The sequence below is a fragment of the Leopardus geoffroyi genome, chromosome D4, assembly GCF_018350155.1.
Source record: "Leopardus geoffroyi isolate Oge1 chromosome D4, O.geoffroyi_Oge1_pat1.0, whole genome shotgun sequence".
NCBI lineage: Eukaryota > Metazoa > Chordata > Mammalia > Carnivora > Felidae > Leopardus > Leopardus geoffroyi.
In genome coordinates, this window is record NC_059342.1 from 74,908,452 (window position 1) to 75,196,809 (window position 288,358).

At 42.6% G+C, this 288,358-nt stretch overlaps 2 protein-coding genes and 1 long non-coding RNA gene across 15 annotated transcripts; 1 reads left to right on the forward strand and 2 right to left on the reverse strand.

Annotated features, from left to right (window-relative positions):
• The first annotated feature begins 19,015 nt into the window (after window positions 1-19,015).
• LOC123593344 lies at window positions 19,016-150,221 on the forward strand. 3 transcript variants are annotated; one of them, XR_006710273.1, is made up of 4 exons: window positions 147,174-147,430; window positions 148,070-148,274; window positions 148,427-148,478; window positions 149,682-150,221. It is a non-coding gene; the product is annotated as an uncharacterized LOC123593344 (long non-coding RNA). The 3 variants fall into 3 exon arrangements; XR_006710272.1 differs by lacking the exons at window positions 147,174-147,430; window positions 149,682-150,221 and adding an exon at window positions 19,016-19,105 and having other exon boundaries at window positions 148,427-149,104; XR_006710271.1 differs by lacking the exon at window positions 149,682-150,221 and having other exon boundaries at window positions 147,176-147,430; window positions 148,427-149,104.
• Window positions 43,819-69,833, reverse strand: TNFSF8 (TNF superfamily member 8). The gene is made up of 4 exons (XM_045469043.1): window positions 68,962-69,833; window positions 58,604-58,646; window positions 46,075-46,146; window positions 43,819-44,378 (listed from the first exon to the last, which is right to left on the reverse strand). The coding sequence occupies exons 1-4, from the start codon at window positions 69,154-69,156 to the stop codon at window positions 43,984-43,986; spliced, it is 705 nt and encodes a 234-aa protein (XP_045324999.1). The 5' UTR covers window positions 69,157-69,833; the 3' UTR covers window positions 43,819-43,983.
• Window positions 137,373-232,815, reverse strand: TNC (tenascin C). 11 transcript variants are annotated; one of them, XM_045469031.1, is made up of 29 exons: window positions 232,108-232,421; window positions 203,758-204,351; window positions 199,420-200,829; window positions 197,849-198,112; window positions 196,729-196,844; window positions 195,603-195,759; window positions 191,950-192,219; window positions 190,278-190,463; window positions 189,932-190,021; window positions 188,232-188,495; window positions 179,771-180,043; window positions 178,701-178,973; window positions 177,826-178,098; window positions 175,109-175,381; window positions 172,545-172,817; window positions 171,132-171,404; window positions 164,900-165,172; window positions 163,067-163,339; window positions 157,406-157,528; window positions 155,893-156,036; window positions 153,597-153,716; window positions 151,390-151,533; window positions 150,492-150,622; window positions 147,071-147,203; window positions 145,264-145,415; window positions 144,401-144,497; window positions 143,013-143,174; window positions 140,338-140,501; window positions 137,373-138,112 (listed from the first exon to the last, which is right to left on the reverse strand). In XM_045469031.1, exons 2-29 carry the CDS (start codon window positions 204,212-204,214, stop codon window positions 138,002-138,004), a joined length of 6,879 nt encoding a protein of 2,292 aa, XP_045324987.1. In that variant the 5' UTR covers window positions 204,215-204,351; window positions 232,108-232,421; the 3' UTR covers window positions 137,373-138,001. The 11 variants fall into 11 exon arrangements, with proteins under 11 accessions (XP_045324987.1, XP_045324989.1, XP_045324990.1 ...); XM_045469033.1 differs by lacking the exon at window positions 164,900-165,172 and having other exon boundaries at window positions 232,108-232,815; XM_045469034.1 differs by lacking the exon at window positions 177,826-178,098 and having other exon boundaries at window positions 232,108-232,420.
• Between the last annotated feature and the right edge of the window lie 55,543 nt (window positions 232,816-288,358).

The following is a 288,358-nucleotide window of genomic DNA, read 5'->3' on the forward strand; positions in this document are numbered from 1 at the left end:
AGAAACGGGAACCCTCTTGCACTGTTGGTGGGAATGTAAACTGGTGCAGCCACTCTGGAAAACAGTGTGGAGGTTCCTCAAAAAATTAAAAATAGACCTACCCTATGACCCAGCAGTAGCACTGCTAAGAATTTACCCAAGGGATACAGGAGTACTGATGCATAAGAGCACTTGTACCCCAATGCTTATAGCAGCACTCTCAACAATAGCCAAATTGTGGAAAAAGCCTAAATGTCCACCAACTGATGAATGGATAAAGAAATTTTGGTTTATATACACAATGGAGTACTATGTGGCAATGAGAAAGAATGAAATATGGCCCTTTGTAGCAACGTGGATGGAACTGGAGAGTGTGATGCTAAGTGAAATAAGCCATACAGAGAAAGACAGATACCATATGTTTTCACTCTTATGTGGATCCTGAGAAACTTAACAGAAACCCATGGGGGAGAGGAAAGAAAAAAAAAAAGAGGTTAGAGTGGGAGAGAGCCAAAGCATAAGAGACTCTTAAAAACTGAGAACAAACTGAGGGTTGATGGGGGGTGGGAGGGAGGGGAGGATAGGTGATGGGCATTGAAGAGGGCATCTTTTGGGATGAGCACTGGGTATTGTATGGAAACCAATTTGACAATAAATTTCATATATTAAAAAAAATTCACTCAATGACTCTCTGAGGTGTATGTTATTATGTTCACCCAAATAACAGAAGTTTGTGGGAAGTGAGATGTCTAAGATCCTGTAGTTATTAAGCAACCAGATATGAATGTAATGTCTTTTCTTATTCCAAAGACTGTGTGTGCTCAGTCTTAACCATTATGTTAAATGGCCTGTAATTTTTTTTTAACATCTGTGATTAGCTAAAAAATATTCGGCATCTTCCCATTGCCTAAAGTAATGTCCAAATATCCAGTCAGGTTCTCTTGTTGCACATTCTCTCTCACCATCTTCTGGCATGAACTTGCTGTTAAGGCAGGCCAGCATCCTGAATTCCCCTTCAATGTCTGGTCCATTCCAGCCTTTCCATTTTTGGTCATGCTGAGAGCTACCCGAAAATTCAAGACTTTGATATAGGAACCTGATTTAAACACTGTTTAGAAAGCAAGAGAAAAAGACTCAACTTTACAAGAAATAAACTAGAACAAGAAATAACCAAGTTTAATGAAGATGATACATATTATGGAATGCATTTGTTTCACATGCCATTTATTTGTGGCAACATGAGGAAATCTGTCTTTTGATTTTTGTGAGCTAATAAGACATTAAGGATTGCAGGGGCTTTCAAAGTGTTGCTTGAGTGAATGAATGAATTTCAGTGTTGCTTGAGTACATGCTTGAGTGAATGAGAAAGCAAAAAGGCAAGATAAGAAGAATGGAGATCTTTGTATATGGGGAGAGGGACTGATGTGGGCAGGCTTTATTTACATGTTGGGGGACTTGCCATTTAAATAAATATTAAAAAACAAGACCTTAGAATTCATGTTATTTTAAATGTAAAGATTTAACAACTTAGAATTTGTAACACCAAAAATACATTGCAATATTATTTGCACTATTCATAAGATGAAATAGACTTTATAAAAAGTATTACTGTGTATGCCCCAATATAAGACAAGGTCTTTACCCACCCATTACCTAATTACCCCTAAGGAAAGGGGTTTCTTTCAACTTCAACTCCTGTCCTGTGGAGTGTCACAGAGTAAGTGATGCTTTCACAATGTATTTTATTCCATCACCAATATAATGGTGGAAGAAGATAATTAGTCTGAAATGATCTCAAGCAATGCAAGGTTTGGATGCCTACTGAGGTAATATGATGTAGTTAGTTAGAATGAGGCAAAAGAATCTAACTCAGATTTGAAAATTTTTTGGTGGCTCTGCTTTCCAAATGTAAGCGATAGGTAAAAGTTCAAATGAACTTTTAACACATGGCTTCATAAAACAGTAGAACTAAGTGGTTATGCTTTGAATATCACAAATACACACCAGATAAAACAAAATGAAAACAAAATCTTTGAATGTCTGGAAAATGGGTACTGTTGCTTGAGGTTACATTTGCAGTGTGAGTACAATTTGTGAATTAACCCATAGCTCTTAACCAGAAGTATAGATGATATGCTCTGGAAAACTGGGTTAGGTGACTCAAAACATGGCTTTAGTGATGACAAAGACATTGATGTTGAAGATGCATGTGGGAGAAAGGAATCTTTTCACATTAATGAAAATTTATATATGAGATTATTTTATTATTTTTAAGTGTTTATGTTTAATAGTTGGGGGGGGTGGCAGACAGAGACAGAGAGAGGGAGAGAGAGAATCCCAAGCAGGTTCTTTTCTGTCAGTGCAGAGCCTGACATGGGGCTCGATCCCACAAATGGTGAGATCATGATCTGAGCTGAAGTCAAGAGTTGGACGCTCAACTGACTGAGACACTCAGGCACCCCTTACATGTGACATTATTTTAGATTATTTTAAATATTGTGAACAGAATGATGTATCTTTCTTGTTTATCCCTAAAGTGTTATATATTCAGCTCAGCCAAAAATTACTTTTTGTATTAATATCTTGTTAGGAAAAATGGGTCCTCTCCCTACATGTGTGGTTACCTTAAATTTGGACTTACATGGCATTCACCAAACTCTCTAGAAAGTGCAGTTTAGTTACGGGCATAAATAAAAAGTTGTATAGTGAGTGCCTTCTTTCAATGCCTATAGCACTAGTCTGTGATGTACATCCGTAATTGGAATTAAGTGAAAAAAAAAGTCTACATGGTGGGTTCTTCTTGAAGCTGGGGACTTGATGTGATTTTCTGAGAGAAGAAAAACCATAGGAGAGAGTTAGGTGAAGAGATCACAAGAGTCTTCTACTATTTAAAATTCTAGATCATTCTTTTCCTCCCAGGCCTCAAATATCAAGAAACTCTCCTTCTTATGTGAGGTACCTACGAATCAAGCTCCTTAGTCCTGCCTCTCTGTATTCCAGGCTTTCTTAACTGGGAGTCTCATGTGAGCCACAAAATACAGAAAATGATTTGAATAACTATTTAATGATTTCTTCCAGGGGTGGTTCACTACTAGCACCATTCTGGATGCAGAGGAGAGAAGTTAATAGATTATGTATAATAGTGCAAAGGGAGGACACAGGATGGGCTGTATCAGGGCCAAGAAAGTCTCCTTGGAGGAGACAACAGGAGTATTTTTATTTTCTTAATGTTTATTTATTTATTTTGAGAAAGAGAGAGAGTGAGAGAGTGCTTGATCAAGCATGTGTGAGTGGGGGAGGAGCAGAGAAAGAGGGACTGAGAATACCAAGCAAGCTCTGTACTATAACAGTGTGGAGCCTGATTCCATGAACTGTGAGATCATGACCTGAGTTGCAATCAAAAGCTGGACCTTCAACCAACTGAGCCACCCAGGTGCCCCTAATAACAAGAGTCTTTAAGAAGGATTAGAAATTATCCAGGTGAAGAAGAGTTCTTCCGACATTCTGGGTAGACAAGTTAGCCTGAGAATACCACCACCACCACCAAGTACTATCACAACAACTACTACTGGTATGACTACTACAAAAACTACTAGTTAACATTTACTGAGTATATACTGTATGTACCAGGCCCGGTTCAAAGTAATTTACACCTCATTTGAACCTTACAACCCTATGAGAATGTACTATCATTGTCACCATTTCATATATGAAAGAGCTAATCAGGTGACTTGCCCAGGGTCACACAACCAAGTCAGTGATGGAGAGTTGAACCCACACAGTCTGACACCAGAGTCTGACAAGCTTAATCACTATACAAGAGTGACTCCCCATACTGGGAGGGAAATTTGGGGTGTTTAGTACCACTAAGAGTAAGGGTAAATGCTGGACGTGGTCCAAGATGAAGCCAGAGTTGGTAATTAAATAACAGGTCATGATGTCTTATTGGCCCTTTCTTCTGGAGGAAGGACTTCCTGGAATTTTTCTTCTCATTCTTACCAAGAAATTTCTTTCCCATTGGGATGGACCAATATTTGTGTATTAGTTGGGCATTATCGGTTTTCTATTGCCACAAAATCCTTTGTAACAACCATCCATTAAATATTTCTTTAGTTCAGGAGTCAGTGGGATTCAGATGATCTGGGTTAGACTTGATCTTGCCTGGGCTTGTGCATGTATTTGTGGTCATCTGTGACTCAGGTAGTAGCTCTGCCAATCTTGGATAAGCTTGCTCACATGTCTGGGAGTAGGCGACTGTTGGTTAATCAAGGCTGGGTGCCTCTGCTCTGCTCTGCTCCACATGACTTTCATCCTCCAGCAAGCTAGCTCAGGCCAGATCACATGGCAATGGAAGATGTAAAAGAAGCAAGTTGAAATGCTCAAGCCTCTGATTGCATCCTGTTTGCTAACGTCTCCTTAGCCAAACCATGTAACTAGGCCAGCATAGATTCAAGGGGTGGGGAAATAAACTGAGAAGCACATGACAAAGGGCATGGTATATGAATGAATGAAGAGCTGGATCATTAATCCAACCCATCTCCCATTTATATTCTCCTGCTGTCATCCTACTGCTACAAGCTATTTATATGATCACTTGAAGGAGTTGCTTGAGGACTATAAAGGAAAAAAAGAGTGGAAAACAGCACTGCATTCATTTTGGATGAGGGGGGAAAAAGTACATATTATGGAAAGAAGTTATGATTCGGCATTGAGGTTGGGTTCTATCCCAGGTGTCCCATTACCTTTAGTTGTCCTGTATTTTTTTTTAAGTTTATTTCCTTATATTGAGAGAGAGAGAGAGAGAGCACGGAGGAAGGACATGGGGAGAAGGAGAGAGAGAATCCCAAGCAGGCTCCACACTGTCAGCACAGAGTCTGATGTGGGGCTCCACCTCACCAAGCTTGAGACTGTGACCTGAGCTGAAATCAAGAGTCAGATGGACACTCAAACTACAGAGCCACCCAGGCACCCCTAGTCATCCTATCTTCTTAGGCTCTTCTTGGATATGACAGTTTTTCAGACTTTCTTATTTTTGATGAGATTGGCAGTTTTGAGGTGGATTGATCAGATATTTTGTGGAATACCTCTCAATCAGAGCTTGTCTGACATTTTCCTCATGATTAGACTAGAGTTATAGGTTTTGGGGAGGAAGACCACAGATGGAAATTGTCATTTTCATCAGGTGATATCAAGTGTACATAAACTATATATGGAAGAAAAAACTTACAGACATTTTTTACCTAATTCCAAGAGAATCTCTACCATTTTAACTACCACTGGGATCAGATATGACCAAGTGTGTGAGATTGTAAGTCAATGAGTTATCTATTATATACATGATAAATAAGTTTTGTTTCTCTTAACAAATATAAGGTAAATCAATACAATTTCCCAAAGCAAACAAAGTGTTTTAGTATCAAGGTGACTACTGAACCATCACAGTGGAGGGAGTAGTTCATATGAAGTTTTCCTGTAAATGAACAACTCCTTTTCATGATGACTTTGTATAGTATTGGGGATTTAATTTATGGTAAAGACCTTTCTTTCCTCCTCTTGACTAATGCTTCCCTCCACCCCAAGTTATTTCTAATTGTTGGAAATGTGATATTGTCTAGCCAGCATGTTTCATTCTCAAAAGTACTTGGCAAAAATTTCTTTTGATTTTTTAAAGGATTCTCCATTTCCTGCCATAGAAGCATGGGGCCTCTGGTTTCAATAATAATACCAACCAAAGCTGAAACCAGATGCTGGAACACATAATTCTCTATTTCCACAGTCTAGGGGCACAGGCAGAGAAGGATGCAGGCAGGGTGAGCATTCACTGATTCAACAAATACTTATCGAGCACCTGTTATGTGACTGACTCTGACCTAGGGGACAATGAGACAGTTGCCACCTTGAAAAAGTTCAGTCATGATGTGGAAAAAATGACAAACCAGTGTGAAGAATGTGATAGGAATGAAGCCCTTGTGTGGGGCCACAAAGCAAAGATACCACCCTTGGGGGGCAGGGTTGTGGGCACCAAACAAGGAAGGTTTCTTAGAGCTCTTGACCTCTAGGATATCTGAAGGATGAGTAGGATTAGGGGAAAGAGGTGTTGGTATGCATGTGTGTAAGTGTACATGGATATACATGTTTGTGCATGCACATGTGTGTGTACATGTGAGTAAAGAATGTTTTATGTGGAAGGAAGACCATATTCATAAAACATAGAAATAAGTATGGTTGTGGCACATTCAGAGAAGGGCAAGAATATCTCTGTTTTTAATTTAACCTGAAGAGCCTGAGGTTTAGGAGGTTTTCCTAGATGCAGTAACTGCCCAGCTGGTCTTAAATGATGGATAGGAATACAGTGAGCCAAATGAGGGGGAAAGGGAGGGGCAGGGCTCCCCCAGCAGGGGCCAAGGCTTCCACAAAGGCACAGAGGAAGTGAAATGCCTGGTACCTTCAACAAACTCCAAATAGCTCAGTCAGACGGGGGACAATAGATGAGGGATGGGGAAGAGGGGAGACTAGGGAGGTGACAAGAATCCCAGATCTGCCACTCACTAGCCTTTAGGTCTTGAATGACATCAATGAGCCTCAGTTTGTTCATCTTAAAGTGGAGATAGTATTAACCACAACAACTCTAATAGACCTGCAGCCCTGTATTGCTAAGAGGATGAGAAGAGATAAGCTTGCAGACCACAGACAACATAGCACAGTGCTTGGTTGGAGTTTAGAAAGGGGCAAATTTGATTGTCAGTCATTACCTTTGAATTGTTAATGCACTGATTAATGACCATTGTTTGCAGCCAGAGATTTCTGAAATTCTCCAAATTTCTCCAGGATGCTTCTTGGAGACAGCCTTGACTGGGCACCATGCCTGGCACATTTTTGGCAGTCAAGGGCTAGGCATAGAGGTAAGAGAGATTATTCTTTGGGTTTCGACCACAGAAATGAACTGCAGCCCTACCTAGGCTCAAGTTAAATTGACTGGAAGTCTCCACAGGGCTTTTGATTCTCACTGGGATCCTCACTCTTCACTGAGAGATTTTAGGCAAATATGACTCCTTGAATACCACTCTGGGTTCCTGTACAAATTTTAATCCCCTCTCCTGGACTTTTTCCTCCCTGAAATAAAAATGTGTGTGTTGAAGGTGATGGAGCTAGGAAGGAGTGTTACACACTATTTTTTCATTTGGTGAAGTACTGCTTTGCCAAAGATTTTACTTGTGGTTTTCACTTTTCAATTAGGTGGCTGACTCTGGGTGTGTAGAGTGTTTAACAGAAAACTGTGACTTCAATCTTTGCAAGAGCGAAGGAACCTCTAGAGAGAACCTATCTGAAATGGAATGAGTGTCTGTGTCCCTCCAAAATTCATATGTTGAAATCTTAACCCTCAAAGTAATGATATGAGGAGGTGGGGCCCTTGGGAGGTGATTAGGTCATGAGAGTGGAGCCTTGTGAATGGGATTCCTTCTAGAGTATATAGATTCCTGGAGAGCTTTTGCCCTCTTTCCTTCATGGGAGGATATAGTTAAGTCTATAATGCCGAGGAGGATGGATCTTCCAGCATTGGACCATGTTGGAATACTACATAAACTGTTCCATAACCTCCCTTTAATCCCTTGGTATATCATGAAAATCTTTCTTGCCATTAAACATTTTTGTTGTAAAAACTGCACTATAGTCTGTTAAAGATGAATTAAAATTTATTTAATGCTTCTCCTGAATGCTCATCTTTTAGATGGCTTTTTTTTTTTTGCTATTATGACTAGTGCCATAATGAGCATTTTTACAGCTAACTATTTGTGCAAGTTAATGTTTTTCTTTCCTTCTTTAGGATACATTCTCAGAAATAAAATAGTGGGGTCAAAGAGTGTGCATATAATTTTTAAGACTTTTGACACATATTGTCTCTTTGTTATTGAGGAAGTTCATACCATTTATACTATCATTGAAGTGACCTCTTGCCAGCACTGGACATTGCCATTATTTTTAATATTTGACAATTAAGTGAGTAGAAAATACTATCTTATTTTAAGATGCATTTCTTTGATGATCCTATTTATGTTGATTGATCATTTGCTTTTCTTCTTTCTTGGTTTACTTGGTAATGATCTTTGTTTTCCAACTGCTGGGTTCACCTTTTTTTTTTTCTAGTATTGATGATAATACTAATATTTGGTCAAGGTCCACTATTTGCTAAATGTCTTGCATCAATTCTATCTGAATTCTAGGGGAAGTAAGAGGCTTTTTTCTCCTGGCACCAGATATACAGTGTCTTTTCCAATACCACTTCTCTAACTTCTGACACCAACTAGCTGCCCTAAAATTCAATTCAATGCTACCACTCACCACTAGAGTTATTATCAGACTTCGCAGACGTAAGGGCTCATTCCAAAAGACTGTCTTCTCTTCAGACACTAGTCACAAATATCAGGTCACTGATAGACTGGATATAATTGGGGGTTCCCAATACCTCCTCCTCAGGTTTGATGGTTTGCTAGAAAGGCTCACAAAACTCAGGAAAGCACTTCACTTACAGTTATGGGTTTATTATAGAGGATATAAGTGAACAGCCAGATGAAGAGGTGAATTGGGTTCAGAAGGGTCCAGAGTACAGGAACCCCTGTTCCTGTTGGGGTGTTTTATGTTCCTAACCCCTTGATGTGTTCACTATATCTGAAGCTCTCAAATCTCTGTCACTTAGGAGTTTTCCTTACATAGGCATGATTTATTGACTTACTGGCCATTGGCGATTAACTCTTTCTCTAGCCTCCTCCCCTCCCTGGAGATTGGAGGGTAGGGCTGCAAGTTCCAAGCTTGTAATCAAGCCTTGGTCTTTTTAGGACCAGCTTCCATGCTGAAGCTGTCTAGGGGCTATCAAGAGTCACCTCATTAGAACAATAGATGCTTCTATCATCCTTATTACTCAGGAAATATCAAGGGTTTTAAGGAGTTCCATGCCAAGAGGTGGGGACAAAGACCAACTATTTTTCTTGTTATACCACAGAAGAGCATTATCCTCATTTTTCAGAGAAAGAAACTGAGACAAAGAGAGAATATGGTCCAAGTCATACATTTGGCAAGAGGTAGCCTTGGAACTGACTCACTTGGTCTGTCTGCAAAGTCCATTTCTGATCAAAAAGCTACATGGCATTATGAATATTTACTAGCTTTTCATATATTAAATACAATAGCCTGTGTCTGTGGTAGATATTGCAAATACATTTTCCTTTTGGCATATTATTTGCATTTGATTTTTTTAAGTATAGGAGTTTAAAATTTTGAATTTTTACTTTATGATTTCCAAAAAGAATCTACATACATAAAAAAGCACAATGACAAGTTATTCACATTCTCACTCTTGCCCCCCACCCCAGGTTTCAGTTTTCCACTCAAGAAGTTAAAAAAAAAATTTTTTTTACAGAAAATCCATTATCTTTTCTTTTGTGGTTACTACTTTAAAAAGTACCATATTTAGAAAATATATCATAACTATAAGATGTTATGAATATTCATTTATATTTTTCTTACTGCTTTTATGGTGTTCTAAGATCTAAATTTTTAATCTTATGAAATTTATTTTTACTCATGGCATGAAATAAGGTCCTATTTTTTTTTCTGAGTAGTTAACTAACATTTGAATTTTAAATTTGGAGGGAAGACAGAGTATATTTCATGACCAATTGCAGAATCCAAAAGAATTAATTAGGCAGCAACAAAAAAGAGCAGATGTCTCATCTGGAGGGAAGGCTGAGGCTGTCACAAGAAAGAATTGCTTCTGTGAGAGAAAGTGAATTCGCTCATGAACTCACCAGTAGAATTCCACAACTTTTAGCAGAACTAGTTTGAACAAACTTATGTGATGAAAGAGGAACCCACAGAGCCACTCCCAGCAAACTCTCCCACTTGGATTTCGGCCACCATGCTCTGCTGCAACACCCAGGGAAGAACGAAAGAAGGGATTCTCCTATGCATATCAGATTTGGGGACTTTTTCATTTTTCCTGGGTGGAGACCCATCCCCTCTCAGGATTGATGTCATTGGATCCTTTGGCAAAGAGCCAATCCTGAGATCCATGGTTTCTCCCAAACCGGGACTTTGGGAGAAATACTCTTGGGTGAAAGCAGTGAGTTAGTTGGAGATTGGTCTGGAGAAGTCCCAAACCTGCTTTAATTTCTATTTTCTCACTCATTTTCACTGATTCCTTGAGATTTCTCAAAAATCTACAGGATCTCCAAGACCTTCCCAACTTGAAGCTTATGATTCTTCTGGGCACTTCTCATTATCATTCTCATAGGCTTCAGACATTCACTCATTCATTCATTCATTCATTCAGCAAATACTTATTAAGCAGCTACTGTGTAGGTAAAAATTTGTTGTCACAGAAGCTCAAATGGTATTGAGGGCTCTTCAAGAAACTAAGACCCCAAATAAAAGTGACTTAAATAATAAGACAAAAAAATAATCTTACATAACAAGATATCCTAAGATAAGAGGATCCCAAAATAGGTTAATTTTGATGCTGAATGACATCAAATACCACTTTTTCTTTTCTTTCCTTTTCTTTTCTTTTCTCTTTCCTTTCCTCTTTCTTTCTTTCTTTCTTTCTTTCTTTCTTTCTTTCTTTCTTTCTTTCTTTCTTTCCTTCTTTCCTTTTCCTCCATGCTATTCTTAGCATGTTAGTTTGGTCTCCTCATTTTCTCAAGATAGATGCAACTCCAGGCATTTCATCCTCATGCATCCAGGGGCAAATAGAGTGGGTCCTGAAATGCCTCCAGCTTTCTTTCTGAGACCTAAGAAACTATTTCTAAGGCTTTTTAATTTTTTTCTCTTCAGATTTTTATTTAAATCCTAGTTAACATAGAGTGCAATATTGGTTTTAGTAGTAGAATTTAGTGATTCGTCACTTACATACAATACCCAGTGCTCAGCACAAGTGCCCTCCTTAATACCCATTACCCATCTAGCCTATCTCCTACTCCCTCCTTCCATCAACCTTCAGTTTGTTCTTGGTCTTTAAGAGTCTTTTATGGTCTCTCTCTCTCTCTCTCTTTTTCCCCTCCCATATGTTCATCTGTTTTGTTTCTTAAATTCCACATATGAGTGAAATCATATGGTGCTTGTCTTTCTCTGACTTATTGCACTTAGCATAATACACTCTAGCTAGATCCATGTAAGACCTTTCTCATCCATCTCAATATGTTCTTGTCCCATACTATTAGCTAGATTTAAAATATATGCCCCTTCTCAAGCCAGTCACCAATTCAGAATGGAATCACCAATTTTGGCTCAGATTAATCAAGGTTCTTCCCTAATGGGGTGGGGTTGGATTAGGATCTGGAAATATAGAGCTAACTGGAAAAATCTGACTAACTGAAAAAACCTAGAGTTCTGTTGGCAAGGAAGGATGCTGTTGGGTAGTCTGTCTTACCAATATTTATGTATTTTTTTTTCAAATCTTAGAGGCAAAAAGTGATCTCTCATATTTTTATTTGTTTGTGTCTCAATTCAGCTAGGCATTTTCCTCCATATTTCCTGGTCATTTTTATTTCTTCTCTTATGAATTGCCTGTTCATATCCATGGCATATTTTTCTAATGATATATTCATTTTCTTTTTGTTTTTTTTAAATTTAAAAAATTAAAAAAATTTTTTTTTTGATTTTATTTTTGAGACAGAGAGAGACAGAGCATGAGCAGGGGAGGGGCAGAGAGGGAGACACAGAATTGGAAGCAGGCTCCAGGCTCCGGGCTGTCAGCACAGAGCCTGACGTGGGGCTCAAACTCACAGACTGTGAGATCATGACCTGAGCCGAAGTCGGACGCCCAACTGACTGAGCCACCCAGGCGCCGCTCATTTTCTTTTTAATCTGTAAGAGTTTTTTCTTATTATTTTTCTAGTGGGATTGTTTCCTTCCTTATTCCTTTACTCTGAATCAGGTAACCCTGAGTTATTTCTTTTCTTCAGTCCAATATACTTTTCAAATTTACCTTTTTGGAGATGTCTCAAAAATTCTTTCTTTTCTAACACACATGGCCCTGGTCTAGCATTGAATAGCTTCCCACCAACACCTAATTAGTCCCAAATCTTCTGGATTCTTCTTTTATTTATTTATTTATTTAAAAAATTTTTTAACGTTTATTTATTTTTGAGACAGAGAGAGACAGAGCATGAACGGGGGAGGGTCAGAGAGAGAGGGAGACACAGAATCTGAAACAGGCTCCAGGCTCTGAGCAGTCAGCACAGAGCCGACGCGGGGCTCGAACCCACGGACAGTGAGATCATGACCTGAGCCGAAGTCGGACGCTTAACCGACTGAGCCACCCAGGCGCTCCTGGATTCTTCTTTTAAAATAAATATCACATCCTCCTTTCCTTTCGCATCACAAATGCCCCAACCACTTTTCCCTTTGGACGGTTGCCATGGCCTCATAATTGGTTTCCTCTCCTCCAGTGCCTTCCTTTCCACCCATCCTGCAGTAATCAGTGACAAAACGGCAAGATGTAGATCACATGACTTTATACCTATTGTTGCTCAGGCTGCCCTTTGGCTTTTTTTTTTTTTTTTTTTTTTAACTCTTATTTATTTTTGAGACAGAGAGAGACAGAGCATGAATGGGGGAGGGTCAGAGAGAGAGAGGGAGACACAGAATCCGAAACAGGCTCCGGGCTCTGAGCTATCAGCACAGAGCCCGACGTGGGGCTCAAACCCACGGACCGCAAGATCATGACCTGAGCCGAAGTCGGCCGCCTAACCGACTGAGCCACCCAGGCGCCCCTGCCCTTTGGCTTTTTAAGTGGAGTCTAGACTTCGTAGCCTTGCTTGGAAGACCTGCCCCATTCAGTTCCAAACAATGCTTTTCACTGACGCCTTATGCTCTTCTCATATCAGTCAACCATGCCAACTCTTGCTTTCTGCTAATGCGGTTTCCCTTTCTCTCACATGCTTTTGGTGAAGTCTCTCCCATCTTTCAACACTCACCTCAAAAGATTCCACCTTGGCAAAGTCTTCCCAGATTCCTCAAGTCGAAATGACCTTCTTTTTCCTCTTTCATAAGCATTTTTATTAACTGTGTCTGAGTATTCAGGACATTGTGTTTGTATCACTCTTCCATACATGTGGAGCTCTCTACCAGTTTCTGAGGGCAGGACTGTTGTCTGCTCCAAGCTGCTCTAGGGTGTCCTCCTCACCTTGTGAGGTTTATCACCTTGTGAGGTTTACGTGGAGTGATATTCAATGTGTACTTGTTACATCTGTTAGTTCTCAGTAAATGCTTGACATTAACAATTCCTCTTGCTGTACAGTTAACCCAAGGGTCAACTCAAATTTAATTGGCATTTGGTACTTGCTAGAGCAAAGCTGATTACTAATGTATGCACAAATGCTTTGGGGAAAGGTGGTATTTCCCACAGTTTGTTTGTAGTGGTATGAATTTTCAAGCTCCCTTTTTAAAATTTTGTTAGCATATGACTTCATAGTGGTACCTCAATTAATTGTTCTTTTTAGGGTAAAGCTATTTTAAGTGAATTCAGCCTTAAAATTACTACCACAAACAAATCTTTACAAGTGATGCTAAGTTATGGTTCGTGAGGTTAATCACAAAAATTTACTCTTGTCCCTTTTAAGAAACTTTAAAGATATATTATAACTAATCGTTCCTGACAATTTGCTATTTGTCATGCACTATTCTGAAGTACTTTACATGTATTAATTTGCTTAATCCTCTTAACACTTCTAAGAAATAGGTACAATGATCACTTTCATCATAGATGGGGGAAACTGAGGCTAGAGAACTTAAGTAATTTGCTTTAATTCACACAGCTAGTAAGTGGAGAAACCAAGAATTAAATCCAGGCAGTTAGAATTCTGAACTTGCATTCTGTGGCAAACTTTAAGCTATATTTTAACTGACCACCCATGAGGTAAGTAATCCATGTGAGGCCATTCAATACAAATTTACTTTTTAACAACCTTAGGCTATAAGGGATGGGAGGACAGAACAGAGAAGAGCTAGATGGTGAAAATTCTGGGATCCATCTGCATTTATGGGAATTAATTTTTTTTTTCAACGTTTATTTATTTTTGGGACAGAGAGAGACAGAGCATGAACGGGGGAGGGGCAGAGAGAGAGGGAGACACAGAATCGGAAACAGGCTCCAGGTTCTGAGCCATCAGCCCAGAGCCTGACGCGGGGCTCGAACTCACGGACCGCAAGATCGTGACCTGGCTGAAGTCGGACGCTTAACCGACTGGGCCACCCAGGCGCCCCGGGAATTACAAACCATATTCATCTACCATCTTATGCCGCACTTGGTTTCCTTGCTAAAACACCTGATCATTTGGAAGGCTCAGGAAAAAAAAAAACAGAAAGATGGTAAGGTATAAGTTAGAAGAGCCATTGTAGAATCTATGGTTTCGTGCAGCTGCTGTGAATATTCTGTTTCATGAAGATAAGCTTTTTGTGAATTTTATCATCTATGGTATTTTAGTCGTTTAATGAGAATGTGCATTTGAGTCTCTCTGCTATGACACCCTCGTGTATAAGGATGTATCTTAGTGAGATAAACCTTTATATCTCTTTCGAAGCAGGGTAACAGATCCTTTGATCAATTTTCCCTCCTGTGTGTAGAATTTGTACACACTAGGAAATGTGTGGAGAAATGGTTCTCAAAGTGTGGTCTGGGGATTCCTGGGGGTCCATAAGACCCTTTTAGAGGCCCACAAGGCCAAGACTATTTCCATAATGACATTAAGATATCATTGTCCTTTATCACTCTCAGTGACACATTGTACACAGTGGAGTTTTCCATAAGCAACAGGAATGCAAACAGACCTGAAAATCCAGTTGACTTCCATTGAGATTCCATTAAAGAGATTTGCAAGATGTAAAATAGTGGCACTCTTCTCATTAATTTATTTTTGTTTTGGAAAAATTTTTTTTCTTCAAAGTATATTATTTGTGTTAATTCATTAGCATGCAGTGGGTTTATTACTGTTATTTTAAGAGAAATACTTTTAAATGATCAGTTTTAATTTTTAATAGAGTCCATACCAATAGGTTTAACCCCCATAAACAGAAACTTTTTAAGATCCTCAATAATTTTTAAGAATGAAAAGAGCTTCTGGTACCAAAAAGTGTGAGAACCTCTGGTAGAGACACTAGAACAAACCCAAATCATGAGTTGTATCTAGGTTAGTTTCTAGGATCTTAATTTTAACTTTGTGTTTGCTAAATTATTTATAGCTTGAAATATATATATATATATATATATATATGTGTATATATATATATATTTATTTGTTTGTTTATTCATGTATTCAAAGAATGTATATTGAAGAGTTGTTGTGTGCCAGCTGCTGGATAAAACACTGGGGTGGGGCGCCTGGGTGGCACAGTCGGTTAAGCGTCCGACTTCAGCCAGGTCACGATCTCGCGGTCCGTGAGTTCGAGCCCCGTGTCGGGCTCTGGGCTGATGGCTCAGAGCCTGGATGCTGTTTCTGATTCTGTGTCTCCCTCTCTCTCTGCCCCTCCCCCGTTCATGCTCTGTCTCTCTCTGTCCCAAAAATAAATAAACGTTGAAAAAAAAATTTAAAAAAAACAAAACACTGGGGTACATTGGTGGGGAGGCAGTCTGCCCTCCCAGAACCTAATCTTGGCATTCATTCCTGCAGGTTTCTCTTTAGCAGCTATACTCAGTCTGTGCTCAACATCGAAAGAGCTTGTAATTCAGGCAGGCAAGACGCCTGTGTGGAATCTTCAAGAAAATCAGAATGAATAGAAATTAAGATGTCACCATTAGCAGTTCTCAAGAAGCAAGAGCTCAGAGGAGGGATCAATCAATGTCAGATGGTGGGACAAGGGATTCTTGTACTGGACTTAAACGCTGAAGGATAGATAGACTTAAGACAGCTGAGTTGAGTGGAAGGGGCCAGAATGGGTGGGGGAAGAAGAGATGAGCAGGCTTGCAGAGTTAGGTCATCGCTCACTGCGTAGGATGTAAGGAAGGGCAAGGGCCTGTCTCTATGGAGAAAGAGTCGTATGGTGTGAACTTTTGGTCCAAGACTGGGTTTTCTTCTGTACTGATGGAAAGCTCCTACTTCTAAACTATTGGTCAATGGATGTCTCTCTTGGGTGTGATTAAAAGTCCATGCCATCATTCTGTGTTTCCCAAACTTGCCAGATCTTAAACTTTCCCAAATAATAAGAATTGTTTGGAAATACTAGCTAAGGAAACAGATTCCAGGGTTCCATCCAAAGTATACTTATCCAGGGAGGGGCCTGAGGTTTTTCGTTTGTTTGTTTGTTTGTTTTTTACCATTATCAGTCATGTCAGGTGATTGTCTTTTCCTTTTTTATTATAGGTAAGTTTGGAAAATGTAACTCAACCCATTACCAATGGTTCTAATCCTGAAGCTGCAAACTGGGAAACTCAAACAAAACAAAAACACACAACAACAAAAACCTTAGTAAGGCTCAGGTCTTACTCTCAGTGACCTAATTTAATAATTAATAATAATAATAAAGGTAAAAATGAAGATAACTAACAATAACCAGATGAAGTTATGCGCAATTTTTGTCTATAATTGTTCCTTCAATTGCACTATATTCTCCATAGCCCCAGAATCAGCTAGGAAAATCACATCTGGCTCCATTAAACATGTTTTTTCTTGTTCTAAGATGCTAAGAATATGGCATTTCAAACTAGGGTGTGATTGCTGGTGGTGGTGTAGGTGGGGAGTGACATAGCTTACTTTGGAGAAAAAGAAAAGAACATTTATGGTTCCCCTGGGCTCTCAGTATCTGTTCAGATCGCAGCAAATGTTAAGAGTAGCCCACTGAGACCATGTGGGAAATAATCTTCCTGGTTCCACTTAGCTGGAACCTATGGGATGAAGCAGAAGAACAAAAATTGCACTAGAATTCTCATTGTTCCTGAATACTTTCTGAGTAAATGCAAAGCATGTGCTGTTTCATCCCACAGGAAAATCAATTCTGTTTTTACTGGGGAAAAGGTTTGTATTTTTCCATTTATGAAATCATGGACTCCAAGTTTTGGGAAGTTCCTGAGCCAGAAGGCATTTGAGAGGCCACTTGGCTCTACTGCTTACTCTCTTTCTCTCTCTCCTTCCTCATATAACCAGGACTGGGTACCAGGAGATGTGAACTTTGAGCTGCCTCTGGCACTGGCTTGCCGTGTGATTTGGGGCAAGCTTCTCATCTTTTCTAAGCCTCAGCTTCCCCATTTGTCCAAAGAAAGATGTACTTTAGTTTGTTGAGCTCTTCCAGCTGGGACTTTGCAAAAATATAAGACTCTATTGTGACATTGTTCTGGCACTTTCCTAGACAAAGGACACCTCGTTTATAGATGTTCCATGGCATCTAGAAAGAACTATATTTGTTATGTGGGCCAAATTGAACAGGATCTACTCAGAGACCTAAAAACACTCTTAGCATTCAGAAAACCTTTTCTGATACTCTGAAGAAAGAAAGGGTCTGAAACTTGGCCTTCTGGATTAAACACCTTATTGAGTTGTACGGTCTTGGGCTTGTGAATTATTCTCATGGAATCTATCTTCTTCATTCACAAAATGGGGATAATAATAATAATAATATCTGTCTCATGAAGTTGTTCTGACAAGTAGATAATATACTTCAGGTTTCAATAACAATTAGATATCCTTATTTTCCTCTTATAATTTTGGTCCTAATGGGTGTTTTCTCCTTTCCTTGGTGTGTCCTTTGGTACTGTTATAAATTCATTCTGTTAATGCATCTTTATTGCCTTTCTATTCTAATATTTAGGCTTAGTTCACCTAAGGGAAAGAAGAAAGGAAATATTTCTTATGTAGTTAATTTTTTAAATGTTTACTTATTTTTGAGAGAGAGAGAGAGACAGAGCATGAGCAGGGAAGGGGCAGAGAGAGAGGGAGACATAGAATCTGAAGCAGAATCTGGGCTCGGAGCTGTCAGCACAGAGCCTGACACAGGGCTGAAACTCACGAGCCATGAGATCATGGCCTGAATCAGAGTTGGACACTTAACCAACTGAGCTACCCAGGCGTCCCTTAAGGAGTCAATTAAAAAAAAATTTTTTTTAATGTTTTTATTTATTTTTGAGACTGAGAGAGACAGGGCGTGAGTGGGGGAGGGGCAGAGGGAGAGGGAGACACAGAATCTGAAGCAGGCTCCAGGCTCTGAGCTGTCAGCACAGAGCCAAACATGGGGCTCAAACTCACCGACTGTGAGATCATGACCTGAGCTGAAGTCGGACGCTCAACCGACTGAGCCACCCAGGTGCCCCAGGAGTCAATTTTTAAAGAAAAATAACATACCTGATGGTAAGAGTCAAAGCAGGTGACAAACTACCATTATTTTATTCTGTCAAACAAAGATGGAGGTAGAGTCCAAGGTTTGTGAAGGGAAGCAGGTTTCTGGATGAAGTGTTACCCAGCCCCCTCACTCCACCCACAGCACTGTGCTTTATGATGATCATTTCCTGATTAGGAACTTCCTGTTTAAATCACTGGCATGAGTTAAAGGACATTCAGGTTCTCTGGAAGGCAGCTTCCCAGAGTAGGGCAACAATCAAGGCTTTCCATTTTTTTCCCTCCACCTTTCACCTGCCCAGCACAGTCCTTTGGAGTGGAGCAATGGTGCTGAGGAGTCCACACCTGCAACACAGCTGTTATGTGTCAGGCCTGGGGCTCCAGACTTGGGATATAGTCCTAGTCCTTCAGCTTCTTATTCCCCATGGATCCTTGAAGGGATCTCTTGCCTCTCTCAGGATCTGCACCTTTAAATGGGCAGGTTTCAATGGATGCACAGACGTACCTAAGGGCATTTTGTTACAAACACACAGGTCCAGACCTCACTCCCAGAGGTTTTGGTTCAGAAAAGCCAAAGGTGAGTTGTTCTTGTGAATCACTGCCTCTAACCCAAGGTACCTGCACATAAAATCCTAGGTGTCTTCCATTATGGTATGTGGCATGACTCACCCACCTATTGGGATATGAAGAACTCAAGCAAGTTTTCTTTTTCACAGGATTGTCACCCAGGCTTGTGGCTCTCCAAGTGTGGTCTATAGGTCTCCAGTGAGCCATGAGGATCTGTCTGAAGGCCTCAGAAAGAAACACATGTGAGTCCTTTCTTTACATTTTGGAAGTGAATGACACAAATTTCCATAAGTTGATATTTTTGTATATTATTAAGAGCTACTTGCCAAGAATCTAGTGTTAGAAGTTTGCCCCACCCCCCTCTGAAAGCAAAGCCTTAGACAAAGACAGGTGAGTTTATTTGGTACTGCCATTCCTTTCTTTGGTTTCATGATGTGTGGATGGAGATCGAAGAGGATAGGACTTAGAGAAATGAATTTTAGTTCCAGACTAAGCTTTGTCATTCCCTCACTGTGGACTTGGAAAACCACTCTGCTTCTCAATTATCATCCTTATCAAGTGGATATAACCAAGTTCTGATTCACTGTGTTGCACTGAGACTTAAATGAAATGGTATGAGCCAAAATGTTGTAGGAATTGCTAAGTGCACCAATAGTTTATTGTTTACTTGAAGGTCTAATGTTCTCAACTCCATCTGGGGCTGTGGAGGTTTAACACGTACTGGATTGCAGCCCTAGGATTGCTGAGTGTGCCTGGAGGGAGGACCAGGGAAATCTGTAATGAAAAAATTCTTTCTGGTCGAAACTGTGGAGCTTTAACACATACTGGATTTCAGCCTTATGATTGCTGAGTGTGCCTGGATGGGGGACCAAGAGAATCTGTAATGAAAAAATTCTTTCTGGTCAATTTTGGTAATCAGCCAAATTTGAGAACCACTAAACTAGACTGTGGGTGTCATGGAGCAAGGATTATGACTTATTCAACTTTATATTCCCACTGTTTGACATAATTTCTAGTATATGGTATAGTCAATAAATATTTTTTGAATAAATAAAAGGCCAAACCCCTATACTTAACAAAAAAGTGCAAAGGCACAACTCTCCAGGAGTTACCCCATTCCCCTGATCTTCATGTCTGTCTGATCTACTTTCCTTCACTGAATTAGTTTGTTTGTCCTGGAAATACCTGAGCTAATTTATACTCATTATTATAATGCTTGAGCAGCTTGTACTACCTTATGTTTAGAATCACCATGAGTGACATCTTCTTTTTCTACTCCAAAGGTGGTTGTGAAGATTATAAATATAATAAATAAAAAGTTATTTCTAGGCTGCAGTGTGCTATAAATATATAGGGAATTAATGTTATTAAGAATATGCTAAGGAGCTTCATGGTTCTTCAAAACTCAATAGATAATGTGGCTGTAGAAAAGAAGATTCTTTCATCAGAGTCTCTAGCCTCACAGATTCACTACTGAACTCACTTTAAAGTGATTCAGAGAACAGACTTAAAATAAAGGGACATGGGGAATTGAAATTATAAGGCTGAGCAGAGGCGTAAAAGCCAAGGCCATCCAAAATAATATAGAGAGATCTCAGTATTAATATTAGGAAAGTGTAATTCAAGGCCGAAGATGTTGAACAGGTCAAAAAGGAACCTTTTGAAATGATAGAGTATGTGGTCCATAGGGAATACACTGTCATGAATAGTTATGCATCAAAGAACATAATAGTAAAATACAGAAAAAAAAATCTTCAAAAAATCCGTGGAATAAGAATAAGAATAAGAGGAAGAAGAAGAAGAAGAAGAAGAAGAAGAAGAAGAAGAGGAGGAGAAGGAGCAAGAATGAGGTGGAGGAGGGGAGGAAGAGGAAGAGGAGAAAGAAAGAAAGAAAGAAAGAAAGAAAGAAAGAAAGAAAGAAAGAAAAAGGAAGGAAGAAAGAACTCTGACAGACTCAAATTTATAGGGGGAAAATTGTTACACCTCTTTGGATCTTTGACAGATCCAGCAGATGCAAAGGTAAAGAGGACATGGACATAATTTAGGAGATATTTTTAGTATCAGTGTACAAAGAACCCTACAAACAAAGAAAAAAATCTTTTAAAAAGCATCTATGGAACAAATCCTCACCAAGATTTTAAACCTAAAAATATCCTAATAATTTCTTCAAAGAAAGATAGTATTGAGCCGGGCTGTCCAATATAGTAGCCATGATTCATATCTGGCTATTGAGCGCTTACATTGTAGAAAATAAGGAAATTAGAAAAATAAAAAAATTACGTTGTCTTAGAGGTCTACAGTCAAGTTGGTGAAAGAAACCTACCCCTGTGCAATGGATATCTAATTGTTCTTAATATTGAGTGCGTATTGTGAGCCAGGTTGCAGGATCTCACATTACCTGTAATCCTTTCAAACACACTACAAGGTTAGCATAATTATACCCACTTATTAGATAACTAAACAAACTCAGCCATGTTAAGTGGCTTTGTTTAAGACCTCAAAGCAAAGCAGTAAATGTGTGATTGGGATTCTGGCTCTGATGTCCATCCTGTTTCCAGTTCATGAAACTGGTTCCAATGTTCAGCTACATGATTGAAAGTCCACAGGTTATAAGATAGGAATTTGGAGGTGAGAGAATTGAAAAACCTAAACCATCACATTTGCTTTGATTTGGTTGGCATATCTTGGTTTAGTATTGGGAACTTCAACTTTATAAGACAACAACAGTAGGTGATTGTTTAAGGCCCCTTTCAGAATGTAGCAATGAGAGGTACTTCGGACAGGTCAGCTTTTCTAGTATGTGGTGGGTATTATTGGTTTCTGCTAGAAAAGCCCTCGTATCATGGTACTGCATGCATTCACATGTAGGGGGCACTCCTGACATGTGTCCTATTAAGAGTTCCCTGGAGTTTGGGTTGTCTGTCCAAGTAACATTCTAATAGTGACTTCACATTTGGACACATTGCAGTTAAAGCTTCATTAGCTACAAAATAAACTGCCAGAATTCATTTCCATCTTTTATTTTAAGAGAAAGGGGGAAATCATATGAAAATCCAGAATTAACAAATTTCTTGGAACATTCTAGTCAGTTGAATCCATTTCAACATATACGTTCCAGGCTCCTAATGTGCATTGACACCAGGGACAGAGTTGTGAAAAAGACAGAACAGTAACTCCAGGAAGGACCATATAGATTTTATTGGTGTGTTATTTTTTCAGTTATAACTGGAAATTTTCCCAGGTCAACTCAGGAGATGCTCAGTCTTAGAGTAATACTTGGATAGACAACTCAAACTCAGGAAACTCAGGAGATCCCTCAGCCGGATGCAACGATATGCATAGGAATAAGGAAGAAGAATCTCAGTAACACAGCTGACTCCCAAAAGACTGGCTCATCATGAAAGTACTGGAAAGTTCAGGACCTTCCCAGAATGGCACTTGACTACTGCCACTGTTTCAGCTGCCATGTACAAATTTCTCTTTAATAATAATCATGTCTGTTAAAGGTCAGGCACTATGCCAAACACTTTCCAATTCTGATGATTTCTCTATTTCATATTGTCTGTTACTTCTGGACTGTTCTTCCTTTACATTTGTGCTTTGGTTTCTGACTCTGTTATAAATGTCTCAGCTTACTGTGCCTGGATTTCAGATGATTATAGACTTCCTTGATAGCTCCACTTCCCTGATTCATCTAATTTATGGTCCCTCTGTTAAGTGCCAGTATTGAGCTAGGTTCTGGAGTTTCCAAATTTAATGAGATAGCATGGGTCCTAGAGTGTGTGTGTGTGTGTGTGTGTGTGTGTGTGTGTGTGACAGAGAGAGAGAGAGAGAGAGCCCAATAAACCAACACAATCCAATTTTTATCTTAAAAAGATCATTTTTTTTGTGGGTGGAAGATGCATTGGGGTGGTGAGGAGGCAGCAAGGGAGAGGTGAGAGGAGGCAGAAGGCTATTCTAGTAATCCAGGTGAGAATGATGCTTGGATTACAGTGCTGATGGTAGAGATGAAGAAAGAGGGAAAATGAGAGCACTCATTAGGGAGTAGCACAAGACACTTATTGGTTGCTTGGATGTTGGATATTAGCGAAAGGGTAATTTTTCTATTTGAGCAATTGAGTTGATGGGATAACTCTGAGGAAGTCCAGAGAGTGGGAAGTGGTATGGAGAATAGAAGATGTGGAGTTTGAAACCTTTTATATTTGAAATATCAGGGAGAATATGTCAAATAGTTGAATTTGTAAGAGTGGATCTCAGAGGAGTTAGTTAACTGAAGTGGAGATATAAATTTAGTAGTCACAGCATACAGATAGCACTTGTAGCCATGGTCACAGAAGAGATAATGGAGGGAAAGACTATAGAAGGAAATAAGAAAGATCCTCCAAAGAATCCTAAGCTCAGGGAGTTGAGGAGGAGCAGCCAGGGACTGAATAAAATGTCCCAGTGAGGTGGGAGAAAAAACCCAGGTGATTGTGGTGTTATGGAAGCTGAGAGAGAAGTCATAGGATGGAATTCAGAGCCCAAGAGGCTTTTAGTAAGCTTGAGGACACTTCCTTCATCATAATAACCTAAAAGAAGGAGAGAATGAGTACAAAAACTTTAGGCTTGAGCATGGGTGGTGAGAGGTTGAGGGAGTTTGCTTCTGGTAATTTGTATTTTTCTCAACTAAGTATGAGGCAAGGTCATAAGCTGAAACTGGTTGGAGGAAGAGGTGTGGGAGACATGAGGAGAGAGAAATTATTCACCTCAGTGAGTGGGGAAGTCAGCCTGTGAGAGAAAGATGGTCAGCCCTCTGGGCAGTTGTGAAACCCCATTGATACCTGGGACCATTACATTAATGTGAACCCTGTCAGTCCAGTTGTGTGATTGTTTTCTCCAGCAACATATAACTGCTGGGTGATACCTCAAAGGAAGGGGATATTTGGTATGTGAAGACCAGAATGATGGATGGTCCATGAGCAAGGAAGTTGAGGAGATTTGCCAGGAAGTAATTAAAACAAACGCTCATGCAATCTAGTACGGGCAAGAAGAGAAAGTCAGGAGAGACTAAGGGGTGCTGAGAAAATGGTAGGGATTGGAGGATAAAGTCAAAGAATTGTGGTAGGGTGGGGGGGCTGTTCTAGAGCATATGATTTGGAACAATGGAATGGGGTGGTCAGGGTATGAGGTGTATACATTTATATTTTATTTAATTTTTATTTACTTTTTATTATTTTAAAAAATTTTTGATGTTTATTTTTATTTTTGAGAGAGAGAGAGAGAAATAGTGTGAGTGGGGGAGGGGCAGAGAGAGGGAGACACAGAATCTGAAGCAGGCTCCAGGCTCTGAACTGCCATTACAGAGCCTGATGTGGGACTTGAACTCACGAACCACCAGATCATGACCTGAGCCAAAGTCAGACGCTTAACTGACTGAGCCACCAGGTGCCCCTATTTTTTATTTAAAAAAATGTTTATTCATTTATTTTGAGAGGGAGAGAGAGCACGAGTGGATGAGGGGAAAGAGAGAGAGAGAGAGAGAGAGAGAGAATCCTAAGTGGGCTCCATGCTGTCAGCATAGAGTCTGACATGGTGGGGCTTGATCTCACAAACCATAAGATCATGGCCTGAGCCGAAATGAAGAGTCAGACGCTCAACCACTGAGCCACCCAGGTGCCCCACATTGATATTTTACATATAATATCGTTTCTATTGGTGGGAAAATTGAGGATGTGACCATGGCAGTGGGTAGCCTAGATAGGGGGAAGGAAAAGGTGAAGGAGCAGGAGACCAAAGTGCTGGACAGGTTTATGTGTGGATGTTGATACCAGTGAGAATGATACAGAAATTGGAATGAAGAGGAAACAGTCAGGGGCTCAGTTCTTTAAGGGTTAAGGGAGTGGTCAGGAGGTCAGGAGATAATATCAACAAGGATGTGTGTTCACCAGAGACTGTTTTATGAGTAAGGGGGAGGAGGGTTTGGAAGAAGAAATGGGGAACAAGGAGGACACCTTCCCCATCTTAAGACTCTGATGGTGTGGGGTATGAGAGAACAAAGCACCTTCCATTCAAGAGACTATAGGAGAAATAGTGTCTCAGAGAACAGCCAGATTTCAGCTAAGGCAAAAAGAACTTACCAAGAAAAGTTGATGATTTATGAATATTTGCTGACCCCAGAGTAGGATTTTTAGAGGGTTGTCATGGAAGGGTTTGTTGGGGGAGGGATTGAGCGAGATTAGGAGATGTACAAAGCAGTATAGAGATGTGTACCCATCTACTCCCTGTTGTCTCTGCAGGGCCAAATTTGCACTATAGGTAACCAGACTTTGTATAGGCTCAATAAGGGGTAACCTGTCTCTACTCAAATTCCCTAAAGCCAAATGGCAATGACTTGGGTACTGAATGTAGCTTCCTGTACTTAAGAAGGTACCTAGAACTATGTCCCTCAGCAAAGGGTAAGGACAGGGCAAGTACTCTGAGGGCAACGAATTCCCATAGAAAACCTTATCCAATCATAACCACTTTTCAAAACAGAAGCCTTCTCTACAGCACAGTCAGTAGCTTATGTTCAAATATGTTTAATTAATATGGCAATATTTCTAGAGTCTAGTTCATATTAGCATAGACATGTACCTAAGTTATTTTTTTAATGTTTTATTAATTTTTTGAGAGAGAGAGAGAGAGAGAGAGAGAGAGAGAGAGAGAGAGAAACAGAATGTGAGTAGGGTAGGGGCAGAGAGAGACACACAGAATCTGAAGCAGGCTCCAGGCTCTGAGCTGTCAGAGCAGAACCTGATGTGGGGCTCAAACCCATGAACCGTTAGATCATGATTTGAGCTGAAGTCAGACACTTAACCAACTGAGCCACCCAGCACTCTGTAAGTTATTTTTAAATGCCAAATAAAATGTCAATAGAAGGTCATATAATCCCCCTTAGATTAGCAAAGATAATAAATATTGGTAGTACTCATGGCTGTTGAAGTGAGGGAGGTGGGTACCACGTTACACTATTGGATGGAGAGTGAATTTGTTTAAAATTTGTGAATGATAACTTATGATATCTTAAAATCTTAAATGCCCATATCCATTGACATTAAATTCCACTTTTAGGAACCTAATGCATAAAAAATTCTCACTGTATTTTAGGTACATAATGATGTATTTTTCAGGGATGTTGATGGCAGGTTTATTGAAATAGCAAGAGCTTCAACAATCTGTTCATCAATGGAGAAATGGTTTGAAAATTACCTTTGCACAAAGAAATACTAGACAGTAATTTAAAAGAATAAAGAACAATGACAGCAAAGACAGATCTGCAGGCACTGACATGAAAGGATATCTTTGATATACGCATAAGCAAAAAAGCAAATCATAGACCAGTATGTATAGCAGGACTGCATTTTTGTAAAAGAAAATTTATATGTGCTATATATGTGTGTGTGTATGTATATATGTGTGTGTATATATATTACCAATTCTAAGACTTACATTTTTCATATTTTCATGTCTCTGAAATTAAGATGTTTCTTACAATGTGTGGTGTGTTACAGTTTAATTGATAGTGGTCGTTCTTTCTTGGTGGTACAGAAATTGATGGCACATTTTACAATTGACAGAAATTTGGCAGAATATGGCAGGTAAATAGATGAGTAGAGAGAAAGAAAGGTAAGAATGTATAAGCATAGGAAAAAGGATACACACTGAATAATTGCTAGATGTCATCTTTAGGGATGGGATTGAAATGATAATAGGTGGCGTTTTTTCCCTTCTTTTTAAAAATATTTCTTCCAATCGACATTGAATATATAGATTCCGTGCTTCTGGATAGGAAGAACAAATATTGTTAAAATGTCGATACTACCCAAAGCAATCTACATATTCAATGCAATCCCTATCAAAACAGCACCAACACTCTTCACAGAGCTAGAACAAACAATCCTAAAATTTGTATGGAACCAGAAAAGAGCCTGAATAGCCAAAGTAATCCTGAAAAAGAAAACCAAAGCTAGAGGCATCACAATCCTGGACTTTAAGATGTATTACGAAACTGTAATCATCAAGACAGTATGGTACTGGCACAAAAACAGACACTTAGATCAATGGAATAGAATAGAGAACCCAGAAATGGACCCACAAACATATGGCCAACTAATCTTTGACAAAGCAGGAAAGAATATCCGATGGAATAAAGACAGTCTTTTCAGCAAATGGTGTTGGGAAATCCTGACAGCGACATGCAGAAGAATGAACCTGGACCACTGTCTTACACCATACACAAAAAGAAACTCCAAATGGATGAAAGACCTAAATGCAAGACAGGAAGCCATCAAAATCCTCGAGGAGAAAGCAGGCAAAAACCTCTTTTATCTTGGTTGCAGCAACTTCTTATTTACTACATCTCCAGAGGCAAGGGAAACAAAAGCAAAAATGAACTGTTGGGACCTCATCAAAATAAAAGCTTCTGCACAGCGAAGGAAACAATCAGCAAAACTAACAGGCAACTGACAGAACGGGAGAAGATATTGGCAAAAAACATATCAGATAAAGGGTTAGTATCCAAAATCTATAAAGAACTTATCAAACTCAACACCCAAAAAACAAATAATCCAGTGAAGAAATGGACAAGACATGAATAGACACTTTTCCAAAGAAGACACCCAGATGGTTAACAGACACATGAAAAAATGCTCAACATCACTCATCATCAGGGAAATACAAATGAAAACCACAATGAGATATCACCTCACCCTGTCAGAATGACTAAAATTAACAACTCAGGCAATGACAGATGTTGGCGAGGATGTAGAGAAAGAAGAACTCTTTTGCACTGCTAGTGGGAATGCAAGCAGGTGTAGCCACTCTGGAAAACAGTGTGGGGGTTCCTCAAAAAACTAAAAATAGAACTACCCTATGACCTAGCAATTGTACTACTAGGTATTTATCCAAAGGATACCGTTGGGTTGTTTCAATATGCACCCCAATGTTTATAGCAGCAGTATCAACAATAGCCAAAGTATGGAAAGAGCCCAAATGTCCATCGACTGATGAATAGATAAAGAAGATGTCATATAGCTGTATACAATTGAGTATTACTCGGCAATCAAAAAGAACGAAATCTTGCCATTTGCAACAATGTGGATGGAACTAGAGTGTATTATGCTACGTGAAATTAGTCAGAGAAAGACAAATATCTTATGACTTCACTCATTTGTGGAATTTAAGATACAAAACAGATGAACATAAGGGAAGGGAAGCAAAAATAATATAAAAACAGGGAGGGGGACAAAACACAAGAGACTCTTAAATATAGAGAACAAGCTGAGGGTTGCTGGAAGGGTTGTGGGTGGAGGGATGGGCTAAATGGGCAAGGGACATTAAGGAGGACACTTGTGATGAGCAGTGGGTATTATACGTAGGGGATGAATCAATGGATTCTACTCCTGAAATCATTATTATACTATATGCTAACTAACTTGGATGTAAATTTTAAAAAATTTCTGAATTTAATTAAAATTTTCATTTGTGGTAAAAATGACCAAATCTTAAGGAACACTTTGATGAGTTTTCATGGATGTATATGACCCGTGTAACCATCACTCAGAATAGATTTAGAATATTTTCATCTTCCCAGAAATCTCCTTCATACCCAATCAATCAATACTCACCCCTCCTCCCCATAAACTCTATTGCCTTCTACCAACACAGATTAATTAACCAGTTCTGGACATTAAATAAATGTAATCATACATTTATGCATTCCATTCATCAAATGGAATAAAATGATATGCTCTCTTTCGTGTCTGGCTCCTCTTTCACTTAACATGATGTCTTTGAGTTTCATTCATATTATTTGTGTGGCAGTAGCTTTTCTTTCCTTGTTGCCTAGGATTACATTGTGTAATTATACCATTCTTTATTTATCCATTATTCTGTTGGGACATTTGAGGTATCTTTGCTTTGGGACTATTACAAAATAAAGCTGTTGCATTCATGTACCTGTCTTTTTCTGGACATATGACCTTAATTCTCTTAGGACTGACTGCATGGCAGTAGAATGGTTAGATCATAAGGCAAGCATATGTTTAGCCTTAGTAGATATTGCCAAATAATTTTCCAAAGTGGTTTTACCATTTTCACTTCCCCCTGCAATTCGTCAGATTTCCAGTTGCTTCACACCATCATCAACACTTGATATTGTCTGTCATCCTAATTTTAGCAATTCTGGAGCATGTGTAGTGTTATCTTATGGTGGTTTTAATTTCCATTTCTCTGACTACTAATGATATCAAACACCTTTCATATCCTTATTGGCCATACAGATATTCTCTTTTTTGAAGTCCTGTTTTGCTCATTTGAAAATTAGATTGGTTTGTTTTTTTTAGTTGACTTATGGAAGTTTTTATATATTGTGGATGTGAATCCTTTGTCATATATATATATTATATACATAATATAATATATATAACATATACTATATATAATATATATAATATAATATATATATACATATATATGAAATCTTCCCAAATATTTGTGGCTTTTTTATCCACTATGGTATCTATTCATTAACAGAAGTTCTTAATTTAGATGAATGACAATTTATCATTCTTTTATGGTTGTGTCTTTGATATACTATAGAAAACATTTTAATAATAACATTTAAAGATATTTAAAATATATATGTGTGTATACACATATATAAGTATATATATACAGTAAAACCTTGGATTGTGAGTAACTTGTTCTGTGAGTGTTCCACAAGATAAGCAAACATCTCTAATAAATTTTAACTTCATAAGTGAGTGATGTCTTGCAATATGAGTAGTATGTGACACTGAATGTCACATGATCACAAATGAGCCAGTGGTTCTCAAAATTCACTTTGATATATAAGTGCTTTTGATTACAAGCATGTTTCCAGAATGAATTATGCTCTCAAACCAAGGTTTTACAGTGTGTGTGTGTGTGTGTGTGTGTGTGTGTGTGTGTGTATATACTTATTTATACATTTTCTTCACTTATTGTTCTGGCTAGGACTCCAGTTCAGTATCGCATAGAAGTGGTAATAATGGGCCTCCTTGCCTTGTTACCAACCAGTGGACAAATTTTACTATTTAACCACTGAGTATGATTTTAATTGTAGGCATTTGTAAATAAAATTCTTTTGTGTTTTAGTATGAAATTTTTAAAAGAATTATGGGTATCAGTGAGGAACACTTCATCTCTTTTCCAGATGTTTCTCATGAAGGAAGCTCAGTTAGTACAACTTCATGTCTCTCTTTGCTTATCCTGCCACGAGGATTGGTGGAGTAGCTTATCTGCTTGGTAGGTCTGGGAAGACTACTGTGGGTATATTCCTCTTGACTGCTCTCTTCATCTTCCTCTTGGGGGACCCCTGCTCTTGTCCAGGATTCATACTGGCTATGACAGGCCAGTATGTCTAGATCAGGGATTCAGCTAGCTTAGCTAGCAGGGTTGGCCCATTTGGCTCTCAAGCTAAGCTACATCCCCCAACCTGGCCTTTCAGAATAACGAAGTTGATATTTTAATTTCCTATCTACCTTAATCTTTGCTTTAATTTTCAATTTTTTTTCAGAGCCTGGATGCAGAAGAAAAAAAGGCTTGCTACTTTTTATCTTTCTCTACCTTGAAACGTCAATAGTGGTAGCAAGCAATACTTTTACTTTTTTATTGCATTGTTTTTATCATTTGCATTTCTATTAATTTTTTAAATTTGAATATAGTTGACACACAATCTTACATTAGTTTCAGGTGCACAGCATAGTGATTCACCATCTCTATACATTATTCTATGCTCATCACAAGTGTAGCTACCATTTGTCACCATACCATTTGTTGCATTATTTTTAAATAAAACAAATTTGTCACAAAGAATGAAAGAAATTCTGTTAAAGCAAGATATTTTCAAGGTATAGTCTTCATGAGCCATTCTGCTTATCCTGGCCTTCTTTCTATTATCATTGCCCTGGCCACAATCTTCCTGCTGTGCTTTAGCCAGGCTTCATCCTCCAACAGGAAGCTGTCCAACACCATTCCCTTCTTGAAGGCATTAGCTTTTCTCTCAGCACCACCATGTATGCACATCTAACTTGTCCTCTGGATCCCCTTTCTTCCCTGAAGGGCCAAGAGTGAGGTTCTGCAAAGCCAAACCTCACAGGTATCATAGGTGTTCCATCCATTAGTTGGACATTTCCAGAGAGACCCTAGAGTAAATGAACCTCTCAGGACTTTGCTTCCAAATCTTTAAATGAGAAATTCAATGAGGGCCACCCGCATAGGATACCTATGAAGATTAAAAGAGTTATTTGAACGTAAAAGCACTAACACTAATGCCTGGCTCATAGTAAGACTTTATTATGTGTTAGTTATTATTATTAGCTGATTTCATTGCATTTGTTGGGCTTTTCAGTATATCATTTTATACTTTAATCAGGATGTTTTGGGGACATATAGCTTATTTTCCAAATTAGTTTTTAAGCTCTATAAAAGCAAATCTGGGTCTTGTACTTTCCTCACATTTCCTTTGTGCTAATCAAATTTACTGTCTGCAATAGCACAGTAAAATATTAATATTGGGATCTTTTCCTACTATTTTTCTGAAATAGCACCGGCCTAATCTTTTTTGAAGTTGTGATATTATGGATGTGTCTCTAATATGCAGAAATTTTACTTTCTTTAAGTATTCAGAGAAAGATGAAGAAAACTTTCAGGAAATAGAATGAAAACTAATTTGTTCCTGAATATCTGGGTTGGAGTCCTGGTCTTTCCATTTATTTATTAGCTGGGTGATTTTCATCTCTGAGTTTCGATTTCTCTGTGTCAATAAAATGAGCCTAGTAATACTTCCTTTTTAATGCAATATTTACCTTCATTCCGTTTTTCAATATTTGGATTGAAATACCAAAATAATCATATTTCTCCAACAAAAATATTTAAAAGTAGCTGAACCACTAGAATACTGTAAATCTGTACTGCACTCACTATTCTGTGTGTATTATATCATCTATCTATCATCATCGTCATCATCATCATCATCTATATCTGGCATTGTTGAGTTAATTGCAGAAAAGTTATAGACCAATGTTTATCAAAGTTTCTCTGGAGATGCTAATAGATGCTTCTGGGTCAGGGAGGGAGTTACAAATAAATGAAAAACTTGCAAAACTGGTCAGTTCCACAGAATTATAATCAATTACAATGCACGGGACACAATTTGCATCTTTATGGACAAGAATTATTTGCATTACTATCACTTTTCTACAATTTCAGCGTGGTAAAAAATCTCAGAGACAATGAAAGCTTAAAATAATCTGAATTCATGAGCTAGTCAATACTCTGTTTAAAGTTCAGTCTTTCACAATTTTTCCCGATACCACATGTCTTCTCAAACAGAAAGCTCTGTTCGCTAGTCCTTTATTTGAAAGGAGCTTTAAGGGGCGCCTGGGTGGCTCAGTGGGTTGAATGTCCAACTTTGGCTCAGGTCATGATCTTGCAGTTCATAAGTTTGAGTCCTGCATCAGGCTCTGTGTGGACAGCTCAGAGCCTGGAGCCTGCTTCAAATTCTGTGTCTCCCTTTCTCTCTGCCCTCTCCTGATCGTGCTCTGCCTCTCTCTCTCTCTCTCAAAAATAAATAAAGATTAAAAATACCTAAAAGCTGTAAAAGGAGCCTTGGGTTAATTATTTAAAAAAATATATGCACATATAGCTCATTTAATGAGTATAGAACATCTCCAGATGGAAAGATATTGAACTAAAAGGGAAAACTTCAATATAGGAAATTCTTTAAAAGGTGATTTTAGTTTCTATTCAAATCAATAAATATTTCATAAGTACCTACGATCTGATTCAAAGAACAAGAATGGTACCTTGTCTTTTGGGCACTTACAATGTTCTACCATCCATGGTGTTGGGTTTGGCCCCATGTTTGCATAGGATCCCATGCCTGACAGTATATTTCTGGAAGTCTAGATAATTTAGTCTAGAAAATAGCCATATATGGGGTTCCATAATTCAAAGATAGTTACTTAAGTTCCCTTTACTAATGTAAATGGAAGACCCTTAAGTTACCATCTTGCCTCTGCTTCCAAACTCCCCTGGGTAGCTGATGGAAGAAAACTATACAAATCTAAGAACCAAAAATTGTCCTGGAGCAGTACATTTTGAATCCCTATTTTAGAAGGGGACATTTCCATTAAAAATGTCTTCACGATTATAAAGAAGCGCAGCTCCTCACATCTCAAACCAGTTTTATGTAAAATATGATCTTCACTTTTTTTGTGTGTAACTAAGAGGTCTATTAATGTGTTTTAAAAAAAAAAACAAAGAAAAACCTTTTTTGTGCTCAAAATTTAATTTAAGCTTCTGAGATTAGAAAGCTCCTGGCAACTTTCATCAAGATTATATACTATCGCTACTGCTACTGTTACTACTATTATTACTACAACAAGAACCCTGTTTCATAGTCAGCTACTGTATTATCTACAACTAGACTGAATTGGGTCATTACAATGGTGTGTAGGAATTTCCTCAAGCTAAGGCGTCCAAGTTGTGATTTTAAAATTATTCTGTTTTTCATGGTTCTTCTGTCCTCTCTTATTGGAAGTGATCCCTTGTCACTGCTTTGGGTGGACTTGAATCTAAGACCTTATTTTAGTTTGTCACTTCTTCATATTGTTAGGATTGATACTACCATGGTCAAAGCCCATGCATTTGTCCATAGAACCTCTTACTCAGCACTTACAGACATGGTCTCTATATGATGCCAAAACACTTCACATTCCCCTCTCATAGACAACATTGAGAAGTTCAGGTAAAGGCAGTGGCCAAATGGTACTCTTTGTGGGCAAATTTTTGATGTATGGTGTACAAGTGTGCATATCTGAACACATATGGAGCCATCAGTAATACATAGTAGAGTCCACAAATATTTTCCTTTTCTTTACAAATTTTTAAATATTTATTTTTTGAGAGAGAGAAAGAAAGACAGAGAGAGTGTGGACAGGGGAGGGGTAGAGAGAGAGATACAGAAGCCACAGGCTCCAGGCTCTGCGCTGTCAGCACAGAGCACGATATTGGGGCTCAAACTCACGAACCATGAAATCATGACCTGAGCTGAAGTCGGACGCTTAACTGACTGAGCCACCCAGGTGCCCCACAAATATTTTCTATAAAGGGCCAAATAGTAAGAATTTTAGGCTTTGCAAATTATAGGGGCTGTCCTTCATTCTGGCACAATTACTTAACTTATAGTCATCATAACACAAAAGCAGCCATAGACTGTAAATAAATGAAAGGAGACAGCTGTGTTCCAATAAAACTTTATTCACAAAAACATGCAGACACCCCAGAGGCTATAGTTTTCTGACCTCAAAATATAGTATAGTCTGGACAAGAAATTATAATGCCAGGGGATCCCAGCTCTGCCCCTTACCAGCTGAGTGCATGGCTTAATTCTCTCATGTCAGTTGAAAGAATAGTTTTATAAGCTCTAAAGTATTATGCAGACACCTAATATGGTATTCATTCAATCATTCATCTATTCAACAAATATGTATATCAAATGCCTACCATGTGTCAAGAACTGTCTCAGAACAACAAGGTGATAGTAGGTAAGGATGAGTCACATAAACTTTGGGGAGGGTACCAATGTCAGGCTGTTGGGTGATTGTCAGGTTGGGGTCATAAGGTAAGGTGACAGCCTAGTGGGAGGGGGGGGTTTCCCCTGAAGGGAATTGATGTTCATACAGTCACTCGTTTTGGGAAGTGGTTAATTCTGGGCAGGAAATGAGTTGGCACTTTGGGTTGGGGTGGTCACACTTCTTTCTCTCTCCGGGACCAGGAAGAGTTGGGCCAAGATTCTAAGTCATGAAAAGGCCTAGGTAATTCTGGTTGTGGGGAGTGAGATGTTTCTTAGCTATGTAGAAGTAGGCATACAGTGACTGGTGTCATCAAGTTCATGATTTCCCACTTAGAGGGGCCAGAGACCAAGAGGAGAAGCAGCCAGCATTTCTGGAGAAGCCAGCATGAAGATTCAGGGTTGTAGGGTCAGTGGCCTCAAAAAAGCAAGGTCCCTTCCAGAATCCAGAGTAGGATGTGAATGGTGCAGGATCAAACCAAAACAATTTGGAAGCAAGAAGTACTTTATTTTGTAGATACTGGCAGAAAGAGAACTATATAAATGTTGTTCTTGCAACCAAATAATTGTAGTACAGGATGGTAAGTATTCAGATAGAAGTGAAGATGTCAAGGAAGAAACTGGATGCCTAACTTAGCCTGGGAATGGTTCTTGATAAATAAGGTCTGAGTTGAGATTTTATGAATGAGGTCAGGTTAACCAAGCAGAGAAAGGAGGGCAAGAACCACGTAGATAAAGGGATCAGCATATGCAAAATCAGGTGGCTTCAGAGGGAGTAGTGCAATGTCATTAGGGATGTGATTCTGGAGTCAGACTGTGAGCATTTACACCCTGGCTTCTGAGCTACTTAGACATATGTATGCATTTCTCTGAGCCTCCGTTTCTTCATCTGTAACATGGGAATGGCAACCTTTATCTCATAAAACAGCATAAGAATGAAATAGACAACAGTATCAAGGGCTTCAATAATGATGCCTGGAACCTGGCAAGCAGGCACTCAGTCAGTGTCAGTGATGATATACACTTATGTGATATAAAGCTATTTAAGTAAACACACCGTAATTAATGAAAAAGAAGCATGAAAATGTCAGATTCAGTTGAGGGCTGTATATTTGAGTGCATGAAAGTCACTTTGGCAGTAGGAATGAAGCTTCCTTAAGCATTTTCTTGACTTTTCCTCATCTTGATGTGTCAATCCCATGATGGGTGGTGGCCTTTCTTCCCTTGACTACTTCAGCCCCTGGTGCTGAGAGCACCAGGCCAGCTGTTAAAATGGAACTAGTTGTGATAGCAGAAGGCAAAGTCAGAAAGGTCACGGCAGTTATGTTTCCTTGGCCCCCAGCAGTGGGAACAAAATGATGAGATACGTCAGTTGGTTTTCACTTGGAGCTTTCTGTTTGCGAAGCTGGATCAGACTGCAATGCAGCATGTTTTTGATTAGTTGAGCTGATACCCTCAGCTGGTAATTCCCTATCTCACTGAAAATGAATCTACACATTTCTTGAGTGCTGACTTTGTGCTAGACACTGATCTAAATGCTGGGGCTTGGGGTGAATTCTTGCTCCTAGATGCTCAATCCTAAGTGGAAAAAAAAGACACACAAACACCAACACTCCAGTATGTGAATAGTGTTGCCATGAGGGAGACACAGGGAGGTGACCCCCAGTACTCCATCTCTCAAATATTCAATAGGCTTATCCGGGCTAGTCTTCCTGATAGTATGAAAGCATTCATTGGGTGTTTGCCTCATGAACACCTTTGTTGGTCCAATGGCTGGTTTTTCCAGAGGCAGATGGAGATGACTTCAGTGAGTTTGAGGAAGTATCATTGCCCTCATATTTGCCCTTGAGATTTTTCCTGCTCCTCTCCCACAGTGAAACTCCTTTGCAGATACTGAATGTAATAAAAGACCTCACATTTGTACACTTTCGAAGCTTTTGTATGTTCTTCCCACAGCTTTGGAAAGGATTATGCTTCTTATTTTACAGTTGAGGAACCTTAGAGAGTGTCTGTGACTCATAAAGATTCTCATGTTAATCACTGTCTGAGTTAGGATTCAAACTCAGGTTTCCAAACCGTCCATTCCCATGTGCCACCCCCAGACTTGGTTCTCTCTTTCCTCCACCATAGGGCGAGTACATCCCCTACATTGGACTACATCCCAAGCTTTCAACATATTGGTTACAATCTTGTCCCAGCTCTTGCCCAAGCTGCCCAAGGTAAAGATCTGGACCAAAAGCAATTTTTTAAAACTCAGTGATAATTACAACTGAATACCATCATTGTGACTTAATGTTGCTTTTGGTAGTGTCTAGACCTTCATATTTGCATAAATGGCAGAAGGGGAGGGAGAATCCATTTCCCAAAGTCATCTGGGGGGAAACGGGGAAGCATAATGGATTCAGAGAACTCTTCTATGCTTACTAGGGAAAGTCATCTGAATCAGCAGTCCTCAAACTGTTCAGTGTTCCTGAATGACAATCTCATAGATTTTATCAAAATTTAGTAGTTCTGGGTGGATGTGAGATTCTGTATTTTTAGCAAGCTCTCTGGCATGGGTTCAGGGCACAACACAGATAGTGAGGATTTAAACCACTAACTCTCAAACTTAAAAAGTTTGGGAGTTTAAATTAATCCTGATGCCTGGGTAGTAACCCCAGAGATTCTAATTTTATTGGTCTGGGCTGTGGGCTGGGGATCAGGCATTAAAAATTCTTTTAGTTGAAGGGTGCCTGTGTGGCTTGGTCAGTTAAGTCTCGGATTTTGGTTCAGGTCATGATCTCATGGTTTGTGGGTTCGAGCCCTGCATTGGACTGTCTGCTGTCAGTTCAGAGTCTGCTTTGGATCCTCTGTCCCCCCACTCTTCCCCTACCCTGCTCGTGCTCTCTCTTTCTCTCAAAAACAAATAAGCATTAAAAAAATTCTTTTAAGTCTTTCAGTTAATTCTAAGGTGCAGCAAAATTTGATTTAAATTTTAGGGTGGGTATACCCACCTATACAATGATTACAATAGCATATAGCTATCTCATAGGGACAGGAAGGGAAATGGATTATATAGCAAATATGGTACACCTAGCTCATAGAGAGGGTTCAATAATCCAAGTGAAGGGTTTTTGTTTGTTTGGTTTTTTGTTGTTTTGTTTTGTTTTGTTTTGTTTTTGTTTTTGCCTTCCAAATTCTCAGATGGCACAGATGGGTTCTGGGGTCTGGACATTTCCCCTTTCTTTAATAGCTTTCTTACTCTCTTGAGTGCTGAGAAACATTCTAGGAGAAAAGGTGGCTTTCAATTCACATTTCTATACTTTTAAAAGAATTTTTAGTCCTTTTTTCTCTTTTTGATGGCTTGTTTGGTATCTTTTCCCTAGAATATGGTCTGTGTTTTTAGAGATTTTCTTTGATTATTCATTTAAGAAATAGTTATTGAAAGGCTATTATGTCCAAGGGGTTGGGCTGGGCTGTGAGGACCCAGTGCTGAATAAGATTGACAGGATTCCTGCCTTCTAGGAGTTTAGATGCTAGAGAGGAAGTACATAAAGAGAGCCAGGGTGAATAGCATCATGCCCATAAGGACAGGACAAATAGGGAAGAAGACAGCAGGGAATTAGGTGAGGCCAGAAGAGTCAAGAAGGCTTCTCTAAAGAGATCAGAACAATGATGAGAGTTAGCCAGAGAGAGAGTGAAGTGAATATTCCAGGCAGAAGGAAGAACACTTCCAAACACCTGGTGGCAAGACTGAACATGAAAGGTTTGAGGAACTGGGAGAAGTTCAATGTGATTTGAGTATCAAGCACAAGGTGGGAGGTGGCATGAAGTGAGAGAGGAAAGAAAGATCTTGATGTGGAGGGAGCTGGTTTAGAGAGCTTAGATTTTAGGAAGGCTGCTGGGTCCACAGTGGTTGGAGAATGGAATGTTGGAGTGGGAGATGTTCACACATCAGGACTTGAATTCCAGCTCTATGACCCAGTGGCTGTGTGATGTTGGCCGTGCTACTCAATGTCTCAGAGTCTCAATGTCACTGTGCACAATGTGGGGATAACAATACCTGCCTCACAGGGCTGTTTTGAGGATTCAGTGAGTGTGTTGTGAAAAGTGCAGGACATGTAGGAGCCTGATAGGTGGTCATTACTACTCAGTCCCCAGAATGATGATGCTATCTAGAAATGGGATTTGTAAGAGGTAAGACAGGAGCCAGGATGTGAGTTAGGAGGTGACAAGGGTGACACAGGTGAGATGGTGCTGGTGAGGACAAGAGAACTTGATGAACTAGACAGATGTTGATTGGATAAATAATAGGAAAGAAGGGTTGTGAAAGACTCAGATCATCCTTGAGATTTAGGACATAGGAATAGTGACAAGTTTGGGGTGAGTACTTTGAAGTCAGTTTTACATGTTGAGATTGTATCCATCAGGGATCATTTACAGAGAACAGACGTCATGCCAGCTTGTTTAGCAGGAAGGCATTTATCACAGACTTGCCAAGAGGGCTGAAGACACAGAATCTAGGTTGGGCTTTCAGGAGCAACCTCTAATGCTGTCCCACAGAACAGGGCTGCTTGGTTGGCTGCTGTCTTTTCAACAATCTTGCAATCAGGAAGCTGCCCCTCTAGAGCCACAACACCACTGTTTCAAACAGGAAACCACCATAATCAGGAAGCAGCTACTGCTGCCAGATCTAGAACCACTGCTAATCTGCAACAGACATGTCAGCAGAGTGGATATTCCTGTCCCTACGCTCAGACTCACTGCACCCACCAACCTCATATCTGAACACTGGAGCCTCTGCAAATGCCACCTGAAGAAAACCCAACACTTCCACAGAAGTGGGCTTGCTAGAAAAGTGGACAACGTTCTAAAATCTTGTCCATCTTGGACTAAACTCTTCTAGAACCCAAGCTTCAATAGAATTAGCAAAGTGTATTTTGAACCTTCCAACTTGTGGAGCAGGGAAAGTCACACTACAACAGCATTTGTAGACTGTGGGTTGTGACTCATGACAGCATCATCAAATCTATTCAGGTGGTCACAACAAGATTTTTTTTTCTTAGTCATGAGCAGTTAGGGTAAGTATTGCTTAATGTATCCTTGGTCTTAGAGTTGTGTGTGTGTGTACACATTTTTGTTTGCAGAGTAGAGCATTTCTTCTCCTGAGTCATGGTAAACACACTTGAAAGCCACTACACTAGATGTGGAGTGCCAATCTTCCATTGTAAGGTCTCAGAAATAACTAGTGGGTAGAGCCCAGTGGCTACTGAATATGGGGGGTTGAATTTTAGGAGCAAAGCAAAGCTGGAGAGATCAATTATGCAGTCATTGGCAAGAAGATGCCATTGAAACCAGGGGGAGTTAAGACATGCAGGGAGATAGCATGGAGTGTGAAAAGAAAAGAGGTCTGGAATAGACCACAAGGAATACGGACATTTGGTCTTGGGGGAGAATTTTCCTCCTGGGGTTGTGCTCATCCTTCATGCTTTCTGGTGTTTTTTATTTACTCTCTAGAGAAAGAACTGGATCCAGGGAAGCTCCAGAGTGCCTTGTGACCCCATGTTAATTGGAGCTGATTCTGTAGCAGCCTGGTGGAGCCATGGCTCATACCGTGCTGGGTCACGAACCAGCACCTGGCATGGGGTCCTAGGAGCACATCACACTGGCATTCAGGAGTTGTGTGTGGAATGGATGTTCAGAGCACAGAAGTTCTAGGAAAGATGGAAAGAGCTTTTTAGATTCCAAAGCTCCAGCTCATGAGCTGTGACCACAGACGGGTTTAACCTCATCAGTCAAGGTTGACTCAGTAGTGTCAGGGTACTATTTATAATTTTCAAAGAGTATTTTTGCTATATAGAAGAATAGAAGGAGCTGTTCAGGGAGATGTGTTCATTGTAGCAATATCAAGAGGCAAACTAAATGTTCATCCATAGAAACATGGACCACCTGGCATAGTCAAACAATGAAATAGGATAAAGCAGTTAAATAGGTGAGCCAGATCTACGTGTGTCAATCTGTATAAATATCAAAAAGTTAACATTACATGAAAATTTTCAAGTCACATAATGTAATATGAAGTATGATATCATTTATTAAAAATTTTAAAGCCACACAAAATTGTACTATACATACTTATGGGGAAAAAAACTAAAAAATTATGTAAGTGAAGGGGGTGTGCAAACTTCTGGGCAGTGGCTCTCTTGGGGGAGGCTACAGGGAAATGGATGGAGGAATGAGACTTTGTTTTATCTGCAGTGTTTTCTTTTTAAAAAGAAGCAGAAGCAAATATGGCAAAATATTAATAGTTATTAAATAAGCAGTGAGGCATTGGAAGAAATTATTTTCTGTTCTTTTCATAATTAAAAATAAATACAAGTGTATATACATTTTGCAATGCCCAGAGCAAGAATCAAGCTTCCTCCCCTGACAACAGGTTAAGCAGGTGACCTGTAAAACAACTACTAGAGCAAAGTGGGCATGCACACACACACACACACACACACACACGTGTATATAAAACACACACATATATAACACAAACATGTGTATATATAATACACATACATACACATATGTGTACATGTATACATACATTATACACACACATATATACACACATGCATAACTTCAAATTAAAACAGTAAGCTTTTAATTTTTAAATTATTTCTTCAGTTCCTGAGAGATTATACTTTTCTATACGGGACCCTGACCTTTTTCTGTGATTTGACCATGAATCTACAGACTATCTGTGTCTCATTTTGAATGATGATCCTGGAGGATCCAAGTGGTGCAAAGAAGAACAAAGGAAGTCCCTGAATGCTGGGGACCACCATGGTGGAGGGCTGGAAAGATATGACCTGAGGAATTACAGAAAGACTACAGGACAAAGCCAATAAAGGCTGGTGGGAAATAATGGAGAGGGGAGTTAGGAGGCTGGGCTCAGCTGCTAGCTCAAATCCCAGCCCTGCTGCTAACCACATGTGAGGACTTGATGTCTCTGCCCTCTAGTGGGCTTGCATTCAAACTTTGGCTTAGCTCATCTCTCAGGATTTTTTCCAGACACGACAGGGACTGACTTCTCAATCCTCTTAACTTAAGGGCTTTGTCCCCCCATGCCAGAATAATCAGTGGTATTCCAGGGATTCTGGAAGGCTCCCTTATTTGGTAAATTCTACCCAATTTCCTTCAGTATTTCCTCCCTCTACAGATTGTTCCTATCAACCCTCCTGGGCGTGCTGTGCCCTCCTCTGAGCCAACCTTTGTGTGACTGGGGAATTTAAGAGGGAACTGGGGTAAGTTGAGGAGGCATCAGTGGGTGATAGACAGACTGGGTGAAGAAAAAGTTACCAAACTTTTTGGAGAAAGAAAGTCTTATAAATTTCTCAAGGGTAGGAACACATCTACACTGATAGTTTCTTATCAACTCACACATCATCCTTCTATACAAGTTCCGCATGTATACTGTGTGTGTGTGTGTGTGTGTGTGTGTGTGAGCTCCAGTTGGGTTTTGCCCAAGGGGACATATGTTTCGGGTAGCTTGGGTTCCCAGTTAGAGAAATTATTTATTTTATTTGCATAGATACTACCACATTCCCAAGGGCTGGTTAACCCTCAAAGAGTAAGAGAATCTAGTTTTAAACTTTCCAGGTTATCCACTCCCTATTATTTTCAGTTGAGTTGCTAATGATTACCTTTTTTTTTCTGTCTTGCTACAGAACTGCTTTAAATGTCCTGTGTCTTCAGCTGTTGGCTTTCAGAGCATTGCTTGACAGAGATTGAGAGTAGGAATCACTCAAGTGCAAAAGTCAGGTGTTTCTGCTCAGAGAAGGAATGGGATTCTTTCTGAAGTTTGAGTATGAGACAGTAGAAAATTTCCTTAGTTTATACAAGCTTAGACTGGAGATACCTTTTCAAGAATGCATGAGTTGGCTTAAACAAGGTTCATTTGTCCTTCTGAGTTAGAGTATAACTCAAATGCCACATACCCCCTTACTTGCTAGTTTTGGGTCCTCGAAACCTGTCTCTGTGTTTGCAACATACTTGGCTTGCTCAATTCAAAACTTCTAATGCCCGCTCCTCCCAAAGAATCTACTCATAGAAGGTGTTATGAGAAATGTAGACTTTACTGAATATTTCATAGAGGAGGCCGAAGAGGAGGTTAACATACTATGCTGCTCAGCAAATGACTTAAATTTTTTCCCTAGCTATCTTGTTTTTCCAATTCTTTCTCATCCATACCAACAAGACTGGGTCTTTTTTTTTTCTTTCTTCTTTTACACTTTTTTCTAGTCTTTCTCTGACAAATGCACCCGACTTCCTACATTTTTCTTTTCCCTCCTCTTTTTTTGAGAAAAATGCAAATTTTGCTCCGTCTTTTGCATGGCAGTTAAGGGTCCCTTTTTTCTTCTGAAGCATAAATTCTGAGGATTTATACTTCAAGCTGAATGGTCCTTCTTTCAAACAGATAAGGTGCTCCTTGGAAATGATGGATGGATGTAAAGGTAGGTTGATGGAGCTAGAGAAATCTCATGGTTACCCAACTCAGGAGAGGAGTTTACCATTGTTCAGAAGTCCTTCTCACCATTTACAGGGCCATAATCATTTATCAACAACACTTTGGGGCCTTAATAACCCTCCACAGAAATGGTTCCCTAAGACAGATCATGTGAGAAATGACGGCAGCTATTGCCTGACCAAATGGCTGCATCACCATGACCACTGCACACTGATGGAGCATTTGCAGAATGCACAGCCCTTCCCCACAAGAAACAAAAGGTGTCTGCTATTGACTTACTGTCAATCTTAACTTGAATGGAGTCAAGCCTGGTCAGGTGGTTTTCCAAATACCAGGAGGCCTCTTAGATTCAGGATGGTCGGTTGGGCAGTCCTTTCTTTTATACATTTTAGATCCCACTGTTCACATCATTTGGCAAGGTACCCTGAGTCTTGTCCCCAAATTCTGACTGTGCTGAGGTGACATGCAGCCAGATACTACGAGTATCATTGGATTTATATTGGTGTGAGGGCCTTTCCTTTGGTTACGGGGCTTCTAGAACACTGCTTGGGATCTTAGTTCACAGGTCTGGGATGAGAGATCCTGGTCTTCTGAGATGGTAGAGATTTTGGATAGATTCAAATCCAGTCCCTTCACTTCTCAGACATGGATCCAGAGTTCCAGCGAGGGGAAAGGAACAGCTCCAGGTCATACAGTGAGTTAGTGATTGGGCCAGGGCATGAATCCATCCCTTCTGATACCTATGTGGGGCTTTTCCCACCACACTGCCTTGCTTCCCTGCCTTCTATTTGAAAGATACTTCATTCAAAACTGTTTTTTTTTTAAACCCTGGAGCTGTATCTTCCCAAGAGACAAGAAGGAGAAGCGTGTTATTTAATACCCTTTGTGGTTTTAGTCTTGGTCTTGAGTTTTCTTTTTGCCCAAGTGTTTGATGGATGAATACTGTATGGTAGAGAGTTGCTTTCTTCCTGAAGGCCAGGAGAAATGGTTCAGTCTAAACTACTATATAAGAAGATGGACAACACATTCTCAAGAGGAAAGGTGTTTGTATCCACATACTGGAATTTATCCACTTTGACTGATATGGTGGTATTGACCTGCAGATGCTCCAGCAAGAACTGAGAGAGATTTTGGTATATGTTTTTGTTTTGCACTCCAGATTCACACACTGTCACCAGTGCCTGCTTTTTGACATCTTTGTTGATGAGAAGCTCCAACTTTAGGTCAACAGAATGTTCTGGGCATTTCACGAGAAATTGCAGTTGGCAAATGATGAAGTACCAACCTGGGAACTGGATTACCAGATTCCCATCCTGATAGCTGACTCCATGGACAATGCCATCTTTGTTCCAAGACAACTTGGATTTGTTTATATGCTTTGACACTAGAAAGAGAAGGATAAGAAGACAGAATTATTGGGCATATTTCAGGGGCAGATTGGAAATGTGAAGTTTTTATTCAAGGTTTCCCATTTGAGACTCGTGTTTTCTATAGTATTGCCTGCTGTTCCAACCATCTGGAATATCTTACATGTTACTCATCCTAGGCACTGCTTAACATTCAAGGGATAGGTGCAAAACACCCCTCTTCCTTTTTCTCTAATGCTTAAAGCTGAAGGGTCAGAACATACATGGTAATGGACTGCTAACTCTTATAGAATCATTTTCCACTTAATTATATATTATATTACATTACATTATATTATTACTATTATTATTATTACTATCTTTCCCTCTTGAGACTACGAGCTCTTGTACTGTATTCCCCCATAAGTTCTGGACCATCATGTTGATTTATTCAATCAATCAATGAATGCTTCATCAATAAGGGAGTACTATTTGGTAGACATTGCATAAAGTATCTGAGATATGATATTTAGTTTTTTTCAATTAGTAACCAATTCAGGCATCAAGTGTCCAGCAGAACTGCAGTCTGTTGATTTTCATATTAAGATGTGTCCTTAACAACTCATTGTCTGAATTTTTTAATGTATTCCTCTCTTTAAAAGAGCAGCCAAACATAATTGTATAGATCACACAAGTGTACAATAAGGGGCTCTTCCCAGCTGGGATTTATAGAAAAGCAGACGATGTGGCAGACATTTTCGTGTGGAAAGCCAAGTCTCTCTGAGTCCTAACAAGTGAAAATCAGCACTGATTAGTCAGGGTGCCTTTCAGAACTGGAAAGCTGGCATTCGTTTTAATTGCCTTCCCTTTAGACCTCATTGCGATTCAACTGAAGAGTGAGAACTAATCTAGCTGCAAAATTGAATTTTTAAAATGGGCAGAATGGCTATTCAGAGAATCTTGGCCATCCTCTCCATATCTCAGCTTTCGCAGTGTAAGTGTCTTGTATTGTTTCCTTTATAAGGGGCCTCTTACCTGATGCATGCTGCAATATGCAAATAGGCTATGTGCCAGCATGTTCATTAAGCTGTCAATCAGGGGACAAGGCAATTTTGTGGCTCCCTTGTGAATAACTTGACAGAGGCAAAGACTAAAAGCCTGCTTCTCTTTCATGAGGAAAAGTACTGTACACTTGGCCCAAAACTTGTATGTGGCTGAATAGAGAGGGACCATGGGAGTGGGACACAAATGCCTTCAGAGGCCAGGTTGGTAATGCAAAATTGGGAAGGAGGCTGAGGAAGGAAGAGTCTTGTGAGTTCTCCCCTTTACCCCTAAGGTCTTTTTAAAATATATATTTTTAAATGTACATTTATTTATTTGAGAGAGAGAGAGAGACCAAGCAGGGGAGGGGCAGATGGGGAGGGAGAGAGAATCCCAGGTAGGCTATGCACTGTCAGTGCGTAGAGACCGATACAGGGCTCGACCTCATGAATAGTGAGATCATGACCTGAGTGGAGGCCAAGAGTCAGATGCTCAACTGACTGAGCCGCCCAGGTTCCCCTCCCCCTAAGGCTTTTAAAATCAAATTATAAAAAATAGCATGCAGGCTATAGACCATATCTGCAGGTGACATTTAGCCATGGGCTTCTACTTGTGACCTCTGGGTTAGAGGTTTCAGAAAGGCCACAGGAAGTGGCCCTCATATGGATGGAGTTCCTAGATTCAGTTACTGACCTTGGAGGTAGGCCCATGACTTCTTGAATGGAGCCTTTTCCAGTATACATGAGATGTCTTCTGAGCAATTTCCTAAAAATAAGGAGATCACACATTAAATGTCTTACTCTACTCTGGGAACTGGAGACACCAGATCTTTTTTCATGACCCTTTGATAGAGACAATTAGTATTCTGTTTCCATTTGGAGGTATAAAAGGAAACCTGTTTATTTATCATTTTTGCCACCAAGTATCTTAAGGTTATTTTCAATTGGTTGCTTCCACTTGGACATTTACAAAAGACTGGAAATTGGGGGAAGAAAACTAATATGACCTGAATTCCCCTAAGTGCCAGGTGCCATTACCGTCGGTTTACATACTTCAATTCACTTAATCTTTGCAGCAACTCTATTAGAGTGGTATTATTAAGTCCCTTTTACAGATGGAAAAAAGCCTAGGGACCAGACAGATTAAGCACATTGTCCCACATCACTCAGCCATCAGCCAGGCAGGGATGGTCAGAATGATAAGACTGATAGTAATTACTGCTATCCTTCTTTTGAGAGTGCACCAGATACCGGTCTGTATACTTTTATATATTTCTGCTGATGTAATTCTCAGAATAACTCTGCAAGATTGATACTGATGCCTAGACATAGTCAATGATACAAGGTCAAGGAGGTTAGTGATAACGTTGAGATTTATCCCATGTTTGATTCCAGAGACCAGGTTTCCTCCTCAAAATCATTTGCTGGACAGTGGCAATAAACACATTCTTGTGCTCAATTTTAAGAGGATATAGGATTAAAGAGATCTAAGCAGGAAGCCTGCTATCTGGAGTTTCCTTGGCAGGGGAAAATGACAGTGTTTATGTCATCTTGGTATTTAAGAAATAAAAATATTTTTAATATATTCACTGGTGATGCTGGCTTAGCAGCTTCTTATTATAGAAACTATTTTATATGCAAAGAACCAAGTTATACATTTCCTGGAATGACTCATGAATTCAACTTACTCTGTGTAAATTCCTTCTTGTCTTTGGATCTTGGTTTCCCATCTATAAATCTGGGAGATCTAAGACCTGACATTGACCTCTTTTTGATGGTGTCTCTGGAGTGACCATTCAGTCTGTCCATCAGAGACTAGATAGCCATGGGCCGGTTCAGTTGAAGCAGTCATACCCTGATGTGTTTGCTCTCTGGATCTCTGATTGGTATCTGTTGGGCTCACAATCTTTCAGGTTTCCCTCTCTGCCCCAGGCTCGAGGAAATCCCTTCTGGCCTCCTCATTTCCCCATGGAGCCTTGGAAAAGTTGAAAGTTAAGTGAAGAGTTCCCTCTGCTGTCTGAACAAGCTCACTGCCAACAACAACTCCCCCCTACCCTCACCCCTGCCACATCACCACAACCCCAGAAAAGCAGGGAACAGTTTTCATCCTTGTCTGCCATCAACCCATAAAGATGCTCTGGCCCAAAGGTCTCCTTGGTGATAAGGACTGGTAGGCCAGCTGCCATTCTTTTGATTCCATCTCTTACCTGGTGTTCGGTCCTGCCTGTTTCCACCACAGCCCACACTCTTGAGGTGTTAGAATCAAAATTACAATGTGAGGCCTGCTTATTTTCTAATGAACTGTGAATGGTGTTAAGGGTCCCTCTGGCCAGTATGTGGAACATCAAGTCAGAAAAAGTTGCAGTGAGGCATACCTGCCTGTGTCTCTTCTCTGCTTGAATCCCTTTCTGACTTTGCTGTGCCTGCAGGATCAGGGCCAAGATCCTCCACAGGAGTTCTTGGTTCCTAGCATTCTGTCCCTACTGCATTTTCCAGTCTCACACCCCACCTTCCCTCTTTCCCTCAGACTCTCAATCCCAGTAGCAGTAGTAGACAAAATAACAGCTAGTACAAAATGAGTGCTGGCTATTTTCCAGGTACTCTGCTAAGTGTGTTACATTCTGTCTTTCACTTACTTCTCGCCACCACCCCATGAGAAAGGTACTACAATGATTTCTGTCCCGTATACAAGGAAGCCAAGGCTTTAAAAGGTTAATGACTTGTTCATGTTTGCACAGCTAGTCAGTGGTGGAGTGAGATTCAAACCTAGGCTGTCTGACTCTAACACCCAGGTAGATCGTTGATGACCATACTGGTTAATTTGCCTCATCACCTGGAATCTCCCTTCACTGGAGTTTTACTCCTTATTTAATGCATAGCCTGAAAGTCATCTCTGACCTTCCCTGTTTGCCTATTTGCCTCCTCCATTAGACTGTGAACCCTCAGGGCAGAGACAGCTACTTATATATCCCCACTGCTCACCCCGAAGATGCTCTGTAAATGTTTGTTGAATTGAGTCATCTACTCTGTCCCTCTTACTTCCCTCCATGGATATCAGGTGAGTTCTGGCATGAGTGAGGTGAATGGGGTTGCTTGGCTTGCTTTCCCCTTGGGGCTGGAATACCAACCTCATTCTCCCATAGTTCTTCAGGTGAGCTTAGATTAAATGGGAGGATAGAGACTCATTAAAAGACTCATGCTCTGGGCTTGGGCTGAGGCCAACACACATCATGAGAATCAGAATTACAAAAACAGGCTCTGCTCATTGGTCAGAGGCCCCCTCACATCATGTCACTTGTGGTGGCATCTATCAGGGAAACTTCTGTAAACAAGTGGCTGGAGAAGTACAAGTCTGGGCTGGCCTCTCACACATGCACGTTCTGTTTTTCCTTTCCCCTTCAGTCTTTGTGTGTTTGGTTGGTTGACCTCAGCTGTAATTCTGAGAAACCCAAGGATGGAAAAAAAACACACACACCTCATTCTGAAGCATTTGCATTTCCTGAAGTCAAAAGGCAAGGTGTATTTTAGTTTTTCTTTACGAATCTTTTACATGGCTTCCAACAAAAGGAAAAACATAGGCAACCCTCTTCAAGATTGGCATTGCTGGAGCCACCTGAATAAGGGGACTGGGAACAGGACACTGGGGAAGCTGTTGGTGGAAGCGGATTTTGAATGTGGAGAGGAGCCCAGAGGAAGGCAGCTGTTGGCCTTTTACATCTGATAGGCTGTCAGCAGGAAGGCAGTGCAGCCTGCTCTGTGGGGGCCCAAACACTAAGGCTCCATGTGGAAGTTTGAAGAGATGATGCACTTGGCTAACAACAAACACTGTCCTTGTCCCTATTTCTCAGGTAAGGCTATGGGAAGACTTTCTCTAAAGACACACACATCACATTGTAAATCACAGGGCTGGCAGCTCAAATATGTGACCAGTTAGTGCTATTCAAAGACATGTTGGGCTGATTTGAGGGTCATGAGTGTCTTGTTAAGAGCCAGATGGACATTTCATGGGTCACCAGCCATGTGTCACCTTATGAGTCCATGATATGACTTTCTGTTTTGATTATGAAGACAAGAAGGAGTGACTTACAAACAGGTAGTGTTACCTGTAGTGGGAACCCTGTGATATCCCTGGAATTTTGAATGCTGAGAGAACATACCACTGTTTCATTTATTTCCTAGATGAATGTGATGTCTGGAGGGGTTTCGTGTGAAGAACTGACCACTCGGGTCGGAGAAATGAGAATCGTCTGTAAGTCATGGCTGAGTTGATGACCTGGGAGTTAAAATCTTGGAATTTCCTCTCTTTGGGCTCTACTGTCCTTAGCTAAGTGAAGAGCAGTATGGGTTTGATGATCTAGAAGGGCCCTTCTAGTTTATCCTTGCAAACTGTGTAGACTCTGCTAGGCATGGCCAGGCTTGCTGCAGCAGGGAGAAATTCAGTCCCAGTTCTGGCTGTCTGTCTTTGTGGGCATGTTGCTCTAACCCATGTAGGCAGCTATGTTCACACATTTAGATTTCCAAACACCTGCAGTGGTAGAACAGAACATTTCAGGTCTGGGTACAATCTTAAGTTATATACAGCCAGGATCTGTAAGGATTTGCATGGTTTGTAAAAATACAAGTTCCTTGAGAGGTCACTTGGTCCAGGCTTGGTAATCATATAATACATGTGTTCCCCAATGTCACTTCCATGGCACACTTGTCCTAAGTCACTCCATGAGTTAATTACAAAGGCATAACCAGAGCCTGAGCATCTTACTCCTTCTGTGGAGCATTCCCTCTTTCAAACAACTTAAGCACTCTGTACATTTTTCTGAAGACCAAGGCCTTTAGATGGGCAAGATTTATAAGCCCAAGCTTGGCCTCCTCCAGGATCATGGAACTTTTTTGGATATTGTTTGGAAGCCTGGAGAGAAGTAAGTGCCAATGAAACCCTCTAGGCTAGTTTCACAGAAGACAGAGCTAGGGAGACAGAGATGTTGCTTAAGGTGGTTGAAAGGATCATGTTCTAGAAATCAGAATAATGGCAGCCTAAAGACTGGCCCACCCCCCCTCCCCTTGAGAACTCAAAATGTCAGACTTGAAAGGGCCATTTGATGCCAACTTAACCAAGATCCTAGTTCTATGACTGGGGACATTGAACCCAGAGGAACTGAGGGTCTGGCCCAAGATGTCACCATAGATTAGTGGCAGAGCTGAGTCCAGAGCACGTCTCCTTGCTCCTAGTCTAGGGCTATGTCCTCTGTTTATATGTATTTCCATGGAAGAGTGAGGGTTAAATGTAGGAAGAAGTGGGTTTGCAGCCACTATACACACTGGACTAAAACTGAGGAAAAAGCTGGAGGTACTGGGAAAAGAGCACTGATGAGCTCCCTCTTGCAGAGGAATGCCAACAGGTACCTTCAGGCCCATGTGCTGAACCCTGCCAAGCCATAAGTCAAAAGTCTTGAGGAGGCTTCCATCAAGATGTAACAAAGACCAAGGTGGCAAAAGAAACCATGCCAACCATTCCAGCCAGATGGTATGTGGTCAGAGTGCCAGGCACCTTCCAGTTTGATATTAGGATGAGACAAACACAGTGCATCTCAAAAACAGCATCTGGGCTCTGGTCAAGGCTTTTAACTGTCACCTTCCTTATTGACCCTCAGTTACTGCATCTGTAAAATCAGATGATAATAATCAACCCCAATGGCTGTTGCAAAGATGCAATGAGGGTCAAGTGGCCAGTGCAGCATGTGGCTTAGAGGAGACATTCAGGAAATGGTAGTCCCTTCCTCCCCTACTCCCCTTTTCCTGGTTATAGTAGACAGCTTAGCAATGCCACTTAGCAGAGTGAGCTGGCTGATGAAATGCTCATTAAAGCAAAGCTCATGGCATTAGATGGTGGATTGAAGTTTCTCAACTATGTGCATAAATGTTTGAGACCATATGACACTTCCAGAAAAGCGTGTAGAATGCTCCTTCCATCTGTTGAAAATATTTTAAGCCTTCCAAGAAGGAGAGGCATTATCTTAATGACTGCATCTACCATGTCCTGGTAGTCCCTCCATCTGGCGGAATATCCAGGGGGGTCCCAACAGTGACATCTAGGGGAGAGTCTCTCCATTATCAGTACAATTTGGAATTGAAGTGGATCCTTAACCTATGGGTCATTTCAACTGGCTTTAACTTGACCATTTCCCTAATGCCACAAAGCCAACTAGTAGTGGAAAAGGTCCAAGATGGGTTATTTCTTTAAATTTTTTTTTTCAACGTTTATTTATTTTTGGGACAGAGAGAGACAGAGCATGAACGGGGGAGGGGCAGAGAGAGAGGGAGACACAGAATCGGAAACAGGCTCCAGGCTCTGAGCCATCAGCCCAGAGCCTGATGCGGGGCTCAAACTCACGGACCGCGAGATCGTGACCTGGCTGAAGTCGGACGCTTAACCGACTGCGCCACCCAGGCGCCCCCCAAGATGGGTTATTTCTTAAACAGAGGACAACTAGATAACTCTGGATTTACAACATCATTTGGAGAATACTCATCCTGGCATGGCATGCTCTGTGTTAAGCCCATAAAGAGTGACCAGTAGACACAAATTGAGATCAAGCTGAAATCCATTTGAATTTCTTGACAGTTTTTTGGAATTTTGGTGTCTTTTTAATCCTGTGGCAGTATTTAAGCTAAACCTATCTGACTATCTGTGTGGGCTTCTTGGAATTCACTTAATTTAAATGCAGGTGGAATTGATGTTATTGAGGTATATTTAAGAAGCATCTTTAAAGTCTAGATTTTAAAAGGCAAGGTGAGAGGTGCCTGGGTGGCTCAATCAGTTGAGCCTCCGACTTTGGCTCAGGTCATGGTCCCGCGGTCCGTGGGTTTGAGCCCTGTGTGAAGCTACATGCTGACAGCTCAGAGTGTGGATCCTGCTTCAGATTCTGTATCTCCTTTGCTCTCAGTCCCTCCTCTGCTCATGCCTGTCTGTCTCTCTTAAAAATAAACATTATAAAAAATATTTTTAAAGGCAAGGTGAATCTGAAGTCACATGGTGAACTCTGCTAACATTTCAAATAACTTTAAAAACACCTCCTAGCTATTCTAGATGCAGAAGTATGACAGCATACTTAGGAAGTTAGGAAGTTAGACAGCACACTTAGGAACCCAAACAGGCTTGGGTTCAAATTCTACCTCGACTACTTTACTAAGTTGTGTGGCTTTGCATAAGTCGTTCAGCTTCCTTGAATTCTCCTCAAAGTGAGAATAATTACAATCTCCCTTTAAGAATTGCTGGAAGGTCAGACGAGGTAATGCATAGCCATGAGCTTGGCGTTCACCGCCCAAGGGATGCTAGGTGATGGTTGGCTCCCGTTCCCTGGTCGAGGGCTTGTGCTGCTGGACTTGTAGAAATTCAAGCCAGCACAGGTGGCATCCAGAGAGCTTGGATGGGCTTATCATCCAAGTCCTGCTTTCCCTCTCTCCTTCCTTACTTCCCTCTATCCCTCTTTCCTTCCTTTTCTTCTTTTTCTTTCCTTTTCTCCTTCTCTGAAGTATTGGAAAGATGAGGATTTCCTCTAGATTTAGAACATTGTAATTTGTATGCACTAAATTCAAGTATAAATTTTAATATGTTTCTTAGTGATGTGAATATTTTCCCCTCTTCTCTCCTCTTGTTTCTACCCCTCTCCTCACCTCCCCTGGAACTCCTCTCTCCCCCTGCTCCCTTTTCTTGGTGGGAGGAGGTAGAGATTACATATAAGTTGCTTTAGCACTCTGGATTGCCTCTGCAGGATCCTATTCCACTTTATTCTGAGTGGCCCATTTTCTAGTTTATTTCTTGTAGACAGATTCCCCATCCCCGTTGTCTCTGCCTTGAGAAAAAGACAGTGTAAGAGTGGGTTTTGCGTGTGTTTAAAGTAAATGGAGGAGCAAATAGGATCTTTGAGGACTATGGCTATCTGAAAAGCAATTTGCCCCCTGAGCAGAAGTGCCCCATCTTGCTGTGAAAAGTTAAAACAAAACCAAACAAAAAGGTACACCACAACTGCTGAATTGGGCAATTGAGAACCAGTTCAATCTATCTGATGGAAGTAAGGTCTCTGCTGTTTTCAGTCGTTCTGGGTGATGGGGGACGGTGCTGCTTCTCTACCTGCCTCTTTTGCTGCCAGTGTGGTGTCCTGGTGTGGTTGTGACCACCTGGATCACAGAGAGCCTTATGACATCAGGGACAGCTGGGGATTGGTGAGTAGCCAGCCTCCGTGATTTGGTTTCATTGCCCCCAAATGGGAGGTTTTTATTGTTTCTGTGGGTGGGTTCACTAGGTACAATTAAAGAGCCAAACTTACTTCATTTTTTTTTTTAATGCCCACACTTTCTTTTTAGCAGAGGGAATGGGGAGGAGGGTAGTCTGCCAAGCCATGTAAAATTGTAAGTTGTTAGAATGGTAGATAGTCAATTTGTCTAATTCCAGGAATGTCACCCTCAAAGTAAAATCCATGCCAGGGTCAGGTCATCTGGCTCTCTCCCCTCACTCCTGATATTTTCGACAACAGGAAACTCCAGCTCCCAAGAGGGAAAGTGTGTTGCTTCAAGTCCCCGGACTGGAATGTGGGTATTCCAAAGCCCAACCCCGTTCTCTGTCTTTGCCCATCTCCAGCTGGGGACAGGATTAAGGAGAGGGTATTCAGATGAGGGTGGGGAAGGCGCTAAAGGGGCTGTTCAAGACACACACATGGTATGCCCACTGTTTCCCCTTCCTCAGGGCCCCTAGGAACCTCTGGATATGAGGGGCCCATGACACTCACAGGAGAGGCCAACTTCTAACTGGAGGGTGTGGGGAGGGAAGGAATCCTCTGGGTCTCATATCATCTCAGCCACAAAGCTAGAGGTTCAATATGGCTTGTAGATTCCCTGTCATGGGCTCTGTATGTCCCCCACCACTCCAGAGCTCCATAACAAGAAAACAAACAGTTGTGGGAACAGGTGCCAAGGAAGCCATAGTGTTGGAAGGGAGCCCAGCCTTAGAGAACCGGTAGGGGCACCGGAAGGAAGCACAGTGATGTTCTACTAAGCATCTGGCAATGTAATCCTGGGTAAGCAAAAGTACAAGGTGAGGCAGCCTGGATTTTGAGGTCTTGCCCCACTCCTCACTAGCTGTGCAATCTTAGGCAAGTGAGTAAACCGCTCTGTGCTCCAGATTCCATCCCTATAAAACAGGCATAGTAACATCCTTGGGGCATGTTGTGAGGACCACCTGGTGAGTGGTGAAACACTCAGCCCTGTGCTTGGCACAAGGTGGGTGCCCCATCAGTGTCCACTGTTTTCACTCTGCCAGAGCCTCCTATGTATGTAGTGTGGGAATAAAAGAAAAACTGGTTGAAAAGTTGTCTACAGAATTTCTCTGGTGTGGAAAGAACTGTCACTTATATGTTGGGATATTGGGAAAGCCTGTGGCTGATACCAAGGTATCCAAAAACATTCTATAAAATAAAGGCAGAGTTTGTGAGGAGAAAAGGGGAGGGTGGAAGTGAAAACAGGAGGAAAAAACAGAAGGAAAGAAGGTTAGTACACAAGTGGTGGAGGGCTGAACCCCAGGGTGGGAAGCTGTCCCTTGAGAAATTCCCAGTGGCTGGAGTGGCAGAGGTCTTACAAGAACAGAGGGACCTAGTACTCAATGTGCATCATCTCTGTGATGGAAAGCACTGCCCCACCAACTTCTCTCTGTACCTTAAATGGTGTGGCAAACATAGTTATCCACAGAGGTGGGGTGCTGTTGGAACTGAAGGCAAAGGTGCCTGTGTTGTGATTTGGGCAAATATGCCACATTACATGAGTATGTGTGAGATTCAAAATGTGGCAGGAGCAGAAAATTGGAACAAGAAATGAGGAGAAAAAGCCCAGAAACCCAGGGCTCTCCCCAGAGCCCTACCTTGGTTCCTCACCCTAGTGAGATGGGACAGAGTAATTTTATTTGGGGATGAAAGAACAGAGTGGACTCTGTGTCCAAAGGACATAGGCCCAGCTAGGGGACAGACAAGGGTCGCATTTGCTGTCCCGTGTCACCCTCTTGGTGGCTCTGTGTGTGTCTTCTTATTAACTATTTTCTAGGTGAGAGGAGAAGGATGTGGGGCAAGGTTCTCCTCCCTGTGCTATTCCTGGCCCACAGGAATGGGGCTTCCTGCTGAACCCCCAGAATGGTTCACTGTGTCCTAAGCACAGTGGAATCAGTGTGAGCTGGAACTCTGCTAGTGACCAATCTCCTGACTGGAATGGGAAGCTTGTGTTGGGACTCAGAAATCCCTTCATTACAAGGAGGCTTGATTTCCTGTGGTTAATATGCAGCTAAGTGTCACTGTGTGTTAAGGTACCTTACTTAGCCCTGCTTCCTAGGCTCTGGGCTGCTGCTGGTTTCCTGCTCATGATGTATGATTTGCATTAGCCGGCAGAGGGCATTCTGGAAAGTGTCTAGCTTCTGCCGTTGTCCACCCCAGTGACAAACCACATGCTACCTCTGGAGCTTCCTTCTAGGGGTTTCTGGGAGATGGCTCCCCCCTGCTGGATGTCTTGCAATGGCTTTTCAAAAGGAGAAAAGTGCTGCTTATATCTGTTTAAGAGGGGCTTTTTGGGGAAAGGAGGTTGTGGCTACAGATTTCCTCAAGATTATTGTTAGACTTTTTTCTTCTTCTATATTTATATACTGAATCAAAGCATCATGAAGTGTCAAAGCTGGAACGACCCGTTCATTTCATTTTAGCACATAGATACACAGAGATACACACATTTTAGCACACAGATGCCCAGAGATACACAGACTGCTGGGATGAAAATCAGTTCTGGAGCCCAAGTAATATGCTTTCCACCTCACCCTACTACCGTGTCTACAGTTTGCCAAGTGAAGAGAAATGTAGATGTGCGTTATAAATAGGAGACAGCCAGGGACCACACATAGCTGGTCACTAACATTTCATGGCCAAAGCACATCATACAGGGAACACAGAAGAGTCCTGGATTCTGATCCCTGCTCTGCCATCAGCTCCTTGGATGACCTTAAGTGAGTCACCTTGATGGCTTGGACCTCAGATTCTCACCTGCAATATAGAAATACTAACCCCCATGTGGTTTGCTCCCAGGAGTGAGGCTAAATCAATCCAGGGGAGGCATGGGAAGATCTTTAACAAAAGTTTCATAGCCCTGGTGGGGATTATTATTATCATTTCTAAAATCTGGTTGCAGAAATATGGAATTGTCAGCTGAGGGTGGTTTTGGATTAGTGTATATTCTGACACAGTGATGGCCAAGATAAGAAGGGATTTGATAAGTGACCTAGTTCATGGTTCCCACAATTTTGTGTTTCATGGACCAAAGAATATTACCCCCAAATAAAAATTCAGTGACCAATGTAGAGTAGACAGCTTTTGATTTTGTCTATTGTGCCCACTAAAACAAAACAAAATAACTCAACTTGCACCCATATCAGCTTCGTATTGTATAAGAAAGGACATTTTAATGCTTTAGGGAAAGATGTACTCTTAGAGAAAATAGTGCCCCTTACATTAAAAATAGTTGGCTATGAGAAAAAGGGGCTACCTTGTCCTTCTTCTTCCTATTTCACTCTGGACTGGTGAAAAACATCATAGGGACAAATCCAGCAGTTAGAGCCCCCTGTGCTTGGCAAACCCATGATGGGCAGTGCTCTACAGGTGCAGAAACCAAGATCCAGAATGGTTGAGGTCCCATTGCCTAATCAATACTATCCTCATCATTGAAGTATGTTCCTGTTACAGATGACTTCTCTCTCTCAAGAAATGAGAAGTTCTGGTCTTCCTTAGAGGATCCGGGTAGATGTGGTGGTGGGATGGTGGGAGCAGAGAAGGAAAAATGACACTGAGTCAGTGTGCCTGTTTTTTTTTTTTTTTTTTTTTGGCAAGGCTCCATGAGAGCATGCATTACATGTTCTGATGCTAAAGCCTGTGCTGTTTCCGTAACAGGGTCCCAAACTCTGGTCTGTGGGTCAAATCCAGCCTAGCACTTCATTCTGTAAATAAAGTTTTATGGCCCCACAGCTCTCTGCTCATTTGTACAGTCTATGGCTGCTTCTGCACTACACAGGCAATAGGCGAGTTGTGGTCACTTGCGAAGTAATTCCAGCCAAGGTTAACTTATTGTTGACAAAGCTATAATTATTAGTCTTCCTTGAAAGGTCCAGAATGCTTGTCTGTTTGGGGCACTTGCTTCTATTGTCTAAATTTCTCTATGACAGATAGAAGGAAGGGCATGACTGAGGCATCCTAAACCAAACTCCTAGTGGGATGGTGTTGGGATTTGGGGCTGCGTTCACACCCTTGTGTTCTCTCGTCCCACGGATGCTCTGGTGTCTCTAGCTGGGTGCCTATGTTGTCCCACCCTTTCTCTTTTACCTTTTTTTCTGATCTGTCTGGTTATCCAGCTGTAGTTACTATCTAGGTTCTAGAGTTTATAGAACTGAGATGGGTTCATGTTCTAGGGTGGATAAAACATTGGATGAAAGATGAGGACATTGGGGTTCTGGGTTTGGCTCCAAATGACCTTGGATATGACACTTCACTGGGTCTTACTTTTCCTCTTCTCTGCAAGCAAAATGTTTGCCTGATGATCTCAAAGCTTTTCATCCTCAGTGTTAAGCTAACTCTGGGACTCATAGAGACAATGCATTGATTAGTGACTTCAATGATAGGAAACATATGGGGTGAGGAGAAATTCTATTTTTACAATCCTACCTTCATTATGCATTTTGGCTACTACCAGTTATTTAATGATTACTATATGCCAGTAGCCACCACAAGCAATTTATGGATGAGATCTGATTGGCTTCTGTAATACTTTCATGAGGTAGATATTATTATTCCCATTTTATAGATGAAAAGCTAAGGTTCCCAGTGAGATGTAGAGCCAAGATCCATACCCATACTTGTCTGACTCCAGATATCAAGCTCTTAACACAACACTGCTTTGCATTCCTATCCATGTCCACGTGATAGTCTAGGTCACTGGTAGAACTTTCATTAGTGGGAGAGCTGTAGGCACCAGACTGCCAAACAGAGGCTGCTAGGATGAATCCAGATGCACCAGCTCATATCTGAGCAGCCTCCACCTTTGCCTCCACCCACTTTTCTGTTGGGCAATATTATGATGCTTCTGGTTGTTACTCCACTATGATGTCACATGGATGATTCACTACATATTTACTCCTAATTCCAAGGTCTTACCTCCTTTAAGAGGGAATTTTCCAGGTGGGTTGGGAATGGAATCCTGGAAGAGAAGAAAGAAAAAGAGAGGCAGTGTGAGATTGTCATTCAATGGAAAGAACTTATCTTTTTCTTTTCCGTTCTGGTCCTCAAAGTGCTGTGCAATTTAGAATTTGTGTTCCACTTGACTCTTGAGTTAAAAAAAATTAATTCACAGGCCTAATTTACATTGAAAACTCACCCATTTGCTTGATAGCTTGCCTACTAGAAACGCAAGGTGAGGCCAGGGTTTACTGTCCACATTTCATAGGTGAGGAAGTCGGGGCTGAGCAGGGTAAAATGAAAAGTTTATGGCAGGTCAGGATCCAGAATCCGTAACTCATCACCCTGTCCAGGGCTTTTGTTTTCACCTCTGCATTTGATATTTTCCCCCCTTTGGTCAATAAAAGAACAAGCAAGTCTAATGTATAAATACATGTGGGTTTTTTTCCGTATTTGATTCATCAAATAGTGAAAGTCTGCTGTAAACATACCTTGGAAGGTACATCTCTATATTTCCTGTGGTTGGAAATTCTGAATTAATTTAATGTTTATATGCCAAGCATTGTGATGATACCATAAATAATTAAATTGGTTCCCTGCCCTCATGACTTTATTATAAATTTATACATGATTATAATATCCAAATATTTATAATGATAGAACAAAGCAAACACATAGGAATATTATATATTTATAAATTCACATTATATTTTGGATTATTTATTGTATAATAAACATAAATATATACATAAATATTTATACAGGTAAGTAAGAGGTTGATAGAAGCAGGTTGTGTTCTGAAGGAGGGGTCCTCCAACCTGGGGGAATGGAGGGAATGATAGAGAGTTCTTGTTGGGGTACTCTGAGCAAGCAGAGAACAGAAGCAGAGGGGCAAAATTTTTCACCCCTAATAAATTCCTTAGAGACTGACATTCCCACCGTAGGCTCTCTCCCCGCCCCTCTCACCCATGGAGCCACACCTCAGGTGTCTTTCCAAGAAGGTATAAGGTATCTTATTTCTCTTTTGAACTGTCAGGGTGGGGGTCTCCTGTAGTGCACTGGACTGAAATATTAATACAGACCTACAGAAGTGTGACATTGACATGGGTGAAAATAACTCCCCAACCTTGTCCAGAGCAAGAAATTAGCAGCTGTGCACATCTTACTTCTTTAGTGTTCTGTCTGAACAACTAGGACTATCTGGAGTTTCCCTTTTATTCCATCATTTCCCTGGAGGTGCTGTCCTTTGCCTTCCACTGATGGCTCATTTTCTGATAAATGGATCTCTTCTCCATTCCAAGTGGGTTGTAGTGAGTGGAGGAAGACTCCTGAAGGCAAAGCCCTGGCATAGCCCTTATTTGGAGATGGCAGAAGTCAGTGTAAACTTTTGGGCTTCAGGTTTTCAGGGCAAAGGAAGTGAACTTGGCTTGGAATAGCCTTCCTTCTCGGCTCTAATAGTCTATTATTTTAGTGCTTTAGTTGAAAGCTCTTAACCTAAGTAACAATAGTACATTTGTGGTCTCTCATAAATTATGCGTGCAGTTCATAGGAAAACCTGACATCACAAAATTCCCCTCTGTTGCCTCTTCAAGGTTGCAAATAACATTTCGAAATCTAATGAACAGCCAATTTACTACCAAGCATGTTCATCAATTAGTGTGATGTGCAAATGCACAAAGAAGAACATCTACATTGAAATGCAATGCTAAGATAGTTGAATTTCTTGGCCATCCAGGAAAGTATCCAGGGACAGTGAGAGAAGGCTGGCATAGTAGAACCATTGGGGCCATTTCCAGACTCTGCGAGTAGTCCGGGAAATACCAGAGAGTCATACATTCAGCACATGTTGAATGAACACCTGATCTGGTGTGTGCCAGGAACTATGTTAGTCACTTGAAGACATCCTGTGGATTTTATGGCTTAGTCATTAAAGCAGTCACTTAAAATATCCAAATAAATATATAATTGAACTGCAAGTTGAGGCAAGGGCTGTGAAGGAAGAGTGTTTCAAGATAACGCTTCTCAAACTTTAATGAGTATGTGAATCACCTGGAGAGCTGGTTAAAATGCAGATTCTGATACAGTGGGTTTGGCTGTAGTGTGTAGTTCTGACAAACTCCCAGGTGATGCTGAGGCTCCTGATCCACAGAACGCACTTCACATACATAACAAGGTTGTAAGAGATAATATCTGGGGGGAGGACCTCATTCATATGAGGGTCAGAGGAGGCCTCTGTCTGTCATTTGAGGGCTTTCTGGTCTCCTAACTTTATGCAGGAGAATGTCAAAAATAGCACATCTTTGTATAAGAAAGAATCTTGTTGCTTAAACCTTCACCCAGGGCCGAGGGCATCCAAGACAGAAGTATGATTATTCCTATTTTGGAGAGCTCCTGGGATGAGGTCTCTATAGCTCTCCTGGATGCCCATGGTAGAAAATATCAGAGAAGCAGAGCCAGAAGCGAACCCAGACATCTTTCAGTCCATCAAGTTAATTTAATAGAACAAGAAATTGAAATACTCATGAGTCAGAGGCAGATCTTGGGTTGAAATTTTCTGGTGTTCTTTCCACTGCCCCGAGGGAGATGCTAGCTTCAGAAGCTAAGGATGGAGATCCTCATTCTCCCCTACACTCCCCTCCCTTTAGCAATCCTTGCTGTAGAACGGCAAGGTGTAAAGAGATGGTGACTTTTATAATTTGCTGAGAGTTGTTTAGGCCCTTGGCATGATCTAGTGCTGTCCATCAACTCCTCTTTGGCAAAGATGACTCTCAGTCCTAGAATTCTCTCCCAAATCTTGTCTGGTGTTCTGGGTCCTGGCTGGGGAAATGTGGCCCATCTTGCCCAGCGACTTGCCTTTCAGGTCAATAGCACATAGGCTGGACATAGACATAAGCTAATGGACCCTCCCAGGCTGTCATTCTCAGCTCCATTGAGTAGCTCAGAAAACTTTATCTCCATGGTTACCAACCAGTTACACTTCTTTCACTGTACTTCTTTCTTTGTTTCTTTGTTTGTTTCTTTTAATGTTTATTTATTTTTGAAGGAGAGAGAGACAGAGCGTGAGCAGGGGAGGAGCAGAGAGAGAGGGAGACACAGAATCTGAAGCAGGCTCCAGGCTCTGAGCTGTCATCACAGAGCCCAATGCAGGGCTCAAACCCACAAGCTGTGAGATCATGACCTGAGCCAAAATCGGACGCTCAACCGACTGAGCCATCCAGGCACCTCTCTTTCATTGTACTTCTTTAGTTTCAGACTCCAGGTATCTGATTAGTATTTCCAACAATGTTTCTGTGGATGGAGGGAGGAACGGTCATGTTTAATCTGCTTGTCCCCAGGTGAAATGACCCAATCTCAATCATGTTCCCTGCCTATGACTCTTTTTCCCTGTTTCCTTTTATTATTGTGATTAGAGGGCTAATCACCCTTTCCTTTACTGGGTTGTTGCAGACACAATAAGACACTGTATAAAAAAAATGTTGGCAAGTACTCGAAAATGATAGCTATTTTGGATCTTTTGATCCTGATGATGTGCTTAATTTGCCCCAATACCTTGAAAGGCTCATTTTTTTCATGAATAATGCTGCACAGAGGCAGGCAGATACCAAATGTGCTTTTGATTAAAGATGTCCTCTCTGATTAAAAATGGCCCAAGGCAACTAATGTTTGGAATATGCTGGGGAGATTCCATATCCCCTTCTTTACTGGCCTCACATTGTCTTGTAAGATGGGCCCTGGAGATTTTTTTTCAGGAATGTCTCCTTTACTTTCAAGCTAGCATGAGTAAGCACTTCATGAAGGTGTTTGGTCCTCCAGGGCTAATGTTTTCCATGTGTTTTTTCATTTGGTCTTTACCCAAGAGTTAGTGATTGATGAAGTCTTAGAGAAGTGACTTAATGATTTCGGAAGGTTCTACAATGGTGAATAGCAGGGAAAAGAGTCAAATCTAGTGCGTTGACTTGGAAGGCAATGCTCTTTAATACCATACTATGTTGCCTTTCTAGAATAGGACAGGATGAAGCCAGGGCAGCAAATTCTCCTGAGAGTCAATGAGAAAGTAGATGGAGGTCATGGAAAGTCCTCAGGAGAAAGACAATTTTGGGAGGCAGTGTTTGTTTTGGTATGGGTAGTATAAGTGGGAACTGGACCAGAGTGGCTTAAAGCAGTGTTTTTTGCCTGAGGGATCTTGTTAAAATGCTGACTCTGGTTCTGGGATGGACCCTTAGGTTTTTCATTTTTAATAAGCTTTTAGATGATGCCAGTGCTCCTGGGTTGTGGACCACACTTTGAGTAGCAAGGGCTTAAAGACATTACTCAACAGGCAATCAGAACACCTGAGGTCTTCCTTCCCCAAGGAATGGAGAATGGCCATGGGAAGCTGGGCTCATACACGGGTTTAGGAAATCTTCCTTGTCTGCTGATGGACGTAGCATCCTACTCTCTTATCTACTTCTCTCCATGCTTCTTGCCAGCTACCTCTTTTTCTTGCTGTTCTCCTGTGCAGTGTGGGCTGACTTCTGTTCTGGCCCTGCCACTCCTCTCCTGAAACCTGGGCTTACCTTCCTCTGGGCTGTGCCTCTGCTCATTCTTTTGCCTCACCTGGAAAGCCCTGCCCCAGCTCCACCTGCCACCATCCTTCCAGTGGAGAGCTCTTGTTTAGTGAAGAATGCCAGTTAATAAATACGGAAAGAATGATAAAATTAGGCAACCATCATTCTTCAACCCTCAGTGCATTCCCTGATTTAGACAAGGATCATCAAGGAATGCCCAAACTGCTGAGTGAAAGATATTTATAGGTCTTTAAAGTACTACCTCATAGATTACTTATTAATAAGAAGGAAAAAGGTGTTCACCAGTGGGCACCACCTTAAGGAATTAAACATCATCACCAACAATGGGACAACCTAACGTGCCTCTAGGCATGCCACAATAAGAAGTATGTAACACTGCCTACAAACTATTGTTTATTGTACTAAAGTTTAATCTGAATGTAATTATGGCAAACACTAAGACAAATCTGAAACTTGGCCAATTCTACAAGCTTACTGGCCTGGACCCTTTGAAAAAGTCAATGTCCTGAGAAACAAACAACAAAGCACAGGGGGGATTGCTACATGATTGCTTCTCAAACTTTAGTGTGCATATGAGCTTGTTAAAAAGCAGGTTTTGATTTAGTTGGTTTAGAATGGGGCCTGAGATTCTGCATTTCCAACAAGCAGGGATCACCTGCTTGTTTAAGGGATCACCCTTTAAACAGCAATGTTCTAGAGTGAAAAAAAACATAACCAAATGTGGTGTGTGACCTGAGTATGGATTTAGGATCCCCAAACAAAACAAGGCACAACTGCTGTAAAAGATATTTTTGGACAAGGGTGGGGCATTGATATATGGACTGTGCATTATTATTAGATGGTATCTCTAAGTTGACATTGACTCTCTTGGCTGTGATAATGGCATTGCAGTAAGGAGGAGATGGGTGCTGAGACATGTGCAGGTAAAAGGCCACACTGTCTGCACCTTACTGTCATACATCTAAAAAGAACACAAATAGGGCAAAATGTTAACATGGCCAATTTAGGTGAAAGGTTATATGGGTGTTAAAGAGGTTCAGCTTCCGTTCTAGCTCTTCTGCAAGCCACGCCCTCATCCCAAGCAGAAAAACTTCCTCTCCTTCTGTCTATGGCCTTCTGTGCCACTCTGCCCTGAACTCAAGCTCTTGGGTGTTTGGGCCTCATTTAGAGAACTCCAAGGAAACCAGGGTCCTGCCCTGTCCACTTGGGTCCTCCTCTACCCAACCCTAGCACAGGGCTTGCCCCTTAGAAGATTTCCAGTGGATTTTTTTTTTAATTGACAAATTGAATGCATTGGAGAGAGTATCAGGGGTAGAGAGAAGCATCATGGATCATTTCAACTCATCCCTATATTGTATCTGAACATAAAAGCAAACCAAAAAACCATACCACTGCCACCAGCAATCACTACTCCTAACCAGACGCTCAGTCCACTCTCGGTGGGCAGGTTGAGTGGTTTTGGGAGGATACATTAAAAAAGAAAAGAAAAGAAAAGAAATAGGGCACCTGGGTGGCTCAGTCTGTTAAGCACCCATCTTCAGCTCAGGTCATGATCTCGCAGTTTATGAGTTTGAGACCCACGTTGGGCTCTGTGCTGACAGCTCAGAGCTTGGAGCCTACTTCTGATTCTGTGTCTCCTTCTCTCTCTGCCCCTCCTCCCACTTGTGCACATGCTCTCTCTCTCTTTCTCAAAAATAAATAAAAACATTTTTAAAAATTTTAAAAAAGTATCTTTACTTATAAAGGGAAAGGAGGCAGCTACTTTCTCTTCTTTCTAGAAAGGGTCTCCTTAAAAACCTGAAGATCCTGACCCCTTGTTCTAACCTTTAGAATGTAAATAAATCACTTCAGGGACTGGATAAGTCCAGTCTCCAGGTTTATAGAGATAGCCCTTAGATTGAAGACTTCAGAACCTTTTGAAATGACACCTCTGTCAACCTTGCAGCCTATCTTCTTATATAACCTTTTGTCTCTGGAGGAGATAAGATCAATTTTATTTATTTTTTTTTTCATTTGCTTTGCTATATAAATTGTGTAACAGTTCATCCTGAGGTATGCATGTACTCTGTTGTGTTTACTTAATAATGAATCAGTTTTCAGGGCACCTAGGTGGCTCAGTCAATTAAGCGTCCAACTTCAGCTCAGCTCATGATCTCATGGTCTGTGAGTTCGAGCTCCACGTCGGGCTCTGTGCTGACAGCTCAGAGCCTGGAGCCTACTTCAGATTCTGTCTCTCTCTCTCTCTCTCTCTCTCTCTCTGTCTCTGCATCTCCCCCACTCACACTCTGTCTCTCAAAAATGAATAAATGTTAAAAAAAATTTTTTAAAGCAGTTTTCTGTCTTCCCATATGGATGTCAATAGGTGTCTCCTTGTTGGTAGGACTTTTACTTCTTCAAGAGTATATTGGTACAATATCTTTTGAGGCTGACTGACAATATCTATTGAAGTGGAAAATACACATTCTATTCTCATCACTAGGAATTTATCCCACAGATATCCTTGCAGACGTGCACAGTGAGTAACACTTCTAGAGAAAAACATTAAGTGTCCTTCACTAGACACAGATAAAATTAGATTATGAAGCAGTCATACAATAGAATACTATGTGACTCTCCCAAAGAATGAGACAGACTTTCATGTATTGGCATGGAATGATCTCCAGATAGACTGTCAAGTCAGTAAAACAAAGTGCAAAATCATGAGTCTACTATAATGACATGTGCATTTACAGATGCATGTATTTTTGGAAGGACATGGAAGAGTCTGTTAATGGTGATGATCTCATGAAAGAGGGATTGGTGGTTGGGTGGGAAGGGTGTGAGTGAGTTTTAATTTCTTTTCCATTATGTACTGTTTACTTTTCTTAAGCCATAGGAATATAATATTTTAAAATAAATATACTGGCCTAAAGATAGATTAAGAAAAGCCACCACAGGAACTTTAAAGACATTAGTAGATGGTACATTGCATAAGCAACACAAAAGCAGTAATTTTATTGGCTTTGTTCAAGCTATATCCCCACTGCTTAGAACAATGTCCCACATACGGATGATGCCCAATAAATATTTGAGACTGAAACCTAAGTTCCTTCTTTGTCTCTCCCAAGGACTTTGACCTTGGAGTTATTTGATCTTCAGTCCAAATCTCAAGGCAATCTTTGTTGGTTTTCCTACACTCCCTGTGTTTTCCCTTCTCCAACACTTTGTTCATGCTGTTCCATTGGCCAGGAGTGCCCTCTCACCCCATCCACTTCCCCACCAGCTTTAAATATCTTAAGCCAGTCTGGAACTCCAATCTCCAATTACGTTTTTCTTAAACCTGGGAAAACACTCTGTCTCCTTAACTTGTGGTGTCATGGAAACCCTATGTGCTACCTTCCAACACTTATTATATACTATGACTTATCTTGTTTTAAATTTTGTCTGTTCATGTGCTTCTTACCTAGAACTGTGACTTCTTAGGCCAGTGAAACCATTTTCATGGTACTCCATCACTGCCCCCATCCATCCTCACACAGAGTGCTATATAGCCATCAACCCATTCCATTTTTTGATAATTGGGATATGAGTTTAAGTTTCTTGGGTCTCTCCCATTGATTTCTTTACCAGAGGTCTCTGTTAGAATCTTTCTGTTTATCTAAGTTCTACCTTTCATAAAGTCAGCCTGCATTCCCTCTTCCTACAAGAAGCCTTACTTGATAACTCAAGGGGATAACTCTTTCTAGCTCTTGCAATAGTTAATGCTTGAATAGTTTATTGAAAATGATATGTGCAAAACATTTAACACTTAATGTCACAATTAGTCTTGCAAGCCTTAGCTTTTAAGCAAGTAACTGACATCTCCCAGGCTACAAAACTACAGCACACCAAACCATACAAATAAGATTGTGAAGTGAATCTTTTCACATCCTAATGTGAGGAGTTAAGTCAAGGAAATGGATGCACAAGAAAATAAAGCTCCCAAGGGAAAAGCAGGAGTAAATCTTCCTAGTGCTTTTGTGGCTGGCTGTATTGGCAAAGAGAATGCTGTTCTCATTAAACAATCAAGCGCAGTCTTGATTTTATCACTTTCTCAGGATGGCTTAGTTAAGACCTGTCTCCTTTCTGTCCCTGATTTTCCACATACACAAAAATGGGGCAGAAAGATCCACTCTAGTTCCTTCCTAGAAAGAATGGATTTGAATAAGGACCCTTCTAGAACTCTCTCCATCTTTATATATCACCATCACCTCCAATACCTACCTTCCTTCCTTCCTTCCTCCCTTCCCTTCCCTTCCCTTCCCTTCCTTCCTTTCTCCCTCCTTACTTCCATTCATCCTTCCCTCCCTACTTTTTAACAGTTCTAGCTGCAACATTTAACTAAAAACCTCTTAAAGGCCACCTCAATTTCTTTTCTTTTCTTTTTTTTTGGTCACTGCTATAAAATGATATACTTCTGGTTCACTTCAAGTTAGAATTACAGAAATTATATACCCTCTACCAAAAAAAATGCCCTAGAATATTTTCAAGAGTGTTATTCTTTAGCAGATGTAGATGAGCCCATTCAAGGATGGGTTTCATAAATTGTAATATTTAAATCAAATGTTGGCAATTCTGTTTTCTGTCACCTTTATGGAGACATGAGCTTCAAAGCTTCATTTAAACTTGAAAGCTGATGACATTTGAGACACAGATACCAAAATCTTTTAAAGCTTAGTTCTTTTCATCAATCTATAAGTTATGGAACATTCAGTCTAAGACAATTGAAGGAAAACCGGAACAAATTCCGCAGGACTGTAATGAAAAATGGGAGCTATGAAGGAAGGACCAGAAACAGTCCCACTTTGGCAGGGTGTGTAGAGAGATCAGGTTCTCAAATTATCAAAATTGACCTAAACTCTTCTTCATTAAAAAAATTCATGAGCAACATATACCATCAATATGGTATTTTCTACAAAATGTGCACTGGCAGACTGTAAACACCGATTTCCTAAAATAAGAAGTGTCCTCCTTCATTTCTTCTGTTTTTACAACAAATCTTACCATTTCCTCCAAAGAAAGGCAATTTCTTGAGACAGTTTGCCTATACAGTGGGTACCTACAATTGCTTGTAGTTTTAGTATTCTGAGCAGTTTCAGAGGGAACAGGTGTTAAGAACATTTCTACATTGTGTTCCTCTGCTCTGTGTTTTTTGTGACATCCTAAGTTCTTCCAAGCAGTGCTCAGGAGCGAGCTTTGTCTTGTGGGCTTTAATTAGGTCTGAGGAGCTAAGCCTGGTCTTCTGTCTTGCTCCTTCCCATATGCACCTTGGCTTCTGAAACTTAGCTCCTTGTTGAGAAAGCTCTTGGCAATGGAGGAGGCCCCAGAGATCTCTGGAACATTTGCACTGAGAATATAGAACCTTACAATCTGGTCAGAAGACCTTGAAGACATGGTAACACGTTGTGCAGATCTGTTATCAGATTTCCTTATCACTTCCTTCTTTGATACGTCTCTGGCCCAGCAAAATTTAAATCTTAATTTCTTAATGCTAATAGCTCCTCTCTCTTTTTTTTCGGCCATACGAGTCCGGAAAGTTTTGAGATGATGGCTGAACACATTTTCTCTTAAAAGCCAAATTATTTCTGAGAGTTTTAAGTTCCTGTTTCTTTTCACCCTCTTTCTACATGATAGATGTACTTTTCTTTTTTTCTTCTCAACTAATTTATTACTTTATCCTCAAGGCTCTCTCTCTGGGGAAAACCGAACATAAAGTCAGAAAGGAAAGGGGATGAAGAGAAATCCACTTACCTTCTTCTGAACTACCAACACCATGATGGTTGCCACAGCAAAGACGAGACACAAAGCCAGCACGGTCGTGGTGAAATAGAAGTAACCACGACTCGTGGTTCCCAAGTGGCTGGCGACGGAGCCTTCTGGCACATGCATGGCTGTGTCTTGAGAAGGGGCCACTCGGTTGAGTGCTTGCTGCAGCCGTGGGTCCATTCTTATATAGTCTTCCCACAGCACACCCTATCTCTCCTCATCTCATTCGGTTCTGGGCCCATCTCTGTTCCAAGAAGGATTCTCCCCCTGCATCCTGGATCATGTGACTTGGAAAAAAACCTTCACCGGCTGCCACACGAAGAAACTCTTCTCTGGGGGCGTGAGGCGAAAGGCGGCAGCAAGGGTAGGGGAGAGGCTCATTTTTCATTGCCAGGGATGAATTTGAGTGCAGAGAAACTGTAGCTACAGAGAAGGTGGTTGATGTCAGAGGGCGAGTAGGAAAATGACGGTTTCCCTACTCTGGGGTGTGTGTGTGTGTGTGTGTGCACAAAGCAACTTCTGTTTCATTTAGACTCAGCCACAAAACGTCTTCCTGCTTGAGAAGCTGCACATTCTCTTCAGTGAGGCCTGCAGCTCAGAAGACCTCCGCAGAAAATGTGTCTCTGCTGGGCCTCGGAGAAGCTGGAGTCCTTGGACTGGAGTATAATGACTCCAAAGGGTTCAGTTTGATCCTATCAGCTTCTCCTGAAATCTGGAAATGCTGCCAGATATCTGGGAAGGAAGGACCCATAATAGTGGAGATTTATCCAAAGGGGACAAGTCCGTGGCAGCATGAAATGTGGGGACAAGTTCAAAGAGAGCAGGAATATGGAAACACTGATCTTTTAAACAAAAATTGCTGCCGACTGGATTGGGATGTGTCAAGCTTGCATATAAACCTGGGATCGAAAAAAAAATCACAGAAAGGGGAAGGACTGGTGGTGAGGGTGGGGGTGGGGAAGTGCCCCGGTGCAGATGGTGGGGGGCGTGTTCTGGGTGCTGTGTGTGTGCGTGGCGCTGGGCGCGTGGTCTGTGCATGCCGCGCATGTGTGGTGTGCACATATGGTGTGTGGTGCACGTTGTGTGTGTGTGGTGTGTGATGTGTGGCGTATGTGTGCATGTGACTGCTACAGCTGAGCCTCTATCTACTATCTCAGGCACAGTGCTCTTGCTAGAAGTGCTCTACACATTGCGTCACTCCGCCCTCACCTCTGCCCTCTGACGCAGCTACGATTTCCTTTTTACGGATGGGAAAACTGAGGATCAGAGCGCATGCAAACTGTCTCCACGAAGTGGCAAATGTTCATCAGTGAGATCACCTGGGTGCAGGGCCATACTTGTATGGCCCACGCTAAAGCATTCAATCATCACTGTGCTTAAAAGCAGAAAACTTGAGCCCGGGTCTCAGCCCTGCCTGCTATTGACCTTGGGTCCTTGTGCAGGTCCTATGCCCCTCCCCTTACCCCCCCCCCCCACCCCCATGCCTTGACATACACATCACATGAGATAGTCTAGTAAGGGAGATCCATGAATGGGGATAGACTTGGCAAAGGTGTTGGCCCATCCTGGTTAAACATTCCCAGTGGTCCCCTGGGGCTGAGTCTAGACTCCAGACCGCTATAATAGATTCTCTGGGGGACAGAGCTGTCACATCTGCAGTTACTAATGATCTCCATTTCAACACCCCATTTAAAATATGAATCACTGCATAGCTGGTGCCTCCAGATGTAGCTCTTTGAATACTTCATTCGGAAGTACCCAGTTCTCTGTAGCGCCCGCCCTCCCCTGCCTTTCTGCTCATTTTTGGCTGCAGTATATCTCTGAGAGCCAGCAGAAATCCCAGCTCCTCATAAGGAAACGTCTTGTATCCAAAGCCCAGCTTGGATTATTACCACTGCCACAATTGCAGACTTGTGAGCAGAAAAACCCAGACTTCTGAGCATCACCTGAATTGGGTCAGGCTCTAGGGATTGGCCTGAATATTCCTCCCCCGTGAATCTATAAAATCACAGATCCTGGAGATAGAAGAGTCATCAAGAGGTAAATTATTTTCTTGGGCCAACTCGAATGGTATAAAGTATACCTATTTTGCGATTGAGGAAGCTGATGACCCCTGGGCCCCAAGTCGGGCCTGGTTTTGGGAGAAGTGGGTAAACCTGTTCATCTGGTTTGGTCACTGAGGTAGGAATGAAGCAAGTCAGTGTCCTCAGGGTGCATGCCCAGCTGATCTGGTGAGACAGCTGTGTCCAGTGGTGGGCACGGGCAGTGAGCGGGTAGCGGGGGCTCCATAACCTACCAGGCACTGCTGAGAACAGAGCCCTCCCTTGGCTTGTCTTCAGTCTCTTTGATGAAAGTGGAAAACTTCTGATTATGGAATGAAAGCTGTAGGTGTTGAAAAATAAAAAAGCTGTGCTTGAAGTGCAGGTCTTCCTGAAGGCCCGTGGGGCTGAGAAGGGCAGCGGAAAAAAATGTTTGTCTTACAGTTACACGTTTTGCATATAGTACAATGTCCTGAGAGGGAAGGCTGACAAGGGGGAAAAATCATCCTTTGTTTTGACTCAGAACCTTCTGAGCAGTTGAGATTTTCAGATCCGTTTGCCTCTCCATCAGCTTGTGAGCCCGATCTCACTGCTGTCCCCGTGCCTCTCCACCACACGCAAGCTTGCAACCTTCCCTGGTTCCCACCCCGCTGGTCTCACCCCCTCTGGCTGCCCAGCTGCTCTAGACTCTAGCTGGGCCAACCTGGTGGTCTCATCCCTTGTGCTGCCTGGCTTCTCTCTCCTTTCCATTTGGCCACCCAATATACAAATGGAAAGAGCTTTCATAGAGTTTCTTGCTGAGTGACTTTCAAATCCATTCTGGAAGCTAAACTGTACAGGGAGCATAGAAATGTAAGAAAGCAGAGCTATTCTGGCTGATGCAGGGGCAACAAGACTGGGGAGGAGGGCTGGGCCCAGCATGCTCATTTACCTTTTAGCCTGGGGTACCTCCAGGATGGAACAAAATTTGTGAACTTGTGATTTAGCTCAAAACCCTTATTCCTCAAATCAGGAAACTGAGGCAGAGAGGTGGAGATGAGCTGAGGGGGTTCATACGGAGAGAGATAAAGTCACGTGCTTGTTCTCATCCCCTCCCTGCTAATATTCCAACCAGCTTGCCAGGCTCCTCCCCCTGCCGCTGCTTCAGATCCTTCCTGCCTCTGCCACCTGCCTCCACCTCCCAAGGAAGCCTGCCCAGGTCTCCCACTCCTGCCAACAACCTCTCTTCAGAATACTCCATGGTCCTGCCACACAACATTATATCCAATTATCTACTTGTTTTGACCTCTGCCAAGTGTGGGAACATGTGTGACTTTTGCATTTGGCATAATAAGACTCAGGGTTCTTGAGGGCAGTCTTCTCCAGATTCCTTGCCTCCCACCCTGCACAATTTGGTGTTGGACCTTTGTATGATCAACCCTCAGTCAATGCTTGTGTTGATATTGTGTTTATGGAAAGAGAAGGTTCTAGAAGTTTGGCTTATACAAAGGAATTGTGTGATGGCATATTTGTCTGTCACTTCTCAATGGTTCTGCATTTCCCTGTCCTTCTCCAGGGTTACTTGGCTGCCCATTAGCTTTTATGTTCCAGCATGGCCCCACGAGAGTCACCACCAGCCTCCTTTCAGCCTGTAGTTAGTTACTGAGGTGTGGCTGTAGCATCTGAGACTTAGTGGACAAACAGAACTAATCTCTCATCCCTTCAAGAAAGAACAGAATTTTGGAGAGATGAAGAGGAACCAGCTATAGGACTGCCCACCCCCACCCCGCCCCATCATTGTTTCCCTGTATAAAGAACTGTGAGATCTCTATCATACAGACCCAAAGTGTGGTACCTTGGCCAACACTAGCGGAATTTGGTGGTGCAGATTCTTAGGCTCCACCCTAGACCTACTCAATCAGAAACTCAGTCTGGGGTCCAGAAATCTGTTTTAACAAGTATCCCAGGGAATTGAAATTTCTGAAACCATTTGGAAATCATTGGTTTAGGAAAATAATCTGTCTAAATTCTGGGAAGAGTCTATAAGGGATCATCGGGTCTAAGCTCTGGCCTTTGAGCAGATGGAGTCCTATCCCCATTATGCAGATGAGAAAACCAAGGCATAGAAAAGTTAGCGATCAGGGTCATGTCATTGGAGAATGTTGACATGAAGATTCATTTTTCTGTCTCTTGATTGAGTCCACTTTCTAAACTCAAATATGGCTGTAGGCTGTAAAAATACTATTGCAGACGGAAATATATTTGTAATATTTATCTAAAGTTATCTTGTGGTGATCACTGTATGTGGTAGAAAGAAATATTTTTTAAAACTATTAGTATATGTGAGAGAAGGGCAAACTCTTCCAGGGTATTTTCAAGCAATGAAACACGCAAGAAGGATCTTGTCCCATTAACCGGACAGCCCTCTGTTTTGCAGGGGTTAACATGAGTAGATTGGACGTAGGTTTTGGCCATAGTGACACTGCACTGAGAGAATCTAGTGACTGAAGATACGGTGAATGTGGAAGGATTAGGGTCACAGAAACTACGGTCATGGGTCAAATCAGCCTGCTGCCTATTTTTATAAATAAAGTTTTACTGAAAAACGGTCGTGCCCATTTGTTTATGCATCCCTATAGCTGTGTTTGCATTACAATGGCAGAGTTGAATAGTTGCAACAGAGGCCTTATAGCCCACAAAATCTAAAATATTACTACTTAGCCCTTTCCTGAAAAAGTTTGCTGACCCCTGATTTAGAGTATTAAAATAAACTCAACTAAAGGCAGTATTACAAAAGAAGGGATTTGAAGAAAAGAACAGAAATGTGTTTCCTCAGACTCCTCCATAAAATCTGCACTTATGTTAATATTACTAACTCATGTTTTCATGTGAAAAGTTTCTTTCTTGGGATTCACTAATTGTAAAGCAGCTAGATACCCTCATTTGCGTGTGACCAAGTAGACTATTGGAGAGGGCACAGGAGCTGAAAGAGAAGCATGGCAGAAGAGATTTGGAAAATATGTAGACAGGTATACTTTCAGCATTGGGAATATGTGTGTGTGTTCGTGCATGATATGTAATATCCATATATATGAATATATACATCACATGCACACACACACATGTTATTCCTGCCCACTTCAAAAAGGTTTTGAGGCAAGTTAAATGCACAGATGTATAAGAACTGAAGCCATTAAAACAAGGCAAAAGGTAGGAGCCAAGACGTAAAGTAGAGTAAAGCAAAAGGAGTAAGAGATTAAGAAACCCAGGCGGATGACAGTTTTCAGCGGTTGAGCACAACATGTATACTTCAGAGCTTCTTGGTAACCAGGGCAAAGAAGAAAACATACTGGGTTGCATAACTCTCTTTGATCGTAAAAAGCAGATGAGTTCAAAAGGAAAAATGGACCTTTTGCTGCTTGTATAGGTGCTTTGAAATATATAGCATATTCTGAAATGGCTGATGGTAATCTATGAATTTAATGCATGGCATCACAATGAATCAGGATAAGAGCCAATCTTAACAAATGAAAATACTAGAATATTTTAAAAGAAACATAGTCTTATGATTTTCAGTGATGCAGAACTAGCAATAAACAAACACTAGGGCAGTGGAGAATTCAAGGCAAAAACAAAACAAAACAACAACAAAAAACAACATCACTTTCCTGGCATCTAGGGGCTTCCAGGAGAGCTGAAGGACTAGAAGACTCCTAGGTTAGATGGTCCTTAAGAAATCTGTTGTCATCTAGAGAAGAGAGGAGAATTTGCATTTTTTTGCAAAGCTGGGAAAAGATATTTCCATATCAATAAAACATAGGTGAGGAGAGACAGGATGACTTATTCTACGGTGCATCACCCATTGGGCGTTTGAGGGCACTACTATGAGCTAGGCAGTGTCCTACAGCATTGAACACCACACGTCATCCCTGACTTTGCGAAGCTTACAATCAGGAGAGTGAGATGGGCAATTAAATATGTAATTACAATACAATGTAATTGATATTAACACCAGATAATTCAGGGCATTCTATGTGCATGGTGGGAAAACCCAAGCTCATCTATCATTCTCCAGGGAGGCTTCCTTGAGGTGACATATTTGATGTGTACATTAGTTTAATGAATAAATACCCACTCAAATTGTACTAGGTCATTTCACTCCTTTCCTTTTCCAGTTTAAAATCTTGCAGCATCCATCCTTGTCTGTGGAGTCCTGGTCACGTTTTCTTGCATGGCCTCCCTGGCCCTCTCCTAAGACTCATTTTCAGGTTCTGATCCCACCAAAAGCCTAGCTCCACTCCACGTACACTGTTTATTCTGAACTCCTAGCTTACTAATCTCTTCCCTGACTCTGCTTTCACGCAGGCAGCATCCTCACCACTACATCAGATGCCCTTTCTTACATCTCTTGCTCTGGCAATTCAAAACATATTTTTTGAAGTCGCTGTTCAAATATTGTCCCTTCTCTGAGCGCCCACCCCTGACTTTCAGAAAGAAATCTATCTCTCTTTGCTCCTTAGGATTTCAGAGCACACTTCTACCTCTTGTCAATAATGATGACAGTAATAGTTTTATGATTACACCCACCACCTACATTTTGTGAGCTCATATTGTGTGCCAAGCATGTTACATTCATAGTTTCACTTAATTTGTACAATTATCTCATGAGTGCTCTTATTCCCCTTTGGCAGATAAGACAACTAAGGCTTGGAGCTGCCAAATGGTTGTTCCAAGGTCGTATTGATATTGAGTGATGGAGCTGGCATTCTGAGCCAGGGCTGCCTGACTGCAGAACAAATTGCTATAAGCACCATGAGATCCTATTGCCTGTATTCTAGGTAGCTACCTATAGCTCTGTCTCCCCACCTGCACTGTAATCACTTTGAGAACACAGCATGTCCCTGGAGTAAATAAACAGCTTGCATGTGTCCACACCTAGCATGCTCCCGATAAAGGTTTAAATTGTATATTTACCTAATAAATCCAATTCAAATACCTAACACTGCGAAAAACACCATTTGTTTTAAGACTCCGTGCCATTTTCCTAAATGAAGTCTAAATATGAGCTTGTTTCAGAGAAGAGATCCCAGGCCTGATCCTTTCCCTGATGCCTCCCCTCTTGCTGCCTTCCATTCTACAAACTCCTATCTCTTTCCCTACTCTGGTCCTTGCCCCTAAGTGTAAGGGCACACATATGTCTCAAAATAAAAGCAGATGGAACTGACACATAGATGTCTAAGGAAATTAGTATCTTCTTGGAACAGTAACTGGAATATAATTGGTGGGCAAAGAAATCAACAAACAAAAGTTATTTGGAAAAAAAGGAGAAATAGAAAGAGGGGGGTAGGGGGGAGAAAGAGAAATTTGGAAACTTTTCAGAAGTTTAGGATCTGTTTCATTTGAAGAGAAGAATGGCTCACTTCTGAGTTACTCAGACTTCTTTTATGTAGAATACAACCTCTATCCTCTGGTTGTGCTAGATTTATGGACTTGGTTGGGGGTTGAGGTTAACACTGAAAGATGTCCTAAAGTGTTGTTTCCTGATGTTAGCAAAATCAGGAAATGACCTTTTCTTTTCTCTTTAAAGTGGGCTAGCTTTTCTTTTCTTTTCTTTTTTTTTATTTCTAAGAAATTTGAAGCTCAATGGGTCCTGCTTTTGAAGTAAAAATTGATTTATTCCCCGAGTAAACCATCTCAAGTTGAACAGATGTGTTAGCTGTGCAGTGCCACATATTTGCAGTTGTGAAGCAAAAAGCAGAGGAGAAAACATGTTGACCACAACAGAATGCACCAATTCACTTTTTGTGGCTGTTATCTTTACTGGGAAGGAGAACAAAAAAGTCCCAACATAACCTTGGCTTCTTAACATCAAAGTTTCAGCTGTACAAAGAAAGGGGCTTATTGTTAGACTGAAAGAACAAAATGTGAGTGTCCTAAGACGGATGATCAATGAGAGGGACCCCAAAAGGTGTTAACGAATGGAAAAATGTGTGGAGCACCTCAATGGGAAATGTACCCTCAGTGAAGACGTAGTGGAGTATGCATGGGGGGAGAAGGGTTCAGAGCATTGTCTTGGAAATACAGGCCTGACTTCACATCTCTCCCACCTCCTTCTACTCAAGCAAACATTTGCTGAGCACTCACTGTGAAGTAAATGCTTGAAACTTTTTGGAGGGGGTCTACTTGGCCCCCCATCTCATTTGTCATTGGCAATGGGACAGCAATCGTTTTCCCTTTCAGCGTGGTTAAAGAGTTGATATTGTTTAAACACCTTAGAATACCTCCTGGTGCGTGGTGAGCACTCGGTTTACATTTGTCCGAAGGGATCAGGACTCTTCCTTTTGTTGGCTTGAAGTGTTAGACACCAATCTAGATACATAAACCACTGAGTTTATCTAGGCAACCAAACTCCTCCTCCATCATCCCGGGTCAAATCATCAAAGACCTCATTCCCCCTTTGCATTCTCCCTCTGTCTCCCCTCCCAAGCTCTTTCCCTCCATCTTTGCTCATTTGTTCTTATTTTCGCCTTCCTTCTTCTATTCCCTCCTGCAACTTCCCAGCTGCAATTTTGCTAAGCATATTTACTCTTTTATTTTCATGTTATATATGTTTATGTTTGTCCCAAATTATTTACAATGAATATGTGTTGCTTTTGGTACAAAAGGGTACTAGAAACAACCTAGAATCTGTATGCAGAGGGGAGACCACAAGCAATATTGTGGGGCAATACTGCACATATAATGTTGTTTTCTGTTTTAATATATGTAGTTTCCTATAGGTCATAGGAAATTCTATTATTTCCTTGTCTGAATATCATGTACTACCTTTCACTGCCTCTTTCTAGGGAATGTGGAATATATAAGAATTAAAATTAAATTTTTCCCTCTGAAACCAGCCCACAGAGTGGTTGACACAGCCCTGTGTGCCCTTTTCTCCTTCCTCTGTGAAGTTGCTTTCTGGGATATCCCATTCTGTCCCTCACATCAGAAAATGTGAGTATAGCTGACAAATAGCCGGACAAGCTGGAAACCCTCAATGGGAACTGAAAGAGCATAAGGTATCAGCCCAAGGAGTTCATCCTTCTGTTTGGTCAAACCTTAGAAGATGAGACCCCTGTCCTTAAGGGACTGGCACTCAGACATGGCATGTCAAAGTACTCTTGGCACTGAACTCCTGTTGTGAGATCCTGTCTTTGGTTTCCCTGTGAATGTCCCTTAAAGGAGCGGGCTGAACAAAACTGACTTCTACCCCTGAGGTCACATGGCTTTACCTTTCTTTCCTCTTTCTCTTGCTTTAATGTGATAGCATTTTGGGGGGAGAGGAATTTGGAGGGGGTCTACTTGGCCCCCTGTCTCATTTGTCATTGGCAATGGGATAGCAATTGTTTTCCCTTTCAGTGTGGTTAAAGGGTTGATATTGTTTAAAACACCCTAGAACACCTGTTGTGAGTGTTTAAAAATTAATACATTTAGAACACTGTGGAAGCTATTGTCTCGGCTGCATTGGGATTGAAGGCTAATTGACTAATTGTAAACTAAAATAGAAGGATCTAACCTCTCTTACTTGTAATCAGTAATTTTGTGATTACAAGCAAAAACTAGAAACAAAAAGAGGAAAATATGCATGGATATTGATTTGACCCGGGGATGAGTAAGAGTGGCAGAAATTAGCTTGTGTCCACTGTTATGCCCCTTCTGAGTGACCACCAGTTCTGATCCTGGGTTCATCTATTATACCACTCCCTCTTAAACTTCATGCTGAGGAATTGCCTACGGATCTTGTGAAAATGTTGATTCTAATTCAGTAGGTCTGGGGTAGGGCTGATTGCATTTTTAACAAGTTCCAGGTCCTGCTGATGTTGTCTCTCTAAGGGCCATTATTTGCATAGAATAGATAACCAAACCCACATGACTTCCCTTAGAAGGACACCGCAGAGGAAACACAGCAGGCCAAGACCATAGCACCAAGAGAGTCTCCTCAGTGGGCATCTTCATGGCAGTCTACAGTCTATTTTCCTTCTTCCCCCAACAACACAGGTGTCCTCATAATGAGACTATACCATTGGGTATAGGGGCCACTCTGTTTTAAAAGCCCCAAGCTCTGTTGGAACCAATATCTGTTTTCACAGCTTCCAAAGTCCCAAATCTATGGCTTTCCACCAGGTATTTAGGCACAGTTTGCCCCATCTAGAGGCTGTTTATCAATCAGAGGTCATTTTCCCCATTAGCCATGTCATCCCACCTTTATCAGGGGATACTGCTTTGAGGTTAAACCGTAGTCATTTTCCCAAAGAGAAGGCAAAGGCATTTTGGTAAACCTTCACTCATACTTACCTATTTGTTTTTGTTTCTGAGCACATAAGATCACCATGAAGTCTACAATGGCTGTAGATAAGGTGGGCCATGTGACTAGTTTAAAGAAATGAAATACGATGAGGAGTTATGAGTTGGTATATTTCTCTGAGCTCTTTCTCAGCTAATGAGCTGCGTGTAGGAGATCCAGGAAAGCACTCCAGGAAAGCGGTGTGGGGGATGGTAGAGTCTCAGCTTGGAGATGTCAGGTAAGAGTTGCTATATATTGTGTGTAATATATAACCAGCTTAACTTATAATTTATTGTCTAAACCAGGATGCCTTAGAGGCCAAAGGGACTCTTATATTAATAATTACACTGAATTACACTGGGAAAATGGGTCTAACTGGGCACTGTCCTAGCCCAAACCATATACATATGGTCATTCTAGGTATAATCCATTTTATCGCCCCAAAAATTCTTTAGTAAAACAGTGTGCTTTACCACCAGTTCCAGAGGTTGTGTGTGTGTGGGAGAGAAGCATATATGAAGTACTGAGTCCAGTGAGTAGGTAATTTGCAAAATCAAGGACCATACATGATGATATATTCATGTCTCTGTATAATGGATGAAAAATTCAGATCCAGAGAGATGACTTTTCAATGTCATATTATAAGCTGATGTCAAACTCTTGGTTTCTTCATTTCCCTTTTTTTTTTTTTCTTTTTTCACTCTGCCTCTTTGTATTAGTCAGGATACTACTAGGATAGGCAGCAGGAACAAATTAGCCCTGAAATATCAGGGACTTAAGAAACCATAAATGTATTTCTCATTTACATGAAGTCTATCAGGGAATGGGTAACCTTTGTGGTCTCCAAATTGGCTATGGAGAGGGAAGAGAGTGTGGGAGACTGTACATGGAATATTCTATAGTTCATGCCTGGGAGTGGCTTATACCACAACTGCCTGAATTATATTGGCTAGAACTAGCCATATGACCCCAATCTAAGAACAGGGGAGGCTGGAAAATGCAGTGTTTCTGTGTGTCCAGGAAGAAGAAATAGTGTGGTAAACATAAGCATTTTCTTCATACACTCTCTCAGAACTAATCTTTAACAGTTGGCTCTAACAATTGTATGAGAAACTATATAAAGAAGATTGAGGGCCTCTTGATTGCAGCAGAGTACCACACCCTCCTGTCCTCCACAGGAGACTGTATTAGTCTGCTCAGACTGCTATAACAAAATACCATAGACAAGGTGGTTTAAACAGCCAACGTTTATTTGTTACAGCTCTGGAGGTTAGGAAGTCCAAGATAGGGTGCAACGACAGTTGGGTTTTGGTGAGAGTTCCCTTCCTGTATTGAAGATGGCTGCCTTCTTACTGTATCTCAAGTAGCCAAGAGAAGGAAAGCAAGCTCTCTGGTCTCTTCTTATAAATGCACTAATCCCATCATGAGGATGCCACCCTCATGACCTCGTCTAAACCTCATTACCTCTCAAGGCCTCATTTCCAAAGACATTCACATTAGGGGTAGGGCATCAACATATGAATTTGGGGAAGAGATAAAAATTCAGTCCATAACAGACACCTTGTGCCATGTTCTGCTTGTACTCAGGATGTTATATGATTGGAAGTATGGATACTTGGGTTCTGGTCCACCTGTGACTCTGGGAACTTGAATCTCTGGTCATTTGGCTTCTTGATACATCCATTCCCTCAAATACTTACTTTTAAAACTCTTGAAATAATGGATATGAAGGAAATGTGTGGAAAATTATGGTGATTATAGTGCCACAGTCAGAGAAGGAGATGATGTCCGTTCATCTCATTTAACTTGTATTTTGACCACTAAGTGTGAAATATTTTCCTAGAAACTAGAGATAGAGTGGAGACCAATAAATTTGCTTGCTACATAAATTCTGTTTCTTTTTCTTCCTTCCTTTCTTTTTCTTTCTTTCTTTCTTTCTTTCTTTCTTTCTTTCTTTTCTTTCTTTCTGCCTAGTCATGGACATATATATTCTTTTTATGATTATTTGAATCTCATCTAATTATGGGTTGTAATTAGGTAGCCAGTCACAGGAATGAGCATGATTGGGATACTCAACTTAATCTGGGGGACATAAAGTCTTCCTGAGCTAGTAACATTTGATAACAGATCTGAATATTAATTTGGGAGTAATTTCTAATGATAATGATGATTACATTTTTTTTTTCAACATTTATTTATTTTTGGGACAGAGAGAGACAGAGCATGAACGGGGGAGGGGCAGAGAGAGAGGGAGACACAGAATCGGAAACAGGCTCCAGGCTCTGAGCCATCAGCCCAGAGCCCGACGTGGGGCTCGAACTCACGGACCGCGAGATCGTGACCTGGCTGAAGTCGGACGCTTAACCGACTGCGCCACCCAGGCGCCCCATTGATGATTACATTTTTATCAAGATCATGGGGCGCCTGGCTGGTTTAGTTGGAGGAGCATGCGGCTCTTGATCTTGGGGTGGTTAATTTGAGCCCCACATTGAATGTAGAGATTACTAAAACAAGCAAACAAACAAACAAGATTATACTATGTGCCAGGAGCTGTTTAACGTGTCTTATGTATACTATCTTAATTACGTTATTATCCCGATGAGTCCTCGTAACCACTCTATGATCTAGGTATAAATATTAGTCTATTTTTGCAGAATTAGTTGGAGAAAAGAGGGATGCATCTTCCAGTGAAAGGGAGCAGCAAACATGAAAGTCCTGTGGTTGGAGAGAACATGGCACATGACACATTTGAGGAACTGAAAGAAAGATGAAGTATTTGAAATCATACTGTGTAAAATGCCCTAAGGAAGAAGACTTTCTCCCTCCTCGACAAAGCGTGAATGTGTTGGGGGACAGAGGAGAGAAGCAAATGTAGACATTTGTGGTTGGGTGTGAAATTCAGCTGTCTATAAAATACACTTCCCATGTAATACAAACTTAAGTTGAATTTGATTTAAAAGTTTTGTATCTGAATTCCTCATAATATTACCATAAGAACTCATAGAAATCTAGGCTTTTGGGAGATGCATGAAAACCTAAGACCAGGAGGAGAGAATGGAGGGTTTGCTAGCACTTTCCTTCTCTTGAAGCTATAAGTTGGGTTTGGGAGCTGCCAAGGTTTTGCTGGAAGTAGAGTTCAACAAGGAATGCTTGCACTTGGCCTTATTTAAATGTGCAGTGTGGACTAGGGTAGAGAACAATTCAGTATAACACAACGATAGCTTACCTAGTCTGGCTCAGAGTGTTTTCACAGCAGGTTAATAGGAAAGACTTTTTTTCTTCTCTTCTTAGAAAATGATCAACTTTTTTTTGAAGTTGGAGTTTGATTTTCTATGCTAGGCAGCATTTTGTTTTCATTGAATTGACTTTGATGTGAAATTTCCTGGCATTTCTTAATTCTGTAGAGGAGGTTTCTCCCTTTGAAACTGAGATGTGTACGTGTCTAATTACATGTATTACTATGTCTGACTGATCTGCATGTTCACACATTTACTAGCAAGTATTTATCCAGCACCTATGATAGGCTAGCTTCTGGGAATGCTGCAGTGAGCACATCAAATAAGACTCATGCCTTTCACCGCCATGGAACTTAAAATTTGAAAGTGCTTGTAGACGTTCAGCAAAAAGATACGAGGGTGAACGTTTTATTGAACACTAAGGAGAAGAAGAATAGGTTGCTATGAGGCAGAATAACAGGAGGGTCTACCTGGGAATGGCTGGTGTGCTGGGTAGCTTCTGTCATCCTTCTTCCCACACTTCTCCACCATACCTGGGAGGCTGCCCTGGCTGGGCTGCCTTCAAAGGGCTTCTCTACTCTCAGTTGAGAATTGACCACTGGGACAGTGGGAGAAGCAGGAGGCTGGGGTATTTATGTCCTTCGTTCCTTTTCTATCATATCTTGCTACTTAGTTGTGACCCTCAAGTGAAGACCACCAATTCTGTAAGGTAGCCTTCTTCTTACACCTGCTGTCTCCAGGCTCTGGAACATGTTCCCTCCCCTTCTGCTTCAGGCCAAGGTGAGGTAATGGCTTGCTGCTGTTACTAGCCATGACTAACTGTGCTATCTCTTGGTGTCCCTTAACCCTGGCCATACCTTGGTATATAGGCTCTTTATTAACATTTCACCCACTTGGTATGTAACATTTGTTTCCTGCCAGGGACCTGACTAAAATATACTCAGGAGGGTCTTTTTGAGGATGTGGCTTTTATGTTGAAACCTGAAATGTCAGAAATTATGGACTGGAAAATTAATGGGAGGAAGTGGGTTTTAGAAAGAGGGAAGAGCATGTATGAAGGCCCCAAGGCCAGAGAGAATTTTATGTGTTCAGGGGACATATGGGGGAGAGACATGTATGTAGGCACCAAGCAGAAGTGGTGCCGCATGAGCCTGGAAAAGTGAACAGGGACAAACATACCTGGCTTTATAGCTGCTGTTAGGGAGTTAGGGTTTCATCTGTGTGCAATGGAAGCCATTGATGCAGAAGGAGATTAGACAGGAGAGTGTCATGATCAAATTTGACCTATTTATCAATTAATTTGCTTAAGGCCATTAATTGACACTGTATGCCAGGACCTGTATGGGTTAAGGGGGAGAGGGAGGCAGAAATAGAGGCATATAAGGCATAGTATTTCCATCAAGTAGCCTATTGGAAGAGTTAGGATATGGGTATATAGAATTTTAATATAAGACATGATAGTAAGTAGTATAAGAAGCAGTATGAATGACAGACTGTTTTCAGTGGGGATGAATAGGGAAGACTTCCTGGAGGTTGTAGCACATGAGTGGCTTTAAAGGATAGATGATCTTACCTTTGATGGTGGAAGGCATTCCAGGGGAAGAGAACTGTATGAGGCAGTACTATTCAAAGTAGCTGGTCTGTGTACCAATGAGAGAAGCTTTGGCTTGAATGTAAATCAGCGCATTGCTCCCTTCATCAAGACAGTCTTACACTGGGCTACCTGGCATTTGCACATGGGAGGTGGAGTTGCAAAGAAAGAGAAATTGGATGAAGTGGGATGCAGCCAGAAGGATGCAAATATCAGGGTAAGGAGCTGAAATTTTAGGCTGTGGGCAGTGGTGGCACATTAGACATTTTCGAGAAGAGTGGCAAGTTTAGAGCTGTGTTTAAATATGTAATTTAGGGGTGCCTGGGGGACTCAGTCAGTTAAGCATCTGACTTTTGATTTTGGCTCATGATCTCACAGTTTTTGAGTTTGAGCCCCATGTTGGGCTTTGGGCTGACAGTGTGGAGCCTGCTTGGGATTCTCTCTCTCCCTCTCTCTCTGCCCCTTCTCTGCTCTCTCTGTCTCTCTGTCTCTCTCTCTCTCAACGTAAATAAATAAACTTAAAGAAAACTTGTTAAAAAAATAATGTAGCAGGACAGAGGTGGATAACCTAAATGGGAAAGTCTGAGGCAATGATCAGAAAATCACTGTAGAAGCCACTATGGAGATTCAGTTTTCCCTCTTGTGGTTTTATCAGTTTAACAGGAGCTGTCTTATTTTTGAAATGATGGCTGTGGTCTAAATGTCTGCTATTCACCTGTTCCCTTTTCAGGCTAGTTCTCAATATGCTGAAACAAAGCCAGGGGTCTTCAATGAACTAAAACAGTAGTCTTGAGAACAAAAGTAAATGGCAGTCTGCTGACTTTTAGCTCACCAATGGGTCAGGGAGAGGAAGAGGGCTGTGTGATGTGCTTTGTGACCTGTGGGAATTTGGACAAATTAGGGAGTCGCACCACAGTTCATCACGCTCAGAGTAATGTCCAAGAATTATACAGAGATACTTGGATTATTAGCACTCTCTTTATTTGTAGGCAAAAGAGATCAGTCATTTTAATTAGCAAAGTTCCCAAACAAGATTTTGGAAGAAAAAGGGCAGGGAGAGAGGGAAGCCCAAGCCCAAAATCCCCGGGGGGTTGTCTGGGAAGAGGGGCTCTCATGTGCATATTTTTTGGGCAAACAGATTAGCTGACATCAAGCAAATAGCTCAGGGTGATTGTGTCCTTGAGGAGACTGGGTAGGAGTGTCAAAGAAAACCTTTCTAGTTGTTTATGGATTTTGTGGAAAACCTGATGAGCTTTCCTGTGGAACACACATGGCGGACTGGGTAACTGAGAGTACAGAGGGGCTCAGGTGCTTCCAGGCAGGGGGAATAGTGTTTAGGAAAAAGCCCTGAGGTGGGAGGAGCCTGGCATAATTGAGGATCTGTAAGATGGCTTTCACGGCTAGAACATAGTAGGGAAGGGAGGCTTCTTTCTGCATCGAAGCCCCTCTGTGGGTCCTTGAGTCAACTGGCTGTGCCAACCACAGGGCTGTTGCTGCATTGTCATTACCACGATCTGCATCATCACAGCTGCCATTTATGAAGCTCTCCTGTGGGTCAAGTGCAGCGGTAGGCACGTTCCATGCATCACCCCATAGGAACTTCCCAGCCACCCTGGGAGACTGGCATTGTCATCCCAGTTTTACCAAGGGAGATATTGAGACTCCCAGAATCCTGCAGCTTGCACAAGTCGCAGAAAGAGATTGGAAACCAGTTCCATCTCACTGCACAACCTCAGTCCTTATACCGTACATATCATTTCTTGCCGTGGTCCTCTTCACCCTCAACTCCAGCACTCAGAAAAGTGCAAATTGATATTTGCGCAGCTGACTACTGATATGGTAATTGTTTTGCTCTGCAAATGCCAACTTTAGGGCATTGTCTCCCCATCCAAAGTGACACAAACAAGAAAAGAGAAGTCTTCAAAATAAAATACCTTGCTTCCTGAAACAGGAATCTAGACTTCACACAGATGGATTGGAATTGGGGTAAGCTATTGAATGAGTGGCGGATCCAAATGAATTGCCCCCAATGAACATTCAAGAACTACTTACTAAAGTAAGTCCATCGCCTTTGAATGACATCACTTTGGCCATTGGGTGTCCGCCCAAAAATTCCCACGGACCCTGAGTCATGGCTTATGCATCCAAAATGTTTAAAAACAAATTCACCAATGTCCTTACTAACAAACACGTTCTTATACGTGGTGGGATATACACATATCTCTTCTCTGGTTGGTTGGGAAGGGTAAGTGTAAAAGCACAAATGTTTGAGTAAATAAATACATTTTGCTTTTTTATTTTAATTAAACCAGCAGTTCTGGTTTTCAGTAATTAAAATGTGGTCCCCTGAGGATCCCTGGAAACTTTTTAGGGTTCCCATGAAGTCAAAGCTATTTTCACAAATACCGAGATGTTTTTGTCCTCTTTCAAGCTCATTCACTCATGAGTGTTAAGTGGTGTTTTTGCAGAGGCTGTATGATGTGGGATATCTGCAAAAGACTGAATGAAGAAGCAGATGTGATTTTCCAATGGTTTCTTACTAAGCCAGGCATGAAAAAGATTTGCAAAAGTGTAAAACCAACGCCACTCTTCTATTTTTTTGCAAATATAGTGTTTTGTTAAAAACACTACATGTATGTCAACATGTAATTTATTATTGGTATTTTTAAATGAATGAATAAGTCAAGTTTCTCAGTTTTCATTTCGAATAATATCTATTGATAAACCCATACCAACACAAGTTTTTTGAGGTTCTTGATTTCCAAAAGGCTAAGGAGCCTTGAGACCAAAATGACTGAGCATCACTGACTAAATTAATGTTTAGGACACATTATTAATTCAGTGCTGCCTCATCCCAGTCCAATAAAAATAATTTGTAATTAAGTCCTAGGAATTCCTACAAGAAAACATCAGCAGCAATAATGTGGAGACTTCCTGCTACTTCTAAAGAAAGTAGCAGTTAATCTGCAGAATCTTGACTGCTATTTCACAAAAATAATTACATCTGGGTATACCTTAACCCAAGCACATAAATTGTAAAATATAATCAGAACACATTTCCCCAAATATTAATTGCTATTTATTTAATTGAGGAAAAATCTTCTGGATTTTCCTCTGGGGGGAAAAAAAAGGAAATTCATTTCTGAGAATTTCACAATCTCAGGCTCTTGCCAACTTGTGTCTAGTAGCTTTTTTCCCTGAAGTCCTAAGGGAGGCCCTCACAAACCAAAAGTGGTGCAATCTGCATTGTGATCCCGATTCTGCCCTTGGTTTGCTGCCTCACGTTGGGGAAAATCATTTCCTTCCTTGGGGTCCATTTTCCTCATGAAGGTAGGGAGGGAGCATCTCTCAGGTCCTTCCTTGAAAGATCCAAGTCTGTTTGAGACATCTAGAACAGAATGATAAGGGAATGGAGAACAGGGCACTTAGGAAATCACTCAAGTGATGGCAAAGACCAAGATTTTGGATATGGTGGAAGAGTGGCAAATGGGAGCTCAAAAAGAGATTGGAGGGAATTCTGCACCCAAAATTCCAGGGAAGATTAAGGGGGTGGAGTAGGTAGGTGTGGGAGCAAGAGTTTACTTGAGAAAGGCAGGTCACTTTCAAAGCTGAGAGGGACATTGGGAGGTCCCCTTATTGCTTATAGAAGAATTTGACATAGCATCTTGAAGGAAACAAATACCATCTGGCTCTACTTTCTGATTGTACAGTAACTTCTTTCTTTGGGTCATGCATTTGAGTCTGTTTTTAGTGCAAAAATCATGAAAGGAAGAAATTTGCTGCAAATATTGGTCATTTTTTTTTGTGAATCCACTGATGATGTTATCAGCCAGTGATTGAACAATGCCTTTGGGGTGCTTCATGGTGGTATCATGGTCTCCTTATTGCTGTCTTTGCTAGTTTGGTTCTGAATCCTTCTGTATCCACACTCTCAACTCCAGCCAGTTCCATCCACTTCCAGTTGTTTAAATCACTCTCAGTGTTACTCCCAGCCCTTTGCACATGCTAGTCCTTCTATCTGGGAGGCCCTTTCACCTAAACTGGCTAGCTGGCTAGCTTACAACCTAGTATCTTCTGTAATTTTTGAGATTGTGTATTTTTGAAAGTTGTTACTTCATCAAATAATATGTATACACAGTTAAAAAAAAAAGTATTGAAATATTTATAATGGAAACAGCAGTGCCCTGCTTACCAATCCCTACTACTTTCGGTCCTGCTCACCAGACAAACCACTTTTTAGCTTTTTCATGATTTCTTATGGCATATGCGTCTGTATTTCCAGAAAATATGCTTATATTGTTAATCTCTTGATTTATCAATGTCAGACTTCTATTGACTTCCTGCTATAGTAGGATGACAATTTTGACCTTTCGTACATCTCATTTGTCCTCTCCTTTTCCCTGAATATTTATATCATAATTTTTGGATGAATCAGAATCAGTGTGTATGTTTTTACAATCAAGCAAATGTTATTCACCACAGAGTCCAAGTACTATCTTAGCATCCTTTCTTTTCTTGTACAACTTTGTATGTCCTGAGTTTACAATGGCCTCTTTACCCCTAATCTGTGTGGGTTTTTTTTTTCTTTCTAAACCTATTCTTATCCTTTTTATTTTTTGTTACCCATTCTATCAGATCAGTAATTTTTCCCTTTTATTTTTTTTAATTTTAAAAGTTTATTTATGTATTTTTTGAGAGAGAGCGTGCACAAATGAGGGAGGGGCAGAGAGAGAGAGGGAGACAGAGAATCCCAGGCAGGCTCTGTACTGTTAGTGGGGCGGGATCCCACGAGCCAAACCAAGAGATCATGACCTTTGCCAAAATCAAGAGTTTTGGTCACTTAACCAACTGAGCTACCCAGGCGCCCCCTTTTTTCCCCTTTTAAACAGGGGTTGACAAAATCTTTATGTAAAATATCACATAGTAAGAAATTTTATACTTTTCAGTGCAGACAGTCTCTGTTGCAATTACTCAGCTCAGCTGTTACAGAGGGAACTCAGTCAAGGACAACATGTAATCTAGCTACTGACAGTATGTAAATGAATGGGCATGGCCATGTTCCAATTAATCTTTATTTACAGAAAACAATTGGCAAGTAGGATTGGTCCATGGGTGCCTCTTTGCAAGCCCTTGTTTTAAATGATAAAACACACCAGATATTAATGTGTGCTGTTTTTATTTTCCTGCATCTCTTGTCCTAGAGCCCTCCACCCTGAGGCTGTCTGTACTGCTTGTTCTCTTTATGTCCTGCCCTGCTAGCATCCTGGGATTTCCCTTCATTGCTTTCTTGTTTTGGACCCCTTATTTCTTGGGTCTCTGGTTTTATTCCTTTGCTTAGCTGGAGCACATTCTCAAGTAACTTCCTAAAAAAGAGAGTGTGTGGAAGGTAAATTTTCTGAGTCTTCCTAAGCCTGAAAATTTCCATATGCCCCATCCCTTGGTTTGTTGATCGTGGAATTAAGTCATGGGTTCTAGATTAAAAATTTCCCCAGAACTTTGGAGGCTTTCCAGCTTCTAGAATTTCTGGTTGATGACTGATTGCAATTCTGTTTATTTGTATATGTTTGTATGTGATATTCTTCTCTCTCCCAACCCTCCATCTAGGAATTTTTAGAATCATCTTTTTATCAGTGCATCTCATGGTGACGTGCCATGGCATGATTATTTTTAGTCCCATGCATCACCTCTGTTCTGCTCTGTGCCTAATGTGCATGAGTCTGAAGCTTCTTACAACAATTTCTCCAGATACTATCTCTCCTGTCTTCTGCCTGCAGGGCAGCCATCAGGTTCTGTAGGACCAAGGGGGAATCTAAGGTTCTTACTCTTCCTTTCTGTGCCCAGCCTTGTGGGTAGCCTCATGTCTTGTCCCTTGTTTCTTAGAGCATCAGGTCTCTGAGGGTCCCACTTTGCAGGTATTCAGCAAGGCACAGGACTGATTTTTGTAAGCATACATGTCTCCAGGCTTTTATACCGAAGTTTTTTTTTTTTTTTTTCCATTCTGCTAAGTCGATCATTGCTCATCTGTCTACATACCGTCTTCCAAAATTTCATTATAATTTGTTGTCCACTTACACCTTAAACATTTTTTTTTCATTTAACAAGAGGAAGGAAAACATGTAAATTCTGTGGTCAGTCTATCATGTTTAACCAGGAGTTCACAATTTGCCATTTGTCTGTCTATTCCACCACAAAGAATCTGTGTCTGCTTATTCACTCACTATATTCCTAATGCCTGGCTCAAAGTGGGTATTCCACAAATACTTAGTGAATGGAATGAATGCATGCATATGGAGTGAATGATTTGACAGGAGCAGAGGCCTTAGGTGGGGAGCCCTGGGAGATGATGCTGGAAGAAGCTGAGCCCAGATTATGAAGAGCCTTGAGGACCAGGCCAAAAAGTGTGTACTCTTTTCTTGGTCAGAAAGTCATTGATGGCTTTTCAATGGTGGTGGAGGTGGTGGAAGGGTATTTTGGTCAAGGTGATTTTTCTGGCTGTGGTGTAAGGGCTAGTGTGAAACATGTGCCCAGGCAAGGGAATGAAATGCCATGAAGTGAGGAAGGAAGAGGTGTGTTGTAGAGCTATGGGAGAAGAACCAGCAGGATTTATGTTCTGATTCAACATGACTGGGGGTCCATGGGCAGAAAGAAAGAACAGGACAACAGATATTGGGAGGGGGGAGTAGATAACAGGGTTTCTTTTGTTCATATTTGAAGCATCAAAGGAAACCCCAGGTGAATGTGTTTAGCAGGTGGTTAACTATACCAGTAGAAAATGAAGACCTACATTAAGGAGTCATTCTCACAGAGAAATCAAAGGATGGAGCCCCATGAAGGAATATTGTTGCTTGCTCTAAGGCACATAGATGGTGATAGATAGACCCAGAATTTGAAGTCAGATCTATATCTAAATCCATAGCTAATCTTCAACCTCAGATTGTACTAACTCTAAAACTTTGTCAAGAGGCAGAAGAGTACAGGCTTAGTTTTGGCCTTGGACAAGCTCACATTTAATGGGATACATGACTTCTCAAGAAGGAAGGTTCAAAATGCAATTGGCAGCTGACGGGGTGTGAGAGATGAACACAGACACTGGGAGACGACCCATGGTCTGGGCAGGAGGGAGGCCTGGCAGCTTCAGCCAACTTGGCCATGGTCAGAGCTGAGGTCTCCTGCAGACCCCACCTGCTTTCATTCTGATGACTTCCCCAAGAGCACTTTCTTTTCTTACACTTTCTACCCTTCCTGCTGTTATGGTTCAAATCAGAGAAAACTATGGCCAAACAGCAATTCTCAGAACCCAAGTGGAGCTAACATCATGCCTGGTTTCATCCTTTCTTGCTCAGCCCAGAGCAGCCTGGGAAAATCACAAGAAAGTGGCCTCTGGAGACTTTCAGGGATGGCCAATGCAGGGAAGGACTCCTGGGTTCCTCTCCACATAGCTTCTGCTGGTAGCATGCCTTCGGGTTCGTGGCATGGGCTGAGGGAGGAAGAGGAAGCAGACGCCGTGAGAGTGGGGGTGTGGGCATGTAGGTTGTGAAACAGTATGAGAAACCTCCAGAGCCAGCAAAGAAAGTTTTGTTTCTGGAATTCGGAATTCAAGTGTTTTTCACACTCAACGTTTCTGTGACTAGAAGGGGTGATAAAAATCTATGTCATTCCATTGGCTTTCACCTTTGTTTTAAATTATCAGATTTTAAACAGAAATTATTATCAGTCTGATATTGTTTCCTTTTCTAAAATGTGGTTTAATTTCGCAAAGAGCCGAGTAAGACGGCAGAGCTGAATCATAGGAAGTGTCAGCATGCAAGCTCTACACCTTTTATTACAAAACTGTGGCTGAGTGGTATTCTCCTTGAAAAAATGTTCCTTAATCCTAGGTTTTTGTTTTTGGCTGGGGATATTTTCTCTTCCTTTCTTTTACCAATACAGTCTCTTTGATTTCATGTACAAAAATCTTTAATCCAGTGAGAAAGCATGAGTCTTGAGTTTGAATCCCACCTCCTCCTCTTCCTTACTGGGTAATATTTTGACAGTCACTGAGGCCCCTCTGAGCCTCAGTTGTCTCCATATAAGTGGAAGTAAGAAGATGGAGAATACATATTATATAAGAATATAACTGAGCCTGGGTGGCTCATTCTGTTGAGCATCTGACTCTTGATTTTGGCTCAGGTCATGATCCCAGGGTCAGAGGATCAAACCCTGATATTGGGTTCCATGCTCCATACTTGAGAATCTCTCTTCCTCTCCCTCTGCCCCTCTCCCCCCAGCCCATGCACTCTTCTCTCTCTAAAATAATTTTAAAAAGAATACACCTATATAGATTATATAATGCATTATACATACAAACATATAATTTATTTATATATTGTATCTATGATTAATTATTGTATATGTATAGGATTAACACATTGCTGGTAATTACTAGGTACTAAAATTGTGTCAATTCCTACCATTGAACCGAGTTGGATAATTTTTTTCCTATTGATAGTCACTGACTCACCAAAAAAAAAAAAAAAAAAAAGAAAAAGAAAAGAAAAGAAAAGAAAAGAAAAGAAAGAACAAAAGAAAGAAAATCAACTTAGTGTATGTTTTTAATTCAAGGGAGAGATATGTGGGTGTTTGTGTTTTGGATCTTATTTTTAGATATTACAAAAGTGTTCCATCCACTGGATTTTGAAATTAAGAACGGGAAATATTATTTATATCTGAATCATATATTGCAACAAATGAAAATATTACATGTATGTTTTCCATTCTGTATTATAGGCATTTAAAGGGAAGAGGGAGAGAGAAATGGAGAGAGAAGAAAGAAGAGGGAGATAGAAAACATGTAAAATTGGTGGAGACAAGACAAAGCAAGGGCCAGATTCAGTGGGCTTAGGCACCAGTGCTTGCAGATAAATAGCTTTGGTTTTGTCCTAATTAACAGGATACTGAAGTCCTATATTTGCCACTATCACTTTCCTTTGAAACCCACCCACCACACATCCATCTCTCCATTCATTCTTTTTTTGTTTTTTAAGTTTTTTAAAATTTATTTTTAAATTTTTTTTTTCAACGTTATTTATTTTTGGGACAGAGAGAGACAGAGCATGAACGGGGGAGGGGCAGAGAGAGAGGGAGACACAGAATCAGAAACAGGCTCCAGGCTCTGAGCCATCAGCCCAGAGCCTGACGCGGGGCTCGAACTCACGGACCGCGAGATCGTGACCTGGCTGAAGTCGGACGCTTAACCGACTGCGCCACCCAGGAGCCCCTAAAATTTATTTTTAAAGAAGGGGTGGAGGAGGGGCAGAGGGAGAGGAGAGAGAGAGAATCCCAAGCAGGCTCCTTGCTGTCAGCATGGAGTCTGATGTGGGGTGGGAACTCATGAACCGTGAGATCATGACCTGAGCTGAAATCAAGAGTCAGACGATTAACTGAGGGAGCCACCCAGGCGTCCCTCATTCTTTATTTTTTGAATCAACAAACAACCACTAACTATACACTATGTGTTTAGCCCTGTCCTAGGTGCTAACAAAACAATCCATCAAGTCAGTCCTGCCTTCTAAGAGCTCACAGTTTCATGAGATGGCAGATAGGCGAATAAGTAACAGTAGAATGAAATAAGTGACCGGTTCAGATTTGGGGTGTGGTGGGAAAGACTTCACACAGGAGGTGACCCTATATGGGGTCTCAAAGGACATGCACTTATGTGTCGGGCAGACAAGATTGTTGGGTGGCAGATTAGGAGTGTGTTTTGGGCCCCCCAAAGTTCAGGATAGCTTTTAGAGTGACCCAGTACTGTCTGAACCGGGAGCTGGTTTATTTGAAACATAGCTCTCTGTGGTCATGGAGACAGTGCGACAGGTGGTTAAGATCATAGATATTGCAGCATAGAAATAGATTTATACTGATTTACTAGCCGTGGGGCATTGGTCAACTCTTCATCTGTCCTGAGCCCTAGCCTCTTTCCATTTACAAGGAGGCTAAAACTCAGGAAAGTTGTAAATTTTAAGTGAATTGGCATAATATATGTAAAGGCTTTGTACACTACTGGGCACACTAATGAAACCATTGTTTTCCTTTCAGTATTTGGATCTTTGGTATAGTAGACTCTTAGTGGCAATCTGAACAAGTTGAGTTAAGGGTGAGGAGTAATGACCCTGTGAAAAAAAACAGATTATATTTTATGTATGACTTTTCAAACAGCCTCTTGAAATGTCTCAGAAACTTGTCTGAATCATGGTAACTCAGATATCAATGTCAAGCTTCTTCTTTGGAATCCATCCCCCTCCATTTTTATGGCTGGAATGAAATCAAACCAAAGGTGGGAGATTCACTGTCTTTGTTCTAGATTAGCTCTTGGTGAAAAACCTAAGCTTCAGCTCCTGAGAGCAAAGCTCTTTGGAGGCTATCAGCCACACCTTCAGCACAAAGCTGTTTTCCAGTCTGTAATTATGAGTAGCACCCAATGGACAGGATGGCAAATATCTGGGTCAGCTCTCTTAGAATAGATGCTCATGCACAGGCGAGAGCAAGTAAAACCATGAGACAAAAATGTGAATGGAGGGCAGTCATTTTTAATATAGACTGATTTGAAGTTAGCTATCTCTTCCATAGGAGTACTATTAATTCTTGGGAGTTTTGGAGTATAATTGGTATCAATTGAGAGGGCCTCCAGTTTATAATCATTCTTTCTCAGATACTATAAATGACTGCATCCCAGTGGCCAGATTTGTTCTTTATCTCCCTATGTCCTTGGCCATAGCTGATTCTAGGACAGTTGTTCCCAAACTTGAGTGTGCATCAGAATCTCCTTATTAAAACAGGAATTGCTGGAACCCATCCCCAGAGTTTTTGATCCAGTAGGTCTGGGGTAGAGCTTGAGAATTTGCATTTCAGAAAGTGCCAAGGCATACTGATGATGCAGGCCTGGAAGTACACGTTGAAAACCACCCATCTAGGCATACACAACTGGGTTATCTCTGTATTATTTCTTCCAATGAACACATATGCCCTTAACTTCTTTTTGCATATTTTTGCTGGATATAGTTTCCATTGCTCACATATAAAATACTTTAATGAATACTAGAGTTGGGGGGGGGGGTCTTGTCTTTACCTAGGAGAAAAGAGGAATCAAAAGGGGAAAATCAAGGTTTTCTCTAACATCTTAAGATCTGTTGTGTGGAAACAAGAATGGAAGGTGAATCTTACTAAGTTTCCCATTTTGTCTCAGACGAAGTAGGCTTTTTTTTTTTTTTTAATGATTTAAACTATGTGAAAATGGGCAGTTTTCATTCATGATGATAGATTGAACATACTCATTTATCCCTGTTCTCTCCTGAAACACCAATAAAATGACAGTGACTGAGATTTTAGCATAATGTATGACATGAACTCTCAAAGACAAAAAGAAGGGAAGAAGGAATGGTAAGAACATTGGAGGCTGGAAAGCAGATGGACAACTAGTCCTGCTGATTTTAGCAGACTCAAGAAGTCTGATTTGTGAGCTGGCAAAGCAGATGAGAAAGAGCAAAGAGATTTACACTGTAGAGCCCCAGAAAGATTCTGGATCCTGGAACTTCCAAACAGGGTAAACGTGAGCCTTAAAATAGGCAAACTGGTTGAAATTCTGTGAAAACAAAGGGACCTTAGATCATCCCCACCAAACACCTCAGATGACATATGTTCCTGGCCCATAGCAGGAGATTTACTCATGAAGGAAGCAAGTCAGGGGGACTCTTTGGTCTAGCGTGTACCAGTTGGAAGAAGGGGTACCTTATAGAAAATGGGTGGGGCATGAAATGACAGTCAACATATGGAACTTTAATATCTCCAGTCCTCTTTCCATACTGAACTCCCAGATTCTTGACCTTCAAGTGTGTGCTTTCCAGATAGTATTGTGTTGGGATTTAGAAGGGACTCAGTACTCTGTAGCTATTACACAAAAAGATGGGGAAAGGATGGAGGGGGTTTGTGATGCAGGGGAGGCCTGATGAGGGTGTCCAAAATGAGTTTAAGCTAGCACTATTTATTGAGCAGTTAACACCTGTGCCACGTAGCAAGCTATAAGTTCTAATGATTCAATGGTGAGTACGATTCAGTGTGCCCATCCCCCATACTAGAGGGGAAGGTTGAGGATTGGAGCAGCATGTACAAAGGCAGACAGTAGTGAAATAGCATGCTGACTTGGCGGAACTACAAGCAGTTCAGTATTGTTGGCATGGAAAGTACAGACATGAAGGGAGTGTGGGAGGAGGTAGACCAAAGAGATGCTATTAAGTTTATGACCCTCTCTTTTTTTGTATGAGTTCTCTCAAAATATATGCACAGAGTTTGAATCTCCATAAACATATCCATTCTGGTTTTCCTTTTTTTTTTCCCCCACCAAGGGCAATGTTTTTATTTTATTTTATTTTATTATTTTATTTTATTTTATTTTATTTTATTTTTAAAATTTTAATTCCAGTTAGTTAAGGGCAATGTTTTTAAGATCTAGCTATGTTGCTATGACAATAATCTAAGTCATTCTTTTGAACTCCTGCCTGATACTTTGTGATGTTTTATGGTATATATCCCTACTTTTATCTATCCATTGTCCCGGGGAAGGACATCAAAATTATTTTCCATCCCTTCCTCTTACTTGCTCCAAAAAAGAAAAACAGTAATAAACATCTCCAGGCATGTCCTCTGATGAAATTCTGTGAGAATTTCTTGTGCTTTATACCCTGTAGAGAGATTGCTGGATATGTGTATATGTAATGGGACTAAGTATTGATACTTTGCCCTCCATGATGTCTCATCACTGGGACATGATGACAGCAGTATTTTCACATCCCTGCTAATCCAGTTTTTCTTCCTTCCTTCTCCCTTCCTTCCTTCCTTCCTTCCTTCCTTCCTTCCTGTTTTTCTTTCTTTTTTTTCTTTCGTTCTTTCTCCAAGTTTTCTTGTGCCTCTTTAGGCTATTATTATTATTATTAATTATTATTATTTTATAAGAACATTTACAATGAAATGAGATATATCCTCTTAACAGATTTTCCAAATGCACAATACAGTATTATTAACCATAGACGCTGTGTTTTATAGATCTCTAGGACTTACTCATCTTGCATAACTGAAATTTTATCCCCATTTCCTTTTCTCCCAACTCTGGCAACCATCATTCTATTCTCTGCTTCTATGAGTTTGACTATTTTAGATACTTCATGTATGTAGAATTATGGAGTATTTATCTTTCTGTGACTGGTTTACTTCACTTAGCATAATGTCCTCCAAGTTAATCTGTGTTGTTGCATATAGCAGGATTTCTTTCTCTTTAGGGCTGAATAATATTCCATTGTGTGTGTATACACCCCCCACTCCACACACACACACCCCATATTTTTATTTATTTTTTATTTTTTTAAATTTAACATCCAAATTAGTTAGCATATAGTGCAACAATGATTTCAGGAGTAGATTCCTTAGTGCCCCTTACCCATTTATCCCACCCCCCCTCCCACAAGCCCTCTCGTAACCCTCACTTTGTTCTCCATATTTATGAGTCTCTTCTGTTTTGTCCCCCTCCCTGTTTTTACACCATAATTTTTAATCCATTCATCCATAAGTGGACATTTAGGTTGTTATGTCTCTTAGATATTGTGAGTAATGCTGCATTGAACGTAGGAATGCAGATACATATCTCTTCAAGATCCCGATTTCAATTCTTTTGGATATATAACCAGAAGTGGGATTACTGGATTACACGTATTTCTCTTTTCAATATTTTGAGGAACTTCCTTACTGTTTTCCATAGTGATCACACCATCTTATATTACCACCAACAGTGAACATTGATAGGATTCCAATTTCTCCACATCTTTGCTGACAAAGTTTTTAAAACACAATTTTATAGTTTTTGTTAGTGTAAAACATTTATAATTTTTCCTGAGTCCAAAATGTCTTGCATTTCTTTAAATGCTGATGATTTTGTTTTTGTTTATTTTGTTTTTATAAGTTTTTAAAAATATTTATGTATTTTTGAAAGAGAGAGAGAAACCGAGCACAAGTGGGGGAGGGACAGAGAGAGAGGGAGACAGAGAATGTGAAGCAGGCTCCAGGCTCTGAGCCATCAGCACAGAGCCCAATGCAGGGCTCGAATTCATGGACCACAGGATCATGAGCTGAGCTGAGGTTGGCGTTCAACTTACTGAGCCACCCAGGCATCCCTAAATGCTGATGCTTTTGAATACCTCTTCATCAATTTGTTAGCTTTTGAGGCTTCCCCTTCTGAAATTGTTCACATCCTGTTGCCATATTTCTATTGGGTCAGCTGTCTGTTTCTTGTTGATTTGCATGGTTTTCTAATTTATTTTAGATATTAATCTCTTGTTAGCTGCTTATCTCAGAACTGGGGAATGCCCTTCAACTGCAAGTCTTGCCTCAAGAGACAGCCATAGAGTCTCAGGAACGAAAAAAATGATCTTGAGACTTGAGACAAAATATATTCCTGGTGATCCTCTGTGTGACATATACTTGTTTATGATCCCAAGGGCCATTGGGGTCATCTCGTTGTTAAGTCTCCTACTGTTTGACTTCACTCACAAACTTTCCCTTTATCACTTCCTTCACCTGCCTAATTTTTAGCGAGGCACAACATATGACTATCATTACCATTTTACCTTTAGTACACAGGTGAAAAATGTTATGCTGTTGAAAAATTGGAAAATATTCAAACTGATAACAAATTATTAAAAACCACCCACAACTCTACCACCCAGAGATGATTCCCTTTAATCTTTTAGGATATATTTCACTCCCTGGAGAGAATAGCTGAAAAGACATAAGCATCAGTATGATAAATGGGCCTCCTTCTACTGCTGTGCTCTATATAAATCTCTCTTGTAGTACTTCCTATACTTTACTATAACTATTTCTTCAATAACTCTTTGTAAATAACAATGTATTATAGTTATTTGTTCAGACATTATTCAGACAGGAGTCAGTGGACTTATGTCCACTTTAGTTAGTTCCATCTTTGATTTTCCAAAGCTTTCTTTCTTTTTTTTTTTTTAAAGGAGAGGAGCTTGAAAATCATGCCTAGTGGTTTTCACTTTCTTCTGCAAGTGACTGGGAGCCACTGAAGGATTTGAAGTGGTTAAATTAGACAAAATAATTTTGGTAGAGGAAGTTCTCCCTGGAAGCAATGATACATACATGTAAATGAATGAAAATAACATTTGGTAAGTACTAGGTGTGGTGCTTGATATACAGGTATCATCTAATGTATTTCACTGGATCCTTTCAGTACTCCAGCTTAGAGATCATCATCCACAACTTAGAGATAACAACTTGTACCTCACTAAAGTCAAGCAATGTTCTCAAGGACACACAGCTAGTAAGTGTTGGTGCAGGGAATTAGATTCCATATGATCTCCTTCTGTCAAGCATGATTTCTTTCCAGGCACAGAGGCTGGTTCAAAAGGTACTTCAGCAGTGTAGGTGGGATTGGTTCGCATTTAAGAGTAAGAACTTCAAGTGTATAGCAAGCTACACTTTTATAGCAGCAGCATTAGTTAGTTGGTGGCTGTCCACAGGGGTTTTTCCCTATGACTAATACATGGCAGGGGAATCCTGAGGGAAGCTCAGCTTTTACTTCTTGAATTTCAGAGTCCTGACAGATGCTCAGATAGCCATCTGAGTCCTTGCCAACAAAGAGATTGGAGGAGGGACCTTGGGTAAGTCCCTTTCTCTCTGGACCTCAGTTTTCTTAACCACAAAACATTAACAGTCTCTGAAGTTTTCTTTAATTAGAAAGGATCTCTTGTACTGCCCAATGTGATGCTTAGTTCTTGTGGAGCTTAATGGTGATATTAGTGATTTGTAGGAATTAAACCGACAGAATAGCATTACACACAGAAGTGGTTGGAAAAAGGCTGTAGGAAGGGCATAGAAGATAGCTACATGCTCTTAGCTTGTATATATTTACTTGACTGTATGATTCATGTAGGAGGGACATGCCTAGGGTGGTATGTTTGTTCATCCTACATCTTAGAGTCTGTCACTAGTGCTCTATATATAGGTGGCCAAACTATTTTGTCGAAGGCCAGAATGAAAGGCACAAAGGCTACTTGTCTCTTAATCTCCCTTAGTAATGTGGTATGTAAAACTTACTGGAAGCAGTAGTCCAGGACAAAACTCATTCCCCAGACTTCCTTATAAGTTGGACATGGCCATGTTATTAAATTCTTACCAATGGAACATACATGAAATTAGTGTTGGCATTTTTTTCAAGAAATATTCCTAAAGAGAGGGACATGATTTTCTCCTTCGTATGTCCTTCTGGCTGACCAAGATAAAATAGATATATGGAAAAAAAATATTTGGCTCTTGGATCCCAAGCTGGGTGCTACATGTTGAGAATTGCAGAGCAGTAAAAAGGATGGAGTCCGGGTATCTGATGATATTCAAGCCTTGAACTGCTATGTTTTATTTTATCTTATCTTATCTTATCTTATCTTTATTTTATCTTATTTTATTTTATTATTATTTTATTAATGTTTATTTATTTTTGAGAGAGAACAGGACAGAGCAAGAGTTGGGGAGAGGCACAGAGAGAGGGAGACACAGAATCTGAAGCAGGCTCCAGGCTCTGAGCTGTCAGCACAAAGCCCAACATGAACCATGAAATCATGACCTAAGCTGAAGTTGGACGCTTAACCTACTGAGCCACCCAGGTGCCCCTTTGAACTGCTATGTTAACATAAGCATGGAACAGAAATATATTTCTATTTTGTCTTAAAAATTACTGGTTTTGGTTTACTATTTGTTGACTAGCTGAACCAAATAAAAGGGAATGTTAGAATAGCATATGATCTTCATAATTTTTCTTTCACAGAGCAGCTGATAAAGTATTTTGAGCATGGTTGCCATAAACTCCACAATTATAAACAGCATATCTGATTTGGGGGATGGCCAGGGAATGCCTACCCAGTTGGCCAATAGTTAATTTTTAGCAGGGCCAGTAGTTTTTGTATAAATACATACAAGTTTTGCTATGGCATTAACTTGAACATTTTACACTAGGTTTCTAAACTGATCCTTTTACTTTCACTGAAAAATTTTATGTTTCTATTTTTTACATTAGGTTGTTCATATAAAAGCAACTCATTTGCTGTGAGTGGAGTAAGGTTGAGAAAAAAAAAAGATAACCAGTTGTTCCAAGCCATTTATTTCATAGGATATAATTTTTGTCATTGGTTTAAAAAACATAATAGTCATATATTAAATTTCTACCTATTGATAAGTGTTAGAAAAATAATGGCTAGGAATTTTATAAATTAGATAAAAAATATAAATCCAAGATGGTCAACACATCTTAAGCTGGAAAAACACAAAATCACACAAAGAAGTATATTAATTAAATTTCTGGGGCACCTGGGTGGCTTAGTCAGTTGAGTGTCCGACTTTGGCTCAGGTCATGATCCCGCAGTTCATGGCTTCGAGCCCCACATCAGTCTCTGTGCTGACAGCTCAGAGCCTGGAGCCTGCTTGGGATTCTGACTCTCTCTCTGCCCCTCCCTAGCTCATGCTCTGTTTCTCTCTCTCTCAAAAATAAGCATTTAACATTTTCTTTCTAAAAATAAGTGATGAAGAGAAAAATCTTAAAAACACCCCAAAAAATCTATATAGGAGAACAAATATATAAATCCACTTTCTTATCAGCAACTGCGCATGCCAGAAGAATGGAAAGTGCTGGAAGAAAAAAGAAAGTAAACCTATACTTCTGTATGTGACAAGAATGTTCTTCAGAACTGAAGGCAAAATAAAGGGTTTTTGTTTTCGTTTTTGTTTTTGTTTTTGTTTTGTTTGTTTTGTTTTGAGAAAACAACTGAGAGAGGCTGTGGCTAGTAGGCTTGGATTATATGTGAAAAAAAAAAAAAACTCTTCAGAATTAAGGAAAATGGTACCTAATGGAAATCTGGACATGCAGAAAGGAATGAAAAGCTCTATAAATGGTAAATATAAAAAATATTTTTATTTGCAAAGTTCATGAAATTTCTGTAAAATTCCTCAGTGAGTGAAAGCAAAATCATACCAAATGCATACCCTACATCTGTTATCTTTGTATGTTACCATGTCTTCAGAGATAGAATATATGGTTTGGTGACCCGAGGAGTAGCCATGGGGGTAATCCTCACTTGGAGAATTTATGCAAACATGGAAAATCTGAATTCTGAGTGTTCAGAGGTGTTGGTTTTCAAAGGAGAATACTTTCAAGGGAACACAGGGAGAGATCCATTGAAATTTCTTTCAACTGTTTCTGAGGTGCTTTGGGCATCTTGTCCCAAGAGATCATCAGGCAAGAAGAGGAGTCACCATCCTGATAGGGGTGATTATTTCTCATCATAGGAGGAGGAATTACTCAGTGGGGGTAAGAAAGAAGGTTTGGTCTTCAGGTGACCCACTTTGGCATTCCCTTGGTGTTCCTTTGTCCCATCCTGATAGTAAGTGGACAAATGCAGGAGTCACAGTATCGAGGGCATGGTGGCCATGGCCTCAGACCCTTCCAGAATGAGTATATCATGCCATTGTGTAGGCCACCAAGAGTAGCAGAGGTTGTAGCTGAGGGCAAGGGAAAGCTAGCAGGCGTAGCAGAGCAGGGAATGATGGATATCACTTAAAGCCCTGAGACAATCTGTAGTGTGGTAGGGACTATGGTTTTCCCATAAGCTTTTTAGAATCCTGAAGGAATGTTCTCAGAATTTACATGAAGAAGTGGATCCAAATAGCACAAGAAGTAGAATCTATGAATGCCATGCTATGCCTGCCACCCAGATCTCCTTTCAGGACTGAAGGACTATTTCCTCAGAAATGAAGAAACCTTCTAGGAATCAGCCATCTCCTGCCATTGGAAAGAAGGGAAAAGCTGCCTCATCTAAGATCAGGCTTCTCTTCATAGGGGCAGACCACATCCAAAGGGCTTGGCAGGAGCTCAAGGAAAAGAAAGACCATGGCTAAACTGTCCAGACTTGGGATATAAGAGGATTTTAGAGAGATGTCTCTATCCCTTTATCAGTGAGGAAGAGGAGAGGTCAGGTATGTAAAGGAGTGGGGAAAAGGGACTAGAGAGATGGTCTGTGGCTGAGGACTACCGGGGTAAAGCCAGAGCAACTGGGTGCAAGTTGTGTAGGGTGCCATTGTTGAAGCTGGCTGGCTGCGGGGGCAGCCCGGGGCTGCCATGAACCAGTGCTCTGTTCTCCAACTCATGCCCCCTTGATCTATGACACATGGATGATCTGGCTGGGTGTTGATATTGGGAAAAGCATCCCACAGGATGTTTGGGGGCAGGGTGGACATAAGAAAGTTTCACAAGGGACATGTCAAATACTCGATTTGAAGTTGTTGATATGTAACCCTTTTCCTATCTCCTAGGTAAATCTTCAAGTAAGTGTATTGTACTTATCAGCTCTATGCAAGATGCTGTGTGTGCATGTGTGTGTGCGTGTAGAAGTTGAAGAAAAGTTGGATTTCTTGTCTGGGTTGTAGCAATGTGTAATAAACAGCACTTGCAGAATCAGGAACCCACATTTCGCGGCATCAGAATACACCGCCCTCACCCAGCCCCCTTCCCCAGGAAATCTACAGAAATTTTACAGTCCTTGCTTTTCTGTAGAGCATGGAATTAATTGTTTCAGCTGACTTCATCTGGATTTTAGAGAGCAGGGAGGAAGCAAGTAACATCAAGATTGCATTTAATTATTTTGGTGCCTCCAGCAAGATGCCATTGATAAGTATATTTTATGTCTGTCTGTCTTACGCTCAAGTAAGCTGCTATTGCATTGCTGGTACTTTACACAAATCATTGAGCTTTTAAGGAAGTAGTTTAAAATAGCTATTATATGAGCAAATGGAGATTCTTATCTCTTGGATCCAATGCAAACAGTTCACTTATGTCCTGTATCTTCTGGAATGTATTTTTACAAACTGTAATTGGATGATCTAGCTGAGTACAGTGCATGGCATGGAAGGGTAAACAGAAGCCCTGGGTTCAAGAACCAGCTCTCATGCTAAGTTGCTGTGTGAATGTGGATCCTCTAGCCCTCTCTAATATATAATTGTCCTGTGATATAGAAGTGCTAAAGAAAAATGGTCTTAAGCATCTGTATTAATTAGGACTAAATTAGTTGTATGAAACAGTGATTTAAATAGGATGAAAATGCCCTTTTTCCTCATGGAGAAGTCTCAAGACCCTTGGTTGCCAATCTATACATTCTTCCTTTGAAGACATAGTCACTGATTTAGAGTATGCATTCCATGTATGCCGCAAAATGTCTTTACTCTAAGAAATCCTCAAAGACTCAGGAGACTTTTTCCAGAAAGCAGGAAATTATAAAAAGCTAAGAACATACCACCCCTAAAGATTAAATATGCAACCTGGAAGCTGTACACACCATTTCAACTCACATCCCATTGGCTAGAATTTTGTCATATGGTCTCATCTAGCTGCAAAGTTGACTGGGGATCATAGTTTTTATTCTTAGCTGCTACAAAGCCAGTTAAAAACTGGGGTTTCCTCACTTTGAGAGAAGAGGAGAATGGATATTGCAGAACAATTAGAATTCTCTGCCAAGGATTCCTTCCAGAAGTAACAATCTAGGATTCTAGGTGTTATCTCTAGTTTGGATGATCAAAAATCAAAACATCGTCCATTAGATCCTTCTTCATTGATAATCAAGATGCCTTGATCACAGAATTAGCAAGTAGTATATACCAGGGCTGTCCCAGAGAAACATAACATGAGCCATATAGACATTTTAAAATTTCTAGTAGATAGAGTAAAGAAAGCAACAGGTAAAATTAATTTTAATAATATATTTTATGTAAACCAATCATGCAATCAATGTAGAACATTATTCATGGGACACCTGGGTGGTTCAGTGAAGCAGCCGACTCTTGATTTTAGCTCAGGTCATGATCTCACAGTTTGTGAGTTGGAGCCCTGCCTTGGGCTCTGTGCTGATAGTGAGGATCCTGCTTGAGATTCTTCCTCTTTCTCTGCCCCTCCCCTGCTTATGTTCTCTCTGTCTCTCAAAATAAATCAATAAAAAAACAAATACTTTAAAAAAATATTCATGAGATATTTTATATTCCTATTTTCATACCAGATCCTCAAAATTCAGTTTGTTGTTTACAGTTACATCAAGCACATCTCAATTTGAACCAGCCACATTTCCAGTGCTCAGTAACCACATGTGGCAAGCAGCCACCCTGGAATACAATACAGTTGTAGATTGTGTCTACTAGAACAATAGCACCATTGTATGCACAGATAAATTACTTTGTTACAAAAGACTCTGCTAATTAATTCATGCAGATTTAACTAAGTTTATATAAATACGAAAGAGAACATTATCTAGCCCCCATTGCCCCCTCATACCCCTGAGGATTTCTATGGAAAGCCACCATAGCTGTTGACTTTCTGGATCATCAGAGATCTCACTAGATTCCCATACCAACTAGCCAAGTCAGGTCAAACTAGCTGGCATCCCACTCTGCCACTTACCAGTAACATCACCAAGAGTAAGATGCTCAATTCCTTTGAGCCCAAGTTCCTAATCTGTAAAAGTGTCACATGTTGAGGTGTATTTTTTTTAATGATATTTTGAGAGCTGGACTCAGAAATAGTATAGGACCAAGAATAGAGGGTTTGGGTTGCAACTTCAACTTTCCTCTGACTCTGAGATTAATAATTTGGTCCTTCCTCTAGATCTTACCTTTCCCATTTTAGAAGCTAGAGGTGGGGGTGGTATTTTAGATGCCTACCAATATGTCTTTTTTCTTTACAGATGAGTCACTTAATTAAAGTAAAACTATAATAGTCACATTTCTAGAATACAGTTAGGGAGATGATTGCTTTCTCAACTTGCAATGACTTCCAATAATTTCATAAAAGAGAGAACTGAGATTTGGAAGGTTGAGACATCCGTAGTAGTTCAGTGTTTGTAAACAGACACATTCTTTGGAGAGTGAGAGGGATCAGGTAGAAATAGCTCAATGGTAGTGACTGAGCCTTTACCATAAGGGTTGAAAATAAACTCTAGGAGCCATCATTGCTGGTGGAAGTGTATATTGGGGAATCTTTCTGGAAGCCAATTTGGCAACATGTATCAAAAAGACATAAGACGTATACATCCTTTCACATAATAATTTTATGTTTCAGAATTTAAGGAAACAATCTGATGTTCAGAAAGATATGTTTATTCAAGTACTCTTTTCTCTATTACTGATATCACCATAAAATGGAAATACTCTGACTATAAAAAATAGTCAAAAAGTTATGGTATAGGTATATGTGAGGATATTGTTAAACCACTAAAAGCCATGTTTTCAAAGAATATTCAGTGATGTAGGGAATTGCTTCACTACAATGTTGAGCCATAAAAGATCACCAGCAATTCATACAATATCATTCTAAGCCCCTTGTAAGTTTAACTTTGTAAGTCAACTTCTTCCCAGAGAGTCCCCCAGGGTCCCTGTCCTTGTTTTCCTGTCTTCTGACCCCTGCTTCTCTCCCTCCACTCTTTCTTCCTATGTCCTCAGAGTGATTCTCCTCCTCCTCCTCCTCCTTCTTCTTCTTTTATAGTTCAAGGTTTCTTAACCTTGCACTCTTTTTTTTCTTTTTTCTTTAGACACTCTTGACATTGTGGGCTGGATGATCTTTTGTCACAGGTAGGTGGCACAAGGCTGTCCTGTGCCCTGCAGGATGCTGAGCAGCACCCCTGGTGTCTTTTTACTAGATGCCAATGGCACTCTTCTTCCAGATGAGATGACCAAAAATGTCTCTAGATATTGCCAAATGTCCCCTTGGGGATGAAACCACACATTTCCTCCTCCAGTTTGGTGATTAGCCAAGTTTGGTGATTATTATTCTTGCCAGCGAGAGGTGGAGATTGAATATTCTTCCTCATTACCACCCCCTTCCCCAGCTGTCTGTGTGTCGCTCTCTCTCTCCCTCTCTCTCTCTCTCTCTCTCACGCACACACACACACACACACACACACCCCACTCCAGTACATCCTCATGCTCTCCTATTAACACAAATATTAGTTCACTGAGACAGCTCAGTCTTTGTGCACAGTTGGCACTTTCCTCCATGGAGTGTTCCCAGCATGATCTCTTTCCACCATGGGAGCAGGGCTCTCAAAAACCAGCTTTTCCTCTCTTAGTTTGTCCTCTGGTTTCCATATAGCAGGATTCTCACACAGAGAGATGGGACATGGAGGCTTTCTTTGTCCAGGAAGCAACTTTATTTGTCCTGCCGGCACGGGCTCAGTGGGTTTGTATCTGAAAAAACTGAGCTCCGAGCACAGCGGGGTATAACCTTTTATGCAATTGCTACCTCTTCGTCTCCCATATATGGTGACATATAGTCTGATTGGACACAGTCCAAGTTTCAGAGCCATGTCAGAGCTATGCATACCTGTATAGGAGTTGATTGGGCCACGTTGCCTTCCTTTGTTCTGAGGAGGCTTCCAGCACATTCCTTAGGGAGGGGCTCCACCTCTACAACATCCAGAGTAAATGGAGATACCTGCAACTCCCAGAACTTAGTGATAGGTGAGGCTGAGGCCCAAGGAGACTTTTCCATTTGTCCCAGTAAATTGTTGTCCAAGCAGATAAGCTGTAAACCAATAAATGACTTCATTATTAACCTCAGGCACCTCATTAAAACCATTCATCCTGGTCTGGACAATTGGAAGCTCATCCCTATGAACACCACCCTTCTCAGGACAATAGATTGCTCAACTGGGCAAAACCTCTTGCTTATTAAACAACTGTTTACTCAATAACACTCCCCTCAGGACACTAGACTTTCCTGTCCTCTAATCTTAAACTATTAGGACAAAGATCTGCCTGAAATACTTAAATTTGGATCCCCAAACACTATAAATGTTACCCTTGACTGCTCCTTTTGAGACACACAAATAGTGCCTCAAGATGGTATTCTCCCTAATGTGACCAGTAAAAACTCAGCTTTGCCCAATAAATGGAAGTCTCTTTGGGGAAAAAGCTGCCACAGGGCCGGTCTACTTTTATGTATTTACTATTATTATCACTATTATTTTGTAATGCTTATTTATTTTTGAGAGAGAGACAGAGCATGAGTAGGGGAGGGACAGAGAGAGAGGGGGAGACACAGAATATGAAGCAGGCTCCAGGCTCTGAGCTGTCAGCACAGAGCCTGATGTGGGGCTTGAACCCATGATCTGTGAGATCATGACCTGAGCTGAAGCAGGACACCCAATAGGCTGAGTCACCCAGGAGCCCCAGGGCCTGTCTACTTTTAAAGAAGAAAGTGCCATCATTAAGCATGGACCCAATGATGCTTACAGAAAGACTAGGGGGGAATTTTGACACAGTAGTTTCTGTGCAGCTCTGGTTGGAGAAGATTCCTAGTTATGGTGTTGCATTGCACTCTGTAAGTAGAAAGAAGCCAACAGGAAGTTAATGGTCTTTCTGCCCACAGCATGTGAGTGCAAGTGGAACAAAGTGAGGTCCACAGGTTTCAGAAGCAGAGAAAAGAGAAAGCATAGAAGCACACATGTACCCGTGAAATTATGAGTTATTTCACGGTTATGCTTTTTCATATTTAAATTTTTTGTCTTAACGAAGATGTCTTCCTGTTCATCAAAGTAATTACCGTTATGATTTTAGATAAAATAATAGGTTAATATAATTCTCTCTTGGAAGATAATGGGAGATGCAGGATATTGGCTTTAAGGAAGTGCCAGAGAAGCCAGAGACTTAGTCCTTGAGATTTTGCTTTCTCTGCATGGTTCAGAAGAACACTAGCAAAAACTATGACAGTTTTGTTTTGTACCAAGAATTACTTTGAAGTGTGAATGGAAAAGATTGCAATTACTCTCCCACCCCCTTATTTCTTTAATAATCTCATGGCTACTAGTAAATGCATTCAGCAGTGGGATGGGATAGGTAAGCCATGGGGCATATGACAGGATACAATGACTAGGCACCAAAATAAGTCACACAGCTAATACCCAGGGACATGGATGGATGTATAAACTGAGTAGCTCTTGATCCAATAAGTATCTGTAAAGAAGAACCCTCTGGGTTTGGTTTCTGTTCTACCACTTATTTTATTTTGTGACCACGAGCAAAATGCTTCACCATTAGACAATAGTTTCTTCACCTGCAAAGGTGAGATATCTGTAACTTGTTCAGTGAACCTCATGAATTTGTTATAAAGATCAAAAGGGATAATGGAGGGGTGCCTGGGTGGCTCAGTTGGTTAAGTGTCTGACTCTTGACCTCAGTTCAGGTCATGATCTCCTGGTTCATTGGGTTTGAGCCCTGTGTCAAGCTCTGCACTGGCAGTGCAAAGCTTACATGGGATTCTGTCTCTCCCTCTCTCTGCCCCTCCCCTCTTGTTCTCTCTGTCTCTCAAAATAAATTAGTAAGCTTTAAAAAGGGGGGGGATAATGGATATATACATATTTAGGAAACAGTTCAAACACAAGGCATTATGAGAATATCTCTCAATTTTTCAAATACGTCATTGACTGATATTAACATAGATAAAGACAACCATCCCACGTACAATTTAAATGCCAGAGCTACTTAGCTCTGTGGGACTGCTTGGGACAGAGATATAGGCATTTGGGGATCTCCACCTTATCTTGAAGCACCCTGGCCTGGCACAGCACCAGGGATCTGGCTAGAGGCCCCCAGCTTGGAGCTTGGTTCCCACAGGGCTCTGTGGAAAGCATACCTAGAGGAAGGCTTAAGTTCTTAGGAATGCATGCCACAGCTACTCCATCCATCATTGACATTTCATGCCTCGTATGTAATCCACAAATTAGATTTTCCAAGGTGGAGTCAGAAAGAAGAGGAATGAGGAGAAGCAGAGAGGGAGAAACATGTCCTGCATCTGCTATTTATTGTGTACCCACCATGTTTGAGTACATGTTATCTCATGTAACCAGAGTCAACACTATTATAAAGTCTATGTGATTGTACCCATTATAAGCTTCAAGGGTTTAAGCATTTTGCCCCAGGTCACAGAGCTCACCCATAACAGAGCGTGAATTCACACCCAGCTGCATGGATTCCATTCTGCCTCTACTCCAGCTGATTCATGAAAGACATTTGGGATTTGTAGATTAGCTACAGCAGGATAGGACAACATCAGTACTAGATTTCTTACTGTAAGTTCTTAATATCACCTGCACATGCCCAGAGGGCAGAGGGCAAAAGAAGGTAAGAATAAGTGAGACCATTAATGTTTAGTGGTCTTAATTCTTCCACACAAGCAGAGTTTATGCCTAACTATGCACAATGCTTAACTATTCAAATCATCGCAGAATTGTTACATTTTTATTGGGCAGTTCCTGGGGCTAAATGCTTTCCTTTTTTTTTTTTTTTCTCTGTCACCTTTTGATTTAAATAAATAATAGGGGCGCCTGGGTGGCTCAGTTGGTTAAGCGTCCAACTTCAGCTCAGGTCATGATTTCACAGTTTGTGAGTTTGAGCCCCATGTCAGACTCTGTGCTGACAGCTCAAAGCCTGGAGCCTGCTTCGGATTCTGTGTCTCCCACTCTCTCTGCTGTTCTCCCGTTCATGCTCTGTCTCACTCTCTCCTTCAAAAATAAATAAACATTAAACAATTTTTTAAAAAAAGAATAAAATAATCAAGGAGTGCGTAATCCAATGTTCACTGAATGACACACGCATGGCATTTCATAAAAATAAATATCCTTCTTTTTTTAAACTTAATTTTGAGTGGTGGGTGGGATGACTCTAGGCAGCGACTTCCCACTTTTTTCTGACTTTTGAAATTCAAGTGGGGAAAGTCTGTCAAAACAGTATGATAGGTTGGGGAAAAGATTTTTCTAAAATCCCTATGACATGCTGAGGATATGAATAAGGTCACAGTCATTGCCTGTGAACCCACATGCTCACCAGAAGGAAATATAGTGTTTCCTTTTTTTCTTTGTTTCTTCAGACTCCCCCAGTTCTCCAGATTTTCCAAGAACCTTAGATGCCTATTCAATTCAACAGGATTGGTTCCCTTCTAAATTCCAAAGTTGGAGGGGAAGTTGGATTCTGAGCCCGTGCTTCATCCTGCCTCACGGTGGCGCTGTGATAGCTCAACCCTGCAGCGCCCTGCGGTGGCTTTCCCGTTCTACAGTAATGTGCTTGCTGGTCCGACTACTTGTCCAGGCTGCAAATTTATGTGGTCTCCAGAGGAATCGTTTCTCTTCAATTATATCCACAAGCCTAGGCATTTTTGCCCACATGGCTATGCTCTGCCTGAGTACTGTACCTGAACCAGCTTTCCTTGTGTTAACTTTGAACGTGTTTCACTTTCCCAAGCATGGCTTTATTTCCAGTGCCTGTTGCCTTTCTCTGAACCTCTGATTAGGTACCAGCCTTCCTGTCCTTACCTTCTCCCTTTTAGAGTTCTTCCTCACTTTGAAATCTCAGTGAGCAGCGATGGGGCCCTCTTATCCCTCCTCTCCCAGAAGACCTACCCTGTATTCCTTAGACGAATTGAGTGCTCTTGCTCTTAGTGAGCTACTCTTTACCCAACTGGTCTCCATAACAGCTCTAATGCAATAATACAAGATTCTGTTTCTTATTCGCCTTGCCCCACAGTGTCACCTACATTTATGTAACTCAGGAAGCCCAGAACACAATTTTTTTTTGTCCATATCTAAATAGAAGAGTGACTAGCATAAATTTAATTTAATTAATAAATTTAATTTAATTAATTTACTTATTTTTAAATTTTTAAATCCATCCCTTCGGGGCACCTGGGTGGCTCAGTCGGTTAAGCATCTGACTTTGGCTCAGGTCATGATCTCACAGTTGGTGAGTTTGAGCCCATCGGGCTTTGTGCTGACAGCTCAGAGCCTGGATCCTGCTTTTGATTCTGTGTCTCCCTCTCTTTCTGCCCCTGCTCCACTCTCACTCTTTCTCTGTCTCTTTCTCAAAAATACATAAGCATTAAATAAATAAATTGCCAAATTGATTTGTCTAAATCATTGCTCTATATGACAGGCTTAAAAAAATATATATCCACTTGTGTATATTTCAGGTTTTCTGTATTGATCATGCATTCCTTTTGTGCTTTAGAAAAACAGGGAACACATAAATTAAACATGATGGCACACATATGACAGTTAAAATGGAAGGAACTAGATGTAAATACAGTATCAAGGATAAATCTCCAAAATTTTTTGATGAGTGAAAAAAGTGTGGTGTAGATATGTTCCGAGTGGTTCTACTTATGTTCAATTTTAGACACACAGAGAGTAAAAGAAGTTGAGATTTGAAGACAGTACTTCTGTCTTCCAGGAGGGAAGTACAGAGACAGTACTTCCCTTCCCTACCAGAGGTCAAAACCATCACACTGCAGGGGCCACGGGTCAACTTCTCTGTAAAGCCTCTTGAAGGGCTTTTCTTTGGTGTTGAGGTGGGAGAAATTACATCTGTCCCTTCCCTATGGTGGGATGGGGGTGAAGAAAAGGAGAGCACCCTGCAAATTCTTTCTCAAAAAAGTCCCTCATTCTTTGATTTCTTCTTCCCCCAGAAGAGTTGATTGTAAACTCTTTCATAAAGCCTGAGAGTGAGTGATGGGGGTATGTTGGCCACCTGACTTCAAGTATTAACAGAATTTCTATGCTTCAGAAGATGGGCTATTTCAGAGGTTTTGCTTCCTAGGTGGTCTTTGGCAGGGAGTGGGGGTGGTTTCTGCACGAATTCCCAGGTAGTAGGAGACAATGTGGTTAACATCTTACACTGTGTTAAGGCCCAAAGTTTCCCCAGTCGAGACCCAGTGGCGCTCATTCAGTACCCGGCTCTTCTGGGTCCAGCCCTGTGCTGGCTACAGGAACATGAGCTCAGTCAGGCTCCCAGCTTTGGGGGTTTCAGAGCTGGTTGGAATTACCTTCCTGGTCCGTTCTCTGCAACTGTCCTCTACAAATAAGCTCAGCCTCACAGGTGAGGACACCTGGAGGACACCACATCCTTCCCCACCTCCAGGCCTTTGCTATGTGTTTCTCTCTGCCTATGGTAACCTTCCTTCCTCTGGTGGACATAGGCTCACCCCAAAGTACAGGAAACTTTTGCTGATGCCTGGTTCACTGCATTTCTCCCATCATGACCTTCAGATCTCTCTGCTGTACAAGGCAAGTGCTTCTTCCAGTTTGCTGGGGTTGTCCATGTCTCCCCCACCTGACTAGGAGCTCAGCGAGAACACAGCCTTGGCTTTTTATTTCTGTGTTTTCTAAGATGCCAGATGCAAGTGACTGGCACCAATAGGTTGGATGGCATCTAAGTGTGTCTTTTGTGCTATGGGCTGTTTGGTCTTAGTACATAGAATTGCCTCGCCTTCTTCCTGAGGGTGTCCCTTATGCAGAAGTTCCTGGATTCTAAAGGGGTCTCAGGAACAGTGGCAGTCCAGATGTGTGGAAAGAGCACTGGGCAAAGCATGAGGAGGCTTGGATTTTCATCCCTTCCCTGTGAGCTTCCTTTTCCAGGGACAATTGCTTTCCATGTCTGGGCCTCCCTCTCTGCCTCTGAGGTGGGGGCCTGTGGCTCATAGCTCTGAACATGTCTCTTTCTGTTTGTCGTGCTGCTTTCATATCAAACCTCCTCTATGTCTCCGTCTCTGTCTCTCTTTCTTTCCCCTCTGTCCTTCCTCTTAGGTGCGTAATAAACCAAGAGTTTACAGTAAAAGCACAGGAAGAGCTGAATGATGTGTTCTCTTCAGGAAAGTACCTGGTCCCCCAGGGAACAAGAGGCTGCCTCAGGAGCCCTATGCCTCCCGAGCTGTGGCTCCTGAGGGCTTTCAGTGTAGACCCGCCAACCCAACTCTAGCCTTTGATGTGGCTTTGACTGTGCATGATACACAAGCAGCCCTGATTCAGAGCTGTGGAAAGGCGTGCTGCTCTCTGCCACCGACCCCAGGGCTACTGCAGTGGCGGTGGGGTACCATCAGAAGGTCCATTGGGAAAATAGTAGAGAGTGTGAAACTCAATAATCACACCCCGCATGATGCCCACCCTTCAGGCAGGACCAATGTTTTCTCCACCAAAGCTCTCCTGAAGAGGGAAAGAGACATGCTCCTAGAATCTGTGTGCATTTTAAGAGGTCAGGCAATATTCAGAGGAAATCCCTGGAGAGACAACACATTGAATAATCAGCCCCTGAATCTTCAGAGGTGTGTCTGTGCTCTTATAAAGAACCAAGGCATCCCTAATTTGTTTATTCATGTCTTGTTCTTTGTAGAAATAAAGGCAGTGTAGGAGCCTGAGGATATGGTTTCAGCTCATGGCTGAATTTCATTCAACTCATTCATTCATTCATTCATTCACTCATTCATTTGCTTAGCAAAGATTTGAAGACCTATGTTATACATGGCACTGTGCTGGGTACCAGGGGTATAAGGGTTTTAGATAGATGGATAGATAGATAGATGATAGATGAAATGGATGTGCATATAGCTATAATATAGGTATATAGATATAGATTTAATTGGGCCTTTGCAAAGCTCAGAGTCCAGTAAAGGACATGGCATTATACAAACAGGCACGAATAATTGTGGTAACTTCATATAAAGTGGGGGAATTCTGATTTATTTTGGTGGTCAGGCAAGGCCTCCTACGTCATCATTTGAGAGCTGAGCTCCAATGAAAGGAGACAGCCAACTCTCCACCCCCTACCACAAACACCTGTCACACTAGCTGCAACGTGGATTCTGAAGTCAGACTGCCTGAGTTTCTCCTTCTGTCTCTGCTCTAAAGTAAGTAGTTTTGCAGAGTCCTGCAGGACCCAGCCTCCTTTGTCCTTTGTTCCCAGATGGGAAGTCTCCCTTCCCATCTGCAGCCCTAAAGCACCGCTTAGGGGTTCAGGTAACGGGAATGTTGCTGCTCATCTCGGCTTCACAACCATCTTTTCAGGTGCAAAGAATAGAAGGACCAGACCCCAAAGGGGGCATTTCCTTTCCAAGAGGTTCCCTAGGGGCTCCACCCATTGGATTCTGCCTATATCTCATGTTCCTAGTTCATTATTCCTAGTTGAAAGGATGTCCACGGGGAGGCAGGATTTCACACTGGGCACTTTGTCTCTTTGGACTGAATCAGAGGAGACTGGACTGGGTGGTCAACTGGCTTTGTCTGCCTGAGCTGTAGGCAGTGTTGATTTCTTTCTGGTAATCTGTATCTTTTCCTCTCTTTTGGCAACACTCCATATTTTCTTTCTGTAAAGGAATCTGCTCCCATGATGGAAGTTCCTGGTGTTTGGTCTCCTTGAAACCAAGAAGGGACCTTCAGGACTTGGAATCCTGAGCAAAAGAGACAAAATGGGAAAAAAGTTGTACATTTATTCTAAGGAGGCATGGTCAAAACAATGGGTTATTTTCTGCTGCCCAGAATGCTGGGACTGCCCATTTTCTGTTCTTTTCACACTGGTTTTCCTAGTCTTCTCTCAGATTCAGCAAACCAAAGCTTCTGCTCCGTCTTCCCAGATAACTCCAGTCAGAAGTGCTATCTCCCCCCACCATCCTCCACCCCTCCCTCCTCTGCACCTCCCCCCACCCTTGACCCCTGGCACCCAGCTTTTCACTTGAAGCTCATCCTAGAAGTCAAGTTTGGATGGCTTTTCTGCTTTAGGGCATTGCTTATATATCTGTGCCCTCGCCTGCCTCCACGTTTTTGATTGTAAATTCCTTGAGGGCAGGGATGGATCGAATTCAGTAAATTTTGACAGCAGTAAATTTTGACTCATGGAGCCACCGTCCCCTCTATATTACAACAAATAGATTACAACAAATTCTCCTTCCCCTTCTCCTTCTCCCCTTCCTCTTCCTCCTCCTTTGTTTGTTGCCATCTTTACCTTCATCGTCATCATTATCATAATCATTTGTAACTTAATATTAAGCACTTACTATGTGCCGGACCTGTTCTAAATGTGATGTAAGAGGATGAGCCTCTTGCCCAAGATTATAGCTAATTCATGGCAGGGTTAGGACTCAAACTCAAGTCAATTTTATCCAAAATCTATGTTCTTGATCCGTCCCTTCCTCAACCACAAAGACTCTGGGGATGTTGGGTAACTTTTCTAGCCATGTTCCACCTTAAATTTTTCCATGAGCTCTGCAGTGCCTGCTGTGGTGCACACAGACCCCTGAGCCTGATAGCCCATGCTTCCATCCAACTGCATGGAGCCATCCAGCACACTGCCCTGCCTCTGTTCTGCATCATTCTTCTGAGGTTCTGACCCAACCACCTGCCTGGTGCACCAGGCATGCACTGTGCTTTCCCAGCCTGATACTTTTGCTGTACGTTCTCTCTACCTAAAACTCCCTCCCCCAATCCACTAATGGAAATCATACCCTTCATTGAAGACCTATGTCAAGTGCTAGAGGCACATGAAATCCTCCTGGATTCATGCTCCCTTTCACAATTGAGCTTCTTTCTTTTCTAAGCCCCCACAGAACCTCTTATTTTCTTCTCAAGTCTAAGGAACCAGCAGAGGGGACAGACCAGGGTTTTGGAAAAAGGCACATTGTTTGGAACCCCTTGCTAGTTTGGTGAATTTGGGCAAGTTACTTGGCCTGAGTCTCTTAGTATCTGTAAAAAGGAGGTAATAGTATATACTCTGGGAATATGAGACAATTCTCATAAAATGGCTCATGCCTCTGCCCACCTCACCACTTTTGTTATCTTTGCCACCCACCCCCTCTCTGAGGCCAAGATGCGAAGCAGCCTATAGGCCTTTCTATTGTTTGTCTTCCTGAGAATGGATCACCTTAGTGATAATGGTATTAAGAAATGATACCACTGGCTGTTCATCACTTCTGTCTCCTCTGGGAAGGCACTCATTGACCTTGGAGTAATTTCTTGGCCTCCCGATGTCTTGGTGCCTCAGGGGCTGGTGAGAAGTACTCTAGACATGAATATCTGCCCCACTGAGGATGGAAATCCTGTCTCAATAACCTTGCCACTGGCTTATTGGTAGGTCAGATCAAGGGCATTACAGACCAAATGTAGAGAGGGGCAGGATGTGTGTACATATGAAAGGAAAAAAACCTGGTCTTAGTTATGAAACTGCCTCTAATTCACTGTGTGATTCCATCAAGTGTCTGACCTTCTCTATAAAAGGGGATGGAGAAACTCAATTCCTAAGGAGTGTCTACCTGGATCAACTCATTACAGTCTGTGAGTCTGTTTCAGGGGAATCAGCCTGGCTTTAGAAACCCCATGGTTTGTGGGGAGGGCTCATTGTTGGTGGTGGGTCATCCTGAAATAGAGGTGTCCAGTATGTGGGGGGAGGACATTGGGGTGGAGGAACCATAAACAATTCTGGGGTCTGCTAAGGGACATGTACCTAGGGGCAGTCACTGGGAATTCAGTGCCACTTTGAATTCTTGAAGACACTCTAGACAGCCTTTGTAGAGTACCCTAAAGCCAAGCCATTGATATTCATTGAGAATCTACTGTATACCTATGTGATACTGATAGGAATTTTACATTTATGTTTATGTGTTTTATATGGATATTTGAGTTAATGAAAACACTTTGTCTGAGGGCACAGTATGATCTTTGGTCCAAACAGACTTTCCTGTTTTATTTTATCAATATTATTTTTCTTCCCTGCACCCTTGTTCCCCTCTCCCATCCTCCCCATACCCATCCTAAAAATATGTGTATATTTTTGAGCATGTGTAGTGTTTATGGTGAATGGGTAAACTTTTAATTTTTATATATGATGCCACGATGTGTTTCTCATTCAGTTTCTCCTTCCTTCACTCAACATTTTCAGACTCTGTCCAAGTCAATGGGTGTGTTTCTAATTGACATTTCCCACTGCTACACGATATCTCAGGGTGGAACACTACATTGTACTTTTCATTCCCCTAGGGACTCCAAGTATATCATCCCTAATTCCCAGAAGCAGTGATGCAGGTCTCAGCTGCTAGGGCACTCAGCTTTTCCCCAGTGCTTTTTAAAGAAAGACACTTGCTACTAATGGAGATGGTTTTAGGTGCTACATAGTGTGACTGTGCGTAACATGGAATTAGGTGCTTTATTGCATCATGAAGATCCTATCAGTTTGGTGCTAGTGAGTTATATTGCTAACCCTCTTTGCTTGCTAAATTTCCCTTTTTTAATAGATCAGGAGTAGACCTCAGGCTAACAATATTTGCAGGCAGCACACTCTGGCTGAAATTTAATTAAAATGTGATTTAATAAAATGTAGTTGTTTAAATGGCTCCTTCTATTTTTAATAAGCAGCCCCATTTTTCTACTTAAAGAAATGACATTCCATATTTAATAGAACTTAAAATGTTGCTGATTATAAAAACAACCTTATTCTATATTCCATTAAGAAAGGAAAATAATTCTGCTAATTAAACCATCCTCTATCACGCAGGATAAGAAACACATTGCTTTCAGAGATGTCAAAATGTGAACAAACGAGCATCCGCTTTTGTTTCCTTTAACAAATAAGGTTGTTTATGCAAAGAAAAGAATCGATTTAGTGAAAAAATAGTAAATAAATGACAATCGCTGTGGTAAGTGAATTTGGTAGAAGTGAGGATGTAGATGCAGAAGTGACTGGAGTTTGGGAAACACTGAATGATGTTATGTAGGTAGTCCTCCTACCAGCTTGGTAAGGGGCATGTGGTGATGCCTGTTTAGTAGGAAAGAAGGAGAAGTGACCTTCCCAAGACCATAGGGAAAGGTTAAACATAGAGTTACCGTATGATTCAGCAATTCTGTTCTTAGGTACACACTTAAGACAATTGAAAACACCTGTCTGTACAAAAACTAGTATGCAAATATTTGTAGTAACATTATGCTAATAGCCAAAGAGTGGAAACAACCCAAATTCCCATCACCTGATGAAAGATAAATAAAATGTGGTCTATCCATGCAGTAGAATCTTATTCATCAAAAAAAAAAAAAAAAAAGCAAATGCAATATTGATACACCCTACCATAATTGCTAAGTGAAAGAAGCCAATCACTAAGGACCACCTACAGTATGATTTCAATTACAAGAAATATCCCAAACAGGCAAATCTATAGAGAAAGAAAGTAGATTCATAGTTGCCTAGGGCATGGGGGATGGATGTATTAAGAGACGACAGATAAAGGGAGCAGAGTTTCTTTCTTGTGATAATTAAAGTGTTTTAAAATGATGGTGATGAACGGCCCATTTTGGGAATGTACTAAAAGCCACTGAACTGGACACTTGACATGAGGAAATTGTATGGGAGGCGAATCATATCTCAATTAACCTGTTTTTGTCCTTAAAAGAAATAATACAGAAGTTCTGTGTACTCTTTACCCAATTTCCCTCAGTGGTAATATTTTCCAAAGCTACAGCAAGATAGAATACTGAGACCAAGATGTTGAGATAGAAACAATCCACTGATGTTATTTAGATTTCTTCAATTTTACTTGTACTTATCTGTGTGTGTGTGTGTGTGTGTGTGTGTGTGTTTAGTTCTACACATTTTGCACATGTATATGTCTGTGTATCTACCAGCACCATCAAGACATTGAGTGGAATATTGCCTCTTTTAAAGCGTGGCTCACTTTAGACTCTGTCTGAAGCTGTGCTCCTAAGACCGTTAGTCTGCCCTCGCTGTTAATAACCCAAAGCAAGGAAACCTGCCTCCAAGCATCTCCTCCTTGCTTCAAAGGGCCAGAGTCACAGAAGGACATGAATTCCCACCCCCTCAATGGAAGAACGGAAGGTTGGGATTGGGCACCATTCATCTAGATTCTAGAATCACCCACACTTCGGAAAGAGTAGGAAACCATCTTACCAAAAGGAAGAACGCGAATTCTGGAAGGGGGGCACGCCCCCGTGTCTCCGCTCCTCGCTTTCTCCTCCCACCAATTTCAAAAACCATCTAACTCCCAGGCATGGTGGGTAACTTGTCAGCGCTTTCGGAGATCCGGTATTTATTGGGTTGCCATGAGCAAGCGCTATCAGGGAGAGGACTGGCAATGATTCATCGGTACTAATCCCTGTGTTTTCACCAGCCTTGCTGCTGTTTGAGGGGACAGCCCCGCTTGCTCTTCCACATCATCATCACTTTGGTTTCTCTCAAAATGTTTGCTCAGAAAAAGCCCAGAGTTTGGCCTCCGTTCTTTCTGGGCTTCCAGGGGAATTTCCCGTCCTTCTCAGACTCCAAGGGTGAGGTTGCTAGAAGGTTTGCTTCTTACCTGGCAGGGCAGAAGGTAAAGCTGGCTCCAGCATGGATTTTTTTTTTTTAATCAAAGACAAACTTGTTATGATCACATCATTCGGGACAAGAACTGTGGAAGAAGTAGCTGGTATTACTCTCTGTTGCTCGGCTGTGATCCCACTGCCCCCACATCACTGGTCCTGTCATAGCTGACCACATGGTAGTCCCAGCTCTACCCTCCACCTGGATTTTATAACCCAGCCTTGATTTGGTCATCTAAAACTTACCTTATGCACATCCACTCCATAAAACCCTAACTGTGCCCATGAACACTGACTTCATTATCTGACCCTCACCCCTGCAAAACCTCAAATTCCAACACTCACAATCTTAATTCAATTTTACTGTGACTACTAGTGATAATAATGTCTTGATTAGTTGAGTAACTTTGTGAGACAGAGAGAAGCTCAAGATGTCAAGAGACTTGTCCAAGGTCACACATGGTAATGATGATAAAAATTTATCATAACAAATGTAAGTTTCTCCCCTTTAGCCATGGTTTCCTTGCAGCCTCCTACCTCCTTCAAATTCATTATCCTGAAGACAGGCACTTGACCTCTTTAGTAAGACCCCAGCCTTATAAACTGGACCTTATAGAGAAGAAGAGGATGACCAGCAGGCTAGAAATCCCAGGAGGAGTTGACATTGAGGCTTAGGTATGAAGGCCATCTGCTGGCAGAATTCGTTTTTCCTTGAGGGAGGTCAGTCTTTTCCTTAAGGCTTTCAACTGATTGGATATGGCCTACCCACATTATGGAGAGCAATCTGCTTTAGTGAAAGTCTAAATGTTAATCTTATCTGAAAAGTACCTTCACAGCAACATCCAGACATATTTGATCAAATATCTGAGTCCTGTGGTACTTGACACATAAAATTAACTATCACACCAGCTGAGGGTTTTATGGAAAGAAGACTGGGAGGAAAGAAGGAGAGGGGACTGGAAACATCCTACAGGAGCATTTGACCAAGAGAAGAAAATCACTTTAGATAAGTAGAAGAAATATTCAGAACAAAGGGTAGTTCTTGTTTCCACTCTCTGCTGGGGGAGCCACACGGCAGAGACACATTGCAAGACACCATACTAATGCCAGGGAAGCCATATCAAAATAAACATGGCAGTGTAGTGTCTTTGAGGCCCAGGGAAGCTTAGAGGTTCAGCCCTCTGGAGCTGGGTTTGGTTCCTGTGCACTGTAGACAGCTGGGTGTTGGTTAGAAGGTCCATCACAGCAGGATCAAGGTGGTTCTGTAGGGAAGGCTGCAGAGATAACAAACTATTTGGACTGAAGCTGAATGGATTCACTGCCAGGCCTCAGAAAGGTCTAGAGGAAGGGGGCCTGAATCAGCCAGGGAGCACCCAGACTTTGCCTGAGCAGAGAGAGACAGAGAGAGAGCAACCCAGCCAACCTCAAGTTTCACCACTTGCAGACTTCAAATGCAAATACCAGCAGGTCAGTCTGCAATTAGGTAGATCAAGGGTGTTGCTTCTAACACCAGCATCAAACGGGCTCTGGGCCCCAGTGCTTCCCTTCCACCATGAGGGTGCATAAACCACACCCAGGTGCCATCTTGGAGAGGAGTCGGGGGATGGCAGGCAGAAAACCATTCCTTTAGAAATTGGATCTTTTTTCTCTTGGAGGTATTGAGAAGTTCCTAAAGAGACTGTTTAAACTATTGGCTGAAATGAAGTATAAATTATATAGAATTTAAAGTCCACCTTTTATCTGTTAACTGGCATAAGGAACTAGTTTCTTTAGAGACAGCAATTAATTTGAGAATCGATGCATGATTACATGTGCGACCTTGTTATATTAGTAAGTGGTAAATCCAGGAGTGAAAACTAGCTCTTCATTTCTTCAAATCAAAGTTTCATGCTGACTCCCAGACAGTGTCAACAGGATTGACTGACACTCTCCATGACCCTCTGCCACCACTGGCCAACTCCTACCAGCCTTGATCTTGCCTGCTGGCCACTACCTTCTAGTGTTTACTTACTCTGAGGTCAGCTTAACTGAGGGAAGGACTTTTTCATGGTTCTTTGTACAACCCATTGCTATATTTTGATTACTTTTACTTTGAGAAATTTAAAAAATACAGAAAAGTATAAAGAATAATATCACACATATGAACAAAGCAAAAAATAAATGCTAAGGTTTATCATACTGGTTTCTAGAGTTTTTAAACATAAGCAAAACATTACAGATGAAATTACTGTCCCCTTTGAGCATTAGCCCTAGACCCATTTCCTGCCTACTTTTCCCAGAAGCCACCAGGCTCATGAGTTTGATGTGGATTCTTCTAGTCCATTTAAAAAATACTTGGGGCCCCTGGGTGGCTCAGTCAGTTAAATGTCAGACTTCGACTCAGGTCATGATCTCACGGTTCGTGGGTTCGAGCCCTGCGTTGGGCTCTGTGCTGACATGACAGCTCAGAGCCTGGAGCCTGCTTCAGATTCTGTGTCTCCCTCTCTCTCTCTGCCCCTTCTTGGCTCAAACTCTGTCTCTGTCTCTGTCTCTCTCTCTCTCTAAAAAATAAATAAACATTAAAAAAATACTTATATACACTGGGGCACCTATGTGGCTCAGTCGGTTGAGTGTCGACTCTTGATTTTGGCTCAGGTCATGATCTCACGGTTCGTGGATTTGAGCCCCTGAGTCAGGGTCTGTGCTGACAGCATGGAGCTCGCTTGATATTCTCTCTCTGTCCCTTCTCGCTGCCTGTCTCTCTCTCAAAATGAATTTAAAAAATTAAAAAAAAATACATACAACTGCACACTTCCGTGAAAAACACAGAACATTTGGTGTGTGGTTTTAAAATCTAATCAAATGGTACCTAACTGTACATATAATCTGATAACTGAATTTTCATTCAATCTTAATGAGGCTACATGTTAATAATTCTAGTTATTTATGTGCTATATTTTATTTGCTCTCTTATTGATGGACATTCAATATTTTTCTACTTTTTAAATTTGTAGCCAGAATTTCAGTGGGCATTCCTGTACATGTTTCAATGGGCACCCATGTATGTTTCTCTAGGGCGTCTTCTAGAAGGGGTGGTGCTGGCTTCTTTATACGTGTGTGAGATAGTTATCATATTAGGGGATCAGTAACTTGTGCATGCGTCTGTCTTTCCACCGAGACGTTGAAACCTTGAGGTCAAGGGCTATGTTTTATTCATCTGTGTGTTGTGAGCACCTAACACACAATGTTGAGATAAATGATTAGCTGCACAATGCAGGAAATGCTTCCATCCCTCCCCCTGCTTCCCCCTCGCCCTAGCATGAGGACAGTAAAGGGAACTCCCTGTTGCAACTTACAATGTGTGTTACTCGCACTGTCTCATTTGATTACCATAGCTTTCTGACAGGTGCCACTTTACCAGTGATAACATGGAGGGCTAGAGACGTGACTTCCTGCAAACACATGGTCATTAGGAGTAATGGCGAGATTTGAACAGAGGTCTTTCCAAATCAGAACCTGTGGCCTCTCCCTTCTCTTCTGTTACCTCTCAAACAGTGGGATTGGCTCAAAATGGAAATGGCCTGATGGTTTGCCTTCCTAAACATAACATCAGCTTCAACAATTCTCTCCTTTTCAACAAAATCTTTTTTCCCTTAGAGTCTGGGGGAAATCACCTTCATTAATTATCCCACAGCTTTGAGTAATTAACCTTTACCTTTCTCTCTCGGGTCTTGAATCTACATGTTAGAATCCTAAAGCGTTAGCAGTTGCTTTGGTATCACTGAGGGAAACCCCACAGTTCTAGAGATGGGAAAGCGAGACCAAAAACTGAGGAAATGTGCTCAAGGTGACACAGCGAATTAGAAGTCAAGCTAAGGTCAGTGTCAGGTCTTCTGTGACTGGGTCTGGTGCCCTTTGATCTGGCTTTTGGATTATCTGATGAGGCTGGCTCTTCTCCACCAGGAAGGAGAGCTGGGTCGTGTGTGGCTTTGCTGCCTCACTGGTTTCAAGGGCAATGGGGCCCTTGGAATTGACATCAAGAATAGACATCACAGAAACCAAGGAATGAGCAGTCAGTGAAGACCAGCTTGAAAAGGACCAGATGGAAGCTCCAAATGATGCTGAATCCACTGGACTGATGTCAGAGAGAAAACCACCTTGACCACAGAGGACCTGTATTAGCCAAGGTTGGCTAACTGCTATAGCAAACAACTTCATGCAATCCGTGGCAAAATGCTATAAAAATATATTACTTGCTCATGTCACAGAACAGTGCTACTTATGGATTTGATCTCTGCTCTGTGGGGTGGTTCGGGGGATTAGGCTCCTTCCACTTTTGAACCCTCTCCTCTGCAACACACAGCCTGCAAAGTCAGTGTCCGAGGTGAATAGGGAGCTGGTGGTGAGGCAAGGCAACTCAAGGTCAGAGCTTGGACATTCCTGGCTCCGTGGTCAGTGGATGGTATTTTTGCCACACTGTCCTGCCTTTCAACATCTCTGATCCTGTTACTCCTCTCTGGAATGGGAGTCATATGGCTTTCTCTACTCATCCTCAGCATCATGATTTCAAGGACTAGAATATGTTTTGTAAATGGGAGAGTAGCCTGCAGATAGAAGCCTGGCTGTGGGTTCTTTTCTAAATGACAAGCATCCTGCCCACCCCAACCTGGAGTCTTTTCCTTCAGGCCCTAAAAGTAGATGACATATCTGAGAAACATTGTACATGAATGGAGGGACAATTGCAATGTGACCTCATAGGACACGGTCACTATCACTGTGAGTCTAAGACATAGGCAGCATCTGTCCCTAGGCAATGCTGGTGAACCCATGCCGTGTGTGCATTTTGACACTGAGAATCAGCTTCTACCTCTCCCAGCTCGTCCTGACTGCAGTCCTCAAGCTTATTTCTGCAAGGTCAGTTGTTGACCTTGAACCTGGACTGCAGCTCCATTGGATCCTGGCAGGGTAGTTGGTTGGCCAGAGACTGCAGCTTAAAATCCCAAGAACTCTGGATTCAAGTCTTGGTTCAAGTGCATAGTGGGCTCACTTTCCTCATCTATAAAATGGGGAGAATGACTTATATGGTTGTTTTAAGAACCAAATGAGCTCATTATGAAAACTGTTGAGCAGGCTGAAAATAGGCACACTCAGGAAAGCTGTGGTTATTTTCATGCCAAATCCAATGTGCTAGAGATGAGTTCTGGGACCTGGCAGAAGGGTTGAGTCAGACCTTGACCTTGTGGCTTCCCTGTGGCCCCATTTTGGTGAGCGGCTTTTTGCATCAGTGTCCCTATCCATTCCAATTCTTTCTCTGAATCTCAGCCAGCTCAGCAGAGGCCCAGAGACTCCATCTAGCCCTGGTGAGGCCAGATTCCCAGCCATTACTGCCCCCTGCCTCAAAGTCCCACTGGCTGGATTCCTAGGCTGGGCTCCATCATCTTAACTACCCAGGCAATGGAATCTGAAATCTAAAGTTTTTCCATGGCCTGTTCACTGTCTGGCTCATACTGACCTTACTGACTCGATCCTAGACAATACTCCTGATTCTCACTATAACTATAGCCTCAGCTCATCAGGCCTAAAGTAGAGCCTGAGGCAAGAGCTTGCGAGATGATTCCCAGATGCAGGAGTAGGGGTGAGAGTAGGTTGAGACAGGGAGGAAGGGACAGCCAGCATGAGCTTTGCTGTTCAGTTCCTGCAGAGGACAACTGTGGCTTAGTCCCACTGGGGCCCCATGAGAAGGCATACTGAACGTGCCTCCTTCTGTGAAAGGAGAGGACCGGGGCATTCATCCAGTGTTCCTGTCCTTCATTGGTTGAGGGTCCCTAGGTATGTCCCACCTCCCACTCTGAAAATGTCCTTGTGTTAGATCAGAGTGGCTTCCCAGGCTCTGAGGAAAGAGAAGTGGAGAGACTGAGAGGCATGCTTGCAGGAGAACCTGCTCCCTGCAGCTGCACTGACATCAGGGACCAGGGAGGGCAAATGTCCCCTGAGGCCGTCTTATTTTGCAAGCTGTTTCCCACTCTGGGCCTCTTTGCACTTAAGGGTTGCTCTGTGCCATACTAAAGGTCTAGGTGCAGAAGGTAACATCCTATCTGAAGAAGCCTACCTGTGGTTACTCTATGATGTTTTTCTTTCCATGAACCTTCTCTGGAAGCCTGTCCAGTGTAGCTTAAAGCCTACCAGGCTGTGCATGTACCCTGGTGTTGGGATCCGTTCAAACAAGACCTGTAATGGACTGGGCTCGTTACAGAAAAAGAGAGTCAAATGCCATTGCCAGTCCAGGAAACAGGCACCAAAGAGTGCTAAAACTTTGGTTGATGATCAGGTGTTGGGGTAGAGGGTGTCAGAGTCAGACACAGCAAGCAAGGCAAGCAGTTAGCAGACTTGAGCTGGCAGCAGGGGCACCTGGGAGGAGGCCAGCAGGTCCAGCGTCATTTCTGTACTGTCGGGCCAGCAGGAGGCTCTCTTGGGAATGGGCAGGTTTCACCTCTTGGTCCTGTTTTGCCATTTCAAGGGCACTTCTGTGTATCTGGGCTCCGCTCCCTCGGGGTGGCCGCACAGATGATGTCATTAAAGGTTGGGAGAAGTGGTGACTTCCATGCACACCCTGAAGAAGATGCATTTCAATTGACTGTAGCTCTTTCTGAAACCCTGATGGCAAAGGGATTCTAGGACTTGGAGGGGGGTTCTTTTCGAGTTTTGGTGAGAAAGCCAAGCAGCCTGGAGTGGCCCCTGGGATTCTGGAGACTCTGAAACGCAAAACAGCAGGGTAGTCCCTTCTGTTGACCGTAGATTTCCAAGCTGCAGGTGAGAGCAACCCCCTCCCTGTCAGAGCCGGCTGGGCAGGACCTGCTCGCCTGAACACAGTGTGAGTCACCCAGAAGCCCGTGGTTTTCCCTCATCACGTCCTGGTCTCAATTCTCCTCTGCGGAGAGGCATGAGGCCAGAAAGAGCTTGCGGAGTGATGTGTCTGCCTTGAAGGCAGAGAAAACATTAGGCTGTGTGCCCTTTTACCTTATGGGTCTTTTCTCCTTCCAACCCAATTACAACAATAAATAACCTCTTGGCTTTCGTAGTTTCTGCCGTCAGGTTCTGCAGTTCCTGAGAGCGGAATTCGAATGGTAGAAGGAACATGGAATTTACTCCTTATCATGACAGTTGGTGCCTCTACCATGTGGGCTGGCTCCCTTATCAGTGTTTCTAGTGTATTAATTATACTCACAGCCATCTTTCTGGGTCCCACATGATGAGGTTCTCAATTAAAGCACTCCATTATAATTCGAATCGTATTACATAAAACACAATAGTGTGGTTTTGAAGTTCCCCAACCTTCCCATGCCTCAGTTTCCTCCTGTGTATAATGGGTACAATGATATTCCTTACCTCACAGAATATAGGGGAAGATCGCACGAGTTTCTGACACGGGAGGCACTTCCAACGGTGCCTGGCATTCAGCTGGTGCTTATTGTAGGGGTTCGATACTCTTGTTGTTTTAGCAAAATCACTCATTTAAAGATGGTGAAGCTGAGGGAGAGAAGTCAGGTCCGTTTTCAGACCAGGAAAGTCCAAATTGGGAATCTGTGTGCCATTTTATATCTTTGGTGTTCTTCTCACTTCCCTTTTTTTTCCAGAAAGACTGATGGATTAAACGGAAAGCAAAATCAGACCGTTGGGATGAAAAAGAGAACAGAAACCGGTGGAAGAAACAAGAAGGAATAGATTTGCCACAGACCAGGGCCACGATGATGATTGATATAAGTGGCTAATGAGTTTCCCCTTGCTGTCTCTGCAGCTAAGGCAGTGAGGAGGCACGTTGGATGACCTGATCTCGCTTCCTGATCACAGCATGAAACACACATTCATTTGCGGAAATAAGTTCTTGGGGGTGGGGAAGGGGGACTAGACACAGTAGGACTTTATTATGTGGGTCCTTTAAGGATATATGGCTTTGAGTATAGTTGCTCACATCTGTATGTCCAGCTTTACTAATGAAAAGCTTTCAAAGGCATGCATCTTCTATGAATCCTCCAGAAGATCTGGAAACTTTGCCTTGAGGAGCCGAAATGCCCAAGAGAGAATCACAGTGTAAATGAAAGACAAATACGAGTGGAGGCTGCCTCTCACAGCAGAGATACATTTAAATGTTGGATTTACTTCTTTCCTTCTGCCCCCACCTCTTCCACGGAGCAGCTACCTGAGCCAACGCACGTGACCGCGCCGGTCTGTGCTTCCTCCTCAATTAACTGATTTCATTCATGTTAGTTCCAAGTATTGATCAGCCAGGCAAATGTGTACTGATCATTTCCTTTGTGTGACGGACGGTTCTAGGGAGTAGAAGGGACATAATTTACTGAGCACCTACTATAAGCAAGACACTTTCGGGACACTTTATACACATCACTGCGTTTATTGAGATCATACAAGGTGGTTATTAGTATTTCTGAATTAATTATAGATGAAAACATCTAAAGCTCTGAGAAGTTCTGCAACCCAACCAAGGTCACACTGCTAGTTCCATAGCCGAGCCAAAGCTTGAAGCCATCAATCGGTCCATTGATTCATTCACTGATTTAGCATAGTGCTGTCTTCCCCACCAGGTGCTGCCGATACAGAGTTCGCTAAGAAATGGTTCCTGCCTCCAACACACCCACCGGTTGGTCCTGCCTCCGTGTCTGGTGGTTTCAAGCCTTAGCATTAAAAACACGTATTACATGATGTACATGAAGTCACGTACATTCTACTTGAATGCTCTGGCATTCAGATTAAGCGGAAAGAAAGGGTTAAAGGATGAGTGATCCTGGAGGCTGAATGATAACATCATATCCCAGTTTACGCTTCAGATCTCCTTTCTAGAGATTGCCTCTTTGTGCAAGCCCCCTGTGACTTCCTAAGTAAAGTTAGAAAGTGGAATTTGACCCTGAACAATCTCTTGCAGGAAATATCCCAGTGTGTGTTAGGGGGGCCGGGGGGGACAGTGAAATTTTCTGCCTGTGGGTCATGGTTGGGGTTACAGGTTTCTTTTTCTGTAAGAAGCTTGCTTCCAAGAAACTCGTTAAACCTAGAATTTTTAAGAGAGTTAAGGTTTTGCCAACTGGCAAGTGTGGTTCCTTCTGCCCTGTGTTCCCTGGAGGAAGTGCTCTGTTTAATCAGAGGGACAGTCAACAGTGTGTTTATCTCCTGTCTCCCCAAGGGGCTGCCTTCTTCAAATAACATCTGTGTTTCCTGGTGTCTTAACTCTGTCATGATGCCCTTTCCTTTTGCTGCATTTGAGACCCAGGTTGGTGACTGGAGCAGAAGCATTTGGAAAGCTTGTATGCGGCAACTGACTGAGCCGGAGGGGCAGAATAAGTCCATTTTCGGGCTGGAAGGGACTTTATAACACTACTTTATTTAGTGTGTGAACCTTAAGACCTAGGACCTCTCCAGTACCAGGAGTTCACTGCTTCTCTGACGGCCTACTCGTTCCCTGGATGGTTTCGGTCATAAGTCCTTTTCTTATTTGGGTACTGTTTGCCCCATGTAGATTTCACCATGGGCTCCCAGTTTACCTTCTGTCACCCAATAGGATAAGCCTGCTTTCACTGTTCCATGAGAGGCCTGCAGAGATTCTGACGCGGAGATTACGTCCTTCCTCGTTATCCCATCTTTCTTGACGGACATGGTGTTTTCAGTTTTTTCACTATCTGATCGTCTAAGTAAGTACCATTCTAAGGATGACAAGTAGATTAATAAAACGTCTATTAACTGAGTGTAAGTGTCTCTCACACTGGGCCTGGTCGTGACCTCAGTGCCCTTCTTAGAACTTCCTGGCAGTTATATAAGTTGATGCCTTGATCGAGAAGTCTTAATTGTGCAGCGACTGGGTTCCAGCACTATGCACTGTGGATGTGGTGCTGGAGACGCAGGGGAACACAGGAAATAAGCCAGCCCTCGTGCAGTTTGTAGCCTGTCCTGGAGCCAGCCCCTTGTGGCACTCACTTGAAAGTTCTTTGCTGCCTTAGGACTGGGCTTTTGGGGAGAGATCGATGCTTTTACAAACTTAACTCTGATGCTCCCCTGAAGGGGGCCCAGGGGGAGTGCGGTCCTAAGCCTTGGCTGAGCTGGGTGTGCTGTGTAGACCAAACCCCTTTCACATACCTGAGGCCTGCTCCCCCCCCCTCCTCTGCTAACTGCCTAGAAGGACTTGATTGTCAGGAAATACATATACTTCTTTTTGGAGAAATTCTTGAACCCACAACTAGGTGACTTTATGGTGCTTCTACCGTACCTGGAAAATTATCTCTGTCTCTCTGTCTCTGCCTCTCTCTCTCTGTATCTGTCTCTTTCTCTCTGTCTCTCCTTCTCTCTGTACCTCTGCCTCTGTCTCACTCTCTGTGCCTGTTTGTCTTTCTCTCCTTCTCACTTCCCTTTTAAAGTTAATATATGTAAATAAAAGGCCTGAGAGGTCACTAATTTTGCTCACTTCCCATCCAGCTCTGAAAAACGATGGTTCTCAGTTGTGGTGTGGTGCAGTGGGAGGGCCTCGGTCCAAAATTGGGAGGCTTCTCTCTGAGGGACCACATGTGTGGAAAGCCCCTGAACAAATGACTTTGGTTGGACACACGCCATGCTCTGACTCTGAATTGACTGATATTTATGGTGCTTTTCTCTCTAAATGTCCTGCTGGATTTCTCCCTCCTTGGCTGTGAGACAATCTCAGCCACGGCCTTTCCCAGCTGAGGAGAGGTTGCTGCCTGGGGCTCTCGATAGAGCAATTCCTCTGCTGCTTCTTTAAACCACACCGTCAGGTTCTGACCTATTGTGGCAATGATGTGGGCAAGGAGGAACTGAATAGGAATCCATTCTGGTTGCATGACAGCTTTGGGAAAATCACTTCTCTGAGTTAGTTTCTGCTTAACATGACGATCTGGGGACAGAGTTGACGCTTAATGAAATAGAAAATAGGTCTGGTCACATGTTCAGTGAACACATAAGGACTGGGAGACCCTAGAATGGGCTCTATTTGAGGTGCTAGAGATACAACAGGGGAGCAAATACATATAAAGGGGAGCTCTGTTGTCACGGAGCTTAATTTCTCGAAATTATACACATAAACAAGGCAGCAGCATGTCAGGTGGAGACATGCTATGGAGAAAAATAAAGAGTGCCGGGGCCGGGCGGCCTTGTGTGCGTGGATTCGCACGTGCGGAGTGCACGTGCGTGTGTTTACACAGGGTGGTGAGGGAAAGTCTCATTGAGCAGACGGCTTTGGGAGGTTGCCCGAAGGAAGTGAGAAAGCGAGCCGTGTGTGTGCATGTGTGTGGTGCTGGGAATAGCATTCCAGGGGAAGGCTCAGAAGTGGGACAGTGCTGGGTTTGAAGAGCAGCAGAGAGGCCAATGCACCGAGATCTCCATGAGACAGGCATCGAGTTCTGAGAAGTGTCAAGGGACAGATCACTCAGGGCTTCAAGGGCTGTAACGGCTCAAGCTTTGCTGTAAGCCAGAAGGCAAGCTTGGAGGGTTTGGGGCAGTGGAATGAGATGGTTTGACTCAGCATTTTAAGAGGATCACTCTACACCTCTTTGGGGTGTAGACTGACACAAGGAGCCAAGCACTGGGGACACAGGGCCCTTGACGGCGTTTCCGGGGTTGCCCAAGCTGCACGGGGTAATCCAGAGGGATCGCCAGCTAAACCAGCCTTTTGAGGAGAAGAGAGTGTAAAACAATAGCGACAACAACGTGTTCCCATTTCCAGAAGGGCCTCACTCTGTGCTGGACAGTTAAGCGGTCGGGAAGGAGAAGACACGTGGCTGAGGGGCCACGGACAAGCCAGAGGAGCCACCATAGGGCAGCAGAAGATGTGTGAGCTCACCCTTCACTACCAACAATAAGGGAGCAGTAATGGGGGTTGCGGGGGAGTAAGTCAGTGATGACACGTCACTGCAATGGGGCCATTACACATGCCGGAGAAGAGTGGTGGTCTTTACAGAATCCAAGTGGGGACTGGACACGTGGGCCAGAAGCCCTCCCTCCCTGACCCCCGGGAATGTACCCCCCCCACCCTGGTGTACATTTGCAAGAAGGCTTGTGGTTGTTGACATAAGGCTTGTGCAGCCAAAGGGGAGACCAGAACAGCAGAGGCAGCCTGCCATGACCCTGCTGCCCCCTCAGCAGGGTTTGAACCTCTCATGGAGCAGGGGATTGGAGTGAAGGCAGAGAAGGGGTTTTCCTGGAGGTTTCTATGAGCCTGGGAGCCCAGGTGGCATCACTGCAGCCACGTGAACACCTGGGGAGGGGGGCGGGGAGTGCTTCCTTTAGTGCCCTCAGAAAGCCGGGGGAGCCTGCCATCTGCTGGCTGACTTGAGTATTGTATCCCGCTTCTCAGCTTCAGACAACTATCAACTTTAGAGAGAAATGTGTATTGACATTTTCTCCAGGCCAGGTGCTGTCCATTTCTCTCTTTTATTTTTTATTTTATTTTATTTTTTTTTTTCAACGTTTATTTATTTTTGGGACAGGGAGAGACAGAGCATGAACGGGGGAGGGGCAGAGAGAGAGAGAGACACAGAATCGGAAACAGGCTCCAGGCTCCGAGCCATCAGCCCAGAGCCCGACGCGGGGCTCGAACTCACGGACCGCGAGATCGTGACCCGGCTGAAGTCGGACGCCCAACCGACTGCGCCACCCAGGCGCCCCCATTTCTCTCTTTTAAATCATCACACTTTCTCCAGGGTATGTCTTCTTCACTCCAATTTTTAGGGCCACTTGGAAAAATTAAGCGACTGGGCCAAGATCATTCAGTAATTGGAAGACGGATGCCAGCTCAGCTCTGACTGCAAAGACGATTACTTTAGAGAAGCTATGATCACGTTGGCTTTGTAAACTGTAAAGTGTTATGAGGGAACTGTCTCATGGCAGGTGTTCCTTGTGTACCGAATGGAAGAATGGATAAAGGAATCAGTATGCCAATAGATGCTCTTCAAGGCCTAAGGGGTCAGAAGACCTAGGATTCAGTCCTTGCTCTGGCACTCTGAACCTTGGAGAAGTCATCTCATGGCTCTGAAACAGCTTCACCCGCAGTTGCAAGCATTGGGCTAACACGGGAACTACTCGTTTTGACTGTGTGTGTGTGTGTGTGTGTGTGTGTGTGTGTTTCTTTCCGTAACACATTGAGATCTATTTTCCAGTCTTGGCGAGACTGGAGTGATTTTCAAGAGGAGAGCCTTTTCCTGCTTCCTTTCTGAACTTTAAATTCATTTGTGTGGCTGGTCCTGGAGGGAGGTGGGCGGGGGAGTGAGCCCTCTGCTGGCCACTGGCATAGAGCATCCGCCCAAATCCTGGCAGGGGACACCTGTGAGTTCTTCTAACACCCCACTGAGGCCAGAGGACATAGCCTGAGCAAATGCCTTTCTAGTAAGGGAGTGGGACTTCTAAAGAGCGACCCTGATTTTGTCACTCCTGCCCTAAACACTGTCGGCAACTCTCAGTTGCACTCACAGGACACAAAGCCCCCAGGGCAAGGCCCAGCCATCACCTTCACCCTTTGCAATTCAGCCACAGACAGAGTCCCCTTGGCATCAATCCTTCCTCATTCCAACCACAGTAACCCCCAGGGACCCTCCCTGATTCCCCCACCCCCGCCCCCCATCCAGAGTTGGAGGAGAGATGCCTAGCACTCTGGGACCCTACAGCCCTCCTGGTTCCTGAGGTTAGTGGGACCTCGACTCCAGCTCTGCACACCCCTAATGAGACAATGGAGCCACATCTGGAAGAGACCTGCAGGAACTGAAAGCTGTTCAGGAACTAGGTGTGGACGTGGAGTAGCTCTCTGGGCCCCCACGTCCCTGTGGGTTTTACCTTCTAAATGTCTCTCACACCATATGCCCCGTCCCCATGGCACCACTACGCAGCCCCTGCAGCGCCTCCCCTCTCCCACCTCTCTGCCCAAGTTGAAACTGCAACAAAAAGATGGTTTAAAGAAAAGATACGATCATAATCATCCCCTGCTAAAAATTCCTTAGCAGCTTCCTATTGCATTTAGGAAAAAGATCAAAATCCTTATTCTGGACCAAAAGAACCTGCGGGACCAGATTCTTGCAGCTGCCTCTGTCTTTTTTCTGCATGGCCTGGCTGCCTCAGGGCCTCTAGAGGTACTCTGTCCTCTGCCTCCCCTGCCTTCTTAACTGGTTAAGTCCTACTTATTGTTTAGGTGACGATTCAGAAGCCCTTCTTCTGGGAAGCCTTCCTGCTCAGGTCCTCGTAGAAGTTCTCATAGTGTCTCAGATTTACTTCTAAAACATGCAATTATAGATTCACTCAGTTTGCAATTATACATTCACTTGTCTGATATGGTGGCTGTTGCCAGCCTCCCCCTGGCATGGAAGCCTCACAAGGCCAGGGCCCGTGGTTATTTTCTTCACTTAGTGCTGCTCGTATAGGCCGTATTCAGTACTGACTATTAAATGAAAAGGGAAAAGAGAAATCTTGGAACAAGAGAACCAATCAGCACAGCCCACAGGGACCCCCCCATACCTGGAGTTGGCCAGGAATAGTGGAAAGGAGAGTGGCGTGGGAGGGCCAAGCTGAGAAAGGGAGAAGGTGGGATCGATTGTCCCAAAGGATGGTGATTTGTGGATGGACTCTGTGGTAGCATTGGAGAAGCCAGCCTCATAGGCTCTTTGCTTTTAATTCCTTGTTCAAGGTTAGAAGTCCCTCTGCAGATATACAATGGGCAAAGCTCATGTTATGTGTCCTGGCTCCCACAGGGAGGAGGGAAGAGTATCTTCTTCTGTGGCTTCCATGGTGGGAGGCACGAGTAGAAATAATGGTGTAAGGCAAGCAGGCAGCTGTAACAGTGGTGCCCAGGATCCCGGAGTGTGGCCATGTCTGTCAGGGTCCCTGGGAGAGGCAGAAGTTGAGGGACTGTCTCTAAAGGTGTGGGCAACGTGGAGGAGAGCCACTAGGGCTAACACAGTTCCCAGGTCTCGAGAAGCTGAGGTGCAGAGACCATCCTTAGGCCCGAAGGGGCATGTGGGGGAGTAGTTATCCAAAACCTGGGATGCTGAGTGGAGATGGGCGATGGACTGGCATTGTGCCTCTGTTAGGATGCAAAGAGTCACCCCCCTGTGATGCTATAGGGATGGGGCTGGAAAAGAAGTACCCTGACCCCCTAACTGCCCAGTCTCCTGCCTTCAGTGTCCCAACACTTCCCATTTTGATCTCACCAGAAACCTGAGATATCATTCATGCAGGATGGCTTCGAAGGGTATAAGCTGGGAAAAGGGAGGGGAGCAGACAGAGGAAGGGCAAAGGGAAGACCAGACTCCTTGGAAATTCATTCTCAGTGGGGAGGCAGAAGTGGGCTTGGACTTTGAGGGTGGACTAGAATTTCAGGAGACCTTTTGAGATGGAGGAGGTGGCTGGAACAAAGCCAGAGTCACCGACTGAAGGACGTGGTTGAGGCATGGTGAGCTCAAGCTTTGACTAGTATGTGGGCAGTCTGAAACCGACTATGCAGCATTGAGTGTCTTGGCCTTCCCATCCCCACATGGGGGTATCTACCATCTTCCCAGGGCCAAGGTCAAGGACTCCCATGTGGTGGGGATTCTTCACCAACCGGAATTTGATTCTGGTGTGGCTTCTGGGAAGTACCTTATCAGCTTAGTTACATCTGTATTTGGGGGAGGGGCTAGGACTGGGGCTCAGAGCCTCCCAAGGGAGCAGTCAACAGAGGGTTAAGCCTCCCTCTTAAGGCTTGATTGTTATAGGGAGCCCGTTTGTTGGGGTTTACACAGCAAGGCAAGCGTTGCTATGGCAGAATTGCAGGCAACAACTCTTATGATCGGGAACTTCCAGTTGTGTATATAACACGATGGCATTTATTAAAGCAAGATAAACTCAGCAGCAAAGGATCTGGCCTGAGCCATGAATTCTTCTCATCCTCGCATCTGAGCCATCACATTCCATTTGAATGAGGCCTATCAGCCCAAAGGTTTTCATTAAATAAGTCCATTTGCTGAAAATCTCTGAGAGAATCAACTGGGAGTTGCTCCCCACCCCCCCCAACTCACCATGTTTTAAAAGACAAATGTGTAACGTGTGGTTCTGACTCGATATTTGCCAAGTACAAACAGATCTGCTGTGCTGGGCAATGAGTTCCCTCCACCACGAGATGCATTCAGGCCGAGGCTGGGGGACACCGGACTCTGATTGGGGGAGAAGGAGGTATTCCTAACAGACATTCTTTCTAGTTCTAAGACCTCAGGGTTGTAGGAAGGATCCACCTGAACTTCCCCACCCTCAATCATTCTGTAACGTGTACCCATAGCACGCATTTCCTCGGGGAAGGAGGGATGTTCACCGGGGTCCTGAGTGAGGGCAAGAACTTTGAGACCTGAGTTGAAATCCTAGTTCTATGATTAAGCGGGTAGGTAGCCATGGGCAAGTCGTTACACTTCTGTGCACCCTGTCATAAAACAGTGATAGCAGAGACAGCTAACACTTAGTGGCATTTAATATACACCAGGCACCATGGTAGGGCCTCATCTGGATGATATCATTTATTTTTTCGTAGAAATGCTATGGAGAAGTGTGAGCAACCGTACTTTACTCATTAAGAAACTGAGACACAAAGAGGTAAGGGAACTAGGGGATGGTGCAGCCAAGGTGTGAACGCAGGCTGTCTGCCTTTGGGCATCTTGATCCTTGCTAGATAACAGTTGTCACCTCATCTATATCATGGAAGTTTTAGCAGGCTACCTTAGATGGTGGGTATAAGAGAGCCTCTGTGAGAGCACAAACCATTAGTCTTGAAAATGTTGAGTAAGAGGCTGAATCTTAAGTGGCGACCTTTTCCCAACCTCGCTCAACTTTGTTCAAAAAGGTGCTTTCCTCTCCCCCAGCCTGTAGCCTCCCACCTTTCCTTCTTCCTCTCTGACTTGACCACCATCCCTCTTCACCTTTCCTCCGTCTGTTCAAATATGGCTTTAGTGGAATTCAGGCTCAACAACGAAGGGCAAAACAACAGCCAAATTTAAAAGTACTTGTGCTTTTATTAAAAAAAAAAAAAAAATACAATCAGGTACTGTCCAGATGTGTTTTGGAAAGGAAGATCTCTTTAAAAATCCTTAGTTTTCATCATCATTATTATTATATTAATCATATTAATCATATCCTTAAAATCAAAACAGTATTGCTTTTCTGGGTTTTGCTGTATGAAATGTAAAAAAAAAATTGGGGACGGCCTCCAATGACACACACTGAATCGTTGCGGACAAAAATAATGATAATTAATTATACAGCTTTGTGTAAAATACAGCTGGTTCTAACACCGACTACCACTGTACAGCCTACCCCTCTCCCATTCCCAGAGCCACCCAAGAGAAGGACAACCACTGTGATGCTGTCACTGGAAATTTTTTTGCTGATTCAAACAACAAAACAGAAACCTGTGGAGATCATTGTCTTTGGTGCGAAGGAAATACTCGCAGGGTAGGTGAGGCGGGTGCTTCCGCCATTGGCCCCGATGATCCATGGTCAACTTTGACTCCTGACAAATACCCGGGTGTGGCTTGATGGTTGGAGTGGTTGTGTTGATACTTTGGTAAAATTTGCTTCTTTCTCTGGGCCCTACTCCTCTCTCACCCAGTTGTCCCTGGAACTTACGCCCGTTTGCGCCTGCCTTCAAGGTTTCGGAAATTGCTGGGTCTCAACTTCATCTCAGCAAACTGGATTGAATATTCGTGGCCCTTCCAGTGGAACCAGTTAACACCCTGTAAAAGAGAGGAGACCTCCAGATGGGTTTCCAATAGGCAAGGTGTTCATTGATCATTGCTGCTTAGTTGACGGAACAAAAGGAGCTCTGTTTCAACCTGATCATGTGGTAGTTCATAGCTGTCTCTTGCCTATCTGTCTATTGGTCTGTGTAGTGAAAACTTAAAAGGAGTTGGCTGAATCTGACTCAGTTTTTAAAATTTTAGTCAGAAGTCACTGGCATTGGCATTGAGCTTTGAGCTGCCATTGTGAAACAAAATGGTGGCTGATGAGACTTCCCATGGGTAGGAATAGACGCTGGAGGAATTCAGGTCGTGATTGGAAGTTACAGAATTGAGTAGCTATATGCAGGGGAGTCTCTAATTCACGGGATTCTCATGGAGTATTTTAATAAGGGTTTGTATGGAATGGCAGAAAGAGCACAGGTGGAACACAAATTGTACAACCTGACATAGAGAGTTCAACCTCAACGCTCTTACTTACATACAGAGTTCAAGCTCAGGGCTCTTACTTGAGGCATAAGTGGTCTTAAACAAATCATCAAAACTTTCCGGGACTCAGTTTCACTATCTTTTTTTTTTTTTCCTCTTAGGGTCTGATAGTGCCAACCTTGAAAGGGTGCTATGAAAATTAAATGAACTTGTAAAGGAGTGATTATAGTACCAGGCACATTGCAGGTGCGAAGTAAATATTACCTCCCTAATCTCCACTAGGGAGAAATATCCTTGGAAATTTGGCCAAAGATTTTTCTTTCTCAAGAAAAGATTATATTTGTGTCTGGGCCTCCTAATTCCATGTTTGACTCTTCCATACAGTCTACAGATGGTAGAGTCTGCCCTCTTCCCACTAGGGGAGGGATGTCTGCTTCTGGGAGTGCTCCTGTGAGGCCACCACCGCATTCTCTGACTCCTCTTCTCTCTTTTTTTTTTTTTTAAATTTAAATTTACTTTTGTTTTTTTATTCTCAAGTTAGTTAACACACAGAGTAGTCTTGGCTTCAGGAGTAAAACCCAGTGATTCATCTCTTATGTGTGACACCCAGTGCTCATCCGAAGGGTGCCCTCCTTAATGCCCATCCTCCATTTAACACCCCCTCCACCCCATCAGCCCTCAAGTTTGTCCTCTGTATTTAAGAGTCTCTTATGGTTTGCCTCCCTCTCTGTTTTTATCTTATTTTTCCTTCCCTTAGGTCACTCAGGGAAAGACAGATATCATCTGATTTCACTCATATGTGGAATTTTAGAAACTTAACAGATGACCCCTCTTCTCTTTAAGCTACGTAGGGCTGTGAGGGGACATGGAAAAGTTCATGGCTGGTACAATGAAGCAAAAAAAAAAAAAAAAAAAAAATTGAGACACTATGTGATTCTAAGTTTTTGGCATTCACTGTATCAGGCAGTGTCTGAATCTGACAGGGAGGTAACATTTGGGAAAGGCTGGCTCTCCCCATGGGCGAATGCGTCTGTGAGTACCCAGTCATGGTAAAGCACTGCTGCCTGATAGCTTGGGCTTTGCGCTGCCCTTCCTCTGCCCTCCTGCTTCCCTCTGACGGAGGCGCAGAGCTGGAAATGAGCCCTCCTCATTCTATCCTGGAGACTGAGGCCACAGAGGGACAGTGACATCACAGAGTCCACGCAGCTGCCAGAGCTGGGGCAGGACTCGCATAACTCCTTCGTGGCCCTTTTCCGTCAGTTCGTTCTTCTTCCAACAGTAGATGGGAAAGAAAGGTTTTCTTTAGGGCAGGCAGCTTTTGGGTTGTTTCCCACCCCCCGCTCCTCCAGAAGGATTTTGTATTGTCCTGGTGGTAGGGGACAAAGAAATAAAGGTGGTGGAAAAAGGCTCCTATGGAAGCATCCTTGAGGCAACATGAGAAGGTGGAAAGAGCACCCTGCTTTCACCCCTGCTTCACCTAGACAGCCTGCATTTTATCTGCTTTCCTTCTGGGCCACAGACCAAGGTTTTGTCTGAGGAGAACACTCTGTGTTTGGAATCCACATGACTGGTGGTTGTCCCGGGATCTTCATGGGTTAACGTGGACTGCTTCTAGGATTTCACCTGACCCGCAGTGTCCCTGAGGTTTCTCCCTGCTGGGGACAGAGGTGCCACCATTTCCCGGAGGTTGCTGCCCCCTCCCAGTCTCAGCCAGAACTGAGGGGCTGGGGTGCCTGCCTGTCACCCCCAACCGGCTTCCCAAGCCCTGCCCCAGGCACTCGCGGTTTACTCACCTGACTGTGGTTGTTGTCCCCATATCTCCCCATCAGGTTGACACGGTGACAGTTCTTGTACCAGAAAGCCCCCTTGTAGGACAGGGCACAGTTGGTAATGGCTGAGTCCGTGTCCTTGTCATAGGTGGAGAAGGATCTGCCGTTGTGGTAAGCCATGGAGTCACCTGCAGAGAGAAAACAGTGGATCTGAGGAATCCCAGCTGGAGTGTCCCTGTGGGCTCCGAAGGGCAGAACCAGGGTGGCCACTCAAAGGGCCTGGGGTGGCCTGGCCTTAAAACACTGGACCTGGGATTAGGGTCAAACACGGGGCTGGAGGGGACATGAGGGCTCACTCTGAGGGCTCGCTTCTCCTAGAAGCAGCATAATGTGGTAGAAAGAAGGTTGTGGGTGGCTTTGGAGGGTCCAGCTTCAAGTCCTGTCCCTTTCATTCCCTAGTGTGATCATGCACACGTCAAGCCTCTTACTAAGCCTCAGTGTTCTCTTCTATAAAATGGAGCTAGCACATTGATTCTATCCACCTCAGGGTGCTGTTTGGACAATGGATATGAAGGTATATGCTGAATGGGTAGAGTAGTATGTATAATGGCTGTGATTGTTGTGACTTCTGTCACTGTTTTGTATTCCTTTACATAACGGAGCTCAGAGAGTAAGGTGAGAAACCTATATTTAATAATGGTGCACTCCCCCCAGCAAATACAAGTAGTTATTGCCACCCTGGTAATCAAACCCTTTACATATCAGATGCCACCAAATAGTGTGTGTATCGTACAGTTATTTTTCACTATTTGTGGGGCCAATGTTCCCTGATCTTAGACAAGATGCCCATTTGTACGTAGCACTATGTAGGGATCCAGTTTGTCATTTAATATATTGCATTTTAGGGACGTTTAAGTGCCATTTCTTTCTGTGTCCCTGCACTTCCAGCTCTGGCCAACACAGCGCACAAACATATCAAGACAGTGAAACATTTTACCCTGATATCTTGAAGCAAAGTACAAAGGGTCTCGGAGGCCTTTTTAATGAGGAAGCTACCAGGAGCAGGTGGGTAGGGTAGAAACAAGACGACCTCCTGTGGAGGGCCGGCTGCCATGAGAGGAGGTGGCTTTACCAGGGTCACCTTAGTGAAGGGGTTCTGGAAATGCAGGGAGAGATGGGTGGAGGTCGCATTCCTGCTGCTTAGTGGCTTTGCTTTGCCCAGTGACAATATCCTTCTTGCCTGAAGCCACTTCACTCAGAGAGACATTTATTGCCAGGTAATAAAAGGCCAGGAAGGAAAACAATTTTGGCCCGTGGGCCTCTCTCCCTTCACTACCACCAGACTGATCTCAGAAGAGTTTGCTCTCTCCTTAGATCCAACCTGGCTCTTAGCAAATTTTTACCTGGAGACCCTTCCCATTATGGATGTTTCCCCGTGGGGCTCAGAGAGGTTGGAAACATAGCATAGCTCTGTCTTTTGTGTTTTCATAGATGTAACTGGACACCACCCCAAAGCAGGTAAGGGTGCTACCGGGGGTTCCTGCCAGCAGACCCCATCCCTCCTCGTTACCAAGCACACTCGTCCGCAGCCAGGCCTGCCCCCCTGGGTACACCTTCTACAAGCTGCTTCACCCCAGGTCAAATCGCCCAACTTTTCTGGGCCTCAGTTTCTTCATCTGTGTAACAGCAACATCTTCCTGGAGGAGTTTCTGTGAGAACTGAGGAGGGGTGATGCATGTGGAATATCTGTAGAAGATGCTACCTAGTGGCCTGGATGCGTGTTGCCTCTTTAATTTCTCCTCTACCATAGAGCCAGAAAAACCACACCAAGGCCATTTCAAGTCCATGAAATCTTCAAGATCTGAGCTAGGTTTTGTACCAGAAAGGGAATGAAAGGGCCACTTGAAAGTCAGTGAGCTGGGGCGCCTGGGTAGCTCAGTTAGTTGGGTGACAAACTCTTGATTTCGGGTCAGGTCATGATTTCGAGGTTCGTAGGATCAAGTGCCATGTCGGGCTCTGTGCTGACAGTGCAGAGCCCGCTTGGAATTCTCTCTCCCTCTCTCTCTGCCCCTCCCCTACTTGCGTTCTCTGTCTCTGTCTCTCTCTCAAAATAAATAAACGTTAAAAAAAAAAAAAGGCAGTGAGCTTCTGGTCATGAAGGTGTGCAGGCTGAGGCTGGATGACCACGTGGCAAGGATGTCTTAGAAAAGATTCAAGCAGTTAGTGATGGAGAGGATTGTCTGCTACTCAGAGTGTGGTCCGCAGACCAGCAGCATCCCCAAACAGTGGCATCACCAGGGAATCTGTATGAAATGCAGAATCTTGGGGATGTCGGCCCCTGCACTTTAACAGGGTCCCCTGGGGTCATATGTGCACAATAAATTTAGATGTACTGGATTAGATGAGTATTTAGGCCTCCAGGAGACTGTTTTTCTGTCCACCTAAAACTGCTATCTAGAAATGGGTATGAAAAAGACATATTTTCTGGTTCCCAACCTACTCTGTTCTGGTGACTAAAATATCTAGCCAGCTCTGTTCAGCTGACGTTCTGGATTAGTACCTAATAAGGATTCAAGTATTTTGTTGATCTGATAAGTGGATGGATTAATGAAGCAAGGAGTGATGAGGAAATTAGCTGAAAACACGAGGAAGGCTTTTTGTGGTTCCAGAGACCGGAAGTGTGGCTACCCCATACCTACCCGCGGTCCCGCTGTACCCTTCCACTTTCAGCTTGTAGCGAGTCTTGGCATCTCCCACGCTGAACCTGTCGTAGACGGCGTAGGCGGTCTTCCCGTGGTCGCGGAGGTCCACCCGGAGCTCGTACTGCCCTTGGGCTGTGATTTTGTGTAGATTGTCCAGCCCTGTGGAGGACAGGCAAGGGTTACAGAGGCAGCACGAGTGACCGAGGCCATTGTTTCTACTCCATCCACCCCATAGGCGCAGCAAGTTAGGCTCTTGAAAGAGGCTGGTGTCACATAAACCTGGGCTTGCGGTTTGGTCCACTCCTCACTGGCACAATACTGGGCAAAATACAGGATGTTTCTGAGCCTTGGGTAAAATTGGGTTGACATCTTTGCCCTGCCAACTTCCTAGGGCATTGTGAAGATCAAAGTGGAGGTGCCTGGGTGGCTCCGTGGATGAAGAGTAGGACTCTTGATCTCGGCTCATGGTTCGTGAGATCAAGTCCTGCATCCCGCTCTGAGCGGACAGCGTAAAGCCTGCTTGGGATTCTATCTCTCCCTCTCTCTCTGCCCCTTCTCCCCTTCTCCCTCTCTCAAAATAAATAAATAAACATTTAAAAAAAGGATCAAAGGAGATAAGGTGGAGAAAGCACCTTTTCAACTCCCAAGCTTCTTGCAAGAGAGAGGCAATGGTTGCCAGCCGGACAGACATGCTGGGGCCCTGGGCACCAGAGCGCAGAACAGTGTCCTCTATGGGGAGATTGTCTGCAAGTGCGAGCTGCATGTGCGGATGGATGGACGGATGGATGGATGGATGGGTGAATGGATGATGGCATTGTGGTATTGGTCTGGGGGAATTTCAAGAGGCCACTCAACTGCTTATTGGCTAGATTCCCGCGGGCACACAGCTTCATCTCTCTCTCCCACGCGCAAAGTGGGGATTTTGAACCTTGCATGAGTGCCACGAGGCTCAAGGGTAGACCAGAGTTTTATTTTATTTTGTTTATTTATTTATTTTGAGAGAGAGAGAGAGTGTGTGTGAGAGAGCACGAGTGGGGGAGGGGCGGAGAGAAAGGGAGAGAGAGAAAATCCCATGCAGGCTCCACATTCTGAGCTGAGCCTGATGAAGGGCTTGATCTTATGACCGATCCTGAGATCATGACCTGAGCCAAAATCAAGAGTCAGACACTCACCTCACTGATCCACCCAGGTGCTTCAACCAGAATTTTATTTTTAAGGACCTAGAGAATTTAACGTCTTTTCCATTGAAGATTTGCAATTCTGCGTCTACTACCACAGCCACTGTTTCCTCCTAGTTTCCTTCTCTCCCATGGGTTGCTGTTAGGACAAATGACAAGGAGGGCAGAAATGGGCAGTTGGGACACCAACATGCAGGGCTGCATTACCAAGCCAGAATTCTTCTCTGCGGTCCCCAAACCCAGCAGCGTAGGCTTTCCAGTTGCGATAGAAATCCTCACGTCCATTCTTGCGTCTCAGGAACACCTATAACATAACCAAGGAATCAGGGTGCGCTTTAGCTATTGAAAGAAAGGGAAGGAATCTTTCTGAGAGGAAGAACATCAGACTGGGAAAAGCATCCATCCCCAGCTCTGTGCGAAACTGATTTGCTGTGTAACTCTGGGCAGGCCACCTCCACCTGAAAAACAGGGATTAAAAATACCACCTAGCTTTGGGTGATAACGATGTGTCAGGGCAGAGGTTCTAAATGCACCCTCTGGTGTAGGATGTTGCTGGTGGGGGAGGCCATGCATGTGGGGACAGGGGTATATGGGCACTCTCTTCGCTCTATGCTCACTTTGGCTGTGAACCTAAAACTGCTCTGAAAAACAAAGTTTATGAATTAAAAAAAATACTACCCAGCTCGAACAGTAATGGAATTGCAAATAATTCATGTGAAACTCTTAGCACAGTGCCTGGTGGTTAGCAAATGCTAATTAATCCACATGATAGGCTCCATGATCACTGTCATTCTTATGCATCACAGAGCTGTTTGAGGATCAGATGAGATAAATTACAAGAAAATTATTTTCTCGTTTTTTTTTAATCCTCCGTTTCTTTCCCATTCCTTTGTTTAAGAGATAGTTCCTGAGTGTCTCTGTGTGACAGGCACTGTCTTGCAAAACCTCATGCACATTTGGTGTCTGAGTGCATGGGGAGGACTTCCCCCTCCCCCTCTCCCACCCCTGCTGAGCCCTCTGCCCCCAAGCTCTGTGACGAGGACTCTGGAGCCTGTTTCGGTGATACTCACGATCCATCCACCCCCATCAGAGGTCATGTCACAGAAGACTTCCAGAGCCTGGGCCTTATCACCATTCAGATAAATGGTGTAGAGGCCAGAGGTCGTGTCTCCATTCAGCATTGCTTGGGAGCAGTCCTTGGGGAATGGGTACAGGAGTCCAACTGCAGGATAAGAAGGAAGAGTGGCCCTCTTAGAGAAGGAGGATTGGGTTAGGGGATTTCAAACTGCACCTCTACCGTGTATTAGCTAGATGTCTATGAGTAAGCAACTTAACCTCTCTGTGGCTCTGTTCTCTCATGTTCAAGATAAGGATAAAACCCATTTGGTGGGGATGCAATGAGGCTTTAGAGATTACGGATATAAGGGACCCATCTCAGTCTCTTATATTCATGGAAACCACCAATGATATCAGTGGGAGGAGAACTGAGCCCCTGTGAGGAGCGTGTATCGGGCTGACCTTGATCTACCTCAAGCAGCCAGGCAACACCTGATGAAGACCCAGGTCCTGGCCAGATGGCTGGGTCTTAGGCACCCACAGGTGGCTCACTGTGGATCAGGACACTCTATTGGGCATCTAATAATGATGCATCCCAATCTCTTCAGAGGATTTGGAAGCCAAAGACAAGGATTCTAGTCCTGAACTTACACTTCCTTGTCTTGGGACACTGGAGAAGTCATTTTACTGCCCTGAGCCCGGGAGTCTTAGAGGGACCAAACAAGAATGTCTGGGGAATTTCCAAGTGATGTGATGCAAAAAGAATAAAACTTGATAGACATGGACAATTTTGGAGCTGTGCTTAGCAGGTGGGATGGAGAACTGACGTTCACAGCAGTTCTTTTTTTCTGATCTGACCTCCTCCCTGTACTGCACCTTCACTGGAGGTTGTATCATTAGCTGTTTCCTTGTTTCTTTCCCGGCTCTGGTCTGGGAGCATCTTTAAAGCACACTCAAATTTCTATGCTCCCAGGACCCGGCATGAGATCTGGCAAAGAGATAACTTTCAATTTTGCACCTCCCTCAGTAGATGTGTGCAGATTGACTTGTGGCGAGTGTGAAGGGCCAGAGGCAGCACCGGAATGCACTCTGTGTACCCCACATCCAGGCCTTTCCAAAGGCTGACTCCCCCCTCCCTCAGGAAGGCATGTTTCCTCTTAATTCACCAATGAAATGCCTTGCATGTTCTCTATCTGCCGAAGATAGCCAGTGTCTGCGGTGTAGGGGTGGTTCTCTGGGCCTGGAACATCTGAGCCCAGATTAGACTCTAAGTCATGCTATAGCCTTGAGCAGGTCATTTTGTGTCTGGGAGCCTCTGCTACCCCAACAGAAAACTGGGCATGATAATCCTACCGTCTTGGTGGGAGGACTGCTTTTGATTTTGAATGTGGACAGGCTTTGTAAATGCTGACATGCTGAAGGAGAGAAAAAGGGACACAGCTTACGATGAGCTTTGACCATGGACCACACCCTGGGCTAGGAGATCAAGGTCCTTATGGGGAAGGGATGCTTATTGATCCCATTGTATAGATGAAGAAACTGAGGCTTATAAAATGACAGCAACTTTCCTAAGTCACACACGAGCAAGTGGTGGAGATAGGGATTGAATATAGATGTCTCCCTACTGGCCCTCCTTCCTTTTCATAATGAGGTCCTTAACTTCCTGTACCCACATCCATCAGGCTTTCAGGTAGTAGCAAGGCATTGATCCTTTTAAGGGGTTTGATGGAAAAATTTTCTCAGAGTCAGAGGAGAAGAGGAGGGTTGGTCTAGTCTCACAAAGTTTGACCTCAAGACTCAGATATACTCTGAGACTCTTACTCGTGGTAAAGATGGTCTGGACCAGCTTGCTCCTCAGGGGCCCATTCAATGCCTGGATCTTGGCTGTGTAGTGGGTGGATGGGCTCAGCTCTGCCAGGCTATAGGAGGTGGTTTCTGGACCCACAATGACTTCCTAAGGGCAGAAGAGAGAATATAATAGTTTTTGGCCACATAAATCATCAGTGTACAGATGATACATTCAATCATTCACCCATCATTTCTTCATTCAGAAGAATCCACTGAGTCTCACTCTGTGCCAGGCTCCATGCTTACTTCTGGGACATCAGAAATGGGGAGACTGAGGCATGAGAAAAGGTGCTGAAGCCAGAGGGGGTGAGCAAATGAAAATAATATGAGAAGGTAATGATTCATCTCAAACACACTTGATTTTGGGTGGTGGAGTGGTGGAAGAAGTGGGAAAAGACCAGATGCCAAAGGGCCTTAAATGCCAAGCTGTGGAAACTGAAGTTTATCATGATAAGCTGCAGATTCCCAAAAGGGCTTTTGAACAAATGAATGATGTGAACCCAGCTTAATTTGGTAGCAAGGTGAATCACGCAAAGGGCAAAAGGTTTAGAGACCAGTTATACCAGTGGCCCCTAATATGGCACTTTTTCATCCTCCTCTGGGAAACTTTAAAATAATATAACACCTGGGCTCCATCCCAGACTGACTGTGTCATAAGAGCCAGAAGTGGGGCTCTGCCGGGTGCATATTTAAGAAGCTCCTCAAATGATTCTCATGCAGTCAGTCTGGGGATCTCTTGAGTCGGGGGATGACTGCAGTAGTTCAGTAGGCATGGCACAATGAAAGTCTGAGCTGAGCTGGCATGTCTCTTTCCCAGGACAGAACTGTCCAGGAGAGGTGTACATCTGCCTCTGCTGTCAGACGTCTCCTAACTACCCCTGTAGGTTGTGATTTTGCTTACTGGGCTGCTGTCCAGAAGATATTAATTTCAGCTTTCAAGAGATCTTCTTCCTTTTCAAATCCTCTTTCTAGCTTCCAATGCCTGAGAATTCACCTTTTAGCAGATGACTTTGGTGTCTGGAATTGAAATTCAACCTACAACCTTCAACCTACGCTTCTGGCAAACCAAACTCATCAGTGCTGTCTACAACCTGCAAATACAGCCAACAAGGTGTAGGCAAAAATGAGGCAGTGTGGAGGTGCCTGGAAGGTTCTCTTGCACCATCGCACCAGGAAGGTGAGGTTATCCTGATTCTTCCAGATGGAGGGTGGGGGCTGAATTTCAAAGGAGCTGCAAGACTTGCTCTCTCCCCACGATTTGTTGGTGGCAGAAGACGGTCTTGCATTCTGTCTCCCAACATCCTGCCCAGGACTTTCCTCCTTCACCAGGTTGATTTTCTTGGGTGAAACATACAAACTCAGGGATTGGACATGCAGCAAAGTAAGTCAGTAAGTGGACACTAGTGACCTGGTGACCTTTGTGTGGTCCCCAGGTCTGGTCCCTGGGGAAGGATCAGGTGCAAAGCTGGGTTCATTGAATTACTTTGGCGATACAATTACCCCTCAGCTCTTCCGGCTGCTGTGCAAAGTGGCTTTCTATGCAGTCAGGGTAGATGGAAATGAGGCTCAGGACTTCAGGTAAACAAAGTCCTAGAAGGCCTGACTGGGAAGGGACTTTCAAGATTGGTGAGTCCAATGCATTCATTTCACATTATGTGAACACTGACACAAGGTTCTTATGTAAAGGACTGCCTCTATGAACACAGGGAGTTAGTTTGTTGTTATTCCAACTCAAAGAAGGGCCATGGTAGAGACTAGAAATGTGTGTTCACTTCTAGTTAAACATGGGAGATTGGATATGCCAGTTTAGTTCTATCTTCTTCTGAAACCCACTACAATGAGGGTAAAGGGATATAAAGTATAAGCCCACAAGGATGAGGTGGATGATAGAGGGGACAGATACAGGCATGCAATGTCAACAGGATCTTGACAGATGGGAAGGGGTGCCATGGAGTGACAAGTGAGGGGGCAGAGCTGAGAAAGCTGGGGCATAACTGACTAAGGGGGTGGGGCCAGTCAGAAGTGGGTTGATGAACACCACAGAGTCCAGCAAGTTCAGGAATGGAATGTGTACAAAAGCAAAGCTGCCTTTGAAGACTAGTGTGGGGCATGGCTGAACAAAGGTGTGTTTAAAAGCTTAAATAAGGAATAGATGCCAAGCTCTCCAACAGTCTAGAGGACTCCAAGCTCTCCAAGCTCTCTTCAACAGTCTAGAGGACTGTCCTTCCCAGTCTAGATGAAAGGCTGAGGTTACACTCTGGAGAGACTGAGCCAGAGAGAAGATTCTGGATTGAAATCCACCAGGCTCAGTGGTGCTACAGTGGACACAGAAATGAAGGTTTGTTCACATAGGAGCCCAGGCTCTTCTTCCACCTATGCTCCTAGCAGCTTGGTTTGAAAGGGTTGGAGGAACCTCTAGAGAGATGGATTAACTCAAGAGCAAAGGCTTATAGTACCACTATTTGTGAGTCCCCCAACAAAATGACTGGGTACTTGCTTACTCACTCTATGTTGAGCCCCATAGTTGACAAGACCTGTGTATGCATTTGGGACTCCCAATAAACTGTTTCATTCTTGGCTCAAGGACAAAAGGGCCATCGGGCATTGGGTGGGAGTCTCCAACATGAAAGAAGACCCAACCGAACAACAGCAGTGGAACCGAAAGAAAGAAAGAAAGAAATTTGGAAGAGACACTATTCAGGTTGTAGAATAAAATACCAGTAACATATATTCTTAGAGATAACAAGAAAATGATGCACGGAATATAAACAATATGCTAGAAGAAGATGAATGAACAGGGAATAAGTAAAAGATCTTGGAAATGTAAAATGTGATGACCAAAATTAAAAATTCAGTAACAAGTTTAGAAAATAAAGTTTAGAGATAAAGTTCACTTATGTGAAAGGAACAGCTAAAGTTATTTCAAATTGGAAAGTATGGGAAAAAGAGGAGAGAATATAAATAACTGCTGTAAACAGTATTAATGGTTGATGGCATAAGAACATGGTGATGTATGTTTCAATATCTAATGGAATGATACCATCTGTGACATTGTATATATGGCAAATATTCCGAAGAAGCCTTTGGCTTTTGCTTAATAAAACATTAAAGCACCAAGAACCCAGCTCCTAAAATGTCCTCAAGTCTTGTGAGCAGTGGTTTTTGATCTTGGCGGGCTATCAAAACTGGAGTCTGGTTAAAATGAGACAGGGAGGCTGGAGAATATGATTCAGAAGGTCTGGCATGACATCCAGTCCCTATTAATTTGTTTTTTTTTTTCTTCTCAGCTCCCTAGCTGTATTGGGGAGAAACAACCCTAGGGTAATTCTTTTCTCTTTTGAGGATCATGTACATGTTTCAAACAACAGTAGAGAGTTTATATACTTCAAGCTACCTTGACTGTACCATCCACAGATTCATACACCAATAGGTAACCGGTGACAGATGCCCTGGGGGGTCTCCAGGTGAGGAGAGCAGTTTCCGACTGAACGTCAGTAGCAGTCAAGTCTCTTGGAGAATCAAGGTCTGCAGAAGATAAGTCATTTATTATCAAATACGTCAGCAACTATAGGACAGAAATCCCTGGCTGGGTTATCAGGAAGCCTGGGTTCAAGTCCTTGCCCTACTGTTGACCTGTATGACCTTGGGCAGAACCTTCCCCATCAGTAAATGAGCAGGTTGAGTCACGTGATCTCTAAAGACATAATTCTCTGTGGTTCATCTCATCCTAAGGGCCAGATTTTCCTGAGCTCTACATACTCTTGATTGGCCTTGGGTGGATTTAGGGAGAAAGACACAGCTGTGAACGTAATTACCAACCTCTCTTGCTCTTCAGGAATAGGACAGATGAATGCTGATATTGGCATTCACCTCTACTGAGAGGATGCTTCCTCTATTTCCCTGCTTGCCACAGTTTGTAAGAAGATCTCAATGTATAAAAACCCAATGGACGTCTAGGAAAACGTGCCTGAAACATCTTTCTCTTAAAAATATTTCCCTGCCTAGAACATGGATCATTAAACAGTGGGTTTGGGGCCAGTGGGGCCTGGTTTTCCACTTAAAAAGCCCTCCTTTTAAAGCCATTTCCTAGTCCATGGGGAGAACAGGTCATTTCAGTTCAAAAGGAAATGGTGTATTTCTTAAGGTCCTGACTGAGTGGGCACTGGTGAGTTTAGCTGATGCTGACATCATCACATTGCAAGGATCTGACTTAAGAAAGAAGGGTTAGAGAGCATGAGCACTGAAGATGAAGGCTGTGGGTGGGCGTCTTCCCGCTCCTAGCGTCTTTGTACCTGTTGTGAACTTGGTAGTGATGACTGAACTCTTCTGAGGCCCTTTCTCTGCAAAGATTCTCAGCACATATTCCGTGGCAGGCTCGAGGTCGGTCAGAGCATACTCCACTGTGTTCCCGGACACCGTGCGTGTAATTTCTGGCACTAGACATAAAATACACACACCGAGGCAGTTACCTCTCCCTATGTGAGCCATCAGCACACTTGGCACATGGCACACACATCTACTTCTAGCAACAATTTTCAGTGACCCTGCAGAAAGGCAGGTTTTGATTTCTGAAATGACACACCCTCCTCGCTCTGTATATGAGGAGTGCTCATCTCATATACAAAGGATTTATCACACGGGGACTGGATTTTTCCGGGCACCACCGAAAAGAAAGGGGACTGGGGGGTCAGGGCTTTCCACATGGTGCTGGCTGGGGCAGCTTTGCAGCTGAGGTGTGGGAACCAGCTAGAGGAAAGTTGTAGCTAATGTCCCCAAGCCTAGGGCTGCCCAGATTTAATTTGTCCCATTGCTTGCTCTCACCTCCTTTTGGCTTACTGTCATGTCCTTTTATAATTTGACAGATGTTGTCAAATCATGAGGCTGGGGAGCCACAAAAATTGGGCAGCTGCAGACACACCAGAGCCTGGTTACTGCTTCCCAGACCCCTTTGGGTCAAGTCCAGTGATAGATACTGAATCATGGTGCCAGGCATATGTGTTTATTTCCGAGTCACATGTGACTGACCACCTTGGCTTGCCTGGGACTGAGAGGTTTCTCAGGGTGTGGGGCTTTTAGTGCTGAAACTGGGAAAGCCCTGGGTAAACTGGGATGAACTGGTCATCCTGTCTGTCATCCCTGAAACCCCCTTTTCTAGGTCTGCCTCAACTCGTTCCATAATCGCTGTGAACTATAGTCTAATTTACTATAGGTGTGATAACCCCAGATTCCCTGACTCAGAGGAGTTTGCTCTTAGGGAATATTTAAGAATTGAAGAGATGAATGAATGAATGAATGAATGAATGAATAAAAAGAAGTGTAAAAAGAATAAACCCAAGAATCTCTCTTCCCTCAACCCCCAACTTGCTCTATGCTTATAAAGAACTCTCTTAGCTAGTGTCCAAGGGAGAATTAAGATTTTCAGAGGCCCCAGACATGGGTTATGGTGCCTTTCACATTGTCACTGCAAGTAAAACAATACTGAACCATAAAATATGAAAACTTCCATATGCTTTAGGATTAAGATAGGAAAATTTTTTTCTAGGGTAGCTCATTACAAAAACATGAATTCATTCACCGAAAAGAAATCTCTTTCTCCTCTCTCTTATTTGTATTTGATCTTATGTTTTGATGGTCATGGTGTGCTGGTGCCCTGAACAAGTGTTTAGTCTTATAACTGAGTAAATGAATTAACACAGATATCTGCAAAGACAAGGAGAAATCACTTCTGATTTCTCAATCAAGCCTGTTACAACTGGCTCCCTCTGTGGCCTCTAAGAATCCCAGGTTTCCCAGCACCTCCTGAAATGGCCTGTTTATTTTAAATTTTAAAAAATTTTTCATTTAATTTTGAGAGAGAGAGACAGAGCATGAGCAGGGGTGGGGCACAGAGAGAGAGGGAGACACAGAATCTGAAGCAGGCTCCAGGCTCTGAGCTGTCAGCACAGAGCCCGACGGGGGGCTCAAACCCACGAGCCGTGAGATCATGACCTGAGCCAAAGTCAGACGCTTAACTGACTGAGCCACCCAGGCGCCCCTGAAATGGCCCGTTTAAGACTCAAGATTTTGAACTCATTCTTTGTAAGAGATGACAGCTGCTGCTTAGAGAGGAAGTCTCACAGTGACAGGCAGGGACACTAGCAGGGGAGGAGGGACAGGCTGGGGAGACACATGCAGGCTGGAGATGTACTCTTTGTTTGCCTTGAAATTACCTCCTGGCCTTCCTTGGTGTAACCACAACACTGATGCTCTTTACTCGTCAGCAAGCACATGAGGATGGGTAAGGCCTCCCTTGCCCTCACCCTGGCCAGGCCCTCCACACCCACCCATCCAGCCCCAGCCTTCGGCCCATGAGTCTATTCTGAGGTTGACAGCCACAAGGACGTCTCTGGCCTTCCAGTTTACCCGTGTAGTTTTGCCATCCTGGACTAAAGGTGACGGGGAAGAGGTAGAACAGGACAGACACTCCTCCTGGTGGGGAGGGTCTCAGACATGACCTTACCTCTCTCCCCTGTGTAGGAGATGACGTAACTGTCCACAGGGGCAATGGCTGGCTGCCACATGGCCAAGGCTTCTGAGTCAGTGATGTTGGCTGTCACCAGGCCAGATGGGCCATCCAGGGCTGCAAAGAGAGGTGACTATATGTTGGAGAGATAGGCAGTCATGGGGTAGGACATCAGACACAGCTGCTCTGCAGTCTCCCTGCTCCTAAACTCCTGGTGTTGGGGGACACAGTGTCTGTTGTGTGGACAGTTCCGAGTCCTGAGTCTGGAGCCAGGACCACCTTGGTTGGAGTCATGATTCCTTCCCTTGCTGGTTAGGTAATCTTGGGTCTCTATTTCCCTACTTGTAAAATGGGGATACTGGTTCTGTCTGGCTTTATCCTCAGTGTTATTTTGATGCTCATGTGATATCGGAGGTAAGAAGGAGCTATATAAACTGTAAAGGGCTGGGCACATGATGAGGGTTATCATTATAGTTCATATCACTTGTTACAAAAACAGGGGCATAGGTGGCCAGAGGCTCTTCTGGGCTTTAAAGGATAGCTCCAGTTAGGTGGCTCACAGGCAACATGGAGCCAGGCCCCAGAGGCTGCGACCCTGGGTTCTACCACAGCTTCTCTGCCTAGTGTCTGTGTGCCCTTCTCCAAACCTCACTTTCTTCAGGTATCAGAGGGCGGCTGCTCTAAGGATGAACTAGACGATGTGTGTGAAATGTCTGGGATAGCGCTAGCTCACTGCAGCTGCTATTGTTACTTTTTTTTTTTTTTTTTTGAGTGGGGAAAAGGGGCAGAGGAAGAGGGAGAGAGAACCCTAAGCAGGCTCCACACCCAGTGCAGAGCCTGACTCGGGATTGCATCTCATGCCCCATGAGATCATGACCTGAGCCAAAATCAAGAGTTGGACGCTTAACCGACTGAGCCACCCATACTACCCAATATCCCTTTCTCAGAAACTAACCTAAATACGACTGTTGCCCCCTAGCACCTGCATTTATTACTCAGTTATTCTAGGACAATGGCCCTGGGAGGTTGGAGGGCAGCAGTCATTAGTTTACTTCAAAGATGAGGCTCCTGAGCCCCAAGAGATGTGATGACTCGCCTGAGAAGCAGGAGGAGGCAGAATAATTTTGGAAGCCCACACGGTCTGCTCTGAGTTCCTTCCTGTTTCAGCCTGCCTGTACAGGATCTCCTTTAAATGCTGAGGACAATGGGCCTCAGGAGGAAGTGCATCCAGCTTTTGCAATCTGTTGCCGCGGAGAGTCCATGAATGAAAGATTTCTATGGGGGAAATAGGGCCTGTGTGGCAGGGCGGACAGGACTCTGGGTTCAGATGGGATGTTTTAATTGCATATTATCAACTTTTTTAGACTATTAGGATATTTTTAAAATTTCCTATGAGGCCCATTCTTTGGATCCCTTAATGGATTAGACTGGATAATTGCTCGTCTATCAAAGGATAAATTGTTCAGAGACATGGCTGCCTGAAAAGAAATTTTCCACTTCATTCTCCTTCAGTGCAATTCATTATTTCCCCCTCCTTACAGCATGCTGTACAAATCAGGTTATAATAGGACAATAATCCTCTATTTAGAAGAACACAGGGCTTGGAGTGAGGCTGACCCAAGTTCAAATTTGCTTCAGCAATCACTAGTTCTGTGGCCTTGGCCAAGGTATTTAATTTCCCTGGATCTTAGTTGTGTCTTCTGCAAAATGGGAATCATAACAGCCATTTTAATGATTTAACGGCAAAAGGTTTAGTAACAGTGCCTGGAATACAGTGACTGCCCAATCAAGAGTACTTTATGGCTGTCCCCGTTACATGTCAGTGTGAAGCACTTGTTTGGAAGGACTGTCTCAATAGGCAGGGAGGGAAGGAGGTGGATTAATGTGCACAGTCATTTACATTTACGGAAGCTTTACAGATATCATTTCATGTGATCCTTACAGCACCCTGCAAAGGAAGCAGAATTATACCCATCTTACAGAGAAGGAAACCAGATCCTAGAAAAATTAACTGATAGCTCATGTATCTAGAAGTGGTAGACTTGGGATTTCAATCCAGGTCAGTGTGACTCCCAAACTTGTACTCTTTCTTCCACACTAACCCAAGAAATGGAGGCCCAGGGAGGGTAAGGATGAAGGCAAGTTTACCCTGCCCGTAAAAGGCTGGGGATGGGCCAGAAATGAGGTCTCCTGTGCTCCAAATTCAGTCCATTTTCCACTAGGGTTTCCCAAATAAAAGAAAAATTTCCAGCTGCTGAGTCATGAGCAATAATATGGAAGGTGAGAAAAACACCTGTGGTGAACGATCCTGAGACGGGTTCACTTTCCTCAAAGCCCTTCACGGCGATGACGCTGACGAGGTATTCTGCTCCAGGCAAGAGCTTCGCCAGTCTGGTCTGAGTCTTGGTTCCGTCCACAGTTACCACTGAGGGTGTCCCTGGAACCCAGCAAAAGCAAGATCGGGAATGGTGAACCTCACTGAAACATACCATCGCCCCAAGAATGGTGTATCCAATTTGGAAATGAAACTATGCCTTTATCCAGTACCATTTTCTTGACTTCCTCTCATTTGCTCCTACCCTCTGGCGTAAGAGAAGAGGCCTTACTTTTTGTATAATACTTTTTTTCCATCCATGCAGATGCCAAAAAGCAAGCCAGGAGAGGAAAAAACATGAAATCACAACGTGCTAAAAATGGCAAGTTTCCGTTCAGTAGAGAGTTGGCACGTCATGCACATTTTATTTATTTATTTTTCCCACAAAGACTATGAAAAGCTCACTCTTAACGTATATCTGATATATTTAACCCATTGTCTTAGCTTTGGAATATACAGACTCCCTTACTAGCAGAGATCTTATTCTTTAAGAAAAGAAGATGGTCATAGTCAAGTTCGTACTTATATTTATTTAAAAGGCCTGAATTTATACTTCTTAGAATTTCAGGGCTGGTGAGGAGCTTGTATATCAGCTGGCCCAACTTCCACTGGGCTGCTACATCATCCCTTTGAAGAGGTATCAACCATCCTTTCTGTATATCCTTCTGCTTGCCAGAATGTCTTGAGGCAGATTTGACTGTGTATCCCCGCCCCCACCGCCCCCAGCCAAGCATGGTCTTTGTTGTGGCCCCTGTGCGCTGGACTAGAACTCTCAGCTCTACTAAGTCACAACTCCCCATCTGTACTGAGACAGGCCGATTTGGAAATCACAGGGTAAAACTTCACATACATCCAGCTCAAGATCAACTTTTCAGATAAGTGTGCTCAAAGAGAAAAAGGCCAGTGTATTTAGAGTCTCTACCATTATGAGAAAACAACACTGGGGTCCGTTTCTTTTTTTCTTTTATTTTTTAATGTTTATTTGTTTTTGAGAGAGACAGAGAGAAACCGAGCACAAGCGGGGGAGGGACAGACAGAGAGAGGGACACAGAATCCGAAGCAGGTTCCAGGCTCCTCGCTGTTAGCATAGAGCCCGAGGCAGGGCTCAAACTCACAAACCGTGAGATCATGACCTAAGCTGAAGTTGGACACTTAACCAACTGAGCCACCCAGGTGCCCCAGGGTCCATTTCTCACAGAAGTTGAGAAGTTTCTCACAGAAGGAGAGGGTCTTCATAAAATGACCCTACACAAGGTAATTCTTCCAAGGATCTTAGAGCACTTTACAAATGAAATCTACAGAGATGGTCTCAAATAGAAGGAAATAATTTTCTTTGGTCATATTTGGGGAGGATGGCAAGTATCAGGGTTTCTTCACTATCCCACTCACACCCTCCAGGCCACTCCTCCCCTCCCCTTTTCGAGTGCCCTACCTCCTCCAACAGGGACATAGGTGATCCGGAAGCTCTCCACCTGGGCAGAGGGCGCCATCCAGCTGACAGTGGCTGAGTTTTCAGTGATGTCTGAGAAACTGATTTCCTTAGGAGAGCCCATGGCTGTCAAGGAAAAAGCACAGGAGAAACCCAGAAACAGTCAACGATATTGCTCATCAATGATTCTTCCTGGATTCCTTATCCAGGAAAACACAGCCCCTAGAGTTTGTGGCTGAGCCATGCCTTTAGGATAGAGAATGTGGTGGTCTAGGGTCAAGTTGTGACTCAATAGAAACAATTGTTCTCTCATTCAGGTACACGGGCCCAGGGCTGTAAAGCAGCCATTCGGTTTCATTTCAGTACAATGTTAACACCACAGCTGACATCTAAGGAAGTGAGGCTGGCTGATTTCTCAGCTTGGAATATGCCATCCTATCATTTTTAGCATTTTTTTTTCAAACTTTGCATTGTAGCTCCTTTTATTAAATGATACTAAGACTTGACAATGGTATGGTTCTTTGCAATTGATTGGAATTAACCCTCATTTAGAAACCCCTGAGAAGGTGTGGTTGTAGCCATTTTACAGAGGAGCAAACTGAAGCTTGGTTCTCCAATGCACATTGTTGTGGTGTGACCTTTCTGGGTCCCAGGACTGGGCAGCAGAGCCGGCTGGAATCCTGGGGATCCTGGAAATAATGTTCACATGGAAACTGACCTCGACAAACCCATTCCTAGAACTGGATGGAGGTCCAGAAGCAGGAGACCAAACAAACACCTCACACACACTGGGCCCACCTGGGGGAAAGCCATGTTTCTGCTACAGCCATACCTCCCCCCAAACCCAGTTTCCATTGGCTTTGCTCTGTATTTCTTGGCTTAGCTCCTTGCCCTCTTCAGCTGACCATGTTTAAGCAGAGAGTTCAGGAAACAATTTTCAGGCCTCCAGGGAACTTGTTTCTCATCTTTCCCTTCTCCAACCCACGTTGATCATTAAGTTTTAAAACCCACAGCCCACTGTGGGGAGATGTTTTTCTTCCCTCTCCATTTCTTTTTCCCTCCTCTTTTGGCTTTCTCCTGTGACCTGGTAGCACCTCCAGACTCTGAAGGGGTTGACTGGGGTTTTGCCCTCTCCTTGGAAAGCTCTGGAAACCACAAGGGCTCTGGAGCCCGGAAGATCTTGATTGTCCAAACACCACGGAGGGCCTGGGCAACCTGGGGGCAGGTCCCTTCACTTCTGTGGGCCCCGGTTGCTCCATCTGTCCAGTGGGAAAAATGATGCCCACCTACAGGAATATTTTTAGGATTAGCAGAGCTGATGGACATAAAACCCCTAACAGAATCTGGCATGAAGTAAGAATTCAGTAAACATGATTGCTCTCTCTTTCGTTCCCATGTAACTATTTTTCCCATGGGCTACCCTGGATTTTGAAGTAACTTCCAAGAAAGATCTAGATGAGGCCAGCTGAAGACAAACCAACAAACCCCAGTGAGGTGTGCAGATGAAGGCACCGTGGCTCTCCTGCAGCTCGCCGGGGTCCACACCGCCTTCCACTCTGACTGCAAACCTCACTGGTGCAAGTCCTAGCACATTTTCGATGTATCTTTGTGGCCACAGCTTTTGTTTCTCTAGATCCTAGGTTTTCTCATCTACAAAATGGCAATATTATCTGCCATGTTGTAGAAACCATAAGAATTAGCAGCCTCATACATCGTGCCCACCTGAGGGATGTGCCTGATTAGAGTGGCAGGAAAACAGCCATGTATAATAACATGAAGGAATGGGACAGTAGCGATGGAATTCTAGGTTCATTGGGGTGATAGTTTTGGACAATAGGCCTTCCTAGGTGTGGAAGACTATTTGTTATTTTAGTATATCGCCTTCTGTCATAAATAGTGCCCTAAGTCTCCAGGACCACAGCAGAGGAGATGGTCAACGGGAACCTAAAGACAGAGCTTCACACAGCAACTAAATCATACTACTTAAAAGCTGGGAAGACCCAAGCAAGGCAATGCCTCTGTCTCTCTTCCCAAGTGGATGCATGATTTTCAATAAAAACTCCATTATGGAAACATCTGGAATTGTTAAAAAAAAAAAACAAACAAACTCACAAGAAGGTTGATGAGGGCTTTTACCCGTAATTTGCATAAAAATTTGCCTCCCCAAATCTGGAGCAAATGTCCATTGCTTTAATCACCTGGCCCTTGATAATCAGCTTTAAAAATTTATTCTCCCTTCAACATACTTTTTTTTGAACACTTCATATGTCCGAGGTCCTATGTTAAGCTAAGGGGACAGCTACTGTAGCCAGTATGGTTTAAGAGCAAGGATTTTCGAGTTAGACTGACCTGCGTTTGAATTCCATTCTGGCCTTACCTGCTAAAACCACCTTACCCCCTGAGGTCTCAGTTTCCCTTCTGTGAAGTGGAACTGACCGTGGCACTCCCCAGCCTGGCTGGATCATGGTGATTCAGTGAGACGAAAGTGTGTCCGTTGCCCGGCTTCATGTGGCATAGAGCTCACGCTTTATAATTGGTGGTTACTATCTTTATGCTTCATGGGAGTCAGAGCCAGAGGCACCGAGCATAAAGAGCCTGGTTCATATAGAAGGAAGGATTGCCAAGCAAGGGTCTCTGCAGACCTGCTGAGTCAGGCCCCCGGGGCACAATGCTGTTGCAACTCTGGTGTGTGGTTTCAAGTGCATCTGAACTGGAACTGAGCAGAGGACTTGCAGGGCTGCCTTGCTGGGAAAGGAATGTTAGGGGGCAATGGGCGGCACATTCTGGGAGTTGGGAGAAGGGACACTGACTCCCCCATTGGCCTGCAGGGAGGAAGGGAGTACCAGAGATGTGTGTGTGTCTGGGGGCAGTGATGGGGAGAGGCTAAGGAAGCATTTCAGGCTCCTCACTGAGCACTTGAAACTCCAGAGAAGAAGAATAAAGCCATCATACTCTGTTGTTGGATTTTTAACTATTTTCTGTCTATTCTGGGGACCCTCTATTTGGGCACACTGGTGTCTAAATCCCCAATGGCAAAAGATGTTTCTGGTAACTCTGGGCTTTCCAAAGAGGGCCACCGCTGCCGTGAAGATGTGGCTCAAACAATGGAGGGGAAGAGGAGCCATTGCAAATACACAGATCACCAGACGGAACAAAAACTTATGACCTAAGTATCCACCAGTAGGGGAATAGTTAAGTAAATAAGGCTCATGGGATTGTCTCTCAGATCTAATAAGCCAGAAACACACATACACTACAGTGTGCAAGAGTGTTGCCCCAACAAAATTTAAAAAAGAGAGCTTAGATTTGTGTCAATTTTGTCTATCTGCATAGACAAGAAAGTGGTAAAATTGGCTGCCTCTACATAGAGCAACTGGGTAGCAGGGACATAGCTGAATAGGGACTTTGCTAGATATTCTTTTTTTTTATTTTTTAATTTTGAACCAAGTGATCCATGAAAAAATAACATTTACTTGAAATCACCCAAACATAAGAATACCTAATATTGCTACAATGGGCAAGGCAACAAAATACTCAACAGTCATGGGCTTATTTAAACCTCATGGCTGAATTCTGAGTTCAAGTCTACTTGCCAGATGAGGGGACTGAGGCTCAGAGAAGAAAGGACTTGCCCAAGACCACGCAGCTGGTACAGAGAAAGGATGAGACTCCAGGGAGTCTGCCCAGAGGCTCCAGGCCACACCACTTGGTACACTGCCCCCAGCAGCCTTCCCTGCCACTGGGCACTTGCTGCTAGCAGCTTGTGCTCAGGGAGCCACAGGAGAACCTGCAGCAGCTTTTATGAGGATAAGGAGGAACAGAGTATCTCAGAGAAGGGTTTACTACTGTGCAGGAGAGGAAAGAGGAGGAAGGATAGAAAAATGGAAGGGAAACTTTCTAAAGCTGATGAGGTGATGGTGGAATCAGACGTGTGTTGTCTAATGGAGTCACCTCCCCTGTCCTCTCCAAGTACAGAGGGGATTCGGGCACACATGTGCACACACACACACATGCACATGTGCACACACACACACACACACACACACACACACATACACACACATGCTTTGGCTGTGAAATACAAAATCCCAAAGAAAGAAATCAAAGAATGGCTTTCTAAAGCATGGGGTCTGCCTTTCTTTTCTTTTGTTCTTAAAAAAAGAAGAAGAAAAAGAAAAAGCTCTTGATTATTCATTCTCTCTCCCTCTCTCTCTCTTTTTTTTTTTTGCTTTAGCACTGTAGGGCCTCTAGAAAAAAAGATCAGCAAAACAAAATCAGTGATCAGAAGTAAACTTTGAAAGGCAGTGTTTATAAACCAAGGTCAAAAATCAGCCTCTGTCTCTGATCTCAAGTTGTTTTATGGGCAGCCACAGTGAGGGAGGAGACAAGGACCAGCATCCCAGGGATAGGGTGTCCAAGTTAATAAGAAACAGGATTTTTCCTCTGACTGAACTGCTGTCCGCATTTCAGCATTTCCTTCACGCCTACAAATACTGATTATGGTTTCTGTAGGTGGCGTCTCCTAGCTCATTAGGTCCTGAAACTTGATGTAATAAAATACCCATTTCTGGACCAAGAGAAGGTTTTGGCTAATGTTGCACTCAATGCCTGTCAGAGACAGCAAGTATGTACCCTCGTCAGTTAGCTGTCATCCAGCCTGCTTACATTTATTTAGTAGTAATTAAAATAAGATGGTGTTTGAGTTCTACCCCAAACCTGGCCTTGTGACATTAGGCAAATCACATCGGCTTTCTGGGCCACAGATTCTTCATGCACAAACAGAAGAGGCTGGGATATACCATTCCTCTGGTCCCTTTTACCCCTCCTTGTGCTTTTGTGATTCTTTCTTCTGATCCCTCTTTGAGGCAGTCTCTCTCTAGGGAGTGCTATGTCTCTCCTTCTCCCTCAATTTCAGGAAGGAATTCACCCTACCTTTCATAGATCTTTCCCTCTAAAGAGACTGTTACCAATGAACTTTTTTTCTCCTTGAAACAACTCACATGGAAAAGGGTCTGCATTTCCCCCTCTAGTGCCTTTTAAAGTTGTTATGAATATCACATAAAATCAGTGAGCTTCATGAAGAGCAGCTTGTTGACCTTGTCAGCTCCCTCCTTTGATCCTTCCTGATCACAGTACTGATTATTCACACACAGCATCTGATAAATATTCATCTTTATAGGTGGAGGTATCACTTCTCCATTATCCCCTGCCTGCTCTAAGGTCAAACATTTGACCAAAGAACAAGGAATTACACCTCTGCATTAAAAAAACAAACAAACAAACAAACAAAAAAAACAAAAAACGATGGGATAATTGTCCTAAAGAAGGGTCTTTGGAATTTAAAAAATGTAATAATTATAATGATGATGATGTATTAATGAAAACAATGAAAATCCAAATAGCTTTAATTTACTGAGCTTTTGCTATGTACCAAATCCTCTGCTATGGGCTTTCCATGAATTATCTCATTCAATCCTCCCATCCCCATTCAATAAATGGCATCATACTCTTCTTGAATTAAGGCTTAGCCAAATTGTCCACACTCACACTGTCTATAATTGAAAGACCTTGGCTGCATTCAAAGATCTTGTAATTTCCCAGCCCTGTGAAAGAAAATCCCCAAGTCATGACTTTTCTTGGTTATATCCTGTTTATGTACGGTACCTGTTGTTGCTATAGCACTGACTGGTTGGGATCGCCTTCCACTGCTTATTCCATAGAGTTCAATTTCGTACTCAGTGGCCTCTCTGAGGCCAGTTATGTCCCTGGTTCGTTCGGGGGCAAGTAGGGTTATTTCCATTGGCTCAGACTGTTTTTTGGTATCTCTGATTTTGAGAACAAAACTGTCGAAGACCCCGTCATCAGCTGTCCAGGACAGACGGAAACCGTCTGGGGTGGCATCTGAAACCAGAAGGTGGTCAACTTCTGGCTCGGCTTCTAGATGGGAGAAAATGGTGGGAGGAGGAGAGAGAACATCATTTACCAGCCAGTGCAATCTTCTTTTCCAGTGGGCGTATCAATATTCAGTGGCCCTGTGGCTCTCAGAGATAGAAGTGTCCTGAATACCAAAAATAAAATTATCCAACACAAACAAGTAGATCTAGGGGAAGGGAAAGATGGAATTCACACATTCACTACAAGCCAAGTGGCTGCTTGCATATGTGAGTTTTGTCTAAAAGCAATTCTATAAATCCACATCTGGACTCAGCTTTGGCCCCTCCCATGCATTATTAAACAAGTTCAAAGCCAATAACTTGTTTACATTTGTGCTCTGATCTCCCAATGGCTGAGTGCCCATCCTCTGTAAGACCTTTTTCTTTTCTTTTAAAAAGATAAATAAACCAGTATTAATGATCTGTAGAGTTGCCTATGATGATACTGCTGATTATATTTCCCTTGATCCTGAGCAAAATGGCCTTTAAAATGTTATGTTATGGTCTTTTTGCTTTTTTTCTTGTTAGTACTGTTGTACTAAAGAAGGCTCCTACTCTCGACTTTTTTGCTTGCCTTTTTAACTATTAGATAAATGTTCAGAAGGTAAAACTGAGGCTTGAAACCTCTTGTGCTCCATACTTTGGAGTATTATCTTGGATTGCCTTAACCAGACAAAACTCAATGTCAAGGTAAATTTAGAGCCGAGTTTCCCAAAGTGTACTCAGAGCAAACTATTCCTGTTTGTTCTTCTTCTTTAAAAGGCACCCAGTGTCAAATACTGCCTGGGTAAGTCCCTTTTGGAGAGACACAGGCGCATTGAGATCTTCTGTGAAGCCTTGTTGTCAAGGATCCTGTTAAACTATGTTTAACTCAGTGGTTCCAAAACTTATTTGATCATGGAACTTCTTCACCAAGTAGGACCTTTGAATATTCTATGGAACTAGTAAAATCTAGAAAGACTTTGGGAAACACAGAGTTTTTACTGTTAATGTTGTTAATGTATGTGTCTCTAGGAATTATTAGTCTTGAGAAAATTATGGATTTAGTCTGTGTCAAAGAATCTCTATGACATTAGTGTTTACCAATATAATAGGTCTGCAGTTGAGTTTTCAATAACAAGCCCACCTTGTAGGTTTATCAAGATCACAGTTGACATTTTAAGATGACAAAATGCTGTAAATAAGTATATCTTTGAAATATACTCATTGGTATATTTCTTTTGAGAAGGCTGAAACATAGCTGGGGACCAGCCAGGATGTACACAGGAGAGGATGATGTGGAATAAGCACACAAGAACTACAGACAAGACATGGTCTAAAAGGACTTGGGATGCCAAGTGGCAAACATTTCGACCTTCTCATTTCTGGAGAGGGAGAAGAGGAGTGTTCAGTAGAGACATAAGACAAGGGAGAGTGTGATGGGAGGAAACACAAAAGAACAGGCCACATCTATGGATTCAGCAGAGAAAATGGACAAGAATGTTAAAACCATGGTGATATGGTAGATGGATTACATGGAAGGGAACCAAGGAGAGGAGAAAATGGCTCACTTGAATCCAAATACCTGTAACAATCTCAGCCCTCAAGGGCGTGGTTTGGTGCCCTTGGGTGAAGCCAGAGACCATGACCTCATAACCAATTCCAGTTATGAGGCCTCTGAGCTCCAACTTCCTCTGGGTTCCTGAAAGTGTGAATTCCTGGGGGTCCAGCAGCTTCCCAGAATCCACCACCGCTACTAGGAAGCTGTCAAAGGCATTCTCCGATGCCATCCAGGAAACTGTGAACCCGTAGGGATTAATGTCGGAAATGGTTAGGTTTTCCAGAAGGGGCAGGGCCTCTGAAAGAAGGGAGGAGTGAAAATAACTCAGGTTAGCAGCACTGACCCTGCAGGGATAGCACAACTCTCCACGGATACTGAGAGATACCCAATCAAACACTAAATGTGTTAATTTCTCAGAAAACGAATATTTAGTAAGAGCTTATTGGCTGCCAGATGATGTTATCTTGTGTAAATCTCTCAACAGGCCTATGAGATAGATAATATTCCCATTATACAGGCAAAAAAAGCCTGAGCTTCAAAGAGGTTGATTGGCTTGGCCAAAGTCACAGAGCTAGTATGTGATAGAGCAAGGTTTTTAGCTGGATCTCACTCCAAAGGCCATGAATTGTTCCCTGTATAATTGGATATCTTGTGTTGGGTTTGTACCTCTTTCTCTATTTCCAACTGTCTTCTGGTCTTGAAGGAAATCAGCTCTTTCTTTCCCCCAATATACTGCTATACTTCCTTTTGGGTACACTTCATATGTTTCCATTTCACTTCTAGTTCACATTTTGAATCAAGTTAATGAGGCCCCTTAGTGACATACATCTTCATTAGCTGAAATAGGGGGAGGGGGTAAGATTTTTTTCATGTGGCAGAATTAACAAATTAGGGTTATGGTCCAGTAAGCAATACTATGATTCACTGATTCTTTTGCTGTTTGTTTTCCTGGATAAAGTAGGAGGTAAGGACATGTCAGGATCTTTAATAAGTTCTGGTGTCATCTGTTCGTTCATTCACCAAACATCTGTGTCCCAGGACCCTTATTTCTTAGGCATCAAGGGGTCTTTTCACACACTGGGATTCCCAAAATAGTGAGGTTATATCAGCTAAGTTTCTAAGTGCTAAGTTCTAAGTACCAATTGACAAGGCTTCATGTTTATTCTCCTATTTAATCCTCATAATGACACTGTGAAATAGCTACTGCTACCTTCCCCCTCTCCCCCATGATATCTAAGGAAACAGAGATCAATGACTTATATACAGGATTCCAAATCTACTGGGTGGCTAAGCTGGGCTCCCACCCAGGCCATCTGATTCCAAGCTCAATGCTCTTTCCACACTCTAAGCCAGTGTCTAATTAGTCAACCCCATCAGGGCTGGCAAGTCTGGAGGCTTAAGTAGGATTGGTGGAGAAGGTTCAGAGCCCCCCGCTCTAGCAAAACGAAACACAGTAATAGTGAATGTATTTTTTATTGGAGGGGACATGGGGCTGGGAACTCCATGACCAAGGCTGCTTTAGCCACACCTCATTTACAGCCTTCTTTTCTGCTGCTTCTAAATGGAAACTTTCAAAGAGATAAATGACCTTACACTAATGCCCAGAGTCTAATCCATGCAATGTAAAGAAAAATGTTTTACAAAGAAGTCATTGGTGATTGAATGAACAAGTAAATGAATATCCTCATCCCCAAAGCAAAGATTTAAATTTTGTTGTGGGCTGGACTTCCTGTACTGATTTAGCATATTTGGTATTTGTTTTGAGGTTTTTTTTTTTTTCCAGGTAAGGATCTTCCGAAAATCATAATTTTATTGAAGGCGAAGATGAAATCACTTATACTGTGCAAACAGACTTCTTTGTCTCCAAGACAATGGTCTCAAGTTCTTTGGCTGAGTTTATTTAGGTAAGTGGCGCCTCTTTGGATAGCTAGCCTCTGTGTACCTCCACACCATCAAAGCAGTGGATTCTCATGAAAAGAAGGGCATTCAGGCTAATTAGTCAATCAAAGTCTTGTTATTTATAGTCATTCATGTTCAGCTTTTTTTTTTCTTTTTAAAAATATGCTTCTTTTAAAACTCAGGGTCTTTTCACTTCAAGGATTAGCTGAGACAATGCTGTAACCAGATCTAGGATTCCCAAGACCAGCCCTCCCAGAGTGCCTTTCTTCTCTCCGTTCTGTGGGAGGTCCTGTGGGAGGCTACAAGAGATGGCCTGATGGGGTCTGTGGCTGGCCATTCCTGCCCTCCTGTGCATCGGGAGGCAAGAGAATGGGAGCCCCCACCACTTTCTCCCCTGCCCCACTAAGAAATGACCATGTTCTGCATTTGAAGACTTTTTTGAATGACTGAATTCACAGTAGGCAACGGGACAGAAAACATAACCACTTTTTGATCTTACATTAAAACACGTCCAGTGTTCTCTTGAAAATAGTAAGAAAATCATGATTTCATAACAATAGCTGCTGAGTTTCTATCTAGAATTGTTGCTTATTTTTAAGAATGCTACTTCCCTCCTAGGAAACAGCAGAAAGAACCCAGCATCATAAGATGCCTACTGGATGCCAAGCCATTAAACTTTATCATATCCATTTAGATCCTGAGACAAAGCTGACAGAAATGGCTGTGGGGGTCCCTTTGTCAAATATAAGGAAACTGGAATTCAGAACAGTTAAGAACCAGCCAAGGTTATGCAGCTAAGAATATGTGGGGGAAGTTCAGAAACCACTCAGGTCTGATATCAAAACCCTCACACTTCTAGGTCATCATGGCTGCTTCCAATTAAATATTTAATTGATCTTATTAACATATTTTATCAGTAGCAATTTAGATGCTGGGAGAGGCCTGGTTTAATGTGAATCAGCAGGCAAAGTCAGTCTCCTGAAAATTATCAGTAGTGGAAGGCAAGAGACTTCTAAATATTTTCTGAGGTATGTAGCCTTTGCCATTGATTTGGGATGATCTCAGGAAAGAAAACGGAAAGCCATTTCTTTATGTAATTCTTCAGTAATTCAAAGAGAGGTTGGAGGTCAAGTTCAATAAATGGGTAAGCTTCAATTAAGTTTGGATTTATCTGCTACCCTAGGTCAAACCTTCAGTAATTTGCTGTGGATGCTGACTTAAGACAAAGTGTTTTTTTTTTTATTTAAAGAAAAAGAGAAATTATTATATTTCTGGGGCAAGTGGTTTATAAACTGCCTTACTTAGCATGATTTATGGCAAAAATTCCTGCTCCAGGCTGTGGGTAACTTAGAACTCACTTTTCAGCCAGAATTGCTAAAATATGTATCAGCCTATAAAGCTAGACAGGAAAATCCTTGGAAGCTTTATGCAGCTGTTGAGTACATGGTCTCCATGTCCCATGAAAAGCTGCAAAGTATCCCTCTTTGCGAAATACCAGAGGATCTGATCTCTCTTCACTTAGATGTTGACATCTGGAGTGAAGACTCTACTGGGGGTTGACGTTCCCTTAGAATGCCTATCACCTTTCCTCTCTGCTGTCCCCCATCTCAAAATTCTAAATGGACAAGTGAGAACCTTTGAATGAGTACCTGTCATGACAAAAGCAGTGAGGGGTCTCGTGGGGTCCCCAGCCCAGGTGGTCCCTGCCACACTAATGTCATAGCCAGTGTTCTCCAGCAAGCCCGTGATGTGAGCATGCTGTGTGTCTCCTGAGACCGTGAATTGCTGGGGTTCATACAGCGAGTGAGAATCGCTAACATTGACAACAATCTTTGCAAAAAACTTGGCTCGAATGCTCCAGGACACATTGAAGCTGTCAGGAGTAATATTGCTAAGGATTAGAATGCCCAACTGTGGCTCTGGCTCTGAAGGGAGAGGAACATGGGCAGAAGAGAAAGGAGATGCATTATTAGAGGAAGCAGTTGGTTTTTCCAGAATATAGCCATAGGACATAAAAGTGCCAATCCCTCCAAATATTTGCAGAAAGGTAGTATATTAGGCTGTGGCTACACCTGCAATGACTAATGCTAGAGAATATACTTTCTCTGCAGGTATGGATGTGCATTCTTTATAAGTATAGACACGACTACTTGCTGGCCATAAGAAGAAAGGTGAACAGGCATTAGAATGGCAGATAGGAGCAACAGAGAATAGTTAGGGTGCATTTCTAAAGGTTTGCAGCGGGACACTAGCTCTGTAAGATGTCTTAAGAAAAGTAGCTTTTAGTAAAGTATGTATGGGTATTCTATCTCACCCTAGAGATTCCCAAAGCCTGAGAGTATTTTATAGCCTCTGAAATGCTGGTTCTGTAAAGAAACCTACTTAATTTTGTGCAGCCCAGAATTTCATAAACTTATTGGTCAGTGGATACTCTTTCAAAGGATATTCTTTGAACATCTCGAGTAGCTTGTGGTTCACAGAGCATGTCTTAGGAAATGCTACTTTGAAGTTTCCTTATTTAGTTTTCTTTTGATCTATTTCGATTGTACAAATTAAAGGCTAATATCCATACAAGAGAAATTCTCCATAGTTTTTAGAAATCCAAAGGTTTCCTATACACCATAAGAAAATCTGCATCTTACCCTGAATACCGTAAAGGTAAAAATGGCTTTCATTAAAAAATTCTTGGTGTATGCAAAAGTTAAAAGAAAATTTAAAGTTAGGTGTTACATTTTCTAACTAGAAAATTCACTTACTGGATAATTTGGAAAGATAAGTGGTTCTCCTGGAGGTTGATATTCTCTTGTCCCTTAAAGACTAGGAGATCAGTGATCAAGGCAACTCATTTTGTAATGTAGGGGGCCTGTACTGCTAGTTTCCACTAGGATGTATACGATCTGGCCTCCTCAATGCACATTTATCGAGCAATACTAACTTTAAAGTAAGTTCGACTCAAACTTTATTTTAGAAAGAGGCAACAGACCTGGAGGGTTGAGGTACCAGGGTTAGCACTGAAGGTTGGGAAGAAGCAGACTATTTCTTCCAAGGACTTGGGAGTTGTTTTGCTGCAGCTCCAGTATTAGGAGGAAAGAAGGGACTCATCTGGATAAACTTAAACTGGACAGTTGCACAGCATAATTTGATGCCACAAAGTCCCTAAGGGCAAAAAGAATCTGGCCCCAAAGCAGAAGATAGTCATAAGTAACGGCATGGAATCTCCAACTTAGCAATTAGTTTGAGAAGATAATGACGCTATAATTTTTAGCCATAACATTGGCATAAATTACCTCAACCGCACTAAAGGTAGAACCCTCCAAGTGGGCCTCTGTTTGCTCTTTCCCTGTGTTTTGCTGTGGCAGCAATCTCTCAAATTAAGGATGCATGTTAGGATTCTTCTCATGCCACCAAAAAGAGACTGGCAATGTGAACACATTCACCATGCAGAGTAAGACATAGCTTCTCATGGCCAGCTTGGCCTCCAGCTGTCTCCCAAAGGGTGCAACCAAGCTCAGGAGTGAGGTGCAAGAAAAACCTCGAAGAGAGAGTGAGAGAGAAGGTATGGCCAGTGTTCCATGCAAGCTGGGATATCTTTCTCTCACCACTTCTAACCCTTTGAAATAATTGTTGGACATGCCATATGCTTCCAGGAAACATAGATATTTTCAAAAATGTAATACTCTGAATGTTCACCACATGCACCAAGATTTGGACAAGACGACAGATGAAAGAAGGTGGACATTTTGTGACAGGTATCAGAAGATGACAAAGCATGCTTGGTGGGGTAAATGTCAAAAGAGAACAGTCTATTTGTAGGGAATGCAAGCAAATAAAAGTCTTAAGAACAAGATGAGACCACTGGGTCCTCTGGCTCTGGAAGTGTGTGTTAGGGTCTTTTCCTCGCATGCTTCTGGCACTGTGTTTTAGAATCTTGGAAGAGAGAAAAAGGATGAATATCACTCTGACCAGGGAACCCAAACTGGCATGCACACACCTCTTTGGCAATGTCATAGGCAAACTCTGATTAGACCACAGGCAGATGATAATGGGTAGAACTGGAAATGATTATTCAAGATCAGATGAGAAGGATGATGTAGAAATTCAACCAAAGCAAGTCAGGTTAACTCTATATAAACAAACAGAGCAACTCCAGATGTGAGTGCACATTTAGGAAAAAGAGGTTGACTTCTGGGTGATTGTTTTTCTTTTTAAGTTTAAAGCTCTGATTTGGGTGGCCCTGTCAAATTTGGGAAAGATCTAGAGGAACCAGGAGGATGAAAAATGTGTAGCGAGGGCTTTTTGGGGGACTGCTCCCCAGAGGAATTTCAATGGAGAGTGAAGAAGCCATCGTGGGAAATACCTGTGGTTGCTTGGGCCATTAGAGTGTGAGCGCGGTGCCTGCCCATCAGCCCATGAAGGTGTGCAGTGTAATTAGAAGAAGCCGTGAGGTTGGTGATGACTGAGCTGCGAGACGCCGCAGGTACAGAACGCACTACCGTCTCCTGGCCGTGGTCAGAATTCCTAACTTCGATAAGAAAGCTATCAAAGGCAGCCTCTTGGGCTTTCCACGAGAGGGCCATACTGGCCCAGGTCACATTTGAGATAGTGAGGTGGCTAAGGAGAGCTTCCGCCACTAAAGCAAGCAGAAAAAAATATGAAAGTGTGTCAATTTAAAACACTATTACAATAGAGTCAAAAACTAAAACACATAAGACTAAATCCATAAAGTTGTAGACTTCACCCTTTGGTAAAAGACTTGTCCTTGTTGAAACCCAGTTTGAGCCATGAGAAACAAATATAAGGGGCTGAATAATTTTCTCCTCCAGGTTTTTGTGTACTTTAATATGGCGAAGATGACAGACCACCCTGCTAACAATCTGTAGTCTCACGCAGAATGAGGACAGACCTTCCCTCAGCCATGGGTGACTTAAGTGTTAGATGATTTTGATGCTACAATGTCAACCTTTTTCTTGGATTCATTATCCAAAATGTGCTAAGAATGCTATTTTGAATGGCTAAGCTTCTCCTTTCAAATTCAGATAGAGAATTCTCTTTTGCTGCGTGCCAGAGAGGGCCTCACATAGGATGTGTACCACAGACACTACAAATTTAAGTGAGAGCAGCTTATACTCTGGCTGGCCAAGTTCCTTGTATAAACATGAAGACTTCTATTTTTGCAATCAACCATTTACTCTTCTGGGAGCAAGACAGCCTGTTCATGTATTTTCTCCTAGAGATTGCATTGGATTTGGGATGGTCTGGATGGCACGACTTCCTTGTGCACCCATCTGATTAGTAATCTGCTTTTTTTTTTTTTATCATTTTCCAAGTTGAAAAAAAATAACAGTACCAACACGATTTCATTAGATCATTGGGATATTTGGGTATTAGGAGGCCAAAGATATTAGGATAACACAAAATATAATTTTTAAGACTTTTTTGATGCAGACATCTTTCCAAATCAAGGACAACTCTTTCTTCTTAGGTATAGAAGGGTAGAATTCTTTTCTCCAGATTCCATATGGCAATCTGGGCCAGGCTACATTTTATGCTGCAAATGTCCTGGTCAGTAATAGATCAGGCAAAGGGCTTAACAGAAATCCACCATTTGGGCTGCTGTTGGAGAGAGTTATGTTAAGTGGTGCTCTAGCCTAGCATTGTGGAGCAGTTAATGCACTGTGGCTTCACCCTGCAAAGAAGGAGTGAATGAGCAGCTTCACCCTGCAAAGAAGACTCTAGAGAGAGGCGGTCAGAATGGAGAAGGCAGATGTACCTGTGGTGGCCGTAGCACTGATGGTTTGGGTCCGGATGCTGGGAGCAAGTCCCGAGAGGTAGACAATAAAATGATTATTAGGGTGTAGCCCTGAGATGTGGGCAGTTCGTTCAGCACCAGAGATATTATATTCCATCGTCTCCAAAAACCTATTGGAATCAACAATTTCAATGGTAAAGGTCTCGAAGGCCCCATCGGTGGCTGTCCAGGAGAGATTGAAGCTCTCAGGAGTTATGTCAGAAACAGTTAAGTTTCCAATTTCAGGTTCTGCAGCTGAAAAAGGAAGGGTAGGGAAGAAGACAAAATAAATGAATTTGGGTTGATTATTTGGCCTGTGTTTTAAGATTGAGGTTGTTAAGAGAAACATGGCTGGGTAGAAAGACCTGCTAGTTCAGGGTTAGGGGGAAACCAAGCAGTGTTACCAGTCAGTGCCAGCGGGAGAGAAAAAGGGGATTTGTTAAAAGAAGAAAAGAGGAAGGTCTGGCAAATTGGATTCCCCTGCTCTGGAGCAGCCATATGTGATCAAGCTGGCTGAGATCCCGTGTGTGAGAAGACATCTGAATGATGTCAGCTGGAACCGTGGTGCCTAAGCTCAGATGCTTCTGGGAGCCCCGCCGCAGGGATGCTGGCCATCGGTCAAGAGATATGAGTGCTGGCAGTCTTTAGTTGCCAGAATTGCAGTCAGGAGACCACAGTTACTTGGCTCCCTCCTGCAGGCATCCTTTGCTTTGAGGGAGCTCCCATCTATTTAAATAAAGGCTAAATAATTCTGATGCCATCACCCTCCCAAAGGTGGTACCCTGAGGCTTCTGATTTTGTGACTTAAAGGGAACTGGCAACTTGTCAGTATGATTCTTGGAATTTTCATCATATTTCTGACAAGGGCCAGCTGCTTTCATATTCTGTTAGAATAGCTCGTCCTCTCTTAACTGCCTCTACGGGAGCCAAGAAAGCTACTACTTACATTGCCAACCAAGAGAGCTGAGCCGAGGCAAGGCAGTCAGGCAACCCCTGTTCGGCCAAGAAATAACATTTTGTCTTGGAGATGGTCCTACCAGTGCTTTTCTGTGCAATTGGAATAAAATATGCAGAAGGCAAGCAGAAGCAAGGTGTGAGGAGCAAGTAGTGCCTCTCCAGCAGGGAAGGGGAAGGCCTTCCCATCCCATCACATTTAGTGAGACACAGATCAGATGGGGTCATGGACCTTCCTCCTCTCATACCATTTCATCAGAAACAGGAATGTTGCTATCACTAAGAAGGGAAAAAAAAAAACACATAAAAATATGAAGGGCACCCAACCACAAGGTCTGCAGGAAAGATCAGAAGCGGCAGGTGATTTCTCTTGCCTTCTGGGAAGGGGTGATTTATGAATGTCCGATATCGTTGCCAGTTGCAATTTCTAGGCATTTCAAGGTCACCACTCATCAGTGGCTGTCTGTATTCTGTTGATCTCAGTGAGGGTTATTGAAATGATGGAGGCTAAAATGCAGGTCTGTGCTTTTGCTGGAATCAGTGAGGTTGTACAGGTTTGCATGAAGGTTTGGTTGCCATAATTACCTGAAAATGGGGCAGGCATATGCAAACCCAAGCAAGACAACCTCTACTGAGCTTCCAACCAATGGAGGCATATAGGAAGATGCGCAATGGAGAACGGTGCTGGGGAAGGCTGCTCGCTGAGGCAGGCCCCTGGGGAAACACTGACTGCCTTGTCACTGGAGCGGAGTGACTAGTAAGGCACAGCACACCCTCCTGGGTCAGCGCTGGGAGTGCGCCATATGCAAAGGCCAACACTCCAGGGAGCAACTCTTATTTAAAAGAGCAAAAAGGGCATCAGATCTTTGACATTCATAGCCTGGGACATTCCTTGCTTCAAATGCTGCTGTGTGTACTTCTCTGAATGAATGGCTTTTTCTTTGGTACTGTCTCCAGTCATAATTGTGTGATTTTTTTTTTTTTCTTTTTGGTCTAGCTATTTGCTAATTTGGTGTTCTAACAATGACTCAGTATCTGAGAGAACTGCCCGGAGGAGGGTAATTCAGTTCTCTTATTATGCTGTGTATTTTAAAGAAACATTTAAATTAAAACATTTCTTTTAAATGCAAGAACCACAGTGCCCATACCCTTGAGGGATTTGGGATAGAAAAGCGCCTTTTCCAACTAGCAAAAATACCCTCTAAAGTAAATAACCTATGCTCTACCAGAACTCACACATGGTAAGGAACGGCTTTTAGTTATATCCTAGCACTGGAAAAGAGAATTAAAACCATCAGGCTGTCCCTTGAAACCGAAAGCCATCATTCAAAAGAGAGTTAGTGGCAGGAAGTCTGGGAGAGGCTGGAGGCTGGAGGTCAGAAAAGGCAACATCTTTATCATTCATCCTCAAAATGGCAGAGGCATCCAGACCAAGGCACAACTTATGGTGTGGTCTCTGGACATGCATGACCAGCCACCAAAGGGCATAAGGGAAGGACTCAGACACGGAGAGAAGCTGACTTTCTGCAAAGTTTCATGGAGAGAAAGCAGGGTGGCTTGGGGAGGGGCGTCAACAGTGGGGAGGAAGGTACCTGTGGAGGTCTCAGCAGAGAGCACTGGTGTTCTATAGCCCCGGATCACCCCATAGATGGTGACTCTATAAGGGGTGTTGGCCTTGAGGCCCGGGACATCCACAGCCCGCAGGCTGCCGGGCACCGTGAGGTTCTGAGCTGTCTCCACCCAGTTGGCCTCCTGCACCTGAATGACAAAGTGCTCATAGGCCTGATCAGTTGTGGTCCAGTTGAGTCTGAGGCCATCCCAGCCAGCCTCAGTCACAGCTATGTCCGCCAGCTGGGGGAGCTCCTCTGAAGAAGGACAGAGACGTTATTTGTCAGTTCTGCAAACCAAAAAAAAGGAGGAAACCAAACATCCCACAGCCCAGCTCTAGGGAAGAGAGAAAGAGGCAAGAGAATTTTTGTGTGCAAGTGTGGTCATTCTTGGTCTCTGGGCATTTACTTCTGACTTGAATTGTGGTAATCTGGCCACAGCCCTTCTTCAGGAGTTGAAAACAGTCAGAAAGGGGAAGATCTGCGCTGTTCATCCTTGAGATGGCAATACTGTCTGGACAACTGCACAACCCACAGGGGGTCTCTGCACATGCATGGCCAGAAATGAAAGGGCAGTTGGAAAAGTGGGATTGTGGGTCAGGGTAAGGGGGATAGGGATGTTAAAAGTGGAGGCTTTGGAGGCCACTGGGCTTTAGTTGGAATTCCCACAATGATCTTTATTAGCCAGGTCATTTTGGGCCCGTCACCCAGCTCATCTCGGAGTCTTACTCTGCTCACCTATAAAGGGGGCTGACATATCACTGGACTGTGTGATGGCTAAATACCATTTATAAACCCCTGAGTATCATGCCTAAGCCATTGTGAGTGCCCAGTAAGTGGCTACCCAAAAAATACATCACCGTTTAGATGTTTCCCCTTGGAACTTCTCAACCATACTGGAGAGAATTATCAGCCTCATTTCAGGACTTCGTGTTGAAGAGGTTGTCTTATTGCTGGCCACCTGCTATCAGGCAGGCTTTATAAAGTGTATGTTGTCTCAGTGTGGACATGTGTGATGTTTTTTCTCTGGACTCTACTCGGCTTTTAGGGATCAAATGTTCTGCACTAGATTCTTGGCTTGGTTCTTTCCCTCCCACCTTCTGCTAGTACTTTGTGCCAGAACAAAGAGTGGCTGCATCATGAAGTGAAGCCATTTGTGCGAAATGAGTGCCCACTTTTAATTAAAAGTGGTAAATTTTGCTCAGTCAATGGTGCAGAGCAGGGCCCACCATTGATCTTCCTACCATGTAGCAAGGAGATTTAACGTGTTTCTTATTGCCGATTTTAGAAAGTCTGGATTCTGAATACGGGAAAACCCACTGCTTGGTGGGATACCTCTCAGGATTATATGCAACCGCTCAGACTTTTTAAACGCTGCCATGGCCATGCACTTGAAGTTAGAAAAGAAAATATCTGTAAGGATTCCAGCAGCCAAGAAAGGTGCACCCGAGGCACTTGTTCTCGGTGCCTGTGAGTCTGAGCAAACTCAGCCTTTTTGAGGGGCTGTATTCAAATGACCATGTAGCCTTGGTGCTCTTGTGGGGGTATCAGTGAAGGCAGTCCTCCCTGCCCTCCTAGCTCATCAAGAAGAGCTGTTCACTTATCTGGCACGTAGTGAGGTTCCTGGTAAGGTTTCACGTGCAAAAGGAATTCTGTTGTTACAGATAGAGACTGTTAGCATCCTGCATCCAGATCACAGGTGCCTCAATAGCCCCTCTGGCTCACTGGGTCTGAAGACATTCCAGGCAGCACAGGATAACACTGACTCAGCCAGCACAGCTGGATCGTAATATCACCTTTCTCATTTTTGGAATGTGTGTCGTTTCTCACAAGCACCAACTTTACTTGGTATATGTGAGCAAGGAGAACAATTTATTTGAACTAGGTTATTTGGATAGTACTATCAAAACACAGGATAGATAGATAGAGAAGGGCATGGACTTAGGGCCCAGCATAAGAACCCGATTACCAAAAATTTGGCCCATTTGCCCCCTTTAAAGCGGTTTCTAAAAACTCATGAACAGCACAGAGTTTCCAATGACAGATGGAACAGCATATTTCCAGGGGACAAATTGAGATAAATTGTTTTTCCTCCCTAAACTGAATGAAAAACATTGAAGTCAAATGTGGCTGTTTTTTCTTGGAAATATGCCTTCCCTGAGTGTCTCTTAAGGAGAGACAGACTTGAACAATTTCGGCAGAAGATCATTTCAAAGGTTATTCCACAGAGATGTGACTACAAGTTGGACAACGTTAGGGCCTCTGAGGCCTCTAATGGTAAGATTTCTCTAGAAAGTTCTGACCCTATTCTTGTGCCACCATGGCCCTACTGTTTATGCTATTTTTATTAGTTACATGGTTGTCTTATATATTTAGCTATGTGCCGTTCAATATTTACTACAGGAATGGAGCTTTGCTAAGCATTTTCGATCATTATTTCATCTACTGCTCAGGACCATGTTCTGAGGTAGAGTATTATCTTTGATTTGAAGGTGAGAAAAGAAGGCTCAGAAATGTAAAATGCTAGACCCAAGAAAATCCAGCAAGGTGCAATTCCAACCCAGCCCTTCCTGAGTTAGAGCCTCCCTTCACGCTGCCTGTCGGAACACTGAGACCACACTCGGACACGTGGGGAATGTTCTCTCTCTTCCAAAGAGACGTTGGCTCAATCATGTCCCTGGTATGGGAGGAGGGTCCTATACCTGTGATGGCCTCCACAACAACAGGTCGAGTGCCGCGGCCCCTGACCTTGCCACGCAGGGTGACCGTGTAAGGGGTACTGGCCCGGAGGCCTGGGACTTCCACGGAGCGTAGACTGCCAGGAACCGTGAGACTGTGAGCTTCCTCGGCCTGGTCAGCCTCCCGGACTGCAATGACAAACTGCTCATAGAGCCCCTCAGGGGCCGTCCAGTCCAGGCTGAGGCCATCCCAGCGAACCTCGGTCACTGTGAGGTTTCCCAGATCTGGAACCTCCTCTGCGTAAGGACAAAGAGTTGCTGAGTTACTAAAAAAGGTAATTGCGTGCTAGGATTCAGGTGAGATGACATTTTGGCTGAGGTTGGGATGAGTTGTCTGGTTAGTGTTGATTACAGATGCATGATTTACAGCAGGTGTAGAGCACACTCTGTTGGCACTAAAGCCAGGGGTTTTCTGTTCAGTCTCCGGGAATGAAAGATAGTTCTAGGAATTGTTCATAACTTCCATTCTTAACATATAAATGGGGCTTTGGGGGAATCTTTTCGTGTGTTCTTAAAATGAGCTCAGACCAATTTTTTTTTTCCCACTTGCAAACTGTGTTTTCCAACTTCTTAGCTGTTATGACTGAAAACTTGCTTTGAAAGAAAAGTCACCTCTTACTTTTGTAAGGGAAGAGTAGGTGGAATTTTCCATGGAATTGGCTAACATGCTACACTCGGACTTGGCCAAATAAGGGATATGACATTCGGATGGGAGCGGGGATGATTCACCGGTGTTCCCCATTGTGGCAGGGGCTGAGCCCAGCTTACAGCAGGAAGAGCTTTGATCCCTCCTGAGCAGAGACAAGGGGAGGAAGTAAATTAATGAACCAGTCTAGTACCTGTCAAGACTTCAACAGAGAGAGGAGTCGTGCTGAATTCCTGCGTGACCCCACGGATGGTGATGTTATAATTAGTGGCTGCTTTGAGCCCAGGCAGGTCCACGGACCTCAGTCCTCCGGGGACTGTGAAGTTCCGGGCTGCCTCTACTGTATCAGTCTCCTGCACCTGAATGAAAAACTGTTCATAGGCTCCTTCCGGAGCAGTCCAGCTGAGTTTGAGGGCATCCCAGCCCACCTCGGACACCATGATCTCTCCCAAATGGGGAGTTTCCCCTGGAGAAGGACAAAGAACTAGTTTAATGATCAAATCACACAGCAAGATCCAGGGAGTCTTGAACACAAGAATAGGCTTTATATTACTTAAAAATATATGACTGTCTTAATAAACATGCAGCATGCAGCTATTCCTCCTAAATTTGAGGAATAGAACAAAGAGCATGAGGTATAAAAAAATGTTTGTCATCTTACTTTACTAAAGAACTGTCCTAACCTTCAGTGGACAAGGAGATTAATTTTGTGATTTTTTTTTTCCTTTTAAGTATAACGTCTTAACATCCCTTGCCAAGAGGGAGCCTGTTTGTGAAGATAAAGATCCTTGCCTTTGGGGCTGTATGTATGGTCCCCAGGCAGGGCTGTGCACAACTCCAAAGGGTGTTGTTCACATGGGTTGTGGTGTCAAAGGTACCCCTGGAGTCACGTAGCCTGATGGCTTCCCTCCATTAGACACCATGGTGCCATAACTTGGGGCAGAATGAGTCCATTCAAAAGCAAGTTGTGTCTGGGGCGCCTGGGTGGTTCAGTCGGTTACGTGTCCAACTCGATTTCGGCTCAGGTCATGACCGTACAGTTTGGGAGTTCAAGCCCCACATCAGGCTCTGCGCTGACACTGCACAGCCTGCCTGGGATTCTCTCTCTCTCTCTCTCTCTCTCTGCTCCTCCCCCACTTGCACTCTTTTTCAAAATAAATAAACTTAAAAAAAATTTTTTTTTCAAGTGAACTGTGTCTGATTATCTGTGGGTAGTTTCCTGTTAGGAAAAGCAGAAGCTAGAGACAGAAGGATAAGAGGTACCTGTGGAGGCCTCAGCAGAGAGCACTGGTGTTCTATAGCCCCGGATCACCCCATAGATGGTGACTCTATAAGGGGTGTTGGCCTTGAGGCCCGGGACGTCCACAGCCCGCAGGCTGCCGGGCACCGTGAGGTTCTGAGCTGCCTCCATCCTGTTGGCCTCCTGCACCTGAATGACAAAGTGCTCATAGGCCCGGTCAGCTGCGGTCCAGTTGAGTCTGAGGCCATCCCAGCCAACCTTGGTCACCGTGAGGTTTTCCAGTTCAGGGGCATGGTCTGAATAATGACAGAGATGGGTCAGTTAAGCCATTCCTCAAATCCCTCTCCTTCTGGGAACCCAGAAATGGCAAACCCATTGCCAATGCTGAAAGTCCTGGCGGTGGGAGCCGGGGCAGGGCCGAGTGCTGCGTTTCTGCATCCCTGAGTGCTGCTGTTGCCATCAAAACATCACCAGAAAAATCAATGTAATACTTTATTTTGCCTTGTGGCATATTTGGGTGTGTCTTGTGGAAACGGTATATTCCTACTGACCAGTGTCCTGTGAATATAGAAAACTCTACATATCCACATTAGGAGTGCTCTAGGCTTCAGTTTCCATTTTGGAAAGTGTCTCTCATTCTAAGGATGAGATCATAAGGAACGGCCTTCTGCTATTCTCAGGATTCTTGGTCTGAGCTGCTCAGCCTTCTGTATTTTGAGAAAATGGGCTCCTTTTAGATTCCCTTCCTTCTCATGCTTCCTCAATCTCCTCCGGAAGGTCTGTTTTACAGTCTCTATGTTGGAATTTTTGTCCGTTTCTGAGGCTCAAATCAGTTCACATAAACTACTTCAGAAAGATCAGAGATAAATTAACCACAATTCAAGGAAGGCATACTGAGGAAGGCGAGGAGTCTTTGCAAAATTGTCCCTTACTGGATGGAAAGACTAAGGCCTGGGAGGAACAGAGCTTATTAAAGCTCAATTAAAATCAAAGGTGCCATCTTCATTCATCTCCTGAACACAAAAAGTACAATAACAATGCACCTGTCTGAATATGCCTTCAAGGTGATAATTTGCCCAGGGCTGAGCTTAAATGGGCTTTGCATGACCTAGGAAGAAAGGATTTCCTCTGGAAATGGATCTTGTAAACACCAGAGCAAGAACTGCCTTGAGCTCATTTAAAAGAACAAATTGTTTCTGTGTTTATGCCTCACATTGGCTGCTAGTTTCAAATGGACCCTATGTCCATTAAAGCACACTTCTAACCTGAAAATCCTAGCTCGAAATCTGATTGAAGGGGCACCTAGGTGGCTCGGTTAAGCGTCCGACTTCGGCTCAGGTCATGATCTCATTGTCTGTGGGTTTGAGCCCTGCGTCAGGCTCTGTGCTGACAGCTCGCAGCCTGGAGCCTGCTTTGGATTCTGTGTCTCCCTCTCTCTCTGCCCTTCCCCTGCCTGTGCTCTGTCTCTCTCTCTCAAAAATAATATAAACAGTAAAATTAAAAAAAAAAAAGAAATTGAAGATATCCTTTCTGAGGGATTTCTTTTCAAGAATCTATTTAATTCAGACTTTTCCAAGTTCTGGGGAAAGATTCTTCCTAATGTTTTATATTGACAAAGCTTATCCTCCTTCAAATCTTGTTTGATCCAGAACAGGGGTCTGTAAACCATGATCTGAGGGTCAGATCTTGCCTGCTGTCTATTTTAAAAATGAACTGCTAACAATGGTTTTTATATTTTTTAACGATTGGGGGAAAAACCCAAAAAGAATATTTCATGACATATGGAAATACAAATGAAATTCAAATTTTGGTGTCATAAATAAAGTTTTGTTGGAACACAGCCATGCTTGTTCACTCATGTATTGTTGATGGCTGCTTTGTGCTACAAAGGCACTCTTGAATAGTTGTGACAGAAACCTTACGGCCTGAAAAGTCTAAAATATTTACTATCTGGGCCTTACAGGAAATGTTCACCATACCTGATATTGAACTACATCATACAGGCTCCTCATTTAACCCAAATTCATGCCCTGAAGCTCACCCAGAACCTCGTAGCAGTTCTTAACCACAAAAACGTGATCTTGATGAGAAAGAGAGGACCTATAACTCAAAGTGATCTATCTGGTTTTGGAGAAAGAAAGGGAGAGTCACTCATCCTTAAGCCCACTGGCCCTTGGGAGGCCAGGAGCAGTGCTACACAGATAAAACAGTTGTCTCCATGGCCTTGGGATTTAAGCACAGCTAAAATCAGAAGTGCATCCTTTCCAAATATTCTAGCAGTCTTCATGCATAAAAAACAATCTAAGCAACACATTAAGGTTAAAGAAATTAATCCTATAGCCTATAAATGTCCCCTCTTACCCTACTTCCTTCTTTTTTCTCCTCCTTCTGTCAAAACTGCTTGTCAGGAACTTTGCTGACATTGACGATTTTCCCCTTTATGTGAATTAAATCACTGTCTTTCCTTCTCAGGTAACTGCTTTTTAAGTTGTCTCTCTAATTCTGACATAAAACTTTTTTTTTTTTCCCATGAAGACAATGTTAGGAATCAGGTTGCGGGGGGCGGGGGGGGGAGGGCAGGTGAGGGGAGTTCCCTAACTGAGGCAGGCAGGAGGTGATTATGGTTTGTCTGTGAAAGCTTTTACAGTAAAGACGGATGGAGAGAGCACAGGAGGGGATCCACAGTGGGGAATGTCTTTTCCTGAGGAGAACCATCTTCTTTGGATCGGCTTTTTTATATGCCACTGATACTATTATACAACGCCCCTTGCATCCTGCTTCATCTTTTCATACAGTTGACAGAGTAATTTTCACATAATGTCATGTTGCTCAGTAAATAGTAATAATCACGCAGATAATACTTCCACCAAAATGTTTGACTATTCTTCCACTTTTTTTTTTTTTTTGGCTAAGCAAATCAAGAAAGAGTATCAGTTTATCTGTAGTGAGCAGTCTGTGAGTGTTTCCATAATGGGTGATATCCGTGCGCCCGCAATCTCTCATTAAATCAATGCTAGTCAGATAAGTAAAAGCTGTAACTTTCGCTGAATAAACTTGATTGAGAAATTAAAGGGAGAGAGATAATAATTATGAAATTGGAGGGAAGAATATGAATAAAAATACATCAGACAATAGTTGAGGTGGGGACCAAAAGGCTTCACATAAATGCAGACTCTACATTTCAGCAACAAACGACACACTGGTGGGCTCACTGCCCCAGAAGCCCGGTGTTTCCGCTGTGGAGTTGCACGCTGGATTTCTTGGCATTTCTTTATGAAAAGGCTGTTGTCTTCTTCTTACAGCTGTGCACTGGCATCTACCCTCTGAACAATGTCAGTGGGCCTGGGAAATCAGAATTTCGAAATCCCAATTCTATGCTCATGGTGGGTTGACCAGCTGGCCTGAAGGAATTTCTGGCTGTGCTAACTTTAAACCTTTAGATGTGCCAACTTTAAATCTTCCACCATCTTGAAGACGGTAATTACCAAGTGCTGGCTGATTAGGAATTCACTTTTAGTGTTCATTAATGGGAGACCGTGATTCTCCCATAGCGGGGGGATGGCCACATTCAAGCCCAAGGACCCCAAAGGGTAGATTTAATTGCTTTGATCTCATCTTGAAAAGTCAAGATAATTAAAATTAAAAGCCTTGCCTGCCTGAAAACTTTTCAGTGACTCTTTATCACTGTCAAGAATGAAGCCAGAGCCCCTCAACACAATATTCACTGTCCCTTGTAGACAGTCTCTGATGATGTCTCCAACCCCATACCTAGCTGTTCTCCCCTCTATCATACAGCAGGACTGGATAGCTTATGTTTCACTAATGTGAAGTTGCTCATGCCTTTGAGTTTCTCACATGCTGTTCCTCCTGCTGGAAATGTCATTACCCCCTTCTGCACTTCCTTCTCCTTTTCCTTTTTGAGGACTCGGCCAAGTATCACATCTTCCGAAGAGCCTTTTCTGATACCCTTCCTCCCCTTTGCTTGGGTCTGGAATAGGTAGTTGTTTCTGCTCCCACAGCTTCCCACACTTCCCTCTCAAACAGACTAGCTATATTCTTATAATTTGGGTTTGGGTTCTCTCTTTCTCATTGCAACATGCATCGTTTCTTGAGGAGGGGGTTGTGTCTTCCTGTTCTATATACCAGCATTGCCTGACCCATAGCAGTCAAGTAATAAATATTTGTTGGATGGTTAAATATTTGAATAAATTTGGTTTGCTCCATGAAAAAATAAAAATGGCATCGCAGCAGAATGTTCTCTGTTACTTGCAGCTGTGACTATAAGCAAAATTCCACCTTTCTGCTTCCCAAACCCTGGAGAATTACTGGAGTATCATTGTTGAGTCTTACGCTGGTGTGGAAAGATGCTTTATTGGCCTTGTGTTTTACATATTCTGTCTGCTTTGTCCTTTACTGCTTATGGCAAATTCATGGCCTCCACTTTAAGCAGGACTCTTATTCTGAGATTAAGCAGAGTATATTCTGAGTTTATCAGAACATAAATGTGGGGTTAAGCATGGGGGAGAGGCCTTGAACACACTAATTTTCTTCAACACTAACAGGGATAGTATCTTTCTCCTCCTCCCTCCCTTCCTTCCTCTCTCCCTCTCTCTCCCTCTCTCTCTCTCTTCCTTCCTTCCATCCTTCCTTCCTCCCTCTCTCTTTTTTTCCTTCTTTCTCTTTCTCCCCCTCCCTCCCTTCCCTTTCTCCCTCCTTTCTTTCCTTCCTTTTGTATCCAGAGTAAGCTTAATTGAAGACAACAGAATAGCTTCCCTTCCCTTAATCCTAAAGGTATAGCATTTGGGCTGTTAATGCAGATGTGGAAGGAAAAGACCATGAAGTTCAATGGAAACACTACCCCTCTGGAGTAGCTGGGGTCCCCGAATGCTCATGAAGCACACATAGTGTGCTTGGCTGTGTCTAAGGCAATGGGAATGCGGCACTGGATAAAAGGAAACAGAGTCTTTACATTCTGGTTGGTAGTAGGAGGCAGGTCATAGGCAAATAAATGAATTATTGAATAGAATCAGGCCAGGTCAGTGTCATGAGGAACTCTGGAGCAGCATGAAGGGCTAAATCAGGATGGGAACATGATTTCACACTGGTGGCCAGAGAAGTCTACTGAGATGACACTTGAGTTGAATAAAATGAGGGAGATGCTGATGAATAACTGGGAGAGGAGTGGCATTTAGGCAGCTGGTATAGCATGTACAAATGCCCTAAGGTATGAGCAGGCTTGGTATACTCAAGGAACAGCGAGAAGGCCAGGGTGACCACGGTGAAATGCATAAGGGGACAAGTGGTGGGAGGGTCAGAGAGATTGGAAGGGCCAAATTCCGTAGGGCCATGTGGGGTGTGGTAGGGTCCTTGGATTGTATTTCAGGTGGGATGGGCGGTTAGCTTATGCATACTTTTAATTTGGTGCTGCATCAATATTCTCTGGGGGAAAAATGCTTTAGGGGCAGCCAATTCCACATCTCCATAAAACCCACAGATAATGAATAGCACTTCAGACTGCTGCTCTTCAGAAGTCTGTGATGCAGAACTGGGAGTTCCTTTCTTCTGAGGTTTGAACCTGAAGTCCTTTGACATTTTGGGACTCACAGCCACAGGGAACACTTGCCCAAGAGTGCCCACTGTATCTGTTTCTTTTTTCTTTCCATATGTATGTTCTTCCCATATGGACAAGGCCAAGTGCCTATACTTGTACTTACACAGACTCCACAACCAAGACCTGTTGGTCTTTATGGGTCTGTGCAAGAGCTTCCCCCCATTTTAAGCCTTTCATGATGCCCAGGAGTCACTGTGTGCTTCTGCTGCACCCTCTGTACCCCCAACTCTAGAAAGTCGAGTGTTGTGTTGTTGTCTGTCAATCTGTTTATCAGCAAGTTCCTTGGAAGCACACATATGTCCTAACTGATCCAGTAGCCACAGAAGTTAACTCATGGAGCTCAGTAGCAGTACATTATTGAGTGAGGAAATGTAGGAGACTTGAAAACATAGAATTCAGGAGAGGAAAGAAACGCCCACCTAACTTTTAAGAAAATTAAATTGTTCTATGGAGAAAGCCATAGGGAAAAATATTATGGAGATTGTGGAGGAAGAGCCAATAAAAGGAACTTTGCCCATTTTACTGAAATGAAGGACATCTTTAAATAGACAACATGATTTTTTGGAAACTGTATTAAGAATGCATGGCTGCGGAAATGAAACCACTGAGCCTTTGGGATGCCAAAACTGGGCTCTTAGTCAGAGACAAAGTAATTCAAGCCTGTGGTTCACTTAAAAGCTTTCATCTTCTTGAGCGGCTGAGGCCTGGGGCTTCCCCACTGGAGACAGGAGATAACCTAGCTCCAGCCAGGGGGTAAAATGATTGAGGGGAGATAGGAATCTCTTTGATATAGCATTTGTCAAACCCAAGGAAAGGCAAAAAGAGAGACGGGAGAGAGAAAGAGAGACAGAGAGAGAGAGAGAAGGAGGAGGAGGAGGAGGAGGAGGAGGAGGAGGAGGAGGAGGAGGAGAAAAGAGGAGAAAGAGAGGAAGAAGAAAAAAGAGAAAGAAATGCTTTCTTGTTTTTCTGATTCTCTGTTGTTTTGCTGTCTCTTGACACCTCATGACAAGTTCATGTTTACAAATCTGAAACATTCAAATCTCTACCATAGAATTATTTCTTTTGGATTTTATTTTGCTCTTCCCTTCTCTAGGATTAAATTGTCCCTCCAGAGCATCCTTAAGGATCATCACATAGCTGGGTGGGAAGCAGTACATGCACAGAGTCCATAGAATTGACCACCTGGGCTCACTTTAGACTCTCTGAGGAGGCTGATCTTTTTCTACCAAATAGCCTTTCGCTCTCCAACAGTTTTATGTGGGCAGTGACATGCTGGGACAGAAGACTACCTTTCCTAGACTTGCTTATAGCTAGGAGCAGCCTATGAACTATGAGAAATCAACGGTGAGGTTTCCAGAGAGACTCATCTAGGAGGTACTACTCCCTTTTGGTTTTCGTTCTTCCTCCTCCATGCTGCCCAGAACACGGATGTGAAGGCTGTACTGCTAGAGCCAAGGACTAAGAATGGTGGAACAGAAACAGAGAAAAACCCAAGTCCCTGCTAACTTGGACCTCCTATGCCATACCTGAACCACCTAGGCTTAGATTTATCTTCTAAGAGAAGATATCAACTTCTGTTTTGCTTAAGTGACTGCTATTTGAGTTCTCTGTTACATGTAGGTGAAGGTATTCATTCACAAATGACAAAGACTCTTCAAGGCATATCCAAATTTGCCCATCATTACAACCCCTTTTCTGAGTTTCGAGATTGAGTTGGAGTAATATCTCTTCCCTAAAACTTTCTCTGGCTGCCCCTGGTTCTCCCATTCACCCCTTTTCCTTGACTGCCTTCCATCCATCTAACATTCTAGTTAGTCTCCCTCACAGACAGGGAGCAGGAGCCCATAAGTGAAAATAACAATGCTAAGTATGTGACCCACTTGTCCCTCAAATATCAGCACAATACTGTGTATTCAGTGGGTTCTAGATAAATACTAATTAAATCAAGACTAAAGAATATTACTTTCAAGCCTTATAGAATTAACATTTCTGCCTATACCTCTTTGAAAAGTTTGGGGCCAAAATTATATGCACATATTTTTCATGTAGGAAGAATGGATGGTTTTTCTGATCATTTTTTCAACTTAGCCACTGAGGAAGGGTGGCAGCAGGTACAAAGAACAGGATAACTGGGGTGGAAGGGACACTGGAGATCAGGATTTAGCAAACCAAGTTGGCCTCTTGACGACTAGGGGAAAAGAGAAAATGGGAAGGGCGCTGTGAAAGGCTGCTCAAAGGACCATATGCAAATTTTCAGGTAACCTTAGAGGGAAGCAAAAGACCTGGAATAAAAACATTAGTGGGAGGGGTGCCAGGATGGCTCAGTCAGTGGAGCCTGCAACTCTTGATCTCAGGGTTGTGAGTTCAAGCCCCACATTGGGTGTAGAGATTACTAAAAACAATAATAATAAATACGTTTAAAAAACATTTAGTGAGAAATAACCGAAGAATTATTACCAACGTCATGGCCACCTTGGAAAAATAATGAAGTGCAAAGTAAGTTATCGTTAGGCTAAAGAGAGGGGGGACAAAAAAAAACCCCAGAAACAATTTGAAAGAGTCTGTAAAATGAACCAAATTAATTTTAAAAAAAGAACCAAAGACAAACACCAACCCTGATGCTTTAAGTTCTCCCAGGAAGAAATATTTAGCAAGCACTAGTGATTTCCCAGCAGGAAGACTTTGCCGAATCAGCTGACGGGGGAAAGGTGGGGAAGTGGCTCCTTCACAGGGTTACTCATGTCGAGGAGGCACGAGGAGAGACAGTTGCGCGTTTTCTCACTTGGTTTCCCTTATGGAGACAGGCCGACTTAGGGGCCTGCAAACCTCGGAATCAACAGAGGGTGTGGAGGGAGCTCAGAGGCCGACCTCACCTGTGGACGCCTTCACTCGCGCCGGCTTGCTCTTGTGCCTGCCCTTCTCGGCTGTGAGGAGGATGGTATATTCCTGCCCGGGTTCCAGGCCTCTCAGCACGTGGGAGGTGGCATCTCTCGGAAGCTGCACCTCCACCGGCTGTCCTGAGGGAAGGCTGTAGTTGAGGCGGTAGTGGTCAAACTTGGCCGAAGGCTTCCTCCAGAGCAGGGTCAGGTTGGTCTCCGTGGTTTCAGAAACCCGGAGGTCCTTGGGTGCATCCATGTCTGGGAGGAAAGCAGAGAGAGATGAACATTCCTCAGGCTGGGAGGCTGGGCTGCTTCTGGGGCTGGAGGGCAGCTCTGGGCTCCAATCCCAGCTCTGCATACAGGGGCTGGCTGGCTGCGGGCGACTTTCCCCTCTGAGCCTGGGTTTTCACTTTTGTCAACTGCCGCTGAACGTTGCCTTGGCATTTTGGAAGATTAAGAAGAATACAGTGGTACATCCATACCATGAAGTACTACTCCATTAAAAGCATCTAAAAAGAACTTTTAAATAACTTGAATGGACCTTGAGAGAATGACACTGAGGGAAAAAGCCAATCTCTGGAGGCAGCATACTGGGTGAATCTTTATATGTAGCATTCTTGAAATAACATTACAGGGATGAAGGAAAGAACAGGGATTGCCAAGGGTTAGGGAGAGGGAGAGAGGGAGGTGCCTGTGGCTACAAAAGAGGGGACAAAAGCGATCCTACTGATGGACTATTCTGTGTCTTAAAGACACCGGTGGATTAAAAAAGCTGCTGATGATAAAATTACGTACGACTAACTACACACACATACAAAAGTGAGTGCATGTAAAACCAGTGAAGTGTGCATAAAGTTGATAGCTTGCATCAAAGTCAGTTTCCTGGTTGTGATACTATTCTAGGATTACACAGCTTTAACCATTGGGGATCTCTCTGTGATATTTCTCGCAATAGCATGTGAATTGACAATTAGCTCGAAATAAAAAGATAAAAAAGAGTATGTGTGCAAGTGCTTAGCACTGGCTCCTGCATAAAGAGGAAGCTCCACGAGGCACGATCTGTGTTCTCTCTGTACACCCGACCCTTTTTCTTCATGGTGCCTGGGGGAAGTAAGGAGGAGGCTGGTGGAGAAGTAGAGGGAAGAGTTTCCTTTCCTTTCTTGCTTTTTTTTTTAAAATAAATTTTCCAGGAAAAAAAAAGAAAGAAACTTGAGGAAAGAACCAATGGCTTCACATCACACCGCTCCTTACCACCTCATCCAGAGGCTGGAGCTTCAGGATGGAATGGATAAGAGCAAAGTCTGTCTGAAACCGTGTTCCTGCCACTTCTCATCTGTGGGACGAGGGTACATAATAAAAGTCAGGTGTTTCCTAAGAGAAAACCCCCCAGATATGTTTGGATTGGTTCATGGTTTACCAAAAAAATGGAAATGATTACCAACTTAAAAAAGTTTGCAGGTTTCTTATAAACTCTGGTTCCAATTTCTCCTAAAAAATTCTTGTTCCCCTCAGTATCATTGAGATGTGGTGTGCTTATGTTACTTTGGAATTAGACATCTGGGCTGGATGATCCTAGGGGCCTCTTTCTCCTCTGTGCATCTACTGTTTCTTTCAAAGGAGGTTTTCTGTCGCCTGGGCCCTAGCGTGTCTGTATGCAGGAGCCCAGTGGTGGTGGGGATCCAGGGGCATCTCACCTGTGGCCGCATTGATGGTGGCCGGATCGCTCTCCTTGTCGGCCTTCACGGCAGACACTCCGATCCCATATTCAGTTCCCGGCCTCAGACCTAAGTGAGAAAGAATGTGCAGGTCGATATTATTCAGCCCCAAACTGGAAAGACTTTCAGAGGATCGGAAGAATGGCCCTGAGCTGCCTGTCGCTGGAGGCCGTGATTTCTCAGTGTCTGGTATGTTCTACAGACTGAGTCACTGAATTCCGAGTGAGAGAGGTAGCTGGGAACCGCAGCGTTTTCTCCTTGTGCAGGGCTGCAAAATGGGGACACGTGCCCCACGGGCCCACTGGGTCTGGGGTGCGCAGCTCACCTGTGAGCGTGGTTTTGGTTGTGGTTTGCTGGCTCCTTGGCACTTCCACCTCAGCATGGTCACCTCCGGAGATGGGCGCATACTTAATTCTGTAACTGTCAATGGCTGCCTTGCCATTCCTCCACTCCAGGGTGATGCTGTTGTCTGTCTGGGAGACGCGACGGAGATTCCTGGGAGCATCCAGGCCTGTGTGGAAGAGGAAGGGACATTTATATCACAAACACTAGGCACCAGGAGAGTGGGAGTCTGACAGTTCAAGCTGAAACATGAAAGGCACCTACCCTTGGAGAAAAACGACAGTATCTCCCCCACACCCACCTGTGCTGCTGATGCACAGATGGAAACAAATACTGCATGTAGGGCACCTCTCCCCTTTACTGATGTGTGTGATACTCTAGTTATGCATTCGCTCCCCAGATTTTGTGCTTAAAAAAAATATAAACAGAAACTTACAAATAAGGTCTGTGAGTGTAAGTAAGAACTGGTCTGTTGTGCCCATCGCTGCACTTCTAATAAGTCACACGGAGCTCACTGAGCTCCGAAGAAAATATTTATTGAATCAGTGATTGATTGACATCTTGGAACTTTTAAATTTTTTTTTTTTTTCAACGTTTATTTATTTTTGGGACAGAGAGAGACAAAGCATGAACGGGGGAGGGGCAGAGAGAGAGGGAGACACAGAATCGGAAACAGGCTCCAGGCTCTGAGCCATCAGCCCAGAGCCCGACGCGGGGCTCGAACTCACGGACCGCGAGATCGTGACCTGGCTGAAGTCGGACGCTTAACCGACTGCGCCACCCAGGCGCCCCCATCTTGGAACTTTTAAAAGGCTGTACAGGCTAAGAGGTTACAGGCCTCTTTGTCATCCATGCTTTCCATAAACTGTACTTTATTATGAAAATATTTATTTGAATTTTATTTTAATCAGCTTTTGTGTGAGACTGTCAGACCAGCAGCATCTTCTATGTATGCTTTTCATTTTATTTTATTTATTTTTATTTTTATTTTTATTTTTAAAATTTTATTTTTAATGTTTATTTATTTTTGAGACAGAGAGAGACAGAGCATGAATGGGGGAGGGTCAGAGAGAGAGGGAGACACAGAATCTGAAGCAGGCTCCAGACTCTGAGCTGTCAGCAGAGTCCGACACGGGGCTCAAACTCACAGACCGTGAGATCATGACCTGAGCCAAAGTCGGCCGCTTAACCGACTGAGCCACCAGGCGCCCCTATGTATGCTTTTTATTTTTATTTTTGGAAGGTTATTTGGGTATAGTTTTTTTTTCTTTGAAATATTACTCTCTAGGGGCACCTGGGTGGCTCAGTCGGTTAAGCGTCCGACTTCAGCTCAGGTCATGATCTCACAGTCTGTGAGTTCAAGCCCCATGTTGGGCTCTGTGCTGACAGCTCAGAGCCTGGAGCCTGCTTCTTTCTGTGTCTCCCTCTCTCTCTGTCCTTCCCCCACTTGTGCTCTGTCTCTCTCGCTCTCTCAAAAAAAAAAAAAACATTAAAAATATATATTACTCTCTACAATATTTTAGAATAAACACTTAAAGGAATGAAGTTTCCCTTTCCATTGTCCTACTGTGAAAGGAGCCTGGAAGGCACCCTAGCATGGAGTGAGAGAGAAGTCACAATCCCTTCCTGGCTGTTCACAGGCGAGGGCCCGTTACCTGTCGTGAAGGTCTCTTTGGCAGGGTTGCTGGACATGTCGCCCCTGCGGGAGATGAGGGACACCTCATACTCAGTGTCCGGCTTCAGGTTCCCGATGGAATACTGGTTCTCATCATGTGTGAGATCGATGGTGGTGCGGTCGCCGGGCACGTCTTTGATTCCGTAGGAGAGCTCGATGCCGTCAATTTCGGCCAGGGGCTTGAACCAAGTGATCAGAGCAGTGGTGTCTGTGACATCTTTCACCTCTATCTGGCCGGGGGCATCCAAGCCTATTACAGGCAGACAACGGAGAGGTTTCAGAGACTGGGGCCAGGGGTAGGGGCTGAGCAGAGAGGGGCTTGCAGCCATCCAGATCCACTCCTGAACAGGTAGGTGTATACTGACCACCTGACCTTTTTTTGTCTTTCTGAGTCTCAATTTCTTATTTGACATGCTATAAATAGGGATGATGCCAGCTACCTTGAAGGATTTATTGGGTTCTTTTTCGCACATTAAAGGAGATAATGCTCACAAAGCATCTAGCACAGAGCCTAGAGCATGGCAGTTACATGATAAATGGTCGTAGCCCTGTTGTTATTATCAGTACGGCTCTCTTAAGTTGAAGAAACATGCTTAGGGCCTATTTCATTAGAAAACAAACAAACAAACATTGATTTAGTTTCTCTGGCTTTTTAATTAGGCAAAACTGCCTGGATGGTTGATGACTTCTCCATTAGAATTATGGAGCCAAAAAGTGAGGCCACCCCTAGCTTGGCCAGGTATGGAGAGTCATTTGTGATGAAACACTCCACCCAGAAAGTCGCAGCCATCCCAAGCCTCGCCATCTTTGTGCCTTTGTCTCAGCTCTCCTCCCACCCCACCCACTCTGGTGTTATCGTGTTGTGCTGTGTGTGTTGTGTTGTTGTGTGGTGACAGCAGGCGTGACATGCTATTTATTTCTTACCTCCTGGCCTCTGCCCTTGCTTTTCCTTTGTATCTTCTTCCTGAGATTGCCCTTCCCCCTCCAAAAAAATCTCCCATTCAGCCTTCAAAACCTCACTGATATGTCCCTTCCTAACGAGGGCCCTGTTTGGCCCTGTTGTAATCAGGTAAACACATTTACCCTTCCCAACGCGTATAAAGTTTTAGTTACATAAGATGGATAAGTCCTAGAGATATGCTGGACAACACAGTGCCTACAGGTGACAACACAGCATTGTATACTTCACAACTCATGGAGAGGGTAGACCGCATTCTAAGTGCTCTTGCCACGATTAAAAACACAAGTGCCTTAATGCACTTTTTTCACTGTTGTGTACCACATTTCTCTACAGTTTATTCAAACTGTGTTATTCAATTTAGATAGGGCCTAAATTCATTCATTTAGAGAATGGGTCCTTGAACCCTTTTAATACCCAGCATAGCAGCAGACTTCGTCATTTATGTCTTCATTCTTTTTTTTTTTTTCTCACGATATAAACAATTTTAATGCACACGTTAAGACAGACCAAGCATTCGGTAAATGCCTAAAATTAAGATATTAGGGCATTTAGTTAGTGTTTATTTCTTCAATTTAAAAATAGCTAAGTTTGTGTTTTCAGCATTGGTTGAGGAAACAATATCAAATGAAAGGAACTTTAGTTTTATATAGGAATGAGAAGGAGGAATAAGTCATAGCTGATTGTGAGAAACCTACACGGTCCATTGTTTGAATTCAAAGTGTCGATCCATCAGTCTCAGCTTACAGACGATGAACCCGTAGAACGCACAATGAAAATGAAGCTACAATTCCACCGTGAAGCTGCCTGTCCCGTGTGCTTACAGGTACCAGCAAGCACCCACACCACACCTGCTACGGTCCTCAGCAGCCCTTTCATAAGAAGGCCTGATCAAGTCAAGCTCACTGATCACCCTCCAAATCTGGGACCCTTGAACAGAGGACACTAGCTCTTACTACATGCCAAGCACAGTGCCTATCATGTATGTCCTCACTCTCATGACAACCCCGTAAGGACACTGTAAACCCATTTTCCCGATGGTAGGGTCATTAAAGAAGCAGACTTGCACAAAGTGACAGTGAGCCGTGGAGCTGGAATTCACACTCGGGTGTGTGTAGGTCCAAAGCCCGTGCTCTTTCTCCTTTAAATGTGAACGCCTCTCAAGAGCATCCAAATGCCAGAAATGGTTGTCATACAGCCTTATACAGATACCAGAGGGAAGGAGCCAAAAATGCTTTGTCACCCAAACTTTAAGGTCCTTTAAGCCTGGATAAAGTTCGGGTATTAGCAAAATGAACACATAAACGTCTGCCTCTCAGTGTTGATATTTATGTGATTAAGGAACTTCAGGCATTGGGATGTTTGCCCTGCTTAGAAGAATAAAGCAGCCGATCCCCAGAATTAAATTAAAAAGAAAGGGGCAGACAAAAGAAAAATTTTTTTGTAGTTTCCATACAAAAGAAAGTAAGATTTGCTTGATTTCTTCTATGCCTTGGTGGTGATCTAATGATTTTTTTCCTGTTGATACCTGCTTTCTACCTACCACAGAGGGATGGTGTCAGCATGATGGAAAACACTTGCTTACAGAGGAGACAGTCTAGGAGTTGGCTCAGAGCTAGGCAGAATGTGCAAATATTTAAATGCAAGATGTTCTTTCTTGCCATTAGTCAACAGATTTAACTTTTCCAACAATCTCTTGCCAAAAAGAATCAATTCCTGAAACAGTTGGCACATATGGTATCTTGAAGATAAAAAGGTTTTCTCAAATGGCAATGCAACATCATTTTATTTGTTTATTTATTGATGTTTAACAAATTTGCTTCTCGGTAAAACAGCTCCAAATTCAGATTGATTTTCCCCTCACCAAAGGATCTACTAGTGCCAAATTCTACTCTATCCCCAAGAAGCTCTGACATGTTTATTACTGAGAGACATTTAATTTCTGTTCCTATTGGAGACATGGGGTCAGCATTCTACATAAACCAGAGGCTAGTCAGTGCTAGTGGTAAGGGGATTGAAGTTACAAAACTAGACCCTGCTTACAGCTCTGCCCCTGATATTGTTAACCATGTGGTGTTTGTTAAATTGATTTAGATTCTCTAAGCCTCAGTTTCTACTAATAACAATAATATTTGCCCTACCTCTCTCACAAGACTGGTATGTAGATTAGGTGATGTGGTATGGTCTTACCTATCTTGTACCTGTGCCCCCTTTGAAATGTCACTGTGAGCCTCCTCTCATCAAGAGATGCATCTATTTCCTCACCCCTGAAATCTGGACTGGCCTTGAGATTTGCTGTGACAGAGTGATATGGTGCCACTTTTCAGCCAGTCCAGCTGCCGGGGGAGCAGGCCCAGGCTGGCAGACTGAGGCTGAGACACCAGGTGAAGCAGAAAAGCACCATCCTGGTTAAGACCACCGAAGGCCAACCAGCCCCCAGACCACACAGATGTGTACGCGAGCCTGCTCAAGAACAGAATCGCTCAGCTGAGACCAACCCCAAATCATCCCTGTGCAGAATCGTTGTTTTAAACCACTAAGTTTGGGGTTTGTTTTTTATAGAGCAAAATCTAGCCCATGCAGATGTTGTGTAAGGGGAAATGTTATCAACCAGAGGCGCTATGGGGTACAATCAGCTTTGTCACGGTGTCAGTGCTATTAAAGGTGATACTCACGGGTAGTGGTCACCCTCTTCAGGCCTGGGCCCCGGGTATTGTTTTTCACGATGTGCAGAGAGATCTCATACTCTTGCCCAGGAGCTAGGCCAGTTTGCCTGTATGTGGTCTCTGGTCTCCTCAGGCTTTTGGTGATCTCTCCCTCATCATCTTTATTCTGAAAGATAGGAACACCTTGATAAGAACTAAAGGAAGGGGATGCCTGGGTGGCTCAGTTGGTTGAGCAGCTGACTTCGGCTCAGGTCATGATCTCACAGTTCATGTGTTCAAGCCCCGTGTTGGGCTCTGGGCTGACAGCTCGGCTCAGAGCCTGGAGCCTGCTTTGGATTCTGTGACTCCCTCTATCTCTGCCTTTCCCCTGCTTGCACTCTGTTTCTCTCTTTCAAAAATAAATACACATTAAAAAAAAAAAAAGAACCAAAGAAGGTGCCAGCCTCTTCTTTCATGTGATTTACTCCTCTGAATCCCTTCCTTCACTAAGCATCACTCACTAGGCATCAGATCAGCTTGGCGGGTGCTGAGGACACAGACATGATAAGGACATTTCTCAAGTTTGCTTCTCGCTCTTGTAAACCAATCTGCTCACTCCTCTGACACTCAAGTCAAGTCACAGAATGTGAGAGCCAAAGCAGTTCTAGAGCCACAAACTCAATCCTTCCTTTGATAGACCGGGAAGCCAGCATCACAGAAGTTGGGTGGCTGTCCCATAGTCACGCAGTTAGTTAGTAGCAGAGCCTGGGCTTGGACTCAGGAACCCACTTTCCTGCCTCATATGTGCTTTTAGGCCCAGAGAGAAGGGATACTCAATCTCAGATATGCCTGGGGACATTTGGAGACAGAGGTCATTTCTTCTCTTCTTTGCCTCTGAGTAGAGATTTGCCAGACCATGAGGCACAAAGGGAACCTAAAGATGGCTTAGCATCTATCTGAGCTTACAGCCCTAAGAGCTATGTTTACTGACTTCTTAAAATAACCGAAAATATATATGCAAACATGCAGGGGCTAAGCACAGCCCTGACCCCCACCAGCAGCTAAGGAAATAAAGTTGATATAAAAGTGTGTACAGCCCTCGGACCATCTTTCAGATCCCTGAGGTCACATATGCCCACTCCTCTGGGTGCCTTACCATATTCCGGAAGATGATCTCCCACGTCTCAAAAGCGATGTCCAGAGGATCCCACTCCACCTCCACAGATGTCTCCTTGATGGACTTGAACTTGAGGCCTTCAGGTGCAGGCAAGTCTGTCAGGAAGACCAGAGAGAAGGATTCTGCATGTGTGTGTGGAGAGTGACACAGCGGTGATTCCCCTAAACCCCACTGGTGGATGCCTCACTCCGTTAGGGCTGGAGTGTATTTCTGACTGCTTCAGGGATACTGTCTACTGATGAGGCAGTGTGAAAATGAACATTGGGACCCACCATATGATTAAACACTGGCAATTTTGAATGGTTAAACCTGTTATGTAGAAGGGTTTGGAATCAGACAGAATGGACTCAAATCTAAGCTCCACTATTACCAGCTTTGTGTGCGTGAGCAAGTTGTACCAAGAGCCGCAAGCCTTAGCTTCTCCACTCAGGAGGGGGAGGTAAGTGTGCCTGTTTCTTTTGAGGAACTAAGTGAGGACTGAGTGATATACTGCATCATGTAGACTGCTGGGCATGCCTCCTGGCACATGGCCCACATTTAATACGTGGCAGCCAATGTTATTATTGCTAAGCAAAGAAAAAGATCAATTTCTAGACACAACTTGCTTTTAAGGTATGAAGGTAATTATACTGATATTGGATTCTTAAAAGAATAACTTGAACTCTGTAAAGTTTCCACTTTGTAAAAATATATAGGGACAGTGAGCTCCATAGGAAGGCTGTAGTAGAACAGAATGGTTAACAGTATCAACCTGCAACCAGACTTCCAGGGTTTAAATCCTCACCATTTATGATTTGGGATGAGATGCTTAACCATTCAGTCTCAGTTTCCTCATCTGTAAAATGGGTTAACACTCGCCCCTATCTTATAGAGTTATTCTGAGTCAAGTGAATTAGTATATGAGGGGTTTCTTTAAAAAAAATATTCAGTGGGTTTAGCTGGATCCCAAGGTCTTAATTGGTGTAATTCTGACAGGACAGCTATACAGCTATGGGGGCAAAGGCGGAGCAGGGACTCATGGGGGTGGTGGTTATGCACTGGGCAAACAGAGGGCGGTAGAGGCTGTCAGGGGGGTTGGGGGTGGGTTCTGCTCACTCACAAGTGGCCACCCTGGCACTGACGGGAATGCTCTTCTTGTTTTCCAGGATGGCGAACACGCGGATAAAGTACTCCACACCAGGCTCCAACTCCCGGATGGTGGCGGATGTCTGGTCCCCGGGCACCCGGAACTGCATTTCCAGGCCATCCTCGTGGGTGGGTGTGTACACGACGAGGTACTCGGTGACCCGCATCTCATTGTCCCAAGCCAGGTTCACGGTCTCTTCTGTCACTTCTGTCACAACGAGGTCTTTGGGAGGGGACACTGGCAGGAATAAGAAAGGACAGCTTGGGTCGGGTTTTGTCAGTAAGGTACTCTGTGAATTCTCTCTAGGTTTGTTTCCCTTGACTTGTCCCTTCCACAGCCAGTCACAGAGGCCTAAAATCCAGCTTCCGTTTTCTAAAATGAAAAAGGTCATCAAGGACCCCCTGCTGTGATCCAACCTTAAAACCTTTGGTGGCCTTCAGGCTAAAGTTCTGGGCCTGCAACATGGCCTTCTGGTTTCTTTGGGACCTGGCCCCTCTGAATTCTCTGTTCTCTGGATATTAGTTCAGATTCAGGCCATCTGCATGGGAACGTGCAGCCTGAGCTTAGCTCCCGGCTCTGAACTTGAGGTCACACGCTGTTAGTGCTGGAAGGCTATCTGGGACTCATTTGGTCCAATTCTCTCATTTTCTAGATGTGAGTGAGGCAGAAGAACTGGCCCAACTTTGTGTATCTCATCACATTTGAGGCTTACACCTCCTCCTTGCCAGCCTGCTGTTCTTTTCAACCAGGCTTCCCTGCCTTGGGCACATTAAACACATTTATTTATTCCTATCAATAATACCTTTAATCAGAGCAGAAATTCTCTATTACAACAGGTACGGTATGGGTGTGTGAGAGGGGTGCAAAGACCCCCCCCCCCTCACTGAACATGAGCATTATCATTCTTGGTTGTATTTTCACTCACTGTTTATTGAGCACTTACTGTATACTGTGCCTTGTGCTGTCAGGATAGTGTTCCTTTAAGGAGCTCATAATCCTTGGGATTAAAGACTATTATGAAAAAAAAAATGATTTAAGAGATGGGCCTGCCTCATAAGTGATTAGCACTCACTCTCTAGCTGAGTGTGCAGTTAAAACAGTTTGTTTAATGTAATCTCACTGTCCATTCAATTGAGCTGAGTCTTTGCTTCCATCCAAATAGAGCTTTAGTTTATTTCTGGTTCGGTGTCAGTGGGGAGTAAGAGAAGGCTCATATTTAGCAAAGAGGCTGTTAAAATCATTTTGTCTACCTCACCATGGGCACTGGGCGTTAAACTTGCGGTAGACGAGTCAGGTAAACCAAACAGCTCTACCGTGTATGAGCTAGGTGTCCTTGGGACAATTCTACACCTCCCTGAGCTTCTGAGCCTTCAAATAGATAGCCCCGTGACAGGTGACTAACCAGGGCTTCTGTAAAGGTGCGCATGTGTGCGCGTGTGTGCGCGTGCACACGCACGCATGTGTAATAGACAGGCGGATCTCCAAAGCGCACCCGCCACAGGCTCCCTCACAGCCAAGGCCGCGCTGGTTCAGTACGGACTCACCCTCCGAGCAGTCCTCCCCGGCATGGCCCTCGCTGCAGATGCAGTGGCCCTCCACGCACTGCCCCCAGCCACTGCAGTCGTTGGGGCAGGAGCGACGCCCACAGTCCGGGCCCTCGAAGCCCTCCTGGCAGACGCACTGACCGTCCTCGCAGCGGCCCCGGCCGTGACAGTCTCCGGGACACCTCCGCTCCTTGCAGGCTGTGCCCATGAAGCCTTCACGGCACACGCACTGCCCGTTCACGCAGCGGCCTTGGCCGTGGCAGTCGCCCGGGCATGCGAGCTCTGCGCAGTCGGGGCCCGTGAAGCCGTGCTCACACTCGCACCGCCCGTCCACACAGCGGCCCCGGTTGCTGCAGTCCCCGGGGCACCGCAGGTCGCGGCAGTCTTCGCCTGTGTAGCCGTCATCACAGACGCACATGCCGTTCACGCAGCGGCCGTGCCGGTGGCAGTCGTTGGGGCAGCTCATCTCACTGCAGTCATAGCCCTGGAAGCCCTGCTCGCACACACACTTGCCCTGCACGCAGCGGCCCCGGCTGTGACAGTCGTTGGGGCACCGCAGCTGGCCGCAGTCCTCCCCTGTGTGGCCCTCGTCGCACACGCACTGCCCGTTGACGCAGCGGCCGTGGCCGCTACAGCCATTGGGACACCTGAGCTCGCCGCAGTCTGCGCCCGTGAAACCGTCGTCACACTCACACCTCCCGTCGACGCAGCGGCCGCGGTTGTGACAGTCGGCGGGACACCTCTTCTCGCTGCAGTCGGCCCCGGCGAAGCCCGGCTCGCACACGCACTGGCCCTGCTCGCACCGGCCCCGGCCCGAGCAGGCGTTCGGGCAGCTGAGCTGGCCGCAGTCCTCGCCCGCGAAGCCCTGCTCGCAGTAGCAGGTCCCGTTGACACAGCGGCCCCGGTCGAAGCAGTCGTTGGGGCAGATGAGCTCGCTGCAGTCCTCACCCGTGAAGCCCTCGTCGCAGACGCACTCGTTCTCCACGCACCTGCCGCGGTCGTAGCAGTTGTTGAGGCACAGGGGCTCGTTGCAGTCGTGGCCCGCAAAGCCGTCCCGGCACACGCACCGGCCGTCCACGCACCTGCCGTGCTCCTCGCTGCACGGCACCGGGCACACCTCCTGGCTGCAGTCGGCCCCCGTGTAGCCTTCGAAACACACGCAGACCCCACTCACGCACTTGCCCTGGTCGTTGCAGTCACTGGGGCAGGCCAGCTGGCTGCAGTCCTCCCCAGTGAAGCCCTCGTCGCAGACGCACTGCCCGTCAAGGCACTGGCCCCGCAGGTGACAGTTGCCTGGGCATTCAGGCTCAGAGCAGTTGGGGCCTTTCCAGCCGGGTTCACAAACACAGCCGCATCCTTCCGTGCTAAAGTTCCCGTGGCCACTGCAGAAGGGCCTGGTGTCCAGGCGGCCTACAAGAAGAGAAGAGGCAGGCGGCTGATTGTAAGCAGCTGGTTTCCAGGTCACCACCTGTCAAGCCCAGCTTCAAATTCAGCCAGAAGAGGGTGGCACCCTCAGGCTCCAACTGGCTTGAAAACTAGTTGCTTAGTGTGTGAAATCAGAGGGGACTGGCATCCAATTAGAGTAGGCACGAATTCGTAATCTGTACTCTCTGAAATTGTACACTCACATGCAAGATTGTGTGTTAATGTGCGTATCTCTGTGTGTGTGTGTGTGTGTGTGTGTGTGTGTGTGTTCCCCCCATCTCCCTGGGGGAGGATCTATAGTTTTTATCGAATTTTTACGTATTCCCAGGACCCCAGTGATTACAAACTACTGCCTTGTGGAACAGGTTATGCTGGGCCATGTTATTTTTCCCGCACCTAGCCAAGGTCAAGCACATAAGAGAACAATTGTTTCACGCAAGAAATATTTGTTGAACTGAACTCTGAATTCTGATTCTGGCTCAATAGCTGTGCCGCATTTGGAAAGACACTTAGATGCTCTGAAGATCAGTTTCTTCATCGGTCAAGTGGTACCAAGAGCACTTCCCTCGGGTTTATCAGGGTTAAGTGAGGACCTTATGAACCTACTGTTGTTCTCATTGTGATTTTCTCCTGCAGAGATTTTGGGGTTGACTCAAGTTGGTATGTGGGTTTACGCTCTACAGCAGGGAGCAAGGCAATTAATAAAATGGTTGGAAAGGTAAGAATTAAATATATGTTTTCATGTATGGTAGCCACTAGACACGTGGGTATTAATTGCATTGTGGCTAGTCTGAACTGAGAGTTGCTAAGGAAGTTAAATACATACAGGATTGCAAAGACTAAGCTTAATGAAGGGAATATAAAATATCCTTTTTTTTTGTATTAATAATTTTGTATTGATTCCAGGCTGAAAAGTGGATAATTTGGCTACACTGAGTTAAATAAAACAGTTGATTGAAATTATTTTTACCTGTTCCTTTTTCATATCATTAGTGTGACTACTGAAGAGTTAAGAATACATATCTGGCTCATATTTCTACTGGACAGCACCACACTGAATAATTATTTCAACCCAGTCTTTGGCATTAACCCTGTTGTGTAACTCCCATTTGCATTTTCCAGGGAATCGATAGATATTGAATATAAAGTAATTTGTGTATAAAGAAAATTGTTTTTTTTTTGCCTTGGAAACCTAGAGCCTGCCCTATAGTACTCTCCACTTACGGTGATTAGGCCTACTCTTTTTTTTTAAATTTTTTTTTTTTCAATGTTTACTTATTTTTGGGACAGAGAGAGACAGAGCATGAACGGGGGAGGGGCAGAGAGAGAGGGAGACACAGAATCGGAAACAGGCTCCAGGCTCCGAGCCATCAGCCCAGAGCCCGACGAGGGGCTCGAACTCACGGACCGCGAGATCGCGACCTGGCTGAAGTCGGACGCTTAACCGACTGCACCACCCAGGCGCCCCTAGGCCTACTCTTTTTTAAAAAAATGTTTTATTCATTAAAAAAATATAACTGTTAAACATACATATTGAAATATGTCTAAGGTTGCTAATTGTCAAATAAATAGAAATTAAAATAACGAAGTACCATTTAATCCTTATATTACTTTCCTTCCAAATTTTAATAAATACATATGCATTGTAAAATAAATAAATAAATAAATAAATAAATAAATAAATAAATAAAGTTTTATTTACTTAATTTGAGTGAGACAGAGACAGAGAGAGAGAGAGAGAGAGAGAGAGAGAATGAGTGGTAGAGGGGCAGAGAGAAAGAAAATCCCAAGCAGGATTCACATTATCAGCGCAGAGCCCAACACGGGGCTCAAACCCATGAACTGTGAGATCATGACCTGAGCCAAAATCAAGAGTCAGACACTTAGCTGATTGAGCCACCCAGGCACCTCAATTAGGACTACTCTTGAAATACCTTATCAAAGTGCTTTCTGGTAATTTTTTCTGAGTGGCAGCAATAAAGAGGTTCAGCTCTGATTTGAAGCTACTTAAAGGCCCGGTGCTCTGTGCTCTGTCAGCTCTAGGGAGTAGAGATGAACACAATTTGGAAGTGGCAAAATTCCTGACAAAGGGGATGCCCTGGAGACAGGGTATCATGGGGGGAGTGTGAGTTCTGGAGACCACAGGCACACTCAGAGCTCCTCCCTGTTATTACTCTTGGTGCCCTTTTTGTGCCAGTTGGTTAACTTCTCTGAATCTCAGTTGTCAGATCTGTAGAATGGGAGTATTAAACCATACTCCAGAGGGTTGTTGGGAGGGTTCAATGAGATAATGAGTTACAGTGCCTGATACATAAAGGGGCTCAATGCATATTGTGATCGTCATTGGAGTTGCCATTATACTGAAAGATTATTTTCCAATTCCCAGATTTAGTACCACCATAAACAGAACTGTGTCTTTGTAAAAACACCAGGGTGTGGGATATCGTGGCTCAAGTCCTACCTCAGCCACTGGTGGCAGGACCTTGAGGAATCCCATCCTCCTTCTGGACCTTAGTTTCCATGCCTGTACAAGGAGGTGATGGGGCCATATCAGCACCTTTCAGGGAGTGATCTTGGGACAGAAACTTCATAAATATGCTCATAGGTTTTGAGATAGAGTGTGTAGATCCTGTGGTCAAATAAGTGTTAGAAACTAGCCATTAAAATGGAACAAGATTTTTCCAAGCAAGACTTCTCAGAAGCCTAGAAACTCCTCTGAGAAACATTTGTCATCAAGACTCTCCAAGAGCAGAACAGAGATGGTTACATTCTCCACATTTATTTGACCATAAAATCTCTTTTCAATGAACACTTTGTGAGGCTAGTTCCCACAGGGAACCCCTTTGGAAACAACTGATGGATCTGGCCACGCCCATCATTTCTCCCATCTGGACAGTGAGGCGCTGGGCGTACCTTCAGCGGGCTGGAGACAGCAGCCTGCTCCCGTGGTGCACTGCTCCCGCAGGGAAGACACCATATTCTCCAGCTCCTCCAGTCTGCTCAGGAGCTCCTTGACATCAGGAGCCGCGGCACAGCCACAGGCCCGCCGGGGGATGTTGATGCGGTGTGTGAAGACGATCTGATTTTCCCCGTCTACTGTGTGCTCCTGGAAGCTTTCACTGGGCTCTGATGGTGGTGGGGCCAGGTCTTTCTCCCCACTAGCGGGTTCCAGATCCACTGAGCACTGGGAACCTACTGGCAGCTTGATGTTGTAGACATGGTTAAACACCACTGGCTGGTGTTCCTCGGGCACAGTGACATTCACCCCACTCTGTCGCTTGTGCCGGATGACCTTCTTGAGGACCCCACCTTCAGTAGTGAGGGTAAGCAAAGCTAAGAAGATGCCCGCCAACATCACCATGGCCCCCATGGTGGAGGTGGGTTTGGCTGGGTGTTTCTGTGTTCTTGGATCTTAGGGTGTCTCACTCTCAGGCAGAAGTGGGGATGTGGAAGCACAGAGTAGAATCCAGATCAGTTTGTTCCTGATCTTCTTGAAGGAATTCTCTTCTACAATAAGGGAAAACAACAAGTGTGTTAGTTCTATTACTGATTGAATCTATTGAATATCATCATTCCAAGTGAATTGTGATTTTCTATCTCCTGTGTTTGAAGTTCTCCTGATATTCCTTCAGTATTCACCGTAGTGCTGATACAAACTGGTCTCTAACAGAATATTGCAGGGCCGCCTGGATGGCTCAGTCACTTAAACATCCAACTTTGGCTCAGGTCATGATCTCATGGTTTGTGAGTTCAAGCCCTGCATGGGGCTCTGTGCTGACATCTCTGGGCCCGAGAGGGATTCTGTGTCTCCCTCTCTCTCTCTGCCCCTCCCTGCTTGCACTCTCTCTCTCTCTCTTTCTCTCTCTCTCTCAAAAACAAATGTTAAATTTTTTTTATAAAAAATAAAAGAATATTGCAATCTTGAAGGCATGATTCACTCACTTTTCAGCTTCTGGAAGTATAGGGAGACAGCTGAGAATAGACAGTAGGACAAAAATTTGGAATATTATAGACCAGACCTGGGTTTTGATCTCAGCTCTAGCTCTGTGCCTCTGGGTAAGTCATGTAACTTTTCTTTGTCCTATGTTACTTTCTATACAGTGAATGGCTAAAGTGAGGGTTAAAGTAATGATATCAGTAAAAATATTAAGTAGAAATATTTCATGGATTTACGGATCCCTTCAATATTTACTAGAGGAGCCCACTGAGTCCTTGTATTGATATGAAGGTCATCATCCCAGTAGATGTTCAGTAATTCCTGTCCCTTATTATTGATCCTCCAATCTGCATTGAGCAGCATCCACTGGTTCTCTCTGCTCTGGGAGGCAGAGGTTCAAACGATGAATGCCAGAAGGCAAGGTGAGTTTCAATTACAGCCTAGCTTCTTACTAGTTATGCAGCTGTAGGAATAGTATACTCTACCTCTTTTGAGCCTCTGTTTCTCTTTTCCTTGATTTATTTCTAAAGACTTAAAAAGTCAGGTTTTTTGTGTGAAGAATCTGACACAATGTTTCTAAACCAGTTGTTCAAACCATGATCAAGGGCAAGAGATGGCTCAGAAAGAATGCCCACCAGCCTCTAATGTTTTATCCAGTCTACAAGTACTTGTACTAGTCTTACTGAGTGTTATAGACTAAATCTTGTCCTCGTCTCCCCTCAAATTCATATATTGAAGCCCTAACCACCCATAAGACTATATTTGGTGATGGGGCTTTAGCGAGGTAATTAAGTTTAAATGAGATCATCAGGGTGGGTCCCTACTCTGCTGGTGCTCTTGTCCTTATAAGAAAAGGAAGAGACACCAGATGACAGATCTCTCCCTCTTGTCTCCCTCTCTCTCTTTCTCTCTGCTCGTGCACAGAGGAAAGGTCATGTGAGGACACAGTGAGAAGGCAGCCATCTGCAAGCCAAGAAGAGAGGCTTCCCCAGAACTGAATCTTCCAGCACCTTGAATTGGGACATCTATTCTCTAGAACATGTAAGAAAATAAATTTTGGGGGGCGCCTGGGTGGCTCCGTTGGTTAAGCATCCGACTTAGCCCAGGTCATGATCTCACAGTTTGTGAGTTTGAGCTCCGCATCAGGCTCTGTGCTGGCAGCTTAGAGCCTGGAGCCTGCTTCAAATTCTATGTTTCCCTCTCTCTCTGCTCCTCCCCTGCTCATGCTCTGTCTCTCTCTCCTTCAAAAATAAATAAACATTGATTAAAAAAAAGAAAAAAGAAAATAAATTTTTGTTGTTAAGCCAAAATAACAATCTATGGTATGTTGTTATAATAGCCCAAGCAGATTAATACACTGAGTTTTCTACAATAATCAGAGTTCTGTAGAGGTAGAAATAAACATAAGACCAACTGCCTACCCTCAGAGGCCTTAACAATAGATTATAAATAAAATGGAATCACACATTTAGTACTTAAGGAACAAAGCAAGAAGGAAAGCAAATTACTGATATTGTGATATAGGTATAACTGCTTATGAAATTTGAAAAAAATAAAAATAATTGTCAAAAGAGTGATAGTTAGAAAGGACAGAATTTGAACTGAGCCTTAGAGAGTGAAAAGCATTAGGTACCAACAGAGTATGGAGGAGAGTATGCTATTGTGAGGCAGTTCTTACCTTGCTAAATTGTCTTATTCATCTGTCTTATGACTATTTATAAGTACAGCTAATCAACATAGTGGAGGAAAGGGTTGTTGTCAAAGGTCTTTGAGAAATTATTTTTTAAATAATTTTTTAAATTTATTTATTTTGAGATAGAGAGACAGAGGGAGAGAGAGAATCACAAGCAGGCTCCGTGCTGTCAGTGCAGAGCCTGATGTGAGGCTCAAACTCACAAACTGTGAGATCATGACCAGAGCCGAGATCCAAGAGTTGGACGCTTAACCAGTTGAGCCATCCAGGCGCCCTGAGAAATTATTGAATGGATAGGGAGACATGGTTAAACCTCAGGTGGTTATAATATCGGCCTAAACATGCTATGGATGCATGTGGGAACGATATATACAGGGCATGAAGTCATTCATACTCCTCTTTAATTAGGAAATACACCTAAATGTAGTTCAAGAAAATAGTTGAGGGCTATTTGGCTTTTAATCAGTCATTTCACAAATTGGCATTTTTCAATTACCCATGTTACTCTCTTACTTGCTCATTCAGAGTTAGCTATTTATGTCAATTAGATGTAGTATTTAGAATGATAATCCTATGGAGGTTTTCTAACTTTTTTTTTTCCAGAAAGGTCTTATCCCCATGATAGGATGCATCAACATGATACCACGTGATTGCGTCCTGCATGACAACAGAAAGTCTTTGCAAAAATCTGGAGAGGGATTATGGCAGGGAAAATGGAACTAAGAAGCATTCTGTAGGACTGAGCAGGGGTCTGGGGAGCTAGAAAACACTGGCTATGCACTTTATTTATTTATGTATTTATTTTTAAAGTTTATTTATTTATTTTGGGAGAGAGTGTGAGCAGGGGAGGGGCAGAGAGAGAGGGAAAGAGAAAGAATCCCAAGTGGGCTTTGCCCTGTCAGGAAGGATGACCTCACCAAAGGTGAGATCATAACCTGAGCTGAAATCAAGTGTCTGATGCCCAACTGACTAAGCCACCCAGGCACCTCATTGGCTATGCATTTAATCAAGAACTTCCTATCCACACATCCCCACCACAGCCTAATTATATTCATGCTTGATATTTTACCAACTATCCATGTAACATCTACTTAGGGCATCTACCCCCTGGTTAGGCAAAACCAAACAAAAAACAAAAACAACAGCAACAAAAAAAGGAAGCAAACACTTCTTTTGAGTATGCTTTCTTATTCAAATTAGTTTCCTAAATAAGAATTTGTGGATCTGTGGTGTAGGCCAGCTCACTGAATAAAAATTATTATGAAGAAGAGAAACTTGGCAAGTTCTTTTCTTTTAAACCAGCATAGCCCATTTTATTTGTTTACTGGACAAATATTCATTAATTGCACACTCTATTGCAATCGCTTTAACTCTCTTTGCCTTCCACAAAGTCCTTCCTTCCACCCCCTTCCCATCAATTCTTAGCCTCTTCTTTTTTTTTTTTTTTTTTTTTTATGAGGAAGGGCCATGGGCCAAGCTTGAAATGCTTTTGGACTTTTATCCAATGCTTTTTTTGTGTGTTGCTAAATGACTTAAATTTCCATCTAAAAGGCCATTAGAATTGCTGGTTGAGACTCTGAGGCAATGAGTCTAGGGTAATAATGACCAGAGTATGGGTTGAGTGAGGATTTTTCACCGTGTATGTAAGAGCCGTGTACTGGCACAGCAAACACCACATTGTTTGGAGGAAGGAAATGTGATTCTTGAGGGTTGTGTATTTCCCACTGGCTCATGGTGGTCTGAGGGCAGGTGGATTTTTTTTTGTACTTTAGAAAAGACCCATTACATCTCCAGTGTGGAGGAAAACACCCAGGCTTTGGGATTAGACACACCTGGGTTCAGTGTCGCTCACTAGCTCTGTAACTTTGCCAACCTATTTATCCTCCCTAAACCATGATCTTATTGGTAAAATGGGAGTTGGAGTCTTTCCAGAGGGAAGTATGGATTAGAATTCTGTACAGAAAGTACCCGGCATGGCATCAGGCACACTTTAAAAAGTAGCCCCTATTTCTTGCATTCCTAAGAACAAAACTTAGCATGAGTTCAGGGCACTAGATTCCCTTTGCTTAAACTTAAGCTTGACCTCCACATTGAATCCTGTCTTAAACTCTGCAGCCACCTGGATCTAGATGAAAGAGGAACTGCAGAAATTGCTGAGGGGGGAGGAGATAAACCTTATGAAGATAAATTTTCTAGAACTGGAAATATTTACACCAGAGAGGAAAATAGGGAGCAAAGAATAACCTTTAAAAATGTAAAATATTCTCTTGCAGACAACTGGCTGGTTAATGCCTCCTTTGAGGATAGACCTAGGGATAATTACTTTAGATTCCAGTTGGTGACATTTAGGTTAGGTATGAAGGATCATGCTCTGAGAGTAGGGCTTTTAAATTTTCAGAATGAACGACTCACTCTGTAGAGACTCTTTAAAAAGCACAGGCAGATTATTATCTTTATAGGAAGTGATCAGGCAACGGAAAGTCTGGAAAGGATCTTGTAGGAGGAATGAGTGTGGACCTGTGTGTGTTTATCTTGTAGTTGAAAAAGCCAGGGCTGAGAAAGACAGGATGACCATGTATAAATCCTAGGGAAGCAGGAACTGGCTAGTCCCTTGTGCCCTCAGTGACAGAACAAGAGTCAATGTGTGTTTATGTTGGGGGTGGGGAGGAGGGCTGGTTACAAGAAGGCAAATTTCAGCACAACAGGAGAAATATTTTTCTACTTGGAACTCTCCAACAGAAAGGGCTTCTTTGAGAATATAGGACGCTCCAAGGCATTGGAATGCAGACTCGTGTTGAAGAACACAGGTTTTGTAGACAAACTGTCTTGGGTTTGAGTCACCATTCACCTTTCTCTTTCTTGGGCAAAGTGTTATCTACTATCCTAAGCCAGAGTCACTTCGTTGTTAAAATGTGATACAGTTTCCTCAAAGGATTGTTGTGAAAAGTGCATGAGATAATGCAGGTAGTGGGGATGGCACAATCTTTGTCAGCAGCAGGAGCTCATCAAAGGGAAGCTTCTGTAGTGAAAAGTATGGACTTCAATGAATAATTTGCCTAGAATTTGCTTTCTTTCAACTCTTGAAATCCCTACCCTGGCATACACCAATCTGTTTTTTTAAACAGGGATAAAAATTCTGCACGGAAGTGGAGATTTCTCAGAGATCCCAGACAAATATGCTTTGGGACATATGGGTATAAATATACGTATGGGTCTATCAATCTTTTAAGATTAAAGGATCTGATTAGCATCGATATTTTCAAAGGAGAGCAACAGGAAGAGACACAGCTTTTGCACTGGCTCAATCATAGATTGTTATGGTCACACATTTAGGACAAATGGGCTATTTCCAAGCGTTGCCCAGGTCTTTATTCTGTCTCAGCATATATTCTGGGTGCAGAAAAGTACACACAGATCAAACTTCACTGTGTGTCTTTATCAAAAGCAATTTTTGGAGCCAAATGAACTCCTGCACACTATTTTTTATGAGACCCCTTAGGTCCCTCCATTCCTGTTAATTTCTCAAAACATAATTAATCTGGAGGGGGAGAAAAACTACCATAAACATTTCCCCATAAGATAGAAGGTTCAAGAAGAAGTAGAAAATTTTGAATTCATTGGTCTAGAGCTGTGATGTCCAATATGGTAGCCACTAGTCACCAGTGGATGTTAAAAATAAAATGAATTAAAATGAAATATAATTAAAATTTCCATCCTCAGTTATAATGCTCACATTTCAAGTGTTTTACAATGGCATGTGGCCAGTGACCATAACATCGGTGCAGATAAAGAACACTTCCATTGTTTCAGGGAAGTTCTACTGAGCAGTATTGGTTTAGAGGGGTGCTTAGTGGTAGTAAGTCCATGGTACAAATGAGAAAACTGAAGCTCAGAGAGGTCAAAGAGGCACTATATGATGTTGATACGTGTCCCGTTTAATGAAGATGGGTTAGTACGTCAGGTAGTACCTGAGGAAGGAGACTAGTGAGAGAAGATGGCATCTTCTAAACACAAGCAAATATGTATGTGATTATAATTTCCATTACATTTTTGGACCTTACATGTTCAAACATATCCAGGTACATGTGGTCTTAATGGCTACTGTCCTCCTCAAATCTGAAGGGACATCCATCTTGCCTCAGGTTAGCATCCTTCCCTCCCACCCTCCATTCTACCTTGGGATAGGAAGTTTTTTCTTCTTCCTCTTTCTGCATCCCTTAGAGCCCCAAGTTCTCTATGAGTTTCTTCTCTTCAAGTGAAACCAAAGACTAGCTACTCTAGGGACCATTTTGGCCATGCCTAACATCTTGTCCTGCTCTGCCTCACCCTTTTCTTGGAAGATGCTAGAACTTGTCAAACAAAGATAATTTATGGCTCTTCTTCTATTGACCCAACACTACTCTGTCCCAAAGTTTTTGAGGGGACTCAGTCCATTTACTTCAGTAATATAAACTATTCTGTTGATGAAGCAGCTGGGTGTGAGAGAAAGAGCTTGGTCTTCGGAAATGGACCTACATTAGAATCCAGCTCTTCCACTTAGTAGCTGCTACTGTGGACATTCACTTTCTCCTGAGCCTCACTTGCCTCATCCCCTACATTCTGATACATATATCTATTTCATCATGTTTTGGGATGAAGTTAGATGTATGTTAAGCCACTAGCATAGTGTCTGGCACACAGTAGGTACTTTACATATAGTGGCTAATAATAATAGAAGCAGTAATAACACTGGTCAAATAGAGAATGGATCAGAAAGAAAATTTTGCATCTAGAAAGGATGAGAGAATCAGAGAGATACATCATGATTATAGTAATATAATAGGTAACAACAGAGATTGGCCGGCTTAACTCTATTCATGTTTAAAGTGGAGGGAGGCTGCACTTTTGTGAGGGGCTTAAGTAAAACACTTTGAAAGAAATGCCATCTGAGATGGATCTGAAGGATGGGTGGCATTTTGAAAAGTGGATGGATATCACTGTAGTAGGTGGGTAGAATCTGAAGCCTGTGGAGGTTTAGAAAGGGAACAGAGAAAAGGCAAAAAAGTTGGGATGCATGGCTGATAAGGAGAATAAAGAAGTTGACAGTAGAGGTGCCTGGGTGGCTGGGTTGGTTAAGCATCTGACTCTTGATTTTGGTTCAGGGTATGATCTCAAGGTTTCTGGGATTGAGCCCCACATCAGGCTCTGCACTGACAGCCTGGAGCCTGCTTGGGATACTTCCTCTGTCTCTGTCCCTCTCTCAGTCTCTCTCTCTCTCTCTTTTTATAAATAAATAAATAAGAGCGCCTGGGTGGCTCAGTCAGTTAAGCGTCTGACTCTTGATTTTGGCCCAGGTGATGATTTCATGTTTGTGGGATTGAGCTCCACGTTGGGCTCTGTGCTGGCATCCCAGAGCCTGCTTGGGATTCTCTCTCTTCCTCTCTCTCTGTTCTTCCCCTACTTGCTCGCTCACTCTCTCCCAAAAGAAATAAACACTAAAAATGTTTTAAGTAAATAAATAAAGAAAGAAGCATTTAACTAAAAAAAAGATGACAGTAATAACAGATGCTTCCCTTTGTGGCTCCCTGATAGAGGCAAAGGTAGGGTAAAGGGTATGGAATACTGAAGGTTAGTTCTCCTGGGCATGTCAACAACATTAGGGGGAGCAGAAAGGGGCAAGCACATGGAGTTGGTAGAATGATAGTAAGGAGTACATGAAAGGTCAATGTGAAGAGTTGGCACTAAGCCCAGGAAGCAGTGTTGCATCTCTCTAAGAATAGATGTCTAATAGCTCAGTGTCCTCTGCTAAGGGGACTAGGTAGAACACAGGCTTCTGTCTTCAGTCCCTTGGTCTCCAAATACCTGGCATATTTATGGTACCTGCCTCCTCCCTCTCAAAATTTAAAAAGATAAAAATAATGGTCCTGAAGCTTTTTTTTTCTTTTAAGTGGGGGAGGGCGTTAAACCATTAGGACTTCATTACTGTTAAAATATAAAAATTAGTTCTTATTTCAACTTATTTGGTATTAGATGTTGCCAGTGTAGGATCATTTTCCAGAGTTTGGCATTACAGATTTTTATTCAGAACTTTACTCTGATGTAACACTTCATTTAATAGATGGGGAAACCACGGTCGGTATCATGGGAGCCATATCCCAAGGACTTTTTGGACAATAATTTTATACTTTAAAGTGCCTCTTGTCTGTTTATCAGATCTGTCCCTACCCCATCCCCAAGTAGAGCTGTTTGGTAGCTAACCTTTTGGAAGCAGCATGACATAAACTATCAGTTATTTTTAGGCACCTCACCACAGGACAAAGACCGTTGTTAGATGAAGGAATCAACAATCTTTGAATTCTTTCCTGGTCACAGCTGGAGAATAAACAATTTCATTTTTAGATAAAGATTAAACTTCCAACTGGCTAGAATCACATTTCAGAATTCGTTACTTATGACTTAATTTTTAGTGGCTCACAGAATATATCTATCTTGTTGACTTAGGCACATACATGAAATACCTAGGCTGGGGGCAACGAGGAGGATTCCTACTGTTTAGAAATGCAGATGAATCTCTTTCCACATCATTTTGGCAACATATGAGGCAGCTCGCACCAAATTTTTCTTCTTGCTTACAGGCAAGAGATTTTATTGTGCACAGTCAGTTAAGCATGGAGCTGCTTACATGGGCGTTCTTAAAGGTTCTAGAAATTCTTCACCCCTTGTCCTTCCCAACATCCATAAATTCCTTCTTGGAATGTGTCAGGAAGAGAGAGGAGCCAGGAAACAGCCTTAAGTGTGGATTTTTTCCGAGGACATCTGATCCTTACAGTTGAGTGAGGCCAGCACAACCTGTCTTCAAAGAATTAAGAGAGCTCTGACTGCCAAACCAAAGCACCTCCAAGCCCTAGGTGTTTGAATTCCAGCACTGAAAAGCATTTATCCACTCAGATAGCACGGTGGCTTAACTAGTGCCCAATTCGGATGCTACTGGAGCCAGCAATCATCCCAGAGGCCTGAGAATTAATTCATTTAAAAACTTACTCATTCCTGCATTCAACAGAGATGAACTGAATGAGTGCTAAAATATTCCAAAGGAGAGTGAGGTGTTTCAGAGACCCATGACAGTAATTCTTGCTCTCATTGAGTTCATGGTCCAGTAAAGGAAACAGACATGTAAACAGATAGTTACAGGGGAAAATGATAAACACTAAAATTGACAACTATCCAAGGAGGGTCTGTGCTATGTTTGAGAATATCTGTTCTAGAATCAGTCAGATACTATTGAACCCTGGTTCTGCCACTTGCTATCAATTTGGCCCGTAAGGCATTGCCGCATTTTTGTAGGTCACAAATGGTTGGACAGAGGCAACTTCACATGGCTCCATCTAGTAACTATGACCTTGGATATGTAACACTGCCTCTCTGAGCCCCAACTTTTTTGTTTGTAAAATGGTAACAAGAATACCAACCCTACAATAAAGTTCTTTCAACTCTATCTGGGAGACAATGGGATTAAATGAGATAATCTATGAAAATACTTAGGATAATGCCTAACAGGAGAGAGATTTCAGTAACTAATGTATGTTGTTATTGTGTGGTGATTTGTGTCCTTTGTTTAGAGAAGGCAGTTAGTGAAAGGTTAGTCTCTGAAGGATGAAAGATTCGTAAAGGAATGTGGAGGAGCCCCCTTTTGCAAAATGATGATTGCTTTTTCCTTGAAATTGAATCACTGTTAGTACTTCAGTTTGTCAAGTGACAGGGATATTCTGAAATCCTCAGGGGAGTGAGGAGGCCTAGGAGATAGCTCGGGTTTTCCTCCTGATCTATTCCCATTCAGTAGCAAGAAAAACAATTCTGTGAGCCTAGGGTGGAGCTCTTTTTCTGGGAGGTCAGTACTCTGGCCAAGAGGCAGTGCTGCTACTGGGATGGTTGTCCGTGATGCTCCGCCAGGGATTTCTCCAGAACAGGCTGCTTGTGGTTTAGTCTTTTAAGACATCACTCCTGACGGGAAATGGTTGGCTCAGGTTCTCAGCATTTTCCATAGACACAGACAGACATCAGATTATAGAGTCAAAATCAGAGTGGAGCAAGGCTTAGAAGCAACTTGGGAGGATCACTGAGTCCTGGGGTGGCAAATCTGTGGCACCGACACATCCTTCTAGTATACGTGGCAGGCATTGCTGATCAACACCTATACATTTCTGCAGAGCCCTACTTCAGAAATGTTATGAATACATCACTCCAGGCAGCCACATCCGAATAATTAAAGGTAGGGCATGCTGTGAAAGGGAATAACTAAACAGAAACACCAGAGAAGATCAGCAGCTAATTAGTGGTAAAGTTTATATTAAAACCCAGAGATCCTCCCTCTTGGTCAATGAATTTGATTGAGGTTTATTGGTTCTCCCAGGCTACTGAGAGCGCTTCAAAAATAGATGCATATGGGGGCACCTGGGTGGCTCAGTTGGTTGGGCAACCGACTTCAGCTCAGGTCATGATCTCACAGTTCGTGGGTTCGAGCCCCATGTTGGGCTCTGTGCTGACAGCTCAGAGTCTGGAGCCTACTTCAGATTCTGTGTCTTCCCCTCTCTCTGCCCCTTCCCTGCTCACACTCTGTGTCTCTCTATCTCTCAATAATAAATAAATGTTAAAAAATTAAAAAAAAATAGATGCATATGGAAGGCTTCTAGTAATTCTTAGTCTGAGGTCATTGTAAAGGTTCCCAGAGCAAAATATCACCAATAGGATCTTGGAGAGACCCTGTGTTAAGAGATTTCCAGGTTTCTTGGCCCTGTAAGGTTTCTTCAATTTTCTATCCATCCATCCATCCATCCATCCATCCATCCATCCATCAATCCATCCTTCCTTCCATCCATCCATCCATTCATCCATCCAACTATACATCTTTTCAGTACATATTTGTTAAATACCTACCATCTGCCAAGCCTTGAGTTAACCATGAAGGATACAACAATGAAGAAGATCAGCATGTTCTAATTTTATAAAGCTCATAATTTCTTCCTAACAGCTCACAAATGCAGTTGATTTTAAAATCCATGTACTCTGGATTTAATATTTGTGCTGTTCTTAAGTGTCACTGCAGATTGGGAACATGGCACATACTCTCAAGCTAATAGAGTGTAAGTGTTAAGATTCTGTTAAGAGCCACTTTCTGTTTACTTACTATGGGTTACACAGTGTGCTGATTGTTAGGGAGATGAGGCAGACTAAGGATTTACTCTCTGTTTCCAGAAATCTCAGAAACTAGAAAATACAATGCAGGGTTCAGTGGCAGTGCTGGTCTGAATGAAGGAATTGAAGAAAGAAGTGTCACTCTGAGCTTGGAAGTTCCCAGAGGACTTCCTGGGGGAGGAAATGATTAAAACCACCAAATATTGATTGAGAAGATAAGGAAGAGGCTGAAATCATAACAGTGATAACAAAAGTAATAAAAATATCATCAACTACCATTCACTGCATGCTTATTTTGCCAGTAAGCATTTTATATTTCCAACTTTAAATTCTCACAAAAATAATATGAAGCACTATCTTTATTCTCAGTTTGAAGGTGAGGAAAATGAGGCAGAGAATAGTTAAGTGGCTTATGTAAGTTCAGATATTCATTAAGTAGAGTCAGGATTTGAACACAAGTCCATCTGAGTCCAAAGTAAGTGCTCTGAACCACGATTTTATACAGCATTTTGTGCTGAGGGCCAAGGGAAAAAGTTATGGCTCAAGACCAGTCCCAAGCATTGCTTCCATTACTTTCAAACACCCAGCTCAAAAGAGAAAATCTTTGGAGACACGATCATATCTCAGTTATCAATGGGAGAGGGTACCAGATCCGTTGAAGGCTGCTCAAGAGCCCCTTTGCCATCTCTGAGTGGACAAATCTATTTGTCCTTCAAGATAGAGCTCAAAAAATCATCTGTTATTAGAAGTTTTCTTGTTTTTTTTTTTTCTTTCTGAATTCTCTGAGTACTTAATTTGATATTATTTCCATCATGTGTCATTCTAAAAATTGACTTTGGGTGACTTTATTATGTATGTGTATCTTCCTCTTTTAGAATATAAGCCAATTCTATCTTGTATTTATGTCAGACCGTAAGGATTTAGATTGTATGTAATCTTTAAGCTCCATGAAGGCAGAAACTATATCTGAGTCATTCATCTTCTAATACCCAACACCAAGCTCAGTGTCTACAGCATAGTGAAAGCACAATATGTTTATGTTTACATAAAATAACGCTCAATATATTTCTTGATTTGAACTTACACATAGCAGACATATTCATGGAATTAATGAAAGAACAAATACTCTTGTTTTCCTGATAGCCCTAACGGAATTAGTTCTCCTATGATCTCTTCTAAGACAAGATGTATCAAGGAATTCATCATAGCTGCACTCCCAGAATTAGTTCATTTTTATTTGCTCAGTTATTCAGTGAGTATGTACTGTGTGCCAGATACCACACTAAGCACAGGGGTTACAAAATTGACCAAGACGCTGTGGGCTCCTTCCCATGAGATTCCAGTCAATACCTCAAGGGTTCTTGAGAGCCCAGTACTATCTGCTTTGAGATAAACCTTCTCTACGATCAAGGTCAACTCAACTAGACATTTGGCAGGAGATGAACTCGACCAGGCCTGTGATATACTCAGTGTAAAATTCTGGTTTCAATGTGAATGAAGCATCCTGGGTTATTATCCATTCTCCCAATTTTCTTGCAGTATTCATTGTTGGTTAAATTTAGATCACTCTCTCCTTTTGAATTCTGACTTTTATTTTTCAGCTCCCAGAGATTTGAGGCTCTCCTGGGACCATGTGGTGGGGAGTGCAGTGGACTAAAGGGCTAGGAGATGAGCTCCGCAGCACAGTCCTGCCAGCCTCTTGCTGTGAGACCTTGGGCAGGTCACATCCACTCTCTCGTCAAATAAGCAAGATTGTGTGCCCCTAGCCCCTGACTCTTTGGTTCTAGGGACCTGTGGTCTACCGCTAATTTGGCAATATTTCTGCTCAACTTAAATTTGGATTTCATTTCGGACCCATGTCAAGTAGCCAATATTAAGTACAGCACTCCCTCCCCCCCCCCCCACCAATACTGTGTCTTTCTTTAGTTGTTTGGCTAAAACACTGGTGGTGCTTTGTGGCTTCTGTCTTCCCATCCCCCAAACAGAAGTTTCACTACCAACCAAATTAAGCTCACAAATCTTAATCCATAAAATATTTCCATCCAGACACAATAATGAGATTCATATTTGTGGTTTAGTATACCTAAGAAAAGCTCAGATGAAATATGACTAGATCCATTGATACATTCAGACCACAGACTGCCCTGGTGTGGTCTGGTTTCAATTTTTGAAATAAAAATTCTGCAGAGCACTTGCTTTCTCTCTCCTATTCCTTACCTAGACAGAAAGGAAAATAAAAAGTGGGTCCGACCAAGTGGCAACAATATAGGTTCCTGTAAAATTCTGGAAAAATTGTTTCAAGCATAAATTTCAGTTCATTTCCTAATGGAACAATGACCTCCTCTGGCCTTCGTCCAGAATTTTAGGAAATCTAGTTGACTCTTTCAAAAGTACTAGAAGCTGGTTCTTGAGCTCTTGAGCCAAGGTGAAGAGATCAGAGATTTATCTAGGAAGGTTTACAGACTGGCTCATACCTCAACGTTAAATAAGAGACCTTCTGACAAGGGCTCTGTGACATGGTGACTTCTGTGAAGCTGTTGTTAGCTACCCAATGCCAGAGATGTAGCCTTGAAAGACTTTGAAAATTCTTAAGGAGGCATTGTGATGAGCAGAAATACAGGAGATCAAATCCTGCTTACCTGCTGGGAAGCGTTAGAGAAAGTCCTATAACTTTTCTGAATTGTGGCTTCTTGAGCTGTAAAATCAGGATCTTTCCAAGGTTGTTGGAGACAGTGAATGGAATAATAGGATTGTAAATGCTATCCAACTGTTAGTATCTATTCTCTTTTTCTCTCTTCCTCTGTGGCTTCTCTCAATAGGGGAGCTTCACAACATCGGACAGATGAAAAAATAGACAGTAATACTGTAGAGGTGGTTCAAGCACTGATTGAGAGGTTGAATTGGTTTGGGAAAGCAGTTCAGTTTCAGTTTACATGTTAACCTCAGTGAGCTGACATGGCTATCCAGCACTGTGTTGAGAAAGACTCCATGGCCTCCTTTGGACTCAAGGGGAAAAAGTGCTGTGATGGCTTAGCAATGAATGCCATAGGTACCAAAGTGAAGGAGTGTTGATATGTGTGTCAAATATTTGGCATAGCAAGACTAGGTAGTTTTGGCAATCTTTTCCAAGCCAATGTGCTGATATTCAAATGCATGGAATGCTGTTTGAGGCCTGAGTCAGAGGGAGCCAGATGGATTCTCTGACAATTGTAAAAGCCTGTATGAGTCAAGTGCAATAAAGTTTGATACTATGCTTCTAAGATTGGAAGCAAGAAACTGGACTCTCAGGAAAAACTAACACTGCTCCAGCAATTAATTTGTGTGATATCATGCAAGGAAACATACTTTCATTGTCTACTTTCTCTTTCTCAAACGAGGCTGTTTAAATGCTTCAATAACAGCTAACATTGATTGAAGATATCAGTGCCAAGAATTGCTTCATGTGTATCTTGTGTGGGTATTTCGTTGAATTCTCTCCAAGACCTATGAGGTAGCTACCTTTATTTTTTCAGCTTAGGGATGAGGAAACGGAAACAGCTCAAGCTCACACAGGTAGACAGAGGGGAGCAGGGGTTTAATTCAGATGGACTGGCTCACATGTCAGAGACCCCATTCCTAACCCTCACCTTTGCAGTCATCCTTGATTGATGTAAAAGTGTGGTTTGCACAACCAAAGTAAAAAGGCAAACTTCCAAAAAACCCAGTTGTCAGGGTCCACAGTAACAATGAAGGAACTTTATGACTTCCGGATAATGTCTGGGAAGCTGTACACGAGCCTGAGAAATAGAGATATTTCTAACCCCTGACTTGGATTTAATTAGCTCTGTAACTATAGGCAGCATTTTCTAAAGTGGAATCTACAACATGTTGGCAAATATTAATGCAAGGGAAAAACATGTTTGGAAAATGCTATTTTAAACCAAATGCTATTTTAAACCAAACAAATTATACAGCTTTGTTTACTTCAGGGTTTCCAGAGTCTTTAATGTGTTTGTGTTCATTGGAAATCTCCAAGAGGAGGAGAGTTTATAGTGTTTTCCAAAGCAATTTGATTATTTTGTGTTTGAAATACATCACAGGATTTGGTTTGATGACACACAATAGGGAAAGTGCAGATTTGGAACAAATCTAGACCCTCTCCTTCCATTTCTTTACACATTAGATGGGAGTGATGATTAACTATGGCCAGTCTCTGAGTGTAAAGCTCCTGGATGGAGACTTTCTACCAATGTAAACCATGAGTGACACAGATAGTTTCACATGTATCCTGTGCCTGGAAGTTACCAGATGCCAGTTAATTATGATGGCAACCTTGTGAGTTAGGAAGCACTGTTCGTATTTTACTGTTATTAAAGCTGAGGGCTTCAGAACATGAAATAACTTGCCCAGGCAGTAATTATTTGATTCAGAATTAATAACTCAGTCATAGAATTCCAAATCCTATACTCTTTCTGCTACACCAACTTATCTTTTTAAGCAAGATTCATTTTTTTTTCCAGTTTAAAGAACTAATATTTATGCAATAAATATCACAGATGACATCCAATATCACTGATGCAAGGAGAGTTGTTGGATCCCTAAAATGGGGCCCTTTGGGAGGGTGGGTCTGGGGTTCTGGAGTGCACATAGCCATTTAATGTACAGTTTTGAACTTGAGCGGGGCACAGAGCCAAATGCTCTATAATAATTGTGTCTCAGGCAAATCTTTAAAGCCCCTGGAAACAGCCTACTCTCTTTGAGTCTGGCCTGGAGAGAAAGTGAGTAAGTGAGAGGAAGATAAAGTGAGAAGTAGCAGACAGAGGAGCTTAACAAATCTCTCCTTTTTGGAAAACTGGCCCTCATGCTATGTACAACTAAAAACAGAGTTATTGTTTCTAAGAAATCAGTCAAGGCATGAGGGTCTTCCAAAGGGTTTAGGAATTACAACTTCCATTTTGAAAGAAATAAACAAATAAGTAAAAGAGGAGGGGGATCCCTTCTGGACAGCAACATTTAATTCAACATTTAATTCAGCAGGAAAATCAAGAAATTTAGCCTGAGAGAGATAAAAGACAGAGGTGGTCGGGGGGAAATCGAGGATAATTCACACAAATGAATCACTCTTCTGTCATTCTTTGAAGCTTCCTTCAGCATTATGGTTTTGGATTGGGACTTACTAGATGAGCTTTTGTTTCTGCTTCAATCCCTTTATACGTATAAGTATAATAATATAAACCTTGGTAGGCTCTGGTGATTGGAAATTACATATCTAAATTAGCACACTGGCAGGAGTCAGTAAATTTATTTCTAAGTGACCAGATAGCAAATATTTTAGGCTTTGCAGCTAGATGTTCTATGTCACAAAGACTCTACTATTGCAGAGAAAGTAGCCAGAGCATAGCTGTGTTCCAATAAAACTTTATTTACAAAAATAAGCCACCACCTGGTGGTTTCCTGACCCTTGCTGGAATATAGTAGTTTGTTAGAAAATGATAGCTATTATAAAACCAAATACAGATTGAACTGGACAGGAAGGAAACTAACATTTTGTTGAGAGCCTGCTATATACCTGTTTTGTGCCATGCCTTATGCTAGATGATTTTTATACATGTTATCATATATCTTTTCATTCATCATGACAACCTGGTGAGACAGGTATTATTATGCATATCTGAAAGTTAAATGAGTCAAGACTTAGCTAGATTCAATGATTGGTTTAGAGGGACAGTCAGCATTTGGACCCTAATTTGTGACTCTAAAATGCTTGTTCTCAACTACTACGCTGGGCTGATTCACCAAGCAACTTCCTGCCGTTCATAACAGGTGGAAATTTACATTAGCACTGCTCAATAGAGAGATCAGAGCCCAAGCAGACACATTCACCTTCCATTTCCTAGATCTTTAGTAGCAATCTGGTGGCTGTCTCTTTGTAAGCACTGAAATATCTGACCTCTTTCTCCCAGAGCCTCTGGCTGGGAGACCTCATGTTTTGTACACTTCCCCTTTGGAGAATGCTTAAGCCAAGGTGTACTGTTTGCAAACACTTATTAGCTTTTAGGCAGATGTTGGCAAGTTTCCTTTGGCCTGAGATGGGATTCCAGAGTCTACTGAAGCCTGGATGTGCTCATCGATCATCTTGGCCAAAAAGAGTTGCTAATTAGGGTGACACCCTGCAAATATTTACCTCTAGAGCTAGGTTTTCTTGCTCTGGACATGCCCGTTTCAGCCCAAGTGGTTTGTTGGACTTTTTACTGTAGGTCCAGATGAGTGAGAGCAAATTCATAGTCCTTTAAAAAAATCTATGAAGCCTTGTGCTCTAGTACAGAATTTACCAGATTATATTCCAAGATGTTTTTAGGTACATGTCCTGTGGAAAATGGCATTTGTGGTCAAGTAACTTGGGGGGTATTGGGTTCAACAAAGCTGGATTGGTTAACTGCTATAAGTTTCTCAGAGCATGTACTCTTCTAATCGCACTCAGAATAAAATCTAAACTCCTAGCCACTATCTACAGAGCTCACTTCCCTAGTTCATTCAGATCGCTGCTTAAATGTCATCTCCATGTCTCACCCTACTTAAGAGTATCCCACTCACCACCAGTCATTGCCTGTTCCTTTACTGTGTTTTCTGATTATTCTTAGCAAATACCTGCCTGAAATTGTACTTATAAGTAAGTTTGATTCCTTGTTATCATCTATCTCCTTCCACTATAATGGAAACACTATGAAGAGCTTATAAGGATCTTGAATGTTCCTTTATCTACTATATCTGCACCCTTAGAACCATGTATTGAGTAAGAATTCCCAAGAACATGACACCGTGCCAAGTGTCCTCTAAACCCCTTTGTCCACAGAACACTTTTACAGGTGCATCTCATGAGTACAGTGCGCCACAGGCCACGGTCTGGGGAACTGCTTGTCTAATGGAGCCTCATAACCAGCAACAATTGTGACAACAGGTAACAATGACAATAAAACATTTATGCCCAAGTGCCAGTGCTGTGTTAAGCAATTCATGCTCACTTATGTATTTTAATCATCACAATAACCTTATGAAGTAGGTGCTACTATTTTGCCTTTAATATGGTTGAAAATGAGGGTTAGAGAAGTTAAGTCTTGGTCAAGATTACGTTAACAAGAAAATATCAAGCTCTTGAACCCAGAACTAATGCCAATGCCATACTCTTAACCATTAGCCAATCCTCCCCTGGCCACCGGGCTATGAATTTCTTCATGTCCTAAGATACAGAGCTCTTTGTCTCCATCCCTCCCTGGTGTCCTTTCATTACTCCCACAGGTTGTAGACTGATCCTTGTTATAACCTCCAGATACTTGGATCTCTTGTGACTCAGCTTCAAATCCCCAGACAGGTCTCCTCTGTCCTTGGTACTGGTTTTTCCAAATCCCAGGCAGGGCATGCTTTGATCCCAGAGGCCTCCTCCGAAAGCAAGGACATTCCTTGAAGTCTGCGTCCTGAGACGATTTCCAGTCCCAGAACTAGGCTGGCTTCCTCCTGTCACATGTTATGACATCACTCTGCACAGTTGAGAGCCTAGAGGGCAAGGCATGAAAACAACTTCAAGGTCTGGGCTTTCTGAATAAACTCAGATGAGGCAGCGGAGGTCCAAATCTGGGACACAGCAAGGACTCCTGTCTGTGGTTGAAGATTAATTTTATTTCAGTTGTGCTCAATTTCATATGAACCAGATACAAATTCTCCTTTCAAGAGTTGACAGGAAGAGTTGATCTATGAGCAGACAGGCAATTCCAGCATGATAACGGTGATGACAGAAAAAAATATGGGGTGGAAGGGGATGACAATAAAGGGACATCTCATCGACCCAGAGGAGGGAGGTGGTTCCTGAATTGAATTTTAAAAGGAGATTATGAGTAGGTGAAAAACATAGGGAAAGATATTCTAGGAAAGAGGAAGTGATATTTGCCAGGGCATAAAAAGCATGAAATAGTTGGTGTTGAAAGCATGGATTATAGCTGAAGTAAAAGGTCTGTTTGGAGGCCGGAAACCAGACCATGAAAGAAACTGAATGCCAGGTTGGAGATCTGAATTTTTCCTGTGGCCACAAGAGAACCATTTGGAAACTTTTAAGCCTGGGAATGTTGACCTACAACCCAGGTTGAGGGACACAATGAAAGGAAAGTCTGGAGGGATGGGGTCCAATGGGGAAACAATTGCTGTGGTCTATCTGTGAGATGCACGACCTGAAGTAGGAGGATGAGGGAGTGGGTGGGGAGGCAATGATCTGATTTACTTGTTAAGGCAATAGAGTCCATAAGAGTTGGAGTATGGTGGCATAGTAAGGAAAAAGTGGAAAGGGAGAAAGAATTAGTCCCAAATTTTAGTCTTCCTTACATCTGCTAACAGAAGAATAGATTGGGGAGGGGAGACAATGGATGAGTTTCAGTTTCAGTTTCAATGTCTTGTCACTGAATGAAATGTATTTGAAGTCATTGCCTTGAAAGATCCTGTCCTGGGATATTCAAGATGAATTATGGCTCCACAGTGAACTAGAACATCTAATGCAAAACATCTGGCTCTCCCTTATAAATGGATAGAAAGCTTAATTAAGACCCAGTCCCCTCTAGTGGCTGCCATAATTCCTGATTGCTCATTAACAGAAGTGCAGGTGGATTGGGTGAACTTGTTGTTGGTAAGAAGTTGTCAGAAATAGGTAACATTGGACTGTTGGAGGGGCAGAGAAGCTCTAAGATGGGCCCCAATGATACTGTCTCTGCTATTCACATCTTTGTGCAATTTCCTTCCCTTCAGTGTGGGACAGCCTCGTGGCTTATTTCTAACCAAAACAAAATATGGCCAAGGTGTTGCATATCAGTTCCACTATTAAACTGCACATGATTGTGATGTCTGTTTTCTTGCAGGCTCTCTCTCTCTTGTTGGCTTTGATGAAACAAATGGCCATGCTGGAGAGGTCCATGTGGCAGGGAACTGAGAGTGGCCTTGGGCCAACAGACCTCAAGAAACTGAATGAAGCCAACAACCACATAAGTGAGCTTGGAAGCTAATAATTCCTCAGTTGAACCTTAAGATAAGACCCCAATCCTGGCCAACACTGTGACTGAGTCTTGTGAGAAACCATGAAAGTAGAACGTCCTGCTAAGGTATGATCAAATTCCTGACCTATAAACATTATAAGACAACAAATGGGTGTTGTTTTAAACCACCAAGTTTCACAGCAATTTGTTATGCAGTGAGAGATAACAAATACAGTGGACTCTTGCCTCAACCCGTGTGCACTAAAGCTGTTCAGAGAGTAAGACTCTGCTAATTTTTCCTTTTTAAATAATATATTAACTCTGACATTTTTTATATTGTCCCTGGCTTCCAAGAGCAAGAGTCAGAAGACCTCGGACTGAGTCCTGAGCCTGTTGCCAACTGGCGTGAGATCTTAGGAGGACTTTTCTCTCCTCTGAATCTGTTTCCCCATCTTCCAAACGAGGGGAGTTTAACTAAGCCAGCAATTTCCAAAAACATTATTATTATTATTATTATTATTATCGTTATTATTATTATTGTTATTTTGCCACAAAACTCCTTCACCAAACAACATTTCATGAGGAAGCTCCATGTACAAAACAGGTAAAAGTGGAGGGGCTTAAGTTAAAATAAGATTGAATGGAGCCCCTGCTTGGCCTCTCCATCTCTCTGTGGGAGCCTCCAAATCACCTTGGAGGAGTCTTTTAAATCCAGTCTCCAAGCCCCTGGTTTAGAGGCTGCCAATGAGCCCTTTTAATTTCAAAATTCTGTGGGTTCTAAGGAAAACATTTTTTAACAACCTACCTATGAGTTGAAACACTCTACTGTGACATCTCTGCAACAAGCTACCTCTGTGAGACCATCCCAGGACCCAGGGCATAAGTTTCCCAAGGAGCAGACCACTTCCCTTGGGGGTAGAACTAAAGGTGCCTATGCCCAGCATGAGCTGAGTTTCTCTTCCCTGAGCTCCCCAACAGGTGGGTTCCCTCCTTTGCATCGAGGCTCCCTAGGTATTTGCCTCTCCCAGACTGTTTCTTCCCTAAGTGGAAAGTCATGGCTTTCTTGTCTGGATGCACTCACATGCTTTACTATTATTGCTACTGTTGTTATTTCGTATCTTGGTGCCTACTGGATGCGGTGTTCCTGCTAGTCTCTGGGTGGCACAGCATCCAGTGTCGCTCCAGGTTCCCTCCTTCTGGCTGTGGTGTGTCACTTCTGCAGTGGGGTTACATGGGTTCACGTTGCACTGCATGCCTAGCAGAGATCCCCAGTGCACTGCTACAACCCAGGACTTCCCTATGCTGCATTTGTAGGCTTCGAGTTCTGAACAAAAATATACTGACTTGCACTCAATATTGAGTCTCTGCCATCTTTCTTCTATCTACTAAGTATGGTTTTACCCCTGAACACATCCCTGGGCCCTGGGTGATAAAAGTTGGGTTCTCCTAATCCTTCAAAGCATCCCCTTGCCTGAAGTCCACCACTAGTAATTCTCTTATTTGTTAAGCATTGCCCTCTCTACTGAACTACCCTTTAAAAGTGTAAATATCCCTCTAGAAAGTAGCCTGCTGTCTCTAACCTCTTTCTTATCTGAAAAATGGGAATAACACCCGAGTGCTAAGTGGCGTGGTGGAAGAAGCATAGTCACGGGAGTTGGCGTGGGAAGGAAGGACAGTGCCACCACTTCCTACTCTGTGTTGATGACGACCTTTCTAGGCCTCAGTTTACCTATCTGTCAGGTTATTTATAGTTTCTGGGACCATCCAAAAGTGAGGCACGGAAAAGTTATTTTATACACTTATAAATTCATGTGTATCCTACTTTCTTGAAAATTTATCCAGCATAAACCATAGAACTCAGTTCAGAAGCAAGGCAGTGTTGTGCTATTGTTCCATTAGCTTTGGGACAGCAGAGTTTCTTCAACAACAACTTACTAAGGGCCTGGTACCTGTCAGCAGGTAGCTAGGTTTTGGGGAACGCAAGACACAGTTCCTGCTTCACCGATGATCTTGACCTTGGGGGTGTGCAGGCAGGTGGGGTGGGGGGGAGGTGATTATTGAAGTATACATGATACACAGATGTCAGTGGGGGAAGCAGAGAGCTCTGTGGGAACCCAGAAGAGGGGTATTTCAGGCAGCCTGCAGGGCAAGCCTGGTTGTACCAGGCAGCACTTGCTTATGAGTGTTCATGCTTCAGGTCTCAGACTGGCAGAGCGTGCAGGGAGTGAGTCAGGCTTCACCCTCAGGCAGCTTAGAGCCCAGTAGAGGAAACACATTACATTAGGAATTATAGGCTAATTATTTGATTACAGTTTCCACAGAAAGTGAAACCAGAAGGAGCAAGTTGAAGATAATAACAGTGGCCGCCCAGCTGAACAGAACATGGTGGTCTGAAAGATGAGCTTTTGATTCTTTCTCAGCTTTGTGGTGTCCAGCCCTCTTTGTTGTCAAGAGATGGATAGAATTAAGGTGCTGAGTATGGCTTGCATATCCTAATGGTTATAGCCACATGTGCAGGACTGGGAGCTGGGTCTGAGTTCTGGCTCAGACATTTACTATCTGTGTGGTGTTGGGGAGGCTACTTAAACTTTTTCAGCCTCAGGTTCCCTGTGTTTGAATGGGGGACAGTTACACTTGCTGGACGGTTGATGATGAAATGGCATAATGACTATCAGGAAATGTTAGCTATTACAATCACCTCCTCCACCCCTGCTAAAAGAACTTTCTGGACCCATTCATGCAGAAGTTAGTAGCAGCCAACTCATCTCCTCCAGGGTAAGAGTTAACCAGTTAGTTCTGAAGCAAAGCTGTCTACTTTCAGAGCTTACAAAAATCTCTCTGGTTCTTGACACAGGGTGTTGAGGGGTGGGTAGGTGTTAGAGGGCCAACCAAAACTATTTGAGTTACCATGGCTGTATAATTAAGAACTTGTGGATTTCTGGAAATTTCAAAAATCTGAGACGGCTTGACATGATTTTTTTCACTTCCATGTGCAAATAGACTAGAAATGCATATGGGAGGGATTTTACTCTCACAATCTGCTTTCAGGGTGGGCATTTTGCTTTTATTCCATGATGGAGGGTCAAAGGATGCAATGATAGTATTGAATTAGATTGCTGCTTAATAGAGGCCAGAAATATGAGACAAGGCAGAAGGAAACAGAAAAAAAAAATTCTAGGCATAAGGGAATTACTGAAATAAAAGTCTGGTCTCCCAGGTTAGAATCAGGTAGGTACACAGACTTTTCTCCTCTACCAAGAGCTTATAAGGTATGTACAGCCCTTTTATGGTAGGCAAGGCCACTGCTATCTTTTGCACGGATGGAATTATTGCCTGGAGATTGCAGGATTCTGAGGGAGTTGTCCCCCTTGGAAGGAAGCCTTCATCTCATGTTTCCCAACATGTTGAAGGTATTCGAACTGGCGGGGTTTAGATTCATGGGAATTCCCGTTGATCGTCTCAAAGTGAGAAGCGATTGAACCATAACCCTCATCTCTGAGACTTCAGGGAAATTTGTGGCTTGGAGCCTACAACCATTTCCTGATCATCCTGAGATTCACTGCCCCAAGACTGGGCACACTGATTGCACTCTGGACCCCAGTCGGCCCTTTTAAATCAGGTGCTCTGTTCACCTGACTCTCAAAGAGGGTGCAGGGACAGGTACAGCCTTGCCCTTCCCATAAGCTCCAGCTTGCAGAGCACAGCAAAGTATATATGCCTACTTTCCTGGGATGAAAACTAACAGGAATAACCAGATTGCTACTTTTAGTGTCATTCTCATTCTCTCTCTCTCTCTCTCTCTCTCTCTCTCTCTCTCTCGGCTGAAATTTGAACTTTTCTGTTTCCAGGCAGAGAAGTGCACCACCATGAGCTGACCTTTTCTGAGCACCATGAAAAGTGATACAGGCAGGGCTGTTCTGTAAAGTCAATAGACACCAATGCCAGTTGGGGGTTTCTCTACCATCTGGCCAATCACTGAAAGACATCATTCAAGGTTCTGTGAGGTCAGCCCTGCCTGACTACCAGAAGCAGTGCAGCATAGTGGAAAGAATAGTAGAGTTTTAGTCAGAGGGTTTGGCTTCAAAGCCAACAGTGCTCCTCACTTACGGAAAACCCTCATGTCAGCCACTTAACTTCTTTGGGCTTTGGTCCTCTGTCCATAAAACTGGAGCAAATGATTTATAACTTGCAGTGTTAGGGTGAGAATTAGATGAAAAACCATAGACAAACCCTCCTCTCACATAAGTGATACACAGTTAGCCCTCAGTATTAATTACTGTGTGTGTTTTATCATCACAAAGGGGTTGGGTATTTGGAGTGAACTAAAGGTTTGTTATCTCCTTCCTACTTTTCAAACTAAAATGACTTCAGTCTGGAAGGACTTGTGTTTTACACCAGCTAGGTATTATTTTCCTGTAAGAAAACATGGCTATCTGTCCATAGAAATCCAGGGGGAAGAGGGAGTAGGTGTACTTGGTTCATTGTGAGCATTAGAAAGGGCAGGATTAAAGGGGACATGTTTTTCATTCTGTCAGCTTGAATTCCCTTTCCAAATTCCATTCTGGTTATATGATCAGGCTACTGCTGTATTTAAGGGTGGCCACAGTCTGGCTGGAGGGGTGGATTTAGTCAGAAAGGCAGGGTTTTTTTTTTTGTTTTTTTTTTTTTTCCTTCTAAAGGTAGTGCAAGAAGCAGCAGCATTCAGAAGGGACACAGTGGAATGTGCTTCTGATTTGGGGACCATGGGTCTGAAAACTGGCTCCATCACTCTGTGTTCTAGGACTCTGGAAAAATTATTTGCTCACTCCCCCCTTCAAGCTATGTCTTTTTCCAGTAGGCATAGTCCATTCCTCAGAGACATACTGTGGATATTTAGTGAGATGATGTACACAAGGGATCTTAAGGATAGAGTAGGCTCTCCATACATTTTGGCTATTGTTATCCTCAAGATTAATTAAAAGAATCCTCCTTTGTTAAGCATTTTAAACTTCTTATATTCTTATCTACTGTACTACTTGGGGAATTGCATTGGCTTCTGTTACAGGTGAGGACCCGAAGGGGCAAACGACCCTGCTGAAGTGCAGAATCGCAGCTTGAATGCACACTGCCTGGGTCCATTATTTTATACCGTGTTTTGTGTCATTCAATGTTCTGTGGAAACGTACCAGAGGCTGCGAACAAAGGGGCGAGTTTTGGAACCTCCACCCTCACTTCAACCAAAGCAGCCCCACATTTACCTCTCATATTGGAGTTCTGCCATCAGTGTCCTTTAATGAATATTTCCACGGCTAAATAAAAGTTTGAAAACCACCGTCTTAGGACATTAATTTCAGGTAAGTCCTTATAAGTTGATAAGCAAGAAAACCAAAAAACAACAACAAAAGCCCTCTATTTATTGAGCCCTTACTATGTGTCAGATACTGAGTCTGCCATCTATTATTTCATTTGGATGTCACAAGAGCCCTGAGAGATACAGATTGTCACCCTCTTTATATGACAACATCACTGAAGGCTGGAAGATCAGTAACTTCTTTGGGAGGAGGATACAGGCAGTACAGTGGAAGATGAGAGAGGGAAGCTGGGTTTTTTCAAACAAAGCATAGAAAAAAAATACTTTAAAGATTGTAAAGCTGATAATATCCCCTTTTCAATCCTTATCTGATTCACACTGTTCTGAGCAAACCAGAGAACATCATATTGCCACCCTTTTCTTCCCCCAGACGCCGTCACCTGCCTGAAACACATGGTCAAAGCACAATTACATCAACTGAAATGGGCTGAGATGCATACAATGCCAGCAAACTTTCCACAGGCTTCTTTAGCACTGAACAAACCTCTTCCAGTCCTCAATTGGGCTTACCATATCGAAGGGCAAGGCGGGAAGCTGGCTGGGGTGGGCAGCAGGTTTTATTTCTAAAGCACATATGGGAAACCTTCATAAAAAAGGGGGAAAGGTCCACAAAACATGAAAAAGAGGCATTCATTCTTCAAGTGGAGCTCCCCTGTCCCGCTCTCACTCTGGATGGAAAGCATTTCCAAAGAGTCCCCGGGCAGCATCGTACTTTATAGCTGACAGCTTTAGAATCTGCAAACGCCCAAACTCAAAACCTTGTGCATCTGGAGTCAGAACTCGACATTTACCTCCAGCCCTCGGGCTGCTCCCTTTCCCCGACCTGCGCCAGAACAATGTCCTGCTTATAAAATACAGCCAAGTCTCCGACCTGCCACCTAGTGAGACACCCTCAGACTTGTGAGATTAAAAAAATGGGGGTTGGGGGTAAGGGAGTGAGGAACACATGAAAAACAATCCAAGATTGCCTAAATGCCTCTTTTAACTTCTGAGGTGATGGCTGTTTCTGATAATGACAATGATTATCCAAACCTCCAGTTACTGAACACTCACTTTCCCAAATGCTTTATGCCTCATTCCTCCTCATAATGACAACAGAAGTTATTGTTCCCATTTTTGATAAGTGGACACTAAGGCTCATAGAGATTACATATTGTCATTGGTGTAACATCTTTGATGGTGGGTGGTGGGGATACCAAAGTGACCGACCCCTGGCTTCAAAACCTGAGCTCTTAATCCCCTTATTACACTGGTGAGAGAGAGGAACCCCTGTGCTTTTCTCACAACCCTCCAGGTAGAGCTTCCCAACCCTGGGGCAAGGTGTTTCTCAGGGCTTTCTGTGATGACAGGTGAGGAGGGAGAGGTGAGGAGGGAGAGGTGATCCTAGAAAGATTCAGGATACTCCTGGCCCTAAGCACCCTGGAAATGCACATATACCCAGCCCAAGGATCAGTGACTCAGGAAGGAATTGACGGGGAGGCCCCCTGCCCTTCAGGATTAAAGCTGGTGTCTACCGCTCCCACCTTGAAGTCCATAGTTGTTCATGTGGCCCTAGGAGTCGCCTCCTCCCTCTGCCCTCTGGCCTCATCCCTTTCCATGCCTAGCCACAGGGAGGATGCTGTGGAATGATGGATGGACACAAAACTTTTGTAAACTGTAAGGTGAACGCCGTTTAGAAATACAATCTTAATGTTCTCTCTACAACCCTCTATCGACCTTCCCTTAACCCATCCCACAGGGAGGCCATGAACGATGTCCACCTTCAACTTCCACCTCTCTAACTCTCAAACAAAAACATTCACAGGTGAAATCAGCCAGGCAGGGAGCTAAGAGAAAATTCTTACTTTTCCTCTGAAGAACGCAGAGATAAAAACTTTGCCAAAAGTTCCTTCCACGCGTGGCTGTTCCTAGAAGTAAAACCCACCGACACACAACAAAAATCTACAAGACTGGAAGTCACAAGTAGAAGACAATCGAGGCGCATCGGATCACAACAAACACCCCATTTTACCGGCAGCGAAGATACAGCAAAAGTGTTATAATTACGAATCCACAACATCTTTGGTCCCGGGAATGCAGTGTACCATAATGATCTTTGCTGATGGGGGTGAAGCACACTTACCTTTCCGGAGTTGGGAAAGACCTAGATCCTTAAATGAACCAGCTCCATGGAATAAGGACCTGGCTGTGAGCAGCGGGGCTCCCACGTGCGCTGCCCCCACTGTCACCCCCAGCCGCACAGTCTTTGTGCAGAGGAGAGGCCGGTGTGTGTCTGCGCGCGCGGGAGAGCGTGTGACAGTAGGCAGGCTGTGGCCAGCGCAGCCAGCTTTGGCTGGCTTATATAGCAGCTCCTTCCTCTGTAATGGGACGCCTCGCCTCCAGACATCCTTTCCTACTTTTTCAGTTGGTGAATTAAAGGAACAGCCCTCCCAGCGGAACGGGGTTAGCTCATGAAAGACGCACTCACTCCCTGCTCCCTGCCAGGAAAAGAACCCATTTGCATACAATTTATGGCGAAAGTAGGAATTCCAGCTTCCCTCGCCTCCTCCCCTTCCCCACCCCCGACCCGGAGCAGCTGTTAGCTAGGTGTGATTTTTGCTCTGCTCCCCAAACGGATTTTCTAATTGTGAGACAGAAGCCCAGGGACTGAGAGGGAGTAGGATCCGAGGCTCCAGCTCTGCTACTCGGGTAGGCTGAAACCGCCACCCAGAGCTCGCCTGGGCTCAGGGCGGCAGCTGCTCCGCGGGCGGCACCTCGGAAAGGGGCCGAGCTCAGTTCCTGGAAAGAGGAGATAAAGCCCTTCAGAAGCATGGGGCGTTTGGGTTTCTCTGGGCCAGCTGAGAGAGAGAACTCGGGATTAGTGCTTAGCAGGTGGGGCAGTGCTGGGAGCGCAGATCTACCCGGCTTCCCTTGTGTGGGAGGGAGCCATGCCCAGCTGTTCAGAGGCTTCACCGTCCGGCCCCACTGCCCGTGAGTGGGCCTGTCTTCTACGTTGCACTTCCTGGGGAAAGGTCTCTGAAGTTTCTTCTCAATGTGGAAAGGTGTCCAGCACACGGGGGAGGGGAAGGTAACAACTTAATCTTTGAGACATAAACTGTGCCTTTGCTCTCCAGCCTGCTGTGGATTCTTTCCAAGCTCTGAGTCATCCATTCGTTTGGTGTTAGCATGCACGGAGTATCCGCAGGGCACACACAGGCATTTGAGGCAGTGGGGAGGCAGCTAGGGCACGGCACCCACACTTGAGCTTGTCACAACACTCAGTGGTTTTGTGATAGTGGAGGGAGACGAGGCCTTGCGTAACCTGTGGCTATCGCTGGGCCGGCCTGTATGAAGTCTGTATTAGATGCTCTGCAAAGTACTTTATGGATATTATTTCGTTACATGCTCACAGGCACCATATTCCAAGAGGTGCTGGTGTCATCCCCTTTGACAGATGGAGAAACAGAGGTTCGGAGAAGTAACTTAACTCTACTTAGGCAACACACCCGGGAAGCGTTTTGATGACAACACTGGGCTCCGTAGTTCTTTCTATTACACATCACTGCCCAGGAACATTGTAGATGATATTTAAATGTTTTATACCCTATTGACTTATATAAAACTGCTTGTACAACAGTCACCATCTAAATATGGAAAATAGATTTCTTTGTTCCGTACAGCTAAATAGGAGACCCTTGTTGTTTTTTTAATTGATCACTAATAATGAAGGCTTTATTTATCTGCCTACTTTTAATAATGAATGATACAATTCCTTGTTGTTATTATTGCTGAGGGACTCAGTTTCTCCATCTGGAAAAAGTGCAACAAGGTTAGGTCATCCCTATGATCCTTATGGCTCTGGCATTCTAAGATTCTCTGCTTAAGTGACTTTTCCCGACAGCAAGAAAGCCCATAAATAGTCATGTCATAAAACAGCCCATGTGAACTTTTGAACATTTTGGCTGATTCAAATGTTGGTTGTTTTGGAAGCTTTTAATTCTGTGTTTTAGCCAAAGTATGTTGCAGTAGCACAAGGCTGTGTCTTTTAACGAGTAGTGAATGCTTCCGTGCCTCTTGGTGTTCCAGATTCTACCAGGTTTATGTTTCAGGTTAGGGGCTAAAACATTAGAATAGTAGAGAGTACATGTCATATGGCATATAGGTTATATTCACATATAATATGTAATCAACATATATTTGCAATTATGTGTGTATTTAATTGAGATAAGAGAGCATGACAGAAAACTAGGTAATAAATATGACTTTTGGGAAAGTCCCCAACCTGACCCCCCTACTCTCGTACAATTCCACAGCCATTGACCAGGGTCTACTATGGGTGGCTTAGCCAATCAGAGGGAAAACAAAGCCAAATATCACCAGGCTGGCCCTCAAGGCAAGAATAGGCCAGTGGAGCAAACAAACAAGAATATTACTAGCATTAAACTACTATAATAGAAGTGTATTCTGATAACATAGACAAGACATGACTAGCTTTATTTATGCATATTTAGAAGAGAAACGAATTTTAGGAATTTTCTCCAAAACCTATGTGGCATCTTGAGCCATGCCTTGGCTTTTGAGTAAGAGGAGCCCAGACAAGGAATTGTTTCCATCCATCCCTGACCTTTCACAGCCTCCATTATAGGCAAATGGGTCTGCATATGCTCTCCAATACTTGAACCTTGGCCAATGCTGTACTCTACCTAGAATCCTTACCTCCACCTCCTCACATAGGCTTATCATCTAGTTTTGATCCAACTTCATGATGGAACTTCCTGGATTTCTTCCATAAGAAGTGTTTCCATCCACCATAGCATTTGGGAACTCTGTTAGGATATTCATTATTTGTACTTGGTATTTGTATGTCTAGGTTTTCCTCTTACACTCTAGGCTTCCAGAGGACAGGGATCACACCTGATTTTTCTACGCCTAGCACAGAGCCTTGGGTATTGCAGAAACTCAGTAAATGTTTATTGAATAAATTACATAATGGAGGAACAATTGAATGTTTGACATGCTGTGCTTTACCATTAAGTTCTTCCTTTTTCACTCACAGAACATGAGAGGAAAGCTAGATTGTTGTGTCCAATACATCCATTGCATAGATGAAGAAAGGGGGTCCGCAGAGGAGAAATGACTTGCCCAAGGCTACCATGGATGCTTTTCACCCTAGACATTACAACAGAGGATGTTTATAGAATTAATAACCATTCATCCTCCTGTTTGGCAGAGGCCACACCTCTTGGCATCAAATCTCTTATAGTCTTCCCTTGTTGGTACTGTAAGTGCTTTTTTCCATGTGAGAGAGTGGAGTGAATACTTGTAAACACCTATGCATGGAGTTCTTGGCCAAAGACTGACATTGTTGTTGCTTGTGTGTAATCTTCCCTCACGGGCTGCTGGTGGAGGCTGTGGTTTGGAGGGAACATAAGGGTTTGCCTCAGGTGAGATCATTCTCATTTCCTTAAAGGTCTGTTAAATGTAAAGCTTTTTTTCTTTTTTTTCCGACAGATCAGCCAGTGAATTGAATGTTGGCCAGGACTAGAGCTGAGACAGTCAAGCATCCATGTCCTTGAGAAGTCTGGCACCCACTTCCTATAGGATCACTTGCTTCCCACCTGCTTAGCCACTCCATTGCTCCCAACCTCCTCCTCTTCTTGGGATTCATCTAGTGTGCTAACTCCCATCCAAAAATCCCATGTGACTCTACAATTGCCAGAAATCTCTCCCAAAGCAAAGAATGAGCTCTGATCCAACACAATGGGCTGGTCATTCAATCACATGCATTTGTTTAGCATCAAGGTTCCCCAACTTGCTGTCTGCAAGTCTTTGTTCAGTATTCTATTTATCTCTTCTGATTTTTCCTTAGATGACAAAGGACAAAAAGCTGAAAGTCATCATTGAATGAGTTGTAACCTAGAGGAGAGCTTTCCTGCTCAACTGAATAGGGCAAATCAGCTGCGTAATCAATCACTAGGTAAATTCTCTGGTCAGCATAGCAGAGCAGATGGAGCTTTGGCTTTAAGTGGGTTCAAGTCCTGATGCACATCAACTTACTGTGTGACTTTGGGGGAAATCCCTTCCTTTCCTTGGCTCTCAGTGCCCTGGTTACCAAATGAGCAACCCCTAAGGATCTTAGCAACTTAAAATTTTTAAGTAAAAAAAATCAAAGAAATAACTTAGAGGGCTCTGAGACTTTGTACATTCAGTTCTCTGTCCCTAGAACAACCCTCCTCGCACTTTGTCCACATGGCAAATTCTTATATTATTTTTCAAGATTTACTTCATTGTACATCCAAGAACATTTACATGATCTTTTCTCATCCAGGCTTTAGTTTTTAATTTTTGAACACTTTTACCCCATTAGACCATAAACACTTTGAGGGTAGGCACCATCCTTTTCCTCTGCTTATTATAGCCAGCATCTGTTCATGGTTGGTTCCTATGCCATGCCACTTGTCAATTATTTTGAATATCATTCCTGAAAACTATGGGGTTTAGAATGACATAGATCAATGCTGAATTTTGAAGGTAAATAAACAAACAAAAAAACATACCAACTTTCTTGGAATGATTTACTGGATGATTGGAGCCTTTATTGTTATTAGTGATTTACTTATCCATCTCCCCAGTGGAACTGTGAGAGCTCCTTCAGGACAAGAATGGTGCTTTCCCTCCCAAAGCACTGGGAAGTCAGTTAATGTTCCCATGAAATGACTTACTAACTGATTGGCTAGATGATGGAAAAGGCATAAGACTGGTAGTTTGGGGTTTAATCAACATGACCATTTACAAGGTGAATTACCTCAAGGAAATCATGTCCATTCTTCGAAACTCTGATTCCTCATTAGTGAGATGGATAAAAATTCCTACCCTGAGTACCTCCTAGTATTGGTTTAAAGATTAAGGAAGTGGAAGAGAAACTGTGATGACTTAGGCAGATTTGGGGGATGATGAATGATTTTTCCACCTAAAATCCCATCAAAAGCTTACACTTTGCATGGCTGTATTGTACTTATGGAAGCATGAGTCCCAGGTTCTATCTAAATTATTTTTTCAGGGTTAGCAGGAGAGAAAGGAGTTGAAGCCACCTGGCCCAGTCTTGTCTTCTAACACTTTCTAAAAACAGCTTCTCAGCTAGAGGCACAAGGGGAAGAGGGAGGATTCAAAAGATTAGCATTGGCCCTTTGGAAAGTCTGGAGTTGTGGATTCCCTATAGATGGCTGGAGAAGTGGTTTGGGGTATGTTTTCTGGTCTGAGCTCAGGCTGCAGTGACAGATACAAGTGAGTCAAACCGTCTTGGGGTTTAATGCAGGTCACAGAGGGAATACACAGCTTTGAAGTTAATGCAGATCAAATATCTTGACTGATTTGCCACAGCTGAGTGAGACACTTGTGAGGAAGTTTAACTTGTCCCTTTTCCTTTTATCTCCTTGGTTTTTCTTAGATTTTGTTTGTGGACAATGATAGATAATGGTAGCTCACATTTATTGAGTAGTCCCCATTAGGGGAGCCTGGATGGCTCAGTCAGTTAAGTGTACAACTGTTGATTTCAGCTCAGGTCATGATCTTGAGGTTGTGAGATCAGGCCCCACATCAGGCTCTGCTCTCAGTGTAGAGCTTGCTTGGGATTCTCTCTCTCTCTGTCTCCCATTCTCCCAGCTTGCCATTAATAAATAAATAAATAAATAAATAAATAAATAAATAGTCACCATTATGTAGGCACTTTGTAAGTAGTTAAGCATGTATTTAGTTCTGTGATGTTTACAATTAACCTATTGGGTAGATACTGCCATTATTCCCCTTTTGCAGATAAGGATTAGGAGGTACAGAGATGTTAGGTATATTGTGCCAGACACAGGAATAATAAATGGCAGCAAGAAAAAGATCCAAACTCAGCCTGTAAACTCCATCCCCAACTTTCTATTATTGGGGGTGCTTCCTTATGTATTTAAGTTAACAATTACCCAAAGGCAAAGATGGCATGCTTGGACTCAGGTGGACCACTGTGACTATGGAGTCTGTGAATAAAAATCTAATGAGGCAAGTGGTTAAGTGTCTCTGGGTGATCTAGCAGCAGGGTGGAGGGGAAAATTCATACTCGTCTGTGCTAATGCTGGAATTGTGAAAGTATCTGGCATGCGTTTGGTTCCCATCCTAATTCAACCACTAACTAGCTATGAAAAGAAGTAGGACCTTGGGCATATTACTTAACTTGTGTGTTATAGGTCTTTCATTTGTAAAATAGGTACAATAGTAACTGATACTTCTCAGAATTGTTCTCAGGATTTAAGGAAATACACTTAGTCAAATGTTTATCTTGCTACACTCTAAATAATCTCCAAATGGTCATTGGCTATTATAGACAAGTCACTTATTCTACTCTGGGCCTTTATTTTCTCTCTTTATCATCACCTCAGAGCCATGTTCTAGAAAGGTACTGAAATAAACGGTATTTAACAGAAATAAACAGAAATAAACAGTTCTTTAACAGAAAGAACATACAGAGATTGAGATACACCTTGAGATTTCCAGGTTGACCAAAGTGAGTGCTCTGGTTACTCTATTTACTCAAACAGCCTACATAGATTTCCCCTCCATCCTGTTATGCTCATGCAACACACACACGCACACACACACACACACACACACACACACACACACACACACAAGCTCACTGGGTATTTTCCTGAAGGGATATTTGATATTGGTTTTAGAGATTATTTATCTGAGAGAAATAGTGTTAGCTTCTTTTGAAAAGTGGAACTACATTTACCTATCCCTTCTGTAGTGGGCATTAAGGCCCCTGTTCTGTCATTGCTTTCTGAGTCTTTGCATATTATTCTGTTTCCTCAGTGATGCTGTAGAATTCTCCCCTATTTGGAGTCAGGTGGATGGTATCACTTGCCTCAAAGCTGGAAGTTCCCTTAGCAGGACCCAGAGGTTGGTGGACTAGTATCACAGAGGTGTGGAATCACTCTTCTCCTTGGGGAGCACCCAAGAGCTGGCCTTTGTCCTGACTGGGCAGTCTTACCTCTATTTCTTCCCTATGCCTCAGCTTTCTGACAGCAGGGGTGGTGGGAAATATACCCATTTGTATTTGCTAACAAAGCATTAATGTTACTTCTGTTCTCACATCTAGGATACCCCCATATTACAGATTGGGGATTTGAGGTTAGGAGAGGTCAAGAGGCTTGTTTAAAGTCATATAACCAATACATGGTACAGAAGGTCTCCCCAAGTGAAATACTGGGATCCTTGGTTTCCACTTTGGAAACCATATATATGGGGTATTATTTTATCAGTTTTAGGAGGTACAGGGGTATAACAGAAGAAACCCATCATTTGAAACTGGACAGATGTGGGTTTAATCCCAGTTCTGTCATTTATTCGTGTGTGAAGCATTTCAAATTCCTTCTCTGCTGTGAACCCCATCTGTGTCACTGTCTGTAAAATGGGGGTGAGAATACACACTTCATAGAGTTGACAGGAGGACTATGGTAGGCTGATTAATGGCCCCCCAAGATAGCCATGACCTAATTCCCCAGAACCTATAAATGTTACCTTATATGGCAAAAGGGACTTCACAGATGTGGTTAAATTAAGGTTTGTGCCATAAGGAGATTATCTTGGATACAATCACAAGTGACCTTATAAGAGGGATGCAGAAGGAGATTTGACAGCAGGAGAGGAGAGGGCAGTGTGATTAGGGAGCAGAGATTGAAGTGATGTGGTCACATGCCAAGGAATACTGGCTGCTACTAGAAGTTGGAAGAAGCAAGGAACAAGATTCTCCCTTGGAGCCTCCACAAAGAACCAGCCCTGTGGACAACTTGATTTTAGCCCAATAAAACTCATTTTAGACTCTGCTCTCCAAAACTGTAGGAGAATAAATTTTTGTTCTTTTAAGCCTCTATATTGGTGCTGATTTGTTACAGCAGCCACAGGTAACTAATACAAGGACTCAATGGGGTAATGTCTCTGCCTGTGCACAGCAGAACCTTAAAAATGATAATTCTATCCCACTGGATTTTTTAAATATCTTCTTACTGCACCTCTTTTAATATGACTTTTTAGTCACTATCTGGAAGACAGGGAAAGAAATGGAAATTGGAGGGAGCTCAACCTCCCCCATGAGGCTGACAGTTTTGAAGTGGCCTCTTGATGTGGGAGTTTTGCAGTGTTGAGTGATTTAGCCCAGAGACAGGGGTAAAACTGGAATTAAACATTACATCCTTATCATTCTAGAGTCAGCCTGACCCTAATAAGTGTCAGGCTTATCTGGGTAGCTGCTCATCTATAACTCTGAAAACCCATCCGCAGCATACTTTGTCAAGTCCAAAGAGCTAAGAGATCATTGTGCTGAAGGGAGAGATAAGAAAAGGAGGCTCAGAGCAGTGGCCTGCTTTGCCCACACATTGTGAATTGTGGTCAGCTGAGGCTAAAATCCAACTCTGCTTATTCTTGGAGCAATGTTTCACATGGAGGAAGCGACTTGTCTAGATTTCTGTAAGAGTCACAGAAACTGGAAAAGTTTATATCTTAGAAAATCCTTCACGCAGTTTCTAAGTAGACTTAGAAAGAAAAGATAGAAGAAGGTGACTGAGAAGGGTAAGGGGACACTCGCCAGGCACCGCTCTTCCCCCTTGCTCCCATGAACAATCTGCAAGTCCTCTCTCTTTTGCTTCCCTCAGGTGTCCATTTCACTCAGTGACCTCATCAGATGGAGCTATCGTATCTGGGGACTGAAGGAGTCCCACAATGAGATGCCAAGCCAATCTTTCAGGCACTGTCTCAGAGAATGGCCTCTGTAGGGGAAGTTCAAAGGCTTTGTAAATTCTTTGGAACACCTGCCCAGGCCAGGATTGGACCTGACTTGCAGAAGGATGGTACACAGGGAGTGCTCTACAGTAAGTATAGATACATGACTCACTGTTTGAGACAGATGATAGAAGACTTCCTCCTTGAACATACTTTATAAGGAAGTTATAGTGAAGCCTTGATAATCCCCATGGGCAGGAGACGGTGGGAGCCAGAATGAATCAGTGGGACAGCTGCACTGTAGAAGACCAGTGGAGGGGTGATTACTTTGAAGTATATTTTGCCAGTAGCTCGTCTAAGCTAGTATGGTGTTGCCAATGAGAGATCTTCTGGGAGCCTGGTTTAATGAGCACAAATCAGTAGTGAATGGATGCTTTTAAGGGAAGCGGAAGTACTTTGGCTCTTCAGCAAGTTGCAATCTTGTTTGCATAATCTAACAGATGATTTATGGGAAACTGCTGGTATTCGACTACATTTGACCTACAAAGATGGCACTTACATATTAGTTCAACTAGTGAACTTAGGTCTTGCTGAGATCCCAGCACCACAGTTGCATATGCAACAAGCAGAGCCACTCACTTCTAGGAATGCAGGCTTGAACAAAATCTGCCGTGGCCAGAGTCGAATGAGGCATGCACTGGTTCCCAGATGTTCTGGGACTTGTAAGACCCTTGGAATGCTGAAGAAACCAGGAACAACTCCCCACCAGAGGTGAGATTAAATTGTTCCAGATACTTTGTGACTTTTATTTTATTATTATTATTTTATTATTATTATTTTTAATTTTACCAGTTACTTGAGTGAGGACATAGAGCAGAAAGGTAGAGTTGAGAGAAATGAGGAGAAATAAGGAAATGAGATGTTTCCTATGGTCCAATATTGCAGAGTATTGTATCTACTACAGGACTATAGACATAAAGCTACCAGCTTATGCCCAGCCATAGAAAATGCCAACTTCTGAGGCGCCTGGGTGGCTCAGTTGGTTAAGCATCCGACTTCGGCTCAGGTCATGATCTCATGGTTTGTGAGTTCAAGCCCGCGTCGGGCTCTGTGCTGACAGCTCAGAGCCTGGATCCTGCTTTGGATTCTGTCTCCTCCTCTCTCTGCCCCTCCCATGCTCATGCTCTGTCTCTCTCTGTCTCTCAATAATAAATAAATGTTTAAAAAAAAAAGAAAGAAAATACCAACTTCCTTCTTCCTTCCCATTGAGAACAATCAAAGAGAAGTAACAAAGGAAGTTGCTTTTCAGGGGAGTTGTATCATGGTCGGAGGGATGAGACCTGTAAGTCTGCCAGACTTCCCAATGACCAGGCACCTGCTTTGGAGGCTAAACCCTCTGGCTATGAAGTATCTGTGGCTTAATTAACTGTTTCCTTTGTGTATCAAGTGTTCCCTTCTCCAAAGGTGTGGAGGTTAGAGAATGGAGAGTTTGTCTCCAAGACTTCTAAGTCCTTTTGCTCTCTCTAACCCTAACAATGCAGTAGGAACATCTGGTTTCCTTTGGGTAGCTGAGAAAAATGCCCAATGGCAAAATCATTCTCTAGGTCTCGAATGACCCAACAAGATTTAACCAGCACCTTGAACAGTGGATGGCACATAGTAAGCACTCTATAGATATTTGTTTTATGAATGGTTGAATCTAATTATCTTTGAAGCACAAGCTTGGATGTGAAAAATCTGGCTCACATTTTTTCCTGATAAAAGCAGCCAATTGAATACAGAATTATTGATTGCCTACGATTTTCTGTAGCAATAAAAATAAGGGCTGCTATCTTTTGTTCCTGACTGTTGGATGTTGCTTTTTACAAATTTTATCTATTGGACTCAGACATGTATCACACCTTGGGTACGGGTAATGGGACCTTGTCACAGGCATTAAAAGGTGACCTATCCAGTACTGCAGGTGTTTATAGCCCTGTGGGAAAAGACAGACACAGAAACAGGTAATTGCAGAACAATGTAATATGCGTTGCTGTGTGGGGCACCTGGGTGGCTCAGTCAGTTAAGCGTCCGACTTCAGCTCAGGTCACGATCTTGTGGTCTGTGAGTTCGAGCCCCGCGTCGGGCTCTGGGCTGACAGCTCAGAGCCTGGAGCCTGCTTCCGATTCTGTGTGTCTCTCTCTCTGTGTCCCTCCCCCTTTCATGTTCTGTCTCTCTCTGTCTCAAAAATAAATAAACGTTAAAAAAAAATTAAAAACAAAATACGTGTTGCTGTGAAAGTCACCATGAGAGGCTATGATAGTGATGCAGATGTATAGAGAACCTAAGTTTTTCCATTGCTTGAATGCTTCCAGTATCAGGAGATTCATTACCTTACAAGAAAATGCAGGAGAAAGAGTGCATTAACGTTCTCTATGTAGTTGGCATATTTTAAATGAGTATCTGTTATGTGCCACACACTAAGTCAGGTGCTAGGCAGGCAGAGAATAAAAGGCGCAGTTCCCACTCTCATTGAGCTTTCTGATTCATGGGGAAGATGGCCATTCAACACATAAATACACAAAAAATATATCATTACAAACAAAACATTGATGGAGTGTGATACAACAAGAACCCAGTGCTGTTAGGTGCTCTACATGAGTTCTCATTTCCTGGACTTAGTTCAGTCCGGAGGGGTATTTTTTAAAATTTCTATTTTTAAAAAATAATCTAATTATTCTGTACACAAGACTAATTTTTCCAGAAAATACTAAGATATTTAAAAATGCCTTGCTATTTATAGAAAAAAATAACATAAACTACTTTTCTTCATTAATGACACGGGCTTTCTTTGCAATTTACACAAAGGGGATGTGAGTTTTCACTTTACTCATTTAAAACGTATTTATAGGGGCACCTGGGTGGCTCAGTCGGTTGGGTGTCTGACTTTGGCTCAGGTCACGATCTCCTGGTCCCTGAGTTTGAGTACTGCATTGGGCTCTGTGCTGACAGCTGGGAGCCTGGAGCCTGCTTTGGATTCTGTGTCTCCCTCTCTATCTGCCTCTCCCCTGCTCACACTCTCTCAAAAATAAACATTAAAATTATTTTAAAAAATAAAACATATTTCTATAATATGTATTTTGTACTATGGACTTGAGTGCATTACAGATGGTAACTCACTTAATCCTCATAACCTATCAGAGAGGTGTTACTATCATTATTTCCACTGTACAGTTAAGGAAACAGCTCAGGAACTCAGAGAGGTGAGATAACTTGTCTAAGGCTGTGATGACAAATGGCAGGACCAGGACTCCATCCAGTTCATGTGGCCCCCAGAGTCCCTACTTATCACCACTATCCTGCCCTTGAAGAATTACCAAGGCAAACGAACTCTGAAATGTGCCCATCTAACTGGCATGAGAGCTGAGTATTTTAATCTCTACTTTGCTGAGGAGTTAGCTCAGGCTCCCCATTGTAAAGTGCTTTGCCCAAATCCACACAGCTGGTAACTGTCAGAGCTGGAATTACATCCCAGCACTGTCCAAGGCCAAGTACAAACTTTCAGCTCCACATCACCACTGAGGAGCCTCATGGCACACGGGCCACCACATCCAGGGACAGAATATTAGAAAGATGGTCATTGAAATGTACTCTTTCTCTTCAGCATACTATTTGCTTTATGTGCCTTTAACAGGTACCACTGATTTAGGGGTGAATTATGTGCTATCTCGTGCTGATACATAAATGTGGGTTGTTTAGTCTTGTTTAAGTACGAGCATAGGAAGTCTGATTCTTCCACTCAAATCCACCCACTTCTGTCTAGGCTGATGCTGAATGTTGAAGTTCTCATAAAATACTCACTGGTTTAAATCACAGAGTTTGAAATTTTTATGATGTTGCATACAGACTTCAAAATAATGCACTAAGATTACCCAATGGCTCTGAGTTGGGACTTTAAATCATGCAGACCTGGGTTCAAATCCCAGCTCTATGACTTTTGAACTTCATTCTTCTGGGCAAGACTGGTCACCTCCCTGGGCCTCAGTGTTTTCATTCATGAAATGGGGATAAGAACAGTGACATTCAGGGCTGTCGTTAAAAGTCAGTGAGATAAAGCACTTAGTACCATGCTTAGGACATAGAAAGTGCTAATTAGTCGGTAGTTATTATTGCTTCTAGATTTTTCTCTTTATTGAATAAATGTCATCTGAACTATCGAATTAAGCTTCCTTAGCAGCTTTTGTTTCATTTCTAAAACTAGATAAGGAGCTGGGGACTTACTGTAGTTTAGTTACCTCTTGAATTCTTTCCCCTGCCTTTAATAAAAAGGGGTCTGATTTGTTTCACTCTTTGGTTTGTGCCAGTGGTTCTGAACTGGGTAGGAAGGGATTTTCCTCCCCAGGGGGCATTTGGAAATGACTGCAGATATTTTTTTTTAATACATTTATTTATTTTTGAGAGACAGAGACAGAGCGTGAACAGCGGAGGGGCAGAGAGAGAGGGAGACACAGAATCAGAAGCAGGCTCCAGGGTCCGAGCTGTCAGCACAGAGCCTGACGCGGGGCTCAAACCCACAAACCATGAGATCATGACCTGAGGTGAAGTCAGACGCCAAACCGACTGAGCCACCCAGGCGCCCCTGACTGCAGATATTTTTGACGGTCACAACTTGGGTGGGAGCGCTACTGGAAGCTAGTGGATAGAGGCCAGGGGTGCTGTTGACCATCCTGCTATGCATGAGATGTCCCCCCAACTTCTAAAGATGTAGGCAGTACAAATATATCAGGAATGCTGAGACTGAGGAACCCTGGTTTATACCCTCTAGCTCGCAAGCACACGTGCACACACACACACACACACACACACACACACACACAAACTCACACTCATCCCAAATCCTTGCCTCCATGAAGGGAACAGTGTGCAAGAGACCGGAGTCCTGAGTGAGCTCCAGGATGATGTCATGCTGGGGGGAGACCCACACAGGCCTGCGGTGAGACACAGTACACATGGGGGATCTCACCATTTCCGCACAGACCCCTCACCTCGCAGTCACCACCGCCTCATATCCTGCTCTGGTCCCTCCTGGGAACATGGGAAGCCTCACAGCAGATGGGGTTTCACTTAGTCACATTCTCTGTGGTCAGATCGGATTACATCCACAGCAGCTTTGGCTCTGAGAGACCCACAGTTGCCTGGTGCTCTCTGGGCTGGCCTTTGACCTTCCAAAGCCGAAGGCATCCCAAGATGAGCAAGGAGAGGGGTCTGTCTGCAGGTCTATCTATCAAAAGGGAGAAAGGTGAGAAATAGAAAAGAGGCAAAGGATGCTGGAATCCTTTTTTGAAGGCAGGGACTGGGTGTTTCTCTGTGTATATTTCTTGTGCTTATCACACCAGGTGCTAAGTTGTCTGTAATTTTTAAAAAAGAAACACATAAATTATAGAAATCTTGAAGGAGTTTGTATTTCACAGGAAAGAGTAAAATGGGTGCTAATATTAAGTGATTAAAATATTCCATATACTAGGTTATGTGTTTAACAACTATTATTTCATGTTAACTCTGAAACAGTGATGTGTAGATTACCATCTCCACTTGAGAGCTGTTATAGGGTGAGTGAAGCCGGGTGACCCAAGGGCACAGAGCTACTAAGTGACAAAAGCCGCTAAGTGACAAAGTGAGGGAAACAAATTTTATGAAGAGCTAGACAGTCCCTGCCACAGTGGGGATTAATGAACTTGTTCTTGAATTTGGAAGAGATGGTCCAGGATATAGAAGAAATTTTGGTAGGTAACAGATCTGGCCACACCCCTCAGATCTCACCCTTCAGTTGATTACTAATTCTTTCTATGTATGCACCTCCCTCCTGGGTGGCAATAGGGACAAGGTAGTGAGCAATCCTCCCCTGGGGTTTGGACCAATTTATAGGATGAAAATAGAACTCTTTAGGAAGATGGATTAGTGGGGCCCTCTTATCTTTGTTCCATGGGAATGTACACTTTGTAATTAATTCACTGACTCATTCCACAAACATTTGTTTGAGCATACTATGTACAATGCTAGGCAGTGGGGACCTAAATATCCAGTCCCTGCTCTCGAGGAGCTGATACTCAAGTGTGGAAAAGATGAGGAATGGGGTTGTTACAATCCAGCAGAATGAGTCCTGTGGCAGAGGTAGGAACAACCTAGATGAGGATCATCTCACCTAGGCTGGACAGAGGATTAGCTGATTTATCTCTATGCTGAGTCTTAAAACATCTTCAGAGCAAAGCAGTTTGGAAATAATGTTCTGGTAGAAGACATAACATGTGCAAAGGCAAGGAGGCATGGAAGAACATTCAGGAACAGCAAGTAGTTCAGGAGGGATGAATACAGGGCCCATAAGGGAGAGATATGGCTGCACTAGATCATGATGAGCACTGTGGGCACCTGAGGAGGAAGCTTTTCTGACCTTCTGGAAGTGAAAATGTCCACTTGGGAATAGGGAGTTTCATGGAACACAATGGAACTGCCCATGGCTTGTCCTGGTGACAACTTGCTGCTTGTCCGTAGTGACTTAGGCACCACCAACACACCCAAATGCATGTCACTAGGCTAGGGACTTCCTCTAGTCATGTGTCCTTGCAGCTGTAGTCCACATACAACCTCTGCTACACATTCTAGCCTCTTACAGGAATTACGTGTGCCAGAGAGGGCACTGATTCTCTGCCCCCTTGGGTACCACTCTTGGTTTTCCTAAGGACTCTCTAATAAAATGATGTCTTCCCTTCCTTCATCCCCAGGGGACTGATAACTGTTTCCGGTCTCCAGAGAAGAAGACTGAGTCACTATATCAGCACTCTACAGTGTCTTAACACTCTGTGGCCATCGGTATTCATGAAAGAGACAAATTATGAGGATGCGCTGGGAACTAGAGTTTCAGTTTCTCGTTTGTAATCTATTGCTGGATAGGAAGCAGAAACACATGGAAAAGATTTGATAATGTTAACAAATGACACAATAGTAACTAGCTGAGCCAGGAAATGTCTTCTTTCCTCACTCAAATGAGGTGCTTCAGTTACACAGACTTCTGGGAAGACAGCTTTCTCATCTTATCTAAAATGCCATTTCATCTTCCAACACTCAGCTCAAATGCCACCTGCTCTGTAAGTCATTCCTCGATATTCTGCTCAGAACGCGTCTCTATATTTTACTTGTATCTTGTTCCTTGATTACTCATTTTGCCAGGATCTTAAATAATTGTTTCCATATGTGTCTGTCTCATGAGATTACAGAATAAGGTAACATTTATTATGAGCCTGCGTGTGCCAGGCACTGGGATAATTGTTTTACACATTTTTTTTATGGAATCTTCTCAAATTGACTGTGGGCAGATGCTACTAGTTCCATATTAAGAGTGAGTACATGGGGTTCCTAGATGTTAAGCCCTGGAGTGTTTAAAAATAGGAGCGCCTGGGTGACTCAGTCAGTTGAGCGTCTGACTCTTGATTTCAGCTCAGGTCATGATCTCACTGTTGTGGGATCAAGCCCTGCATCAGGCTCCATGCTCAGCATGGAGTCTGCTTAAGATTCATTCATTCATTCTCTTCCTCCCTCTCTCTCTCTCTCCCCCTCTCTCTCTCCTCTTGCCCCTCTCCCCTCTCACATTCTTTCTCTCTCTCTCTCAAAAAATAAATAAATAAAAATAAAAATAAAAACAAATGTAGGTCTCATCTCACTCTGCATGCTCCACCACTATGGCATGATAGTTCCTGAAAGTGGTAGGAACAAATATCCTTGGGATTCTTCTTTTCCCTTCCCAAGTAATGCAATATCCATCCAAGGTTTGTTTTATATTAGAAAACAAATACTAGCAAAGCTCAATAGTAGCGTAACCAGGGAGTCCGAGCACTAAATCCTGGGCTTCTGCCACAGGCACTTACCATAGGATGTGTATTGTTCTGTGCTTCATCATGATACAAAGAATTCTCACTGATGTTGTGATATATTTTAGGATCAGATTTTCAAAACTCCTCCCAAATAGTTATGTGTCACCGCATGGAAAGAGCTAGGGCATGTGGGCCACCCTGTGTCCTACCCTTTTTCAGAACTTCTTTCTTGACCTTTGGCAAGCCCCAATGTGCCTTTCCCTTGAAAGAGCTTATGAAACACAACCTTTCCTTGGGTCAATCCCTGATTAAAGGAAGTCTTTAAAAACTTGCTTGTGTGTGTGTGTGTGTGTGTGTGTGTGTGTGTGTGTGTGTGTGTTGGGAAGGAGGCAAAAGTGAGGAGGTGGTTTCCACTCAGTAGTCTAGGGCCCACAGAATTGGAAAATTTCCCCCAAAAAAGGAAATGTTACAAGAGCTCTTCTTTTGCAGAGCTTTTCTGTTTTTGGAAAAGCAGGTGTGAAAAATCCATTATTCTCATCCACAGTCAGAAGGTCTGCTCAGACTTTTAAAATTGTAGAGAAAGCATTTGTTAGCCTCTGTTTTCAATTAACTGGATGAGTTGGTTCTCCTGCTAAGGGAACATGGTCTCACGGTGATGATGAAGCCATCTTTACTATCCCCAGGAGAGGAAGGCTGGGGGTGGCCCTAATGAGTTAATGACAAAGTTCAAGCTCATTTAACTTCTTTGATCACTCGGTTTGCAAACACAGTATCTATTATGAGAACATATAGTGTCCATTACAAGGTGAAGATGATATGAGGATATTTATTTAATACATATATATTTATCACTTACTCTATATTTAGCATTGCTCTGGGCAGTGAGGAATTTAGATGAACCACAGGGCTTGCCCTGAAAAGGCTTAGAGCCCAGGGAGGAGACAAGTAAAGTGACAATTGTAATGCAATGTGATGAGTGCCGTGATAGAGTGAGCAGAAGATCTACATGGGTGGAGGTGGGGGAAGCTTGCAAGAGAGGTTTACACCTGAACAGAGTCTCAGACATGATTTAGAGTTACAGAGGAGAGGGAAGAAGGAAGGGAGTTGGAGAGAGACAGAGGGATCTGCCCGTTCAGAATGTGGAGCTGAGAAACGGCATCCTGCATTCTAGAAATGCTGGTGGGATGGCAGAGGGAGCACAGGGGGTGGGCTTGTGAGAAGAGCAAGGTTGGTAGGTTCTCATGCAGGCCTTGAAAGCCATGTGAAGGATTTCGATCTCTCCACCAGCTAGGTGATGGAAGACCATTCTGGGACATCAGTAAGGCAGTGACAAGGATAGATTCATGCCTTAGAAATATCATCCTGGTTGAAGTTTGAAGTGAAGTTAGGAAGAAGGAAAATGGGAGTCAGGGAGACCACTGAGGGGCTGTCATAGTCATTTAAGCAAGAGATGATGGTGGTTTGGGCCAGGGTTGGAGCTGTGGGGATGGAGTAAAGTGGCAGGTTTTAGTGACATTAAAGACAAGCTTGCCAGAGTTTGGTGACTGAGCAGATGTGGGTAATTAAATAGAGAGAAGCAGCATCTTGAAGGGGGGTGCCCAGTGGATGCTGATGCTGTTTACCAAAGTGAGACTAGGAGAAGAAGAGGATGACGACCATTTGAACCTGGAAGTTTCAGCTCAGGAATAGAGGCAATAGCAATGATAAGACTCCTTTGTCACCTTGGCCTCAGCAGGACATACTGCCTATGTTCCATTCATCTCTAGACATGGCCTGTGAGCACATATTTGTAGAAACCTCACACTTGCAAAGGAGCCAAAGGTAGGCCAAAATCATCTCTAGAGGGGCTCTCCTCACTGGTTTGATAGGCTTTCTTCTCACAGTCCAGAATAGTAACGTAGTGCATGTAAGCCAGGCTGCCTGGGTTTGCAAACAGTCAAATTCTTACTGTGGTGTCACCTTGGGCAAATTACTTAGCCCACCTGTGACTCAGTGTATACATTATAAGGTGAGAATCATAGTTCCCACTTGACAAATTTACTGTAAAACAAAAAAAGTGTGTAGAACCATCTGTAAGGGTGGAAGTACCTGATAAACACTGACAAAACAAATGAGTAGCTATCTTCATGGTACATTCCCTCCTCCTATTAGGGTAAAACATTTACTGGATGCACTAAAGGCCATGGATTCAGAGCCCTTCTTTTTTTTTTTTTTTTTTTTTTTTTTTTTTTTTGAGGGAGAAAATGGAATTGAGAGATCCAGTGCTGGGCTAAGCTTTCTTTTCATGTCAAAGTATGTGCTGTACCTCCTGCTGGAACTGCCCTTAACTTTTCACCTACTTAAAACTTGATCAAATATCATCACCTTTTGTAGGATCACTCTATCCACCCTTCTCTGATCCCTAGAGTCTTCATGGTTCTTCCAATATAATGCTTACTACAGAGTATCTTAATTATTTTCCATGAGTTTATCTTTCCTTTAGTAAACTCTGAGTTCTTCACAGTTTCTGAATCTTCTTAGCCTTGGAAGTTCCAGATCCTAACCCAGAAGTTGGTGCAGAGTGAGTGTCTAGGTAAGGCTTACTGAATGATTCAATGGATAAATAAACCTGCTTAAAACTGAAGCAACAGTAGATAGACAACATGCATTTTTTCCCCTCCTGTCATCTCCTTAACTTGCCTTCACCCCAGTTCAACAATCTTCCCAGAAAGGAGAACATCTGCAATTGACCAAAGAAGGAAAGGGCATCCTACAAAATGATTTTAAAATATTTATTGTTTTGCTTGTGTTCTCCAGATAAGGCGTTGATTCCAAGGCACCAGCGTTATATTCTGTAATTAAAGAGATTTTTTTTTTAACCTCTCAGCAAAAAACCAGGGTTTAAACATCTTTCCATTTCCTAAGGCAAGATAGGGCACCCAGTTACAAAGGGTAGCATAGGTTCACGGGTAGGAACACTAGACTGGGGTTGACAAAGAGGCCCAGATTTACTCCAATCTCAGCCTAACTTGACAGGAAATATTTATACTTAGAAAATGTGTCATCTTTACCTCTTTTATACAGATCGGTTTATCAGTAAATAGTGTCCTTTTGAACACCTACCATTTGATCTGCCCTAATATAATTATTGAAGAGAATTTACTGTGGTAAAATACAGTAGTTTTCAATAATTTGCTTTTTACCCTCTAAAATAATCTTGGAAAACTATGTACCTTTCAAGTTGACAAATGCTTTTATGGTACGTTTAAATAGTTGCAAAGGACAGAACTTCAAGTATGTTAAATACATATCATTTAAAAATAAAACTCTTTTAAATAGATTTGATAAAACCAAAGTTCTGTTGTGATTTGATATCATTTATCCATTAAGAAATATATGAATAAGATCTTTCTTAGTAGCTGAAAACTTAAATAGTTCCCTTTTCTCCTTAAATGTGTATTTCCATTCAATTTCCTCCACAGTTTATCATAATGTGGTATATCTTATATTTAAAAGTCTTCCCTTGATCATGTTATCCTATTCCTCTAAAACAAAACATGTACATAAATTGATATTAAAATTTCTTTAATGTTCGGTAAGTGTAGGTTTCTAGCACAAGACAATTTCTTCTGGAGTGAATTATTGTAACAATTATTAGAAGTACTAAGTTGACAACTCCACTATACACTTAATGAAATTTTGATAGGAGCACCTGAGTGGCTCAGTTGATTAAGCATCTGACTCCTGATTTTGACTCAGGTCATGTCTCATGGTTTGTGAGTTCGAGCCCCACATCAGGCTATGTCTGGCAGTGGGGTGGGTGCCTGCTTAAGATTATCTCTCTCCCTCTCTCAGCCCCTCCTCTGCTCATCTCTCTCTCTCACTCTTTCTCTCAATAATATAATTAATTAAAAAATTAAAAAAAATAATATTTTGATAAATATTTATGACAGGAAACAAAGTTTTATTAGAGATGCTTTCTGAATAAGATGAATTTTCTTCAATTAGATCATATATCTGTTAAGGGATATTCATTATTGCTAACCTGAGATGGTATTATATGAATTCCATTCCAAGTTTTCTTGTTTTTTTTTTTTTTTTTTTTTTTTTTTTGGTTGTAAGCACTGAGAAACCCATTCACAGAAATGAATAGATGAGAAAAGAAGAACTTTTGTTATAGCAGTGTTATAACCTTCTACCAGGTTGTATGCCAAAAATCCCATAGGAATAATCATCAAAAAGCATTTTTAATAATTTTTCAACTGACATTTTAATTAGGTCCCCCTTTAGTTTTGTGAACAAAGCATTGGAAGTCATATGACTTGAAAAATAATTTGCTACTAGATCATCAGTCATTCAACAGAACTTTGAATTGTACTTTTGTTTGGTCTCCTAGAGATTTTTATACCCCAAGGCAACTCAAGATGAGTGAGAGGTATGGCTTCCTTTTGTAAAGTGAGTGAATGGCATTTATGAAAAGAGACTCCTTATCTTCAGATTCTTGAGAAAGAGTACAAATCAAAGTTGAGGACCTAAAAATTCCCTTAAATCTATCTGCCAACTGGAGCCTTTAGAAAATCCTTGAGTACCTCTGTGGGTACAGTGTAATGGAGTTTGAACATTGTGATATGAATTATATCATTTCTGTAATTAAATTAAGACTTCCCAGAGAGGCAGCATGATTGTACAGGTAGTAATAAGATAACAGTGCAAAGCAGCCAGAAGTCAAGTTCATATTGACTTATATGGACCTGATTCTATAATTCAGAAGTGGGAAAAACTAACTTGTGTTTCTGCAAACTGGGTTGGCTTCATGAATATGAGCTTGGATTCAAATGAATCATTGAATTATGGAAACAGAATGTTAAATCTGGAATAAAGTTTAGAGATCATCTAGTCTGGAGAAGGCAATGAGGCATTATCTTCTTTTTAATGTCTATTTATTTATTTTTATTTTTGAAAGAGAGAGAGGGCAGGGGAGGGGTAGAGAAAGAGGGAGAGAGAATCCCAAGCAGGCTCCACGCTGTCAGCGCAGAGCCTGATGAACTGTGAGATCATGACCTGAGCTGATATCAAGAGTCAGACTTTTAACCTACTGAGACACCCAGGCACCCCATGAAGTGTTATCTTCTATACTGGCTTGGATTAATCCTTAGTGACTGCTTGGAGTTCTACATCAAGAAGGATTCAGAGGAATCATCTATAGGAGAGAATGCTATGACTGATTGGTCACGCCTGTCAGTGGAAGCGGGAGAGAAGTTGCACAGGTGCTCTGTATAAGCCGCGCCTGGCATAGCACAGGGACCACAGGGAGAGCTGAAGCCCAGTGAGGGCAGGAAACTCGATCAAAATTCCACAGCTAATTAGTGGCAGGATGGGAAGAATTATTTTTTCTTCATCGTTTGGTGCTTGTTGTGAATTTAATCATATTTGCAACTGGAAAGTGGACATTTTCAAGCTGAAAGGGAGAAAATCTTATTGTGCAAATATGAACTGTTCTTTCTTTTAGGGAGCTTTTAGGTTCCTTTCACATTCGTTCTCTATGGCTATTTGCTGAAAGAAGGAAATAGGTCAGCCATTATGAGGATGCTGAAAATGCTGGGTGGTCTTAGTTGCCCATCCAGAAGGAGCTCAGGAAAAATCAAAACCATAAAAGCAACACTCTACTCACCTGGCTACTGGTCCTACGTCACCCTGGCCCAGAGGTGCAAAGTGGAGTTAACAGAGGCTTGCGAGGCCTATTACTGTTACATCTACCGAAGGTTTCCACTCATTCCCAGCATCTCGCACACTCACAGTGCCCTAGATGAGTCCTTTCACCACATGAATATTATCAAATTGTAGGACTGGGGTGGGAGTAGACAGAAGTATAAGCAGAGGTACAACAGGATTATACACTGATGGAGGGATTAACTTCATATATAACAAATGGATTTTACCATACATACTGAATTGCGTATTGCCTTACAACTCCTTTTGGACCTCTCTCCACATAAATCTCCATGTGCCTCATTCTTTTTAGCTATAACATCACATTCAGTTGAGTCCAGACTTTTGACAGTGTAAACAATGCTGCAGTAAACATCCCTGTGATTTCATCTTGGTGCATTTCTGAGAATTTATTTGAAGGATAAATTCCTAGAAGTGGACTGGCTGCAACAAAGCTTTCAATTCTCACAGATCTTGTCACATGGGTTTCTCCTATTACTCTTCTCAAGAGGTGATATCAATTTACACTCCGAACGATGGTATATGGGAGTGCTGGCTCCCTCACATCCAACCAACACTAGGTATTTTCAAAGGTAAGAACAGGATTTGACTAGTTACAGTTTTGAATTAGACTTGAAGCCTCCCTCTTGGCTGCCCCCACCCGTGTCTCCCCAAAGCAATACAGATGGGTGACGGCGAATGCCACAGACTCTGCTCAAAAGGCTGAATGCTCCTGCTTCAGTGGGAACAGGGGGTGTTTCTTAAGTCTGTGCCCTACTTGGCATCTGTCCCTGACAGACCCAGCCAATGTGGGGAGCCAGCCGCTCTGACGGTAAGAAAGAGTGGATTGGAAACAAATTGATCTTTTCACAGCTGGCCGTTCCCTTCTTTCCCTTCAGCTTGGACCCGGCTCAGAACAAGGTCACTGATGTTCTGCTGCAACAAAAATGGCATTATTGAGGACTGACTCCTTTGGGGGAAGTGTCATTCCCCAAGAATTGCCTCTGTAGTGTCAACCATGACAAGCCCGGAGACAGCATAGCTACAAGTCTCCACGGGTCTCCAAAGCAACACCCAAACTGTCCATCCTGTTGACCACGGACTCTTCTGTTGATGTCTACAACTTTATTTAAAGGATGTCAGATGACTCCATTCAACAGACTATAACCTCTTGTTTATCTTTCCTGGAGGCCTGTGGTCAGAGGATGGGAGACTCTGGGATTCAAAAGGAAAAGAACTATGTGAGCAACAGGGGAAAGGATCTAGTGTTTATTTCCAGCATCACCATCTTATCACTGTTCATCCTATTACTCTTCTGCTTTCTTTCCACAGTGCTCGCTCCAGCTGAGAGAAATCATTTGTTTATCTTTTTATTGATTGCCTCCCTTACTAGAGTAAGCCTCAGGAGGGCAAGGCATCATTTAGTTCACAATTGTATCATCAGTCCCCAGAGTACCATGTGACCCATTGAAAATGCTTGATACATCTTTGTTGAATGAATGAGTGAGTGAATGAATGAATAAAGCAAACGAATACCTCCTGTGTTGCATAATTTTGTGCATGCAGTGCCATTTAATATTTAAATGTCATGAGGTATAAATATTTTCATTTATGGCTAAGGAATTTGACTCTGAGATTAAATAACACTTCCAGAACCACACAACTGGTAATTGGTAGAACTGACGTTTTCATTTAGTCCTGGCTGACCCAAAACCTATCTTCTGGGCCACTGGGATTCTTACTTTTGAAAGTTTAAACTGAAAAATATTACAGGCTTTTGCAAGCAATAAGGGATACGGTCATTGGAGACATTGCCAGGTGAACATGATGTGCTCAAGAAGAACAGATAGCCCTCATTACCCTCACCACAGTGAGCAATCCCCAACACCTTAAGTGCTTATTAAATTTATATTCATTTGGGGACAACAGTAGGGCCAATTTATATGAATTTGCACAAATTTGGGACCTCTGCACTGAGTAACAGGGGCACTCTAAAAGATCCTTATGTTAACAGTGAGAGACTGTAATGAAGGGCACTAATACTCTACAAAGTTATGTTGTGCAAGGAGTCATGCTTTAAATATGTGATTTCATTTAGTTCTTACAACAGCATTTCTCTCTTCTTTTCTTTTCCTTTCTTTTTCTTTCTCTTTCCCTTTCCTTCCCCTTCCTTTCCTTTCTCCTTCCTCCCTCCCTCCCTCCCTCTTTCCTTTTCTTTCTCTTTCTTTCTTTCTTTCTTTCTTTCTTTCTTTCTTTCTTTCTTTCTTTCTTTCTTTCCTTTCTTTCAACAAGAATTTGGAGATTTAGGTTGGGTAAGCAATATTTAACAGTAGGACCAACACTTGAATCTACAGCTTTATATCTATAGAGCCTCTCCTCTTTCTACTCACCGTGCCACTGAGTATTGGGCAGGGACTATGGTCTCAGTTGACCAAGTACAGTCATAGGCACAGAGGGTGCTGCATAAATGACCAATTGGCAGACCCCTAACAGTCTGGTCCTCAGCCAGTGATCCCCAGGGCTACTTGGGGATTGGCATCATGCCTGGTATGACTTTATGCTTTAACTGTTTCTTTTGTTGGCCAGCCCCCTGGGGGAGCCCCGTCTCCTCCTTGAAACCCTGTGCTGGAATGAGAGGTCTCCACAAGAGTTCCGGAAGCCCACACTCAGTGCTGTGGGTTTTTTTTTCCTGAGAACTCTCTGTAAGGTAATGCTCTGAGATCAGTCCTTCCAGCTCCCAACTCAAAGATCCACAAACTCCAGGCTCCCAGGGGTTTTGAGCTGGCAGTTATAATGAAATATTAGCACAGAAGAAAATGATTTTTTTTTCTATTTTGGGTTTCTAATCAGGACAGCATTGCTATGGGATGATTTATGCACTCATGAGTATTTTCAAAAAGTTTCTTTTAATGTTCCTTCTCTAGCCATTTCTCTTATCACTTGGGCTCAGCTTGGTGCTACTCTGGAATTTGCCTTTTCCCCCTTCCATCTATAAAATGCCAAACATATGTCCCCAGTCTGGCTCCATGAAACTGAGAATCTTTGGAAAACTCCTTAGAAAAAAGCCCTACAGATTTTGTTTTGGACAAAGCCAGGCCCAAAGAGGCACTTGAAGTATCTGGAGATGAAATGGTCGTCTGAAATAATAAAAACCCTAAAAAAATAAAAATAAAAGGGACTTTCTCCAAAACATTGTGTTCTTTATTAATTGTCCATTCAAGCAATCATTTGACAAATTCTCATTAAGTATTTACTCCATGTTAGACATGGTGCTGAGTATGAAGAACATAATAGTAAATCAGATAGAGTCCCTTTCTTGGGAGCTGATGGTCTAAAATAGCAGCCAATCGAGTACTGCAGAGCATTCCCTACTGGCCACCCCTACCTTGTGAGTCCATCTTTGACAGCTCTTCCCTCCTGGCACCACTGTTCTCATCTCATTCCCCATTTAGTGCACAGCCCACATTATATATGTGAGAACACTAAGGTCAAGAAAAGTGAGGTGACCTACACGTGATCACATGAAGTGTAACTGTCAGAGTTTGGGCTTGAATTCTAGTCCTCTTACTTCCTCTCCAGTATTCTTTCCTCTGGACTTTAGGGACATTTGAAATTCATCTATGAATCTCCTCTTGCCTTCTACCCATCCAAACCCATTCAAACTCACGCAGACCCACTTTCCTCCAACCATATGAGAAAGCTAATGCCCCCGATACATCATGTTCTCTGCTGCCTTTGTGTTTTTACAACTACTATTCTTAGGCTACCACTGCTACTCTCAGAAGTAATAGCTAATACCTGTTGAGATCCTATTCAATGTCAAGCACTACTTTACATCATTGATTCAATATTCTGGACAAGGAGATAGGTTCTGTTATTATCTCCACTTTGTAATTTACAGAACTGAGGCTCAGAGACATTAAGTAACTTACTCAAGAGGCTGGGGTTGAAATTCAGGTAATACAGCATCAGACCCTATGTTTCTCTTGGGGCTCTGCAAAAGTCTGTTGAATGACTGACTGGAAGACTGACTGAATGAAACTGAGTTCTTCTGTTGCCGTTTGTGAAACATCATTTTGATCAGAAGTCATAGGGAAATTATTATCTGCTAGAGATAGAAACAGAAGTTTCCTAAATTAGGTTGGCCAAGAATCGTCATTTCAATCTATTCAACCCTTACCTCTGCACCCATCATACATAAGCGTTAACTATATGAGATGAAAGATAAAGTGATTTATTAAATTTATTCATAACTCAGCACCAAGAGCACATGAGGATGAGCATATGCCTGTGCACACATTCTGATGTTCCCTGAGACGCTCATGCTCCTCTTGAAGAGAGCAGTGGGAGATGTTTACACGAAGGCCCTTGGCCTGCCCTCCTACATGCCTGGGAGAGGGAGCTGCTAGAAGTGTGCCAAGTAAGGAGTTCCATGCACAGTGTGCTTAGCTCAATTCTTCAAAGGGTCTCCAACATTTATGAAGCATAATAAGAAGTAACATCATTCCTGACATTATGGGGCCATTGATGAATGAAGTACGTCTATGGAAAGACAAATACCTTCACATGTTACCCATTTCCAAATCCTCTAGCAGCATATCTAAGAACTTCTCATTAACTCTACTTCGCAGTTACCGGATCTACTCACTTGGCATTTCCCCCAGTGGATCCAGAGCCTGTGCTTCATCTCCTCAGTTCCTCCAGGCTCCTGTCATACAGTACCAGAACATTTTGCTCCCACAGCTGTTGAAAGAGACCCATCGATGTAGCCAAAGGAGTTGCTCAGCATCCTAAAAGCAAGACCAAAAAGAGCGGAAAAAAAAAAAAGAAAGGAAGTTATCATTAGTAAGTGATTGACCTCATTCTGTAGGAATTCCTTTTGGAAAGGGAGCTGCAGAGTGTTGTGACAGACGGTAAATCATCTGTAAGAATGTTTACCATGGAATTCTAGCAAAAGAAATGGCTCAAGAAACTTCCTGGGTACACAAATGGAGTCTGCTCAGAGGCCCCAAAGGGGACTTGGAAAACTTGAGTTGTGTGACGGAGGCTGTCTACTCTAATGCAGGGGTCAGCTGAAGCTGCAGCGGCATTTGAGTTACCCAACATGCTAGGAAGGTGTTTTTTAAAAACAAAAAACCAAAACAACCCTTCTGGTTCTTCAGTCAGCTCCACTTAAAAGACTAGTTGTGGGATATATGAAGATGTGCAAAGCAAGCCTGCAGTCTACTGAGTGTAGGCTGGGAATTACTGTTTTAATTTTACGGAGGTTTAGACTGATTTTAATATTGCCTAAATTCACAAGGTTTGTAAGTTTCAGAGTCAGAGTTCAAACTCAAGTGTATTTGACTCCAAATTTTCCAAGTTTGCCTTTCTTGAGGGCAGGGTTATGCATTCTACATACTTTTCTTACTCAATTGCAATATTCACTGTCCAAGGTATCTAGAATTCTGGAACATCAAGGTTAAAAAGCACCTTTAGACATCCCATGGTCTAATCTTTTCACTATAAAGATGGGAATGGGCCTGAAAGGAAGGTTATCATCCTTGTTTATTCTCACATAAAGTCCACAGCCAGAATAGAGGTTGGCTGTCCCTCAGCTAAAAAATGTTCCCTTTTGACCAAGAACATCAATCTGAATGGATACTTAATGTATTTTGCTGGTTGATTTTTTTTTTAATTTAATTCATGACAGCACGATCTCCCCTTCTTCTAGAGAAGTCATTGCTAAATCTGAAGAATGCATCTTCTGTCCCACTTTACTTTTCTGGCTGGTAGTTATCAGCATGTAGTGTATAAAACCTTTCTCCTTTAGTCCAGTGAACAAAACGCTGTGTAACATTGGGGAGGGAAAGAAAAAATCAGCTGTCAGCTTTAGGAACTTACTAACAAGTGGGAGAGCCAGACATGAGAACATTTTATTTTAATTCATTATATAATCACATGGAATATACATCAAGGGGCTACAGAAGCAGAGATGAGGGGCACCTTCCCCTGCCTGGGAAAACAGAGGAGTCTTCTTGGAGGATCAATGAATTAAATCAATTTAACGATTTCACCCATACACCAAATATTTTTTGGTACCTCTTCTGTGTCAGGTACTCTTTAAGATACTAGGGGATACAGCACTAAGAAAATCAAAATATTTTTCTATGTAATAGGAGAGATGGGACATATAAATAAAGAAAATATTCAAAGTAGCAGTCATGAAAAAAAATACCAAGGCAAAGATCTAGACAATGATATGGGGTTGGGATTTATTTAAAAAAAAAAAAAAAAGGAGCCAGGGAAGGCTCCTTCAAGAGACGTCTTTTGGTCAGAGAACTAATGAAGATGTACCTCAGTTATCCTTGATTACTTCTTCCCAGGCAGAGGGAAAAAACAGGACAGATGTCTTGTGTCAGAACCAGTTTGGTGTATTTGAGTCATGGCAAAAGCCAGTGTGGGGACAGAGGACCTAGTGAAGGTTACTGTTAGAGAAGATGGGGATAGAGATGTAAAAAGGGACCAGATCACATGATGTGTAGATCACAGGTAAGCGATTAGGCAGTCAAATGGAGAAGGGCTTTTCAACCTTTTCCTTCTTGGTAGGCATCACTGGCAATGCCATGACATCAACACAGAGAAAGGTAAAGCCAACAGCAAATGAATCATTCTGATTACCCATCCTATGACGATAACTAATATGTTCCTGCCATAGGTCAGATTCCATCAAAACATCTCTCTGGAAAATGTAGAACTCAGAACCCCTGGCCCCCACACCCACACCCACCCCATCCACTATGCATCCTACATTTAACATTCTTCTCTCTCTGTCTGTCTGTCTCTCTCTCTCTCTCTCTCTCTCTCCCCCTCTCTCCTTCTCTCCCTCTCTCCCTCTCTCTCTCCCTCTCTGGCTCTTTGTCATGTTGCTAACATCCCTTAAAGGAGATGGTACAAGTCCAAGTAAAGCTGTGTCCATAAATATTTAGACTGAATAGAAAATGTGCCAAAGATGCAAAGAATCTGTCCAGAGGGATAAGAGACCTTCTCTTTGTTCTCTTCAGGCTTGTAATTTAACTCATGGATACGTCTTTGAATAATACATAACTATCAATTTACCTAAAAGAGTTACATAGAAACCTTAGCCTCCTTGTCCTTCTGCTGTGCCCCGCATGGCATTTTCTTCCCATCCTGGGATATACAGTCCTTTTTATTTTTCCTGTTTTTCCTATATCCTCTTTCTTCTCTCTGTTCCCATGTTTCTGATCACATACTCTGTGCCAGGCTCTGTTAAACTTATTCCTGTGGAGTCTGTACCCACTATCACTTCTCATCCTATAATCACTTCTCAATTCATTTTAACCAGCCTTCTCCCTCCACCCTCGCTTCCCTGAGTCTGCTCCCACTGAGGTCAATCCTGTCTTCATATTACTAAGCCTGGTGCCCATCTTTCTGATTCTCATCTTCCTAGACCTCTTCATTGAATGGATCATGTTAATTGGTCCTTCCTGAAGCTTATATCTCCTTTTGGCATCTGCACCATTCTTCTACTTGAACCACACTGTCCATTTTCCTCTTTCTCTTAAATTTTCATCTTCCCATGGATTTTATCTTTGGCAACTTTTCTTTCTTTAGTTCCATCCCTGTTTGCCACCACGCAGTCATACATGCCTGGGCTTTGACTCTAACAACTTCTACACCTCTATGCTCTGCCCAGACTTAATAGCCAGCTCCTATCTGTGGGCATGGAATGCTAAGCCTCAGCCAAACCACTCTCATCTGATTAAGAGATTTAAAAGTGACCATCATGCACCTCCTTTTTTTTTTTTTTTTTTTTTTTAATTCCAGGACAGGAGGCTCCTCCCTTCAGCTAATTTGCTAACTGACCTGTGAGTCAATGCCTTCCCCTCCTCGGCTTCAGATACCCCACCTGTAAAGCGAATGAATTAAACTACTCCAAATTTCCTTCCAGCTTTAGATGGGCATGATACATGGCCATAAAACAAATAAATGACTACTGTGGTTTTACAAGGCCCAATAAACAACACTCCATCCCTCTCCCCAAATTCAGAACCAAGGGCAGTATTGAAATTAGACTCATAGTTAAACAAGAGAAACCCAATGTCAGCCTCATTAGATAAAAGTAGACTCATCTACTGGTTCCTCTTTACCTGTTTCCAAATCCTCATAGTAGACATTCTTTAAGAAGGCAGAGAAACCATGCTCTCCAAGTAATTGCATGATGAAAATTATTCCTCTTGAATGTTTGATGATGACACATTTTGATTTAATTTAGCTTTTTCAACTTTGAGAGTAATTCCAAAGCTGGGGGAATGTTTAAACTCCTTCCAGCTGCCTATTTAGCATGAAGAGCTCTTCCCTAGACCTAGGGGTGAGAGGAAATCTTATCTTCTTTAATCAAATCAATTTAGGCTGAAAAGAAGGCCAACTTGACAGCTAGCATTTTATTAGCATGCTACGTCTCTAAGCATCTATAATTTTTTTCCTGCTTTACTGAATGAGATGAGTTGCTTGATTTTAAGTGCTCTTAATCAACAGGCACCAAATGGAGTTACACATCTGAAGTCACATAAAAATAGAAAGTACTCAAGGCTGAACAGAGTTTAGAGTGTGCAGACCTTTCAGTTGTCTACAGATCTTATCATCTGTGATTTTTACAGACTAGGAAGAGGGTCAGAAAGGGGATGTGACATACCCAAGGTCACCCAATTAAGAAAACAGCTAACGTGGTATTCTAAATCTTGATTTTGTAATTTTAAGTACAATGACTTTTGCCTGCACACACCATACCAGAAAGTAACAACCTCTTGATATTTCTTTAATAAATATTGCAATCTTAAATCAATAACACAAGTGTAAGGTCCAGGGCAATATCTAATTCAATACTGCTGTAATTTCAAAAATAAGAATTGTAAAAATTCTCCTCCTGGCCCATCTGCTTATTATTATATTCCATTGGAAGCTAACACACTGAAAATTATTTAACTTTATTTTTATTTTATATTATCTAACTTTATTTTTAAGTTATTATAATTATTCTTAGGAATTATACCAGTATTCTAATGAATTGTCAATTCTTATAGTTACTATTATAAAGCACAATTATAATAGCGTAGTTTTTTAAAAATTTTTTCAGTAGATCAATAAGTACTACATGAATAAATCTCACTAAAAACTCAATAGTTAGTATTGGGGAGCACTCATCTCTCACTGCATGTGTAGAAATAGCTACTAGAGCTCCTGGAGACTCTCCTACCCTCTGACTCCCAGTGAGGGAGAATCATATTGATGAGTTTGGGAGAAGTTACTGGGCATACTTAGCTCAGTGTTCTCAATGTGGTCCCAGGACAAGCAGCATCAATATCATTAGGAAACATGTTAGAAATACAAATTCTCAGCACCTCCCTCCCCGCCCCCCTCCCCCCACTACTCCTAAATCAGAAACTCCGGGGGTGGGCCCAGCCATCTGTTAACAAGTTCACTGCCCATCAGATGATTGTGATGCCCACTTAAATGTGAAGACCTCAGGTTAGCTGATTTCTCCTTTCTCTCTTTGGCTCTGCCTGTCTGCAGAAGAGCTATGTTCTGGTGCGCTTTCTGCCATGTGGTTTTAAAGAAAACAGTCTTGGGGAAGGATATGTGGTTAAGCAGAGTTGCCTATGACTGGGTGTTCCCGTATGCTAATTACAGGTGCAGTGTGAGAAAGCCCATGATTTCACACCATGTTCTCCAACCAAACTTTTACCTAATAAAGCTGACATTTGGATTCTGATTTTTAAATAGGACTCTATTTTCAATTATACAGCTGGTGCCGAATTTGGACAGAGGCATAGGGTGTTGTGTATTAGGGTCCTTAGAACTGCAACAATAGTCAGTTATTTATTGCTTTTTTTTATGGCCACATATCACGTTCATGTAAAGTTGGAAGATGATTTGGATGATCCAACTCACCCATTTTACAGTTGGGGTAACTGAAAGCCCAGAAAGGGGAAGGCATTTACTCAAGGCTACTTAGCAGATTAGCTGGAGGTAGAAGGCTCCCAGACCTGGGCTGAGACCCATGCATCTAGCCAACAGAACTATGATGCACCTTAACCATTTCCAAGTTGGAACAGAGGAAATGCATATTTGGAGGAGTTCATCTTACCACATGGAAGGTTTCCTAATTTACAATTCTGTCTGGAAATCATGGATGCCTCTGTATCTACCTCATTTTCATGGCCCCCTGGTGAATATGGCCTCTATCAGTGTCACATCCTTGTATTCCTGCCCCAGCTTCCTGCATCCAACTTCCTTAACAAGAATTGAAAATGCATTGCAGCTGTTCAGCATCTCTGAGGAGGGAACCGAACTCTTAATCCCAAACTGAGCTCATCCCAGGGAAAGCACGTTGTGCAATGAGGAAGTGCTCTCAACTATGACACTGAGCTCACCCCCTTTCCTTTTAGTCATTTTTGTTTCCAGCCTAATTATTTATCCAAATAGAGTTATTTGATCCACTGCCAGAATCATTTCCTATGAGTTAACAATCTGGCTTTCAAAATTGTCTTTTGATTGATCTAATTTTTATTGACATTATGCTTTCTTCTTCCCTGATTCCTTTTATTGGTTGTCTATTTGCATACATTTTTCATATTCAGAAGGTTGACACTGACAGCACCTGTCAGAGCCTTGATGCTGGAGGCCAACCAATTTACCTCTATTTTTATAGTTTAATAATGTCAACTAGAATTTACTGAGCAATTACTATGCATCAGATAATGTTCTAAGCATTTTGAATGTGCTGATTTAACTGATCCTCTTACTGCAACCTATGAGGTAGGTACTGTTAAATTCCCACTTTTTATAATTCTTTTTTTTAATGTTTATTTATTTTGGTGGGGGGAAGAGAGAGGAAGAGAGAGCCAGAGAGAGAGAGAGAGAGCCAGAGAGAGAGGGAGACATAGAACCTGAAGCAGGCTCTAGGCTCTGAGCTGTCAGCACAGAGCCCGACAAGGGGCTCAAACTCATGAACCATGAGATCATGACCTAAGCCGAAGTCAGATACTTAACCAATTAAGCCACCCAGGCTCCCCCTGCAATTCCCGCTTTTTAAATAAGAAACTGAGGCACAGTGAGGTTAATTCCCCCAAAGTCACAGCTATTAAGTGGTGGAGTCAACATTTAAGCCCTGGTTATCTCAGTCCATAGATTGCCCATTAGCCCTGGGTTATACCATCATCTCTGTGCACAAGGATCTGGAAGATGTCTTTACACTCCTACCCTCTCCTCGATGTGCCATTCCTTTCTTTGTTCTATATCTACTGTGGTAAGGTTTGAGCCTAGGTCCCGTCCCAGACCATTTGACACAATGAGATGTGTGTTGGTTTACTGGGATGGTGCAGCGGGGGGAGGGTCTGCTGGGTAGAGGGCAGTATAATTGACAGCCTTTGCAGAGCCCAAACAAGGGGGCACATTTAGTTCCAGTCCCATGCCAAGAAAAAGAACTGAGGAGAGAGTATTCTTGGGGAAATATCAGGAAGTTGGTAAGATCCGTCCTCACAGACACCTCTGGGGTCTGAACATAACCAGCAACCTGAAGTATGTGATAGAGGCAGAAGATCTTGCTGCTGGCCTTTTGCATTTCCCAGGTTGGCCCCAGGTTAGAGCCAAACCCCTTGCAGTTTACAGAAAAGACACTAAAATTCTGTTGGGGGAAAGCTTAAAATGTGCAATCCAGAGAGAATGGTTTCGTTGGGGAAACCTAGCAGATATCAAAGATCTGAGCAGAACCTGGGGCACCTGGGTGGCTCAGTTGGTTGAGCATCCGTCTGTTGGTTTCAGCTCAGGTCATGATCTCACAGTTTGTGGGATCGAGCCTGGCACTGGAATATGTGCTGACAGTGTGGAGTCTGCTTGGAATTCTTTCTCTCTTCCTCTCTCTCTAACCTGCCTGCACTCTCTCTCTCTCTCTCTCTCTCTGTGTCTCTCTCAAAATAAATAAATAAATAAACTAAAAAAAAAGATCTGAGCACAATTTGTCACTAAGAAGTGGTAAGGATAATACAAGTAGCTCTTCATAATGTGGCAAAAGGATTCACTTAGAAATGGGCTTGTTTTGGGGTGCCTGGGTGGCTCAGTTGGTTAAGTGTCCGACTCTTGATTTTGGCTCAGGTCATGATCTCATGATTGTGGAATTGAGCCCCATGTGGGGCTCCACACTGAGTGTGGGACATGCTTAAGATCCTCTCCCTCTGCCCCTCTTTCCTGCTCTCTCTCTCTTTCTCTCAAATTAAAGAAAAGAGAAAAAAAATGGGCTTGTTTTACTGATCCAGGCAGAATGAATCCAGGGTTTATGCTTTGATTTTCAACCTAGTCTTCAGGAGGGATATAGTGACTGAGCTGAGTCTTTAAGGATCAGTAAGCATTAGACAAGGAAGGCAAGTGGCAAAGGTTTATGTTTCAAAAATAAACAACATATGCCCTTTACCAGTTAGGATGTGGTTGGTTGACAGTGACAAAAAACACTAACAATGGGAAGAACAACTCTGTTTACTTTTTTCACCTATCAGGACATCTCACCCTAACAATGTCAGAGCCAGTGTCTTCTTCCCCCCGCCCCACCCCGCATAACAATCTCATGTTGGTGGTAACAGTTCCAAGCATCTCAGGCAGCTTCAAATCAAGAAGAAAGGAGATGGGTGACATTATTTACACAAACCTTTTACCAGAAAGCAAGAGTTCTCCTACAATACCTAGCAAATACCCACTTATGTTTAATTGTCTAGAACCAAATTCCATCACCACTCTTGGTTGCTTTTCCAGCTTCCTTAGAGGAGATGAGAAAGGGAGAATGCCACCAGGAATGTGTGGTAAGTTCGTCAACCAACAATTAGTCAATTAGTCAACCAATAATTAGTCAGGCAATATTATCCCTACTTTCCTCGGAGCTTTATAAAGGTACCATTCATACAAGTATAGAGCATAGTGTTATACTCAAAGAAGGGATAACACAAAACATGAATTTCAGGAATAAATAAATTCAGTTCATTTCAATACGCATTTAGTAAGTGAGGCCCATATGCTAGGAACTGTGTAGATATATATCAAACAACATAGAACCTAGGGGCTGGTGGATAGCTACTCAACATAACAACCCAATTGCTATGGTACATGTTAGGATATAGATACACATGGCATGAGTTGTTTCAGAGAACCTGGAGGGGAAGTACATGCCTCACTTTAGTGGGTTGGAGGAGAGCAGAAAGGAAGGCAGAGAAACTCAGGATAGTTTAGATTATGCTTAGAGAACAAATGACCCCTAAGTTTCACTCTGCAACCACAGAGTTTATTTCTCTATCATGCTATGTGGCCTTTGGCTTAGCTGCGGCTTTGCTCCATTTTAACCTCAGCCTGGGACCCAAGCTGAGGGAGCAGTCTCTATCTAGAGTGTTAACTGAGTAAACAGAGAACACAGTAACCATATGTGGACTCTTACATGCTTCCTCCTGGAAGTGACACAGGTCACCTCTGTTCATGCTTCCTTGGCCAGAAGCAAGTCACACGACTCTCACAAAATTAACAGGGTGAGAGTGAATAATCTTCCATGCAAGAGGCACAGGGTGGATGAACAGTAATACTGTCTACCATAGGGGTCTAGGGCAGTATCTAACTGTGCTTTCTGTTCCTTCTGGTCTACGTCCCCAAACTTCTTTTCCTAATGGTTAGTCATCAGCCTCACTTTGTGTGGGAGAGCTGTGGTCTGAGTTGAATGGCCAGAGAGGAGCTGGAGGGGAGGAGCCAAAAGGCTGACTTCATCTCCACCTGGCCCAGAAAGGGAGACTGCGGGAAGAGCCCTATATCCAGAGTCAAGAAGATCCTGGCAGGATGTGGCTTTTTTTGGAGGCAGAAAAGTGAATTTTACCATCTGTGTCTTTCCTAATGCTGTTGGGACAGGCTGTGTCTTTCCTAATGCTCTCCCAGGACAGGGAAGCCCAGGGCCCAGACCCCTGAGAAATTCTTGTTGGCAGCCAGCACTAGCTCAGCAGGTGCCAGCGGTAAGGATGGACTCATGACATGTGTGGGGCTGCATAAGCCAGGGAGAGTGAGCCAAGGACAGGGACAATGACCAGACCCTTACTTGTCAGTAGGAATAAATGTGCACAAATATGGATTTAGCACTCAAAAAGCCAGGTTAAGACTCAGTTTGACCTGAATATTTGGAGCCTTGGGGGAGAGATCATCTTCACTTTTTGCCTCCTTAGATGTTTCAAGCTCTCTTGCTTTCCTCCTGCTTCCCAGCTGTATTTGAGTACCTTGAACTCAAATCCTCCTTTAAAACTGTGTCTTAAAAATAAGTTTTAAGATTAACTGTCATTAGGATGCTCATAAAGTCAGATTCCTTTCTATTTGTCCCAAGAATTATGCCCTTGGGCTCCAGAGTGGAGGTAGCTAGAATAACTGACTAAGACCACGTGGAATTTTAGTTTTGCTCCTGGGTCTGGAATTTCCTTGAACCCTCAGGCACTCATGGACTTCTCTGAGTTTCACTTTTCCTATCTGCAAAATGTATATGCTTATCATAGCTCTGTGGCTTGCCTCAAAGAACCATTTGGGGGATCCAGTGAAAAACTTTATTTGTTGAATACCTACTGAATAGCTGACTTATCTGGGTGTAAGGTTAAGTGGGAACACATTGTCATTTATAATATTTATGCAAGTATGCGGAATTTTTGTTATTGTAGTTATTATATTTGATAAAATTAGGGGTTTGTCCACAAAGGTATATAATTATGGAAGATTCACCACTAATTCTGGCATTAGAGTTTCTGCTTACATTTTCAGAATATTCTGAAACATCTCCAATTATCCATTTTGGACCATGAACCTTCTGAAACAGAAATTGCCTTAACTTAGGTTGCCAACAGTCCTAACTTGGATTATGGCAGGTGTTTTTTATCTTGTCTTTCTGACCCCAGCCTCAACGATTCCAATCCACTCTATGTGCAACAGACAAGTGTAAAGGCATTTCACTTCTGCTGAAAATCTTCATGGCCTTCTGCTTTTCCAAAAAGCCCATGTTTCATATTCTCTTTCCACATTCATTAAAAGCTGGACTCTGTCAGTCTCTTCAGCTCATCTCTTGACCCATTTCTTCCAGCCCCACCAATGCTGCCCTGGGCTTCCCCACACACGAACCCACAATCTCTATTGCCATCTCTCTGAGATGCATGAACCCTTGACAAGGTCCCAGCACCTTGGGCCTTGGCATACTTCTGTCTAGAACAGCTTTGTTCCTACCACTTCTGACTTAGGTTCTACTCAAATGTGTCTTCTAGATCTCTGCTTGAAAGTCATATCACTTCTCTGGGGAGCCTTGCATGACATTCGTCTTTTCCTTCTTCCTTCATAGCCTTCATCACAACTGGCGTCTAATAATTGTATTGGTTACTACGCATTGCCTGTTTCCTTTCCAGACTGACACTAAACTTTGGGCTCCTGAGGACAGGGACAGGGTCTCACATCTTTTCCTTCTTTTCTCACTCCTTTCTTTCCTCAGGTGGTGCATGAGTTCCTACTTGGGGCCAGGCACTGCATTCTGGAGATTCTCGCATCTTTAGGCAAGCGTGCAATAACTGTGAATGATGGAACGAAGCAATCAATGAATCAAAGATTCAGTTCAAACAAGCCCAGCCTTCCCTCCCATCTAAGACAATTTAGAGACTCAGGAATATCTACACCTTTTAAACCATTTCTTTGTGTCCTATTGTTATTCTTTTTCTGATACGGAGACATCTCCGTGGAAACAGAATGCCACATTTTTCTAGGATATATCATCGAACTGGTGAATCATCCAGGCCCTTCATCTAGCATATTATTTGACTTTTCTTGTCTTCTTGTTAGGTTGCTCTCCTGGGTAGTGTAAAAAGCATGAGCTAGAGTCAGAGGAGCTATGGTGCTCATACTTACACAATATGTCCTTTGGGCAAATCATCTACCCTCATTGAGTGTCACTGTCCTTAACCATAAAGGAAATGATAACATGTTGTTTTGTGAAGAATAATTTGGAAGATGTGTAATAAGTGCCTGACACAGTCTATGGTAAAGAATGAAACATGTGGCTGCCTGTGTCTTTCACCCAACACCTACCCTGCCAGGGTAAGACTATAAAAATAATGAAGGGTGATTTTAAAACACAATAAATGGATATTATCTGCTGAGAAGATACAGCATTGGAACCACTGGCTAAAGAAAAATTTCATATTACTGTTAGGATTATTGGGCAAATTATTAAGGCTTATTGTTTTCATATATGAAATTGATCATTCATTTTCTAAGACTGTTGTGTCTACTAACTGAGAGAATGAATGCCAAGTCCTTTACCACGGCACTGTCACATGGGGAAGCCTCAGTAAATTTTAGTGATAATACTGTTGTATTATCAATCTTCATCCCATCAATCTAGACAGCTAAGCTGAACTTTAATCTTGAGATTCTTTAACTCTGACAGCTGGTCTAGACAGGCATAGATCCTGGGGGCAGTTGACAGAGTCCAGATACCCTCATGGGCATGGCCTGTAAATTAGGTCCTTTGACAGAATGTGGTAAAACAAGAACCAGACCACTCATCACTTTATTCTCAAGCCAATTGCAGAGCCCAAATGTGTTTTCTGTCACCTCTGAACCTTCCTGGGATGGGCTTTATGTGCTGGGTGCTGGCATTTCATTGCTCTCCCTCCTTGGTGGGTCTTAATGAAAAAGCTAAGCCACTGGCAACAAAAATTAGTGGTGCTGGGCATTGTTGAGCCTTTCCATGGGTTCCACAATTACACCTCATTTCCAGCTATAAAAAGGAGTGGAGATGTTGGATCCTACTGCCTAACCATGGTGAGAAGGTCCTTTTACCAGAATGCATTTCTCAACATGGCACAGCAGCCAGTGATGTGTGGTGTGACCTTGCATAAGTCATATAACTTTGTGTGATCTTGATGTTCCCCACTGAGGGAAGAGATGGACACCATATGTGAGGCAGCTGAAGGTCATGGTTAGTGCTCAGGCTCTGACATGGAAAAGAATCAGGCTTAGAGTGTGGTGGGTGCCACACAGACCAGTGTGTGACACTGAGCACATTATTTGACGTTCCTGAGACTCCTATTTTCCAGTTTTCCCTCCTATTAAATAGGTGTGAGAACGGGTCCAGTCTTCTAGAGCCAATGTGAAAATTAAATGAGATCATGTATGTAAATTTCTTTAGTCACCTACCTGGTACATACTAAGGATCAACCCACTTTTGCTGTTATTAGAAATACTTATATTGAGAACCTACCATGCTCAGTATTGTCTGAGTACATTATCACATTCAATCCTCAATCCAACAGCACTGCAAAGGAGATATTATCCTAATGTTAAATATGAGAAAAATATGACTTAGGTCAAGTAACTCACTCAAAATCACATGAGGGTAAGCATCAGAGCTGGAATTTAAACTGGCGCCTCTTTGGTGTCAATGTTTATCGATTATCTTCCTACTACAAGATACTGGGCAGATGACACTTTACTTTCCTTGGCAAACGCTGAGGATAACAATTAACCAAAATGGAAGGAATTCATTTCAGATCAACAAATATTTATAGAGTATGTATGTACCAAGTGTTGTTAGGGAAAGAAAAGGAGATGGCTTGATTCTTGGCCATAATTTGTTCTTTTTTTTATTTTTATTTTATTTATTTATTTTTTTTTTTAATTTTTTTTTTCAACATTTATTTATTTTTGGGACAGAGAGAGACAGAGCATGAACGGGGGAGGGGCAGAGAGAGAGGGAGACACAGAATCGGAAACAGGCTCCAGGCTCTGAGCCATCAGCCCAGAGCCCGACGCGGGGCTCGAACTCACGGGCCGCGAGATCGTGACCTGGCTGAAGTCGGACACTTAACCGACTGCGCCACCCAGGCGCCCCAATTCTTTATTTGAGGGTGTGAGACAGGAAGATTGATGCAAGTGTTGAGCACTGCATAAGCCTCTCGACCCTAGGTGTTCCCAGGATCATAGACAGTTAGTTAGTTCAGGCAGCTGTGACCAAAAGACCATAGACTGCATGACTTAAACAATAAACTGTTATTTCTTGTAGCTATGGAGCCTGGGAAGTCCAATATCAGAGAGCCACAGATTCTGTATCTGTGAGGGCTGATTTCCTGGTTCATAGATGGCTGTCTTCTCTCTGTGTCTTGATATTGTGGAAGGGGCAAGAGAACCATCTGGGGTCTCTTTTTATAAGGGCACTAATCTCATTCACAAGAGCTCCACACTCAAGACATAATCACGCTCAAAATCCCCACCTCCTGATATCATCACATTGGAGGTTAAGATTTCAACCTATGAATCCTTCAAAGTTTCCCTTTGAGGGGAACACATTCTGTCCATAACAGTGATTTCTTGATCATGTGGTCAAAATATCTTCCAAGAGCAGTTGAGGAGCTTGTTGGAGATTCTGGGAGAGTCAGGAGAGCTGCTGTTTGTGGTCACCCAATCCTTGGGGATGTAGAGCCACTGTAAACCTCCAGGAGTCAGATCAGGTGTCCCTTCTCCAGGAGATCTTCCCCAATGCCCAAGTCCATGCTTCCTGCATCCTTCTTCCACACACTGCTTTGTTACTGGAACTTCACTTGACTGTTGCTTCACTAGCTGTGAGCTCTTTGAGAGCAGTTGCTGGGGAAACAGTTTCTTCTTTGCTAGAGTCTCTCCATAGCACACTGCTTGGCACATAGCAAATGCTAGAATCTTATTACCACAGACTTGTAGGGAGAAATGAATGTCTGCTTTGCTGGCCAGATTGCTCTGATCCAGCTGGTGATCTTTAGGGGTGCCATTTCCCAGTTAGTCTTCTGGTAGAGGGATGACAAATGCTGGATCCCCCAGGAAAGCGTCACTGAACAAGTCCTGAGCTTTCCCTAGAGCTCCATGTCATAGTGAGTTCCTCCTTCCCCCTATAGCCACAGGTCTTGGGACCATTGCCCCCACCTTGTCATGCTTCCTAGATGAGTTTCCCTGCATAGCCAGAGAGCTCCTTGCCTCAGGAATTTCCCTGTTTATCCTCATCCTGCAATATCTCAGGTTATCAGAGATACAGACTTCAGTGTGGTTCAGAACTAGCAGGTAGAAATATAAGCCAAAGTTAACACCTATTTTCATTTTTCAGACTATGCTGTTTCCTCTTGCTCACAGACCCTTTCTCCTTCTCCTATTCGATAACTCAACTGCCCTTTTGCACTCAGCATAAATCTTCCTTTGGGAAGCCTCTTTTGGCCTCCCACATCATGGCCCTACTCATGTTATAGATTAATTGTTCAATTATCTTTCTTTCTACAACGTCAGCCATCTTTAGCTTTAATTAGTTTACCAGATGAGTTTATCACCTAGAGGACTCAGGAGACGTGAGAAAAACCTTTCACAGGACTGACAGTTCTTGATGGAGAACAATAGGAAGTAGAAGGAAAATGTGCCCCAGTGGGGGTCTCTAAGCCAGAGAGCACTGAGAAGCTTTATGAGTAAGACCCAAAAGGAGAAGAGACGCTGGAGAGAAGGAACGCAACAGTGGAAAACTTTACTCACTTAAAAACTTGTCCATGAGCCAGTCCTGAAATCAAATGTGATCTCATCAAAGCTTCCCCCCCTTGATCACAGCCATATATTCTGGCGTGTGCGTGCACACGTGTGTTTGCTTTTCAGACTACACAGTGCTGTCATACAGTGTTTCAATAGTGTTGTGCATTATACACAAGAGTTTCTTTCATTTATAGGTGGGGAGTCCATGGTTTGGGGAGTGAATTGCTGAGGCTAATAGCATGAACATGTGCTCCAAGCCTTCTGACTCCCATGGCAGCTGCTCCAGTCCCTTTCCATGCCTCCAATCTGAAATTTCTTCAGACACCAAAGAGATAAATATACACCTTTGCTTCTTTCCTCAAAGAATTCAACGTGCCTTCATGTCTTGAATTTTACCATGGAGGTTTGCAATGGTATCCCATAGTAGGACCACATAGTATTCTTTACCACAGAAGAAGTTGCTGGGGAAACAATTTTTTCTTTGCTAGATTTCTCTCCATAGCACACTGCCTGGAACATAACAAGTGCTAGAATCTTACTACCACAGACAGGTAGTGAGGAATGAACATCTGTAAGCCTCAGAGGATAAAGGATCTTCTCCATCCTGAGATGAGCCCTGAGAGTGGGAGAGGCCAGACCCCCAGAGTCCTGATGACCTTGGCAGGGCTTAGTTTTTATCCTAATGAAGCCATTGAAACTAATGAAAGATCTTAAGGGAGAAAGTGACTGATTGGATTTGCATTTAAGATTTGTGGCACCTCTCTGCCACAAGAGAAGTGTGCAGGGCAAGAGTGAAATTCTGGAGACTACAGAGGTTAGACTATTTCCGGCCAGAAATGAGGGTGGTCTGGAAATACAATGAGAGAAGATGAGACTCAAAACATATTCTAGCGATAGGAACTTGACAAGCTGGATGCAGCCATCTTACATCCAGGGAAGATGATTACTGCCCAGAGAGAAATCATGGAGAATGTCCCTCAACCTCTAACTCTCTGAAGTCAAGCCCTATGAAAGAAGGGTGGGGCAGAAATCCAGCCTTTGTTTAAATGATTAATAGTGTCCTTCCTGCCTCAAATTGCTGGCCACCGGGAGGAATTTAGAGAGAATACCCACACTCAAAACTCAAATGCGTGTACCACGCAGCCACTGCCGCTCACATCTGGGAGTTTTCAGCAAGTAATTGAAAATAAGCTATTTTTGGTTCTTCTGTAGCTCTCTTTGTCTTAAGTGGGGGTTTGGTCCCACAGTTGCAGTGGTGAGAAGTAGGCTTGACAGCTTCTGGCATAGCAAAGCACCAATGCTGCCCACAGAGTTTTTCCCTGAGTAAGTGTGTCTCCCTCCATGGGCAGATGCTGGCACTCATCGGTGACTCACTTCTGAGGGGCTCAGCCCCATCGTGGGTTAGAAGAAAGGAAGGGGCCTGGCATCAGGCCCAAAGCTGGTGACATAATGGCTTCTTGCCTGCTTTTTACTTGTTGCCCTAGTGGGCACATCTGTGCCCGGATTTGTCGGCTTGTGTCAAAAGACAATGAAGTTTTGTTTCCTGTATCGGAAACGATGACTTCATGGTTCTTTTAAGGCGGAATAAGTTAGGATGGAGGAGGTGGGGGGATTAATGTAGTTAAAGGGGCACATTACAAAGTTCAAGTTTCTCCTTGGATAGAATCTAGAATGCTTCCTATCTGGGAAACTGTAAAGTCCAAAGCATTAACTATGCCGGCAATTAGGACTCAAGTTTCCCCCCATCTAGCTAATTTTAAAAGGAATTATGAGTCTCCAAATCATTGAAGTGATGTGTGTAGACTTATTCTCCTTTCCTGTGCTGAAAGCATGATGTAGAACAGTGGCTTTTAAAACTTTTTGACATGATCCATAGCAAGAAGTCAATTTTATATTATGACTCTGAACATACATGTGTTCTGGAAAAAAGTTTCATGAGAAATACGACTACAATGTGTAATACACAAAGAAAGTTTCTATTATATTTCATTTGCTAAGTCACTTCATTTGTAAAAATCTGTTTGTGGCCCAATACATCGGTTTCATGATACCCTAACTACGTTGTGACTTGCAGTTGGAAAATACACATGTAAAGCAAAGACCCCAAGATGGGGTATTGAAGGTTGAAGCTCAAGACCTAGCTCTCCACATAAGTGCTGTGAGGGTTTTCTGAACGTTGGTGTATTGGTCAGTATGGTCCACATTATGCTTCAGTAACAAACAGCCCCAAGATTTCAGTGGCTCAAAGCAACAAGATGATTTACTCTTATTAACATTTGGGGCTGTACACATCATAGTGACTAGAGACCCAGGTTTCTAGAGCTTCCACGTCAACCCACTTCCCCATTTGCTGTGAAAGAAATGTGACTTCCAACCATGCCAATCTCTTATTGCATGAGCTTGGGACAGTCATAGCAGCTGAGTTGAAGTTGACTTCATGGATATGTCGCCTGTACAATCACACAGGGCCCAGTGCAGAGATTGCTTAGCTCACTGCTCTGCTATCACTGTCTTTAAATTATTTTTAATGCTTATTTATTTATTTTGAAGGAGAGAGAGAGAGAGTGTGTGTGTGAGTGAGCAGCGGAAGGACAGAGAGAGAGGGAGAAAGAGAGAATCCCTAGAAGGCTCTGCACTATCAGTGTAGAGCCCCATTCAGGGCTCCATCCCACAAACCCATGAGATCATGACCTAAGCTCAAATCAAGAGCCAGACTCTCAACCAACTGAGCTGCCCAAGTGCCCTTGTCTTTAAATTCTTAATAATTTTGGAATAAGTCCTACATTTTCATTTTTCAGTAGGCCCCACAAATTATTAGCCAGTCTGAGTCTCCATTTCCTCATCTGTAAAATGGGCTAATAATGCAAAATTTACAGGGCTCTTTGGAGGATGAAAAGAAGGAAGGCAAAGGAACCATGTATGTTAAGTAGAACTGTTGTGTTTAACTTGCTGACCTCATCTTTAGTCGTACCACTACAGAAAACTTCTACCTAGCCAAGCTAGTCATGTCACCTTGAAATTCTGTACTTCCTTACACTGCTCTGACCCCTTTAGTTAATCTGAGTTTTGTTCATTATTCAGGACTCAACTCTAATGGCTCCTTGGGGCCACTGCCCATGACTGCCCAAACTCTTCTTAGCACTTCTACACCATTAATTATGGATCCTTCTGACCACCCCCCTTCCCAGCACAGGACTCCTTACTTCCTGCCAAGAACATTTAGCAGCCTCCTAATTCGTTGTGTCATCTCCAGTTGGCCCTTCCATATCATCCTCCACAATGCCAGAGTCATTTGCCCATTATTCTAAAATGCCTTTTCTACCATGCCATTTCCATGTTCAGAAAACTTCAGTGGCTTGTGTCACATTAGGATGACAGGCCTTCATCTTGCATTCTTCTACTGGAGAGACCCAATCCTCTCACTGGGAAGAATTCAACCCACTTTTCACTGCTTAGCTGAAACCCAGCCTCCTCTCCAAAGACCTCCTTGCAGAATCAAGATAAAAATATTCTGTCCTTCCTCTGAATTCTTACCATGTTTCTTGGAAGTTGACATATATCCTGCTGTGTTGGGCAATTCACTCAATTTCTTGGTCACCATTTCATCTAGGTATGTGTTCCAGAGAACAGGGGCAATAACAAGATATACCTAAAGTGTGTCATCCACACTTTATGGGAGGGCCCTGGAGTGAAGGGCTCCTGCAGAGTTTGCTGGGGCTTTTCCTGAGCCCCTCCACTGGTCTGAATCATTGCTCCTTCTCTGGCCCCCCTTTGCACTTTACACATTCCTCTAACATTGCACTTACCACTTCCCATTCAAGTTAGTTTTTGACATGATTAGCTCCCCCTCTCGACATTGTCTTATTCATTGTGGCTCTGATGCCTCTCACCAGGCTTGGTGCCCAGTCAACACTCAGTGAATGGATGGATGGATAGATGGATGGATGGATGGGTAGATAGAATGTAAAATAGAGACCAAGGTAGAAAGGAAAGTTGCTGGCTACTATGGCTGTGTGTGGCAGGGAGAAGCCTGCATGCATCCCTAAGTGTAAGGTCAGTTAGGCTAAAATAGCAATTGATTCCAAAATCTTATTGGCTTCAAACAACTAATATTTATTTATAATTCAAACTCATGTCTACTGTGGGATGATGACAATACTATTCTATTCTTTCTTCCAGGCTGATATACAAGCTTAGTCTGGGACATGACATTCCATGCAGAAGAAAAGGAAAGGTGGCAGAGGCATGCAATGGCTCTCAAAGCATCTGGGGAGAAATGCCATTTCAACTCACTTCTTGCCAACCAGAGCAAGTGTCATGGACACAGGAAAGATAATACTCTCATAGGGATGGGCCCAGTAGACAGGGGCAGTGGGTATTTTGACCCATATGATCTGCTGCAGTGGGAGTAATACTCTATGTGGAAGGAATGCCATTGGCGTGATGCTTATGGACTCTGAACCCACACTCATTCTGATCAGGGGGATGGAGGGGCTCATACACTTGGTGATTTTGGATCCAGAAACTAGGTGTGAAGAGCTTTCAATCTGCTTCATCCTTTCTTATTGGGCATGAGCTGTGGTGCACTTGTGATGCAAGTATGCCCTCAGTGTTGGGGTGAATGTTTTGCTTGTAATATACTCTAATGTATTAGTTTTCTATTGCTGATATAACTAATTACCACAAATTTGGCTTAAAAATTATCATTTCATAGTTTGGGAGGTCAGAAGTCCAAAATCAGTCTCATGGGGCTACAGTCAAAGCGTCAGCAGGCTACGCTTCTTCTGAAGGTGCTGGAGAAAAGTTCGTTTCCCTGAATTTTCTAGATCCTGGCAATCACCTTTGTTCCTTGGAGCATGGCCTTCCATTCATCATCAAAACCAGTGATATAGCTCCTTTCATTCTCTTTTCCCTGACTCTGTCACTCTTGCCCCAGTTCATAAGGACCCATGTGAAAATACCTCCATCTCAAGACCCTTAGCTTAACCACACATACAAGTTCCCTTCTGCCGTATGTTCAGCCTACTCTAGCCTCCAAATAGTTTTCATTGGATTTAGTTCAGCCTTACTAAGAAGAGACAAATTCAACCTTTATTAAGCACCTGTTGTACAGTTTTTCTCTGCTAGAAACATTCATACTTTATTTCTATGAACCCCCCTGTGATGCTACAAGAAAGACGTTTATGATATCCATTCTATAAATGAGGGAGCTGAGGGCTGCACAAATGAAAGTACTCATTCCTTTTGTGAGAAATGGAAATAGGATTTGAGTGCAAATAAATCTGCCTTAAAAACTCACTCTTTTCCTATCACTTCAATACTCCAACTCCAGAACTATTATTTTCTCATGCTTGAGATGAATGAATGAGAGATGCCATGAAATTTCATGTCCATACTCCCCTGGTAACAACAGGGGAACACTTGAGGGACTTTTCAGTACTTCTGGATGGACAGCCACTTTCCTGTCCCTGGAGTAGGGGAGACCTCTGATTCCTTCTGTCTTTTTTCCGGGACTCTGCCCCAGGATACCCTGACTTTGTGGAAGAAACACACCCAAATGCCCCGGATGAGTCATAGACTCTGCCCAGAGCTAAAATGTGATGAGGAAGGAAGACTTGTGTTACCCCAGCCTGCAAAATGGTTTCCATTACAGTATTTCTGCCTAGAGCAGCAATTCTGCCCTTTGATCCTCCTCCCCATAACTATACAGCCTTCGGGCCAGGGGACTGGGAGGCTTGCTTCAGCATTACCGCTGACTGGTCCTTTCACTTTGAGTAAGCCACTCCCATCTCTGAGTCTTGGGTCCTATTTGAACTAAAAGTTTTGGGCCTTTTCCGCTCCTACAATTTAGAGCATCACTGATTAGCCAAAGGATACCATTCTCAACAGGACAGACAATATCAGAAAGACTCTGTACATTTGGAGACAACTTTGTCATGTGCTGCACTCTTTCCCAACAGGCGATACAGCAGAGTGGATCCTGCATTAGAATTCCAGCTCTGCCCATACTGGCTGGATATTTTTGGGCAAACCTCAGTTTCCTAATTTATAAAATGGGGATAATGATCATAATAATGCCCTCTTCCTAGTGTTGTGAGGATTGCACAGCAGTTTAGAACAATGCTGGCAACTGTTCAGTCCTATGCACATGCTCATCTCATACTTCCCTATCCATTCTTCTTGAAGCTCTAGTAGAGAAAAGAGCTTTGGCTCTAGAATCAGAACCACTTGGCTTTTCTGCTGGGCTCTACTGGGTCAGCTGTATGACCTTAGGCAACTTAAATCCTCTGATCCTGAGGATTTTTCATCTGTAAAATGAAGGTAACAATAATAGCAACTTCTGGGGTGCCTGGGTGGCTCAGTCTGTTAAGCCTCTGATTTCGGCTCAGGTCACGATCTCACAGTTTGGGAGTTCAAGCCCTGCGTTGGACTCTCTGCTGACAACTCAGAGCCTGGAGCCTGCTTTGGATTCTGTGTCTACTTCTCTCTCTGCCCCTCCCCTGCTCACACTCTGTCTGTCTGTCTTTCTCTCTCTCTCTCAAAAATAAATAAACATTAAAAAAAAAGGTGACTCTCGGGTTTAAAAAAAAAACAGTAATAGCAACTTCTTAGTGGGGGGCGGGGATGAGGATTAATAGGACAATACATATAAAGTTCCTAGCAGAGTGCCTGGCATATGGAAAGTGTTTACTTCCTTTGGATGCTATCCTCTTCTTGTGTGATGGACTTCTTTGGTATTTCTAGGCTGCTTTGAATTTAATTCCATTTTTTAAGGTGTCAGGAAACATATTTTAATATTTTGGACAAAGTTAAACTTTTATATTGAGCTCACACACTTGTAAATATGTGTACCAAACTATGTCCTGATGCAGAACAAGTGGCACAGATTTTTCTAGCACCCTCCACCCTAACTCATAGCAACAATGTCTGCAAATAATTAATGCAGAGAGGAGGTTTACAGTTGGCCACCCAGATGCATCTTAAACATTTAATTTAAAAAACTAAAAGGATGAACCCAGCAAGCTGTTATAATCTTCAAAGGATCTACTAGGACTGAGACATATGGTGTTACAAGATATATTCAAGATTTCTGGCATTTAGCCTACTTAAAAATTATGGAGTGGCTGCTTCTGTGTGCATATCAGGAAAGGGCTGCAGAGGTGCTCCATGAGTCCTGGTTTCTGACCTGTACTAACCTTGAAAGTAGAATCAGATAGTGGTAGACTTAGCTCAATTCTTGGCTCTTCCAGATGCAACCAAAAATTCAGCAGGCTTAGGGCAGTGAGACTATATTGCACAAAGAACTGCCAAGGACCGAAGAAGATAGATTGGATTTGCTTTGGATTTAGGTTCTTTCTATCTGGAACATAGGCAATGATAACTTATGGCAACTAACATTTATTGAACAATTGTAATTTACTGGATGGCTTTATGCTGTATTTAATTGACATCTTATAATAAACCTTAAAGGAGGTACTATTATTATTCCCATTTTTAGATGAGGAAACTGATGCTTGGAAAGTTTATATAACTTGCTCAGAGTCATAGAGCTCATAAATACAAATCTAGAAAGGTCTACGCAATGCTGAACTACTGCAAAACTTTTAAAGGGAACGTAACATCTAATGTTGCATGCGTCACCATTGATCTTCCTTAAAGGCTGAGCAATGGATCAATGCCTTCTTGGGCATCTATCTACATGGGTCCTTCCATTCTGCTGCTCTACATTCCTGGTCTATGGATTCCTTGTGACTAATGCCTCCCCTTGAAAACAGGACATTGATCACATCCACTCAGAAGTTACTTGTCTGCTTACTGAAGTCAATTTCTTCTTAGACCACAACTCTAAGTACATGCAACCCAATACATGTTTTTAAATTGATAACAATATTGGGGCAGCTGGGTGGCTCAGTTGGTTCAGTGTCCGACTTTGGCTCAGGTCATGCAAACCCAGTTTGCAAACCCAGCTCGTGGGTTTGAGCCCCATGTCGGGCTCTGTGCTGACAGCTCAGAACCTGGAGCCTACTTTGGATTCTGTGCCTCCCCCCCTTTCTCTGCCTCTCCCCCACTTATGCTCTCTCTCTCTCTAGCTCTCTCTGTCAAAAATAAACATTAAAAATTTTAAAATTGATAACAATATTTATTGAGCTTTTATTTCCCTGGTTTTGATGGAGGGAGGAAAAGGAATGCTCCCAACTGATCTTATACATTAAGTATTGCTACCAGAGTGATCTCAGACCTAAAGTTTGGCGAAAACATTTTCTGCCCTTGGTCTTGGTTTGTGATATTCCTTAAGATGTGGCACCCTGCCCTACACCGTCACCACCCACCACCCACCCATCATGGTCCAAATTACCATTGTGCTTTGCCTAAAATGTTAAATGACCTAATTGTTCTCCCTGCCTAGAGGCTTGCCCTCTCTAATTCGTTTTGTTTATAAAAAGATTTTATGTTATAAAATAATATAAGCATATGGAAAAGTATCACATAGTATAATGAATAGCTGTATCATTTAATGTTAGCAATTTTAAAAATTACATATATGCATCTATAAAAGGAATATATGGTATTGTTTTACATGCATTGAAACTACATACATTCTATCACACTATATATAACCTTTTGTAAATTTCCTTTTTTCAATGCAATATTGTGTTTTGAGAATTGGCCATGTTGTTACATATAGATAAAGTGTATTCACTTGAACTGCTTTATGGAGTGCTCTTGTGTGAATATCCCACCATTTAATATATCCAAGTTCCTACTGGCATGCATTTAGGTTGGTTTCAAATGTTCCCAATCACCAACAACACTGCACTAGGCATCCTTGTACACATCTCTTTGTATACATATTTGCTTAAGTCCCTGTAGAATGAATACCCAGATATGGAATTTCCAGGTCACATAATAGGCCCATATTTCTATTTACTAGATAATATCAAACACATTTCTCTCCAACATTGTCATGCCAATTTCCTTTCTCAACAGCACTTTATGGAGAATTTCCATTTTCCTACATCCTTACCCATAAATGATATTGTCAGATATGTAACAAGCTGATAGGTTTGACAAAGTGTTTCATTTTCTACATTTGCATTTGTTAGAAAAAAATTCAAATTTATTTATTACATTTTAACTTACATTTATTAGTGAGAATAATTTTCTTTTCATGTACTTATTGGCTGCTGGAATTTTCTCTCTCCTGACTTGCCTGTTCATGCCTTGACTCTTTTCTGTCCTTAATGTTTAGTATTTATTTTATTGACTTGTAGAAATTTTTACTCTGTGAAGTCTGCATATTAATATTTGGTTAGTTAAAAACTAACAAAACTTGCAGATAACTTCTCCAAGTCTACAGCATGCTGCTTACATTTTTTGTGGCATCTTTATCATGCAAAAGAGGTTTCGTTTTACTGCAGTCAAATTTATCAAACTTTTTATTTTTATGGTTTGAGGTTTTGTGTCTGGTTTAGTAAATCCTTGATTCTGAGTATTTTTTAATCATTATCTTATAAAGGTTTTGCTTCTTACATTATGATCTTCAATCTACCTGAAATTTATTTTGCTCTAGTGCAAATTTATGTTGTACTAATTTTGTTTTGTTTCCAGGTGAAAAGCCAATTGTCCTTGTACCATTTATTGAATAGTCTATAATTTCTCTATTTATTTAGAATGCCAACTTTCCATGAGGCTGTTTCAAGGAGTTTGAGTCTATTACATTGATTTGTCCTTCTTATATTAATAACACATTGTCTTGAATATTATATTGTTAGAATAAGGATTGATGTCTGGTTTTAATACTTTTATTTTTTAAAGTTTATTTATTTATTTTTGAGAGACAGAGGGCACGAACAAGGGGATGGGCAAAGAGAGAGGGAGAGAGAAAATCCCAAGCAGACTCCACACTTAGTGCTTAGCATGGAGTGTGATCATGACCCGAGCCGAAAGCAAGAGTTGGATGCTTAACCAACTGAGCCAACCAGGCACTCTTGGTTTTGGTACTCTTAAATATTTTTCTTTAAAATTTTTTATTTCTCTATTCTTCCATATGCAGAGTATAAGCCCTAACTTGATATTTTTGCTGAAGTTGGAATGACTATCTAGATTATTTTGATGGGAAAACAGAGACTTTTTTTCATACTGAATCTTCTCTTCTATAAATATTTATTTAGGCTTTCTTTTAGATCCTTTAAAAATTCCTTACAATTTTCTCCTAAAAGTTTATTTACATTTTTGTTAGAAATATTTATTTTTTAAGATCCCTAAACTATTTCTTGCTATTATGAAAGTATCCTTAATTTCCACTACATTTGTTCATTGGTAGAACTATTTTCTGATTTGTGAATGGTCTTGCAATTTGCAGAATTCTCTTTCTTTTCTAAAGTTTTATCTGTAATTATCTTGAATTTTCTAATCATCTTGTCTGCAAGTTAAGGCCATTTTATCTCTTGTTATCTATTTTTTAAAATGATGTGTTTATTTTTCTTATTCCATTGGCCAGGGCTCTTGGACAACGTTGAATAGTAGGGGTGACACCAGGCCTTCTTGGCTTCCTCTAGATTTTCAATGGAATGTTTCTAGTGTTCCATCATAGAAAGCCCATGGAGCATAGTGCTTAAAAAGGCAACTCTGGGGCCAGGTGGATTTCAAATTAGGCTCTGTTACTTAAAAGTTGTGTGACTAGGGATATACATGACTTGGGATATATATATATATGAATGTATATATATATATATATATATATATATATATATATATATATATATATACACACACACACACACATATATATATTTCTCCTTTCTCTCTCTGTGTGTATACATACATAATATTTAGAACAATGCCTATCACAAATTAGATACTTAATAAGTATTTGATAATGATGAAAATGATAATGTTTACTGCATATTTTTGATGAAGCCTTTATATACTCGAGAAAATTTATTTATATTTCTACTTTTCCTTAAGTTCTCTTTGTAGTTGAAGGCCAAATTGTATCGATGGATTTTTCTTCACTAATAAGAGATACGTTTTTTGTAATTAATATTCTAAACTGGTGGATTAAATTGATAGATTTTTATGCCAACTGAAACATCTTTGTATTCCTGGGCCAACAGTAAACATAATCTGAATGTGATATTTCATTGTTATTGTTATTGTTGATGATACACCATATATTAAAATATTCTAATTATTATTTTGCATCCCATTCTATAAGTGAAATTGAGTTGTATGTTTTTATACATTTTATTATTGCATTTCCTTTTTATATTTTAAACAAGAGTTACTTGGTCCTTGAAGATTAGTAAAAATTGACCATGAATTCATTTGGGCTTTTGGTGGGGGGGGGTATGAAAACATTGAGTACCAATTAAATTTATCCAATATCTAAATTTTGTTCAGGATTTTGATTTGTATGTGAGTCAACTTTAATAATTTATAACAGTCCCAGAAAGTCTTTTATTTCTACTACATTTTGTGAGAAATATACAAAATGGAAAAATCTACAAAAATAGCATACATTTTCTATTAATTTCTTATGGTTTAAAGATATCCTCTCCTTTACTTTTATTTATGCCTGCACTTTGTTACTGCATTTTTTAATTTGTGATCTCTCTCTCTCTTTTTGTTTCCTTGCTCATTATTGCTGCGGTTTTATTTATGTTATTTTATGAACCAAACGAGTTTTGTTTGGTCCTCTCTTTTGAGTCTCTGTTTTCTTCATTAATAGCAGATGTTTACCTCTTTCCATTCTTCTAATTTTTACTGTTTTTTTCCTCCTGTACTTTCTTGGTTTGGATGCTTAACATTTCTTTCTTTTTTTAAACATTTATTCATTTTTGAGAGAGAGAGATAGAGCATGAGTGGGAGAGGAGCAGAGAGAGAGGGAAACACAAAATGTGAAGCAGGCTCCAGGCTCTGGGCTGTCAGCACAGAGTCCAGCACGAGGCTCGAACTCACGAACTGTGAGATCATGACCTGAGCTGAAGTCAGACGCTTAACCAACTGAGCCAGCAGGTGCCCTGAATGCTTAACATTTCTTTTCAGTCTTACTTTAAATGTGCTTTAGAGAACAAATTGTCCTCTAATTATTGCTTTTTTGGCACCCCAGGAGTTTTGATATTTAGGAGTATTTTTAAATTTTCTAAACATATATTTTAAAAACTATATTCTTAATTATTGATTTTGTATTTGATTATTTGTAGTTTAGAGGTACTATTTATAATCAGTGACAATAATCCCCAATTATAATCCCTAGTTATAATCAGTAACAATAAAAGCTACAAAAAGCAGTTATATTCTCTAAATATATCATAAATATACAATACACATTATATTTAAAAATGCATAATATAAATCCAAAATCTTTGGTCTTCTCATGTTATAGTAGACACATTTACAAAGGCAAAGTCCTGATGTACCAGTGAGAAGAGAGTACATAAACTCACCCGTTGGTTTTCTTAATCAGCAAAACCTCCCTAGTCCCAAACACACAATAGGTTACTTCTTCAGTCCATAGCAGCAGTAATTTGAACTTCATAAAACAATGTGTGAACCAGTAGCTTTTTTGTTTTGTTTTTTAATTTTTTTTTTAGAGAGAGAGCTCAAGCAGAGAAGAGGGGCAGAGGGGCAGAGAGAGAGAGAGAGAGAGAGAGAGAGAGAGATTCCCAAGCAGGCTCCATGCTCAGCCATAATCCATGAGATTATGACCTGAGCAGAAATCAAGAGTCAGATGTTCAACCAAGTGAGCCACCCAGCACCCTGAACCAGTAGCATTTTTAAAGAATCACTTTTATTGAAGACTAATATACACACAGAAAAGTACACACATCACAAGTGTACAGATCAATAAATTTTCTCAAAGTAAGCACCCTATTAGCCTGCATCTTTCTTCCCAAACAAAGCAACTGAACACTAACAGCAAACCTGAGCCCTCCAGTATCCTGGATCACTGCCATCCTGACTTGAAACCCTGTTGACCAACTGTGCTTGTTTGTGCACCGTGGGTTCTTTTGTATCTGTCTTCTTTGGCTCATCATTATGATGTGAAATTCATCAATGTTGTTGTGCACAGTTCACTCTGATTGTCCATATAGTATCCATATATATGCAGACAGATGGATGATTACAGACTACATATCTCCATGCCCAGATAGATTAATGACAGATATAATGGAAAGATTGATTTACTGTAAGGAATTGTCTTACACAATTGTGGGGGTTGGATAAGCAAGTCTGAAGTCCACAAACACAGAATATCACAAGTAAGCTGGAACCTCAAGCTGTTTAGAGTCTCTGAGCTCAAGGAACTCCTAAGATCTCTTAAAGTGCTCATGTGATTAGGTCAGGCCCACCCAAGAGAAATTAATTCATAGTCCACTGATTAGAGACTTTAATCACCTCTGAAAAATCCCTTCACAACAGCATCTAGGCCAGTGTTTTAATTACCTAGAGATTCTATTTCAGTCTAGCCAAGTCGATACATCAAAAGTTCATCACTACAGCATTTTTTCTTCTTTTAGTAGCGTATGAAATAAAGATGCATCTTAAAATTGATGGTGTCTTGAATCTTATGAAAGACATTATTTTTTAAATGACTTTTTATTCTCTCTTTTTTCTTACTCTAGTGGCCTGATATAGATTTATCTTACATTAAATTTTTAAAAATCATTTTAATTATTATTTTTTATTTGCAAATTTTCTATTAGATTCTTTTGTCTATTCACTATTCCTGCTATCATTTACCTACTTTGGGTTCAGAATTTTTTGTTTTTTATTATCTCTTTGCATATTACAACCTGACTTAATGAAAATCTTTTATTAGATTAGAAAATTTTCCTTTTTTTGTGGTTTATTTACCTCCTGATTGTTGTGCTGATTCTTGATTTTTATATGGTTTGATGTTATTCTGAATTTATATTTGGTTTTGGTTTTAAAGTTTGAATGAGGGGCTTTCTTTTTTAATTTTCATTATTATTTTTTTTAATGTTTTTATTTATTTATTGAGAGAGAGAGAATGAGAATGAGTCCCAAGCAGGGATCAGCACAGAGCCTGAAGCAAAGCTTGATCTCACAAACCGTGAGATCATGACCTGAGCAGAAATCAAGAGTTGGACACTTAACCGACTGAGCCACCCAGGTGCCCCTGGGCTTTCTTTTTTTAAGATTAGCTCCTTGCCTGCCCTGGACTGAGGGCCCGGAAGCCTGTAGCTTCAGCCCATTCCTTACCTTGCTTTTATTCTATTCCTCATCCACAGAAATGTTTATGGTGGGCTTGAGGCCAGCTATGTGTCTCATTTCCTACCTGGCAGGACTAATGGTATCCCCTAAACTCCAGCTCTGCATATCACCCCTCGGGGGATAACATTTTGCTGCATCCCCATTGAACTTAGACTGAGTGAAAATGCATTACTAGAAATTTTAAGACCTTTTATTCAGCTGGCCTCTGCCCTCTATTTATTTGGGGTTGCTTCCACTCCCTAAACGCACCTTAATTCCTGTCACCACCAGGCTATTTCT

What these genes read in the sequence shown, in the direction of transcription:
- TNFSF8 (XM_045469043.1), bottom strand. Translation starts at nt 69,156, where the DNA reads ATGGACCCACGGCTGCAGCAAGCACTCAACCGAGTGGCCCCTTCTCAA. An exon ending in TGTTGGTAGTTCAGAAGAAG is followed by an intron (nt 58,647 to 68,961) that starts GTAAGTGGATTT and finishes CTTCTCTTCCAG; the next exon opens with GATTCCATTCCCAACCCACC. An exon ending in AAAATTCCCTCTTAAAGGAG is followed by an intron (nt 46,147 to 58,603) that starts GTAAGACCTTGG and finishes CCTTATTTTTAG; the next exon opens with GAAATTGCTCAGAAGACATC.
- TNC (XM_045469031.1), bottom strand. Translation starts at nt 204,214, where the DNA reads ATGGGGGCCATGGTGATGTTGGCGGGCATCTTCTTAGCTTTGCTTACC. An exon ending in CTCTGCTGAGACCTCCACAG is followed by an intron (nt 172,818 to 175,108) that starts GTACCTTCCTCC and finishes TTCCTTTTTCAG; the next exon opens with CTGCAGAACCTGAAATTGGA. An exon ending in CAGTGCTATAGCAACAACAG is followed by an intron (nt 157,529 to 163,066) that starts GTACCGTACATA and finishes TTTCCTTGACAG; the next exon opens with CCATGGGCTCTCCTAAGGAA.